Below are 237,212 nucleotides of genomic sequence, written 5' to 3'. Positions count from 1 at the left end.
CATTATGCCAGAGAAGTGAAATTAATAGGAATGATCCTTTCAGAGACACTTTGGTCATTAGACACCCACATTCTTATGGTGAGCTCCAGTTTACACACACGCTAGTGAGAGCCCCTTACATGCATCCTAGCCCACATCTTGAAAGGTTGTGGAAACTTGGCCACTTTTCCCACCTCCCAGAACCCCATTTCCTTATTTGTAAAGTGGCAATAATGCAGCATATTTCACAATCCTTATTTTGAGAATTAATGTATGTAACACATCTAGCACCATATACAATATGAAGTAGGTGTTCAACAGATTTTTTATCAGTAGTAATATTTCATTTAATCTTCACAATAACCTTGTACAGTAGATTTAGACCCAGTCTTCTGATTCCAAGTCCAGGGTTTTCCCACTGTGTCACACAGATTTGGTGACTCCCAAGTTATGTGATGAGAATGAATTAGAAATGAAAATATTCAGGAGGCCTGAGTGTGCCGTTGGCTGCACATGGGACTCTTGGACTCCACTCAGGTTGCGATCTCGTGGTGGTGGCCTCACAGTTGTGAGACTGAGCCCATGTCTGGCTCCACAGTCAGCACAGAGTCTGCTTGAGATTCTCCCTCCCTCTCCCTTTGCCCCTCCCACTCGTGTGTGCTCTAAAATCAATCAATCAATCAATATTTTTTAAAAAGAGTCTCTGCTCCTCTCCCTATTCCCCTGCCCCATCAAATACATAAATGAAATCTTAAGAAAAGAAAAATCTTCAAATGAACTAGGACAGTTCATGTGGATCACTTAATAATTATGAAGTGGTATCATTTCCATGCAGCCTTTGGGTTTTGAGGGACTCACACAAGATCAACAACTGGTCAACAGTTACTCAACTAGAAACACTCATGAGACAACAGGCTGATTTCGGGGTGTCTTCAGAAAATAATCATCGTTTTACTCAACTGTATCGAAAATTAAAATTTTTTCTTAATGTAGAAATCCCTTAGTGAGGGTAATTTCCTAAGCATTTTTTTGTTCCATTTAGGCTGTCTAAATAGTTCACATAAACTGCATTGTTTTGAGATATTGGGTTAGACTTACTAAGTTTAAATTTTAGTTTGAATTTTTTGGTTCTCCAACTGTACTCTAAAACAAGGGGAAACTGAAAGCAAATATGTGCCGGAGTCTGGAGAGAAGGATGTTAACTGGCCTTGCGCCGGCTGTTCCTCGAGGTGCTCACTCGACTCGCCACTCGAATGTGTACTGGGTGCCCACCGTGTGCCCAGCGTTCAGCTAAGCAGCAGTAGCTTACATTCTCTGCTATCAAGTTTATATCTGGGGGCTCCTGCGTGGCTCAGGCCGCTAAGTGCCCAAGTCTTGGTTTCAGCTCAAGTCACGATCTCAAGGTGGGGGGATCAGACCCCCCGTCGGGCTCTGGGCTCAGCGCAGAGTGTGCTTCTCTCCCTCTCTTTCTGCCCTCCACCTGCTCCCACTGTCTCTCTCTCTCTCTCTCTCTAAAATAGATAAATCTTAAGAAAAAAAGTGTATGGGGTGCTTGGGTGGCTAAGTCTGTTAAGTGTCTGCCTTCAGCTCAGGTCATGATCTCAGGGTCCTGGGATCAAGCCCCGCATCAGGTTCTCTGCTCAGCAGGGAGCCTGCTTCCTCCTCTCTCTCTGCCTGCTGCTCTGCCTACTTGTGATCTCTGTCTGTCAAATAAATAAATAAAATCTTAAAAAAATAAGAAAGAAACCGGTGCTATGTTACTTGTATTTACCCAAAGAACACCAAAGCACTAATTCAGAAGGATATGTACACCCCCATGTTTATTGCTGCGTCATTTACAATAGCCGAATTATGAAAAAGGCCCAAATGTTCATTGATAAACGGGTAAAGAAGCAGTGGATATGAACACACACAGTGGAGAATGACTCAGCCACAAAAAAGAATGAAATCTTGCCATTTGCAAGGACACGGATGGGCGAGACAGGGCAACGCTAAGTGAAACGAGTCAGTCGGAGAAAGACGAAAACCACAGAATTCCACTCACAGGTAGAACTGAAGAAACAAAACGACGAGCAAAGGAAAAGCAGAGACGAACCGGGAAGCAGAGTCTTAACTTGTAGACAGCAAGCCCGGCCGGGAGCGGGGGCGCGGCGCTGGAGAGGCCGAGCCGGACAGAACGGTTGAGTCGCTGCGCTGTACCCCGACGCGCCTCGGGCCTTAAAACCACGAACTTAAAAAGGAAACAAGAAAGAAGCGCTGTGAAGTGAGGCGGAGGCGTCTCCCGTCCTGCTGGCCGGGGTGGGAAGGTGAAGGAGGAAGGCGAGACGCGGAGGAGCCGGTCCCGGCGGTGGGAGCGATTTCCTGGGTTCTCCGGGCCTGCGACCGCGGGGTCTGCGCCGAAGCGGCCGAAGCGCTGCCGAGGGCCCGCGAGCCGGCAAAGCACTTGCTCCCGCGGCCTTACGGAGCCGGGGCCAGGCCGGAGCGGCCGGTGCCTGGTGGCCGCCGCGCGCTTCGTCGTGTCCTCGGTGCCTTGTGGCCGCGCCCTTTGCCGTGTCCTCCGGTGCGCAGAAGCGGAAAGCGCCGCGGGTGGGCAGCCGGGCCTCGCGCCGGCCCTTCACGTGGAGCGACGGAGACGCATCCCTCCGGGGCTGGGGTCTCCCGGGGCAGCGGCCCGGCGCGTCCGCTTCTGAAGGAGCAACTTGCGCTCAAGAACCAACTCCGAAAGCCTGGTCATGTCAGCTTCGGCCGGTGACCTTCGGTGAAAAATTACGCAGGACTTGGGGAAGCGGACGGACAGCGGACGGTGTCCAGCCGAGAGGGACAAGGCGCGGAGGCTCCTTCCCGGGACTCGCGACCTCCCAGGGCTGTGGCTGCGGCGCGGGGCGCGACCCGGTCGGGACCCGCCTCCGCGCAGACTCGGCTGCAGGGGCGAAGCCAGACCCTCTGCGAGGAGCGACTGTCGCGGCGAAGCGACAGGTGCACGACGGCCGCGTGTCGCTCTTCCCGGATGGCAGCGGCCCGGCTTCTGCGGACGGAGTGAGCCGCTCCTGGCCGAGCCCGCCCGGCCGTCGGTGGGGCCGCGCCGGGGACCAGCGCGTGTCCCCTTCCCGCGAAGACCGCTGAGCCGCGGACGAAGGATGTCCCGTCGCGGCTGCAGCACGGGGGAGCCGGACAAGGGACGGGAGCTGCCCGATGGCGCTTCCCGAGGCCCCTCCAGCGGCCGGACTGGGCCCCCGACGGCGCTCGCTGGGCCGGGCCGGGGCAGGTGCGGTCGCTGCGGACGGGCGGGATGGGAAGGCTCCGGAGACCTGGTTCACGACGTGGATTCACGGAGGAGAACACTCTGCACCGTTCCCTTGAGGACCGTTGAAATGGTGAATTTTACGTGACATTGTTTGCCGCAATGAAAACATTTTAGTTACTACATGCAGAAAAGGAAGAAAATATCTCCCCACTATTTCAGCCTAGAAACAGCCAGTATTACTGATACACATTCTTTCGCACACTGCTCCTGTGGATACACGCACACTCTTAATTAAATTGGGGATCATACCCACTCAGCAAGGAAAGGGTAAAGACGGTACCTTTTCGTTTAGTAACTATGTTTTCATGCACCATTTCAATGACTGCATAGTTTTCTACCATATTAGACGTGTGGCCGGATAAAACTTGGGCAGTCCTTCTCAAAGTCTTTGGTCTCAGGACCCCTTTATGCAATTAAAAATTACGGAGAGTACGAAAGAATGTGTGTGTGTGTGTGTGTGTGTGTGTGTGTGTATGTGTGTGTTATATCTGTGATATTTAATGTACTAGATATTATACTGATAAATAAGGGTGCCTGGGTGGCTCAGTGGGTTAAGCATCTGCCTTTGGCTGAGGTCATGATCCCAGTGTCCTGGGATCGAGTCCTGCACTGGGCTCCCTGCTCAGTGGGGAGCCTGCTGCTCCCTCTGTCCCTTCCCTTGCTTGTGCTGTCTCAAATAAATAGAATCTTTAGAAAACTTAGTAAGTTAAAAATATTTAATTAATTTAAAAATAACTATAATGAACTCATTTGATATTAATATAAATACAATCTTTATGAGAGATGGCCATATTTTCTCTCCTTTTTATTTGTTTATTTTTTTAGAGAAAGAGAGTGAGCGAGCACAGAGGACAGAGGGAGAGAAAGAAAATCCCAAGCAGTCCCCACACCCAGGGCACAGCCTGGTGCAGGATCTCATGATGCTGAGATCATAACATAAACAGAAATCAAGAACCAGAGGCCCAACTGACTGAGCTACCCAGGAGCCCTAGCTACAGTCTCCGAAACAAACACAGTGTGGAGGGCGGCATTGTTCTACATTCTGTTGGTCTTTTTTATATTTAGCTTAATAGGAGACAGCTGGATTCTCCTATCAATGTCTGTAATCAATGTGTTGTGACATTACATAGGTAACTTCTGGAAAACTACTCTGTACTCTAATGCGAGAAGGAAAATGGAAATTATTATGTATTATCGTGGAAAGACTTTTGACCTTGCAAGGCTCTCTGGACTTTTCATGGACTGTGGACCACAGTTTAAGAACTGTTGTTTTATAGATATTGCTTACATCCTTAAATTTTTTTTTAATTTCACCATGTTTGAGGTATAGCGACAAAATGATAAGGTGTTGAAGGTATACAATGTGATTTTTTGATATGTGCATACATTGTGGTAAAATTCCCCCATCTAGTTAATTAACACATCCATCACTTTACGCATTTATCTTTGTGTGCGTGTGTGTGAACATTTAAAGGCTCCTTTCTGAGCAGATTTCAATCATACAATGCAGCGTTATTGACTGTAGTCGCCGTGTTTCACACTAGATCCTCAGACCTCGTCATCCTATAGCTGAACATTTGTAACCTTTTAGCAACCCCTCTGTGTTCGTTTTTCCTTTCTGGTCTTCCCTTTCGAACACGTAGTCAGTCAGGCTCATTGCGGGGGGCTAGGTCTGGGGGTGGAAAGGCAAGGGAAGGAAAAAACGCTTTCAATTCCCAAAGCCCAACCCTAAATCCACAAAGGAGATTGTAGGAGGTGCACGAGAGGTAACATTTCCTCCTGGCGCAGTCTCCCGACCTGGCACACATCGGGACACACACAGACAACTACAGCATTTGCAGGGCACTCTGGGGGAAGCCAATGCTTCGGAGGAAATCTGTATATACACTTGGTGAGAAATGCTTTCCATTTTGCATGTTGTATAATTACGATAAGAAAAATAAACGCAGAGCGTATGTTTGCTAAAGAACTTCCACATATTGTCTCTTCCATTTTTTTAAACAAAAGACTGGAGTTTGATTTCATGAACAAAACTTTTTAATATCCATGGTTGTGTCTCAAATGGCTCTTCGCCATCTCTTCAAACACTTTTTTTAAAAACTTGAAATAGAGCTGACACTCAGTGTTACATTAGTTTCAGAGGTACAACACGGGGATTTGACAAGTCCGTATGTTATGCCAGGTCCAGGGCAAGGGTAGCTGCCGCTTGTGACCACGCAGCACCACTAGAACACCTCGGACAACATCCCTGGGCCGAACCTTTTCTTCCTGAGACTTACTCATCCCCTAACTGGAAGCCTGGACCTCTCTCTCCCCTTCACCGATTTTACCCATCCCTCTACCCCCAAATCCTTGATAAAATTTTGCTCACACAAGTAGATAATAAGCAATTTTCAATTTTTAAAAAGATTGATTGATTGATTGATTGATTTCAGTGGGGGGAGGGGCAGAGGGAAAGAGACTCCAGGCAGATTCCCCGATTCTCCATCTCCTGAGCGTGGAGCCCATCCTGGGGCTTCATCCGAACTGAAATCAAGAGTTGGCAAGAGTTGGAACTGACTGAGCCTGCTAGGTGCTCTGACAATGTTCAAATTTTTTAAAAGCAGCCTTATTGTATTAAAAGACTCTCACAGCAATCCTTTTTCTTCCGTGGCCAAGATAAGGCTGGAATCTTCTGATACAGTGAATGGATTTTTAGATATAACTTTTTCACAGTAAGTGTTTCAAAATAGTGATGAAGCTGTAGCGGGCAGAGAGAGCTTGAGGTCACCAAGGGGCAGAGGGACCAATGTCAGTTCCAGCTGACATGGGGGGGGTGCGGTGTCTGGAGGACCAGTGCCGCCCACCACTTGCCTGCTCCCTGCATGCAGCCCAGAACTCAGATCTGACTATAGAAGAGGGAAACGTCTTCATCGACTGAGATTGCATTTACCCCTTCTATGGAATGGGCTCAAAATAAAAATCGTTGTGGAAAATGTTTGTGAAGTTTTATATTTAGTACATACCTCAGTGTATGCTTTGAGATTCCTTTCTGTCACAGTGCCCATTTTATTTATTTCCAAATGTTTTGTTATGATAAACAACATTTTGGGAACCTTCTTTGCACACACTTATTTTTTTCAGGTAAGGTATGATTATTTCCTTAGAGTAAGCTGCTGAAGCAGACTTGCTGGGTCAAAGGCTTATGGTATCTGTCATCTATCTATCTGTCACCTATGCTCTGCTTATATTTTGCTTTTTGTTTTTTTTTAAAAAAGTCCTTTGCTACTTGTTGGTAGATTAATCTTAAAAGTTGTTAACTACTCATAATTTTTCTATCATTTTATTATAAAATTTGCAGATACATAGAAAAGCTGAAAGAATTGTACAGTGAACACCCGTATAACCATCGTCTAAATGCTGCAACGAACATTTTGCTATGTTTGTTCTATCATATGTCTACCCATCTAACCAACCCTCCATCAATCCATCCTATTTTTTAATTGAGATGTAATTCTCGTATCGTAAGTCCCCCCTTTGAAAGTGCACAATTCAGTGTTTTTTTGTGTGTATCACAAGACTGTGCAACCATCACTACTAATTCCAGAACATTTCTTCAGCAGTCACTCTAAATCACCGTCTACTTTCTTTCTCCATGGATTTGACCATCCTGGACATTTCATACAGAAGGAATCATACAGTATGTAACCTGTTGCGTCTGGCTTCTTTCACTTAACACTTCCCCCCACCTCCTTTTCATGGCCGAATAATATTCCACCAGATGAATATACCATGTGTATTAGTCCCTTTATCAGCTGATAGACAGGTGTGTTGTTTCCTTTTTTTGGTTATAACATATAGTGCTCCTGTGAACACTTACGCAAATTTTTGTGTGAGTATATGTTTTCAGTTCTTGGGAGTGGGAGTGGAATTGATGAGTAGTATGCTAACTCTATGTTTAACATTTTTTTAAAATACTTTTTAAAAAAAAGATTTTATTTATTTATTTGACAGACAGAGATCACAAGTAGGCAGAGAGGCAGGCAGAGAGAGAGGGGGAAGCAGGCTCCCTGCTGAGCAGAGAGCCCAATGCAGGACTCGATCCCAGGACCCTGAGATCATAACCTGAACCGAAGGCAGAGGCTTAACCACTGAGCCACCCAGGCGCCCCTGTGTAAACACATTTCGAAGAACTGCCAAATTTTTTCCCACAGAGACGCTATTACATTCCCACCAGCAATATCTGAGGTCCCACTGTTTCCACATCCTTTTGAATACTTTTTTCTGTCTTTTTGGTATTTTCATATCAAAAGATATTTTCTTGTGGTTTGCATTTCCCTAATGACAAGTGACATGAGCGTCTCTTCATGTTCTTACTGGCCATTTATATATTTTCTTTGGAGAAATGTCTATTTAAGTTCTTTGCCCATAATCTTGTTTTTAAAGATATATTTATTTATTTGAGAGAGAGAACACAGGGGGAGGGGCAGAGGGAGAGGAACAGAGAAACCCGAGCAGACTCAGCATTGCGTGCTGAGCCTGAATTGGGACTTGGTGTCCGGACCCTGAGATCATGACCTGAGCTGAAACCAAGAGTCAGATACTTCACCAACTGTGCCACCCAGGGGCCCCTGCCCATAATCTTTTTTTTTTTTTTTTTAATATTGCAATGTAAATTGCAGACTGTATTTTTTACTCTTTTTTACTTCAAGTTCAATATGTGTTCATGGTTCTCTTTGTTTTTTTTTTTTTTTCTTTTTTTAAAATGCCCTCATTTGGGGTTGTTGCCAGTTTGAGCTAATATGAATAAAGCTGCTAAGAACACCACTATCTCAGCCTCTTGGTGAACATGTACTTTCATCTCTCCAGGGTAAATAGCTAGGAGTGAGCTTATTGGGTGGGTCATTATGAAATCGCCAAAAGTTCCTTCCAAGCGATTGTATCATTTTGCACTCCCACGGACAGCATATGAGAGTTTTGGTCATTCTACATCCCCACCAACATCAAGTCTTGTCCAGTTTAAAAATTGTTGCTTTACAATATGCAGAGGGGAAAGGCATTTATTCCTATCTCATTGTGGTTTAATTTTCATTTCTCTGATGACTAATGATGCTTTTTATGTGCTTATTTGCCATTTGAATCGCTTCCTTTATGAAATGACTGTCCAAAATTTAGTTAATTGTGTAGCATTTTAACACATGTAAAGATTGTATGCCCTTCCTGGTAGTAAAAATTAAAAAGAAAAAAAAAAAAGAATACATAGTGCTGTGAATTCAGGTATTTAAATATCTGAAGAGCCAGAGAAATGCAAAATGTATTGGCGTGATGGGCCAGTCTAGGCGGGGTGTCAGAGTTCTGTAAATTCACGTAAGAATCAGGGCTGGACAAAATTCACACCCAAGGATGTAAACCATGACCTGGGTTATATTATGACGCTCAGAGGCTCTGGGGTCCTGAAAAAATATCAGGAATTGTATTCTACTACAGCATTGGTAGAAAGAGGAATCTAATCCAAGCTTTATTTGGCACTGCATATTCACTATTGTTACATTAATGTTTTTCTTCTGATTTTAAAAGAAATTCAGGGGCTCCTGGCTGGTTCACTCGTAGAGCATGTGGCTCTTGATGTCGGGGTCGTGAGTTCGAATGCCATGTTGGGCATGGAACCTACTCGAAATAAAAAATAAATAAATAAATAAATAAAAGAAATTAAAATTGAAGTATATTTGTGGACACCTCAAAGTGTCATAGGTCCTAGACAGTGTGCCACTCTCAAAAATGAAGGTCATTTCTGTTACCTCCTCCTTAAATCATGGCATAGAAAACTTTAGTGATTAGAAAAGGGACCTCGCCCTAGGTCTGGGTTGTGAGAAAAGCAGACCTTGAGGTCGGTAATCGAGGTTCAATGTCTAGGCTGAATCTTCTAATTGTTCTGCAACCTTTCAGATATCTGAGAAGGTAATTTCCCAAAGTGTGGGACAGCGTGTTCTTTTCCCTGGTGGAGAAGCATTGCTCAACATCAGAGAGGGCCAGGTATAGGAATGTTTAGGAAAATCACACCTATATAGGAATATTTTGGTGGAAAAGAAAGTGTGCATACTTGTTATTTAAGGGCTTCAGAGATTTGGGTCTGTTAGAATAGTACTTCAGCTTCATGATTCCCAGCTACATGTCTAATTGAGCAACTGATTCAGCCCATGATTTTAAGTTCAGGTGTTAGAAGTTTAATCTGTTAGATTCTAACTTTCCTAAGAACATAAAAAGGTTTGTATGTTTAAGCAATACTTGAAATAAAAATTAAATATGGTAAATGTGTAAATATAGTTGGAAATATGTAAGGGAATCGACTCACTTTAAAAACCCCTTCTATCAGGGGAGTGCTAAAGTTGTCTAGATTTGTCAAGAGAGTTACAACTTTTTTAAAACCATGACTTCTTAAAAGCTTAAGAAGTAGGTTTTGAATGCTAAATTTTAAAATGAAAATAACTCTCTCTGTGCACAAAAACCATACATGAGGACATTAAAAAATTGGTGTAGTCAGTGTACATCGCGACAATGAAGGAAACGTGCTTTGGATAAGCGACGTACAGCCGGGATCCCAGGAACCAAGTGCGAATAGGAGCCTGCTCCTCTCACCCAAGCTTCTTATCGGCCATGTTTGGACCTCGGTCCCATGCTCCAGCAGGTGTCTGAGAAGTCATATGGCATATGTCCTTGATGTTGACACCCAAATGCCAAAGTCCTGGTCACCTTGCTATGGTCACCTTCCTGCAAAATACACTTCCCATCATTCCATCAATACCCGGTGTCTCAAATAGGGCTTCCTCCTTGTCCCGGAACCTCTGCTTCCGCATTATTTGTCTGGCTGCTTATTCCCCCCAGATTCTTCTTTCTATTCCCCAGGTGCAAATGAGAGCTTTTGGAAGCAGCCTCAGATTTTTCAGTCACCAGGATCCTATTTACCCTCATTTAACTGAATAATAATTCCTTAAATGCTGCCTTGCTGGTCTGAATAAAGAGATGTCCCCTTTCAAATCGCCTCATTTGCATCCTGCAGATGAATTAGCCACCCGGCAACATCTAGAATTCTATTTTTATTTATCGCATGAGTTAACTTCCTAGTTAACTCCAGGAACTGTTCTCAGAGTGGCCGTGTCATGTTGCTTGGATAAGGGAAATAGTAAAGCCACTGAGTTCATGTGGATTATTTTAATTTGCTATCTGAGGAATAACATATATGTATAATAGATACATGTTCATATATAAAAAGTATCATTTTTTAAATGTGAAGGTGATGATATTCTGATAGGCCGTTTCAGTCATATTAATTCCACATTAAAGCACTTGTTCCCTGGGGTGTGTTGCGCACACACTGCCCTTCATACCTCTGAGAGCGGCTCCTCCCACCTGTCCACAGAGTGGGTTCCGGGCAGAAAATCTGTACTAGGGGAGGGCCAGTGTTTCCTGCCAGTGTTTCCTTCCTTTTGGGGGAATTTAGGTAGAGATCTAGGAGAGTGGCTGCCTGGGAGGCAAGTGGGAGGGCCATGGACAGGTTCAGAATCTACTGCTCTGGGGCAGCCAGCCTGGCCCCGCCTGTAGCGCCCGGGGGGAGGGCGGGGGGAGAGAGCCAGATGTGCAGAGCGAAGGAAGGGTAGATAAAGTCAAAGCAGCAAGGGAAAGAGACGGAGTAGCTCGTTTCTGATGGCTTCATGGTTCCCACTTCCAGTCCCTTGTGAACCTGAGGGCACATCCCGCCCTTGGAGCCTGCAAAGTGACCCTGCATTTTCTAACAGACCCTGTGTTCATCCAAGGTCACTTTGTTTGGGTTTCTCTTACTTGTAAGCCAAAGAAGTTTGACTACAAAATAGAGGCCCCCTGCTAAATAATAGGTACAGAATCTGATTTTTTAAAAAATTAACTTATTTAGGAGAAGAGTGTTGCAGTCTTTTCCTGTTTTGTTATTTTATTCCAGCATGGCTGGCGTACGGTGCTACGTTGGTTTCAGACGCACAGTGTAGTGGCTCAGCAGTTCTGCACATCACTCCGTGCTCTCCCTAATGAGCGAACTCTCCCGTCCTCACCTGTTGCACCTGCCACCCCCCTCTGGTGACCGTCACTCGTCACTCGTTCTCTGCGGCTAAGAGTCTGTTTAGGAGTAATGCCGTCTTAAGTGAAAGACCATGATCCGAACTGTTTTCTTCGGCTCTACTGTTGTTGGGATTTCCCTTCCTTCCTTAACGTCAACAAACTGCACAGTTAAGTCCAACGAAACGTGCTGGCGGGAACGTGGCATAAAAACAAGCTCATGGTCACTTCCCTTTGATTTCCTCAGAGACTTTCCCTTTCTGGTGGAGATTTGTGAATTCTGTGACAGACCCTGTTCAAGAGCTCAGTTCCCACCTCTCAGCAGACATGTGACACGTGTGTGACAGAGTCTGCCAATACTGGGAACTCAAGATGACCAAGACTGGCTCTTGCCCCCAGAGCAGCGCCCGGCACGTCAACAGGGACAGCCGACACATGCAGCCTCCCTCCTGCCCTTCCTCTGCTGTGGGAAGGTGGGGTGAGGCCACCAGGGTCTGAGCTGGCAGGAAAGCACTGAATAGGGGCGCCTGGGTGGCTCAGTGGGTTAAGTGTCTGCCTTTTACTCGGGTCATGATCCCAGGACCCTGCGATTGAGTCGCCTGTCGGGTTCCCTGCTCAGCGGGGAGCCTGCTCCTCCTCTGTCCGCCGCTTCCCTGCTTGTGCTCTGTCTCACTTTCTCTTTGACAAGTAAATAAAGAATGAAAGAAATCTTAAAAAAAAAAAAAAAAAAAGTCCTGAATTAAAAACCTGTTTAAAAAGCTGGGCTTTGCCAGTATTAACATGGATCTGTGAGCCTTTTCCCAAGCCAGTTTCCTTGTTCTCACAGCTGTCGCCAGGACAAAGGGACACTGAGAAGGGGGCTCCTGCGGGTCAGCCACTCCGCACCCATCCGCAAGCAGAGGCCCTTCCCTGGGTGTTTTCAGAAAGGGATTTTCTGAAAAGGTCAGAGGAACTTGGGCCATCGCTGCTGGGCCAGCGCCCAGCGGGCCACGAGGGAGCCCCAGGCCGAAGCAGGGCTGTGGCTCTCAAAGACCCACTTCCACAGCCTCGGCCCGGGCCAGCTGTCTGCGGACGCCCACGGAGCTGCCCACGGCCATCGGAACCTGCTGCGGGAAACCCCGGGACGGCCCGGGCCGAAGAAGGCGGCCTCCACCTCCCTTCTGCCTCCAGGACGGCAACAGCGATGGTCCCAAGTTGGCCGAGCCGACGCCGACTGCCGCGATGTGCCGCCTCAGCAGCGCGAGGTCGAACCCGGGAGTCGCACAACAGCCCCGTGAGGTCAAGGCCAGGACTAGCCCCATCTGGCCGACGGAGGAGCCTGAGGGAAAGAGCGGCCGAGCCTGGCGCGCCTCCTCCTGCCAGACCCTCGCGGGGGACGTCTGCCAGGCCAAGCACGACTTCTGCTTCTCCCGGGGCCAGAAGGGAGCCAGGGGGGCGGCCACAGGCTGACTGCCACACGCGTCCCCACAGCCGCAGAAGCGCCACCGCAACAGGGACTCGCCTCGAGTAGACGCGACGCACCGAACCTGTCCTCGGGGACCCAGAGGTGAGCTCGCCACCGAGCCCATCAAAGGGACGCGGACGCTTCTAGACGGTCCCTGACAGGACTCCTGTTTGCACGAAGCTTCATCTAGTGTGTTGTCTGGGTTTGTTTCATTCCTACGAAATTCCTAACTAAAATGTAGTGTTTCAGAGTCACTCCGTTTTGGTAAAACACGAAGTGTTTTTCTTTAAAAACAAGCAAACCAACTCTAAAAAACATCGCAGGCTCATTGGCTGTCCACGATTCCCCTTCATCTCTCAGAACCAAATGCCAGAGTCACCTCCGTTGTGAGGAGTCCCCTTCGGCTTGGAGGACTTCGCTGACTCTCCTGTGGGAGCACTGTGCGTGTCCGTGGAGTCGCTAAGGTGAGAGTAACCGTCACCACAGACCCGGTGCCCTAAGAGCAGAACCCCGTTTCCAGACCGTTCCGGAGGCTGGACGACTGTGAGGAAGGTGTTGGCGGCGTCGCGTCTACGGAGGCCTCGTCGTGGCTTGCCTCTGGCTTCTCTGCCCTAATCTGCTCTTCCAGAACCAGCTACACTGCTTGAAATCCCCTTTCTCCTAATGCAGTCATATTCTGAGGTACTGGGGATAAGGGCTTCGACACGTGAAGTTAAGGGGACACAGTCAGCCCATCACAATGTCCTTTGCCGATTCAACTACTGAACTCTCAGCATCGTTCAGACCTAACACATTTGTTTCCAAATCCTAGTTTTATTTTTAGATACAGGAGTCAAATGTTTTATGTAGTCAAACAATGCCCGTCTTTCTTTTGTTCAATTTTTTAATTTTAGTTTTTGAATTCTTTGTTCCTTTTAAAAAAAGATATTATTTACTTGAGAGAGAGAGAGAGAGAGAGAGAGCATGAGTGGAGAGTGGGGAGCAGCAGAGAGAGACAAGCAGACGCCCCGCTGATCCTGGAACCCAGTGTGGGGCTCCACGCGGGCAGGATCCCGTGACCCTGAGATCACGACCTGAACCGAACTCAAGAGTCTGATGCTTTAACCGACAGAGCCATCCAGTTGCTCCTTAATTTTTTGTTCTATTTACTTAGATAACTAAAGTCTCTCAAGCTTATTTTGGTATTATTCAAGTGAGAACCTAAATGGTTTTTATTTCTCCAAAATTTTAACTAATTATTCCAACATCACCTTTTCTGAAAAAAGATATTTATTGATTTATCACTTGTGAGAGAGGGAGAGTGTGAGCAGAGGGACATGCAGACTCTGCACCGAGCACAAAGTCCTTCGTAGGCTCCACCCCAGCGGTGGGATCACGACCGAGCCAAGAGCCACGGCCAGGAGCTCAAGCGACTGAGCCCCCCGGGCACCACTCCGGCTTCAGCTTCTGGACATGCCTTCCTTTTCTCACTCGCTCTGGGTTGGTGTCCTTCCTGGACTGTTGTAAATGTCTTGTGCAACTCTGTTGCTTTGCACCCAGACTTACGTGCCGGTCCCAAAGAGCGCCGGCAGGAAGGCGGCCGTGTTCTTCCAGGGAGCATCCCTCGGCCGGGGAGGAGGCAGCGTAGGCCGGTCACTTGTAGATCTTCCATCCTTGACCTGGAGTCCTCTGTCTCCGGAGGCGCGCGCAGAACCTGGGGTCTCCACCTCTGCTGCCCCAGCGCCTTCCCTCCTCTTGGGCCAGGCGGGGGAGTGGGGGGTGCGTGCCGGGCTCCCTCGGTCTGACGCTCCCCGGGACTCGGAATCCGGGACAGACAGTTGCTCTTCACAACCGTGGTGACGCACTACAGCAGCAGCAGCAGTGCCTGGTGTCACAAGGTCCCTCCCAACCATCGTGGCTGAAAGATGACTGTCTGTCCGTCCTTTTTGTTCCCTGGAGTGCCCTTTCCTCCAGCCGGTTTTCCCGGCACAGCCCGCAGGCCCCAGGCCGCCCTGGTAACCCGCACTGTGCTTCTGCTAGTCTCACCCGGGCCACTTCCCGTCACTTGCAACCGAGGACTCTGACTGCTGCTCGTGGGGGCTTTATTGCTGAGCACAGGTTTTAGACTTGTCCCTGGTACTAGTTTGTGGTCTTGGACAAGAGGCTTAAGCATTCTAAGCCCTAGTTTTTCTCGTTTTATGAAATAAGAATAAGAATCTATGCCTTGGGGTGCCGGGGTGGGTCTCAGCCATTTGAGCTCTGCCTTTAGCTCAGGTCATGATCTAGGGGTCCTGGGATCGAGCCGGCATGGAGCTCCCAGCTCAGCAGGGAGCCTGCCTCTCCCTCTCCCCTGCTCATGCTCTCTCTCATTCCCTCTCTCAAACAAATAAACAAAGCCTTTAATAAAGAAAAAAAGCAGAGCTGTTAGAACCAAATGAAACAAGTGTAAAGTATCCTCAGCAGCACCAGCATTTCTGTAAGAAATGAGAAAGAAGAGTCGCCCTTTTATTGAGTGTTTTCCTATGCATGATCTCATGTGAGGTTCGCACAAAGCAGGACAAAGATCCCCAGTTTACAGGTTTGAAAACATGTTCGGAGAGGCCAGGTGGCACCATTGAACTCTCATGGGTGTACATCTAGGGCTTCTGATTGGTGGTCCAGTTTTCTTTGAGCCCCAGCGGTGAGCTTGTAGGTGGATATGAAAGTTGCATGCAGACCTCTGGAGAAAGGTGATTTAGGGGTGTGCATTTGGAGCTCAGAACCAGCAAGATGCAATCTAATGCTGTGATCGTCGTGAAGAGGACAGTGGGCGTGGTCTGGTGAACACTGGCTCAGAGGGGTAACAGGTGCAAATGGAGGGTAGAAGGAGAGAATCAGTGTTTTTAAATTTTTTTATTACGTTCACTTAGCCGACATAGAGCACACCATTAGTTTCTGACGTAGTGTTCAGTGGTACATCAGTTGTGTGTAACACCCAGTGCTCACCACGACCTGCGCCCTCCTGTACACCCATCACCCTGCTTCTCATGGCTCGTCTCCCTCTCTGGTTTCTTCCCGTTCGGTTTTCTCTCCCTTTCCCTGTGGTCCTCTGCGCTATTCCACACATGAGTGAAGACAGATGACAATTGTCTTTCTCTGAAGGATTTGCTTCACGTAACGCAATCCCAGTCAGTGTTTTGATAGCCCCTGAGAACAGTAAGAGCAGGGGACGGGGGACAGAATTAGGCATTTAACAGAGTGAATACTGAGAACAGGCCATCGGATGTGGCTACAGAGAAGTCACCAGAAGCCGGAGCTCCACAGTGTTCCGCTCCAGTCGGCTCACCAAGCTTACCTGTATCAGCAAATTGTCAGATGTTTTAAAGTATTTGCTTCACTCATGAAAGTAGACATAATAGAACATCAATGACATTTTCATTAAATATACTGTATTATGGTATTTGCTAATTACCACTAATCCTCTAAATGGCAACGTTCCCGAAAATCTAAGAAAATAATAATAATTTCTAAAATCACCTTGTAAAGATGGAGGCATTTTCTTATCTTCAGTACATTTTTTATTGATCATTAGGAAGAAAATGAACAGCTTTTCTGATACATGTAAGTGCACAATTAAAAGCTAAAAAAAAAAAAAAAATCCAGCTACCCAAGTATTATAAAACCATTTCCTAATGCCTAGAGATAGGAAGTGTGTGGGGCACCTGCTGCCTTGGTTGGTAGAGCGAGTGACTCTTAATCTTCAGGTTGTGGGCTCGAACCCCACACTGAGTGTAGAGATTACATAAAAGTAGTAACTTTAGGGGTACCTGGATGGTGCGGTCAGTTGGGTGTCTGCCGTCAGCTCAGGCTGAGATCCCGGGGTCCTGGGATCGAGCCCCACAAAGGGCTTCCTGCTTGGTGGAGAGTCTGCTTCTCCCTCTGCCCTTCACCAGCTCGTGCTCTTGCTCTCTCAAATAATTAAATAAAATCTTTCTAAAAAATAATAATATCTTTAAAAAAGAAAAGGAAAAAAGGAGGTGTACAATACCGGTGAGCGTTTTGTTTTTGTTTCTGCAAGGTTGAGTGTAAATCAGTTCTGTGCCTGACAGGTTCACTCAGCTCCAACATCTAAACTAAGGCTCTGAGCACATGATTTGAAACGGGCTTTGGAGGACAGAGAGCAGGATGGGTAAAGACCTTGCCTGGAGCTTGCACAGTCCTCTGTGTCTTCCAGAGACCATAATGAAAAATTGTTCTCCTTATGACAATGAAAAAGATATTATTTGGAAAACAGACTGTTGTTCCATTTTCTTTTGTTAATTTCTTGGAAATTTATTTTCAAATATATTTTAATAGAAAATATGAATATAATTTTAAATGTTTTTATGAAAATGTATTAATACCCTGTTTGCATTATGAAAACTCATAAGAACAAAAGGGAGACTCTGGCTACTTGACGGCCTGAAGGCAGACTCCAGAATGTCCCCTACAGCATGACCTTTGAGACCAAATTCAACAACCAGAACTTCATCATTTTTCTCACCAAGTTTGAGCAGCTGTATCTGCTTGGACAACGCATGGCAGAGTCTGGCTCTTTGGCTTGGACCCCTATTTTCTCCAGTACCTCCCAAAGGAGCTGGCCTCCAGGGCTGTGCCCCAATGGGTTTTCTCCTCTTGTGTTTCAGGCCACGCTGGTCCCATCCGCGCCTCAGAGCTCCCCGGCAGTGGGAGACTGAGCACTGGCCTAGTGGCTCAAGTGGAAGAGTGAGATGGCACAGGTTCTCTTGCTCATTTTGCGGGGTGAATGTTATACACATGCAAAAAGAATGGAGATAAAAAAGAAAAGCCAAAGGGGATGTGGTCTCAGTGGCTACACCAGCTATCAGTTTATTGGTACTTGGCTCAAAATCTATCCTTCATTGTCTGCTCTGTGATAATGGGCTAGACCCTTTAAGCACTTCTTGTTGGCATTTTTTAAGACTTTGTCGATAGAAAGTGCTAGAAGGACACTGCAGGAGGAAAGCACTTGTCTTTCTGGTCTGGTTCTTTATTTACCCAGATTAGACACACTTGCCCACCCAGCAGAAGAGCACAGGGCCACAGCAGGCTCCCTGTGCTAGAAGTGGTTGGTGTGAGGGGGACCCGATCCCTTTTGCCAAGAGGTCATCCACTCCCCTACAGCTGCTGTGGGGGGAGGAGTGCTGATAACATGCACTGTTGCTGCCCTAGCTAGAGACTGCCCTCAGCCACAGAGGTGCTGCCTTGGCCTGCCCAGGAGGCTCTGCTAGCCCCTCGCCCATTCCCGAGTTGTCCAATGACTGACCCATGCAGAAGGGTACGAGCAGCCTCCAAGGGCACTAGCTCCGTATCACAGCTTGTGCTCCAGACCATCTCCAGGTTATGAGACGAAGCCAAGCTTCCACGGAGACCGTATGCTTGCCTCAGCTTATTCCCCTATTCTGCCCTGCTTCCCCCACTCTGCTTCTCCGGGGATGCTTCCCCTGTAGAGCACTTGAATGTGAATTTGCACCTCAGGTTCTGCATCTGGGGAACCCAACCAAAGACCCACCCCCAAAGGGAGGCCTGTCCCACTAACACTCATAACATGGAAGAGCTGAGCAGAACAGAGGCTCCGTTAGGACAGGGTCACTTCTAGGAGGAAATTGAGAGAAAGCCTGTAGACACATTGCCCTGATCTCTGCCTCGCCATGGCGTTCTTTCCTGGGTCTTCACATCGTCTTCCCGTAAGGACATTGGTCATATCCGACTTCCAGACCACCCTGCTCCACGATGACCTTGTCTTACTCTTGCTACAGTGACCTATTTCCAAATAAGATTACCTTCTGAGGTCCTGGGGTTAGGATTTCAACATATCTTTCTGGAGGGCACAATCCAACCCATAGTGGCCAGATAGGGCAGCCAAGATACCTGGGAGGGCCAGATTCGCAGGAGGGCGGTCTGCTGGCTCATCCTGGGGTCCCTCCTCTGTGTTTCCATAGCGCCAACTTCCACCTGTGGGCAGAGGGCCCGTCTCTATCACAGCACCTGTTCAGCACTAATCACCCCTCTGCTTTGACTTCTCCTTTGACCGCAATGCCTTGAAGGGAGGAGCAATTTGTTATTTGGGACCCTCTGTCCCTCGCATCAAACCTGCCATGCACGATTCAGTTGCTAAGTGTGTCGTTGAATAAAAGTAGGATGGTTCTAGACTCTCAGACACAGTTTGGCTCTGATTACGGGGCCCATTACTTAGCTCCTCTGGGCTCTGGTGTGCTATTTGTCAAACAGAATGAATCAAAACTAACTTGTGGAACTGTGTGAATAAAGGACCGTGCCCAGTGCCATGTTCGGAAAGTGCTAGCTTCCAACACTTCTGTTGTTCTTCTGTCTTTGAAGGTGTAGGAACTTACTTGGAGCCCCCAGAATTGGTATGAAGATTAGTTTAAGTTGAAGATATTTGAGATTCAACCAATGTAGAATAAAGCCTTCCTGGAGCTTCCCTTATCTGACTAAAAGCAGAAACTCCTAAGAAATGAGGCTGCCATAAATTCTCTTTGGGGTGGTTTCTACTTCCAGGAGAGGGACCAAGAATAAACCTACCCCGTATCCCCTCTCCAGGGAAGCCACGAAGGAGACGGAAAGACCACCAGCACCCATATAAACAAACCATGGTTTTCTTTATCTCCTGTTTTTTGAGCTATTAAAAATCCACTTGTGTTTGCTAAAAGAATCGATTTCTTCTTTTCTTAGAAGCTGTTGGATATACAAACTTTTAGCCATTTAACCAGCCAGCTACTTCTTTTACCAGCTGCTGTGTGCACACTGATAAACCTTCTCCTGTAGCCCTGGTTCTTGTCAGGGTGCCTGGGTGGCTCAGGATGTAAGCATCTGCCTTTGGCTTAGGTCATGATCCTAGGGTTCTGGGATCAAGCCCCGCATCTGGCAAGCAGGAAGCCTGCTTCTCCCTCTCCCACTCCCCCTGCTTGTGTTCCCTCTCTCTCTGTGTCAAATAAATAAGTAAAATCTTTTTTTAAAAAATCTAGTTTTGTCCATTTAATTTACAGGCCATGGGCCCTACACCTAAGAGAGTAGAGGGAAAAGTCTATTCTGCTACAAAACTTTTGGAAAAGAGCTATTTTAAAAAAATCTGTGGCTCGGCAGCTCCACTATGTACAAATACAAACATCTTGGAACGTTATCTTGACAAGGATAGATGATTCTGCCAAAAAACCCAGTGTGATCATATTGCTCTCACCCGCTTCTAGCAACTGCTGAACCATGTCTGAACCACAGACGTCCACAGTGACCCTTCTCTCCTGTACACAGAAGGAACAGGCAGTGCGTTTACATCGTGAAAATGCATGCCTTTGTGAGGAAAGAAGGAAAGAATACATACCAAAGTGTTAGCATGAGTTATTTCTGGGTGAAAACATTTTAAAATGTCTTTTCTTAGGGGGTTTTCTTTATTTTCTAAATTTCCAGCAGCAAATATTAATTTTGTAATACAAAAGCTCTTTCCTCCTCAATAAATATTATTTAAAAAGCAAAACTAAGTAATGAGAAATACAAGACAGGCAGTATCTCCTAGATCACTCTTGTTTGCTGGGTTTATTATGGTTGTTTTGTTTCTTTGCTTTTTTACCTTTAATGCAGATTTTTAAATTAACATATAATGTATTTTTATCCCCAAGGGTACAGGTCTGTGAATCGCCAGGTTTGCACACTTCACAGCACTTACCACAGCACATACCCTCCCCAATGTCTATAACCCCACCACCCTCTCCCTAGCCCGCTAACCCCAGCAACCCTTAGTTTGTTTTGTGAGATTAAGAGTCTATTATGGTTTGTCTCCCTCCCGATCCCATCTTGTTTCATTGATTCTTCTCCTACCCCCCGAACCCACCACGTTGCCTCTCAGCTTCCTCAAATCAGGGAGATCATATGATAGTTGTCTTTCTCTGCTTGACTTAATTCGCTAAGCATGATACGCTCTAGTTCCATCCATGTTGTCACAAATGGCAAGATTTCATTTCTTTTGATGGCTGCATAGTATTCCATTGTGTGTATATATACCACATCTGCTTTATCCATTCATCTGTTGATGGACATCTAGGTTCTTTCCATAGTTTGGCTATTGTGGACATTGCTGCTATGAACATTCGGGTGCATGTGCCCCTTCGGATCACTATGTTTGTATCTTTAGGGTTAATACCCAGTAGGGTCACTCTATTTTCAACATTTTGAGGAACCTCCATGCTGTTTTCCAGAGTGGCTGAATCAGCTTGCATTCCCACCAACAGTGTAGGAGGGTTCCCCTTTCTCTGCATCCTCACCAGCATCTGTCATTGCCTGACTTGTTAATTTTAGCCATTCTGACTGGTGTGAGGTGATATCTCATTGTGGTTTTGATTAGTATTTCCCTGATGTCGAGTGATGTGGAGCATTTTTTCATGTGTGTGTTGCCCATCTGGATGTCTTCTTTGCAGAAATGTCTGTTCATGTCTTCTGCCCATTTCTTGATTGGATTATTTATTCTTTGGGTGTTGAGTTTGCTAAGTTCTTTATAGATTTTGGACACTAGTCCTTTATCTGATATGTCGTTTGCAAATATCTTCTCCCATTCTGTCAGTTGTCTTTTGATTTTGTTAACTGTTTCCTTTGCCGTGCAAAAGCTTTTGATCTTGATGAAATCCCAATAGCTCATTTTTTCCCTTGCTTCCCTTGTCTTTGGCGATGTTCCTAGGAAGAAGTTGCTGTGGCACCTTTAATGCAGATTTGACATGGCTTTTTATTTTTTTTTTTTTTTATTTTTTTTTTTTTTAAAGATTTTATTTATTTATTTGACAGAGAGAAATCACAAGTAGATGGAGAGGCAGGCAGAGAGAGAGAGAGGGAAGCAGGCTCCCTGCTGAGCAGAGAGCCCGATGCGGGCCTCGATCCCAGGACCCTGAGATCATGACCTGAGCCGAAGGCAGCGGCTTAACCCACTGAGCCACCCAGGCGCCCTGACATGGCTTTTTAAATTGACGTATATATTCATCATTCCTTGTTCACTGGTTACAGAGAAGGTAGAAGAATCATTTCTTCTAGGATTTTGTAGTTGACGTGAGTGTTAGAGAGAGAGAGAGAGCAGGGCCCAAATGGAGACACTTGTGCAAGCCCACATCACCAAACCAAAATTTAATACCTAACTTAATGTCACCACAGTTGTAACTGAACTCACGTGAGTTTGTTCCTGGGGGAGTTACAGGTGGGGACTGCCCCAGATGAGGTTGTCACGCAAAGGGAATTCTATTTGCAGCAAATGAGATCACATGCAATAACTTCCAAAGCCGTAGCTCTGGCAGCAGGGGTGAGTGGGTTTCTTCTCTTTAGGGTTAGGGTAAATCTTCAGAAAGGGGATTTTTATCATCCTACGTAGGGGTAGGCCTAAGGTTGGGCACACATCTTAAGTATACATCACTGTACTACCTTCCTTGTAAGTGATGTTACAGAGGCCTGTGCTCCTCCTTGGGTGGGGATTTTAACCTTGTAATGAGGCAGAGGAAACTTGGACAAGGGGAAGGGGCTAGGGGTAAGCTCCAAGAGCAGGAATGGACTGAATGAGGTCTTGGGGACCTTACCTTAGGTGAGGCGTGTAGGGCCTTGCTTACTTTAGAAACAGCACTGATCTATTGTCTCTGGATCTAGTAAGGCTATTTCCAGACCTCAAAGAGACTAACATTCTTGCATTCCCTTGACACCCTTCACAAGGGAGGTTTTTTGAGTTTCTTTGTAATTCCGTACCTCCTGGGAAGTTCTGCAAGCCGTGTGCTTGGGTGATCAAACACAGATCAGGGAAAATCTAAAATGACTTCTCTTGTTTCACAAAAGCTCTGTCTCATCTTTCTTTTTCTAACTCACAACCCTCGTGAGAGCTTTCCCAGTGTTATCCGAAACCAGCCCCTGGACTCACTGGGCAGGAAGAGACCAAAGGAAAAGCCAGGCCATACCAGGTTGGCAGGGGGAGATTTAATATTAGCAACGGGAACTTACTACGTAGGGAGCTTGTCCTGAAAGGCAGTGAGATGAACGGATCTCTGCATCTCAGGAGCTTATAAAGAGGCCCTCAGTGGACTCGGTCAAGCATACTGTGCAGGAGTTCTCAACATCCCCTCACCACCTCCAGGCTATGTCCTTGGAGCAGCCTCTAGGAGCGGGAAAAGGCAAGTGAAACCCACATTCCAAGGACAGGGGAGTGGGTAGGGAGCCTTGAGTGTCCAGCTGTTGGAGGCCACATCTTTTTGATGACGTCACCCATCATCTGGGGAACGCTCACCCTTCCTGCGTCCATCATAGTGCCTCAGCCTCTCTCTGGAACGGAGTCTGAGAGCAGTCAGACTGGAGTCACCTGGTGAGCTCTACAGAGATAATCTGCCTGCCGGATCCTTGCTAGCCCCGAAAAGGAAGGTGACCTTGCTGTCAAAAATCCACTCTTTGCTGGTAGTTTCCTTGTCCTGCCCCCTTCTGCCTAAAAAGGTCTTTCGTTTTGTACAGCTCTTTGGAGCTCCTTTCTATCTGCTAGATGGGATTCTGATCCATGAATTGTTGAATAAATCCAACAAGATCTTTAAAATTTACTCAATTAAATTTTATTTTTTATCTCGGGGTTTCAATATTTGCCCCCCAAACTGGAAACCACAGCTCATTTTACTTCATTTGCCAAAAATGCCTGGGCTGGTCACTACTTCTTACTAGAGCCCAGTCCTGGGAGCTATTTTTATCAAGCAAAGCTCCTATTCACAAAGGAAAGGAAAATTAAAAAAAAAAAGAAATGGGTAGAATAATTTCTTGGAAAGGAATTATGAAATAGTGAAACATGCTTTTTAAACAGAGGTGATTTTAAAATCACATACAACTTATTTGAAAACAATACTAATGTTTATTATCATGTGGTTAAGGACAGGTTATAAGGACATTTAAACAACAGAGTGCTTAATCTTGAACTGGCTTAAGATAAAAAGTAAATAAGAATTAATGGGTGTCAAACAGCCTTATTAGGAAAAGGCAAGAAATGTGCGTCCGCGTTTCGGACAGATTTTGCTTCTTAACTATTCTAATAAACTGGCATTCGTTGGGAAATTATAATTAAAAATGAAATGTGTTTGTAACTCAGAAAACCTGTCTACAAAGAAGAGAAAGAAAATCATCTTTTTACTGAAGAAGCATTAGGCCAGAACATGATATGCATCTCGGGCCATCTGCTAACAACAGCAAAGACAGAAGGGAAGCTTCCTCTCTCGCAGCTCAGTGGCTGCACCCCTGACATTCGGTGGGTTTTGCAATTTGAAGTCAGATGGTAGTTGAAGTTAGGTCCGTCCTGTCCCAGGGAACTGGGAGGTAGGGCGCGATCTTCCCTGATGATTACGTTTCAGAGAGATGGCTCCTGGTCCGAGGTCCTCCAGGGAAACATTCCTGAGTTGTGAGACTGGCAACAGGCTTATTTAGCCACTAAAAATATTTACATCTTTTGCTTGATAAAACAGAGAAAGAAATTCTGAAAGAAAAGGGAAAGGAAGGTCTCTTCCCTTGTTTCCGAAAGGCAGAATTAAACCCTTCTCTGCCCTTACACACACCGTGGGTGACTTCTCAATTCACTTACTGTGTGAGCGTCAGAGAACCAGGAGGCCAAAGCAATTCAGCGAATGTCAACTACGCAGTTTTTCCTTTTTGGCAAAGCAGCAGAAGCATATTTTTTCTGAATGCCTAGACTGAGGATTTTTTAGCTACGGCACTGTTAACATTTTGGGGCCAGATGATTCTGTGTGGTTGGGACAGTCCTGTGCATTGTAGGGCGTTAAGTTCCACTCCTGGCCTCTTTACCCACTAGATGCCAGTAGAATAAGCCCCTCCCAATCTGTTGAGTAAGGAAAGGGTTAAGGTATAGGCAGGGAGAGATAGGAGGCTAGGCTAGGCTCATGCAGGGGCTACGTGACCAGGCTCACAGAAATCCCACAGGTGGAGAGATGCTGAGGCGTACAAAACCAGAGATAAGAGAACACAATGAGACTAAGAAGACTGCCGCGTTTGTCTTCCATGTCGGAGAGGAGACACCACCGTGACACTTCGAGCTGGGCCATTGGAACTTACCCAACGTCAAAGATAAATGAACATGGTGCTCTCAGTGGTGGAGGGGTCAAGGAGATTGAAGTTCCCTGGTCAGTGCTCAATAAAAGATGCCACTCACAGCCTTCAGCGGCAACCACCCGGGACCCCTCTCCCTCTAGAGAGCTGTCTTCTTTCCTTTCTGTTCTCACCGTCACTTAGTAAACTTTCACTTCGCTTCACCCTTGTGTGTCCTCGAGATTCATTCTTTGACTCCGTAACCTTGTAACACTGTGGCCGCAAAATGTCTTCATTCTTTGACGCCGTAACCTTGTAACACTGTGGCCGCAAAATGTCTTCAGTCATAATCAAACGTCCGCAGGGAGTGAGGGTGGGGATCGCCCTCCGTTGAAAACCACTGGCTTCGACAAATGATCTAGACACACAGCTCTTGGGGTGCCTGTGTGGCTCAGGCGGTAAAGCATCCTACTCTTGGTTTTGGCTCAGGTCATGATCTCGGGGTGGTGAGATCAAGCCCCCTGTGGGCTCAGCACCCAGCGGGGAGTCTGCTTAACGTTCTCTCTCTCCCTCTCCCCCTGCCCCTGTCTCCCACCCCGCACCCTGTGTGGTGCAGGCACACACATTCTCTCTCTAGAAACAAAAGAACAAATGACCTCTCCCCCTACCAACCCCACAAAGCAGGGGTGCCTGCGGTGCTCAGTGGATTAAGCCTCTTGCCTTGGGCTCAGGTCATGATGCCAGGATCCTGGGATAGGGCCTCACGTTGGGCTCCCAGCTCAGCGGGAAGCCTGCTTCTCCCCCTGCCTTCTGTTCACCCTGGTTATGCTCTCTTTCTCTCTGTCAAGTATATAAATAGAAATCTTAAAAACAGCAAATATGACAACAAAACTACAACCCCACCAGGTAGTTGAGCCTCCCCGGGGCGGGGATTCCAACATGTCTTCAGCTCTCCCTACCTGAGCCACACCATCTGAGGCGCTCTGTGTAGCGTCTGGTTGTGCGCCGTCTGAGCATGGCTATTCCAGAGGAATCCACGGCCAGGCCCCTGTGGAGGACACCCCTGTTTGCACCAGCAGCAGCCGCCCACACCTCCCCGTGTTCTACCCGACAATACCTTAGTCGTCTTTCTCAGTCCTTACGACGCAGGAAGTGGGGACCAGCAGCCGGATGGAAAGGGAGAAGCAGGGTCACCGTGGATCCCAGGCACCCAAGATCATGACCCGAGCTGGAGGAGGATGCTTAACCCACTGAGCCACCCAGGCACCCCCTCTTCTTCTTTTTCTTTCTTTCTTTTCTTTTTAGGATTTTATTGATTTATTAGAAAGAGTGTGGATTGAGGGGGGGAGAAGCAGGCTGAGCAGGGGCCTGACACGGGGCTCGATCCCAGGACCCCAGGATCATGACCTGAGCTGAAGGCAGACTCCTAACTCACTGAGCCACCCAGGCGCCCCTTAACATCCCCTTCTAATCTCCCCCAGACTGGGCTCTACCTTCCTTCTGAAGCTCCTCTCCTCATCACGTTTGCTGTGGGTTATTTATGAGAAAGCCTTCTCTGGCACTAAGCTACATGTTTCTTAAGGTCCAGATCCTGTCAGATTCATCTCTCTCTTTTTTTTTTTAAGATTTTATTTATTTATTTGACAGAGAGAGATGGAGAGAGAGCAAAAGCAGGGGGAGTGGCAGGCAGAGGGAGAGGGAGAAGCAGACTCCCCACCGAGCAAGGAGCCGGAAGTAGGGCTGGATCCCAGGACCCCAGGATCAGGAGCTGAGCTGAAGACAGTCAGTCACTTAACCAACTGAGTCACCACAGCGTCCCCACATTCATCTTTATATCCTCTGCAGCACACACCAGACCCTCGGAAGTGTGGGTTACACGAAGGAACTTCAACAGGTACCAAACTCCGTGATCTGCACGTGTCTTAAACTGATATCCCGGTGTCTGAAGTAAGATTAGGGAGAGTTTTAGCAGTGTTCAGATTCTGGGAGCTGGGAGCGTTTGTTTCCCCTCAACTGTCTGGACTCCATCTTTCCTTTGTCATAGCTGGGGACACGTGCCTGGGCTAAACAGCTCGATTGTCCCTCTCTTTACCAGCCAGTCCATGCTTCCTGAGTTCCTGCTGTCTTCAAAACACCAACGGGTTCCCTGTTCCTGCAGAGTCTAAGCATGGCAGGCGTTGGAGGCCCTGATGGTGCTGAGCAGGACCACGCCGTGGCTGTCTGTTTATCAGAGAAGGTGCAGTTTGGAAACCAGAGCCCATCCTAGACAATTCAGTTGACGGAATATGATTCAGGCAACTGCTTACAAAGTGTTGGAAGAGTTGAAGAGTCAAAGAAAGGACAGGGGAGGGAAGAGGGAGAAGCAAGCGTATATTAGCAAGAGCAGAAAGCTGCCGTTAGGGAGAAGAGGGTATTGGGAGGCCGGGAGCCAGAGCCACCACCATCTGCAGGAATCATAGAGGCCAAGGGCAGGCCACCTCAAGGTGGGCCACTTTAGCATAAAGCTTGTTTTTAGTTAAAACAATCGAGAGCCAGCCGATTCAGGAAAAGCTCTTTACCTTCCCCCACAACTGCTTACAAAGAATTTAGATAGAGGACCTGCTCCAGGTAGAGAACTATCACCGTAGACAATTACCTACCTACACTCCGAACTACACACGGTAGACAGGGAGAACCTAGCAAGGCCTGTTTGACCCAAGTCCTCTGTGTCCTGTTGTTTCTGAGTGGTTCGGCAAACATTTGCTTACCATTGACATTTTCCATTTTCCCAGAAGATTGCATTCCTCCTCTTTGAAGACGCAGACTCCTGCTCCCTTCTGCTTAGTTCAGAATGACATATATGTTTCCTTTTGACTATCTTCGGGATTTCCATGTCTATGTGGATTCTCCGTAGATATGTTATTAAATGTGATTTTTCTTCTGTTAATATGTTTCAGGTCTCTTTGACTCTTAGTTTGGTCCCCATTCATGGTCAGGAGTCCTTGAATGGGACAAGAGTCCTTGCCCTCTGACAGAACCACCCACACTGGAAGCTCCCAGAGGAGCTGGGGCCGAGGAGGGGCTGCCAGCCAGAAGCTGGAATCTCAGGGGAGCCATGGTCAGACAGGCTGCCCAATTCCCTACCAGTGTCTCTCATGGGAGAAACTGGAGAACAAAAACTTTCTTCTACCCTCTCAGGTTCACTAAGCGGGGGCCTGCGAATTTAACCGACAAAAGGCAGATTAACAAGAGAAAAGGCAGAGTTAGTTTGTGTGGACCATCAGTTTTACAAACCAGAACACTGATGCATAACTCTGAGGGGAGATAAGAATTTGGCAATTTATATGCCTAAATTAGTAAGGGAAAGAGAAGCTGGAGAAAAGTCTTCTATTGGGAGAACGAACAGTTTCTCTAAGAAAGATGGATGGGTTTTAGGAGAACAAATAGGAGATAAGAAAATGTGTGGTGATGTCTGTCTGTACAGGTGCAGGTCAGCTTTCCACTACGACATCGCCCCAGGGAGGGGAAATATGGTAGGTGGGTTACTCTTGGTCTCTGTCCTGGGAGCAAACCCACCCCCAGAGGGAACTTATGGAAATTAAATTTCTCAGAATTTTCTCCTTTGAGTCAGGAAAGGGAAGTTCTAAGAGAGCTTCTTGCTGTTTCTGTTGAATCCAGTATCTTCAAGTTAAGATAATCTTCATGATCTGGGTGGATCCTCAGGGGGTTCAGGACACGCTATCCCCAAATACGGCACCGTAGCATGCTGAATATTTTAAGCTGAAGGAGTTTCAGAAAATAGAAGTTGGAAGGTCACAGTGACCTTCCTTCTGCCCTTCTTCCAAAATAGGTAATAAAACCCCCACGTGAGAAGTGTTTTCCCTGCACCCCAGGAAAGGAATATCCTTATCTCCAAAGACAAAGGGACATGGAGAAGCATCTGAACAAACAGGTCTTATCAAGCTTCCTACACTAGGCTTACCGCATAGTCTCTCACCTGTTCTATTTCTACACAACTGCCCACTCCTCATTCAACCGAAAATAAAAATACTGAGATTTAACTGTTTCTTTGGGCATGATATAAAACCTATATTAAATAAATCTGTGTGCTTTTCTCCTGTTATTCTGTCCCTGTTGGCTTAATTTTCAGACCCAGCCCAGAACCCTGGATGGTTGAGGAAAACTTCTTCCTTCCCTAGGGTCCCCACAGGTTTAACCCAACTGAGGGCCAGTTAGGGAAGAGAGCCTGGGAAATGGAAGTGTTCAGCCTCCAGGCCCTGAATTTCGGAGAAAAAGGAAGCAAGGAATGGTTCTTTCAGCAAACGACTGACCCATCTCTTTTTCTGTGGTCAGCTGTGATCTAGTTTTACCATTTGCCTCTCCTCCAGTCCTCCGTTGTGAAGGAAACATGCCCAGACAGCAAGCCCAGGGGTTCACTTCTGGGTCTACTCAAATTGCTACCTTAGTGGTACTGCCTAAATAGCCCTCAGAGCTTTGCATCTGAGAGACCTCCACCATGCCCCCAGCAGTCCTATACATGAAAACTTCCAATTTATGTAGGTTTATAAGCAGCAGCAAACTGTCCAAATAAAACACCCGAGTAACACTGGGAAACCTCTTAATTCACAATGTAGATGTGACAAGTCTTCCCAGAGATACGGAATAAGCCATTGCACCTAGGAACAACTGACCGGAATTCTAGCAGAGACCAGCCAGGGCACCTGTTTCGAGGGTGAGAGTCAACCTTGTCTTTCTCCAGAGATCACTGAAGTTCTTGACGGAAGAGCAGAAGTCTGGGATTCTTTGGTCTTAGCCTGCTTAGTGGCTTGTATCAGACGTAGGAATCCAATCAGCCACTATTTATGAATGAAATCACAAGCTGCTATAAATCAGAAACATCCAAATAAATAAATAAATAAATAACAACATCCTAGTTACGCATTTGGAATAAATAGTGGGAAAGACTCCTTCTCATTGCCAAACTGACAAGAAAGAGGTTTTGCAGCATCTGCTAGAATCTGCTCATTTGGCAGGAAAAGGTAACGAAGTACGCACTGTCCTCAGTAATAGGACAGATGCAGCAGCTGCCAAGCTTGTGCCTCTTGTTCTTCTCCTAGTTAGGGAGGCATCACAGCATTCTTACCTTTTCTCTGTGGGGATGTGGACTCATGTTCTCTGTGCTTCTCTCAAGGACTTTTAGCTTCTGCAAGAACACATGTTCCTCCAGCCCAACATCTTGGCACAGGTGAGTCTTTCTGGGAGCAGGGTGATTAGTGATGGTGGCATCTGGCATAACTCTAGGAAGCTGGGGCACAGGGGAAGTCAGCTGTTACCGACAGCTGTGAGAGGCTCGTTTTTCTGCATTTTAGTTTCCCCAGCAGAGTGGCACAGACACCTTCATAAACATTTAATTTTGATTTAGTATGTCTGTGCTGGCTGGAAAGAATAAAGTAGCCTGTTGCCTATAAAAGTTCAAGTCCCTTTGAGGTTATTCTGAACTGCATCTGGTCGGGCCCAAGCGAGGGGTAGAGGAAGCTGTTCAAGGTCATTTTACCTTCTTCCTGCTACAGGAGTCTTGAAAGATGAACTGTAAAGCTATGTGAAGAGTTGGGATTACTTACACAAACCCCTCTTCCTACACCCTTGTGATCATGCTGAGAATAAGAACCAAGAACTAAGGTTGTGTAATACAGATAGAAGGAAAACAGATATCAGTCCTGGTAATGGAGTTTTTTAAGTCCACAACGTGATGTGTTTTGAACAAAACTAAAGAGTGAAGAAGGTCCTTTCTTTGACTAAATTTTTTTTTTTTAAACCACACTTTAGATAGTCTCCTCAGCGCATTCTTTTGGACCAGGCCTCATCTTGGAACTATAAAATCTGCAGACTCTCAGCATGAATGATTTCATCCATTCTGTAGCCCCAGAAGGCCTTGCTAAAAGACCTGAGCAAACACTAACATGATTTCTAATTGCTCAAGGTTGCACCCCTAGGATGGCCCCAAATCTCTCTAAAGTATCTGTCTGAGAAAGTTGCCCATGGAAGTACTATTTGTTCCAGCTAAAACCTGGATAATAATGAGGCCCCAGAAATGGCTCACCCAAAGCCTTCCACAGCTACTTCAGGAACATTGCAGTTGTCCGTCTCATCACCCCAGATTTTTGTTTTTTTTTTTATTCAGTCGAGTTTACATATACGGTATTATTAGTTTCAGGGGTAGATTTAGTGAGCCATTGGTTGCGTACAACACCCAGTGCCCATTGCATCACGTGCCCTCCTGACTCCCCAGTTATCCCTTCCCCCCAACCACCTCCCTCTAACACCCCTCAGTTTGTTTCCTAGAGTTAAGAGTCTCTTACAGTGTGCCTCCCTCTCTGTTTTCATCTTATTTTATTTTTCCTTCCTTTCCCCTGTGTCATCTGTTTTGTTTCTTAAATTCCACGTAAGAGTGAAATCATATGGTATTTGTCTTTCTCTGACTGACTCGTTTTGCTTAGCATAATACTGCCTCAAAATCAAGAATAGGTCAACACCTCAATATATAATAGTGAACTCACAAGTTTCAAAGATAAAGAGAAAATCCTGAAAGCACCTCAGGACAAGAGGTCCTTAACCTACAAGGTTAGACACAAAAGTCCTGCAGCAGACCTGTCCACAGGGGCCTGGCAGGCCAGAAAGGACTGGCATGATATAGTCAACATGTTATGGGAAAAATATGCAGCCTTCTACTACCCAGCACTGCCTTCTCAAGAACCTGGAGCCCCTTGTTGAAATGAAGATGTGCAGGGCACCTCCGGCTCCCGGACCTAGGCAATGGGCAGCTTGCTCTAACTCGCACCACTACCTCCTGTCGCAAAGATACTAGAAGTCTGCTTCTCCTCCAGATAAGCACCGATGATTAAACCCAGTCTGCTGGGACTCCCACTTGTTCCCCTCCTTACTCCTTCATTCTGGCTTTAAAACACCCACCCCTCTGCATGGATAGAAGTTGAGCTCTGTTCACACTGGACCGTCTTCCCCACTGCAGTAGTTCTTACTGAATAAAGTCTATCCTTGCCCCTTTAACCAGTGTCTGGATTAGTTTAGTTTAGACAGATCACCATGTTCACAGGGCTGAGGTTATGAACTTGATCTCCACATGGCTCTGTCCGTATGGCTACAATGTGCACACCTCAGGCAGGTGTCATCAGTGCCTCTCAATGATCACGAGGGAAACCAGATTAGAAAGTAGAGGGTAGTCACCATTTGCTGCTTTGTTTGTTTGTTGCTGCTGTTTTGGGTTCTCATTACTGTTTTAAGAGCTCAAATGTCCAGATGGTGTGGGATATAGTCTTCACTTTGTTAACTTCAACTAGAAGACTATCTTCATGTCTGCCCTTCCCAGATGTCCTTCTCCCTTTCTATTTCAGACATTCCCAATTCCTCTGCCCTGTTAGCAGCTAGTTCATGCAGACCTCTTCTACCAGGTCTTTCTCAAAACTCCACCTGCCACTTCTCTCTTTCTAGTGTCGATAAGCCCTTTTGTACCATTTCATCTGTTTCATCAGTGGCTCACGTTCATGTTAACTAGGCAGGAAACAAGAACCAAATATCCCAAATTTGTTTTCCATCAGTATCAAGCATCAGGCTAAATATATCCAAAACCTTCAGTAAAATGCATTTAGCTATTTTCATGGAGCTTTCAAACAGCTTTGGGAAATTTCAACAAAATGATGTTGAATTCCCTCACCATTTCTAGGATGGGCAATGGGATGTTATCATGATTCTCTAAGTGCTTACACATTTATTCAGAATCAAAGCGGTGTTCCTGCACTTTATACAGAGGAGTCAGGTTACTTCCTGTGCGTCTTCTCTAATTTTGTGTGTGATCAGACAATATTATATTTTATCCAAGGAAAAAAATCATTTAGCATACAGCATTTTAACAACTAGTTCTTTATCCCTTGTTGTTGGCCCACATTTTCATAGTTTTACACAGACCTCTTCATTATTGTAACACACTCTATGCCCATTTAAGAGAGAAAAAAAAAAGGTGTGGGAAAATTAAATAGACTAGATGGCTTGTAAAACTCCTCAGAGTTAGGGATTCAAACTTCTAGTGTCTGTGGTAATTGGATTTTTTTGTTGTTGTTGTTCTTTTGTTTTAATCAACCAGAGGTAGGACTTCTATGTTTTACTTAAGCTGTTGTTAACAGGATAAGTAAAAAAAAAAAAAAAAACAAACCAAAAACTTTTCACTGGAGAAAAGTGCAGTTAATAAAAATGGTAGGCAGGGCACGTGGTTGGTTGAGCATGCGACTCTTGGTTCTTTCCGGCTCTGGTCATGGTCTCAGGGTTGTGGGATAGATCCCTGGGTCAGGGTCTGTGCTCGGCATGGAGTTTGCTTGGGACTCTCTCCCTCTCCCTCTGGCCCTCACCACCACTCTCCCTGTCTCTAAAATAAAAAAATCTTTCAAGAAGTGGCAGGCATTTGTTGCAGTTAATTTCTACAATTTTCAGGAATATAAAACCGTCCTTTCAATGGGCAAAATACATTTAACTTAGAATGTTCATATGTTGTGATCCGCCAGGGGCCCTCTAGAATGGGGTTTTCTAATTGTGTCCTATGCTATTTTCAGATATATTAGTTCCCTGTGGCAGCTATAACAAATCACCAACAAATCACTGGCTTAAAACAACACAATTCTACTATTTTACAATTCTAAAGGTCAGAAGTCTCAAGAGGGTCTCAGGAGGCTAATGGGTATCAGCAGAGCTGAGATCTTTCCTGAGGCTGTAGGAGACAATCTGTTCTCTGCTTTTTCCAGCTTGTAGAGGCTGCCTGCATTCCTTGGCTTGAGGCCCCCGTCCACCCTCAAAGCCAGTAATGGTTCCTTGGGTCTCTTACATCACATCATCTGACTCTGTTTCTCCTGAACTTCTTTCCTTTATAAGGACTTTTGTAATTAGGTGGGGCCTCTAGATAATTCAGGATAACCTCTCCATCCCCAGTTAAGTCTGCCATCTCAATCAACTCCTTCCCAAACATGTGCAGGGAAGGTCATAATGTAAACAAACACAATAATGATAAAAAAAAAACAAACAAACAGTTACCAGCATGATGCAGGCTCTGTTACTTAGTGGGGTGACCCAGGGCAAGGCACACTTGGTTTGTAACATTTAGAGTAAAAAAATAACATATACCTCAGAGGAATTATCTAGATAATACATGGGCAAATGTTTAGTAGTCCTGGCATGTGACAAAACCCTCAATAAATGATAGTTTCTTGTCATCCTTATTACTGTTAAGAGTTACAAAAGAAAATATATACTTATCAATGTAATTATGATGAGAAATTGTCCAAGAAAACCAAGTATGGCAATGCTTACATTTCCTTGGTGTTTCCCTTGTCATGATGGGATGCAGAGCTCTTTCTGCTTGGGTCTTGAAGCTGTTTAGTGCAGAGTTGCCTGAGGGGAGGTGGCAAGTCCCCCATGGTGCTGAGTCTCTGGTCCTCCTCATTCTCAGGCCAGTTCTATCCCTGCTGTGGCTTAAGAATGTGGTCACTAAACATTGCTTTTCGTGGAAACTAGATATATGTGGATTTCTGTCACATGTACTGGAAAAACATTTCTTATATATTAAGTTCTTAAGGGTATTTGAGTCTATTTTTATTCTCACCCTGTTCCCATTGACCTTTTCCCTTCTTCAGTAGAGCTGGAACGTTCATACTTCTTTACATTTTAAAATCTGGGGCTAACCTACTGCGTCATTACACTTCACATAGCCTTTTAGTGGAACTGACCTAGAGAAACCTTGATTGAGGGCAGGGGGAGATCGTCCTGGACTGCTGATGGAGCGATTTTGGTTTCTGTAAAGGTAGCTCCCTCTGCCCCCAATCTTGCCATCTCTAATCTTAAATTAAGTTGGTCAACTATACTTCAATTAAAAACAAATAAATAGAAATAAATCAAGGTAAAAAAAAAAAAAAAAAAAAAAAGAAATAAATCAAGGTTACTACTCAGTTTCTTATAAATAGGCTAGCAAAAATTAGCAGTCATCTTTAGGCTTGCTTACTTGGGCGGCCTCATGAAAATGGGGTTTCTAGATTTAAAAAAACGAAGACTGAACTATGAGCCACTGTGAGCACACCTCAGTGGCTGGGCCCGAGCAGCCAGCAGGCTAGCCATGGCTCTTTCACAACTTTTTTAGCTGTAACAAGTGGAATATGTGCAGGGAAACCCAAGGTCTTACTGAGACATTGGATGCCATGCTCTGACTCGTACAAAGGGCGGAGTGTCAATGAATAAGATGTGGCGCTAGGGCTAGGATCAAGGGACACTGAGGAGAGGATAAAATGGGCGGGTTCTACTAAGACTGGATGAACCTTAACTGCACACACTTTAGTTGGGAGAGCCTTGGTCTGAATTCCTACTGAGCAACTAACTTGTACGTAACTTTGGGAAAGTTATTTTAATTTCTCTGTGTTTCAGTTTACTCATCTGTAAAATGGAAGTAATAATATTATGGGCCTTACATGTCGTCACAAGGATTAAATCAGACACATGAAAGACTTACAACAGTCCCTGGCACATAGAAATTACCAGGGAAATGACGGTTATGATAGTCTCGTTTAAAATGTTAAGGCACAAAGAACTGAGACTGTGGATCTCTTTCCATGTTTCTAGGGGGTGTCTCAGATAGGTGAGTAAATCTTTAAGCCAGTCCAGCCCTCAAAAACACTGCTAGTTATTACTTTTCCTATAATTGACATTTGAGCTATAATCTAAAAAGGGAAGGGGAGAGGCAATATTTAAGTTGTGTTTAAAGAGAATCTTCACATTGCTGATTTGGGCACTTCTTTGCACAGGTCCCTACTTTGTGTGATAGACAGGGCTAAGTGTCGCGTGGCACCCAAAGATGACAAAAAAGGTCTCCGCCCTCCAGGGGATTTCAAACTAGTGCTATGAAGAAAGACATGGGCCTAATGAAGGGCCCAGAATACTCACAGGAGGGAAGAGCCCACGTATGGGGTGGGGAAGAGCACACACTTGGACAGTTTCATAGAGGAGACCGTACTTTAGAGTTTGTAGCTGACACCGGAAGCACATGGTACATTTTTAAAATAGGATTTTTTTATTTATTTACTTGAGAGAGAGAGTGTGTGTGTACAAGTAGGGGAAAGGGCAGAGGGAGAAGAGAGAATCTCAAGCAGATTCCACACTGAATATGGAGGCTGATGTGGGGCTTAGGCTTATGACCTGAGCCAAGACCAAAACCACTGGATGACCAATCAGCTAGACCACCCATGCGCACCCACACAGTACATCTTAAAGATAACTTTTCATGCACTAGGGGTAGCAAAAAAAAAACCCCAAACAAAAAAACAATTAGGAAATGAAGGGTCTGGAAATCCCTTCTGGGGGTATTTCTGGGATTTCAATTTCAATTTCGTCTAGTTTGATGAAAAAATGTGTAAGAGAATAATACAAGGTCTGGCTGCAAATGAGGCTGGAGATAAGTGGAAGTAGTTGGATTTCATTGTGGTGCTAGACACTAGACATGAGAGCAGAGAAATCATGTCCAAGTGTCAAAGAAGATGGATTATTAATGGGAAGGTGAAGAGTATATTCAAACATCATCCACAGTTCTTCATGTATAATTAAGATGTATTTTTTTCATTGATAAATTATAAGGAATCTTCAGTAAAAATATGCACAATAAATCATTACTATTTGAAAATGCTCATCAGACAGCTTCATGCCTTTTCAGTGGAAGAGGCCTCAACACTGGGGAAATCAGAAGGCGGCCTCAATAACTCTTCCACTTCCTCTTGTAAAGCCTCTGCTTTCTCGTGCAACAGCATCTACAATAAAAACATCAAGACATGAGGCCAGAATATGCATTGTCAGGAGCCGCAGCCATCTTTACCACCGTCTGTCAGATACTTGAACCCTTACACATCAGTGATCCAGACACTGAGACCAATAATGAGAATGAAAAATAGCCACTTAAGCATAAGTGATTATAGTAAATGAAACTGAAGCATCTACCTAAAGCCATTTTAACTGATCAGGGCACTTGGTATACCAAAAATAAAGGAGCTTTATTACTCTCAAAGATCTGTTTTATTGAAGACTCAGCTACTTAAAAATTAATTTACAATCTGTAAAATTTAAGGCAGTTTTGCAAAAATTTAATTAGCTCTTGAAAATGTTATCCTTTATATATGCTTTTTATTATTCCTCAAAGTTTAGTATGCTATCTTTTAAAAATCTCTATCAGTGTTTCAAAGAAAAATTTTGTTCAAGCTCCTAAAATTAACATGGCTAATTTCAAAAGAAACATAATGAGTCAAGAAAGTATTTCTGAATGTGGCACATGGTAGATGTCAATGAATATTTGTTGAGTAATGGTCTTCCCTTTCTTTTAAAAACCGGAAAAAGGGGTGCCTGACTGGCTTTAGTCTCTCGGTCTTGGGGTTGTGAGTTCGATCCCCACAGTGGGTGTAGGGATCATTAAAAAAATAAACTTTAAAAACAAAAAAACAGACATACAGTTTTGGTGTTTGCTGCAGCTAGGTGCTGGGTATACTGGGGGGCAGAATTTGCATTACTTCTGTTACAGAAGTTTTATAACAAAAAGTTCAGCAAAATCACATGGAGGAAAAAAAAATCATAGGACACAAAATGAAAGTGGAAAACACACTCTACTCATTTGACATAAAGCATAGCATTGCATAGCATTATAGACAGAAGAGATTAAAAGGCAATGAGGCAAGCTTTCCAGTAGCCAAGGTAATGGTGACCATGTAAACTCATCTCCCAATGCACCCTTTAAAAACTATACAGCTCAGGAAGAGCGACAAGTACACTGCACAGAAGCCATGTGTCAGCACTGCTAGACTACAGAGAACACCATCATCTTTGTATTATGGTAAAAATACCTGCCAAATTGCAGCAGGACCTTTTCTCAAGCTTCTAGTCCAAGGGATTGCAGAGATGGTGAGATTGAGAAAAAAAAATACATGGGAAGGAGAAGAGGGGAACAGAAGGTTTTAGATTCAATATAATCACCTCCAGAGAGAGAAAGGCTACCCCAAGTATGAAAACACTGAGAAAAGACTTGATAGATTGAAGCACTGCCTACAAGAAGGGACTGAAAGCTCATGCGACTCTGGAAGGCAGTCTTGGAAAGGCAACCCCTCGGGGGAGAAGATGAGTAAAACAGGAGAGGAGCCCTTTAAGCTGCGCGGCGCGGCGGTGGGGGGCATAACAGGGTGAAGTTTAGGACGCAGCAGGACAAAAGGAATTAAAAAAAATCAAAGAACTTTTCTTTGCACTCCCCGCCCACCCCAAGCTGTCCATGAAACTATCCTTTGCTACACGGACAGAAAAGACTTTTAAACCAGAATTCTCATCAGCCACTCCAGACGGCCGACTCTGTCTGAGAAGTGCAGGGCACACCAGTTCTTATTACACTGAATTACCGTATAAAATAAAACAGAAAATGAGAATCAAAGCTCTTCAGCTCATGAACATTTATTCTCCTGAAAGCAAACTATGAAGCAGAAGAACTGTAATGCAACATTCCAAACTGAATTAAATATTATTAAATAAACTATTTAATATAAAATATAATTAAATATTATTAAATAAATAAATATCATTTGGAGATATGGGGGGGAAACACATCTAAATAAGTCCCAAAGTAGGAAGAGATGGACCCAGAACAGGAAGAGTAAGCTCAGGTAAGAAGTGGAAGAAACAGGCAAAATCATATTAGAAATAAAAACCAACAAAGTGATCAAAGAAGAGTAGATTGTAATAAAACTTAATTAGGATCATGAGAGAAGGAACAGGAGTGGGACAAGAAAACAAGATGATGAAAATGAGATAAAGAGAAAAGTAAAGTGGCGCCGGAATGCAGAGTTGGTTAAGCATCTGGTTCAGGTCATAATTTCAGGAACCTGAGATAGAGCCCTGCCTTGGGCTTTATGCTGAGCGCAGAGTCTGCTTAAAGTTTCTCTTTCCCTCTCCCTCTTAACCCCCAGCCCTACTCTCTCAAATAAATAAATAAATAAATAAATAAATAAATAAATCTTTCAAAAAAAGGTAAAAGGGTCAGAGAGATTGAAATGGAAGATGGGCAAAGAAGATCCAACATACATATCACTAGCGCTGCTAAGAAAGAAAAATGAAACAGTGGATCATACTGAACTAATAGTTAAAACTACAATCTGGGGCGCCTGGGTGGCTTGGTCAGTTGAGCACCTGACTCTTGGCTTCCGCTCAGATAGGGATCTCATGGGTCAAGGGATCGAGCCCCTGGTTGGGTTCGTTCTATGCTCAGTGGAGAGTCTGCTTGAGATTCTCTCCTGCTGCACCCCCCGAATCACACGTGTATGTGAGTGTGTTATGCTCTCTTTCTCTCTCTCTCAAATAAATCAATTAATTACAAAAATAAAACTACAGTCCAAGGAAACTTCCAGAAATAAAATAAAGATATCCTAGTAAAACTACTTCAATTTAAAATACAGAACATATATTCATGTTTTACATACTAAAAATTCACAAGGATGGGGGGGAACTAAAATGGGATACAAACAGAATCTAACTGCTCTTCCAATGAATTACATAACCACAGTGAAGCAGATTTTTAAAAAAAAAAGTGACATTTGAATACATTATTTCAGTTATATATTCTCAGACTAAAGACAAAAAGAGCATATACAATACTGAACTCATTAGTTTTTTTTGCAATAGTATGGTTTAACAATTCTGAAAATTATTTTCAGTGCATTCTAGGATTGAGCAAAACAGAAAATATGCTGATGAAGACAGGAACTGGGTGTCTCACTGTTGGAGAAAGGAAGTAAAAATAAGAGAAAGGGTAGAACTACAATGAGTCCTGTAGTGTGGGATCAGTGTGGATTAAAGGTGACTGGAAATTCTTTGATGTTTACACTGGAAGGTGGGATTTGATTCTTCTCTTGAACCTGGATTGACTTGTAACCAATGGAGTGTAGTGGAAATGATGCTGTGTGATTTTCAAGGGTGGTCACAAGAAACTGCAGCTTCTGCATTAGTTTCTTGGACTGAGACCATTCCAAGATCTCCTGAATGTTCCCGCTCATATCCCAGGCCCATGCTATAAGAAACCCAAGCTAGGGTGGCTGGCTGCTCAGTGGGTAGAACCTGCAACTCTTGATCTTGGGGTCATGAGCTCCAGGCCACACTGAGCAGAGCTTACATACGGAAAAAAAAAAAAAAAAGAAGAAAGAAAAGAAACCTAAGCTACAGATAAATAAGAAACACACAATATTTTAAAAGAAATTATACCAGATTGAATAAAAAGTGGCAGAGAACCTTTGAGCCCTTGGACTTCTATGGACAGGGAAAAGACTGAGAAAGCTCCCCAGCTGCAAACACGGGCCATTCCTTATGGGAAAGAAAGAATGATTCCGATGAGCGATTCAAGCCAGGAAGCATCATTCCCAGGGAGAAAGAAGTCCTAACCAAGCAACTAGCCACAGGTGCCCAGCTGGATACCAGAACTGCTTCTAGGTGGGGCACACGTCCCCTCCTTTGAATGGCAGTACCCTGTGCTTCTGTCTCTGTTCACCATTGTATGTGTGTCTCTTTAGTTCACAGCTCCTCACAGTGAGAGGAGCATATCTGTAAAATTGTGCTCAAGAAGCATCACCTGCAGCTAGACTTGATTTAGAAGAAACACCGGACCTTGAGCCCGAGTCTAATGCCACAAAGGGATAAATCTTTTAAGGATGAGTATATTTTGCATGTGGGAGGAATGTAAATAATCTGTGACCAGAGAGCAGACATTACAGATGACTACAAATTATTTGGCCCAGCCCTCATGTGGAGCCGGGGTCTAATTCCTCTTCTTTTGGATCTGGGCTGATCTTAATGGTCTTCTAGTAACCAACAGGACACAGCAGAAGTGATACTACTTAACTTCTGAGGTTAGTTCAGAAGATTTCCTGCCTTTTCTGTCTTGATCTCTCAAAATGCCCACTCTCTGGGCATTTCCTTGAAACTGAGCTGCCAAGCCATAAGAAACCCTAGCCCCATGGAAAGGCCCTTTGTAGCTGCTCCAGTTGAAAGCCCCAAATAACAGCCATTTTCAACCACCAGCCATGTGAGTGAACCATCTTGGATATCCAGTTCAGTCCAATTCAGATGACTATAGGCCCAGTCAAAATCGGACTGTAACTGCATGAAACTCCAAGTAAGACTCATGCAGCTAAACCTTTCCAGAATTCCTAATCCACAAAACACAAGCACAATAAAATAGCTGTTTTAAGCTGCTAAACTGTGGTATAAAACTTTGTTATGCAGCAGTATGTACCTGGAAAAATTAGAATTGGAGTTACTGAACGAATTCATGGCCTTTAACAATTCACGTGTAAGTAGAGAAAAATATACATTTCTCCATAGATGGGCTCTCTCTACTAAAAGAACCTAGAAACAATGATCTCTCTCTCTGCTTATGAGCATACTTAGCCGCTGGAACTTGGGTTTCTAAAATACCAATCTTCACCAGAAAGAACTACAGCTCGTTGGAAAAATGGCTGATTCCATGACTAAAGCAAGCTGAACCTTGACCATCTTGTGCGAGAGCACTAGTTACCAATTTTACCGTCTCTCAGCTCCAAATCCATCCCCCGTTGTCTTGTAGAGAAAGACACTAGAGGTGGATCCTGTAAACCCGGCTCCTTTGCCAGCTGGGACAACGTTCAGCTTCGTCAGTAGAGGGCACTGGAGGGACTGCCGGAGGATGGGGCTTCTCTTCCCGGGTTTGGTGTGTCTTTTCTTTTGGCTCCCGCAGTGCTAGTCTGGTACCTGGACACCCTATCTGCCATCCCAGAGCCACGGCCACACCCTCTCTCCAGTGAATCCCATCGGCAGCGGGTGGTGTGGGTTGGGGCGGAGGCTCTTCTTGTTACTCTGTCTCACGGCGGCTGAAGTTCTGTCTACCCCTTAGAAGTCAACTAATAGCCTTGTTACTAGTCACTAATCCTTTATGTTGAACTTTCCTCTTCAAATTACTGTGTGCTTTCTGTTCCTAATAATTAGACTCAAACAGATATACCCCAAAAGTAAGAAAGCCCAACTATGACGGGGACAGGTCCAAAAGACAAACTGGCCCATGTCTAGAAAATGACAACGAGGAGGACAGTAACTGCCTAAAGCTCCATTATTTAATATGAGAAAAGAGAAATGCTTAGACACAAAGAGAGCTGTTTTCAAATATGTAAAGAACAACCATAGGAACAAAGAAAACAGACTAATTCTGGGGGTAGAACTTACGGCGTAATGGTAGATATTGTAAGAAGGCAACAGTTAGCCTCACTATTGGGGTGCTTTTTGGAACACGGAGAGTGTCCAAAAGTAGAACTACCTAATTTTTGAGGTTGTCAGCTCCTTGTCAATGAAGGTGTGCATAGGTGGGAAGACCAGACAGGATACCGAGGAGGGGCCTTCTGTGGAAAGCGTGAGGAGCGGATTCTGGGAGTTCCAGCTTCTCTGTACCTCAGGGGACTTTTGAGCCTAATTCTTAGCAGGTGCTTTTTCTCTTTTATGAGCCTTGTGGCATAACAGATGCACTCTTTTATCCACATACTGTAAGTACATGCTTCTGTGTCTATAGTTAAATGTTTTTGCTTTTATGTCCAAAGTATAAGGAGATAACACTACAAAATATTATGAAGGGTAAAAACTGGTTGTTTGCTTAACTTTTTTTTTTTGTTTTTAAAGATTTTATTTATTTATTTGACAGACAGAGATCACAAATAAGCAGAGAGGCAGGCAGAGAGACAGAGAGAGAGAGGGAAGCAGGCTCCCAGCTGAGCAGAGAGCCCGATGTGGGGCTCGATCCCAGGACCCTGGGATCATGACCTGAGCCAAAGGCAGCGGCTTAACACACTGAGCCACCCAGGCGCCCCTGTTTCCTTACCTTTGCTGATGAAACAATTTGCTTGGCCTGGCGTCTTGATAAATGATCAACTGTCCTTATGAGCACTTCAGGATTTGCATTAGCTAAGTGAATCAGACTTTTATAGCCTGCGATGTATAACTGTTTTGCTCGACCCTAAAGGTATTACACAAATCAACAGGGTCAGAATTTGGGATTAGAAAAAAATAATCAAGTGTCTTATTGAAGGAAAAATTTCACATGCAAGAGATAGAAACAGACTACGGTAATAATAAATATGCAGAGATAACACATCTGAATCCAGAGAAATTTTAAAATATGTATTTGGGTAGTCCCAATCTGACTGCAAGACAGCTTTCTGTGCAGCTTAAGTTAGCCAATGTGTGTTGCAATCAGGAATGAGATGTTCTAGTGCAATATCCTTAAAATATTTTCACGATCTACTCAGGGGACTGCTGGGGTGCGTGCGTGTGCGTGCATCTGTGTGTGTGTGCCTGTCCCCAGGCAGAAGAACGCTTCTGACAGAAGGACTGAGAAACAGAATAAGCTGAAATCAACAGTTGGCTAAAAACAAAGAGTTGAGAAACCAGGTGAGGATACTTGGTTCTCACTCCCTTAGGAAATGGAAGTAAGCCTTGTTGCCCCCGAATCACCTTCCTGAGATAAGCACACCGACAGGAGGTAATGCTCCGCTGGAGTGGAGGAAGAGACACTAAGGACCATATACTCGGGGAGTCTCATTCTCATCCCTACTGTTGTGTTTTTCCACAAATGTGATTCTTCTCATCAGAACTGCTTCCAGATTGACAGGGGATTTCTGGGAGGCCATGACAACAATTTAATAAAGAAACAGACACACACACACACAAACCAACCTCTCATGATAAATGAGGAGTAAGACCGTTGTTTTTATTTACCTTGTGATAAGACTTCACAAAAGAGTCAAACCTGACTTTTCTTTAGTTGAAATCATCTCAGTTGGGAAACTGGGAAGCCACTAACCTCTAAAACACCAGTCACTTCCATGAGAGGAATTAGCTCTGCCTTGACACAGTAAGTCAACTTCTTGGTAAGTTCTACCAATAGGGCTCTATAAACCCAAAACTCCTCAAGTTCCTACAAAATACAAAGAAATACATAGGATTTAGATCTGGTAAGTCATTTTTATTTATTTATTTATTTATTTTTTAAAAAGATTTTATTTATTTATTTGACAGAGAGAAATCACAAGTAGTCGGAGAGGCAGGCAGTCGGAGAGAGAGAGGGAAGCAGGCTCCCCGCTGAGCAGAGCCTGATGCAGGACTCGATCCCAGGACCCTGAGATCATGACCTGAGCCGAAGGCAGCGGCTTAACCCACTGAGCCACCCAGGCGCCCCTGGTAAGTCATTTCTAAGCTTGGTTGGCATAGTAGGGGCCCAGAGAGGGTGTTCCTTCATTTAAGTTCTGAAACTTGGTAAAACCAGAGACGAGTAACAATTCCACACAAAATTATCATAAGGAAACATGGGCAGAGACTGAGGGATTTGATCAAGTGGTTCTGCGATGAGGAAGAAGATGGGAAGTTGGAAAACGAGCCACTGAGAAGAGCTCTGTTCATTTTTTATCAAAACGCCAGCAAGTGAACGTGCAATTTCTCTTTCCCAAGTAACTGAAAACAATCCCCACCTCTGGGAGTTCATCCCGAAGACGAAACATTACGTATGGAAGGATCCCAATGCAAGATGTAGCAATATTCAAAACAAAAAAATCCTGGAAGCAATATTTCAGACAGTAAAAATATTGGGAGACGTGGGTCAATCATGGTTAAAGGTGGTGGTAAATGGGCATTTACTGTATTATTTTGTCTTATTTAATGTCTGAAAATTTCTGTCGTAGTTGTTTTCTAAAGGTCACTTTCTAAGGGCTGGGTGTCCCCATGAGCACACGTGACACATGAAGTGCCATTAGCCGGCTACTTTGTGACCACCAGGAGAGCAGCCAATGCACTAGAGATGGCAGAGTGAAGAGAAGAAGACCTTGACCAGAATGACCAGTCCGCCAACCCTGAACTGCCTTGGCTCCAGCTGTCCGGTTACATGCGACGATCTTGGTTCGCTGTTGTTTAAACCTCTGTGGGGTTTTTCCCGTTACTCGTAGTTGAAGGCATTTTAACTAATACTACTGATGTACTATTTCATACCACTTATGTAGCTTTTTAAAAAGGAAAAATCAGGGGCACCTGGGTAGCCAGGGGGTTAAGCCTCTGCCTTCTGCTCAGGTCATGATCCCAGGGTCCTGGCATCAGGCTCTCTACTCAGCAGGGAGCCTGCTTCCCCCCCCTATCTCTGCCTGCTTGTGATCTCTGTCTCTGTCAAATAAAATCTTAAAAAAATAAAAATAAATAAATACATTTAAAAAAAAAAGGAAAAAACCCTTTAAAATACTGAAAATACACTCATGAGAGCACAGGCTGTCGGGCAGATTGTGTCTAAGATCAACCACTAACTTATAGTTGTTTTTCAGATTTGATAGTTTCTTTTACTTGAACAATTCTATAAGGCTGAAGTCCTTATAATCCTAAGTAAAACAAAGGGATAGAATTTTAGGGGAAGTACCTTTAAATATGAAGAAACACAAACACAGAAAACTTAAAAAAATAAAGGCTAGCTTCTTACTACCTATAAATTTTGTCTACTGCTTAGCTAGCACATGATTAGGGAATGTAAGCTAATATTTAAAACTTAGCATAAGTGGGAGACATTTAGAAATGCGAATTTGCTAAAATAATTATCATTCAACCCAAAGTCAAGTATTCTGGATTATTTACTCATTAATACATATGACAGAATTGACTGCCATATACGTACACAGAATATGGAAATTTAAGATGGGGAAAATGAAGATTTCAAATTTAAAAATAAGATTCATGAGAGAAAAATGTTTTTAAAAAACTGAGTATAGAAACAAAAATGGAAGGATTATTACACCATTCAATTAGAAGAAATTTAAATGTGGCCAAAAAAGGCTTATATTATCAATTCATCCCCAAAATTGTCCTAGTGGAAAGTCTGGTAAGCTTTGCTATGCTATTTAAAGAAACTCTGAAAGCTGGTATTAGTAAAGTCTTAAACAAATGCATCCCAAATGCAAATGGCCAAAATAAAGTTTTCTTCTTGAGTTAATTAAACTATACACTTGACATAGAAACCTAAAGCAGCTGCCAAACACTGGAAGCAAAAATGGCAAAATACTGTGGCGATCACGAGAGCATGGTCCCAGGAGTGACAGGTGCCTGCTGGATATTGGTGAGGCACTCGTCAAACACTTCCCATGGTTAGCACCAGGGGAGAGATACCCCCCCCCCCCCCCGAACCTGTATCGATGGAGAACTGTGGTTTTAAGATTGATTCCAAAGACTTGTCACTACTAGAGGTGGTTTTATGAGTAGGGATAACCAGGTGCTCGCTTTCTTTTTTTTTTTAAAGGTTTTGGGTTATTTTTGGATTTCATTTATTTATTTGAGAGAGAGAAGATGAGCACAAGCGGGTTGCGAGTGAGGCAGGAGAGAAGCAGACTTTCCACTGAGCAGGGAGCCAGATGCATGGCTTGATCCCAGGATTCTGGGATCACGACCTGAGCTGAAGGCAGACAGACACTTAACTGACTGAGCCACCCAGGGGCCCCATAACTAGGTGCTTTCTACTTGTTCGCTAAATATTTTAGGTGATTCTGCCAATTTTGTATCTTTACCGTAAGTTAGTATATAGGACTTTCATAAGCAGAAAGAAACAAGTATATTTTAAATATAGTTTGAGTGCTTAGTTATTACTAGAACAAGTCAACAGTGAGGAAATAATGACTAACCGGTTTACGAGTTTAGCAGCAGTCAAAACAGAAAGATGCATGAGGCATGTGTCATGTAGTCAGTGGAATTACCTCACAGAAATGCAGCACACAAGAGGAGAATGAGGCAGCTCCGGCAAGAAGACTTTGTATATAGCCTCGAGGCATATTAAATTTTTCAGACACACTCCAGATGTTGGTCTCTTTGAGCAGGGTATAAAGAACAAAAGACAGGTATAGTCTGTTGACAATGTCCTTGTCCACCTTCTAGAAAGACAAGCAAGTAAATTTATGTCCTGGACCTGCTAAGAATGTACATCATATTGAAATTGGACAACAGGCAATCTGAATGAAGTTCTACTACAGAAAAGCCAGAACAGAATGATTCCACAGAAAAAAACCTAAGTTTTTACCATAGGTACTTCAGACTAATTCAGATGATCATTTTTCCAATTATTAAAAAAAAGAAAATATGCCAAATTACTTCCAATTTAAACTTCTTCTACAGGGGAAGCTGTAGTGGGTTGAATCGTGTCTGCCCCCACAAAAAGATATGTTTACCTCCTAACCTGTGGTACCTGTGAATGTGACATTATTTTAGAAATAGGATCTTTGCAGGTGTAATTAATTAAAGATCTTGAGATGAAATCCCCCTGCGTGTGTACTGCCCACTTAGGGCTCTGTATCCAGTGGCCAGCGTCCTTCTAAGAGGAGAGGACACAGAGGGACACAAATAGGAAGCAAAGTGAAGATGGCAGTGTTCAGTGGCGACCCTGGAGGGATGCATTTACAAACCAAGGACACCAAAGATTGCCAGCAGCCACCAAAAGCTAGGAGAGAAGCAAGATGTTTTCTTCCTTAAAACCTCTAGAGGAAGCCATCTTGATTTCGGACTTTTGGCCTCCTGAACTGCAAAAGAGTAAATTTCTGCTGTTTTAAGATACTCGGTTTGGGCTAATTTGTTGTGGCAGCCCTAGGAAAAGAATATAGGAAGGGAAGGAGTTGGGAAGACCTTTACATTTACTGTGGTATTTACAGGTTGTATATATTTGTGAATGGAGTTAAAGAAATGCATTTATTTGGATAGGTATGTTAATAAGCTTATCCATATAGCTTATAGTAATAAGTTATAGTAATAGTTAATAAGTTATAATAATAGTTAATAAGCTTATCCATATAGCATATAGTAGACTAAGTAAATATTAGATTTTATGATTTCTACATGGTCATGATAAAAAAATTAATGTTTCTAAAATTAAAACACTGAGAGAGAAAAACCTACCTAGAGCTGACAATTTCCATGTACCTGCTTCTGCCTATAGTATCTAGTGACCAGTTCTTGTGTAGAGTATCTCATAACCAATATCAAGCTAACTTAGAAATTGCATAACTGATGCTTAAAACCAGAGGAAAGACAGGATGAACTGGAAGGGAAAAAAGTGGGTATAAAATATAAAATTGTATCCTCTATGGTGGTAAAGGAATGAGGTGAGAACTCACAGTGGCATATTGAAGACTGTCTGAATTACAGAGTCTACATGTCGATTCTTATAAAAAGCATCGAGCTGAAAACCACGATAGTTGAATTGCCAGTAGGGAGAAACTGCTTCTCAATTTCCCAATTTTGGTGCACCTTCATTTGAGTCAATGTCGATTTTGCTTAGAATGTATTTTCTAAGCCAAGAAAAATGATATAATTTTATTACAAGGTAGGATAAGATGCTTTATACCAATTTCAAGATCTTTCATAAGAAATATCTAAAGAAAAACGGGAGTGTCTTTTTCAATGTAGAGAAACAAATTTGATTTTAAGTAAATTTGTTCTCTAGAAATTAAATCAACTGAAAGTTTATTGACTATATTTCATTAACAAAAATAAATTCTCATATGATCTCTCTGATATGAGGATTTGAGAGGCAGGGCGGGGGTTATGGGGGGTAGGGAAGGAAAAAATGCAACAAGACGGGATCGGGAGGGAGACAAACCATAAGAGACTCTTCATCTCAGGAAACAAACTGAGGGTTGCTGGGGCTGGGATGGGGTGGCCGGCTGATGGACACGGGGAGGGTCTGTGCCATGGTGAGTGCTGTGAAGTGTGCAAGCCTGATGACTCACAGACCTGTACCCCTGGGGCTAGTAATACATTGTATGTTAATAAAATAAATAAATTTTGATCCAAGTTTAAGAAGATGCATTATTCTCAAAAGATTTTGTAAATGTTTATTATTTGTTAATTGAATTTCAAATTATTATTTTTTTTAAAAGGAGGACTCTTCTTCTTCTTCTTTTTTTTAAGATTTAATTTATTTATTTGACGGACAGAGATCACAAGGAGGCAGAGAGACAGGCAGAGAGAGAGGAGGAAGCAGGCTCCCTGCGGAGCAGAGAGCCTGATGTGGGGCTCGATCCCAGGACCCTGGGATCATGACCTGAGCTGAAGGCAGAGGCTTTAACCCACTGAGCCACCCAGGCACCCCTCAAATTATTTTGATTTTTTATTTTATATGTTAAAGTTGTATATAAAATGTTTGTTTTATGAAATATTTTTATTTAACATTTTGAATGTCTAAGCAGCATAGGCATTTCTGAGGTAAGAGACCCAATCAAAATATTGTGATAGCATGAACACTCAACAACTAAACATTCAATTCTAATGTGAGTAAATACCATCTTTCACTTTTCAAAATGAAATGAGTAATATTTATGTAATTAAAGATACAGGGGAAATGAGAAGATAATTAGGTTTCAATAAAGATTAGATTACCGATAAAATTAAAAATGAAAAAAAGTGTATTATAAGGCAGAAAATGAAATTAACTTTAGGATTTGAAGGCATGTTTGCCAAAAAATTATTTCCATTCATTTTTTTTTTAAAGATTTTATTTGCTTGAGAGAGAGCACAAGCTAGCTGGGGAGGTGGGGGTGGCGGCGATGGCAAAGCAGACTCCCCGCTGTGCAAGAAGCCCAACGTGGGGCTCAGGCTCAGGACCTTGAGATCATGACCTGAGCTGAAGGCAGACACTTAACCAAAAGGAGCCACCCAGGGGCCCCTATTTCCATTCTTCTTGACATTAGTGTATTAGACATTTGCTTTGTATTTGTTGACTAAACTTCAAAACACTGTAACATAAGAATATTACACAAAAAAGTATTAATTTATCAACTTCAACCTTCTACAGAATTTTATGTAGTTCAAGTACTAACTAGATTGGGAGTTCTTTACGAAAGAACAACAAACGACAACAAGAATGAAAACCTCAAACCCATCTTATCTCAGAATCTCTGACATCAAGCAGAATGCCTAACAGAGTGTCTAGGTGTGGGGGAGCACCTGGCTGGCTCAGTCAGAGGAACATGTGACACTTGATCTTGGGGTCATGAGTTCAAGCCCCACATGAGGTGTAGAGATTATGTAAAAAAAGAAAAAAAAATGTTCTAGGGGGGTGTCTGGGTGGCTCAGTCGGAAGGGCATGCGACTCTTGATCTTAAGTTCAAGCCCCATGCTGGGTGTGTAGATTACTTTAGAAAAAGTTTCTAGAAGATACATTTTTCTCCCTTGAACTGAAATTATTTCAGGATTATATATTTTATAAACATTATATAGATATATAAAAATATATAAACATTTATATACATTATATACATTTTATAAAACATTTTATAAAAACTTTATAATTTTTATAATATAAGCCATAAGTAGCCCAAGAAAAAGAGATCAAGAAGCTTTACCTTCTCCTACGATAAGAAGCTTATATGTGCTTGACAGTGTTTCAGAAATGCAAAGGTACACATAACAAAAAAACTCATCATACCATCTGAAAATACTGTTTTTAAAAAATTCCCAAATTTCTGGTCCTCACGTTTTAAATAGCAAAATGGGAATCGTATTAACTTAAAGAAAAAAATATGAAATGAAAAGATTGAATCAACAAAAGAGTTGATACAACAGCATTAATTTTGCTAAGTCAACTTACTTAGGAAGAGAAAAAAAGACTATGGTACCTTTTTTATAGCTTGACCTGATGCTTTCTTCCCAATAAAGTTTTCAGAGACTCCAAGAAGAGCAGCTACGTTTTGTTCTGCTGGACTGAGCTGGCTAAACTACGTTTAAAAAGAGTAAACATAGAAAAAAATCAAATTGTAACTTAAAAAAAAATATTTATTTATTTATTTGAGAGCGAGCAAGAAAGTGTGTTTGGGACAGCAGAGGGGAGGGAGAGAAAAATCTCAAGCAGACTCCCTGCGGAGCGTAAAGCCTGACACAGGGCTCGATCTCACAACCCTAAGGTCACCTCCTGAGCTGAAATCACGAGTGGGACGCTTAACTAACTGGACCACCCAGCCACCCGTCAAATTGTAACTTTAAAAAATCTGCCTTTTGAACCAAATCCAGTATTTCCTGATACCACATTTTCATGCTTTAAAGGATATGAGAAGAACACCACCAATTTATTTATACAAATTGTAAGCTTAAACATGTATTATTAAAATACAACATATTTTAGCAGAATACTTAAAGGCATGGTCACAAGCACTGTGGTCTCCACTAGGGTTTCCACAGAGTATGTGGTTACGTCTAATACTGAGATGATGTCTGCTGGGGAGGAAGAACAGGGAAAACTTTTGACAGTAACTGCTTTATACAGCACCACTTAAAAAACCTTAGTTACGGGGCGCCTGGGTGGTTCAGTGGGTTAAACCACTGCCTTCGGCTCAGGTCATGATCTCAGGGTCCTGGGATCGAGTCCCGCATCGGGCTCTCTGCTCAGCAGGGAGCCTGCTTCCTCCTCTCTCTCTCTCTGCCTGCCTCTCTGCCTGCTTGTGATCTCTGTCTGTCAAATAAATAAATAAAATCTTTAAAAAAAAAAAAAAAAACCTTAGTTACGATTTTAAAATAGGACATTAAAAGAAAGATAATTTCCTGCAATTAAGAGCTGCATACTGCTTCCGCCTAACACATGTTCCTGTGTCTGCCGCACTCACAGTAAAGTCATAATAGACTACACTCGACCGCCTGGTTTTAGAGAAAGCAGGACCAGCTGCACCTTCCTGTTGTGATAAAACTGACATTCCTGCTCAGTATTGACATCACTGGGCTTCGTCATCATGCTTGGCTCTGATAGAGCTTTCATGTAATTCAAGTCTCCAAAAAAACCCAGCTTTCACGGTTTTCTTCACACTGCAGGCAACATAAAGTGGAGTGGTCACCAAACTGTAACAGTGACTATCTTTGCAGAATGGGAACAGGGATGATCCTGCTTTTTTTTTCCTGATAATGAACATGTTTATATTTAACAGAAAAGTAGTATTTAAGTTAAATAAACTGAAGATGCTATTGCTATATTACTATTTAAAAAAACTGAAACATGAAAGACCCAATTTCAAATACACTTCAGTAGAGACAAAAAGTGAATAATCACTTGACAAAAATTCCATCGTCATTAATAAATAAAATAGCCTATATTGAAGAACCTTATAATCTTACCTGCCTGAAGTATATCATCCAGTCAGGGACACACTGAGAAGCCATATCATAGGGAGTTGTTAGGTAAATTAGGTGAAGAAGGCTTTCAAGCACAAGACCTTCGAGACCTTTCTTCAAATCTCTGTAGAGAATGTCACAATAAGCCAAATCTATAGTTCCTAAAAGAAAGATCAAATATTTCATCTTTCATAATTACCAAAAGGGAAATAATGTGATTTTTAAAGCATCTTATTTAGAAGTTACCTACATATAGCAAAAAGTCTTCAAAAGCTCTCAAGTTTTTTTAACTCCATTATAGTTAACATACAGTGTTAGGTTAGTTTCAGGTGTACAATATAGTGATCCCACAATTCTGTACATCACTGAGTGTTTATCATGATGGGTGCACTGCTAATCCATCTATACATCTCACCCACTCCCCCCCAAATCTCTTCTTATGGAATTTAGCATAACTATTTTGGAGGTCATTTTGATAGTATATATCAACATTTCATAAGTACATACCTTTTGACCCAAATACTTTGTTTCTGGAAATCTAACCCAGAGAAACATGTCCACATATACTCAAAAATACATAAATAGTGATGCCCATTGCAGCTTTGTTTATAACTGAGAAAATAAAAAGCCTGTGCAAATGTCCATCAATAGGGGAATGGCTAACTAAATTACGGTATCCAGACTACGGATGATTACAGTAGTCAAAGAAAAATGAGGTAGATTTAAAGGGACTGACATGTTAAGATGCTCCTAATATTTTAAGTAAGAAAAGCAAGCTGCCAAAAAATACCTACAACTATGATTTCATCTTAAAAAATAAAGTATAAAACATATATAAATATATATGCATGATACATAATAAAATCTATACACATATACAGATAGACAAATGTAAATACATACATATTTATCTATCTACATAACAACATATGGAAGGACACACAGCAAACTGTTAACAGCGGTTGCCCCTGGGAGAGTGGAAATGGGACAGGAGAATGGGGTTTTCCTTTACATAATTCTGAGTTCTAAGGATTGTTTTAAAACAATATGGGGCGCCTGGGTGGCTCAGTGGTTTCGGCTGCTGCCTTCGGCTCGGGTCATGATCTCAGGGTCCTGGGATCAAGCCCCGCATCGGGCTCTCTGCTCCGCAGGAAGCCTGCTTCCCTCTCTCTCTCTCTCTCTGCCTGCCTCTCTGCCTACTTGTGATCTCTATCTGTCAAATAAATAAATAAAATCTTAAAAAAAAAAAAAAATAGACCTGTATTATTTTTCATTAAGTAAATTATGATGTAGCCATTAAAAAAAAAAAACCATTCACTGCTGTGGAACAATTTTTAAGATATTAAGCAAAAAAAGCAAATTTTGGAACAATACAAATGATTATTTATTTAAAAACAAAAGTTAAAAAATCTCAAACTTGTATACAAGTATGTATTATGCATTGAAAGGAAATGTACAGAAACTGTCTGAAAAGACGCATGCCAAATTATTATTCTTGGTAGATATTAAGATTTGCATGATTGCTAGGGGAGGGGGTGTGTGAAGGGAGATTATCATCTATTTCCCCAAATACTTCTACAGTATCTTAAATTACTTGTATTCTAAAACATTTTTCGGGGCACCTGAGTGGCTCGTTTGGTTAAACGGTCAACACTCGATTTCGGCTCAGGTCATGATCTCAGGGTTGTAAGATCAAACCACGAGTCCGACTCCTGGAGGATGTGGTCTCCTTAGGATTCCCTCTTTCCTCCTTTCTGCCCCTCCCTGCTCCCTCTCTGAAAAAAATGAAAACAAAAAAACCCAAAAATCCCCAACATATTTTCAACTTATTTATTTACAAAAAATTTTCTTAAAGAAAGCTCTACACACAGCGTGGTCTTGAACTCACGACCCCGAGGTTGAATCACACACTCCACTGGGCCAGCCGGGCGCCCTGATTTTCCAACTTTGAAAAGCTAAAGTAGTCTCATAGCTTATAAGATTAATGTTATTAATAAGAAATTACAGTTCCAATTTAAAGAAAGAGAATGATTTAATTTCTATTTCTTCCCCAGCATATTTCCTTAGAAACTTAGCTAAACTCTTACCCTTAAAAGAAGCTCGTCCCAGTTTTGTAATATGAAAGCTCTCGTCTTTGGGCTTGTCAACAACGTCTTTCTGGAGAAGTCCTTTTTCTGTCAGGTATCTAAGCCATTCAACAGTTATTTCCCGCAGACTTTTTTCTTTCAACAAAATCTTTTGCTGAACACCAAACAATGTACCACCCATAAAGTGACATATGTCATCAAGATTTGTTGCGATCTGAAACAATTCAGGATGTCACTGGAGCATACGTCAAAGATACTGAAATAAATTAGTGCGAAATTGACATATTCGCGTATATAAGGATAATCATATAGTGATGTTTTAAAATTAACGAGAAACAATTTAAAGAAGTTATCATATTCATACTTCTAATGAAAACACGGACATATTTTTCACTCAAAAACTCCTCAGATTTTTGAGTAGCTTTTCAGTCTCTCCCAAGCTGTGCCGTTTCTTCTCCAATCATCACTAATTCCCACTCAGCCTCCTGCAGAAATTCTCCCTTCACCCCTTTCCACCCACCTGTAAGAATTCTTTAGCATTAAAACACACATACACCCATGCAAAACACAACCGAAAGTCTCCAATGAAACAGGAGCAGGCAATATTTCCTTCATATCACCTAAAAATAAAGTCTTCTTCTTTTTCTGTCTCTCTCATTCCTGTTCTTTTGCTGCCTTCCCTTTCCCCCTCTTAGTCACTATTTAAAACCTTTAATGGCAATCATAATACTTAACCCTCCATTTGGTATTCAGATGTCGAGATGATGCTGAATTAGAATTTTGTATTAGCTAATTTTAATGAAATCAGCATGTTGTACTAAAATATAGTCAATCAATAAGCATATTTCTCTCTCTCACAATTCTGATGATACTTTCAACTGGAAAACATAGTCATTGGATACCAAACCCAAATAAGGGTTAACAAAAAACATGATGAGGCATAGACACTTCCTACTGCTTTTCCTCCTTTTAGTAAAATTCACTTTCTTGGAAATGTTCTGACCTTTTATTATTATTATTACTACTACTATTATTATTCTTTGAGAGAGAGAATATTAAGCAGGATCTATACCCAGTGGGGAGTCTGATGCTGGGCTCAATCTCACAACCTTGGTATCATGACGTGAGCCAAGATCCAGAGTTGGACCCTTAACAGACTGAACCACCCAAGCACCCCAAAATTCATTCTAAGTATAATATTCAATTAGGACAAAACTGCAGTTTTAAGATATTCAAGACTGATTCTCAGTGTGTAGATTATCAATGAACTTAGTCGCTGAACTGTTTTCTACCTGGTTGATTTCCGTAAACACTGGGGATACTTCCAGCTACCATCATGTTATCTTTCTATCCCTCTATGAAGATTTTACAGCATTGTGACTGACACCCACTGGTCTAGCCTCTGTCTCTGGCCTCCACAGCTTCTCAAAGCTAGATTCTCTACTGCTGCCCCAACCTTCAGGTTCACCCACGCCTCTCCAAAGTCAATCCATTCATTCGTTCAAGTACTAACAGAGCACCAACCCCATGCCAGGAACTGTGCTGGGCACAGGGAGTCAGGGACAAGTAAAGATAAATGTGGAGTCTGTTGGCCCAGGGCTTACATTCCAACAGGGATCACTGCACTAACCAGCAAAGAAGTACAAACTGATAGGTTCTACTAAAGCAATGTGGTTCGATCAAGCATACAGTAAACTGACTGGACACAGAGGCACAGGGGGGCTTCCCTGAGGAGGGATGGTTAAGTGAAGCCTCCAGGTTGAGTGCGTGAGGGTCAGACGAGAGATAGAGTGGGGAAGATGGGCGAGTCCAGGCTCAGTGAGCACTGGTATGGAAGGACCCAGGAGGCCAGTGTGCCTGGGGTGCAGATTGCAAGGAGGCTGGTGGAGGGCAAGGCAGACAGGCAGAGGCCAAATCTACCATGGTAGACCGTGACAAGGAACTTGGGCTTCCTAAATCCTAAAAACAATGGGAAACCAATGGGACAAATTTTAAGCAGAGATGGGTAGCACAATCTGAGTTTACGTTTTGACAAGACCAGTCTGTGTGAATGATCATTTGGAGGGGATGTGGGAAGGCATGGCGGAATGGACGCAAGGCAGTCAGACCAGTGAGGGGACAACCACACTGGCCCGGACAGGAGAGAGACACTAGGAGCACGGACCCCAGTGTCCAGGTGCGGGGATAAAGCTACAAGCAGCCTACAGAACCTGCCTCTCTTTGCTTCAGATTCTTTTTTTGTAAAAGGGGAATTTCATTCCTTAATTCGAAGGTATGCAAGGATCAGAGATAAAACACATAGTGTCTAACAGAGTGTCTGAAACATGGTTGTGATAAATAAATAACTGGAGGCTCCCCAGGTATTTAACAAGGCATTTACAACAAGTTATTTAACAAGGCCCAACTTGTTAAATGCTCTCATTAATTCCTAGTTTCCTTCTCCTCGACCAAAGCAAGGACTTAGTCTCTCCAGGGGTGCTCCTCTGTATCCTCCTGCCCCCAACCTCACTGCCCAAGTCACAGACCTTGCCCTTCTTGCTTCTCCCCTCTTCAACCTGCGTGTTTCTGTCCAGAGGACTTGACTGCTGCTTTAATTCCAACTCTAACGGTCTTCCTACTTTCTACTGTGTTTAGAGTTCCAGCCTTCTTCCATGACTACAGCCCCGTTGTGAGCCTTTACCCAAAGGTGTAAGAGGAACCCTGGTGGCCTGACCTCTTCATGGATGGGTCCAGTTTCTTGAGTTCTGCCTCCTGTGGTAGGCTTGGAACAACAGCTGCCCACCTGCTAATCTCCTGCCTAGACTTCTTGCTGTACTTCAACTGTTAAAACAGAATTTAAATGCAACTGTTGTGCCCCATAGCTCTTGGACTGCCAGGCCTATGAACCCTACCCCTGTGGCCAAGTCCATCCTCCCAGTAGTTACCTGAGTGGTCCCATCTTGAGTGAGTCCCAACTCCCTCCCAATTCCATGAGTCCTATCTCATATACACATTTGTCAGATGTATGTATTATATGTCCTGTGCCTTCTCATTTTAGCTGTCTTTTGAAGATAATTTTTAAAATTATGATGAAGTCTATTTGATAGATTTTTCCCTTCATGGTTTTTGTTTTTTGCTTTCCACATAAGAAATCACCCAAGGTAACAAAAAATCCTTCCTTATATGTTCTTCCCTTTAAGTTTAGGTCTATGGTCCACTTTGAATTAATTATTTTTGACAAAATTAGTGTGAGGTAAGAGTACAGGTTAGTTTTTTGTTATTGTTCTATAGAGATATCTAGTTGCTCCAGCCCCATTTATTGAGAAACACTATCCTTTGTCCCTTTAAATATTCTGACACCCTTTGCTAAAACCTGATGATACACAGGGATGCCTGGCTGGCTCAGTTGGTGGACACGCAACTCCTTATTTTGGTGTCCTGAGTTCGAGCCCCACGTTGAGTGTAGAGATTATCATTTTTTTAACTGATCACATACGTGGGCCTAATTCTGGACTTACTGATCTATTATTGGGCTATATAATCCTTGTGCCAATACCGCACTGTCTTGATTACTCAAGCTTTATAGTTACTTCTTGAAATAGTGTGAACACTCTAAATTTGTCATTTTTTCACAAAATGAATTTTGGTTAATCTACTCCTTTGCATTTCCAAATAAATTCTATCAGACTTCAATTTCTACAAACAAACCTACTGAGATTTTGGCTGGTATTGCATTAAATTTACAGACCAAGTTGGGAAGTAACATCTGATCAAAACTGAATGTTCTAATTCTTGAACACGGCACCTCTCTCCATCTACGTAGGTCTCGTTCAATTTCTCTCAAGTTCTAGTTTTCAGTGTACAGGTCTGACACATATTAGTTAAAGTTGTCCCTAAGTATTGTATGTTTTTTGATGCTATTGTGAATGGAGTTGTTTTTCCAATTATTTGTAGTGAGTATACAAATATAATTGAGTTCCATACACTGACCCTGTATCCCATGACAGTGCTGATTACACTCTAGTTTTTTCCCCTACATTCCTTTGGATTTTTTTCTTGAAACTAGTATCGCAAATAAGACAGTTTTACTTCTTCCTTTCTAATCTATACGCCCTCATTCCTGTCTTGTACCGGCCAGGATTCCAATATACGCTGAAAAGAAGGGTGAGAGCAGACCTCCTTGCTCTTCCTGATCTTAGACGGAAAAATGAATCTTTCACCATTAAGTGTGATGGTACCTGTAGTGGTTGTTGTTGTTCTTAAAGATTTTATTTATTTACTTGACAGACATAGATCACAAGCAGGCAGAGAGGCAGAGAGAGAGAGGGAAACAGGCTCCCCGCTGAGCAGAGAGCCCGATGCAAGGCTCGAACCCAGGACCCTAGGATCATGACCTGAGCCAAAGGCAGAGGCTTACCCACTGAGCCACCCAGGTGCCCCAGTTTTGTTTTTGTTTCTGTTTTTTTTTTTTTTTTTTTTAAATAAACTTCCTTGACCTCTTCTCCTCCTAGTTTGCTGAGTTTTTAATCATGAATGGGTGTTGAACTCTGTCAAATGAATAGTAACACTGACTTTTGAATGTTAAATTAATTTTGCATTACTGGAATAAACTCTGATTATGTTGCTGGATTACTAATACTTGGATAGGATTTTATCTATGTTTACGAGATAATGGCCTGTAGTTTTTTCTTCTTGTAACATCTTTGTCCGATTTTGGTATCAGAATAATGCTGGTTTCATGAGATGAGCAGTATTCCTTCTTCCTCTGCTTTTTGGAAGAATATGTGTATGATTGGTGTTATTTCTTCCTTAAATGTTTGATAGAATTCACCAGTGAAGTCAGGTCTGGAGTTTTCTTTGTGGCAAGTTTTAAGTTATAAATTCAATTTCTTTAATAGATCTAGGACTAGACTTTTTACTTCTTCAGTCAATTTTGGAAATTGTGTTTTCCAAGAATATTTGTAGTTGAATTCATTTTTTTAGCATTCAAGACTATAGTTATTCAAGGATTATTCCTTACTATAGCTTTAATATCTCCAGGATCTCAGTGATGACCCTATTAGGAATGATCCTAATATTGGTAACTGAAGTGTTCTCTCTTTTCCCTCTGATGAAATCAGTCAATAATCTTACTGATCTTTTCAAAGAACTAGCTTATAGTTTCATTATTTTTTTTATTTACTTTTTATTTCATTTGTTTTTATTTGTATTATCTCCTTTATTCTACTTTGAGTCCCCCACACCCCACCCAGGTTCCTAAAGTAAAACTTAGAGCAGTGAATCTGGATCTTTCTTGTATTCTAACAAGGATTTTAAAGCCATAAATGTCCTTTTAAGCACTTCTTTGGGTTCATGCCAGTAATTCTGATACATCTTTTTTCATTTTCTTTCCATTAGAAATATTTTCTAATATCCCTTGTGATTTCGGTCAAAGTATACTTACTTAATTTCCAAATATTTGAGTAATTCCCTGATACCCTTCTATTACTGCTGGTGTACTGTAATTGCTTCCATTAGATACCGTGCTATATTTTATTTCAATCCTTTTAAATGTATTGATATTTGTCTATGGTCTCAGAATACGGTATACAATAGTGAGATATTTCATGGGCATTTGAGGAATAATCTACACAGACAATAGTGTACTGGACAGAGTACAGGCCAGCAAGGCAGGAACCTAAATGATAGTCCAATTCAAATCGTAACTCACTGAATGATGCTACACTACTCACCGACTCGGAGTCCGTTACCTTATTGAAGACATAAATGTGGTAAGACTTGCCGATCTTCACGAGCTCTCCCTCCCTTACCAATTCCTCGGCAACCCTCCTCTTGCAGGTCTCATTACATTACATGTGGATTACTGCAACTGCTTCTCAACTAGTCTTTCAATACTTCTCTACACTATTATCCCAGACATTTTACAGATAAGGCAACTGAGTGAGGTCTAAGAGAGAGCTAATAACTTAAGCAGAGCAGTAAGAGACAGAGTTGGGACTGGGACACAGCCATGTGTGATATCAGAGCACTTGCTCTCAACCACCACATGTCACGATTCTCCACCGACAAGCGACAGTGTCACAGCTCTCTAGTTTGCAATTTAAGCACGCTTTCCCAGTTCCCCCAATTTACAGCACACTTCCGGCCTCCCTTTCCCCACCCAGTTTTCAACTCTTCAGGATCTGCAGCCCTCGTCTAGAGCTACACAATCTATTCTGCTGTCACCTCACATCGCCTGAAGCTTTCTCACCGTCATTTCTATGTGAAGTACTCTGAGCGGCTTACTCCTGCAGATCTACAACTTCTATCTCTTTCACCGTCCAGCACTGATTCCTTTTCTTCCTTATGACCTTTCACATTCTAAACTGCCAGGGAATGTTACCACTATACATCTACAAGGTAATCAAAACTTATGGTATTTTTGTTTATTAATCTCTTCTTTTATTTTCACCTAAACTGTTTGGGTTAATGAAGGCAGACTGCATGATAAGTTAAGAGCACTGGTTTCTTTGTTTGTTTGTTTTAAATATTTTTATTTATTTATTTGACAGACAGAAATCACAAGCAGGCAGAGGCAGGCAGAGGGGGAGGGAGAAACAGGTTCCCTGTTGAGCAGCGAGCCTAATGCGGGGCTTGATCCCAGGACCAGGGGTTTAATCCACTGAGCAACCCAGGTGCCCCAAGAGCACTGGTTTTATTGTGGAACAACAAATTCAAACCCTGGCTTTGCCACTTTACGGCCAAATGACCTCGCACAAAAGTAAAATTTACTTAACTTAAGAATAACCACAGAGGTGCCGGATGGCTCAGCTGGTTAGTGATTTTTCTTTTTTTAAAGATTTGAGAGAGGGGCACCTGGGTGGCTCAGTGGGTTAAAGCCTCTGCCTTCAGCTCAGGTCATGATCTCAGGGTCCTGGGATCGAGCCCCACATCGGGCTCTCTGCTCAGCAGGGAGCCTGCTTTCCCCTCTATCTCTGCCTGCCTCTCTGCCTACTTGTGATCTCTCTCTGTCAGATAAATAAATAAAATCTTTATTTAAAAAAAATAGATTTATTAGAGAGTGAGTGAGCGAGAGAGAGAGAGAGAGAGCGCACAAGCCAGGATGGAGAGGCAGAGGGAGATGGAGAAGCATACTCCCCACTGAGCAGGGAGCCCGAGGCAGGGCTCAATCCCAGAACCCTGAGATTATGTCCCGAGCCCAAGGCAGATGCTTGAAGGACCGAGCCACCCAGGCACTCCAGGCATCTGTCTCTTGATTTCTTCGCAGGTCATAATCTCAAGACCATGGGATCGAGCCCTGACGAGCTCTGCATTGGGCTCCAGGCTCAGTGGGGAGTCTGCTTGAAATTTTGTCTCCACTTGCCCCTCCCCCAGCTCATTCTCTTTCTCTCAAATAAAAAAATCTTAAAAAAAAAAAGTATAACCATAAAAAAGAAGTTTAACTCAAGAGTAACCCTAAAAGAGAGAGTGAATTTCTAAGAAAAAGAGTGTTTTCCTGCTGTGTCTTTTTCTTTTTAAATTTTCTGCCTGATAAAGGCTATACGAATCTCACAAATGTTTACAATATCCTAGAATGATCACAGACTACCGGTGAATCTTATTCTTAACCAGGATAGAGATGATGGATAATCCCACATCAGGACCTATGTCTTTATAGCTTCTTACATCCCCCAGAGTATACAAAAAAGTGTCTCACTTGTAATAATGTGCAGTTATGATTTGCTCATTTTTCATATTTCATAAAACTCAAAGCATTAAAATGGACATATAAATCTAGATTCAGATTTATGTCAGATTTTTCTTTTCCACATTAGATTAGAAGTTAGCATTTTTTTCAAACTTATAGTTCTCATAACTTTTAAATCTCTATTATCTCAGATAATGGAATAAGATTTAAAAATAATGAAAAATACCTTCAAACCAATCAAAGAGAGAAACAAAGTTTGGATTCCCTTGGTGAATTCTTGAACAAGATGGCTATAACAATTTTCCAATGGTCTGCTTATTAACTCTGATACCTACAAAAGTTAAAGCAATATTATGTTTTGTGTTGTTATAAGAAAATTAAGTGTTCCATATAAAATTTTATATTTTGCATAGATCTTGTGGAAACAGGGGGTGTTAAGGACATAGAGAAACAAATAAGAATTTAGCAGGTGTTCTCATGAAAATGGAAGAACGATAAATAAAGAAAATACTTTTCACTGCTTGCCTGAACTACAAAAGTATTCAACTATTCTTTGTCATTCCTAATCGTAGAGGAGAAAGAAACATTATTGAAAGAAATATTAATAATTAATTTTTAAAAGATGATATCATAAAAGGGCTAGACCAAAGACCAAAAAGAAAAAGATGAAACAACAAACCGACAGTCAGACGATTACCTGCTGCTTGTCTTTTTCCTGCAGTATAAGGACACTCTCCCCGACAGAGTCTATTCCGGCACGGCCAGCTCTGCCAATCATCTGCTTATACTGACTCCTCTTTAAAAACTCCTTTGCAACATAGGGAGCTCTTAAAATAACTCTATGGAATTGATAATATTAATTAAAAGTGATACTCCTTCTATAATACTGCCTATTTTTTCATTCTTAATTTCATTATACAGTGATATTAAATTTAATGACATGTTAACTCAAAATAAGTCAGTGCTATTTAACAAGAACCAGTGATGTCCTAGATTCTTCATGTACATTATCAGTAATTCTTACAAAATTCTTGGTTACAACGTTCTTTATTATTTCACTTTAATTTTTACGAAGGGGCTAAGTGAAGCACAGACAAACTAAGTGGTTCACCTCAACACACAAAACTAGTAACTACCAGGACCATGCTTTGAACATGCTGGCTTGTCTATAGAGCAACAGCCTCCAAAGACTGATTCTACACCCCATAAATAAAAAATAGAATCATGCATCACCAACATATGCATATTTTAATTAATTTATGTTACTGTCAACTATATAACATTGCAGGTTTCGACTGTTTTTGACCTACAAATATGGTAATTTCAATTCTGCCAATGTAGTTGGAAGCCTGTAGCCAGCTTTCCTGTTCAGAAGTGAGAGACCTATGTCACCTAATCAACCTACTCTTTTATGAGCCTCAGTAGACAGCCAAGGTTACAAACACCTGATGAAAACTAAGGGCACAAAGTAGAGCCAGAATACACAGAATAAATACCTGACAGAAACAGGGAACAGAAAGAACCTTAAACTGGGGGGTGCCAGGTGGATCAGTCAGTTAAGTGTCTGACTTCGGTTCAGGTCACGCTCTCAGGGTCATGGGATTGAGCCCTGCACTGGGTGCTGCGCTCGACATGGAGTCTGCTTGTTCTTCTCCTTCTGCCCCAACCCCACTCATGCTCTATCAAAAAATAAATAAAATCTTAAAAAAAATTATTCAAGGATGGCAAAATAAAAAGTAAGTCATAGAAGGAAGACGTGGGATATAAGAGGCAGCAGTAAGCAAAAAAACAAGTATAATTTACAGGAAGGTTTAAATAATTACAGACTGTAAGATGAAATGCAATTAAAAATCTGGTACTAAAATTCCAGATAGCTGCAACATACATGAGGCACTACAGGAGAACACACAAGGAGTAAGACTACTGTTATGTTCAGGAGGGGAAACAATCATTGATTAATTCTAAAATGGCAGAAAAGCATGTTTGATTACAGCTGTTACAATTAAGAGTAACAACTGGGATAAGAGAAATAAGATATTTAACTTCCTTTTTTATTCTCCAGTTGTCTGAAAAATGGAAAATTTAAACCGTGACTGATGAAAATAAAAGAGTGAAGAAAGATCTACTTTGCAGGGAAAACGTAATCCTAGTGTTCAAAGTGAAAACACTCAGTGAGAAAAACAAGGACCAATTATATTGATAAAAAGTATGATTCAGCAGTAAGATAGTTGAAATGAACCTTTGTATACCTAAACAGTTTTGAAATACAAAGCAAAAACTTCTAGAAATGCAAAAAGGAGAAAGACGACTCCAAAATAACAATGGGAGACTAACACAACTCCCTGAAATGGACAGATCGAAGAATCACAGTTAGTAAGAAAATCAAGGGAGCTCTGATAACACAATAAATAACTGTGATCTCATGGAGATGTACAAACTGTGTATCCAACAGAAAATACATGTGTTTTTTAATGTGGATGATTTTTTTTTTAAAGATTTTATTTATTTATTTGACAGAGATCACAGGTAGGCAGAGAGGCAGGCAGAGAGAGAGAGAGGAGGAAGCAGGCTCCCTGCTGAGCAGAGAGCCCGATGCGGGACTCGATCCCAGGACCCTGAGATCAGGACCTGAGCCGAAGGCAGAGGCATAACCCTCTGAGCTACCCAGGCGCCCTAATGTGGATGATTTTTAAAAATCACCCAAGCTTTTGAAAAAAATGTCACAAATTTTAAAGTCAAATTTTTAAATAAAAATTATAAAGAGCAGATATCAGCTATACAAGCCCACAACTTGGGTAATAACTGAAAAGATGGTCAAAGCTCTACTCTGGAAAAGATACTAGACCAGAAGTCTTTATGGATGAGTTCTCTAAGCTTTCAAGGAAATACCTGTGTTAAATAAACTCAGATCATAAAAAATGGTAGAGCTTGCTGTTTGCAACTAGCAATAAACCCTAACGTCGAGCCAGATAGGGAGAACACCAAAGAAGTAATTCTAATACCAGAAACTCTGCCGGTCACTTTTCAGTAACGTATTAAAGGACACAAATGCGGAGCAGGTGGGCAGGGCAGTTGGTCGGGCAGCGGACTCTCGGACTCGCGAACTCTCGGTCTTGGCTCAGGTCCTGATCTCAAGGTCAGGAGACGGAGTTCCGCACTGGGCTCAGTGCTGAGTGAAGAGTCTGCTTGAGGCTCTCCCTCCCCCTCCCCCGACTCTAAAATAAATGAATACATCTTAAAACATAAATAAGTAAACTGAAGGAAACAAAACAAACAATCAATTCAGCAAATGTCTGATAAATTCTCATCCACTCCTGAGAAGGAATAAAACAACAAAAACTCCTGGCAAAGGGCGCCTGTGGGGCTCAGTGGGTTAAAGCCTCTGCCTCTGGCTCAGGTCACGATCTCAGGGTCCTGGGACTGAGTCCTGTATCGGGCTCTCTGCTCAGTGGGGAGCCTGCTTCCCCCCACCCTCTGCCTCTGCCTCCTTCTCTGCCTGCTTATGATCTCTCGGTCAAATAAATAATTAAAATCTTAAAAAGAAAAAAAAAATACACACTCTTACCTAGCTAAGAATTAAAAAGTTTTGAGCCTGGCCAATGGCTACCTTACCTTCGAGCTGGTAGATTCACACCTGCTGCCAGGGTGGACGTGCAGGTGAAGAGGCACAGAGCTCCTGTGGAATATGCCTCCTCCAAGAGCCTCCTTTCGTCGCTCGTTAAACCGCTGTGGTGGTAAGCAACGCCAAAGGGGACGGTGCGCTTTAAGATGGGGCACACGTTGCCACCGCTGATACTCTTCAAGTTCTTAATCAGCTCATGTTTTTCTTTCTCCCTGTGTTTCAGATACTCCCTAGGGAAAGAGATCTATTAGAAATATAAACCCTCGATCTTACAGGGACAAACTGCCTACTGCTTTAATTTTAGTAGATACATGTAAATATTCTTTATTAAAAAATATATAACTTTCATGAATCTCAGTATACAAAATGTTCTTAGAATTTGATTCTGATTTCACTAACTATTGGGCACTCTTTCAACCTTTTTGTGGATCACAGAACCCTATGAAAATCTGATCAAAGCTAAGGAAGGAAAAAGAACACAATATAAACATGACACTTTGCTTATGAGTTCATGGACTTCCTGATGCTCATTCTTATGCTGCCTATGAATCCGCGGGTGCTGGGGTTAGACACCTCCTGTGGATGTCACCATCATTTTTTTCACTAGAATATACATTTCTATGGGTGATTTTTATAGAATTTTTAAAAAATTCCAAGTCATAAATGTTCTTCTCTCAAGATGGAAACCTACTTACAATCGAATCACATGTAAGAATGTGAGACACGGACTAAACACTATATTTTAGAACCGTCAGTGAGGTCCCACAGTCTTTGCATTTACGAGCACTAAAGTCCCTTCAGAAAAGAGAGGAAGCACTGAAAGAGTAAGCGCGACGAGTAACTCACGCACTTCGAATGACAGCCGCCAAAAACCAGTCTACGCCACACGCAGTGTTTCAGGGTGCTTCGTGGAAATAAGGGAGAGCCCTGGCTCTCTTACTCTGATGTTCCCAACGGGAGGCCAGGGACGTCACAAGAAGCCGAGAAACAGGGTGCAAGGAACACAAGAACCAAGAAGAACTGGGAAGAGCGTGGCCAGGAGTCGTGGGCACGAGAATGACAAGTGACAGCTGAGGAGAGAGCAGCAAACTCTGTGACCACTTCCCAGTCCGTGTTCGGGGTCATGCAAGGGACGGGACGGACACGACGAACTCCTCTCAAGAAATTACATCCTACGTGGGGTGAAATGTGGATAATCACCACATAATGTTAGAGAAGGGAGACACTACTGATGGCTGACCGGGTAAGCTATGGTTACACGGCAAAGGGGTCACGGCAGAAGCAGAGGTCTGAGCTGGCTCTCGACCAGGGAGTGTCAGTGCCAGTGAAGAGGCAGGGGAGCACCCTTTCCTGGAAGGAAGGAAAGCATGATCAAAGGCACAGACACGAGAAGTTCAGAGCGCGGACAAAGAGAGTCGTCCGGGTGAGCTGCGAGGGAATGAGGAGTAAAGCAGTATGGGTGCACAAGTGAGCTGGACGCCAGCCTGAACCTACACGGAGAGCGCACAGTGCTATCATTCTGGGGGAGATTGTTAGGGAAACTGGTATGACTAGAGCTTTGGCAGTTGTTGGCAAATGATGTTTAAAAGTCATTATTTTTTTTTTAAAAGATTTTATTTATTTATTTCTCAGAGATCACAAGCAGGCAGAGAGGCAGAGAGAGGAGGAAGCAGGCTCCCCGCCGAGCAGAGAGCCCAATGTGTGGCTCGATCCCAGGACCCTGGCCTGGATCATGACCTGAGCCCAAGGCAGAGGCTTTAACCCACTGAGCCACCCAGGTGCCCCTAAAAGTCATTCTTGACTTAGAAGTCAATGGTAGTGACAGCTATAAAAAAGATGATAATTTTCCTTGCGATTGAGATAATCACTAGGGAAAAATCTGTTTTAGTCTTTGCACTTAAACAGACATAGCACCTGTTCTACTGCTCAGGCGGCTTTACTGCAACAGCTTCGCATGCCATTCACGATAAGGAGGACATCCCACGATGTCTACAGGATACAGTGGACATCCCGGGACACTCAAGAAATCATGCTTTACAGACATGGCTTGGGTCAGAAGCCATTTAGCTCAGGATTTTACTTCAGCTACATGTGAATTACAGAATAGTATTAAATTGTATGAGTAAAACATGATTCACCATTTCTTAATCAATAGCCATAAAAAAGGGTGCTAAACTATACTTGGAATATTCAGCTTATGAAAACAGCAAGTAATATACAAAATAGATTTTAGAGGAAATTTTCCTTCAGAAAGTGTTAAATCCTACTTCTTTAAGAAAGTATCAAGTAGGGACACCTGGGTGATTCCAGGGTCCTGGGATCGAGCCCCACATCCGGCTCTCTGCTCAGCGGGGAGCCTGTTTCCTCCTCTCTCTGCCTGCCTCTCTGCTACTTGTTACCTCTGTCTCTGTCAAATAAATAAATAAATAAATAAATCTTAAAAAAAAAAAAAAAAAAAAGTGTCAGCTCAGGGGGCGCCTGGGTTGCTCTGTGGGTTAAGCCTCTGCCTCAGGTCATGATCTCAGGGTCCTGGGATCGAGCCCCGCATCAGGCTCTCTGCTCCGCAGGGAGCCTGCTTCCCTTCCTCTCTCTCTGCCTGCCTCCCCCTACTTGTGACCTGTCAAATAAATAAATAAAATCTAAAAAATAGAAAGTATCAAGTATTGGGGTGCCTGGGTGGCGCAGTCTGTAGAGCATCTGACTCCTGATTTAGGCTCAGGTCATTCAGGGTCATGTGACTGAGCCCTGTGTAGGGGCTGCACTCAGTGGGGAGTCTGCTTGAGATTCCTGCCCTCTGCCCCTGCGCCGGCTTGGGCACACTCTCTGATAAATAAATCAATCTTAAAAGGAAAAAAAAAGTATCAATTACAATTTATTAACTAAGGGTCCTGGAAAACCAGATGTTTAAGTGCTTCAAGGTTAAATATCAACATTTATGAGCCAAGTAAACTATTATCATCAACAAGCAAAATAATTCAAGGGTATAACTAATAAATCGCATGTCTTCCAGTCAAATGTTAGTCTCTAAATCTCCACATCACTTAGCCAGTGCCAAAATTCCCTTAGTCTATGAAAAAAAATGACTTACTAAGACACCTCAATGACAATTTAATTTCCTTAGGTTTCTATAATCAACATCATCATTGTAAAGGCAGACTATTAGTTACCAAAATGGAAAACTCCTGGACTCTATCCCAAACATCTGGATCTTTGTGCTGGTCAATAAATTTAGCTCTATCAGACCAATGCATGACAGCAGGACTGGAAGGGGAGATGGGAGCTGCCTAAATTAGAATCCAGGGTCATAATGGTCCACGGTAATACAGCACTGGTTAGGGGCCAAAAAGAAGTCTGAAAAATCTGAGGACACTACACACGGCACAAAGGTACAGAAAAAAACTCAACTGTTCACACTCAAGGTCACTTTACACTTATCTCTATGAATATAACAGAGCCAATATTAAAATACTATCAAATTACAAACTAATAAATTACTTAATTACCTAAGAAAATCAATTTAAATGTCCACATAAGTGTGACGTTTACTAAGAAAACAGAAGCAACAGTACTTAATTAGAGAGAAGGTTAAACTAAACTATGATTCATGGGGCACCTGGGTGGCTTAGTCACTTAAGCATCTGCCTCAGGTCAGAGTCTCAAGGTCCTGGGATTGAGCACCTAGTTGGGTTCCCTGCTCAGCGGAGAGTCTGCTTCTCTCTCTCCCTTTGCCCTACCCCTCTGCTGCTCTCTCTCTTTCTCTGCTTCTATCTCTCTCAAATAAATAAGTAAAATCTTTGAAAAAGACGATGATTCATATCTGCAGTGATTAGTGACTGATCCTCTGTCACAGCCAGTTCCTGACCTTGGCTGGAGGCTGAACCTGCCTGGAAAGTTCTATAAAATAATGATAGCTGGGTTTGCCCGCAGAGAGTCTGATTTGTCTGGGATGTAACCTGGGCCCTCGATTTTTTAAAAGCCCTTGAGAGGATTCATTTGCAGTCAAGATTGAGAAGCAGTGATCGAAGCCATTATACGGGTCAGCACTCTCTCTCATGGAGTCTTGGAATTTTTCTTTGGCTATTTCTCAGACATGAATTTCACGGTTACACTTCCTTCAGGGTTAGGGCCCTTAGAATCTAGTACAGCAACTTAATGTAACATTCTACAAGAAATAACAAGTGCTTGTTGAATAAACAGAATACACAGCATGGAAACCACAATAAAATAAAACAATATTTTTTGAAGATGAACATACTTGCTTAAAAATTTGCATATCATTTCTGCTACGTTTTCACAGTTCTTCTTAGTGGGACAAAAAACTAAGCAGGAATAATTGGGAATGACTTCTGTCACCAATGCCACCAAGTGATCGGGATCCATCTTTTTCAGAGTATCAGAATACTGTACAACGAGATGCAGGAACAAGGTAGATAGTTAGCAACGAAGAAAACCTGTCATTTACCAGAGTGCTCTGTAATTTTGAACTTCTCATTTAACTTAATAAATCTGATCATTTAAAAGAAAGATGAAACCCAGATGAAACATCAAAATGTTAAAGTCCCGCTTTTAGGTCGTTAAGGTTTTGTTAGGTGTATTTGGTTTTAAATTAAAGAAGTGAAAATAGCAAATGTTATTAATAACCCCACTGCACGTTCATCTCTACCAGAGCAAAGCAAAGAAGTCCACAGAGAGAAACTCAGATTGGTCCTAATAACCGCCAAAGGACCACATAAACAAGATATACTTTTACTATTACTAATAGTTTTCAAAAACATAGGTTCAATCATACTACAGTATAGATTTTCAGAAATAAAAAATGTATTTGTCAAGCAGACACATGGAACCCAACATATGGAAAAATACAAAAATACAAAATTATTTAATAATATAATATTAAAAATACAAAAATACAAAATTATTTAAAAATCTCACTTCCGGGATGTCTGCATGGCTCCATGGGTTAAGTCTCTACCTTAGGCTCAGGTCATGATCTCAGGGTCCTGGGATCGAGCCCCACATCAGGCTCTCTGCTCGGTGGGGAGCCTGCTTCCTCCTCTCTCTCTGCCTGCCTCTCTGTCTGCTCGTGATCTCGCTCTATCAAATAAATATATAAGTAAATCTTTAAAAAATTTTTTTAAATGTTAAAAACCTCACTTCCTTCAACTTTATTGGAAACCAAGATACAGATTTAGAATAATACACCTTTACTGAATTCTAAAAATATTGTAAAATCCCTTCTCCCCTTTTTAATATCCTTAATATAAGTCATAGAACATTAACACAGCAGACATTAACATTCTTGTACTCAGTATCTGAACTACATAGCCCACAAAAATTTCTTCTTGTTTTGTGCTTATTGCTGAATGAATGAACATTTAAGGGAGAGGTGTGCAGATTTTCTTGGTTCATGGAGCTCCAGGGCCAAAAGAAATACCTAACAGCTTTGTTTCTTAGGTATTTAGGTACACACAACTTAAGTATGTATTTCCTCACAATTCAGTAGCCGTTTGAATAAATAATATGCATCAGTTGAGTGAAGAAAATATCATCTCATTCTTAACCATAACTGCCCACTGACAGGATGTGCACACAGCTGGGCACTGCACAGTCTTTCAGAACTTAGAATCAGATTGGAAATGGCTACTCTTTTTCTATCCCACATTGATTTTCACACTGCAAGAAACAAACCAACAAAAAACTTCACTAAGACCTGATATCATAGAAAGGAACACAGTGTGATCTGATGTCCAAGCTGTCCAAGCTACCTCGAACCAGTACTTTGTAGGGTATGCAACAGATGTCAGGCAACAGCTGCTTCTTGTAAATATCTCTTAGGGCACCAAGGGTGGGAACCTCGTATCCAAAGTTATCAATGTTACCTGACAATTAAGGAGACGTGAAAAAGTCATGCCGTTCTCAGCTTTGTTGTCAACCTCATATATGGCATCGTTTATTTTCAAATATTCTTTTAATTCGACCTTGGATTGGAAAGACATTTGCAATTAATACCACATACAAATTCCTCTTTCCAGAGTTTTAAATTTTATAAAATGTTCTAAAAATGGACAACTACAGAAAAACGGTAGCTTTTCTAAGGTATTTAAAACATGCTTCAATGTAAAAGTTTTTTCTTTACCATTTCTTTAACTTTCTTTTCCCCTTTCAATCAAAGTAGAGATTATTATCCTTGAAAAAGATACTTTTGAACAGGCACTATCTAAAAGGAAAGCAGACACTTCTGTATTCGTTGCAAGGATAAATAAGTCAATGTTCACATTCTTGTGTTATTCCTCAGATCTAAAATTTTCTGTCTTATCAGTCATTAGTTTTAATTGTAAATATCACATTATTTTTAATTTAAGTATTTGTAGACAAAAAATATCTTCTTAAAGATTTTATTCATTTATTTGAGAAAGAGAGAGAGAGAGAGTGTACATGAGCAGTGGGGAGGGCAGAGCTGGGGGGGAAGCAAACTCCCCGCTGAGCAGGAGCCCAGTGCTGGCTGGGCCACAGGCAGAGAGTCAACCAACTGAGCCACCCAGGCGCCCTGTAAAAAATGTTTTTAAATATAGTCCATTGCATTTTTAAAAGAAGTCAGTGAGTATCTACTGAAAATTCTTTTTGGTGCAAATGCAAAAACATCCAATTTCAAATTAAACTTTGGTGATTCTCAGTAATTATTTTCTGAAAAGCTATCTGGACACTGACCACGCATGCACACTAGTACCGCACACAGAGTATATGTTCATTATAAGCTACTTTCAGATAACTGCAAATTGTATTTATTTAAGTCTTTTGGGAATACCATTACTAGGGAGTTCAAATTAAATCCACGTGACATTTTAACTTATTAAAAGAGCATTGTTAACTACCAAAAGCATAAATATCTGAAAACACCTTAACTTTCAAGATAAACAGTTTTATGTGCTAATAACTCAAAACATGACTGAATTTTGACCAAATGAAAAAAATTTACATTACAGAATTAAGAAGTGAAAAAAACAGAATGGGTCTGAAAAATTTCACTCAGTGAGTATTCATTGAAGGCCCATGGGCCAAAGCATTGTTCCAGGTGCTACAGACAAAGTAGTGACCCGAGCCACAGTCCCTAGCCCCAGAGTTTATATTCTCTGTACATAAACTCTTATTAGCGTACAGTCACGGTCAGGGAGGGGAATTATGCCCCTTCCCTACTCTCTGGTACGTTTCCTCCTTTTCTTTCTGAGTGAGATGATAGGTAACAAACCCATACGGTGCAAACCTTAGGTACATACTGGTCTAAACTGACTGGTGTAACATTCCGCTTGAAGAAACTCTTGTAGATCTTCAACATTGTTCAGTGTTGCACTCATGCCAATAATCTGAGTTGTTTCTAAAAAAAAAAAATCCAAAAGAGGGAGGAAAATGTGTTACTTGGTATAACATAATAGTAAGTTAGTAACCTTTCTGGGTTCAGGACTCTTCCTCAGTGATCTGGGAAAAGGAGGGAGAGACTAGGAGGTAAGAAAAATTAAAAGATATTGGCAGAGTATTATTCTGGCAAACAAAGACTGAAAACTTTCAGTGACCTGAAAGTTACTATTTGGAATTCTACAGAATTTCACACTTGGCAAAAAGTCCCATCTTCATCAAGACTTCTAAGCAACAATAATGAATATGAAATACTCTTGTTGCTGGCTCTCTGGACCACTGCCATGAAGAGCTAGGACATGTGCCACAGGTATGCCTAAAGGCAGAGGTACAGCGTAGGCTGCAGGGCTGAATAGGTCCTGAACACTTGCCAAATAAAGCCCTTAATGGGATCTTGCTATCAGGTTGTCAACTTCTTTTTTTTTTTTTTTAAAGATTTTATTTATTTATTTGACAGACAGAGATCACAAGTAGGCAGAGAGGCAGAGAGAGAGAGAGGGAAGCAGGCTCTCCGCTGAGCAGAGAGCCCGATGTGGGACTCGATCCCAGGACTCTGAGATCATGACCTGAGCCGAAGGCAGCAGCTTAACCCACTGAGCCACCCAGGCGCCCCGTCAACTTCTTTTTCTTCGTAAACAAAGGTGGAGTAAAACTCACATATGCAGTTAAAAGTGAGTCAGGATTTTAATCCAGCTCGAGTCCGTCCTCAGCCATCACACTATGCTATCTCTCATGGTAACACACGCTCCCCACAGAGGGTGCTTCAGCACTCAAAGGAAAGGAAATCGATAAACAATCAAATGCTGAAGGAAAAGACAAGGACCGTCAGCGTGCACTGGGTTTGACAAATAGGGAACGCTTCTCCTCTTTTCCTCTGCTTTTTCTTTTTCCATAGAAATTGTCACCATTTGACACACTGTATGTTTTCTTGTTTATCTGCGTATTGTCTGCTCACTTTCACTAAAATACAGGTCTGATGAAGGCAGGGTTATTTTTCTGTGTGTTACGCACTGCTATATCCTTAGCACTAAAAACAATGCCTGGCACAAAGTAAGTACTCACTAAAATTTTTTTTAAATGAATGATTATAAAGAGCCATGACCTGTCTAGATACCATTGCTATCAAAATTTTAAAAATAATTTTAATATTTGACCCTTATAATAACTTTTCCATAAATAAGCTATTGCAATATATAACTTAGTAAGTTATTGCAATAGTGTATCTATAAATAGGAAAGAAGACATTCAGAACAAATACCGAAAGACCATCCAACGTTGCAAAAGCTCTTTGAGTGACTACTTGCATTTGCTGCTCTACTGGTCTGACCAAGGTGAGACTGACGGCAGCAGCAACAATTGCGTATTGAGCGCTCCGTGCGAAGCAAGTGCTGACTGCTTTACACTAACTCATACGATCCCCCCAGCAATCCCCTCAAGGTGGTACCATTATCCCCATTTAGCAGATGAAGAAACAGAGGTTGAGTCACATGCCTACACATGCACAGCTGGCAGTGAACATGGGATGTCCAGATGTTAATCCCCTTCATATTCACAGCTCTGCTCATCTACCCATTTTTCCAACCAAAATTTCTAAATTTGCTTTAGAAATAAAAATCCAAGGAAGAAAGCTTAAGTATCTTACCCAAGGGTGCATCGTCTAGCTAGTGATAAAACGAAGTCTTTCACAGGCCTCCTGAGGATAAATCAGTTAGGGACCACATTTGAAAAAAATACTTACTGCTAGTGTAGAGGATTTTTGCTAGGGTCATTTCCAGGATAGCCCCACGGCTCCCTTCACCAATCATGTGCAACTTTGAGATTTAAAAACAGAAGGGAGGAAAAAAAGTAAATTTGCATATAATGCCTATATAGAGCATGCATGTATTTATATGAAATGAAGTAATCTTTGCTTTATAACTCTTAAGCATTTTGGATATAGCAGCCAGATTACATATGCACTGTATCACTGATATTTTGGTTAATGAGGTTTGGGGGCAACATCCTGACATATCTAGAATTCATAAATACCATTATAAAATTGAATACATGCAGACATTTATTCACTCTTCAAAAAACACTTGACAGGGGCGCCTGGGTGGCTCAGTGGGTTAAAGCCTCTGACTTCGGCTCAGGTCACAATCCCAGAGTCCTGGGATCGAGTCCCACTTCGGGCTCTCTGCTCAGCAGGGAGCCTGCTTCTCTCTCTCTCTCTGCCTGCCTCTCTGCCTACGTGTGATCTCTGTCTGTCAGATAAATAAATAAAATCTTTTAAAAAAAAAAAAGACACTTGACATAAAACTGAATTTAAGATTACCAAGCAAGCATAAATGTATTCATCTGTATAGTTTATCTATTAAAACAAGTTACTTATTTTCATAGAGGTACTAAGGAGATACACATGATAATGTTAGTATAATAAAAATGTTGATAAATTATAAAAACAGTTACCAACCTCATCTACAACAACCAGACCCAGACTGCCAATCCTTCCAGTTTCAATCAAGGAGTTTACCAGACTATGTCCTTTTTCGATAGTGGCAATATATAGAGATTTCTTTTCCCTTCTTTTAATTGGAGGAAATTTTCCTTTGCTTCCAGCATATTCTTCAACAAAGAAGCCCAGTTCTATACCAAAACTTGACAAACCTGAAATCTAGAATATTAGTTAAAATAAACATACAAAAAAAATCTGATAATTAAGAACTCAATTACCAAGTGCTCATGTTGATTTTTTAAAAAATCTAAAATACTATATAATACCAATAAATGAGAACAAGGTCACAGATAAGACATCTATATCTAAGAAATGTCATAATTAGTATGTATGGCTCTTTGCAAAAGGAATGTAACTTTTAAACTACATAATCAATGTGGGAATAAATTTCAACTGTCTCCTCGGATTAAAAAAAAAACAAAACCCAGAATCATTCACTTACTTTGATAATAACTGGTTACTTTCTGCTTGAAAAGGCAGGCTGAATATCAATATATTAAATATCAGTATTAAAATGGAATTTACTCTGCCAGCTTAGAAAAAAGAATAAAATTCTTGTTGTGATTAGTATTAGAAGTGATTTTCGGCAGGTCCTGCACTTGCTTTTGCACACCCTAAGAATATCCTTCACCTCTTCTCTAAGTCAATCAAAGTTTTGAAATTTACGCTACTTTTTATATTTTAATGTGAAAATGTCAGCAATGTTGTTAAAAGACAGTCACACCTTTTCTTGGACAATTGCCACATACGGTAGGATCATTAGAACATCTCTTCGCCGGCAAAGCAGCTCTTGCAGCATTAAAATTTCCGCCACAAGGGTTTTTCCACCACTCGTTGGCAAGGAATAGATTAAGTTTTTTCTTTCTTGCACAGAATTCAATGTTAAGCAAGTATGTTGCCATTCTGTGGAGTTAAAAAAAAAAAAAGGCATTTTTTCCCCTTCTGCAATTCATTCTCAAGAAAGTTTCCTAAGAAGGAAAACTCAAATCCTACTCTGAGGATCCATCTTCTCATAACGATAAGTGTAATTATACATCAACATTAAGTGTAAGCATCCCCAGTGCACCGGGGACACAGCCAGTTAGAGTCTAATTCCAACAGTGGGTCACTAAGCCATCTATTTGCCAGATGCACACTCAGGTCTAAGATTCCAACAGTGGCCAGGACATAAGAAAAGCTAAAGGACAGTACGAGGATCTGTGTGAAATTTTAGGCTTTCCTCTTTTGTTCTGCAAGGAGATCATGTAAGCTTCCTTTCCTCTTCTACACAAACATCCTAGAGAAAAAGGGGGAGGAGGAAAAACACATCTATGAGGTTTTATACACACTAAGAAAGACTATTCACCTGGCTCTTGTGGGGAGCTGAACTCTGGTCTGAATGCCATTTTGAAGAGTTAAGAATATTTAAAACATAAAAGGCTAGGACTGGGTCCCTGGCTGACTCAGTCAACAGAGCATGAGACTACTGATTTCAGGGTTGTAAGATCTCTACACGTTGGGTATAGAGATGACTTAAAATCTTCTTTTTTTCTTTTTTTGAAGATTTTATTTATTTGAGAGAGAGAGAGAGAGAGAGAGCACAAGCAGGGACGGGCAGGGAGAAGCAGACTCCCTGCCGAGCTGGGAGCCTAATATGGGGCTTGATCATAGGACCCTGAGATTATGACCTGAGCCCAAGGTAGATGCTTAACCACCTGAGCCACCCAAAATGGCTTTTATTTTTATACCCCCAAAATAAAAATCTTTAAAATACAAAAGTCTAAACTGGCCCATCTAGGAGTTCCACAATTTAGCAAGGTAGAATTCATAAAAAGGATATCAGACCCAAAACATAGTGGGAAATCTAGTGTAACTACTCTGTAGGCTAATCTGACAATGTGGATCATCGAACGTCTTCAAAATGCACGTTAGTATTTCACCACTAGAAAAACGGGCAAAAGATAGGATGACATATCACAGCAGAGAGAAATACACGAAAAGATGCTCCACTGTTACTTACTGGGTTGGCAAAATAAAGACACAAAATACAAGTAACTACTACCACCAAAAAACACAAAAGCTTCACACATGGAAAATCCAGAGCTAACTTGATTGGGGACAGACAGACATTCTCAGAGTGGTCGATGAGAGCATAAAATACTATAATCTTTTTCTAAAGCAAACAGGATCAAAAATAAAACTGCACACCATCTTTGAGCTAGCAGTATTACTTCTAGGTCTCTACACCTACAGAAATAAAAACAAGGACATAGAGAGATTGTGTGCAAGAATGTTCATCATATGGGACGCCTGGGTGGCTCAGTTGGTTAAGCGGCTGCCTTTGGCTCAGGTCATGATCCCAGTGTCCTGGGATCGAGTCCCACATCGGGCTCCTTGCTTGGCAGGGAGCCTGCTTCTCCCTCTGCCTCTGCCTGCCACTCTGTCTGCCTGTGCTTGCTCTCGTTTCTCTATGACAAATAAATAATTCTTTAAAAAAAAAAAAAATGTTCATCACAGCAGTGTTTGTATGTAACAAAGAGCCTCCAGGGGGTTGAATGAATTATTGCACAATTGTATTGTTCTTTGCAGCTTGAAAACAGGTGGCTGACTGCTCAATGTACAGTTAAGTAAAAGATCATGAATGTGAATTGGATTGTATAAACCCAAAGATATACAGATATTAGAAACAAATATATAATAGAAAAGTTAGATTTGAATGTATTGTGTTTTCCCCCCAAAAAAATTTAAAAAATGACTAATAGGATGTATTACACAAAGGTATTAAAAAGGTATGTCTGCGGGATGCCTGGGTGGCTCAGCTGGTTAAGCGGCTTGCTTCTGCTCATGTCATAATCCCAGGGCTCTGGGATGTAGTCCCCCATCCAGCTCCTTGCTCAGCGGGGAGCCTGTTTCTCTCTCTGCCTCTTCCTGCCTGTGCTCACTTGCGTGCGCTCTAACAAATAAAAAAAAAATCTAAAAAAAAAAGCCAACAACAACAAAAAGTTACGTCTGAATGACAGCCAAGTGACATTAATTTCTTATATTTTGGTGATTCCCAAATATTTGCAAATGATTTTTTTTCATTTTAAATATTTCAAAAATACTTTAATACTTAAGCTTAATATTTAATATTTATATATTAAAAATATTTCAGACTGGTATCATCCATTATCTATGAAACTTCAGATGTCTATAAGAAAATACAACTTGAGGGGCGCCTGGGTGGCTCAGTGGGTTAAAGCCTCTGCCTTTGGCTCAGGTCACGATCCCCGGGTCCTGGGATCGAACCCCCACATGGGGCTCTCTGCTCCGTGGGGAGCCTGGTTCCCTTCCTCTCTCTCTGCCGGCCTCTCTGCCTGCTTGTGATCCCTGTCAAATAAATAAAATCTTAAAAAAAAAAAAAAAAGAAAAGAAAAAATACAACTTGACCATTTCTGCATTTTATCCAACTCTAATTTTTAAAGACTACAATGACCAAAATACCAAATATTTGGTAATATCACTTATCTTCACACATTGAAAAAAGATATTGATTCTGAACATTTATATAATACATTAACCATGCAACTCTATAATAAAAATAGTAACAGTATAAGAAAAAAATATATATATACTTTTATATAAAAAGTATAAAAGTATAACAGTATAAAAAAGTATAAAAAGTATAACAGTATAAAAAAAGTATAAAAAGTATAACAGTATAAAAAAAAGTAATAGTATAAGATTGAGGTTCTCAAGCTCAGTGGTTCTCAAACTTCTGGCACATCAGAATCCCCTGGAGGGCTCGTTAAAACCAATTGGCAGGTCACAACCCATGATTCAGGAGGCCTAGAGTGGAGCCTGAAAACGCCTATTTCGACAAATTTCCGGTGATGCTGATGCTGGGGTCCAGGCACTATACTTTGAGAACGACTGCTTTAGTGCAACCAAAGGTGGCACACATGCTTGATTTTTAAATCAGTCATGTCATCAAGCCAGATTTATAAGTAAAAAGAGATTTAAAGACCTGTTATTTACGGTAGTTCTTACTTAGAAGCTGCCAATATAGTTACAGACAGTCATTACCACCGTTTAATTTGGCATGTCCTTGATGCAGAACATAACTTAAAAACAATCATTACTGGTATTACTATTCCTTTTTAAGAGATCAGGAACTGAGACTCAGAGTGCAAAAGCTGTGTTTCAGTACAGGGCCTGAATTCCTAACTAGCTGATGACCCCCAGCAGTTGAGAACTGACCAGAGTATACCAGGCACAGAACTAATTCTATAAGAAAAAGCTGAGTTAGACAGAGCCCTGTCCTCAGGGGATTCAGTCTGGGAGGAGATGCAGCTTAAACAAAGAACAAGGTACTAGGAGAAAAGCAGAGGGAAGAAAGTTAACACCTATTTCAAGGGCAATACACACCTTTAGCTCCTTAACTGCAAACCTCACAATTCAGAATTTATTAGACTCTTGTAGTCTTACATTACTTTGTTTCCTGTAGTTCTACTTCTCCACCCGCTTGTCTTGTCCCCGAGATGAGAACCATGTTTTCACATGGTTCCTAAGGCACTAACACAGGAGTTTCGGAAATACTGATGAAGGATCTAACCAGCCAACAGGCTCATCTTTGAGGATGCCAGCAACCGTCCCTTCTTTGTCTAAAATGACACACAGTGAAGATATATGCAAGGACCCAGGATTTTTGAGAAACATTACAATATATATTGTTACTAATAATATCTCTTGCACTTAATTCTTAACTTCTGCTATCTTTAAAGATATTTAGTTTTAACCAATGGTATCACTAACATTGACATTTTCACTCAAGCCGTGAATGGTCAAAGGAAGTTCCAAGTCTTTGTACAGAAGACAGAGTCAGCCAAGGAGACACACCAGCTAAGAAAACTGGGAAGCAGCTAGACAGAGAAAAAACCAGGCACAGAATGTCAGAAAGTCAAGACACAGGTGTTTCGAGGGTCTGGTCAATCGTGTCATGTAAGCTAACTGAGAAGTCAGGCAAGTGAGAACTGAAAATACCAGTGGATTTAAGACACCCTTGTCCTTAAATGAGAGCACGGAACCCCAAGTGGGCTGGGGATTATTTGAGGGGAGAAAGAGAAACAGCGATGACAACAGATATGAGAAACGGGACCAAGAAGGGAAGGAACGAGGCTCCGTAGCAGGCTGTTAGGGATGGAAGGCTGAGAGGACCGAGTTTTATCCTGAAGATGAGATCTAGAACCGCAGAAGCATCTGATCTCTATGGACTTGCACTAGTATTATGGTAATAATGGGAAATTTTTTTCATTTCAGCAAAAAGCATTTACCATATAATTTTTCAATTCCCTTGAACTGAACATAAAGGTCTCTCACTTTGCTGGGCAATGAATAAAAAGGACCAAGATCATCTGACGACGACTCCATTGTTTTCTGAGCAACACTGATTTCTTCGGATAGGAGAGTCTCTTTGAGCTGTTTAGTTCTAGAAAACACTGGTGTTTGGGCCCTGGCATTTCCAGTCATGGCACTTTTCAGATGTTCTTTAAGGCTCTTTCTCCGACTTTCTTCGGATCCCCGTCTGACTTCTGAAGAGGCGTCATCAGGCTGCTGGTGCTGTTCTACGCTACTCCGGGGGAATGCCTCAATCGGAGCGTCCAGAGAGGATGCCTCCCAGCCCCTCTCTTCAGGACGCCGGTCGCCCACACCGGCGGGCGGGTTCTCCGCGTTTCCGAAGTAGAGCACCTGTGAAGAAGGCAGGCCATCCCAAGGGCCCCGCTGGGCAGAGGCCTCCTCACGCCTGCGGCGGCTGCTCACCGGCTCGTCCGTCTCCCACTCCGCGAAGCCGAGCCCTGCGGCGTGTTCTCCGCGCTCGGAATCCTGCATACACTGTCGTTCCGCGTCGTCTACTTGAGCTAGAAAAGAATTTTCGGCAAAGCTGTCACAGTCGCCGAACAGGTCCTCGTCGCTGTCGTTACTCTGCGAAGTAAACGAGGTCTGCGGTCAGTGCGGCTCGTCCCGGACAGACGCGGCGGCCTGGAGCCGTCCAGGCGCGCGAGTCCCTAAGCCCGGTCGGCGGCGGGACGGAGGTCCCCGGCTCCGCTCCAGGATGAAGACGCGCAGGGCCAGGGCGTGCACGGGGTCTGCGCCAGCGGCCGTCGCGGGGTGCGGGGTGCCAGGACGCGGCGAGACTCGCGGGCCCCCGGGCTCCCCGCACGCCCGCCGCCGCCCCGCGCTCCCCGCAGGCCCCCGCGCGCCCCGCACGCCCGCCGCCGCCCCGCAGGCCCGCGCGCACGGGGACCGGCCGCAGGAGACTGCTCCCGGAGTCCGGACCGCCAGGGCCCGCACCGCGCCCGCGACGGTCTCCTCGGCGGGAGACGGGAACGTGGAGGGAAACGGACGGCGAGCGACGAAGGACACGCGGTCTCGCCCCCCACCCCGGTCCGCGGCCGTCTCGCCCCGCGCGGGGCACGCACGACCCCGGGCTCCACCCTGGACACCGACACGGAAAGCCACGGCGCGGCCCCGCGAGCCAGAGCTACCGGCGACGCCGGAGTCGAGGCGACGAGGGCCGCGGAGCCCGGGCGCGACCTCGGGGTCTCTGCGCGCGCCCGAGCCGGCCTGCGGGCTCCTCCCGGGGGCGCGCCCCGACGCCTGCGCCCCCCCCCCCCACGCGGGCAACCAGCCGGGCGCCCGCGGAGTCCGGGCGCGGCGCGGGCGGTACCTGGAGCGGCTGCGCCTCCGCGGTCCGCCTCCGCCGGCTCCCGGCCCCCGGCTCCTCCGCCCGCTCCTGCCGGGGCTCCCCTGGGCTCGGCCGGGCCCTTTTGCGGACAGACACCCGCCGGCGGAGGCGGGACCCGCCCTCATCCATGGCAGGGGCCGAGGACCATGGCCGAACCCCGCCCCGCGTGACCCGAGCAAGGGGGAGCGCGGGGCCGCGCGCGGGCAGCAGGTGCGGGACGCCGCGCTCGCCGCTCCAGCCACCTCAGGCCACAGACAATCGCGCGGGCTCTCGGGCCGGAAGCGGAAGCACGAGCGTAGGGACCCGCCTTTCCCTAGTCCAGTCAGAGGCGTCCCGGGCTCGCGGCCGGGAGCGTCGGAGCGGGAAGGGGCTGCGCAGGCGCGTCGGACAGCGGACCGGCTCCGTTCGCCCGCGGAACCTTTGAACCGAGTCCTCGGGCCAACCCGGGAAGAGCCGCGGCGGGACTCGTCAGGACGGCCGGGGGAGAGCAGCGGAAGAGGAGGGGCGACATGGCGGCCCTGCGCGCCGCTCGCGGTGGTCCGGGGGGGAAGCCGTGGACGCCCTTCGTGAAGGCGGCTCTGGGCCTCGCGGGCCGCGGGACCCGCTCGGGTACGGCTTCCGGGTCCCAGGCCGTTCCGCCGCCGTCGCCGCCGCGCTCCATGGGTGCGGGGGTGGTCCTGCGGGCCGGGGGACGCCGGCTCTTCGCGGGCGGAGCTTCCCCGAGACGGTCGGGGTCCGCCGCGGGTCCTGACGCGGGTTTCACTCTGTTTCTGGAAGACGCGGCTCGGCGGGGCGGCGCGGGGCGGCGCGGGGCGGCGCGGGGCGGCGCGGGGCGGGGAGACGGGACGCGGGCTCCCCGCGGAGAGCCGGACATCGGGCCCCGAGCCGCGGCGCCCGGGTTGCGTTTCCGGGTGAGAAGCGGGGTCTGAGCCGCCGGGACGTCCGGGCCCAGGAGGAGCCGCTGCGGGATTCCGAGAGACGCCCCGGCCCCCGCGCCCCCGGCCTGGTCTCGGTCCCCGTCGCGGGCTCGCGCGGCACCTGGGTCGCTCGTCTTCGGAACCCTCCGAGTCGCGCCAGCGCCCCGCCCCGGTCGCCGCCGGGACCGGTGCCGTCCCGCGAAGGGGACAGGGATGTCCCCAGCCCGCCCTCCCTTTCCCACGCGCGGAAGGAACGGCCGCGGGGCTCTCGAGCAGCGGCAGGGACTGACTTGCCTCCAGCTCCAGGCGCAGCCGGCAAGGACGGGACATGTCCGGAGGCCCGGGTAGTGCACTGCGGGCGCCGGAGTCCGGGACTCGGGCCCGAGCGGGACGGGGGCTCTGGCGTCTCCCCTCGCCGCCGGTCCTCGCCGCCAGGGGCTGCTCCTCGGGGGCCCCGGCCGGCGGCAGTGAGGCCGACCCGCGTGGGGCTCTCCAGGCTCTGTCCTGCAGCCGGTCCCCCTGCGGGCGCGCGGCGAAGCGGACCGCTGCAGGGCCGCGCAGCCGACCTGTGCTTCGGGGGTCCCTCCTGCCGGCTTGCCCGACCCCGGCCCTCACCGCGCAGAGGGAGAGGCGGTCTCGGGAAGGGGGCGGGCGGCGGGGCGCGACGGGCCCGTGGGTGTCCGGCCTCGCGCTGCGGCTCGCACGACGCGGGTCTTCGCGCCGCGTCCCCGGGTCAGCCGCCGTGAGGCCGGCGCCGGCCGGCGCTGCGGCGGACCGCGGACTTGGTGTCCTCTGTGATTGCAGTGCCCTGGAGAGGCTGTTGGCGGGGCCCGCGCGTGGCCGGCCTCGACGACCTGGTAAGACCTTCCCGCTTCCTTCTTAAGGCGTTGGCGGCTACGGCCCGGGTCTTGCCCTGTAGCTGTCGGGGCGGAGTCCGGTGATGAAGGGGTCGTCGGTTTGCGGTGAGATCGCTGATTTGTTGGCGAAGGGTCACTTAGGCGAGCTCCGAGTAAGAGTCCCAGAGTCCTAGCCGAGCGCGCCAGCAGACCCCTCAGTTCCCTTCTTAGGGCCCAGATTGCAGGCTCCGCCCCGGGGATTCGAGGACAGACTGGGGGGCGACAGGGCACTGCGGAGTCCGCCCGCTGCGGCCGCCTTCGCCGCCTCTTCACTGCCGGGGGCGGGCTCGGGGTTCCCGCGCAGGAAGCGTCGCGGAGCGAGTCTGCCCTGGGACGCGGGACCGTCTCTTTTAGCCCGGGCGTGTGTCCTGATGGGTTTCCGGCGCTGGCATCGGGCTGGGCCTGGTGAGTTTTCGTGCAGAGGGTACGGGACGCGCGCCCGAGCGCACAAAGCCTGGGCGCGGGCGGAGAAGGGGTCTCGCTGCGCGGGAGCCGCGTCCGCGCGACCAGGAAGGGCTGCGGAGCCGGCACGCGCGGCTCTTCGGTCCTGGACCGCCCTCGGCAGCTAGTGCCCAGCCTGGTTCAGCGGAGTAGAGGGAAGTACTAGAGCTCTTTTCCAGGGTCGAATGAAATGTGGGCCCCGGGTGGGGGGGCGCAGTCTCAGTCATTGGAAAATCTGCATCCAACCGAGGGGCTGACGGACCTGCCACTCCGGATTGAGAATCTAGATCTGGACCGCAACACTTACCCCTCCACAAACCTTTGTTTTCCCCAAGGACTGTGTTTTATCTCAGAATCCCCCGAACCAGAGCACTTGGACACAATGTGTACGAACACACCGCAATCTGGAAAATGGCCACTCCTTTTCAGATACACGGATTTTTCTTACATAAGCCAAGCTGTTGTGTTTTTTCTTTCATAGAAGAAGGGTACAGCTAATCCTTTGGATAGATTTAAATGTGGTAACCTTAAGATTTAATCTTTTTAAGTGTAATGCATGAAACTGTATTATCAGATCTTTTTCCTTTCCTTGATCTTAGCCCGTTCCAATGGAAAACCCTTATAAGGAGCCTCTTAAAAAATGCATCTTGTGTGGAAAACGTGTAGATTATAAGAACATACAGGTGAGATACGGTTTTACTTTGCTACATTTGATTTTAGGAGTTGCTCCTTTGTTATAATTGAGGAGGATCAAGTTAGCTTTATAACAGGCTTTGTGTAGAGGCACCTGTTTCAGTAGCTTCCTAATTTCAAATCTGATTTTCTATGTATAAGGCATCTCTGTTTTATTCTAATGAGAGCCCTTTGGCTCTCCCTCATCCACTGTTATTTCGGGTCAGTGTTCTCTTGTCTTCCCTGGAGGTCACCAACAGCTCACGGTGCAGTGATTCTTAGTTGGTCGAGTTGAATAGTTCGAAAAATCTCCTCTGGTGAATTTGGACTCCATACTAATAACACTGCCGGTGTAACTGCTTCAGATGTAATTTTATCTGTTGTCCAGGGCTCAGCAGATTAAAAGTGGCAAATGTAGGGGAGAGGATGATGCCAGAGGGAAGTGTACTGACAGCAGCAAAAAGCGGTAGCTACTTTAGATGACAACCGAGAAGTTTAAAGATGCATCTTATCAGGATTATGCACAGTGCCAGGAACAGTGCCTGTTATTTGAAAAGTACTAAAGAATTTAAATGAATAAAACATAAATTATGGCAAGTGGCGTGATGTACCTGTACCTCTAGAAGACCTTACTGTCGTCTGATACAATGTGACAGCCTCTTGTGGCAGATGAAATGCTTAGTGCCTTATTACAAGCAATAGTATTGTAGGAAAGTATCTGTGGAAAAGTTCAAGAAAACAGTTTTAGCTCTGAAAAAATGTGTACATTAATCTGTTTTGACACACTGGATAAAAGAAATTAACTTTAGTCATCAGTTTTTTCATTTAAAATTAATTTAAAAAATTTTTTTAAATGACCTATTAATAGAATGAGCATAGTTCAGTATTTTTAAGAAGTTTGTCTGAAATTTATTAAACCTTTTACATAACTTGACAGTGATATATAATTTTTAAAATTTACATAAAGTTGAACAGATGTGTTGATAGAAATTTTTTTTCTTCTCCAAATAAAACGCATACAGCTTTTGTCCCAGTTTATTTCTCCATTTACTGGATGCATTTATGGAAGGCACATAACAGGTACTTTGTTTTCTATTATAGCAGCTTATTAAGAAAATTACACAAATCTTCTGTTATTTAAGAAAAATGTCAAATTTTCAAGTTGTGCTGTAAATCGCTAGATACTACAGGTCCTTTGAGAAAGCCTGTTCATAGGCCAAAAGGATTATTATTTTACATGTCTTCTTATGCTCAGAGTTAACTAGGCATACAACATGTAAAAAATGAGGGCTTAAGAAAATGGCATTGCTGTTTTGGGGTAGATGGGAGTCATTCCTAGACCACTTATCTAACCCAGGGCCTGCTGCCTATCGGCCACGTCACCTCCCATCTGTTTTTACGTCACAGTAATTACACAGTGGCTGTATGGCCCGCAAAGCCTATGAGATTTACTGCCTGGCGATTTACAGGTTTTCCAGCCTTTCCTTGACTGAAAATAGTTACTATGCATTTTGAGTGTTGACATTTTTTATGAATATGAAAGCATTTTTTTTATAGGTCTTTGTGGGAAGAAACAGAAAGAAATCACAAAAGCAATTAAAAGAGCTCAAATAATGGGTAAGAGCACCTGAAAAACTGAATCAGGCTAATCCAAAGTTTGCTTGTTATCCTTTGTGAAGCATTTTCATTTTCTTTTACAGGGTTTATGCCAGTTACATACAAGGATCCTGCATATCTCAAAGACCCTAAAGTGTGTAACATCAAGTATCGGGAGTAAATTATATGAGCCTTATCATCAATAAACATATTTTATAATAAATGGTCGTGTGATTCTAATACTGACTCAAATTATAAGATTTCATAACCTTTGGGTAGAAAATCAGCTAAATCTTTTTAAACTGAAGTATTAAGTTTTTAATTCTTCACTGAAATCTTTCAAGGAAAAAGTAAGGCTTCCTCTCCACTGTTCTTTAATGAAAACAAGTTATTTAAAATGTTAATACACATTGCATTTTATATACATACATACAAATTTTAAGATGGTCCCCAGTAGGCTCATACAACTCATTGGGATTTCAAATACGGAGAGGATGACGACTTACATTGAATTTTACTTTAGACCCAGATTCTGTCTTGTAAATGGGATTTTAGGGATATAGGTGCATGAAGGTAGAATGTACATGTAGTGTTCATGTACAAATTCCATGTGGCAGGATATGGATTTAAAATTGCTGATTCTTTCTTTTTTAAAGTATTTTATTTCCTTATTTGACACAGAGACCAGGAGAGAGGGAACACTGGCAGGGGAAACAGGAGTGGGAGAAGCAGGCTTCCTGCCAAGCAGGGAGCCTGATGCGGGGTTTGATCCCAGGACTCTGGGATCATGACCTGAGCCGAAGACTCAGGCTTAATGACTAAGCCACTCAGGAACCCTTCTAACTTGGAAAGAGGAGTATGCCTGGCTAGGACATTGGTTCTTCCCTTTGTAGAGATGTTACATGGGGATGGATAGGAGTGCAGTCACAGGACCTCAGATTTACTCCTGGGCTTGTCTATCTTAAAACTTGGTAGCATACTTTAAAATGATCCATAGGCAAATGGTCTAGAACTATCTTACTCCAGTGATAGGCTAATCACCAAAAGTTGAGAATTGGGGGAAAAATGACCTGTTGGAACCCATTTTCTTCTTTTCATTTAATACCTTGAAACTTGGGTCATCAAACTTAACTATGGAAGTTCAGCTGGTACTGACCTCAGCAAGATTCTCTGAAATTTAGCATTTCTTCCTTCAGAGATGATGGATCATTGTGCACAAGTATGAGCCAAATGCATTCCCTTTCTATAGTGTTTCAGCAAATTGAACTTTGTTTGAAGGCATGTTTCTTTTAAGCAGCCTTTGAAAAATCTATTGTCCTCAGGAGATCTCTATTCGCATATGTCTAGCCTGTTGTATCTGTCGGTTCATAATCTGGTACACGGAGAGCAGGGAGAGACTGAAGGGGCAGATAACTCCAAGATTTGTAAGTTTCCCTTAGCAAACAAGGGAACTTAGAAGTTTGTCTTGGGTGGCCCCAAGCCAAGTAGATCTCCGCACCTGCCTGCTAGTCTTAGTTTATATTAAGGCCTTAACTGGGTTCAGTCACACACACAATCCATATGGTGTCAACACCTTACTTTCTCAAGGCTATGTCCTTGCAACAGTTTCCACTGTGGGAACAGTAGGCAAAATGTACAGTCCAAGGATGGGAATGGGTGAGGAACCTTTGCTTCAGTCCAGCTGGCGGTCAGCCAGCAGTCTTGTGCTTTCAGGGACTTCCTCCAGTAGTTCATTTGTTGGTTGCATTTAGTCTTTTATCTATGTTTTAGGTGATGTTCTAAATGCTCTAGTGATGTTTGTGGTACTTAAAAAAAAAAAAAAAAAAAAGACTGTATTTATTTATTGGAGAGAGAGCACAGGGTGGTGGGGGTGGGTAGAGAGGAACAGAGGGAGAGGGAGAAGCAGACTACCTGCTGAGCAGGGAGTCGATCCCAGCACCCTGAGTTCATGACCTGGGCCAAAAGCAGATGCTTAACCAACTGAGCAGCCCAGGTGCCCGTTTATGGTTATTTTTAAATTAGGCTTTAGACTGCCAACCTATTACCCCTCCTCCTGCCCTATGTTGTGACACCACAGTGCTTCTTAGGTAACCAGTTAAAAGAATCCCAACAGAAACTCAATAATTGGTACAGAACATCCCTGCTGTTAATGTGGGCTTCATTAGCACCCCATGGTAACTAAGGCATGTTATAGGTAAAAGATAGTCTTTATAATAGCTAGAATTTGGTCTGTTACTTAGTAAAATGGTCAAAATAGGTGTTCAGCATTTCATCCAGTGAATAAAACACGAAGGGTTCATATGATGTATAAGCTTCGTGGAAAATTCTCACAATTAAGGAAAAGACGAATACAAAAACCATAGTAAAAGCTCTCCTAGCCAACTTCCACTTAACCAACTGACTGGGTTAAACTGTGAGTTAAACTCAAAATCATACTGAAGCCCAGGACTCTTCAAACCTGCTGAGTTTTGCATTGCCAAGAGGCAGATGTTCTGTCCCCAAACCTATGTTAGTTTTGTCTGTCACTGTACTGATGAAGTATAGCATTAAAGTTATTCTTGCCATGAAAACGAAGTAAATGCTTTTGAAAGACTTGCAAAAAAGTGAGAAAAGAAAAAGTTGTCAGATTCGGTGTGGTTAGAACGGAAGAAAGGTGCAAGCAGGAGGGTGCCGTGAAATGGGAAAAAAAAAAGCATTTTGTACTTCGGTTGCTTTTCAAAAGCTTCTTTAAATTCTTCACTCTTAAGAAACTAAAACTGGGAACTGTAAAGGTTAAGACATGTATGTGATTTACACAGGAACACCAATATTCTCACAGAGAAGTGCCTAGTCCTACAACAAAAGGCTGACAAATGAACGTACAATTCTGCTTCATGTTGCAGTGAAATCTCTGTGATAGACGTGTGTATACTGATACCCGTATGTACCATTTTTGAGTCCCATTTTAACTGGTCTTTTCAGCTACTTGACCAGCTGCTGATCTCAGACACACTGGATTACCAGGCTTGTTCTGTACTCAAATTCTGGATTCACTCAGTTTTGTGTAGAGGGATCTAGACTAGGGAGAGAGATTTGTGCTGTATTACAGTTTTGCCATAATTAGAACTACCAGATTTAGCAAATAGAAATACAGGGCATGTAATTAAATTTGAACTCCAATTCAGATTCAATTACTCATTTAAGCAATGTTTTTAATGTTGTCCAGCATTTTATCTGGCAACTCTAGACATTTATCATAAAGAGCAGGAATTGCAATGACTTAGATAAAAATGAAATACATTTCATATTAACTTCAGACATCTTTTTTTGTTGTGAAAATAAGGCTAGTCTTTCTTTTCCACTTCTAAAGAATGCTATAGAAGTTTAAAAAGAGTATCATTTAAGCTCTTCCCTCAACAGTTTTGTAAAAGGAGCAAAAAAGGGCGGGGTGCCTGGCCGATTCAGTTGGTGGAACATGCAACTCTTGATCTTGTGGTTGGGGGTTCAAGCCCCATGTTGGGTGCAGAAATAACTTAAAATCTTTAACAAAGGCGGGGAGGGGGGTGGACAAAAAAGGTTATGGTTTTAAAATAAATTGCTTTAAAAAATAAATGTACCAGAACTTATGTATTACTGCAAATACCTAAACATAGTAAAAACAATATAAATCGCTTTACCATTCAGCCAATTAAAAATGTCCCTCTGGCCTAAAAGGATCAAAATGTAGGAGACTGTGGATATTCACCAGAACCCTTCATTTTTTCAACGTCTTCATCTGTTTCAGGGCTGCTCATCGTGGATGCTTTTTCTTGATTACTACTATCAGTATCTGTTTTAGATGGTTTGTTTTGTATCTCTAATGGCCGTGACTTCTTGAACTGCCATCCATCATCGGTATCTAAAGCTTTACGTTTAATGATCTGCGGCGCACCACTAGCCGCACTAGCTTCAGGAATGTCAGCGTATTCTACCATTAAGGTTAGGTTGTCTATCACATCGAGTTGGTGGTTAGCAGTACAGCTACTTTTAGAAATATGCCTATTTTTCAAGGAGATAACACATGAATGAAGAAATTCACAATCTGGAAAAAAGGTCCGTAAAGCTTGACAAAGAAAAATGTTCTCCTGAGGGTCTTTTTCTATGTTCTCTCCTAAACAAAATAAAACAACAGTTCAACATACAATATTTGTTCTACAAAGCTTTTGCAGCAATCTGTTTTTCAGTAAAGTTAAAAAGACTTTAACTGAACAGTTACATCAAATCCTCTAAATTGAGAAAAATGGTGTGCATAATCCCAAATTCTAATTTATACGCCCCTATATTCTAAAAGAAGGTTTAAGTTGTATTTTTTTAATAGCAATATAGTCTAGCTACAAATACCTTTATTAAGTAGGATTTACAAGTATTAACAAAACAATTATTTTTAACCCTAAGGTAGATGATCAGTTAGTGCAGGCAGCTCACCCGTAACTCACGTCAGTGAGAATTTTTTTTAACGCATGGAAGGTAGTGATGTGTGAACTTTTTACTTACGTGCTACTTGAATTTGTGCCTGTTTTCTTTTTTTAATTTCCCGTTTCAATCTAGTTACGTCCTTTAGTAGTTTCTCTACCGCTCGCTCACTGTGCTCTACTTTCTTGCATATACTCTGCCAAGTAAAGGAATTTAAGGGCATGGATAAAATTCAAGTTGTGTCCTACAGTCTAGGTTCACAAAGTATAGGAAATCCTTTGTGGTACACAGTATCAAGTATTATTAGCCTTTATAAACACTTTTATTTTGCTATTTTCTGAAGGAATTCAACAAGCATTTACATGGTGCTTTATAGGTTATAAAATGTTTTCCAGATGTAATAACTTCCCATTTATACACAGCTTTATCACACCAGTTATCTGCTTGATAGGACACAGAAATAAAATATTTCAGTCACTTTGGAACAAAAAAATACTGCAGTATTTTGAGAAATGCACATTTACTGCAAACATCTAACATTAAGAAACTGACAATAAGGAAAAGTAACTTTTTTTGTTATGAAAAAACTGTTACAGATTTTTAATTAGTGTAGAAGAAATGACTTTTGAAAAGCAGACTGGCCTTACCAGTTATTAGTTTTAAGTACTAGTTAAAATACCCTCTGGAAATACCTTAAGGAAATAATAAATAAAATAAAATAAAATACCTTAAGGAAATAATAAAAACTTATGTAAGATGATGTTTCTTGGTATACTTCAAATCAAAAGTAGCTAATTTCCAATTATAGGGTAATATGTTGTTACATCTAGTTTTAGAATGTTACTTTTTTACTTCTTCATGCTTAGTTTTAAAATGGATACATTTTAGGATTATCTTCCCAGCCTATTTCTCACCATCTTATCCACCATGCCATAAAAGTTTACCAGTGACCCCTTTACCGACTTTCACCCTAACTGACCCAAGCAGAGATACCACATAGCCAGCAGACAAATCTCAATCTTCGGAACAGATCTTAATGTTTTTCTCTGGTTAGCCAGTGAATGAACAAACAGATCTGTAGGTACTACGCAGGAAACCAATGTGCAGACACAAGGGGAAAAAGTACGTTCTGGTGGCATTCCACCTCCTGGTACCAATTTCTTCCTGAAGCTCGGCCGCTTTCTGTCTGCAGTTCCTGTAACAGACCTCTACATTCCTTGTTTTAGGCCAAGTTAGTACTTTTGACATAAAAGTTCTAATATATTGCTATATGAAGTACATAGCCATTAAAAAGAACTGAAGAATATGTAACAAAAATGCTTATTAATGTTTTTGAAAAATGCTTCATGACGTTAAATAAAAATCATGGCAAAAATTTACAAGTTTCCATCACTGTCGACTATGTAAAAGCATTTATATATTAGGGAAAAACTAGAAAATATGGCAAAGTGAAAATAGTTATGTTACAATGATGGGGTCTGGATGTTTCTATTTTCTAAAATTCCCATGTTACCATTCACATTAAAAAATAGCAATATTAGTAGTGTGAAATGTATTAACCTCACTTCTCTTAATTTGCCTTATCAATGAATATGGTGGCCATGGAATATACTACTCACATCTCCATTTGGGAGAAGCCTAGTTGACTAAAGGCCCCAGCTACCATCATTTTGGGTCCATTACTGAAGCCATGCTTCCCCTAGGCTGCTCTTAACCAGTGACTGAACACAGTGGGCTATTAGTACAAATCCATTCCAGTAGGAAAGCTTTGCTCAGAGTCCTCAGCAGCCTGGCTGAAACCACTCTGGCCCTGCAGTCTAAAGGTCTCTCTACCCAAATGTCCTCCCCTTCCTGTCTGTCTCCTTTCTCTGGTGTTGGACTCGGCATTACAACTCTCTCGGCCTGCTCCTGCTCCTCCCCCCTCTTATCTTTCTCAGGCCTAATAAATCTCTTACATGTCTAATCCCATCTTGAGGTCTCCTTCTCCAGCTGATTCAATGAGATAGAATTTAGCACCGTGGTAGATTACTTTGTTCTCAAATACTGCTTCCCTTTTTAGGGAAAGAATTATATATATATAAATATAATACATAATTCCTATAATACATAATATAATATATATTAGGGAAGGAATCATGTATTATATTTATATATAAAGGATTATACATATCCTATCTACTGCCATGAAATAGAGATATATATAATCCGGCCAATGAAATGTGAGTGGAAGCGACCTGCCAGCTCTGAGAAGTTTTAAGAGCTGCTGTGAAGTGTCTCCGCTCTCTTGCTCTCTTCCCTTGTCATGAGAAGAGCACGTCCCACATACGGGTGCTCTTTCAGTCTGGACCCCGGAATGAAGACGGCACTTAGAAGAGCACAGCTGCAGCCAGGATATAATGTAAGTGAGACTAAACTTTAGTTCTGGTAGGCCACTGAGACTGAGGTCTTTGTTACTGAACCTGAACTACTATAAAAATATAAACCTAATCAAATGCCAAGTTATCCCTAAAGATTTCAGTTATCAATTTGATATGAACTCTCCAAGTAGTCTTTAAGTGTTTGATATGTTAACTTACCTTTAATTCCTCTTGTAAAGAAGCATACATTTCATTTATTTTATGTACCTCCTTTAAAGATCCATCTTCTGTAAAAAATTCAGAGCTGCAAAAATTAGCATTTTGTCAGGCAAATATATAGAAATCATTTTAATGCCACAATGAAACACATATCCGTAGTTGAAAAGATTCTTTTTACTCGTTTTGTAGGGACCATATTTTGTCAACCCACTTGTTCACAGCAAAATCAATCAGAAAACTTAGTTCAGGGACGCCTGAGCGGCTCAGTGGGTTAAGCCTCTGCCTTCAGATCAGGTCATGATCTCAGGGTCCTGGGATCAAGACCCGCATCAGGCTCTCTGCTCGGAAGCAGGGAGCCTGCTTTCCCCTCTGTCTCTCTGCCTGCCTCTCTGCCTACTTGTCATCCCTCTCTCTCTGTCAAATTAAAAAAAAAAAAAAAAAAAAAAAGAAAGAAAACTTAGTTCATATCTTCCCATTAGCAGACTTCAAAGTCTTTTAAGTTCTATTGCCAGGACTCAAAAGAAGGTAAGTAAAAATAAACACTGAAAGAGAGGGGGGAAGAAAACAGTTTCCTTCTTGGCAATGGGGACTGGGGACCAGTCAATTTTAAAAATATTTTATTGAGGGCACCTGGGTGGCTCAGTGGGTTAAGCCACTGCCTTCCACTCAGGTCAAGATCTCAGGGTCCTGGGATCAAGTCCCGAATCGGGCTCTCTGCTCAGCGGGAAGCCTGCTTCCTCCTCTCTCTCTCTCTCTCTCTCTCTCTCTCTGCCTACTTGTGATCTCTGTCAAATAAATAAATAAAAAATCTTAAAAAAAAATTTTATTGAATTGAAGTCATCACTGATTGAAAGAAACATTATTTTATGTAACAAAAAGGAAAAAAAGGGAGGGGTTAAGCATAGTTTGTAAAATACCCCAATGTGAGACGTAAAACTGTATCTCAGAATCAATGAAATGCGGTATTCCAGTTTCTATAAAAATGGGTTAATCCTCGTGGGGACACAAAAATGAATAAAAATTGAGTCCCTTATTCTCAGTTTCCACTCTCCATTTCCACCGGGACTCTAGCACTCTAGAGTCCCAGTGTAATTTCTGACATTATTCCCTTAAAGAACACAAAAAAGTGGGGCACCTGGGTGGCTCAGTGGGTTAAGCCTCTGCCTTTGGCTTGGGTCATGATCTCAGGGTCCTGGGATTGAGCCCCATGTCAGGCTCTCCGCTCAGTGGGGAGCCTGCTTCCCACCCCTCTCTCTTCCTGCCTCTCTGCCAAATAAATAAATAAAATCTTAAAAAAAAAAAACCCACAAAAAATTACAGTTCAGTAGCCTATATGAGTGAATCTTGGCTAAAGCCTCATATTATTTAATATTCAGTCTAATTTCATGCCTTTATAATCTAAATTGCTGCCTTAGAAAATTGAGACTAGCTATTTATTATTAGAATACATATGTGGACTTACACAGGGTATGAAACACCCCTCCTTGTTTGTATATTATAAATGGACAAGTGCTAGAAGGAAATACGGAGAAAGTAAAAACAGTCTGGTTTATGTGTGTAAGGTTGTCATTGTTGTTTCGTTTTTATTCTGTGTAATAAAAAATAAATTTCAAAACATGAACAAGGAAAGCAGGTGAAGAGCCTCACCTGTGTGTTTTTACTGCTCGGCTAAAACCAGCGGACTCACAGGAACCTGACATGGTTTTATAACCCAGCTGTTCCGACATGCCCAGATTGGCCACCACTAATGGTATCCTGTGAAAAAGTCTGAAAAAATAAAATTTTAACTTAAAGTGAAATATTAGCATCCAACTATTACATATCTATATAAACTTATACATATTATATACAGAGTACCTTTCCCCTGCAAGATTAAAAAACAACAACAAAAAACCCCATTCTAACTACTTACCTGAGATAGAATTTATTGACTTGAGGCAAATGCCTTTTAAAAATAGTGTAAAGGTCCCGGATATGAGGAAGTGGTGATGCAACATGGGGGCTTAAGTGGGTAGGAGAAGAATCAATGAAACAAGATGGGATTGGGAGGGAGACAAGCCATAAGTGACTCAATCTCACAAAACAAACTGAGGGTTGCTGGGGGGAGGGGGCTTGGGAGAAGGGGGTGGGATTATGGACATTGGGGAGGGTATGTGCTTTGGTGAGTGCTGTGGGGTGTGTGGACCTGGCGATTCACGGACCTGTACCCCTGGGGATAAAAATATATGTTTATAAAAAATAAAAAAATTTAAAATTAAAAAAAAAAAAAGCAGTGAAGAGGGCATTGCGTAAGATAGTTGTGTGAAAATAATACTTTAATGGCTATTTTAACATGTAAAAATAGGCAGTATTGTTGAGATTTATCCTGTCTTCCATGAATAATAAAATTAGTTGGTATTCTTTTACTTAACCCTCATAACTTGGTGGGGGGGGGTGTTAACTCATTTTGGTGAGCCATCAAGAATGACCTTGCTTCCCTGCAGAGTTAGAGAAAAGCTGCTCAAGTACCTAAGCTTGGTTCCATGTCGCGTCCTTCTGCAACCAGTTCTCTACCTCATGGGAAATAGTAACAAATCCTCAGTGCCAAAACACATGTCAGCGTTCCATACCGGGCTTCTAATTTCCTTATCTAACCTTCATTCTCCCATCTGAGAGACATGGCAGACCAACTTCGGTTATTGTGACGATCTAATGCAACAATATTTGAAAATGTTTGGTAAGAGGCTAAAAGTAAAATGAAAGCATTGGGTATATTTTTCTATTAACTTAAAATAGCCAGTGACTGGCCAACACTGACCCCTTCTGAGGTTTATATAAGGCATGCTCCAGCCGGTGAGTAGAGCAGCTTTCCGTTATTACGCTTGGTGTTAACAGTAGAAAAACAAGTTCCCGGCTTGAGAGGTGATTTTGTAAGTTTTTGTGAAGCAGTCGCTCTCTGAATGTCATGATCTGGTCTGAATGACGTCGGAATTTGTACCAACCAACCACAGCCTGAGAGAAAATACAAAAAAAATCAGGTGTATACCTTAATGTGTCTTACTATCATAATTAAGCAATAAAGTTGACAGCCTTACAAATGGCTTTCTCAAACTTAGCAAGATTTGAGGCATAGATAAACAAAGCACAAACTTTAGTATATACTTTACTCTTATTTTCTATTTATTTTTTTAAATATTTTGTTTTTAAAATAGCAAATACTCACCCAACTGACTGAGCCACCCAGGCATCCCTACACTTTACTTTTAAAGTATGCAAACTGATTTATAGTCATTCAGTTAAAGTCCATTTAGTTAATGTAGAGAAAAAAAAATTCCTAACTTCCTCTAGCTCCTAGAGGTATTTGCTATTTTAAAATCATAGTTTTCAGTCATAATTTAAATGAAGAAGACAAGTTAACATCCTGTTTGGGTTCTTGGTTTGCTAAATAAGTAAACTGAACCCAACAACTTTTAACTGAAATTTATATGGAAATGATATCACCTAACCCACAGAGCAGGTTTCAAAATTGAATAAGATCCTATGAAATGGTTTTATAAACTGTAACATCTGCTGAACAAATTTGTAAGTGTTACTAAATTTTTTTAAACTGGAAAAATGAATCTCATTCGCTGAGAACTTGGTAATTACAAGATGAAAGCAACCGCTTTGCTTAGAGATCTGTATATGACGACTTTAACAACGAAGTTTTATATCTGTACATTTAAACAGAGGAAATTAAAATGAGTTCTCTTCTTTTTAAAACCAAAAAATTTTTACAGGTACATTTTAAATGTAAAATATAATGTAATTTTATAATAAAATGTAAAATATTAAAAAAGCATTTTCATCAAAGGATGGTTTTTAAATTTCTCTTACTGAATCTACTTTTATTCTCAACTCAGAGATCAAAATGTTTTAAGAAGGAACCCTCCCTCCCCCACCATTTTGTATTTGGAAAAAAAACCCTATTTTGATCACTCAACAAGTCTTAGCACCAAGTATGTGTAGAGGGTTCAAATGAGGTTCTGTATAGTGAAGTGCTAGTAACTCCAGCTATGGAAAATAACAGGAATGAGTTAGGTCCTAGAATAAATGGGCTGGGAAGGTGTGTGGTAGGAATATAGGAGAGGATCAACGCTAATTAGAATCGTTGAGGAGGAGAACAAGAGTAATACTTTGAATGACTAGTTCTGCTCTCAGAGCACAACTTTGAATTTCTGGAAAGAACAAGCCTTTCCTCACCTGCTTATAGGACATTGTGAAGACAAGTGCTGCTTTAAAATTCTGTCAAAGTATTAGATGTTTTTCAGGCTGAAAATAATACACATAACACCAAACAAACAAAAGGTCAGTTAGGGAATACCTTTTTGACACTTGATAATATTTTCTTCAGTGCCTGCTCATTTAGTTCACCAGAAGAATTATAAAAGCTGTAAAACAAACCAAAATTAAAAGCATTTCAAATAGGCTAAAAATGATTTTACTAGCACTTTTAATTTTAGTTACTCCTTACCCAACCAACATCCATAAATGCACTTGCTGATCAGATCAAGTTCTAAAAATAGTAACAGAGAAATTTCCTCAAATTAACAGACGTAAAATGGTAGAAATGTGAGGCCCATAAACAACAAGAAAGGAAAAGGAGTGGAGAAATTTCAAGAAATGAATTTGGGCATCATATTTTCTTGAGCCTAAAACAAACTATCCATTAAATATGAAAAGTTTTTAAAGTCTACATAGCCAGTTCACAATTCATTCACAATCTGCTTATTAAAACTTTTTTTACAATACTGATGCATACCAAAGAACGTATGAGTAATGAAACACAACAACAAACAGTTTATTTATTGCTAATTCCAAAAGCTGTACTTCTATTACGTTGAGAAGCACTTTAGGTGCGGGTCCTTCTGGGGTTTTTTTGGTGGGGCGGACAAGGTGCTTAGACTTTGGTTTGTCTTTGTCCTGCTGGAAGGTCAAAGATGTAGGAAGGACTGGAAGGATAATTCTAAAAGATTCTGAAGTGTCTACTTGCAGCTTTCCTCCTTCTCCAACAATAGTGGACGCAGATGATACTCTCCTCTTTTTAACATTCACTGAAATCAACAATATTCTTTTCTATGATGGTGAAATACCTGTCATGCAAACTCCTTTGTAAATAATATTCACTGTAGTAAGGCTTTTACTGGTGGTTCTAATCTGTACTGAAAAAATTTACGTATGTCAAACAAAAAAATACATTCTAATAAGCAATGTTTTTTTTTAAATTTACGACTTACATTAAAAATTTTCCATCAAAAATTTTAATGGGAAAATAGACAAAATGGAGTGTTCCAGCTATCAAAAGGGGATTTCCACTGATCAAACAGATCTGTCCACCTAATCTGTTATTCTAACATGAATACTCTAAAACAAGAGTTTATTCCTGTATTTCTCTAGCCTGGTCCACTTCCCACTTCTCAAACAGGGGCGTAAGGCAATATACCAGGTGTGTAAGAAACAACAGGATAACAGTATATACTCTGTGCAAACACTGATTTTATGTGAAATTCATGGGGTGGAGAGGCACATTTTTATATAGAATGATACTGTGCAGAATTCACGTTAAACTGCGTAACTTTTTAAGTGACTGAGTTTTAGGCTTCAGTGGACTGTTTTCCAGATGTTTCCTCTAGATTCTTGATAAGTGATTTGGTGTTCTTCATTGGAAACCTTTGAGAAACAATGTTATTAGAAAAGAGCTGGCAAACTTTTCTGTAAAGGGTCAGAGAGTAAATATTTTAGGCTTTGCTGGACACAGTCTCTGCCGCATATTCTTCTGTTGTTCTTTTTGTTTTTAACAGCCCTTAAAAAAATACATTAACTATTCCAGATGGCCCTATAAAAATGGGCCATACTTTGCCACCCTCTGTATTAGCACATAAAAGTGAGCGTTAAAGCTTATTCAACCGGGAGTCCAAGAAGTATGGTATTAAAAGGCTTTAACATGTTTAACTCTATTATTCAAAACAAGGAAGCGACACCATGGTATGCTGTTGGGAGCAGAACTGACGAAATCCTCATTCTTCTAGTTTCTGCTCTATTGCAAACTAGTTCTGCGGCACTGGTTCTATCATGAACTTTTTAAGGCCTCATGTTTTGCTAAGGAAAAATGAAGTGTGTAGAAAACTTAACTAAGTGACAGCCTTTTCCGGTGGTTCTCCTTATGCCTTCTTCCCCTTTAACTTACAAGACAAAAAGGCTGAGGCATGGGTTTCTCATCACTGGATCAGACGGGCTTCCTCCATTCTAAGGCTCTATTAAGTTGGTATAATTATTTAGGGCAGTTGCCAGTAGACACTGAATCACTTTTCCTTTTCACTCTTCATTCCTAATCTTTTTGCTGGGCAAGAGTCCTTGGGGAAGTACTTGTCTCCACCAAGAATTCCTCATTCAGCAAGTATTTTTGTATGTCCGTTGTATGCAAAACACTATCCAAGATCTCGCTCTTTCTGTAGCAGTTTAAGACCACAAGAAGCCTTGACTTCTGTCATCCACTACCACAGATCTTCTTCACCCTTACCATATGCTCCACTGCCACTCTTACACAGCCTCAGTCTATGTACAGCGTGACCGTAAGACAGTAACATTGATTTTCCAAGTACAGTTTATATAAATCATAGTTATTTCATTACACCTACACCATGCTGTGATTACAGGTGTTTATGAAAACTCACTTATGTGTGTACTTTTCTATATGTATGTTATACCTCAATAAAAAGTTTTCAAAAATACCATAGCCTAGTGGCGCCTGGGTGATTCAGCTGGTTAAGCGACTGCCTTCGGCTCAGGTCATGACCCGGGAGTCTCAGGATCGAGTCCCGCATCGGGCTCCCTGCTCAGAGCAGCAGGGAGCCTGCTTCTCTCTCTCACCCTCTCCCCTCTCATGCTCACGTGCTTTCTCTCTCTCAAGTAAATAAATAAAATCTTAAAAAAAAAAAATACCATACCCTATTAGGGCTACCGTACTATTATAATCTGTGCGACTAGTAACACAAATTTTCACCATAGAAGGCAATGGGAAGCAGGTTAGATAAAGAACCTAACCAGTTAACAGACAAAAGATGACATTAGATATGTGGTAAGTGAGAAAACAAGTGATGAAACAGGCTGAATAAAAGAGTAGGGAAAAGGGCTGCTGCTGTATGAGAACGAGTCAGTGAGCTGACACTATGCAGTGAGGTGACTGAGTGTGAGAAAAGCAACCTTCTTGGTGAACGGGCAGCTGGGAGTCAGCGGAGTCCGGCTAATGCAAGCACAAGGCAAACACAGAGAAGCAACCATCAGACAGGGTTGAAATGAACAAGTGGATTTTCACGTATTTTTTAAAAAGTCTTTTCATTTTTATCAGTACCACCATGTGTAACTGATAATTAAAATGTTTTGTATAGGGGCGCCTGGGTGGCTCAGTGGGTTAAGCCTCTGCCTTCAGCTCAGGTCATGATCTCAGTGCCCTGGGATCAAGCCCCACGTCGGGCTCTCTGCTCAGCGGTGAGCCTGCTTCCCCCTCTCTCTCTGCCTGCCTCTCTGCCTACTTGTGATCTCTTTCTGTCAAATAAATAAATAAATAAAATCTTAAAAAAAAAAAAATGTTTTGTATAAAAAGTGACTTCACTTGCAGAGGGTAATTTTCACAGTGGATCACTTACTTGCTGTGAACTACTTACCTGAAAAGCTGATAGCACGGAATATATTTCTGGATGTCTGGAAAAAAGGAATTTTTTGCTATGACTACATTAATATTCATTTGAATAGCATATATTAAGTGAAGTACTTTAACATTATCTCATTTAATCCTCACAACAAACCTATGACACAGATGTTACATCATTCCTTCCGTTTAAAAGATGAGGTAACGAATGGTGGGGCCAAAATTCAAACCCAGTGCCTCAGTCTTAACTTGAACACTACATTCCCTCTAAACAGATTTCATAATGAACGGCACATGAGAGATGAATTTAAAGTCGCTCGATTTTCGTTGAGTTCTAAAAAGGTTATATTCCAATTTTACCTAGTTGACAACAGCAGCAGCTAAAGGAATTATCTTCTATTATTCCAAGTAGTTGCTTCATAAAAGATTCATTAACGTTAGCTCCAGACTAAGAAATAAGAACCCAGTGTCTTTTAGGAAGGGAGTTTTATTCTCGCCAATAAAAATACACCTAAATTCTGGTAGCTGCAGATACTGTGCAAAAGAGAGAAATTCTACTGCACAAGACATCACTATAAATCTTGTAGGAAATATTAAGATCAATATAGTGTTCCCTCTAGCAGTTCAAACTAACAGATCTTTCAAAATTATTGGAGAACGACAGGAGTGGAACATCCACACCTGGTAACACAGCAACCTGCCAAGAAAACACATGTTCTGGGGCGCCCGGCTGGCTCAGCTGCAGAGCGTGCAACTCCTGACCTCAGGGCTATGAATCTGAGCCCCACTCCAGGTGCAGAGATTAGTTTAAAAACAACAAAGAGAATATAAGTTCTTCCAGGCTTCCCACTCTTAAGGGTCCCTTGTGTCAAAATCAAATCTACCAGACAGCACTGGATCACTCTAACAACAACCATGTATTTCAGATGGTTCCCGTGACATATCCTATTTGTGTGTCAGGTCATAGCCAGAGGACTAGAAATTTTTTTAGCCACTTAAATCAAAGACATCAGTTTGATTACAGAGAATCTGTGACTCTTGAGCTAGACGAGGAAAGCCGTTATCAGACTGCTACTGAACAATCTCTTTGAGTAAACACCTGAAGGCTGGAGACATCTCCGCATGTTTGTCCCTGCAAGTGCCATCTTTAGAGAGAAAACTACATGAAATCATCATCTCAATAACTCTATGTGTATATTATAAAAATAATTCAGTCTACTTAAAAAAGGGAAAGTGACCATCCTCTTTAGATAATTTTCTCCTAGCAAATGGATGTTATCCTCAGATAAATCCCTGTCTGAGAAAAAAAAAAAAAAAGACTGAACAGAAACAGTCCGTTACTGATAACTGACCAAACATACTCTGATGTATGTCTACAAATGTATATGATGAAAATCTCATTAACCAAAGCAGTGTAGTAATTTGCAGATCTTGGATTTTACTTGTTAGTCATCTAGTAATCCAACATTTAAAAATAATCTGAGCAATTACTTAAGTGTTCCTACAGCACTTGCCTAATAATACCCTAAAGTTTAACACTGGTCCCAGCACAATGGAGTTGTTCAATAAATGGTTGCTTAAACTCCTTAAAATATGTCTGGTTACCTTGGGCAGCATGTCACTTCAATTAGGGGGAAAATGCCCCAAGGCTTTGCTTTTAAAGTTTGTGTCTGGAAGCACCTGGGTGGCTCAGTGGGTTAAGCGTAGGACTCTTGGTTTTTGGGTCAGGTCATGATTTCAGGATCCTGAAATTTAAGCCTGCATGGGTTCCACATGGAACCTGCTTAAAATTTTCTCTCCCTCTGCCCCTCCTCCCATTAAATAAATAAATCTTTTTTTTTAATCATTATTTTTTAAAAAAGGTTTTATTTACTTGTCAGAGAGAGCACAAAAAAGGGGAGCAGCAGGCAGAAGCAGAGGGAGAAGCAGGCTCCCCAGGACTCTGAGATCATGACCTGAGCCCAAGGCAGATGCTTAACGACTGAGTCATTCAGCTGTCCTTCAAATAAATAAATCTTTAAAAATAAATAAATAAAGCAAGCAAGCAAGCTTGTGTCTGAGCTGAAAAAAACACCATTAACAAAGTAAAATTACAAACTGTACAAACATGTGCAACACAGGACAAAAGCCCAATTACCTCACATTATAATGTAATTTACAAATCAGTAAGAAAAAGCAAAATAGTTTAGCAGAAATACAGTCAAAGCATGCAACAGGCCTGTCTTTTTCAAAAACAAAAGCCGCTCCCAAAGAAATAAACAACCTCATTTGTAATTAAGAAATATAAATTAAAGTTGTTTTCATTGATCAAATTGGCAAAGATTAAAAAATTGGATAATACTTTGTGGTAGCAACAGTACGTGCACTTTTACGTATTGTGGAGGAATCTTAAGATAGCATGACTTTTCCAAAGGCAGCGGTCTATAAGGAATCTGACTTTCCAATAGACTCAAGCATAGAGATATATATACACTATAAAAGTGTTTACCATTATATAGTTTTGTATTAACAAAAAAAAAATAGGAAGTCATTCATAGCTGATTATGTAAGTGCTGGTATGTAAATACAGCGTAAATACAGAGCCATTGGAAAGGGCAAATTATACACATTGGTACTACTGTGCGCTAATAGAACAGTATCACTGGAGACACTTATCTTGGAAATATTTATCCATGTATAGGATAATCCCATTTGTATATATATAAATATATATACACTTATATACCTGTGTATTGTTAATGAGGAAAAAGATACTTGTAAAACAGGGGATGCTGCAGAGGAGACTCTAAAGAGACTGAATTTACTTTATATACTTACTTCAAATATATATGCTACATTTATATACAATTATTTATTTATTTGAGAGATGGATACAAAATGGGAGATATATAAATTTACATATATACTTCCATTTTTAACCTTTAAAAGTGGCAAACAAAAAAATGACAAACACAACTATAAACTGATACACCATCTTTCTGGAAAGCAATTTGCTAATATAGATCAAGAACCTTAAAAATGCTCATACATTCTGACACCATAATGAATGAATGAATACATACATAATGAATCTATGTATTATCAATGTAGAAAAGTGTTTAAGGATGTTCACTGTAGTGTAATTTATGAAAATGAAAAGCTGGATAATTTATTTAAAGGACTGCTAAATTCCACAGCAAATACAATGCAGTTACCAATGATGAAACTTAGAGACTCCTTTAACATGGGAAAGAGGTCATGAGACAATCTGATGTCATCATGCCACGTCTTTTATAAACCACACCCCCAATTTCTTTTTTCAAAATATGCTTAGAGGGCATCTGGGTGGCTCAGTGGGTTAAGCTTCTGCCTTCAGCTGGGGGTCGTAATCCCACAGTCCTGGGATCTAGCCCCACAAGCGGCCTCTCTGCTCAGCAGGGGGCCTGCTTTCCCCTCCCTCTCTCTCTGCCTGCCTCTCTGCCTGCTTGTGATCTCTGTCAAATAAATAAATAAAATCTTTAAAAAAATATATGCCCAGAAAAAAGTCACACATTAGGTAATCAAAAATGCCCTGTCGATTTCTATGTTCCCTTCTCCCTTCCTCCTGAAAAAATAAGCTGCCGTCTGCTGCAGGTGGTCCCGCGCCCATCCCTCAACCTCTCTGAGGGCCGGCCTTTCCCCCACTACACTCCGAAAGCTACTTAGGGTTTCCAGTGATCTAATCAGTGCTTTTTCAGTTCTTCTTTTCCAACTTTTTTGCAGTATTTTATGTTTTTATCTGAACTGTTTTATATTTTTTTGGGGGGGGGGCACTGCTTGCTGGGCCATCTTCCTGCCACTTAAATCTAAACAGGAGCTATTCCATCCTTTTTCCGCAGGGTAGTCTTACATACATCCTACGTCGCACACTCTTGCTTTATAGTAGATCATGGTCATAATTTTAACTGAAAAGTGAATGCAACAAAATCTGCTTTAACATGCTTTATCTGTTTCTTAAAACAATTTAAAAACTCACTTATGCTGATCCTGTTCAGCATAAATCACCAAATACAAGAGACACAGAATAAGTGACTCACCAATTGTATAAATAACTTCAACATCATCCATTTGGGAATCAGTAATACTATTCTTGGCTTCACCTTTCACTTCCCCAAGGAGAAAACCTTCCTATAAGGATAAAAATAAGTAGTATATGGAATTATGTGGTTGAACTAACTACTCAGTCACTCCACTACCCAATGTTTCCCAATGCATACAAAATGCGGGAAACAGCCCCAGGTACCAGAAGAAAGCCCAGGGGCACTGCAGTGTGGCTGGGAAACAGAACAGCAGAGCGACGCAAAGGCCTCACCGGAACCCAGAAGGCTTCAGGCCCGAAACGAACACAATTTGGAGGAGGAGGAGGAGCGTCAGCCTGGGGACAGAGAAGGAGCCTGGGGACTCCCGGTTCCGAGCGGTGAAACCCTGACGGGAACAGCAGCGACAGCGGTCGTCCCAGGAACGGGTCAGAGACTGGATTCTGGAAGCCCGTGGCCGCTTCCGAGCTGCGAAACGACCCAGCGCTTCGCGTCCGCGGATGAAAGCCTGCGGAGCACGAGAGGTCGGGAATGGAGGCCGATTTCTGGACGGGGAGCTGCGGGTCCCGCTCGTTCCCCACGTGCCGGCCTTGGCCGCAACAGCACCGGCGTCTCCGGACCCGGGTTTTCGGTCCCTCCACTCGGCACACTGACGACCCAGCGCGCTCCGCGCCCCGAGACCCGCCCCCGGTCACGAGACCCACAGGGGAAGGTTTCAGGTCGGAGCCCGGACCGGACTCTCCGCCGCGCGGGGCCGCGCACAAAGCCCGGGAGGGAAGCGGCGCGGGACAAGACGCGGGGCCCGGCCGGCTCCCCCGGCCACCGGCCCGCGCGCTCCCGCTTCCCGCGCGGAGACCCCGGGGCCCCGCACCCCGCAGCGGTCCGCACGGCCGAGCCGCCCCGCGCGCGTTCCCGGAGGCTCCCGCCCGGCCCCGCGGCTGCGCGCGCACGACACGCGTCCCGGCCCGGTGGGGACCGTGCCCAGACCCGGCCTCGGCGACAGCCGACGCCGCGGGACGGGCGACTCCGCGCCCGGCCGAACCGCAGGCTCTGCCCGCGCGGAACCCTCGGACGCGGCGGCTCGGGCGCGGGCCCCCCGGGCTTCCCGCACGTTTCCGAGCCGCGCCCGCAGGGAGAGCTTCGCCGCCGGCACAAGCACGACCCAGCGGCCCGCGGCGGCGGAGACACGGACGCGCTTCCGTCCCAGGGGCGCGCCCCGAGCGCACGCACCAGGACCGAGGCCCGCCCGCCGGCGCACACCGCCCCCGCGAAGCCCTCCCGGGCGTCAGCCGGCCGCACGAGACCCGCAGCGGCCCGCGGCCGCGAACGCGCGGAACCTCCGGCGCCGGGAACCCTCCGTGCGCTCGCGAGCGAGCTGCGCCCGAGGAACGGGGACCGCGGGGAGCGCGGGACACACCGGTCGGGCGAGGACTCGGACACGGGTCGGAGAGGGCGGGGCTCGTCCCGCCCGAAACTCGGCGGCCGGGGGCTCCCCCCGGGACGGCCCCGGAGCGGCAGAGGGCGGGGCGCCGTCGGGGAGCTCGTGGGCGGGGACCCGGGAAACGGCGGCGGAGCCGCCCGCGCTCGGGGCCTCTTCCGAGGCGACGCCGGAGCCCGCCTCGCCCCGCGGCTCACCGTGTCCGAGTCGGTGTTGAGGTGCTGGAACGCGAGCGCGCCGAGCACAAAGCCGGAGAGCACCGCCGACGTGCTCTCGCCCTCCATGCTTCCGCCGGCGCCGCGCCGCGAGGGGTGCAGGGGCGGGGCGCGCCGGGCCCGCTGCTCTGCGTCGCGGCGGCAAAGCGGGGCCGGGCGGATGGGCGGGGCCGGGCGAGCGAGTGGGTGAGCGAGTGGGCGGGCGGGCGAGCGAGCGAGCGGGTGGGCGGGGCCGAGCGGGTGGGCGGGGCCCGGCGAGCGACCCAGCCAGCGACCGAGCGGAGGGGCGGGGCCCGCGTCGGCGCACCAGACGCTGCGCGCACCGCGGGAGGAGCGGGCCCTTGGAGGCGCGGGCGCCCTCTGCCCGCAAGGGTGCGGCCAGGTGGTGGGGTCGGCGGCGGGGCGTCTTCCTCCCGGGCGGAGCGGTCGCCGTCGCCGTCGCGGTCGCACCGGGGCTTCGGCTTCAGACTCCGCGCTCCAGGCGCATGCGTGTTGGGACGCGGCTGCGCAGCACCGTACCCGCGGCGCGCGCGCACCCTGCGCGGAACGAGCGGCGCGGACGGGGGACGCTCTGTGACGTCATGGAGTAGCGCGAGGGCGGGGCCGCGTCAGGGCCGCGGAGGCCGGGACCCGCTTTTCCTCCCGGGGCTTCGGCGCTGGCGCCCGTTTCGCAGGTCGCGCTCGCGTCTCCTCCGGAGCCTGCCGCGATGTGCGGCCGCGGGAGCGCCTGCGGGGACGGCGGCAGCGGCGGGGGCGGCGGGCGCGGGCGGGGGCGGCCGCGCGGGTGCGTGAAGCTGCGTTTCCTGACGGCCGAGTGCCGGGCTCGGAGCTGGGGTGCGGCTCGGTCCGGGTCTCGGGGCGCCCTGTGGGCCGACTTGTGTGTTTCCTACCGAAGCGGCGTTTCCTGCCTCGCTTCAGCCGCTCTTCGCGGAGGACGCGTTCCGCAGGTCCCGGTCCCCCGAGCGGGGCGATCCCGGGGCGATCCCGGGGCGATTCCGGGGCGGAGACGTAGAACGGGGGACGGTCGCGGGACCAGCCGTCAGCCCTCCACGTGGCGGCGAGTGGCCACGGCCGGGCGCGGGGGACAGGACGGAAGGGGCGCTGGGCTCTGGCCCGACCCCGCGGACGGCAGCCCCGACCGGATCCCGGACGTCCCGGGCAGCTTCACCCCGTGGGATCTCGGTGACCCCGAACGGGAAAAGGCGCAAATTGTACGTCATCAACGAACACCTTTGTCAGAGGACGCGGTGGCGGGAGAACGGGCCGCCCGCAGAGTGGGGGGAACACTGTGAACCGCGCGTGGCGAGAGGTCGTGTCCCGCGTCCGGAGCAGCGGGTCCGCGCCCCGCGTCCGGAGCAGCAGGTTCGTGTCCCGCGTCCGGAGCAGCGGGTCCGCGCCCCGCGTCCGGAGCAGCGGGTCCGCGCCCCGCGTGCGGAGCAGCAGGTTCGTGTCCCGCGTCCGGAGCAGCAGGTTCGTGTCCCGCGTCCGGAGCAGCGGGTCCGCGTCCCGCGTCGGGAGCAGCGGGTCCGCGCCCCGCGTGCGGAGCAGCGGGTTCGCGTCCCGCGTCCGGAGCAGCGGGTCCGCGCCCCGCGTCCGGAGCAGCAGGTCCGCGCCCCGCGTCCGGAGCAGCACGTTCGCGTCCCGCGTCCGGAGCAGCGGGTTCGCGTCCCGCGTCCGGAGCAGCGGGTTCGCGTCCCGCGTCCGGAGCAGCACGTTCGCGTCCCGCGTCCGGAGCAGCGGGTTCGCGTCCCGCGTCCGGAGCAGCGGGTCCGCGTCCCGCGTCCGGAGCAGCGGGTCCGCATCCCGACGGCTCGCGGCAGGAAAGCCCCGTTGAAGAAGGAGCGAGGAACGTGACAGTGACAACGGATGGCCTCGGCGCACCACGACGTTAACTCCGCTTGGCCGTCGGGAGGGCGCCGAGGCGGCACCGATCGCGACGGAGATGCAGACCGGACCGCCGCGGAGATCCGGCTTCACGCGCGTCAGGACGCGGGATAATGAACAGTGCGTTTGGTCCCGTCCCCGTCCCCAGGAGCAGGTCCCTGAACGCGGAGCGTCTCCGACGGGAGGGACGTGTCGTTCGCTCGCGGGGCCGCAGGGCCGACGTCCAGGGACGGAGCCAGTGGCTGCAAACGTCGACTGGAACGTTTAGCTGCGTTCCTGACCTCTTGGTGAGCTTCAGCCTCGTCTGCAGCGGCCAGTGCTTGATTCGGTCCCGCGGACGTGGTGAAGCCTCCCTTACGGCTCCTGGAGAGTGGGATTTCCCCGGATCAGCGGTAAGTGTCCGCCTTCGGCTCAGGTCAGGGTCCCAGGGTTCTGGGTGGAGCCTTGCTGAGCGGGAGCCTGCGCTCGCCCTGCTCGTGCTCACGCGTCCTCTCTCTCGGACAAGTAAATACAGTCTTAAAAAGAAAAGGAGAATCTCCCTGAACAAAAGCAAGCATCGGAGGAGTCGTATAAAATTTGTTGTATCAGCTTCTCTCTCAGAAACTAATAAAAAAATTAAATTAGTTAACAGGGAAATGGGGAAAGGCAGAGCGCAGAGTCCCAAGAACTCTCCCAGCAAGTAGAACTCTTCAGGTGGTTATTAAGAATAAGGTAAATAAGGCAGACCTAGACGGGGTTGAGAAAAGTTCTTAATAGCACTCCCCTGCTCATGCTCTCTCCCACGGTCTCTCTCAAAGAAGTAAATACAGTGTATTTTTTTTAAGATTTTATTTATTTGACAGAAATCACAAGTAGATGGAGAGGCTGGGGTGGGGGGGTGGGATGTGGGACTGGATCCCAGGACCCTGGGATTATGACCTGAGCCCCCTGGGCGCCCTGTATTTTTTTTTTTTAAAGACACAGAAAATCAGGGCTCTTAACTCTTTTTTAAAATTATTTATTTATTTGAGGGAAAGCATGAGAGGGGAGAAGGTCAGAGGGAGAAGCAGACTCCCCGTGGAGCTGGGAGCCCTTTGTGGGACTTGATCCCGGGACTCCAGGACCATGACCTGAGCTGAAGGCAGTCACTTAACCAACTGAGCCGCCCAGGCACCCAGGGCTCTAAATTCTTAAAAAAACAAGTATTCACCCAAAGCAGAACAGAGGAGATGAAGTTTATTGGACACCCTGCAAGGGAACAGCACGTGGGACACAAACCGAGACTGTCTGCCGGGAGTCAGTGGGGAGGGGCTGCGGTTAACGGGGGAAGGTGAGGAAGTGGGGAACATCTAGAATTTTCTTTTTTACTCGTGCCCCATGGGCACATTGAGGAGGTTGCCTAAGGGGCCGCTTGTTTCGGCCTGTGGGGCGCTGTGGGCCCGTTGACGTCCTCGGACTCTCATTGCTCAACTGGTTTCCCAAAAGCACCCTCAGTGCTTAGTGCTCTTGAACCAGAATTTGCTAAGACTTCCTCCACACCATCCAATTGTCTGATAGGAGACTGTGGGAATTCACAGTTCCATAAGAAATGAGTGCTGAAAAAAACAGTCACTAAATGGTATCTTTGCCAGCGTTATGGGTCAAAAATTTCCTCCTGGGTAGTTTCAATTACTCTAACTGGTACTATGCTTGTTCCTGAACTGAGGCATCATTTGGCCGTTTTTATTTATTCTCTTGTAAATTACATCAATATAAATTTGCTCTTTTTCTATTGTTTCTATCTTATTGATTTAAAAGAGTTTTGATGTATTAAAATAATTAAGTTTTCTCTGTCAAATATTCAAAGTGTTTTTGTCAGATTTTTTTTAACTTTTGTGTTTAAGGTAATTATTTTTAATACAGAAATATAAAACTTTGTATTTAAAACTTCCATTCATGTTCTGTATCTTTCTAAGGTGTCAGGTTTAGGAACACTTCCCTGTCTTATGATTTAAAAACTTCTTTTTAAAGATTTCATTTATTTTTTTTGACAGATAGAGATCACAAGTAGGCAGAGAGGTGGGGGGGGGGGAGCAGGCGGCGGGGCTCGATCCCAGGACCCTGAGATCATGACCTGAGCCGAAGGCAGCGGCTTAACCCACTGAGCCACCCAAGCACCCCTAAAAAACACTATTTTAAATAAGAGGCGATTACTGATTGGGATTAATGGACTAATGGGTGAATGGATCCATGCTAGAGATGGTTTACCAAAAGTCTAAATGCTGGATTCACACAAACGATAGAATTGTTTTTAAAAGGTTTTTAAAAAGATAATTGGTACCTTTCTTCACTGAAAGGATCTAGCACTCCTTGGGAAAAAGGCTGATTTCAAGGACTGACACAGAAAATACAAGATGAGCCCGAAACTTTTTTTTAATTCCAGAAAGTAAAGATGGGCTCAAAGAATGATGTAAATAGTCAAGCTGACGTAAGAATCAATTAGAAGAAGGTGAAACTGACCAAATCTGAGGCAATTTAAGTATCAAAATCATGATAGTGATGGATTATGTCCCATTAAATAAAATAAGAATCTTGGAATCCATACTGATAAATTAACAAATAAACAATTGGCGCCAGAGAAAGGTCTTTTACTTTCAGTAGAATACCAACTAATAAATGTAGACGAAATCATGAAATTAGAAAATCTCTTTTGTCAGCATCATTATCATCATCATCAATATAGGCAACAGATACTACAACTGGTGGGTAAAGCTTGAGTAACAGTCTGTTAATATAGTCTCCAAGTATCTTCCCAAAAGATGTTTGTGAATGACAGGAAGAAAAATAATTTTACAAACGCCACCTTAACCAAATAATGAAAGTTAACATTACCAGTAAAGAGACAAATCAAGATCGGATGCTTCCTGATAGGGTGCTCTGAGAATAAAACACCCGATCTGTGATATTCTTGCTAAAGGAGCATCACCTGAATTTTATCACAAAGAAACACCAAACTCAAGTTGAGGAACACTTTGCAGAGTAACTGACCTGTACTCTTCATAAACGTCAAAGTCATGAAGCCAAAAGACTAAGAAGTCACTCTAGATTCAAGAAAACTAAGGAAACTGGACAACGAAATGCTATAAGGAATAACCCACAATGACAGAGACAAACTGGTTCAAACAATATTGAAGTATTGTTGAAAATTTGCTTTACCCGATTTTACTTTGCTTTATCTATAATTAGCATACTATAACTCAGGAAAACCTGAAAAATGGAGAGACTTTGGAATCTCTATTTTAAGAACTCTTTAAAAAATTTACAGGGGTGCTTGGGTGACTCTGTACGTTAAGTGCCCAATTCTTAGTTTTGGTCAGGTCATGATCTCATGGGTTGTGGCACGGAGCCCCAAGTTGGGCTTCAAGTCTGTGGGAAGTCAGCTTGAGATTCTCTCCCCTGCCCGTTCCCTGACTCGTGCACATGCGCATATGCATGCCTCTCTTTCTCTCAAATAAATAATCTCAACACAAATATACAAACAGGCCTCCTCCAGTTACCCAAATTGTCAATCTTTGAATATGTTTGAAATATTTTTTGTGATAGTTTGTAAATTTTCTGTTCACACTAAAACTTCTCTGCCATGCTCTAAAATTTACCATATATAGATAGATAGATAGCTATATATATATAGTTTTTCCAACACGGGGAATTCCTTTAATATGGTCTATTAATGATAATTTTTTAAAACACCCCATTTTACGGGTGAAATGCTTAAGGAACTATGGAAGACATTTTTAGAAATGTCATTGTGCATATCATTCCCAAAACTTTGAGAATACAAAATGAGACGATCTAGTACAAGAGCAGAACAGTTCGAATTTCCTTAAAAGCATAATCTTCCTTCATTTAAAGTTTTACTCCATCGTCATCGCCACCATCATCATCACCATCATAATACAATCTCTACCTCAAAATCCCCATAAACTTGCATGACATGAAACATTTATGGTACGTTCTCGTGAAGATTGGCTTGACTCCTATGTGACAGATTCCTCCCTGCTACATTTCTAATATTGTCAAGTTTTTTCAAAATACCATTTTCATAGTATATGTCTAACATGTGTGAGATCCATTTCCAAAACAAGTGTTACTGGGCATATCCCTCCTCCATGTACTACCATAAGATAGAAGAACGACACCAGAAGAAGTCAGCTTTAGAACATACTACAAAGGAACATTTTGGACCTTGTATAGGTTTCCTAAACTCCAATGCATACTTTTGTGGGAATGTGCTTCCCAGCTGTACTAGTTTTCTAGGGCTACCGTATCAAAAATCCACAGACCTGGTGGATTAAATAATAGAAATTTATTTCTCACAGTTCTGGAGGCTAGAAGTCCAAGATCAAGGTGCCAGCATGATTGCTTTTTTTCTGAGGCCTTTTTCCTTGAGTTTGCAGAGGACATCCTTCTCACTGTGTCTTCTCATGGTCTTCCCTCTGCACGAGCATCCTTGGTATCTTCTTGTATATCCAAATGTCCTCTTCTTATGAGGACATCAGTCACTTGGATTATGGCCCACCCTAATGACCTCATTTTAACTTAATTATTTCTTTAAAGATCCTACCTGCAAATATAGTCACAGTCTGAAGCACTGTTGGTTAGGACTTCAACATAAGAATTTTGGGTGGATGCAATTCATATCATCGGCCTGATGTGTTTGGGATCCCGGATATCTAGCTCCACTGGAGATCTGATCCTGAGATTCATTAAGTGGTTTCCATAAGCAGACTTCCAAACAATCTATATATCAACAAGATGTCATTGGGTATTGTCATAGATAAGCAAAGCTGGACAAAGCTTTTACTTAGTAACTAGTGCCATAGGGGAAAGAACTGAGCTTCATTCTAATTTGTGCAGAGGTGATAGGGCGTTTTAAAGGGAGAATGAGGGGGGTGCCCAGGTGGCTCAGTTGGCCGGACATCTGACTCTTGGTTTCAGCTCAGGTCATGGTTGCAGGGGTCGTGAGATCTGCACTTGGCTGGTAGTCTGCTTGGAGGTTCTCTCCCTCTACTCCTCCCCCGACTTTTATTCTCTCTCATAAATAAATAAATAAATAAATAAATAAATATTTTTTAAAAGACAGATTGAGAGTATAAGGAGGAGGAGCAGCTACAGGTCTGAGCAGAGTCAGAGAAGTGAAAAATTACATAAAAAGGGTAAAAGTTTTGGTTAACATAGATGTGACTAGACCATCTGTTTCTGTTAACTAGCACTTATTAGAATTAAGCTCCCTCCCTCCCCCAAAAGTTCTAGGAGGCAAACACCCTATCTTTCCCGATGATTCCATTTTTGGGTCTTTGAGAAAGACCTTCCTGGTTATAGGAAATACAAATATATCTCAAAGGGACACAGAAAAGATTTATAATTATAAGTCCTTTTTAGTAAATGCTCTAAGAAAGGAACACCAGGGCCTATCATTAGGTATTGGCTGAAACAAACAGCAAGATTTTTGGCAGTCTTGAGCTTTTGCAGGGGGGCGGGCAGGGGGAGGGGGCTGTTGGTCATCCAGGAACCTGGCCTTAGTCTGCTAGGAACCATGCTAGAGTTTGGTCAAGCTTCTTAGTGCATGGGTTTGGATTGGAGCCATTTGTGCTAAGAGTTTTTGTTTGTTTGAAAATTTTTTAAAATAAATTTATTTATTTATTTATTTATTTATTTATTTAAGAGAGAGAGAGAGAAGGCATGTGCATGGGAGTGGGGAAGGGGGCAGGGCAGAGAGGGAGGGAGGGGGCAAGCTGACATGGGGCTCAATTTCACAACGCTGAGATCACCTGACACAAAAACAAAAGCTGGCCACCCAATCAACTGAGTTACCCAGGGCCAAGAGTTTTTATAGTCCTTGGTATCAACATCTTTCTCCCATGATCTTTGGATAAAGATCTGTGATCTAACAATGAACTTTAAAATTCCTAAATATCAGGGTGCCTGGGTGGCTCAGTGGGTTAAGCCGCTGCCTTCAGCTCAGGTCATGATCCCAGGGTCGTGGGATCTAGTCCCGCATCGGACTCTCTGCTCAGCAGGGAGCCTGCTTCCCTTCCTCTCTCTCTGCCTGCCTCTCTGCCTACTTGTGATCTCTGTCAAATAAATAAATAAAATACTAAAAAAAATAAAATAAAATTCCTAAATATCATTCTGAAACAATAGAAGTGACTACAATTCTTTCCAACCATTGGGCTTTCCAACTATTGGATTAACTGACCCTGGAACGTTCTAGAATATTACCAGCCATGGTGCATCTACATGCCTTAATTGGAAACTAGACCTCTAATAATTACTTGTTATTGTTATTTTTCAGGGCCTTAAAGAAACCCAAGAGACATCAAGAATAGAAAAGAGACATGGAGGAGAGTCCCTGGGTGGCTCAGTTGGTTAAGTAGATGACCCTTGACCTCAGCTCAGGTCTTGATCTCAGGATCTTGAGTCCGAGCCCTAGCATTGAGCTCCATAGCTGGGTGTGGAGCCAGCTAACAACAGCAACAAAAACAAACGAAGACAAAGAAAAGAGACCTGGGACCAATAACGGAAGCTGACATCTAAGTATTTCTCACAAAGCCAATAAAAACCATTACTTGATTTGTTTAACTCCATTCAGGGCACATGTCCTCCACATCAGACCAACTAAAGGAAGACTGCAACTGATATTCAAGTTACCTTAAACTGCACATTTATGTTTCCTTGATGAGAATCCCTGGGACATTTCTTCCTATACTTACCTCATCAAAACACAGCGTGTAACTTGGATGTGATTCTGGTGAGCAGGATTTACAGCGTCAGCCCCCAAGGTTTGCTTTAGCTCCAGGAAGCCACCTAGGGGCCATCGTCTAACTGATCACGCAAGGGTATAAAGCCCTGGCCATTTTGGCCCAAAGAGGGACAAGACTGATGGGTCCTGTGTGTCCCCGAGCTCCCTGGGGGTTTGGCTGAGGCTTTCCAGGGCTGCGAGACAGTTTGTTTTTATCTTCTGCCTAACCCTCCTCTCACCCACCTCCCAAGTGTTCATTCCTAATAAACGCCCCATAGGCAAAATTCCATCCCAGTGTTGGCTTTCACTAGACCCAGCATGCACCAGGAGTCATTGGGACTTTGCAAAACTCAAAACAAGTCCACCTGTTGCTCATATTTTATTAGGAAGATAAAGTACCAGGAGCAGTCTGAGGCCCTGCATGTCTGGTTTCTCCAAGGCTTTTTGTTTGACCTGACTGCAAGCTCTTGAGCAAAAATTTGTGATATGTAATTTAGCCCTGACTCTGACCCGAACTGGATAATCCCAGGTTGACTAAAGAATTGAATATAAAATTCAGTTCGAAATACTTATGGTATTTGTGATTGTCATTGATCTTTTTGTCTTTCCCCATTGTCTGATATACAGGTGTGTAAGTGTCGCTCTGCAGCCGTTATCTCAAGGCTAAGTCTAACTAAAAATACCCTGTCAAAAACAGCCTTTATGGACAACTCAGTTCCTTTGGGAGCCGACATTAATCAAAAGGGGGGAACTGAAAGTTTCTGTTGAAAATGATGCAGTCCTGGTTAACTAAGATAGAAACGTCAACAGCAGAACAAAGGTAGATGTGAAACAGTATCACTAGGGTTTTCGTGCCTTCCCGAACTATGGTCTCAAGGTGTGGTTGCTGTTAGATCCGCAAACTCTCTAGCCTTGCCGCAACCCTGTGGAATGAGCTGTTCAGCTCAGCACTCAGTGTTTTACTACTGCCTGCTAGCATTGGAGAACCATGGTTGAAGGGAATCTGCAAGTAATGGAAATTGTTTTCCCCCAGGACCCAGCAGCACGCTCCAGGGCAGACTCTGGGATGGGCCCTCAGTGCTAACTTCAGTCAGCCAGATGACTCAAGTGAAAGAAAACAGAGCCCACTATTCCTAGACTTTTCCCTCCCCTCTGATCACGTCCTTTAATATTTTATTTTTACCTTTGATTATAAATGTTAGGGTCCGTGATCAAAGGAGCGAAACTGATACAAAGCAAAGGTCAAGCAAAGCTTTATTTCGTGCCAGCACCAAGAATCAAACCGATGGGTCGAGGCCGTCCCTTATGGAGAGAGCGACCCCTCCCAGCCTCACAGACTAACTTATATAGAGCAAAGGCCATGTGGTTGAGCCTGGCCACACACAGGTGGCCAATGAGATGGTAACACACAGAGAAAGCTGCACAGTCATGCTAGGTCACACATGGGTGGCCAACTGAATTACAACTCTAGCCATAGGAGCTACTTGAACTAGCCTATCACCTTGGTCAGAACTGGCACCCAAAAGGCGCCCAAACGGCGGGGCCCACATTCTTTGGTAGTTAGGGAGATAGTATTGCGCCCCACTGATTGGATGTCTCCACCTGACCTGACCTGTCCTTGTATTTGGGCTCTGTTATCAGGGACTGCTTGACCATATTTTACTGGTTTCCCGGATTTGCTTCTAAGGTGTTCCTCTGGGGGTGGGGCAGGCAGGATCAGTTTAAGTTTTACTGCATAAACAACAAAAATCACTGTTTAACTGAGATGGAATCACTCTGGCTAAAGAGGCCCTTACAGTAAACACAAGTAAACTCCTAATACACTACTCATGTAAAAGGTCTCTGACTTGTTCTGTGACATGACCCAAGCAAAGCCAGTTTCTAAATTAATTTTTCTGAAATTAATATTTTGAGCCTGGGACACTAATACTGGAGGCGGGGATTGCCAGGCTGAGGGCATACCCTGGGCCAGCAGGCGGCCCTTCCACTGGAGAGTCCGACATATTTGACACCGGAACAAGCACGTTGTTTTTTTTGACATTCTTTCCTCCACATGACAAAATTATTTTCAGTAGTAATCATGAAATAAAATGAATCATAAAATAAAGGCCAGAAAAGAAATGCAAACATTGAAACTTTTCTTTTATTGAAGACTTTGTATAATTATGTCAGGAAAAATGAGTAAACAAATAATTAAATATTTGAGTAAAAAAAGGACAGAAATAAGGGATTAATAATTATTATCAATAATACTGATATATGTTTTTGAAATGGGGGAAACTCATATCTACACATTGGTCTATGTCATAATCGACATCAACGCCACAGTGTCTCTTCCAGAGAAGAAACACGTAGTGAGGTCTAGTTCATTCGGGGTTTGGAATTCCAGTGAAAATAAGAGAAAAGGGCTTATGCTCCCTGCACTGCAACAATGTTGTGTATAATACTACATATAGAACTCGTTGTCAAATATCAGAATAAGGAAGATAACAATCAAATACGGAAGGCACTGCAGCTGCTCGGTTAGACTGGCGTTAGTCAGAGATTCAATTCTTCAGAGGCATGTGCTCACCTAAACTGGGGTCCAGTGGGGGTGGCTGGGTTCAGCCTCTGGCTCAGTTTCGGCTCAGGTTGTGATCTCAGGGTTGTGAGGCTGAGCCCAGTGTTGGGCTCCACGCTCAGTACAGAGTCTGCTTGGAGTTCTCTCTCCCTCTGCCCCTGGACCCCATTCTCTCTCTCTCTCTGATAAATACTTCTTTAAAAAAATGGGACCCAATAATATTCATCTCTATTAAGTAGTTGTGGCATTTTAAATGGGTGGGTTAACACAAATTCAAATCATTTCAAGGAAAAAACACATTTCTTTTACCTTTTTATTTGCATTTTAAAATTTATTTTTATTTTTATAAATATTTTTTATTTAAATCAAATTAAATTAATATATAATGTATTATTGTTTTCAAAGGTACAGATCTATGATTCATCAGTCCTATATAATACCCAGTTCTCATTACATTACATGCCCTTCTTAATGTCCATCACCCAGTTACTCTGTCCCTCTACCTCTCTCCCCTCCAGGATGCTCAGTTTGTTTCCTGAGATTAAGAGTCTCTTATGGTTTGTCTCCCTCTCTGGTTTCATCTTGTTTTATTTTTTTTTTCCTCTCTTCCCCTATGATCCTCTGTCTTATTTTTTAAATTCCACACATTAGTGAGATCATATGATAACTGTCTTTCTCTGATTGACTTATTTTGATTAGCATAATACCCTCTAGTTCCATCCACATCATTGCAAATGGTAAGATTTCATTTTTGATGGCTGTGTGATATTCCATTGTGTATCTCTATATCTACATATATAGATATATAATCTATACATATATAGATATATAATCTATATGACATATATATGTGTATATATATATATATATATATCACGTCTTTTTTTTTTTAAGATTTATTTATTTGACAGAAATCACAAGGAGGCAGAGAGGCTGGCAGAGAGAGAGAGGAGGAAGCAGGCTCCCTGCTGAGCAAAGAGCCAGATGCGGGGCTCGATCCCAGGACCCTGGGATCATGACCCGAGCCGAAGGCAGAGGCTTTAACTCACTGAGCCACCCAGGCACCCCTATATCACATCTTCTTTATTCATTCATCTGTCTGTGAATATCTGGTCTTGTTCCATAGTTTGGCTATTGTAGACATTGCTGTTATACACATTGGTGTGCAGGTGCCCCTTTGGATCATGACATTTGTATCTTTGGAGTAAATACCCAGTAGTGCGATTGCTGGCTCATAGTGTAGCTCTATTTTCAATTTTTTGAGGAACCTCCATGCTGTTTTTCAGAGTGGCTGCATGAGCTTGAGTTCCCACCAACAATGTAGGGGCGTTCCCCTTTCTCCAAATCCTTGCCTACACCTGTTGTTTTTTGTGTTGTTAATTTTAGCCATTCTGACAGGTGTGAGGTAGTATCTCATTATGGTTTTGATTTGTATTTCCCTGATGCGTGATGTTGAGCATCTTTTCATGTGTCTGTTGGCCATCTGGATGTCTTCTTTGGAGAAATGTCTGTTCCGGTCCTCTGCTCATTTCTTGACTGGATTTTTTGTTTTTTGGGTGTTGAGTTTGATAAGTTCTTTATAGATTTTGGATACTAGCTCTTTATTTGATATGTTATTTACAAATATCTTCTCCCATTCTGTCGGTTGTCTTTTGGTTTTCTTGACTGTTTTCTTTTCTGTACAAAGCTTTTTATCTTGATGAAGTCCCAATAGTTCATTTTTGCCCTTGATCCCTTGCCTTTGTGATGCGTCTAACAAGAAGTTGTTGCAGCCAAACTCAAAGAGATTGATGCCTGTGTTCTCCTGTAGGATTTTGATGGATTCCGGTCTCATTTTAGAGAGAAAGAGAGCTTTCATCCATTTTGGGTCTGCTCTTGTGTGTGGTGTAAGAAAATGGTCTGGCTTTATTCTTCTGCATGTGGCTGTCCAATTTTCCAACACCATTTATTGAAGAGGCCATCTTTTTTCCATTGGACATTCTTTCCTGCTTTGTCAAAGATTAGTTGACCATAGAGTTGAGGGTCCATTTCTGGGTTCTGTATTCTGTTCCATTGGTCTATGTGTCAGTTAAAAAAAAAAAAGATTTTATTTATTTATTTGACAGAGACAGATCACAAGTAGGCAGAGAGGCAGGCACAGAGAGAGGGGGAAGTAGACTCCCTGCTGAGCAGAGAGCCCGATGCGGGGCTCGATCCCAGGACCCTGAAACCATGACCTGAGCTGAAGGCAGAGGCTTAATCCTCTGAGCCACCCAGGTGCCCCATGGTCTGTTTTTGTGCCGGTACAGTGCTGTCTGGATGATCACAGCTTTGTAATGAGCTTGAAGTCCAGAATTGTGATGCCACCAGGTTTGTTTTTCTTTTTCAATATCCCTGTGGCTATTCGGGGTCTTTTCTGGTTCCATATAAATATTAGGATTGCTTGTTCCAGCTTTGTGAATAAAGCTGATAATATTTTGACAAGAATTGCATTGAATATGTAGATTGTTCTAGGTAGCATAGACATTTTAACAATATTTGTTCTTCTAATTCAAGAGCATGGAACTTTTCTCCATTTCTTTGGGTCTTCCTCAATTTCTTTAATGAGTGTTCTACAGATCCTTTGCCTCTTTGGTTAATCTAAGATGAGGTAAGATACCTACCCACTCGGTATTTTATGGTTTTTGGGTGCAATTGTAAACGGGATGAACTCCTTTCTTCCCTCTCAATGTTAGTATATAAGAATGCAACTGATTCTGTGCACTGATTTTATATTCTGTCACTTTGCTGAACTCCTATATGAATTCTAGTTATCTACTTAAAGTAGATATTCAATAGTTGTGAATTCATGAAAATGAAGAAAATATAAAGCAGGATTCCTATTCTCCAAGAATTTAGAATCTTAATAAGGAAAGAAAAAAAAATCCAAGAAATATTTACTGTGCCCAGCCATCAAAAATTAAGAACCAGGGGTGTCTGGGTGGCTCTGTCAGTTAAGCATCTGCCTTCCGCTCAGGTCATGATCTCAGGGTCCTGGAAGAGAGACCCCCCCATGGGTTCCCTACTCAGCGGGGAGACTGCTTCTCCCTCTGCCTCTCTCCTGAAGCTTGTGCTCTCTCTCTTGCTCACATATTTCCTAAAATAGCTGACTGCTTTGTGTAAATAATCTGACCCACTTAATCTTCCACTGTCCTTTCTCCACTCCCCACCAAGACCATGCTTTCTCTGCCGAACTTTACCTTCTTGTATTTCTGTCTTAGTCTCTTTGGGCTGTTCTAACCAAAGCAGCCATAAACTAGATGGCTTGTTCACAGTAAACATTTCTTTTTCTCAGTTCTGGAGGTTGGAAAGCCCAAGAGCATGGTGCTGGCAGAGTCAGCGTTTGATGAAGGCTCCTTCTCACAGTTACCCTGTGACGGCTGGCTTTCTGGGGTCTCTTGTAGGGACGCAAGGCCCTGTCTCGAAAGAGAACATATGGAGGGGTTGTTCTGAATCAGAGTCCACTGGAGAAAAGCAAGAGTTCAGCATGATGGTTTCTCATCTGGCTGAGTGGCTACAGTAGTTGATTTCTTATGTGGGAGATGTGGTGTATATTTTTTCCTGTTGGACCTATGACTATTGATTTTTTCCTGTCGACCGTTCTTCTGTTGAGGTGTGTAATTAGTTGACAATTCTTGGTGTAACTGATGTCAAGTGTTACGGTGTGAGAGCTGCCCCTTCTGGCCTCCTGACTCCATTTTAGGGAGGTTTCCTTTATCAGTTTTCCCTGGAATCCATCACCCCACTGGGAGTCAGTTGCTTCCGTGGTGGGAAAGGTTTCTTGACTTTATTTATACTTATAGCTTATGCAACAGCAAAGGAGGCTTGCCCTTGGGGAGGCAGATGTGGGTTTATTTAAGAATTGTTTGCAGGAGATCAAGAGCTTTTGCGTCAGTGCCAAGCACCCAGAGTCTGTATCTTCCACTAGGAGGGACAGAAATGAGGAATAGGACTGCGTTTGGTGCAACCAAATCCATGCTGGATTGTTGATATCTAACATAAGGCCGTAAGGCCAAATAAGCTAAAATATGCTGGTGCTTTCTTCAAAATGACTGCTCCAATAGCATAGTGGAAAGTGGATTAGAAGTGGCAAAAGTTCTGTATTTATGCACCTTCTTAGTCAATTTTGTCACATGCCATGGACCATTCTATTCATCTTTAAACCTCCAAGATTTATCATAATATCTGGCTTAAAAATAGTTTGACCTCCATATTTGCTTATTGAATGAAGGGACTTTTTCACTAGGAGTTACGAAAAATGTCAATACAGAGAGAATGGAACAAGATATCCCTGGATTGCCAGAATTTGGAAATAAGAATATCCTTTGAGAATGAAAATAATGTATACATTTATTTCACATATATTTAATAAATGTATATCACTTATACATTTGTTGCTCATCACTTTTTGTTTTTGAAGAAATCACTTATTCTAGCTTGTCTCTATTTTTTTTGAGATGGAGAGAGAGAGAGAGAGAGAGGAGCCGAGGGAGAGGGAGAAAGAGAATCTTAAGCTTCACACTCAGTGCAGAGCCCCAAACAGAACCCAACATGGGGTTTGATCTCACAACCTGAGATCATGACCTGAGCCGAATTCAAGAGTTGGACACTTAACTGACTGAGCCATCCACATGCCCCTATCCTCACTTTTTCCAAAAAATGATTTAAGAGGATTCATGAAACTATGCATAGTGAATCATTTGTGGCAAAAAAAAAAAAAAAAAAAAATCAGGAAAACCTGGTAAATGTGTTGCAGAAGAGATGTGAGGAACACCTATGAAAGTGACTCGCATAAATTTCCCAGATGAATGACAAAAATGCCTAACAGGAAAAGAACCATGACTTCACTGACTACCGAGAAACTTATTTGATGAAGGAAGCTGAGAGTCCAAGTAGAGTAAGGGAAAAGAGAAACCAGACAGGCTGACTTGAGTGGTTATCACATCACATGGCCAGAAGAGGCGCTGGAAGGTGACGACTTGTCTTTTAGCCACAGCAGCGAGGCTGCTCCAGGTCTCTCTCTTGGCCGTGGATGAAAGAACCCTCAACGCTGTACAGCTATCTTGCTCTCCTTTCTTTTGATTCTGAATTTGGCCTTCCTCCTGAAGGAGGAAGTACTATATTTTGAAGATGTTCTGGCTACTAGAAAAATACACACAGTCCCATAAATATGGAACTAGGCTTTCTGATTCATAGCTCAGTCTCCTGTGAATTTGATGTTATGAACTGGCCACAAAAGCTTGATCTAAAACCAAATTTTAGATCTTAAAATCAAGGGCCATATTAGCTATCTCAAATGGAGATGATCGCACCGAGGGAAAGGAGGGTTTGCAATTTGATGTTCTGTCTCACTCTCGCTAACCTCATTGGAAATTTATAAGAAGAACCTGCCTCATCAGGGTAGCTCATTCCAGGCAATCTTGCAGAATCTCATTTGCATTTGGCTTTAGGAGTGCTGGGGAGACTGGGTCACGGTATTTTCCAGACAGGCATTGCAAAGAATATGCCCCTAACACATTTTTGTAAATGCAGGTGAATAGGAAAGTTTGAGGTTGAGACCTTAGTCAACAGTGGGCAAGCTGATGTTTTCCTTAAGTCATTCAACACATATAGTATAGGTGAACCATTTAGTTTTTAAGGTCTTTAATGACAGAGTCATACATTGGGATTTTCCTGGTTCCAAAGAACATTTCCTTCAGATTTAAGTTCACCAGACTCAGAACCATATCAACATCTTCCTGGGATGCTCAACCCAGAGAATTCTCAGATCTCTGAGATCTCTGTTGGTATGCTCTAATTTAAGAAATGCTGAGTTAAAGAGTTGATGGTCACTCCTTCTTCACAGAGGACTTATGGATCCTCCACGATTCTGTTTGTGTTTCTTGTGGTTCCGGGAACTCCATTTTGAGAAGCACTGAGATGATTGCCTTCACCAGACTGTTTGTTCATGGGTGAGGTTGGGTTAACCAGTTTTCTTTGCATTTATGATGAGGTCCTGCCCAAAACACTGTTAGCCATTTTCTAGTGAGAATAATACCTGATGGATTTAAAGTAAGTAAGATAAAGTTCTCGTCTGTTAGAATAGCAAAAAGGATGGTGGAAATAACTGAAGTGTGGAAGTCGCATCGGAATGTGCTCAGCACTACTGTCTCTTTTAAACTCTGGCTTGATGAGGCTGTGTTTTTCCTCCGGCTTCAGTGGGGAGGCATGAGGAGGAGACAACGAGTAATGGGTGAAGCATTCTAAGTAGCAGTGGTGCCTTGTAACACTCATCATGATGGTTGAAGAGATTTTCTTTTTAACAGAGGCCAGAGTACACTGAAGCTGCTAATTAGTCAGCAAGCTGTTTTCTTTTAATTGTTATTGTCAGCTAGTTGCTCTCTGCTCAAGATGCAGAAGTGAACTTTAGCACTACGTATTATAGGGTGGTGACAGTAATCCATTAATTAAGGGTAACTCATGATTTGAAAACGTTTTTAACTTATGAACTTGCAGAATAAAAAATTCCAAGACTAATCCTTGGATAAATTTGACCGCTCTCCATCACTATTAATCTACTTATTTTTACTCTGACTGAGTAAAAGGAAGGTATGCATCTAAAATATTTAAAATACCAGGGTGCCTGGGTGGCTCAGTGGTTAAGCTTCTGCCTTCGTCTCACGTTGTGATCCCAGAGTCCAGGGATCAAGGTCCACATTGTACTCTCTGCTCCGCAGGGAGCCTGCTTCCTTTTCTCTCTCTGCCTATCTCTCTGCCTACTTGTGATCTCTGTCTGTCAAATAAATAAATAAAATATATAAAAAAATAAAATAAGATATTTAAAATACCAGTTTCCAGCTATTACCACTTGTCCCAATAAATAGTGTAGAGTTGCATTTTGTTTTTCAAAGTTTTTTATCTTTCAAAGTTTTTTTATTTTCCCTGAAATATGAATATTTTAAGGACAAAAGTCAGAAAATCAATCTCTATGACAAGTTTTCCAATCATGAAGGAATTTCAGTGCATGATTGATTATATCAACAGAGAATGATAAATCATAAAATCATTCCTGGAATCATCAAACCACCAAGACCTATGTACGAGCAACTATGTGAGTGCATGTGTGTCCTTCCTTCAGAGGGTCGAGGACTTCACCCACTCCCAGGTGAGTTCAGAAGGCTAGATAGAGTATTAGCATCTGAACAAAATGTTGCTCTTATCCAGGAATTTTGAATGTGAAGCCAACTTTTAAAATCTCTTAGGAAGTTTTGCTGGTTATTATAATAATGTAATGATCCTTCCAAAATTGGAAAAAGATTTTGGGAATATTGGTAAATTATGTAAAAGTGGATATTACTGGGGATAAAGTGATGACAGCTGTCTGAGGAAGACCTTCGCTAAGCCAACAGTTTCTTACTGGAAAATTTGTTAACATTTTTATTATTTCCCCAATTTTATTCTCCTTTGTCATCATCTCTCTCCTCTTCCCCAGAGATACCAAACTGTGTAGTGGGGTCTTCTGTCTTCTGTTTTAGTATTGTCCTAGGGACACAGGACACTGGGTCACCAGACTCCTCTAATCTTAAATGAAGATCTCTGGTCTTTGACCCCCCCAAAAAAAATTAAAAAGAAGAGAGAAAGGAAGAAAGAAAAGAAAAAGAAACTCATTTCTTCACAATATCCAGCTCTTGGGAATACTGAAACCCTAAAGCTTTGGTAGTAGTGGGATAATAAAATTCCCTGTGGAGGAAATTCTGACTAACTGGGCAGGCTGAGATTTAAATTCAAACACTTACTGGGAGAGGCTGCGCAGGTGATGAAAATGAAGTAGACTGAGGTGAAGAAAAATTTTGACAAGGACCTAGGTACAAAGTACAAGTCATTTCCCTCATATTTCTATCCTACTGTAAGAAATACATCAGTGCCCTAATGATGACAAAAGGCCGTGAGAGGGATGAAGAGGAAGAGGTTCTGTCCTGAGGAAGCAAACTCAGTGTTGCCTGATTATAAAAGAGTCTGGAAATTCTAATTTTAGTGTGAAGATTTTAATACGTAGGCAATCAATTCAAATTTCTTAAAAAATGTTGGATGGGTCTTCATAAAGGCCCTTTGGTTTCTGACAGCTGATTTACATAAAATCAGTGAATAAATGGACTGGGGGAAAGGGAGCTTGGGCTTTCTTGTCAGAGGCTTCCCTTGTCCCTGTGGACATACTCCTGAAAGCTGCATTCTTGCTCTTTTGGGACATTCTGTTCAGTTCAGCAGTGTGCATTGACTATATTACTATATCATAACAGTTTGCTATGGCATGAAAAAGTGTAACTACTAGTTCTGACTCCCACATTTGGAGACTAGGTAGCATAGGTTCAGCTATCGGGTCCTATGATAGTGGTTCCCAATCATACTACAGATTAGAATCTGTGGGGTCACATTCTATTTTTTAAAGATTCATTTATTTATTTTGAGAGACAAAGAGAGAGCATGAGCCAGAGGGACAGAGGGAGAGAGAAGCCCAAGCAGACTCCAGGCTGAGCGTGGAGACCCACCTCGATCTCATGGCCCCCAAAACCACCGGAGTAGAAACCCAGATCCTGACTCTCAGCCAGCTGTGCCACCCAGGCCGGCTGTGGGGTCCCATTTGAGATCCCAGAGTTAGTTTCTTAGCCTGTCCATAAAGACATAGTTGAATGTGTCAAAATCATCCTTGAAGAGTTCCCTAGGAACGTTCCGTCATGGAAATGGATAGACTACCTCTTCCAATGTCAGTTTTCCTTACAAAATTGGAGCAGATTCATTGCTCCTTGGACTGAGCACAGATGAAGCAGATGCTTGGCTTTTAGGGCTAAGCAGTTTAAAAATATGCACTCTAGTTTTTAAAGCTAGAATCATACCTGGCAAGGAAAATATTCACACTTTGAGAGACTCCCCGCCTCCCTCCAGGAACTGACACCTTGAGAAAGAAAAGATTTATGTTTCCCACTTCAAAATGCTACCTGTGTGGAATGGCCACTACTTCTTTTTTGCTTTTTTTCATTTTTTTAGTCATATAATTTAATTCAGATAAGTTGGAATGAGGCATAGGCATGAGGTATTAGCCAACTCCATCACAAATAATGTGCCTTCATGCACTATGGCTTTTGTTGGAAAAATACTTCTATTTAGGTCATTGGTTTTCAAAATATAGCCAGGGACTCCTGGAAGTCTGTGAGACTCTTTCAGGGGTACACGAAGTCACAACTATTCTTATAATACTACTTTATTTTTACTATTTTTATAGTTAGATGTTACTTTTCCTTTTTTACTCTCATTCTCACACATGAGTGATTGATGGTATTTAATTTTTTGGTTAAATTTGAGTAGAGTTGACACACAATGTTATATTAGTTTCGGGTGTACAACATAGTGATTAGACAAGTTTATACATTACGCTATATTCACCACAAGTGTAACTATCATCTGTCAACAGACAAGGCTATTGCAATATCATTGCATATATTCCCATACTGTGCCTTTTATTCCCATACGAACTCATTCAGAATCTAAAGGTTGAGTTTTCTGGAGTTGTCTTTTTAATCTGATTGTATTTAAGTGCACCAATGGCTCTGTTTTCAGGATACAAGGAGGGCACTGATAGTCCGTAGCATGATACAGCAAGAGACATGCAAACTATGGCCATTGGATATTCCTAATGAGTATTAATAGAAGGCAAGTTTCTGGGTAACCATATATTTGCTATTTTAGAACATTTTGGTTAAACTAAGGAATATAATGAGCTTGATTGTTCCTAACTTCCCTCTAATAGTAGGGAAAGAAGGGGGTGAGTTCACGGTTTTAGATTTTTGGGTCGCCCCCTGCCAAGTAAATAAACTGAAAGCTTCTGTATGTGCCCTGAAAGAACCCTGGTCTTCTGGAGCCATGGGCCAGTATTTCTGAAAAGCAGGCCTCGAGTCTCATCCTCTGAGTGACTGAATTATAACATAAAATGTGATGGCATTGATTGGGAAGAAACAGGATCCTGAAGACTGACAAGAGGATATCAGGGCCAATCTTGACAGAGCTAGGGGACATGGAACCTTTAAAGTCTGCTCAGTCATCTTTGCCATTGGAAGCAGCTTTCTACCTCCACCTGAAGAACTAAGCCCTCCTTTGCCAGAAGATCCTGGAATGGGCTCCCCAAGGCACTTGCCTTGAAAGGCACAAATCCAAAGACATACCTCTTCCTTCAACGGTGACAAATGAATTTGTGAAAGGGAGCTCCAGCATCCTTAAAAAGCTCTGTGGTTGCTTTTCTCTGTGTCAGAGTTTACAGTGGGAACTGCTACCATTGAAATGGGGTCCTTAAATGTGATGGGACTCTAGGAAGACAGGAGCCAAGTGGCTGCACTGAAGGGCCACAGACAAGGTGAGTAGGATGACTGTAATGGACAGCAGAGTCAGAGTAGTAAGAGTATGAATCCATGAAACCTCTGGTGTTGACTGCTTGAGCAAAAGAAATAGACAGGTTGTGTACTAAATTCTCACTTGTATCCTGTATAAGTGGAGGACTTCTAGGTTTAGTCAACAGAAGTTTACTTTGAATCACAAAACAGATAGCCTTAGTCCCTCAGTTAATTCCCAAATTTGAGCCAGTTTACAGACCCAGAACCACTTGAAAGAAGGGGAGGCTGGGTCCCTTTGAAGACTGCTGAAAGTGTTATACTGTTACTATATCTCCTGGTCTTCCACTAAAAGACCTGAGGCCATTTATTAAGGTGACTGCACATTGAGGAAAGAGAAATAATCAACTTTCAGGGAATACTGGAAGCTCTTTTGAAATTGACACTAACTCCTAGAAACCCAAAATGTCATTCTGATTTATCAGTAAAAATAGTTTATGGAGGTCAGGCGAATGATGGAGGTTTACATACATAAAGATAAACTCGAAATGGGTAAAAGACCTCAATGTGAGGCAGGAATCTATCAAGGTCATAAAGGAGAACATAGGCAGTAACCTCTTCAACATCAGCCACAACAACTTCTTTCAAGATACATCTCCAAAGGCAAAGGAAACAAAAGCAAAAATGAACTTTTGAGACTTCATCAAGATCAGAAGTTTCTGTGCAGCAAAGGAAATAGTCAACAAAATAAAGAGGCAACCCATGGAATGGGAGAAGATATTTGCAAATGACACTACAAAGGGCTGATATCCAAGATCTGTAAAGAACTCCTTAAACTCATCACACACAAAACAGATAATTATGTCAAAAAATGGGCAGAAGACATGAAAAGACGCTCCTCCAAAGAAGACATACAAATGGCTAACAGACAAATGAAAAAATGTTCATCATTATTAGCCATCAGGGAGATTCAAATCAAAACCACATTGAGATACCACCTTACACCAGTTAGAATGGCCAAAATCAACAAGACAGTGAACAATGAGTGTTGGAGAGGATGTGGAGAATGCAAGCTGTTGCAGCCACTTTGGAAAACAGTGTGGAGATTCCTTAAGAAATTAAAACTAGAGCTTCCCTATGACCCTGCCATTGCACTCCTGGGTATTTACCCCAAAGATACAGATGTAGTGAAAAGAAGGGCCATCTGTACCCCAATGTTGATAGCAGCAATGGCCACGGTCGCCAAACTGTGGAAAGAACCAAGATGCCCTTCAATGGAGGAATGGATAAGGAAAATGTGGTCCATATACACTATGGAGTATGATGCCTCCATCAGAAAAGATGAATACCCAACTTCTGTATGAACATGGATGGGACTGGAAGAGATGATGCTGAGTGAAATAAGTCAAGCAGAGAGAGTCAATTATCATATGGTTTCACTTACTTATGGAGCATAAGGAATAACACAGAGGACACTGGGAGATGGGGAGGAGAAGTGAGTTGGGGGAAATCAAGGGGGGAGATGAGCCATGAGAGACTGTGGACTTTGAGAATCTAACTGAGGGTTTTGGAGAGGAGGAGCTGGGGGGGGTTGGGTGAGCCTGGTGGTGGGTATTAAGGAGGGCACATATTGCATGGAGCCCTGGGTGTGGTGCATAAACAATGAACACACACACACACACACACACACACACAATTAAAAAAAAATGATGGAAGTTTAGCACAGGTCCATGGGATGGGTGTTGGAGGGATGTTGGGGAGGGCATTGGCAAGGGGAACTGTGGTGTGATTGAAAGACCCGCGGATCCCCTTACCCAAGAATCCAACACTGCCACTGGATGCAATCAGCAAGAGGTTCTTTATTGTTATGCAGGCGCCTGCGGGTGGTCAGCGCGCGCCTGCGGGTGGTCAGCAGCTCCTGCTAGCTGAGCACACCCCGCTGGGGTGGTGCCGGGTTTTTATAGACAGGTACAAACAAGTTTTGGGTGGGGCGCAACTGATTGGTTGACAGTTAGAACTTTTGAAAAAGGCATATGTGGAGTTTGCTGATTGGCTTTGGGGACCCGCGCGGGAAGAGAGAGGCGCGGGAAGGGGGAACAAGCTGATTGGTTCTGAGGGCCCGCGGGCGGGAGGAGAGAGGCAGGGAGGGGGAACAAGAAGGGGGAAGGTAGGAATGCCATCATGGCGTCTTCTATTATTTCTATAAGCCAAGCAGTTACAGAAGGGCAAAAGAGCAATTAATAAGCAATTAATAACCTAATTTACGCCTAAAAGCCAGCGGTTCACAGAAAAGCAAACAAGCGGTTAGTTATCCTATCTATCTTCTAGGGGAGGGGTCTTTCATGATCAAAGACCCACACAACAAGAAACCCAGCAGAAACCAAAAGAAGGTGAGAAAGGTTTTGTTGGAAGGTGATAGGAGTTAACATTGGAGTGCTTCAAGAACTAGCCCTAGATGTTTGGACTTTACTTAGTCACCATTAGGGTCATACTGCTGGCTTGGAACAACAGTGGGGCATGAAGTAAGATTCTGTGCTGGTGGAGGAGTGGATAATGGTCAGGGAGATACAGATGAACGAAAACGATAGTGAGCAGTTTACAGTGGAACGGTAAAGCAAACTCGGGAATCAAGGCGGGAGATGATGAAGACCCAAGAAAGGTGTGAAATCAGAGAAAAGAGAGGTCTCACACCAAGACTGGAGACAAGAACTGCAAAACTTGTCTGTTTAATAAAATGCTTCAGCGACCTGCTTCACCCCAGGTTTCTGAGTTCTACCCTACCTCTCAAGTTAGATCAATATTCGTCATTTAGCTTCAAGTTTGGCGTCTTATTTGCTGGAGATATCTAGTCACAAGAGTATTGACATTTGCTTGAAGTTTGTTAACCTTAAGTCCTCTGTTCACATCCCTCCAACTGCTGTCAAAGCAGGGGTATGAAGATGATACAAGATCACAAAGTGAGTCCTGGATAATGGCCGCCAGCCCTTGGGAATCACTTCTTTTTGGGTTGTCTCCTAGCGACTTACCTGGACCCTGCTAAGTATTTGCATTTTAACAAGAGCCCCAGGGATTTCTACCCACATTGAAGCTGAGAAGATGTGAACAAATGCTAATCCCTTTCCTTAATTCCCTTATACAATTTCATTTGGCCTCAGATGTTGACAAGGTGCCATACAAAGAACTTGACAGTGATTTTTTTCAAAGGATCCAATATTTTAGGAGTGGGAAGGATCTTAGAAACTATGTAAGCAGAAGGGAACCATGTGATTTCCATTCAAACCAGGATATTTTTGAGAGTGATAGGAAGCATTATTAAAATATGTGCCAGGACAAAAGGTGAAAACCAGGATTGTTCTGAACAACCTCATGATTGAACATTTTACCCTCAGCTGAATTTTTAAAATATAATCTCAAATCCCAATAACAACCTCTCCAACTGAGTCTTATCTCAGTTTTCAGAGATGATAGAGTAGTGGATTTAGTGGATTGAACTGTAGCCTTCCAAAAGACATGCCCAAGTCCCAACCTGTGAATGTGACCTTATTTAGAATAAAGGTCGTTGCAGATTGAGTATAACTAAGTGAAAGATCTTGAGATGAGATAATTCTGGGTGAGGGTGGGTCCTGAGTCTAGGATGACAATGTCTTTATCAGAGAAGAGAAGACTTAGCAAGACTGAGACCATCAGTGGAGTGGTGCCACCACCAGCCAGCGAATGCTGGGAGCCTCCTGAAGGGAGAGGAAGCAAGGAAAGAGTGTCATCTCCACTCCTCCTCAGTCCTTTGGGAGGAGCTTGGCCCTGCAAGAAAATCAAGTTTTCTTGTTTTGAGTTATTAAGTCTGTGGTCATTGGTAACAAGGTAGCCCTAGGAAGCGAACAGAGAACAGAGTGGGTGCAGGGAGTCCGAACTGCAGGAGAGGAAACAGTGTCCTACTTGGGTTTCATTGGAAGGGCCTCAAGGGCTGCAGGAGAGGGGAGAGGTGAGGTGAGTGCTGCGGGGAGGTCTGGGGCCACCCACACTCTCTCCCCTCTCCTCCCTCTCCCTCCTCACTTGCAAAGGTGAGTCTACCTTGGCTCTGCAGTTTTTAGGCAAGAAGAAGATGGAGAGCTTTTGCACTTGCACACACTAGCTTTCTGATCTCCTTGGAGAGCTTTGTTGTTAACTGATGAGAAAGCTGAAGCACAGCAGGACTAGCAGCCTGAGCTTAGAGCTTTTGTCTGCGGTCAAGCTAAGACCACACATTCCACGTTACTCTCATTCTACCATTCTGTTGTGGGACGATAGTTCTTCCACAACAGTGAAAAAAACAAAAAGGACAAACCGAAACCAGTTCATGGAGTTTGGTAACGAGCAACAGAAATGACTAAGGATTGTGGGCAGCACCTGTGTCTGGCTGGCTAGAAAAAGTCATCCTTAGGCCGAGTTGCAGGCCCTGGGTGTTTGCTGGGTAAACGCTGGCCCAGTCATTCAGCATTCCTGTCACCTTCCTTTGAGGAAATACAAGGAGTAAGAATTTTGCCTCAAGTATAAATGTTAAATGAGTCAATATAATCTTTTTTTTTTTTAAGATTTTATTTATTTATTTGACAGTAGATGAAGAGGCAGGCAGAGAGAGAGAGAGAGAGAGAGAGAGAGAGAAGCAGGCTCCCTGCTAAGCAGAGAGCCCGATGCGGGACTCGATCCCAAGACCCTGAGATCATGACCTGAGCTGAAGGCAGCGGCTTAACCCACTGAGCCACCCAGGTGCCCCAAATGAGTCAATATAATCTTTAAGGTTTTATGCTAAATAGGTGTTTGTTTTCAGCAAGAACTTGGGACAGTTTTGCCAATCGTGTCTTCCTTCTTTTTGTGAACTGGAAGGTCATACAGAAACACCAAAAACCCGAAACTTCTTCATTCATAACTTGGTTCTTTAAAAAAAATTCTTAACAGATTTTATTTATTTGACAGAGAGATAGACACAGCGAGAGAGGGAGCACAAGCAGGGGGAGTGGGAGAGGGAGAAGCGGGCTGCCGGTTGAGCAGGGAGCCCACAACGCGGGCTCCATCCCAGGACCCTGGGATCATGACCTGAGGCCAAGGCAGAAGCTTAACGACGGACACCGCCGCCTCCTGCCCCCATAACTTGGTTCCTAGGACCAACTCGTAATTGTTTGCTTTCTTTGCGGCCCGCACCAGGTAGGAGGTGCGCAGGACTAGCGTGTACTTTCTTCGCCTGGAGGCTCGTCTCCTGCTTCCTGCGCCCCGTGCCCTCCACACCCTGGGCAGGGGCAGGTTTCCTTGAAGCGTTTGCTCTCGACCCTGGCGCTCTCAGTCCGCTCGCCCTCCCAGTTTTTCCAGCTTGAGACGACCCCCGAAGGAGGCCTGGGTGCGGGAGATTCCGGCCCCTTTCGGTCGCGCTCTGGAAGCTCGGGCAGCCCGAGGCTCTGTGTCCGGCAGGCTCAGGTCGCGAAAGCCACGGAGGGTTCGGCCTTCCCGGTGTCCCGCGGGCGGCCGAGGCCGCGGGGTCCCGCTCGGCCGGCGGCGCGCGATCGTCGGAGCCGGGCGTCCCGCGCTCGTGCGCGCCGTGCGGGTGGCCGCAGCGCCCGCGCCTTCCCCGGCCGAGAGCGCGGCCTCGGCCGAAGGGCGCCCGCGCCCGGGGGAAGGCGGCCGCGGGGAGAGCTTCCCCTCCGCCGGCGAGCGGGAGACGGGCCGCGCCGCTGCTCGGGGCGGGGGGCAGGGGGCGCGGGAGACCCGGACGCGGCGCCAACGGCGGCCCCGCCGCGCCCGGTGCCCGCCCTCTCCCCGCAGGAGCTTGATTTACAGCCGCGACCTCCTCCACGTCCCGGATGCGTCATTCCGCGGGTGAAGAAATGCTAACGCGTTGCCCAAAGCTCTGCTCCCCAAAGGACCTTGGCCCGGCGAGCCGGGGGAGGCGGGGCGCGGGGAAGCAGGGGGGCGGCGGGGGCGACGGGGGGCGAGTGCGGCGGCGCGGGCGGCGCGGACCCGCCTGGAGGCTCCGGGTTGGGTGGCGGGGGAGGCGGGGCGAGGCCCGGCGCAGAAATAGGGCGCCCGGCGCAGGGGCGCAGCCTGCCCCGACCCAGGGCTCGGCCTGGCGCCAGTTGCGCCCGCGGCGCGTGTGCGGTGGTGCGGGGCGCCCGCGGGGCCGCGCGCTCCGGGAGGGCCTGGGTGACTCAGCCGCTGAGTCGTCGCAAACGCCGCGCAGAGGAAATCAGGCCCCGGGGTGGGGCCCGCGCCGCGGTGTCACTGCGCTCACCCCAGCTCCGGTCGCCCGCCGGCGCGCCCAGGTCTGCGCCCAGGTCAGCGCCCGCTGCGGTGGCGTCGCGCGGGCCTCCGGCGGGGAGAGAGTTAACTGGCGCGGCCGGGAGGAGCCCGAAGGGGAAGGAAGGAAATCGCCGTCGTGCTCCAAGTTTTCTCCTTCCTTTCCTCTTTCCCTGCAGAGGGGAGTGCCGGGAGGCGGCGGCGCTGACTCTCCGGAGCCCGGCTCCGCGCCTCTGCTCCCCGAGCCGCCGCCGCCGCCCGCCTGGGGACAGGGACACCGCCGTCGCGCTCGGACCGCCTCCGCGGACCCCTTCCGAGAGGGCGCGCCCAGCCATGGAGGGCGCGGAGCTGGCCGGCAAGATCCTTTCCACCTGGCTGACGCTGGTGCTCGGCCTCATCCTCCTGCCTTCGGCCTTCGGGGTGTCTCTGGGCATCTCCGAGATCTACATGAAAATCTTGGTGAAAACTTTAGAGGTGAGTGTCCGGGGGATGTGGCGCCCCGACGCCGCTGAGGGCTTTAGGGAGAGAGACCCCGGGGCAGAGCTGTAGAGAGCCGAGCTGGTGCGAGGGGGCCGTCTCGGAAGGTCAGCGGGCCCGCGGGGCGCGCGTTTGTCCCCCGCAGTCGCGCGGAGACCGACAGCGTCGGGGCTACTCCCGCAGAGTGGGGGGTCCGGGCTCAGACCTTGTTCTCCCTGCTGGGCGCAGAGCCCCTTCCTCCGTAAACCACGGCTTTATTACTAGTATTGGCTAGAACAAGGCAGCTGTCTTGTATACTGCAGGTTTCTGTCTGTCCGTCAGCTAGCGCGTGGTGTCCCTTCGCTCGGCCCAGGTTTATAGCCCCAGGTTTCAGAGGTCCTTTCACGCACTAAGGCTGTCCAGAAGGCATTATGTTCCAGTTTATGCTCAAGATAAGAAACCGATTGCTGGGCGTTAGAGGGAAATCTGATTATATTTTAATGGAGTCATGGAAATTTTATCTAACCAAAGCACTTGAAATGTCCTTGAAAATGTATCTTTTTTGACCTCTGTTCTCCTTGCTTCCAAATTCTGCACAGAAAGCTGTTAGCGGATGGGGAGCCACGGCTGCTCAGCCTTACACGGAGCTTAACTACATGACTGGGGCGAGGGCTTTCCCTTCTCTTTCCTCCCTGCCTTGGAAGGGAGGGAGGGCCAGTGTTACCCCCTTTTCCAGGGGAGGGGACAGACTCAGAAGTCCGTGGTTTGCTTGAATTAAGTGGAGACAAGGTCTTACTAAGGAGAGGACCCGTAGTCCAGTGATGAGGAGACTCTGGATACAGGTTCGCTCAGATTTGCTTCCAGAGTCTGCTCCGCTTCTCAGTTTGTGACCTCAAGGAAGTCACCCACTTCTTGTGCTTTATTTCACTCATCTGTAGAATGGGAATAACAATATAACATCTATTTCCATGGAGTCATGTTTATTTTTTTTAAAAAGATTTTATTTATTTATTTAAGAGACAATGAGAGAGAGTGAGAGAGCGCTTGTGCGAGCAAGCATGAGCAGGAGGAGGGGCAGAGGGAGAAGCAGATGCTTGGAGGGAGCCTGAGGCTGGGCCTTGATCCTAGGACCCTGAGATCAGGACCTGAGGCTTAACCCACAGCCACCCAGGCACCCTGCACAGGGTTGTTCAGTGAGTTAACATGTCAAGCATTTTAGAAGGGTGCCTGTAGGTGTTAGCTGCTAAAACATTGTCTGCGGCTTTTAATTAAAATGAATAATATTACTATTTAGACACTGCCACCCTTTTTTCTCTAACTCCTACAGGACCTTCCAAATCATGTTCTCATTTCTCTGCCCTTATCTTCGGTCTACCCGCAGGCCTGGTTTTTTTCTCTCTCAGTGAGTGGGGTGGCTGCCAGATACACATCTCTAACCTGCTAATCTCCCACGTGGATATTACCCCCTTATCTCTCACCTGCTAACCTGCAACTCTCTTCTACCTGCTAATCTCCTGTTTTGCCCCAGATTTTTATTGCACTTTCTGTGGCTGCTTTCCTGTGTCATCTCTGAAGTTGGATTTGATTCTTCATCCTCATCTTCAGGTTTTAGAGGTTCTGTTGTTTCTGCTGGGAGATACGGGGCAGTGTTTAACTTTCCTGTTGGCTTCACACTCTGAACTTGGACCCGCTGCCGCTGTGAGTTTCTTAGGCTGCTTCTTTACCGCTAGGTCTTCTGCAGATCCTCTCCCCGTAGCAGACGATCCTCTTTGGCTGGTGTTCAGAACTCTTTCTCAGAACTCTGAAATGACTGAGTTGTTTCCCCGTACAATAGTGTCTTTTGGAATTTATACCCCAAGTGAGGCTGGAGTGCAGGGAGATCCCACACACTGGCTTCCAGCCTCTGACTCCTGTCTGCTGTGCTTTGATCATTCAAGGTACAACTAAAAGAGCTGTCAAGGAGAGAGACCAGCTAGTTGCTGTCTGCCTGGCAGACATCTACTATACTTGGAAGGGATGTAGCCAGTTCAGGATCTGGTCTTCAGTTAGGTAGGGCCTGAAGTTTTCAGTTTTTCTTGTCCATCTAGAGTTGAAGAGACTTTTAGAGAGGCGCTGCTTGTTGCTGGGAGATAGACCACGTAGCCTGGAAACCAGGTAGATGGCAGCCTAAGGAACTACCCTCTTTGCTTAGAGTAAGTTACTGGGTCAGAGTGATGGTTGGCGTATATGTAATTGGAAGGGGGATTCATTTTGTGGGCCAGCGCTGACTTGTCACTGACTGGAGCACCTGTGTTTGGGAGCAGCTGGGCTCCTCAGGAAGGAGCTGTGATCCCAGAGTGATGTCTGCTTTAGGCACAGAAGAAGGAAATGGTGACCCTCGGCTTCTCCTCCTCCTGCTGGAACAGCTTTAGATGTTTCACAGACGTTTCAGTTGGTGGTACAGTGGATTGCTTTTCCCGACTATAGGGATAATTCCCTTAAAAATTGTGCTGGTTGTTCAGTATTCAGACATTTTTAGTTCTGGACAAATACATCGCCTTTTTGTTGATTCTGTGCAAGGCCTGGTCCTTCTGTTACTCATTAGTCCTTAGCACTTAGTTTTCAATGGATTTGGTGGTTTCTTTCTCTAAGCTGGTGTTTTTCCAGGGGTATATCATGATTTCTAAGGAGTTTATACAGCATTATTGCAACTTCGTATTGGGAAAATTGTTTTAGGAATTCAAACCATGAACAGTAAAACTTTGGGGTGGGGATGTGGAGAGGGTGGAGCGTTTGGATACACGTTGGAATCTCTGGGAGGGTGTGTGTGTGTGTGTGTGAAGTTTTCATGTTTATTTTAAACAGGAACATGGATTTAAGGTTAAAAAAAAAAAAGCCGTTTCCAACCACAGAAGCTGACGGGGCTGAAGGTGGTGGACTGCTATGCGTTGGCCCAAGGCTCATGATTACAGGGAAGTTGAGGTGGGAAGAGAGTATCAGTAAAGGATCAGTAGAGAAGAAGGCAGGGCAGTGAGAGGCAGGGCGTGCCTGTGTGGGGGAGGCCGAGGAAAGCACCGATTCGCCGGAGGTCCTCCAATCTCCGTGCTGCCTGAATTGGAACACTCTTTGGTTTTGTTTTTGTTTTTTTGTTTGTTTTTGCTTTTGCTCCTATGTGGCTAAGTAACCTACCTTCAGATCTTTGATGAGTCCGTATACTTAGTCAGAGCAGACTATTTTTGCCTTTTAATTATTATTCTTTCCCTTTACACTTGCCTCCATCCACCAATTAGATTTCATCTTCTTTTAAAGGCATATCATGTCCGGTGGTTCTAACCCCTCTGTTACTCTAATACTCAGGCATTATTGCTGCTGTTGGAGATACAATAAGCGTATTAGAAGGCCATGACTGTTGATGACAGAAAGTAATAAAGAAAAGCTGCCCAGGCGGTGTGCTTAATTGCACAGCTCTCTGACAGAGGCTGTGTTACTCCCGCCGACAGGTGAGGGAATGGTTATTCACAGAGTTAAGTCATCCGGATAGCAGCATACAGCTGTTGGTGATAGAATTGGGATTTTAATCTGAATCTAGAGCCCGAGTTCTTACTCTGCCAAGACGACAGGTCTGTCGAGAAACTGTTTTATGCTACGGATGGTGGCCTGCTGTTATTTGGATAAACCTTATATTTGAATTTTTATATAATTTTCATCGTCTCCTTTTCTCTTTTTAGCTAATTTTTAAATGTCTTTTTAGCGTAAGAACTTAAAGTTGTTATTATCTAGGTGACAATGTCACATTTTTGCAAGCTTTTGATCTAAGCTTTAAAAGTCAGACTGAGGGGTATGTGGGTGGCTCAGTCAGTTAAGTGTTTAACTCTTGATCTCAGCTCAGCTCTTTAACTCAGGGCTGTGAGTTCAAGCCCAGTGTGAGTCTTGATTTCGGCTTAGGTCTTAATCTCAGGGTCACGAGTTCCCATACTGGACTCCACAGTGGGTGTGGAGCCTACTTTAAAAACAAATAAATGAATACATGAATAAAAAGGAAGTTACCTTAAAATCGTACCTAACACTTTTTGTGTGTGAATTAGAATCAGCTGCTTTTTGTTTCCCAAGAGGATTTTTATTATTATTATTTTTTTAATATTTTATTTATTTATTTGACAGAGATCACAAGTAGGCAGAGAGGCAGGCAGAGAGAGAGGAGGAAGCAGGCTCCCTGCTGAGCAGAAAGCCAATGTGGGGCTCGATCCCAGGACCCTGGGATCATGACCTGAGCTGAAGGCAGAAGCTTTAACCCACTGAGCCCCCCCAGGCACCCCCAAGAGGATTCTTAAAGTAAAGTAGAGTGAGAACCCAATGGGAAGTATCTTTCAACTTTTCTTTTTGGGGGTGGGTGGGAAGTAATCTGGGAGTAACAATGGGGTTGTTAAAAGCCACCGTCCTACTTCAGGATCTTCTTGAGGACAGAACTGCATTTTTCATGTTTCCTGGAGGCAGATGTTTTCTGAGATAACCTCTAGAAGAAGCTTAGAACTTCTGAAGAGATATTCCCCATCCCTCTCTCTGGGCTACCTGGTCAGTTGGCATGGTAGAAGCGACAGAGTTGTTTATTGGAAGATGCAATGCAATTTTTCTGGAAAAAAGTGATCATTTTGGAAGTTAAATAAACTGTAAGGTGTGAGGAGGGAGGAGGAAGCCAACATTTTCCACTTTGTGGTCGTTGTGTGGCAGTCATTGGACAGATCACCTTCTTTAATCTTTTATCTTGGTACTGTTGCTGGTTTAGGGATGATGAAACCAAGGTCCCAAGAAGTGAAAACTCTCCCCTCTGAGATGAGCCCGGCCTGGGATTGCAGAGCCAGAACTCGCTCGCAGTGTCCGGCTGCAAAGCCTGGTGCTTTCCACCTTCCCTGGGGAGTAAGCCCATGGAGAAAGTGGTTCTCTACCACACATTTCCTTTGGCTTAAGTGACTTCTCCTCCAACCTGAAACTTTGCTAGTCTTGGACACTGTAACTGCATTTTGTAGGACAGACCTTGGAGCTACCGACTGAGGAGCAGGTGTGCCTTCTGACGCTTGCCCGATGACGGAACGTGGAGCCCTGTAGCACATCACGCTGTAGGATGCACACCCCTGTATTAGTCTGCCAGGGCCGCCATCACAAAATACCACAGATTGCGTGCCTTAGACAATGGAAATTTATTTTCTCACAGTTCTGGAGGCTGGAAGTCCCAGATGAAGGTGTAGGCAGGTTTGGTTTCTTCTGGGACCTCTTTCTTCGGCTTGCAGACGGCTGCCTTCACACGATCTTTCCTCTCTGCGTGCAAATCCCTGGTGCTTCTGTTTGTTAAATTTCCTCTTCTTAGAAGGACATCAGTCGTGTTAGCTTAGGGCACATCCTAAAGGCCTCATTTTAACTTTGTCACCTTTTAAAAAAAGGCCTTGTTTCCAAATGCAGTCACACTCTGAGGACTGGGAAGGGTTCCGTGTTGAATTTTCGGAATCTGCATTTCCGAATTTTGGGAGGAGACACAATTCAGCCCATAACAGCCTCAAAATATCAGTTTTTTCCATCACTTGAGCATGGAATAATTGTCCTAATCTAACGTCATTGCTGCTTATATAAAAAATAAAATCGCCTGGCCGCAAGAAAAAAAGTGAGCTCCAAGATAACAAATGTTTGGTTATGACACAATTTTATTTTAATTCTCTTTTTGGTCTAATTATAAATGACAATAGGTACTAAAAGCTTTAAAGTAAAAACTATGGAAATAAACCTTCACGTCTATCGAGAGGAGAGGAGATGAGAGGTATATCTAGAGTTTGAGAACTCCTGCATTCAATCACCATAGAAGGAAAAAGGCTCGATCGGATTAAGATTGAGTCTTATTATCATTTGTGACTTGCCACTTGAAGCCAGGAAGATTATGTGTCTATTTATAGGCGGTTCTCTAAGCGCAAATAACATGTTCCTACTTGGCTCTTTGGGATGTTGTGCGGGATCCTGATGTACTCAGGTCATGCCCTTCCCCTTGACCGCCAGGTATATGTTTTAGGTTATTTAGTCCTTGTCCTTCATTGTCTTATTTATTTGCATTTAAAAAAATCTGTTTAATTCTTTGTGAGTCTAGCAATACCTGGTTTTTGGCCACTATATTTTTGAAAAATTCTTTTTGCTCCTTCAAGGGCACTGAAGTCCTACTTATAATGATCACGATTTCCCACTTCCTCTCCAATCACTCAGTTTAGACAATGTTAGCTGCTGGAATTGTAATCATCGACATATTTTAATAATTTTAACCATTCCTTTTCTAAACTGGAAAAATAGCCATTGGCATTTTCTGGGATGCTATCAACAGAGTTCACTTGTGGTCTCTGAACACTGATGTTCATGGTGGATAATTTTGGAAATGCATAGGAAAAGTACAAAGGAGAAAATAACAAATCACATCTTGGTCTATTTCTTTATATTCCTGTGTACACTGAAAACAAAAATGGGAATTGATTTTTCCTGTTCGTAAGTTCTTGCAAACCTGTGGTTCCACATCATTTCCTGTGCATCTCAATAGGGGCAAGTGACCAGCTGATTGGGGGATGGCTTTGCTGTTTCCCCACTTCCTTTCCGGTTCCCCAAGTGTGGACAGCCCCCTTCCACAAGCCGATTGCTGATGCAGGCAGTCAGGTCTCTCTGAGGTGTCTAGCCCCGGAATGCCTTATTTGTTATGAAAACAATAGTTATTCTTCGGCTCCTGTGTTCAGTAGGTATTCACGAGGGGGAGCGTTCATCTCCTTCGATCCTCATGGCAACCCTGAGGAATAGGAACTATTGTCCTCATTTTACAGATGAGGAAACTGAGTCCTAGAAGGATTAAGTACCTTGAACTCAGACTTGATGCCATAACCTGTGCTTTCACGGAGTCCTTGTTGGGGGTCCCAGGTGTGTGAGGGGTTTCAATAGGGTAAACACGATCTTGTGCTCATTTGATTAGAGCATAATCAGTGATGAATATAGGGCTGTGCTTGAGCCTCGGATTACCGCTACCTCAGAGGTTTACAAGGGCGTCTGTAATTCAGAGAGTGCCGGGTTTACCGTTTAATTCCATTTGTGTGTAAGTAAGGTTCGAGTATCTTACCTTGTGTCTATGGACCCGTTTACACTAACAACACTACTTGTTTTTAAACAGTGGGCCACAATCCGAATTGAAAAAGGAGTCCCAAAGGAGTCGGGTCTTAAAAGCTCAGCTTCTGTCGGTAAGTCTTCTTTTTCATTTATGACGGTTAACGCATCCAAACTGGATAAATTTACATCTACCCAGTTTGAACTTGGCATATGCAGAAAGTGCATCTATAGGCCTTGGACCACTCATGCTTTTGTTCTTTAGGCAAAAGAGCCACTGGCTAAGTTTTGAATGAGTTTTCACTGTGTAGGAGGTAATAGTGTGCTAGTTCATCTTTGTGTTCTTATAGGGCATTTCTAAAGGTATACATTTAAAGGTGGTTGCCTGTAATTTTTAAAGATGTAGTTAATGATTTAAGAAAAATGCTAATTAGACTATCTTAGAGTCAAACTTATTTTTGAGCTTTTATTAGTACCTTATTCTAACTTGTTCTCAAAAATGTTCCTCAGGGTAACCCTTTCCTTCTAAAGGCTGACTGGTATTATGTGAAAAAAATAATTATTCCACCACATGTGACACCTTGTTTTTATTTATTTTATTTTATTTAAATATTTTATTTATTTATTTGACAGAGAGAAATCACAAGTAGATGGAGAGGCAGGCAGAGAGAGAGAGAGGGAAGCAGGCTCCCTGCTGAGCAGAGAGCCCGATGCGGGGCTCGATCCCAGGACCCCGAGATCATGACCTGAGCTGAAGGCAGCGGCTTAACCCACTGAGCCACCCAGGCGCCCAACACCTTGTTTTTAGAAAGTAACATTACAGAGTAATGTGGTAATATAGTTATTATACATTACATAATAACAAGGGCTCAGAAAAGTCCTACAGTAAAGACCCTGGTCAGTTTTTTTGAAAAGTGAATTAATTCACTGAACTCTCTAGTGCTTATGCCTTTTAGCATTTTGCTATTGTTCCAATAAACTCTTTTACTGAGGGTAAGAATTTTAAGAATTGTTTAAGACAGGGGTTCATAGGAAAGTAGAATTCTATGGAAGGGATGACTATGAAATTAGGAATAAATAAGTCATTTGATTTAATTAAAAGACTAAGCCTTTACATGTTTTTCAAAAATAATGTAAAGGTTTTTTTTTAGGACCAGTTTTGTGCCCATCTGATTTGAGATTAAAGATAATCACGAGGTCGAACACTTCACTAGGAGGGATTTGTCTTCCAGAGGCTTGTCTGAGAGGAACTGAAGAAACTGTATTATACCACAGTGCATTTTGGAAACAAAGTATTTGAATGAAAACATCTGCTCATTTTGTGTAATTGGATTGTTACGTTCAAAGGATTGAAACAACTAGTAGACCTTTCTGGTGTTTACTTTAACACCAGGTATTATCACTGGGAACATTTTACCAAGATTGGGGATTTCTGGCTACACACATTCCTTTTGTTGTCAGATAACTTCTCTTGGACATAGCAGATCTACTAATATTTAATTTTTCCAGGGACATTTTTAAATGTGTATCCTTATGATTAAGGAGACAACGAACTTTATTGCTGGTTTTCTGTTGTACTTGGTGAGATTTGGGGTGTCACTGATCTTGAGTGAAATTCTGTGGAGTCCTATAGATTGGGGTGGTGGTGGTGCACATCTTGGGCCATGAATTAATGCAAAAGGCGTTTCAATTTGGTAGGCTAAGAGGATTAAAAATCAGTAGGTGAGGGTGTCCTTAGTATTAGCTTAGATTTTTTAGCCTGTACTGAAGTGAATAGTGTCACTTGTTGGATTCCTTCCTTTTTTTGTTTTTTTGCCATGCATGTCTTTTCTATGATACCTCCAGAAAAGAGTGGAAGTGAACAAGAGGAGAAAATATAAATCATAATGGCTTAGAGTAAGGCTGAAGTCTCCTAAATTTATCTTCTTTTATTTAGAGTAGTTGTCCCTTTTAGCCATGAAATAGGCAATGACTATTGGCAGTTACTGAACATTTGCTACCTGTGAGTTTGATGAGCCCCGCAGACCACTAAGCTACGCCTCCTATGAGGAGACAGGCATCCGACAGGTCACAGCGATGCACGCCCAGGTAGGCCATAAGCGAAGGACTGCGTGGGATCTGCTTCAGTCTCTGCTGTGCGCCTCTGCTCCCATCCTGGTTTCCATCCTGCCCAGGCAGGCTTGTCCCAGGTTGTGCGCCCTGTTGGTGCACCTGCTGTCTGTAGTCTGCAGGCAGGGAGCGACTTCCTCCCCGACGGATAGGCCGAGGCCGAAGAAACACACAAGCGTGCGGGGCGCTGGGCGCCACAGTCTTCTGCCTCCAGAGCCTCGTGTCTCTGTGCGGCTGCGGGCAAGAACCCCAGTTGGCGCCAAGCCGGTCGAGGTTGAGGCAAGTGTCACAGGCAGGCCAGGGGCCCCGGGAGAGCAGGTGCCACTGGAGCTGTGGGAGCGCTCCTGAGCCGGCGAGAGGTTCAGGAAACAGAGAGGGAGAAATTGGCTAAGCAGGGAAAATAGTTGTGTTAATTTCTGCACCAAAAATTTCTTTGGCCACTCTTGTATCTGAAGGAGTTTTGGAAACACTTTTTGAGCTCCTCTCTCTGCAGTTAAACCCCTCTTGGGTTCTATTTCTTTTGTGCTTTTATTCACAAGCCAGAGGAAAGCTGACCCGAGGGAAACACTGTCTTTGTGGCTGAAGCGCTGTCTCCTGTCTTCAGCCATCTGCTGCGGAGCCCCTGTTAAAACCACTTGCTTTCCGGAGTGAGCTTCAGACAGGGTCACGAGCAAGGTCTCTTCTAGAAGCCCTGTTATTGCACCTTCTTCCAGGTTTAAGGATGTTTCCTCATTGTTACTGCAACATTGAAGATACATCTTTCTTCCCCTCTTTAAGGAACCGTGTTCTGAGCACTCCATGTCAGTGCAGAACGTAGTTACCCTCTACCCTCGTTCGTTTGGCCGATGGGCGTCGCCGCTCCAGCCATGGGACAGGCACGTCTGTTAGACCCAGGAACATGGTGGATTGAGATTTTACCAACTTTCCTCTCACTCTGTTGTAAATCGTGCAAGGGACCATGGACTGTTAAGAGCCACCGCCTCATCCTTGGGTACCTGACTGATCTCAAGGATTGATTGTGCAATGGAATTCAATGACTCAGGGTTAGGGTCGTGCTTATCATGAATGTAACTCACTACGCCATTTTCAGAACTGGACACTAATTCCACAGTAAACTGCATTATGTTACTAGGACATGTTGAATGCTTACCGACCAAAAGTTAACAGGCAGGAAGAAAGGCTTGAGTTTGCCCTTGTCCTGGTGGTGTCACAAACAATACAGATAAATAGAGGCCGTGGCTCGGGTATGTAGGCGCTGTCCTCTACAACGTGCCCTTGGTCCGACTCAGCAACGTTTGCGTGGGAAGTGCCTCCTCAGGATCCCCCCTTTGCCCCCACCCGCAGGCACCACCTGCAGGGATTTGGGGTCACATGGCCTATTGTTAATGAAATTCCCCGTACTAAATTTCTCTCCTGCCCTGCATGTCTTATGTCCCGTCCCAAGTCCCAATCTCTTCCTCCACCTCCCCCCCCCCCCCCCCACACACACAAAGGGCAAAATGCTGTGCTGAAACTTCGGATGTTATACCGATTCAGAGAGAATTCAGGTTGCCTAACATTTTGCTCTGATTTTACTTTTGGAATTCTTTCTGTGAGACTTGATTAACCATGTTGATTCTGGTGTAACATTGGTTGCATCAATACTGAATCTCTTTCATTTGTAGAAAATAGGGATAATATTTTGTGACAGAAATTTGAGTATCATTTTCAATACTCATTTTGTTTTGGGCAGGCTGTTTTTTTTTTTTTTTTTTTTTTAAGATTTTATTTGTTTATTTGGTAGAGAGAGAGCATGTGTGTGAGAGGGAGAGGGGGTAGGGGAGAGGCAGAGGGAGAGGAAAAAGCAGATTCCCCACTGAGCAAGGAGCCCAAAGTGGGGCTCTGTCCCAGGACCCCAGGATAATGACCTGAGCTGAAGGTAGCTGCTTAACCTACTGAGCCACCCAGGTGCTCCGCTGGGCAGCTGGTTGGTGGGAATGGGGGGGGGGGTTGATAGTCTGTTTAAATCACTTAAGTTGATTTAGTAGGATCATCTTGATGCAAACTCCCTGAATACAAGTCAGTATCTGCTGTCCTCACAGATGTGTGGTATAGTGCATTTAATGGCGTTATCTTGCTGATAAAAGACTGGAACTTGTCTAGCTACTTGTAGAGAGAAAAATAATCCAGTTACAGGATATGGAAGGATTATAGAGCGAGATTTTCCTGATCACTGCCAAATGTCTATCTGCTTTTATTAGTCTGCCTCTGTTCACAAATCGTGTGCCTAATGGTGGTAGCCATGATGATAAAAATTGTCAAACACACACAAAAGCAGAAGAATAGTATAATGAGCCTGATACAGGTAATATTTGTCAAGATTTTGCCACACTTGATTCACCTGTGCCTTCTTATTTTTTGCTAAAATAGTCAATGCAATATAAGATTTCATATCTTTTCATGCATTTTAAAAAAAGGATTTTGAAAAATAGCCACAGCACTACTAGGTTAACTCAAACTTAACTTTTTAATATCATCTAATACACAGTCCATATATAAATCCCCCTAACAGTTTAAAAATGTTTTTATAATTGGTTTATTTGAACCTAGATTCAGTCATGGTCTATAGATACATTTATTTATTTATTGATACTGCTCTACTGGACATAAGGAGTATGGTTTTTGTTTCTGGAAGGAACAAAAATTACTTAATAGCAGGTGAGTCTGAGAAGATTCTCTAGCACAACGTACATTTTTATCCTCACCGCTTAATACAGCTCTCTCAAGACCAAGTTTCGTTCGTTTTGCAGCCATTCATTTGTAACCTACAGGATTAGTCATCTCTGTTTCTTTTCTTTCTTTCTTTCTTTCTTTTTTTTTGAGATTTTATTTATTTATTTGACAGAGAGAGATCACAAGCAGGCAGAGAGAGGTGGGGGTGGGGAAGCAGGCTCCCTGCTGAGCAGGGAGCCCCACTCAGGGCTCTATCCCAGGACCCTGGGATCATGACCAAAGGCGGAGGCTTTGACCCACTGAGCCACCCAGGTGCCCCAGTCATCTGTATTTCTAAGTGCAATATTCCATGATATTTGTTACATGAAATTTATGACATGAAATTTTCATATTCCATGAAATTTCGTTGACAGCCCCTCACTTCCACTTCTCCTAAGATCTCAAACCGAGCCACATGCTCAGCATGTGTGTGTAAGGAAACTCGCTACAAGTGCATACAAATAGTGAAAATGTGGGGACGGGGCACCTGGGGGCTCAGTCGTTAAGCCTCTGCCTTCAGCTCAGGTCATGATCCCAGGGTCCTGGGATGGAGCCCCAGTTTGGGCTCCCTGCTCGGGGAAAGCCTGCTTCTCCCTCGCCCCTTGCTTGTGTTCCCTCTCTCGCTATGTCTCTCTCTGTCAAATAAATAAATAAAAATCTTAAAAAAGAAACTTTGTCTTGCAGAGAGCTATATTAAAATAAAAAAAAAAGAAAAGAAAATGTGGGGACAATGCAGTCACTCACCAGGAGGACAACCAGCACGTGAGCGTTAGCGGGATTTACACGAAGAGAACAAAGTACACAGTTTTTAATGTTGCATGAAAAGAAAATGTGTAGTGTAAAAAACATTTAAAATTACTACTATAAACATATTATGTAATTATGTAGATATATGTAAATAAGTGTAAAATAAATGTGGTTATTTTCTAGGCGGGAAGAGAAAGAATGGGAGATGGGCTTTAACTGTGTCCAGTTTTTTTCTTTAGAGAATATCTGAAGCAAATATGACAATGGGTATCTTTTTCTTTGTTGTTGAACTTATATTTTTTTGGTTAAACTTATACTTCAAGCATAAAGATTAAAAAAACACAACTAAATAAAGGATCAAGAATTGCTTAGCTAGAGTCTTCAGTCTGAGGCATAGAACTAGTTTTATATGAATAGAAAGTAAATATTTGTCTCAAGGGTGTGATTGATGGTTACCTGCTCTGAAACACAACTCTGAGACTGACCAGTGCCTGCAATTAAAACTCAAAATTACGGAACAAAAGTTGTTACTCAAAGCACATTATCTCTTAGAGATAGGATTTTCAGCCTCAGGACTACTGACATTTTGGGTTGAATGACAAAGGGTCATTATGCATTGAGAGGGGTCTTATGGGTTGTCATTGGGTTGAATGACAAAAGGTCATTGTGCATTGAGAGGGGTCTTCTGCATTGTCAGATGTCCCTCTAGATCATAGTGGCAAACTCCTAATAAGACAGCCAACAGAGTCTCCACGCATTGCCAGATGTTCCCTGGGGGCAAAATCCTTTTTCTTCCCCTAACTTCTGTCCACTCCTTTGGAGCCACTGCTCTCTGAGAATAATGTGTTCATCTCTTGGTATCCAATATTGTCACCATAATTTCTTAGTTTTCTAATAAATAGGCCCTTGAAGGAGCAGAACTTGATTTCCAGTCTTTGGTGGCTGGTGTGGGGAAGGATGGCATGGGACATGCGGCTTGTGAACAACAGGGTTAGCAGACAGCACAGGACGGCGGGGAGAGGCCGTTCTTGAAGGAAGAGTAGAAGTGAGACAAGAGTTCTTCCTTCAAACTCTGCCTCATAATCTGATGAAAATATACTGTTTTGGAGGGAGATTTACTTTTGACTGGATTGGAGACTTGTGTGTAACTGTGTACTCTAACCTCTGAAAGGAGATGACTTAGCATTTAATTCTGGCCCACGGTGAGTGAGCAGGAAGGAGTGGTTCTGGCAGGAAAGAAGGTAAAAGGTCACGTCAGACTAATGGTCTTCATTGCATTGTGAAGAAGCCCTAAATCACAGAAAGGAAGTCTCCATGTTAAGAAAGCAGCGACGAAACTCATAAAATATCCCATTATTTTTCAAATCATTTTTCTTATCACGTAGCAGTGACAAAGTAGGTGATATGCCTTGTGCCTAAACCTATTTTCTATGAAATTAGTTTTGCTTTTAAATATAAGTGGTAAGGGCATCTGGGTGGCTCAGTCATTGGGCGTCTGCCTTCGGCTCAGGTCGTGGTCGCAGGGTCCTGGGACCGAGCCCCGCGTCGGGCTCCCTGCTGGGTGGGAAACCTGCTTCTCCCTCTCCCAGTCCACCTGCTGTGTTCCCTCTCTCGCTGTGTCTGTCAAGTGAATAAATGAAATCTTTAAAAGTAAAGAAATAAATATAAGTGATAAAAGCAGGTGTTAGACAGTTCTGTCCGCAACACTATTTAGTTGTTGGGGGATCTTGTTGGGGTTTAGTTCTCCTAGTCCTAGACTCCTCAGTAGATAAGGAGAGTACCTGTGTCTCCGCATTGTGGAGGTGGAGGAAGCCAGATGAGAGTAGAGACTGAGGGATTCTTTGAGAGTGGGAAGACAACCGGACCAGGCGACTGGGAGTCAACTTGAGAGTACATTCTTTTTTAGGGACGTTCTCTGCACCATCGGGAGGAGCAGACAGCTCACCAGCTACCATTGAAGCCAAAATCCAGCCTGCCATTTTAGAAGTGTTCCCCAGAGCAGTGTCCTCCCCTAACAGCCCTCTGGCCACCCTACCCTCAGAGAAAGCCCCAGTCAAAAGAACAAAACTTCTCCACTTTGTTTCTACCTTATGGACAAAAATCTATCAATATTAATATCAATATCAATAACATAATCACCATTTATTAAACCGTGGCTGCATCATGCAAAATTATTTACATGAAGGAGGTTTTGTTACGTATCACTTAGCTGATGAGGAAACTACAGGTGAAGAAGGTCAGTAACTTGCTTCAGATCACATAAGGAGTAGCAAGCAGACTGAAAAGAAATCCCAGTCTGATTTATCTTTCCTGTGCAAAATCAAAAATCAAAAAGTTGCCACCACTCCCTCCCAAAATTGTATCTTCCTTACCTGGTCCTCTGGTCAATCCTTCCGCCTCCGTTTTCCCGTTGAAGGCTGAAGTAACTCTTCCACAAATGGGAACTCCTCTGCTGAATGTTGGCTTTTGTCACATACTAGGGAACTCATAACGTTTAAATTTCAAATCATCAACAGAACTTTTAAAGAAATGAGTCTATTGAGAATATTTAGGATTATAATTTAAAAGGTACTCTACATCAATGCCAAACATTAAGGTTGACATTTTAATTGATTTGATGGCTCATTTGACAATGAAGTTTTACAGATGCTTCTCTGTTGTGGGATTTCTTGTTTAATCAAAGTAATCATGTCCAAGTCAACAAAGTTAGTGTGGGTTGTCAGCCAAGAAACGGGTCAGCAGTACAGTGAATGAGATGTCACAGAGTTCGTTGTTGGGGCCCCTGGGTGGCTCAGTCAGTCAAGCATCGGTTTTTGATTCAGGTCATGATCTCCGGGTCCTGGATCAATCTAGCAGCCCTGCATAAGGCTCCCTGCTCAGCGGGACCCTGCTTCACCCTCTCCGTCTGACCCTCCCCCCCACTCATGTTCTCTCTCACTTGCTCTTCTCTCTCTCTCAAATAAATTTAAAAAACCTTTAAAAAATAAAACCTGTAAAAAATAAAATGTTAGTTGTTGAAATGAAACACTGCCTGTTAATTCTAAGTGCCTATTAGTTTCTCTGCAGTGTTGACTGACAGCTGATTGCAATGTCCATTCTTCCACTCTGTTTTTGCTTCAAAATAGATATAAACATACAGTTAATTTCATGATCAGTATTTATATCTGGGGTTAAAATCCTCTTCTTTTATGATCAACATTGCTTATTTTGTAAGTTTCTGGGGGACTTCCAGGGTATATAGTGATGAAAAAGGAATTGATTTTTCTTGTTTGCTTTTCTTAGGAGAACAAGTACATCTTCAGTATTTCTAGTCTTGATAACTGAGAGACATTAAAGAAAATTACTCAAAATTTAAAGAGGGGCAAATTATTGTATTACAGATACATGAACTATAGAAAACAGGAAAACTGTACGTACCTTTATTTTAGTAAAGCTTCTGATCGTATGCTCTTCTAAATACCGGGTTGACAAAACCACTCTATCTGTTTCCCTCCCACAATCCTGGCAGACATCACTGGGTGATGGGTCCTCGCCTCTGAACCATGACGTAGCCTCCTTAACACACACCTGCTTTTCACTACCGACTGCTTTGGAGTTGGGCTTCCTGAGGAAACCTTGTCACCACTTGGGATCTGGAGAATAGAGTGTCTCACACCGTCTGCCCAAGGGTCACTAACTGAAAGGAGTAACTGGGTTTAGACATAGATTTGGTTGTATTGTCTGGAGCTGTATTGACCCAAGTAACTGGAAGCATCGAATCATTGAATGCTTCTAGCTGGGGTTTAAGTAACCTAGGAAACAAAGTAGAATTTAAAGTAATCTTGATTGTTTTGGTAAATGAGCCATCAGAGAAGGGGTGATATTGAAGATCCTTTACCCGAGGAGGATGCTCCAGAATGGGATAGAAAAGCCAGCTTCGGGGCGCCTGGGTGGCTCGGTCGATTAAGCGTCTGGGGTCCTGGGATTGAGCCCTGAGTCCAGCTCCCTGCTCAGCGGGGAGCTGCTTCTCCCTCCCTCTCTGCCACTCCCCCTGCTTGTGCTCTCTCTCTCTTTCTCTCAAACAAATACATAACATCTTTATTTAAAAAAGAAGAAGAATGAAAAGCCAGCCTTGGTTACATGGTAGGAAAAGGCTGCCACTTCAGGAGGCAGTTTTAGACTATCAGGCATGGAAAGCACTGAACCCAGAATGATGCTGCCCTCCATGGCACAGAACCAGCGCCGTGACCTTCACAAAACTCCGCAGTGACGCGCCGCTGGCAATCACGGACCCTGGTCTGCGTGAGCAGTGCTTATGGAGTGTTTTCTGTGCACCCACGTCCGATGGTGAACTCTGCTCTCAGGCAACCCTCGCCTCCTTACAGAGATCTCCCCCAGTCTCCTCACATCCCTGTGACCACCGGAAGCCAGCCGGTGCTGACGCATCGCATGTCCCCAAAATAAGTGTAATTAACCTGAGGAAGAAAAATCCCAACTGCTGCATGAAAAGAGATCGTTTTGGATGGGGGACTTCAGAGAGGGTGTTTTGGTGGATGTGTTAGTGTTGAACTGGCCACGTCAAGGGGGCTTGGGCTTAACAGAGCTGATGGGACTTTCCAAACTCGGGGCATGAGGAATAGCCTGTGTAGCAGAGGGAGTGAGTGTAGTTCGTGGACCGGAACAAACACAGAAATAAGGTTGGCTAAGAGGGTGACATTAGATATGACGGGCTCAATGCAGAGTGGTTTAGCTGTGACATCAAGGTACAGAGAATCCCAGGCTTACTGTTTCTGTTTCTGTAAAGAGGAAGTTCTGAAGCCTGCGAAAGGTGACTGCAGTGGCCAACCAGACCTGTGAAGGTTGATGATGGAATTTGGGAAAAAAACCCAAAGGATGATTCATACGACAGTAGGCTGATTAGCAGAAGAAAGAAGCCATCCCTCTTTCTCTCCGTAACCATAAAAGATAGGAAAGACTGGTATGCATGAAAGCAAAATGTTTTATGTAAGAAAGAGCTTCTTAGCCAAAAGGATCATGAAACTGGACACAGGCTACAAGGTAGCTTTCACAGAAAAGTTTTATACATAGAATGCAGAGTTGAGAGTTTGAGGAAAGGCATGGATTAGGTAACAAAACTCTTCAGTTGTTAGCAGTGCCTTGTCATCTTTGTTGTGATAAATTCCATATACAAATTTTATTTTCAGTTTTTAATCTGTCTTTTGGTCGTATTTATCTCTGTAACATTGGTATCTGTTTGTGGGCCACTGACTCCGTCAGCAGAGACAGCAGGAAGGGTCTTCGTCAGGTCTTTCCTCCGCAAGGAGCGGCGCCTTCAAGCCCTCTCCTTTTCTCCTCTCTCTAGGACGGTTTAGAACGGCAGTTCCCAATCTTCTCTGTTTTCTTGCTGAAGCTCTTGGTACAGCACAAGGTTTTTTTTTTTTTTTTTTCCTTAAGATTTTATTTATTTATTTGACAGAGAGAGACACAGCGGGAGAGGGAACACAAGCAGGGGAGTGGGGGAGGGAGAAGCAGGTTCCTGTTGAGCAGGGAGCCCGATGCGGGACTCGATTCCAGGACCTTGGGATCCTGACCTGAGCTCAAGGCAGATGCTTAACAGTTGAGCCACCCAGATGCCCCAGCACAGCGTGTGAGGGGCCAGGGTGCCAAAGTAGGCTTGGTACACAGAAGCCTGGGGAAATGGGGGGTGTCTGTTGGGGATGGGCTCTTGGGGCTCAGGGAAGGGAGAAAGCCTGTTGGGCCTGTGATTAGACAGAGTCCTTTTCTTGGGTTGGAGTAGGAGGATGCTATAGTATGACATCTGGAACATGAATTAACATGTCACATGAGTTGGTGGCCTAGTGATGCCTGCATTCCCTGGGATGTGCAAAACCCTTAGGACCCTCTCTTGGTGTGGACCTCAGTATTTTGAAAGCTCCCCTCTGTTCCTCCTTCACTGACTTCTAGGTCAGGTGCCTGGTATTCCTGCTTCTCTCCTTCAGAGTTCTGTTTCCCTCAAAGCTTGGGCTGACTAGGGAAGGACAATTTCCTGGAGTCCTATTTTGTTTTTGAAGGTTCCTTAGAGAATAAAACCCATAGACCCCTTATGGCTCCGGTACTTCTGGGGACACCGGTGAATAAAAGGAAAGCCTGGGGCGTCGTCTGCTTTTCTGTTAGGGCCGCAGAGCCTTCCACCCTGTCTTGCCTCGTTGTTTCTGGAATCGACAGGCCTAGCCTTTGTGCTTCTCTGGTGCTGCGTGCTGGGCCTGCACACGCCCCTTTCACTGGGCCATTCAGTGGAGCGGACCGAAAAGCCCGAGGATGGAGAGACGCTGTGGGCGAACTTTGGGGGTGGGATAATTTGGCCCCTTTACCTTTGAGTATCTGGAAAAGTGCACTGCCTGAGAGTCCAGCAACTCGGAGGAATGGTGACTTTGGCTTTACGGAAAGCCAGTGTGTGCGCACACTGAGTAACAGTCTTCCCGTGGTTCGAGAAAAAGCATTCTGATTTCCAGTGTCCCTTCGTGAACAGGGAAATTCTCGTGGCTTACACAGAGAGGAAATTGATCAGGGATTCCAGAGACCATCCCTTTACGAAAAAAAAAACCCAGACAAAACAACAAGGAGAAAGGAGATTAAGACTGGACAGAGCGTACAGGCTTTGACCATGAGTGATTGTGACCATGAGTCACATTCATCTGCCATGTACGCTCTGTAGAGTACTTCACGTCTTTGCAAAGAGTAAGAGTATATTCCTTTTTCCCAAGTGTGGTAGGTTTTTTGATTAAGTCGGTATCTGTTAGTGTATCATGCAGATATACGCTTCCTTTTCCTGCCTCTTGCAATGATGTTGGTACAAATCTACTCAAATGAACGAACATCCTCATTTTCAATGACTCATATGTTCATGGCAGTGAGTTTATGTGCCAGTCACTGGCCAGTCCCCACGACTTCTCCATGATAGATCTCAAGTGTGCGATGCCGGCAGGTGTGACGAAATCCCTGCGTGTCACGGTGTTCCGCCTCTGATGCTCATGTGACATTCTGTTCTCGCAGAGAAGCATGTGTGTCGGGGTATATACTCAAGGAGAGAAAGGCAGGCATTTCGTAAGCAGCAAAAAGAACGAACATCCTTTTTCCTAAGGGAAGCCATTCCACTGTTACTGCTGCAGGATAAGCCACCCCTTGTGTCCTTTAGCACAAGCTTGTTTTAGAAACGTAGAAATGACATTTCATAAGTTTGATGTAACTTGGTCTTTTTTTCTGTCTTTGCTTATAAACAGTTAAGACATTGCCTGCATCATGTGATGACTGGAGTTGGTGGGTCCTGGGCTCAAAGAAAACACAAAAAGGGGAAAATGGGGTTCTGATGTGAAGAATTTTGAATGATTTTAGGGATGTGGTGTCCAGTGGAAGAAGTTGTAGCCAAAAGCAGGAGGGTAAGAGGGCCCAGAAAACATTAGGGGCCCAAGGACCGCTTTAGTTTGGTTTGAGCTAGAATGAGTGAAAATGAGTTGGAGGCAGGAGTTGAGATTGGATAGATATTTAGATTTAAGTCCTAGAAGGCTTTAAGTGCCAGGCTAAGAAATTACTTCTTTAGGTGAGGGAATATCAAAGGTTTGGGAAGATGAGTCTGGTTGCTTTGCAGAGGTGGGTTAGACAGGGAGAGGGAGAGGGAAGTGGAGAAAGAAGAGGTGCTCGATAGCCGTTCTGAAGGTAATGGGGCCTTGGCGTGCCAATGTCGAGCCACCCCTGCATCCCAGGTAAATCCCACTGGATCCTGGTGAATGATTTTGTGAATGTGCTGTTGGATTCGGTTTGCTACTGTTTTGTCGGGGAATTTTGGCATCTCTGTTCAGAGATGCTGACCTGTAGTTCTCTATTTTTGTGGTGTCTTTATCTGGTTTTGGCATCAGGGTGATGCTGGCCTCGTAGGATGAATTCAGGAGGCTTCCTTCCCCTTCTATGTTTAGGAATAGTTTGAGAAGTCTAGATCTTAACTGTTCTTTAAATGTTTGGTAGAATTCACCCATGAAGCTCTCTTGTCCTGGACTTCTCTTTGTTGGGAGGTTTTTGAATACCAACTCAGTTTTATTGTTGGTAATCTGTTTGTTCCAGTTTTCTATTTCTTCCTGTTTCTCTTTTGGTAGTTTATGTGTTTCTCTGAATTTATCCATTTTTTTCTAGGTTGTTCTATTTGTTGGCATATACTTCTTCATAATACTCTCTTGCAATCTTTTCTATTTCTGTGGTGTCGGTTTTATTTTTCCTCTTTCATTCGTGATTTTATTTAAGCCCCTCCCCCCTTTAAAATGAGTCTGGGTCGATGTTTATCCTGTTTATTTTTTAAAAAGATTTACTTATTAGAGAAAGAGTGAGTGAGCAAGCAGGCAGAGAGGCAAGGGGAGAGATACTATGAGAGTATCTCAAGCAGACTTCTCGTCCAGTGCAGAGCTCATGAGCAAAGGGCTCGATCCACGGCCGTGACCTGAGCTGAAATCAAGAGTTGGACACTTAACCGACTTAGCCACCTGGCGTCCCTCCATGTCTGTCAGTTTTGTTGATGTTTTCAAAGAACTAGCTCCCAGTTTCCATGATTTGTTCTGTTCTTTTTGTTTGTTTGTTTTAGATTCCATTTTATTTCATTCAAATGAAACTAATCTTCATTCCTTCCTTCTGCTGGTTTTGAGTTTTGTTGGTTCTTTTTCTAGCTCCTTTAGCTGTAAGGTTTAGTTGTTTATTTGAGACTTTTCTTGCTTGAGGTGAGCCTGTGCGGCTGTAAGCTTCCCTCTTAGACCCACTTTGCTGCGTCCCGGGGTGTGGGACCGTTGTGTTTGTTTTCCTTTGTTTCTGTGACCTTCTTCCTTTTTGATTTCCTGGTTGACTTGTTCACTGTGTAGTAGCAGATGTTTAACCTCCATGTCTGTGGTCTTCCCAGAGTTTTCCTCATGGTTGACTTCTGCTTTAATAGCATTGTGGTCAGAAAGGATGCATTGCATGACTTCGATCTTTTTACGCTTGTGGAGACTTGTTTTGTGGCCTAATATGCCACGTACACTTGAAAACAGTGTGTTTTCTGCTGTATTAGGATGGAATGTTCAGAATATACCTATTGTTAAGTCTACCCAGTGCGGATGGAAAGCCGTTGTTTCCTTGTTGATTTTCTCTTTGGGTGATTGGCCACTGACATAAGTGGGGTGCTCAAGTCCTCTGCTGTCACTGTATGAGTGCTGATTAGGTGCTTTATGGTTTTTGTTTTTTTTTTTTTTAAGATTTATCTATTTTTTTATTTGACAGATAGAGATCACAAGTAGGCAGAGAGGCAGGCAGAGAGAGGAGGAAGCAGGCTCCCCGCTGAGCAAGAGCCGAACGTGAGCCCAAGGCAGCAGTGGCTCAACCCACTGAGCCACCCAGGCGCCCTTTATGTTTGTTTTTAACTGTTTTATGTATTTGGGTCCTCCCATGTTGGGTGCACAAATATTCAAAATTATTTGTTGTGATTGTTGGATTGTCTCCTTGATTGTCATGTAGTGTCTTTCTTTGTTTCTTGTTATAGTCTTTCTTTTGAATATGAATATGGCTATCTGGACTTTGGACATCTGTTTGCATGATAAATCTTTCTACAGCTCCTGGGGCCTGTGGAGCTTGGGCAGTGGGTTGGTGGAGAGATGGAATGTCCTGGCAGCGATATAAAGTGTGAGCCTTGGGGAAGAAGCCAGGCTACAGGTGCGCAGTATTTTCGGCGGGTGAAAGTTGAAATGGAGGCTTTAGTGAACTCTCAGAGTGAAAGACATTTACAAACACTAGAGGAAAATTCGTAGGAAAAGGACCGGAGAAGAGAAACGGATGAGAGAGGATCAAGCAGGGAAGAAAAGGAGAGCAGAGGGAATGGAGACCGAGGGAAGGGCGAGCTCCGACTCGGCATTTTCTTCCTCATTCCTCGGCCCACCAGTACTCTTTTGTGCTCTGTTTTTCTCCCAAGAATAATAGATGTCATCTACCAACTCCTTCTGAGAAACAAAGCCTTTGGATGCCTTCTCTGTAAAGTGTGCTTTTCCGTGCGTGCATACACATGGGAGGTGGGGCATTGTCGGGGACTTCTAAAGCTAACCTAGAAATTAAGTATTTTGGGGTAAGGTTCGAGATGCAGGGGTGGCACTGGTTATGTGGGAAGTGGTCACCGTCAAGGTTCACTTTGTTTCGTCTTTGCAATTTTGAGGACTCGCTGAGCCATCAGATGATGTGATTCTGGGACAGCTGGCCGATGAACACGCAGGCTTCGCGTCTGCAAGCTTTCGTGTGAGTGTTTGAAATTTGGGTTTATACATCTTGAAAAAATATTTTAGTTTTTTTGCGTAAGTAATATCTTCACATGATGCTGAAACCGTAATTGTTTAAAAATACGTGATTTGATGACCAATAGTATAATTTCCGCCCCCTGCCGTCTCCGTCTGCGTCCTGCTAGCTGTCGCAGTGTTTCTTCGTGCTGTGCAGACACCTGTTACAACGTGGATGTTTCTGGCTTTTGACCAAAGATGACGTATAGTAATCAACTCTATCCCGTGGTCCTTTCCGTTGATTATTTAGAAAGTTTCTTCTTGTTTGGCAAGAAATTTCGTTATATGAGTGCAAATAGTTCTTTTTAACTGTAGTTCTAGGCCTGGTGCTGTTCAAGTATGCTGCGGGGATCACCGGGCAGCTCAGTGGTTAAACATCTGCCTTTGGCTCAGTCATGATCCCAGCCTCCTTGGGTCAAGCCCCCCGCAGGCTCCCTGCTCAGCGGGCAGCCGGCTTCTCCCTCTCCCTCTGCCTGCCCCCCTCTGTGCTTGTGCTCCCTCTCACTCTCTGTCAGATAGAATCTTTAAAAAATACAGGGCAGTATTCTTTCTGTAACATGAATAAATACGTAACATCAGTCTGTGACCCGAATGCATTGTTTTGTCAAAGAGCATTTGTAACTTTGGTTGGCGTTGCTAGATGCCCTTCGTTAACAGTCTGCACCGTTTGTACTCACTGGAAGTGTGTGCCAAGTGCCTATTCCCCACAGCTTCACCGAAGGCATAAATTTGTCCAAGTTTTGGATTTGTGCCAATCTGTAGGTGAGAAGTAGAAAATCAGGGTAGTCTTAATATGCGCTTCTGCTACAAAGAGTGACTTTGTACATGTTTCATGCTTAAGGGACTTTTTTTTTGCTTGCAGAGTTTAATTTTCTTGCTTTTTTTTTTTTTTTCTTGTTAACATGTAATGTATTATTTGCTCCCGGGGTGCAGGTCTGTGAATCATCAGCCTTACACCATTCACAGCACTCACCATAGCACATGCCCTCCCTAAAGTGCTTAAGGAAAATTTGTATTTTTTTTTTTTTTAAGATTTTATGTATTTATTCGAGAGAAAGTGGCAGAGAGAGCACAAGAGTGGGTGGCCGGAGGAGGACAGAGAGAGGGGGAGAAGCAGGGGCCCGATGTGGGCCTCGATCCCAGGGCCCTGAGACCATGACCTGGGTGCTTCCGTTGGTTAAGCATCTGAAGCACCCTGGTACCCCATGCTTCTCCTAGCTTTCTGTTTCACTTTGATTTCTAGGACCTTCTCATATATTTAGGTGATAAACTTCTGTCTGTGAGGAGATACAGATATTTCCTTCAGTTTGTGACTCGTATTTTTTTCTTTGCTTATCATGCTTATTACTATGCAGGGATTTTTCATTTCTGCGTAGTCAAATTTATGAATATTTTCTTTCCATAGTGTCTGGATTTTGAGTTTTTTAGCAGAAAGATTTTCCTTCGATCAAGTTTAGGGAGTTCTCCAATGTCTTCTTTGATTAGTTTTGTGTTTTTTAAAATATTTAAATCTTTGATTCTTTTATTCTAGTGTGTTTGTCCAGATGGCTTTCCAGTTGTGGAAAAACCCAGTTCATCTGTGCACAACTGATTTATTTGTACGGCACCCTTGATTTCCTGTGTTTGTTCGGATCTGTTTCTGTACTTTCTATTTTGTTCCCTATGTTTACTTACCTTCTTATGTATCATCATGTTTTTTTTTTTTTGAATTTTCCAAAAGTTTTAGTTTAAATTCAACCAGCTAATATATATTACATCATAGTTCCAGACATGGTGTTCCGTGACTCATCAGTTGCATGTCATGTGCAGAGCTCAGCACATCACGTGCCCTCCTGATTGCCCGTCACCCAGTTACCACCCCCCCACGCTCCCCCCCTCCAGCATCCCTCAGTTTTTCCCTGTAAGTTAAGTGTCTCTCATGGTTTTTCTCTCTCTCTGATGACTTCCCATCCAGTTTTCTCTCTCTTCCCTATGATCTCTGCTCTGTTTCTTATATCCCACATATGATAATATATGTCATATAATAGTCTTTCTCTGATTGAGATATTTCTCCAAATGATTTTAAAATCAAAACTTTTCTGATGGCCGTGATGTTGTTTTAATTATTGTTCAGTGATTTAATAGACGTAATGGGTTGTATTCCTATCCAGTAGGGATTGTTGTGCTCATTGCTTTCCTCCACAGAATCTTCCTGTTTATTCTTGCCTGCCATTTCCCCACACGGTCTTGAGATACAGCCTGTGCATGGTCCAGAGGAAATGCAACTCTTCATTTTTATTGGACTTGTGTAAAATGTATAAATTTTCTGGGAGCAGCTTGACATTATCTAGGTTGAGTAAGACTCTGCAAGGACATTAGGTCTTTCCACTTGTTTAGGTGATCTTTTATATCCCTCAGGAATGTTTTAAAGTTTTTCTTAGATAAGTTTTGTATACTTCCTCTTAAAATCATATTTCTGGTTGCTATTGTACATGGAGTGGCTTCTTTCATCCTAGCTTCTAATGGATTGTTGTTTGTATATTGAAAAGCTTAATTTTTTCTATTCATCCATTCATACAATTTTTATTTAAATTCTAGCTAGTTAACATACAGTGCAAGAGTAGATTCAGGTGTAGAATTTAGTGATTCATCATGTACAGACACTACCTTGTGCTCATCACTGTCAGTGTCTTCCTTAATACCTGTCACCTATTTTAGCGCATCCCCCCCATCTCCCCTCTGGTAACCATAAGTTTGTCCTCTGTAGTTAAGTGTCTGTTTCTTGGTTCGTCTCTTATTTTTTCCTCCTATGTTCATTTGTTTTGTTTCTTAAAGTCCAAATATGAATGAAATCTTATGGTATTTGATTTATTTCACTTAGGATAATGTTCTCTAGCCCTGTCCATGTGAATGAAAGATTTCATTCTTTTTTGTGGCTGAGTAATATTCCATTGTATGTGTGTATCACATCTTCTTTATCCATTCATCAGTCGGTGGACATTTGGGTTCTTTCCATAGTTTGGCTATTGTTGATAATGCTGCTATAAACATTGGGTGCACGTACCCATTCAAATCTGTATTTTTGTATCCTTTGGGTAAATACCCAGTAGTGCGATTGCTGAGTCATAGTGTAGCTCTATTTTTAACTTTTTGAGGAACCTCCATGCTGTTCCCCAGAGGGGTTGCACCAGCTTGCATTGCCACCAACAGTGTAGGAGGGTTCCCCTTTCTCTGCATCCTCACCAGCATCTGTCATTTCCTGACTTGTTAATTTTAGCCATTCTGACTGATGTGAGGAGGTATCTCATTGTGGTTTTGATCTGTATTTCCCTGATGCCGAGTGATGTTGAGCATCTTCTCATGTGCGTATTGGCCATCTGGATGTCTTTGGAAAAATTCCCATTCATGTCTTATGTGCATTTCTTGACTGGATTATTTGTTTTTTGGATGTTGAGTTTGATAAGTTCTTTATAGATTTTGGATAGTAACCCTTTACCAGATATGGCGTTTGCAAATATCTTTTCCCATTCTATAGCCTACTTTCCCTTTTTTTTTTTTTTTTTTAGGATTTTATTTATTTATTTGACAGAGATCACAAGTAGGCAGAGAGGCAGGCAGAGAGAGAGGAGGAAGCAGGCTCCCTGCTGAGCAGAGCACCCAATATGTGGCTCAATCCCAGGACCTTGGGATCATGACCCAAGCCAAAGGCAGAGGCTTTAACCCACTGAGCCACCCAGGCGCCTCTGTAGACTACTTTTTCGTTAGGTTTATTTTTATTTATTTATTTTTTAAAAGATTTTATTTATTTATTTGACAGAGAGAGATCACAAGTAGGCAGAGAGGCAGGCAGAGAGAGAGGAGGAAGCAGGCTCCCTGCGGAGCAGAGAGTCCAATGCTGGGCTCCATCCCAGGACCCCGAGATCATGACCTGAGCCAAAGGCAGAGGCTTAACCCATTGAGCCATCCAGGCGCCCCAGGATTTTTTTTTTTTTTTTAAAGATTTTATTTATTTGACAGAGAGGAGCGCGCACAAGCTGAGGGAGTGGCAGAGGGAGAAGCAGGCTCCCTGTTGAGCAGGCAGCAAAGAACCAGCTCCTGGTTTTATTGATCTGTTCTGTTTTTTGTTTTTTTTTGTTTTTTTTTTAGTTTCTATATCATTTATTTCTGATCTAACCCTTATAATTGCTCTTCTTCTGCTGGCTTTAGGCTTCATTTGTTGTTCTTTTTCTAGCTCCTTTAGGTGTAAGGTAGGTCATGTATTTGAGATTTTTCTTGCTGTATTGCTACACTTCCCTCTTAGGACTGCCTTTGCTGCATCCCAAAGGTTCTGGACTATCGTGTTTTCATTTTCATTTACTTTTATGTATTTTTTAATTTCTTCCTTAATTTCCTGGTTAACCCATTCATTCTTTAGTAGGATGTTCTTTAACCTCTGTATACTTATGGTCTTTCCAAATTTTTTCTTGTGGTCGAGTTCTAGTTTCATGGCGTTGTGGTTAGAAAATATGCATGGCATGATCTCATTCTTTTTGTGCTTTTTGAGGCCTGATTTGTGACCCAGTATGTGATCTGTTCTGGAGAATGTTCCTTGTGCCCTTGAAAAGAATGTGTACTCTGCCAATTTAGGATGAAATGTTCTGAATATATCTGTTAGGTCCCGATGCAGGGCTTGATCCCAGGACCCTGAGATCATGACCTGAGCCAAAGGCAGAGGCTTAACCCACTGTGCCACCCAGGTGTCCCCTTATTTTACTTTTATTAATTGGATTAATTGATGGGGTACATAGGTACTTAAAACAAACTTTACCCTTTTTATGTTTTAAAAAAAAAGAAATAGAATTAAAAAGTTGAATGTCTCTTAAATGTGCCAACTGGGGAAACATGGCCAGGGGTACATGAATAGTTTCATAACTAATGCTTTTTTTTTTTTTCTGAACGAGGCAATCATGACCGAGTACCTCTTAGGAAATCAAAGGAGATGCTAAGCCAGCATTTATTTTGAGCACATTTCATATACATGACAAGTCACGACAGTTGTACTGATTTTACCCTCTTTTTTTTATGGACCTAGTACATGGCATGTAATAATTTAGTTTTTCTAAAGCAGTTTTGCTGCTATAGGGACACCTGTGCACCTTCTATGTAGTGAAGTTTTTCATTTTGCTTGCATTCACATTTTTTTTTGTTTTTCTCTTCAATCTTGCACTTTTAAAATTAAAGAAACTTCAGACCTTAAAACAACAACCCAAAGATGACCTAGCCAACAGCAACCCCTCTAAGAAGTATATTGCTGATTTGATCATCCAATAGATAACATATTATCAATAGTAAGTGAAATTAAGCAGAAAGATTAATGTGTGTCTATGAGCTCCCAGTGTTCTAATACTTATTGGTAATAACTTGGTTCTCTCATCCTAAGTTTTTATCCTTCTTTTTTATTTAAAAAAACCTTTTTTTAAAGAGTTTATTTACTGATTTGAGAGACAGAGACGTGTGAGAGAGAGAGCGAGCGCGAGCAGGGAGGAGGGGGAGAAGCAGGCTCCCTGCGAGCAGGAACCGGACAGAGGGCTCGATCCCAGGACCCTGAGATCATGATCTGAGCTGAAGGAAGACACTTAACTGACTGAGCCACTCAGGTGCCCCGAATATTTCTCCTTCTAAATCGATTTAATTTACAAGGTGAATGCTTTATCACAGATGTGTTGCTTGTAGCAACAAAATGACAGTATGACTTAGAGGTGCCTGTTTTGTGGGTGCCTGAAGCTTATACAATTTGGAGATCCTCTTTAGGTAAAAGAATATACAGAATTAGGTGTGGGACTTTGGAAGGAGCCGTTTAGGTGAGGAGACCAAAGATGAACTGTGTTGGCTTCATGGTCAATCTGTCTCTGTCTCAGCGACCTTGAACTCAAACCTAGAGTCATGGGTGAGGGTGTAACAGGCTGTTGGGACCAAAAGAGATAGAAGGTGTTTCCTAAAAACCTTGGCAACATGAAGAGTGATTATGCTTTCTAAACCTTGACTGATTTGCATACACGGGGCAGCTGATTGTGCCTCAGGAGGACTCGAGGAGCAACAACGCCGGCGGGACATGCGCCGAGGTTGGACAGAAGAACCGCCTCAGACCACTCAGACCTGAAGGAACAATGGAACTGGGGAAGGAGTATCAAGTGGGCTGCTGCCCAGTGGCTGCTTTTTGTTGGGCTTAGCATGGGAAGGTACAGAGACCGAATCAGATGTATTCCAGGCACTGAAAGATTCCTGCCCTCGTCAAAAAAAGAGAGAAGAAAAGTGATGTGGGTTACAATGACCCTGGAAGGATGAGGCAGTGTAAATAAGTTAGTGACCAGTGCGTCTCCAGACTAATGCTAGATGCCGGCCCTGCACAGCATCTCCTAGGTCAGAGTTCCGTTCCTTCCCTCACAGGCAGGAGAGACACTGTAAGAACTGTTACTCAAATCCCTTTTTAGCGAGGTCTTTGGGGCCTGTCAGAGGGCAGGTGCTGGACAGAGCGATGTGGAATTTGAAGCTTTAGGATATGAGGAAGCAGTTGGTGTTGGAGTAGCAGAGTTGGTTTCAAAACCTCGTTCTCTTCCTTACTGTTTTTTGGCCCCTGGAATGTTACTCAACCCTACTGAGCCCTAGTTTTCTCATCTGTAAAATGGGGGTAACCTACAAAACCTCATAGGATTCTGGGGATTATTTAAGTGTAGGTGTCAAGGGCTTAGCACAGTCTGGCATCAGAAAACATTCAATAAATGTCAGTTGTCTTCTAGTTTAGAATATTTATGGAAAAAAAGCACTATGATTTCCTAGAACCTCTAATTGGGATTGTAGCTACAAATTGTGGCAACTCTTAAGTGTAACATGTTTCTGATTTTTAAAAAGTGGAGGCACAGTTAACACATATTAAAATGCACAGCTATCAAGTGTTCAACTAGATGTCTTTTGGGGTATTTATAGACCTGTCGAAGAATCTGTCATAGTTCCCCTAAAGAACACAGCCTAGTTCTCAAAAGTCTCTCAAGCCCTGCCCAGATGTAGGGTCCTCCCTCGGACCCTGCCGTCACCTGTCTTCCGAGTTCCATCATCTGTCAGTCTTTCTATGTTTGAAATTCGCATAAATGGAATCAGAGGGTATGTGCTCTTTTGTACCTGTTTTTTCACAAAGTATCATATTCATGAGATTTCTCCATGTCGTGGGACTCAGTGAATTTTTTAAATTGCTGTAGAATTCCTTTATTGAAATACATCCTTTGTTTAATTCGTTGTCATGTTGATCGACATTTGGGTTGTTTGCAGTTTTTAGCCCTTAGGAATAACCGTGACCATTGTCCTGAGCCTGTTTGCTTGTTTTTTTGCCAGAGGATAATACCTGGGGCGATTGAAAGGCATAGGGTAGGCGATTTATGCTTAGCAGTATTAGAAACTGCTAACTGGTGATCCAAAATGAGTCGTACACTCAGAGTCCATCCAGCCGCTGCCCGACTTCCCCAGCACTCTGCAGTTTAACTGGGCCTTTTAAATGATGGGTGTTTGGGGGGGTATGTTGGTCACATGTCATTTCGGTTTAAAAAAAAAAGCACTTTTAAGTTCTTTTCTCTCACTCTGTAATATAATACATATACTTTATCGAAAAAGGAGATATTGTAGATATATAAATAAGAACATTAAAAATCACCCATATGAAATTTTGTTATGCAGAAAAGACCTAATTTTCTTGAGTGTCATTAGGTTAGAAGTGTTTTTGAACATATGTGTGTAACTACAACCCCAAAGGATTGTGCTTATCTCCTTGAAGCTACCCTGTGCTTAAGAACTAATATTTTGATGTATTTCTGTATTTTTTTTTTTTTTTGATCCTTCATGTGTGTTTATTAAAATGTGGTTGGCGTTCTATTGCGCGGGTCCGGGGCTGGGCCCTGGCGCTGTGTGTTCACAGGTTCCAAAGACAGTTCTGATGTGCGGCCGTGCTTGAGTTCAGCTCCCTTTCCCTCCGTTCTGTTTAGTGCCTGGCTGTCTCTCTGTCGTGGCTGAATGACGGATTAAGTGAACGAATGCTTTGGGTTTGGGTGAGGAAATTGATTTCCAGCTAAACTGACTTTGCAAATGAGTTTCTGAAATGGATTTTTTAAAAATACAGCATTCATTTTTAAGAACTAACAAGAGCAGTACAGTTAATCTCCTTGTACTAGCCACCCAATTCAATAAGAATTTACATCATCTGTCCTCTTTTTTCAGTTTTTCCTTTGTGGAAGTGTTTTTTTTAAATTAACATCTAATGTATTATTTGTCCAGGGGTACGGGTCTGTGAGTCTTACACATCTCACAGCACTCACCGCAGCACATGCCCTCCCCCGTGTGCATCACCTGGCCACCCTCTCCCTCCTCCACCCCCCAGCAACCCTCAGTTTGTTCCCTGAGATGAAGAGTCTCTTATGGCTCGTCTGTGGAAGTATTTTTTAGATAAATTTTAATTACAGATGCAGTATGTGAGCAACATAGAAAATTAGAGAATACAGGTAAGCAATCAGAAACACCATGTTCTCACCTTAATGTGTATCCTTTTATGGAAGCACTTTAAAAACTAATCCTAGATACCATGCCATTTTACCTTCAAGTACCTCAGTGTATACATTGTGAAAAACTGACTTTTGTTTTAAAGATTTTATTTTTATTTATTTATTTGACAGAGAGAGAGAGAGCGAGAGATATCACAAGTAGGCAGAGAGGCAGGCAGAGAGAGAGGAGGAAGCAGGGGCTCGATGTGGGGCTCAGATCATGACCTGAGCCGGAGGCAGAGGCTCAACCCACTGAGCCACCCAGGCACCCCCTAACTTTTGTTTTAAGTATAACCCTGACACCTTTATTACACTTAACTAAGTTAATAATAATAAACAGGATCTTTTAAAAAGTACTTAGGAAGGAGAGCAGCGGTAATCAGAAACACAGAGGATTCTCTGGGAAGTAAGCACAGTCAAATTCACATGCTAGAAATTATGGCTTGATTAATGGCCCTGGGAATTGTCTGCACAGGGTATATCTAGAATTAGCCTTGCAGCATTACAGCTAAATTGTTGTGGAAAATGTGACCAAAAAAGGGCCGGAAAGCTGTGCGGTCAGGTGACTCTGTGGTTGCTGGAGTCATCTGTGTGATGACTGACGGACAAGAACAAGGACAGAGACTCCTGGTTGGAGGGACCCGTCCCAGGCCCTTAGTCGTGCCGACCCAGCGATGGCGTGAATGTGGGTCTTGGTCCTCTGGAGCTTGACGGAGAGTATGTCTGTTCCCCCCACCCCCACCCTGGCCCCGGGCAGCTCATCTTTACCACTGCTTCACCTGGATCTCTGCTGTAAGCCCACTGATGGGTCCGGAAGGACATGGGGGGGGTGGTCAGGGTGGACCACAGACCCCCAGAGGAGCTCCTCACACCAGGAAAAGGCCTTTACTACCAGTGGTTGGTGCCCCTACAGGTAAATTCCTCCCTGCCCCCTTGCTTAGGGGGATATGAGCTTTTTTTTTTTTTTTTAAATAATGGAAGTATTTATTTAATCCTATAGTGGATGCATGACTGAAACAGGGGTTCACAGATACTGTCTCTTTCTCTCTTTCTAATCTCTTTCTTTTTAATTTGGTAAGAACACTAAACATGAGATTTATCCTTTTAACAAGTTTTTTTTAAGATTTTATTTATTTATTTGGCAGAGAGAGAGATCCAGTGAGAGAGGGGACACAAGCAGGGGGCGTGGGAGAGGGAGACGCAGGCCTCCTGCTGAGCAGAGCTGGATGTGGGGCTCTATCCCAGGACCGGAGCTAAAGGCAGCCGCTTTACCAACTGAGCCACCCAGGCACCCCTTTTAACAAATTTTTAAGTACTTAATACAATATCATTACCTATAGGCAACATTGTACAGCAGTTTGCAAGTAAACTTTTTAAAAATTGAAACTTAACACACACAGGCAAGAGTGTAAAATTATAAAGGTACAACTTAATGGTTTTTCCCAAAGTGAACTTACTCATGTGCTTCTCATTTTGATCAAGAAACAGAACATTACCAGAACCCCTGAAAGTTCCCAAATATCCCCTTTAAGTCACTGCAGGACAAGGAAGTATATTTTTGTCAATTCCAAACCAGATTTAATTAAAAAATTTCTGGTAGAAACAGTGCTGAAGATTTCTTTCTTTCTTTTTTTTTTTTTTTTAAAAGATTTTTTATTTATTTATTTATTTGACAGAGAGAAATCACAAGTAGGCAGAGAGGCAGGCAGAGAGAGAGAGGAGGAAGCAGGCTCCCCGCTGAGCAGAGAGCCTGATGTGGGACTCGATCCCAGGACCCTGAGATCATGACCTGAGCCGAAGGCAGCGGCTTAACCCACTGAGCCACCCAGGCGCCCAGTGCTGAAGATTTCTATTTCATGGACTGGTACTATATGATCACCTACATTTTGGGGTTAGTTGGGCTTATGACTGGATGGGCTTGGAGCTGAAACAGACTAATTCAGTCAGTTTCCAGGAGAGAGTGTATTTTGAACTCTGAGCTTCTGACTTTTGGAAGAGAGCCCATTGGCAGGTTAAGGATCTGCTCCTCTATATACAGCCTCTTGTATACACTTTTGATCTGTAGTGGACCCTGATTTTCCCTAATGGCTAACCTAGAAAGCATGATTTACATCTGAAGGATGGCAGAACTACTGTGATTTATAAATGAGCCGTCATTCCGAGAGTTCACTCAGCTAATTTAGAGTTAATTATATTTGAAATGGTTTAAACTTCAGCCTCCATTTTTTTTAACTTTTCCTAGCTGGTGTTACTGATGTACCATGACTTGCTAAAGGCACAGGGCACAGGGCAGCTTGTGTAATTAATCTCTCGTATTAGAAAGAGATAGTTTTTCTCATTTTATTTCCATCCAAGCATGGACCTTGTTGGGTTCACCAGAGCATTTGTTATGAGGACAAAGTTCAAAGTTTAGGGCTTTACTATTTTGAACCTGACTTAGGAAACAAAAGGAAATGCTTCCTAGAGTCAGGGTTCTATCAATCTCAGAAATGTGGGTCGCTCTGAAGGATCAGGACTGATTTGTTACTGATAAAATTAGGTTTCCTTAATGACCATAAAACTGATATCAAAATTGTGTCTGTGCCAGTTAAATCTGATACGTATTTACATCTATATATTGAAAACTTTCAGTTTACTTAGGAACATTTCTTGGTGCCAAAAGAAATACTTCCTCTTTCCCTTTCTAACCTTTACTTTGAGGCCTGAATCAGAGTGACTGTATGTTGACTGAATGAAGTTTTTTGTTTGCTTTTTTTTTTTCTTCTCAGAAGGTACGCTTAGGGCAAATTGAATCGGTAAGTCTGACCCTGAGTGGCCAGTCTAGTTAGGGAGGGAAGTGATATTACGTATTGGGCAGTGCTTCTTTTGATGTCAAATTTTATAATAATACCCACTTTCAGAATTTGTGTACCTTATGGAAGAGCTTCTAAGCTGGTAACTGCTCTCTGACAATATAGATTTTTGTCTTCGGAACAATTGTCAGTTCCATGTAACCTTTTGTTGTTGTTTCCATAAAGTTTTATTTATTAAACTAAGTTGTTTAATAAATAAAACTTTATAGAAACAATTAAATTCTTCTGTGTATTGTTCCCTGATTCCCCCCGAAAGTGCTACTCTGATTTTCATGTTTATTATTTTTGTGCACATTTTCATGTTCCCTATACATGTACATATCTTAACACATAGTACTCATTGTTTTGCATTATTCTGGCCCTATAAAAATATCACCATCACATATCGTTCTGAGTCATTTGTTCATGATGATTTTTGCAAATTACCTAAGTTGGTCACTTTTCCAGGTAATTTCTTCTAGCTCTTATGTGGCCCTGGATGTATCCATCTCTTTTTTATACGAGCTTCCCTTTGTTTTTTTATTTATTTTTATTGAGGTACAGTTACAGCATACTGGTTTTAAGTGTACAACATAATGGTTTGATATTTGTATGTATTTCTGTATATCCATCTCTCTAATGTACCTTGAGATTGCTGTTGCAAACAATGTGGCAAATTGTTCTTATTATGTCTACTTTTGCATAGTTTTATAAGAACTTATGGAGTGTATCAGAAAAGCTCTCTTTTTTTTTTTAACATTTTTTAAAATTTATTTTTTATTTTCAGCCTAACAGTATTCATTATTTTTGCACCACACCCAGTGCTCCATGTAATCCGTGCCCTCTCTAATACCCACCACCTGGTACCCCGACCTCCCACCCCCCCACCCCTTCAAAACCCTCAGATTGTTTTTCAGAGTCCATAGTCTCTCATGGTTCACCTCCCCCTTCCAATTTCCCTCAACTCCCTTCTCCTCTCCATCTCCCCATGTCCTCCATGCTATTTGTTATGCTCCACAAATAAGTGAAACCATATGATAATTGACTCTCTCTGCTTGACTTATTTCACTCAACATAATCTCTTCCAGTCCCATCCATGTTGATACAAAAGTTGGGTATTCGTCCTTTCTGATGGAGGCATCATACTCCATAGTGTATATGGACCACATCTTCCTTATCCATTCGTCTGTTGAAGAGCATCTTGGTTCTTTCCACAGTTTAGCGACCGTGGCCATTGCTGCTATAAACATTGGGGTACAGATGGCCCTTCTTTTCACTACATCTGTATCTTTGGGGTAAATACCCAGGAGTGCAATGGCAGGGTCATAGGGAAGTTCTATTTTTAATTTCTTGAGGAATCTCCACACTGTTCTCCAAAGAGGCTGCACCAACTTGCATTCCCATCAACAGTGTAAGAGGGTTCCCCTTTCTCCACATCCTCTCCAACACATGTTGTTTCCTGTCTTGCTAATTTTGGCCATTCTAACTGGTGTAAGGTGATATCCCAATGTAGTTTTAATTTGAATCTCCCTGAGGGCTAGTGATGATGAACATTTTTTTTTTTTAAGATTTTTTTCTTTCTTTATCTGACAGAGATCACAAGTAGGCAGAGAGGCAGGCAGAGAGAGAGGAGGAAGCAGGCTTCCCGCAGAGCAGAGAGCCCAATGTGGGGCTCCATCCCAGGACCCTGGGATCATGACCCGAGCCGAAGGCAGAGGCCCAACCCACTGAGCCACCCAGGTGCCCCGATGATGAACATTTTTTCATGTGTCTGATAGCCATTTGTGTGTCTTCATTGGAGAAGTGTCTGTTCATATCTTCTGCCCAATTTTTGATATGATTGTCTGTTTTGTGTGTGTTGAGTTTGAGGAGTTCATTATAGATCCTGGATATCAACCTTTTGTCTCTACTGGCATTTGCAAATATCTTCTCCCATTCCGTGGGTTGCCTCTTTGTTTTCTTGACTGTTATCTTTGCTGTGCAGAAGCTTTTGATTTTGATGAAAGCTCTTTTAAAGATGGAATGGAAATAATAAATGGGGAAGGAGTGAGAAAATGCCATTTAAAAGAAACACAGTGGGGCGCCTGGGTGTCTCAGTCGTTGAGCGTCTGCCTTCAGCTCATGTTGTGCTCCCGGGGTCCTGGGATCCAGTCCTGCTCAGCAGGGAGTCTGCTTCCCTCTCTCCGGCTCCCACTGCTTGTGTTCCCTCTCACTCTGGCTCACTCTGTTAATAAAAAATTAAAATCTTTAAAATTCCTAAAACAAAAGACGCGTAGTACCAGTTCATTCAGGTGAGAATCATCGGAGCTGCTAATGTCATTGGGTGAGGATTTGAGGAGCAGAATAGTTCCTTAATCTTGAGGTATCTCTCCTTCACAGGTACTTGCAGACAGTAATTCTCCACTTACTGATCAAGCAGAGAAAGATGGTAACTTTACAGTGGAGAAATCTGGTAATAACTAACTGCCTTAAACCAACCAAAGTTAAATGTCATCAGTCACGGGACAGATCAGTCACATGTTCCCAACGCGACTAGGGAGAAGGACACACCGTTTACATAGTACTCCTGCCCAGAGTATACAGCCTGCGTCTAGTCATGAGGGGACATGAGACTAACCCAAATTAAGAAACATTCTTCAAAGTAAATGGCTTGTCCTCTTAAAAAATGCCAATGTCTTTTTCCCCTTATTATTTAAATAGTTAATTAACATATAACATATTATTAGTTTAAAATGTCAGTGTCTTAAAAAACAAAGAAAGGCCGAGGAACTTTTCATATAATTAGGAGACTAGGAGATGACATGTAAATTAATATGTGATCCTTGGTTGAATTCTGGGCCAGAAAAAAAGTGGTATGAAGGCCATTACTGGGACCATTGTCGAAATTTGAATAAGGTCTGTACATTTGATGCTAGTTTTGTAGTAATGTCCACTTTCCTGATTTTGACAATTTCATTGTGATTAAGTAAGTAAAACCTTGTGTCTTGAGGAAATCAGTGCTGAAGTATTTAGGGGCAAAGGGCATGATGTCTGCAATTCATTCTCAAATGGTTTTGAAAAAAGTGTCATTTTATACATCTAGGGCTCGCACAATAAAGCAAATGTGACAAAATGTTGGCGGTTCATGAATCTGGATAAGGTGAGCTCTCATCACCCTTCTCTGCACACCTGAAATTCCTGAACAAACATCTTCCTGAGCTATGCCTGGAAGTAGAATCGCTGGGTCTCGGGCTGTGAATATCTTTACGTTTACTAGATGGTTCCACATTAATTGTTTTCCAGTAGGGTTATACTAGTTACATTACAATTGGCCAAATTTTCACTAGCACTTGATAGGACTCAATTTAAAATTTCCTCAGTCTTTATCCGTATGAAATAGTATCTCACTGTTATTTTGTTTGTGTTTCTCTGCTGATAGTGAAGTTGAACATCTTTTAAAATGTGTAGTCATTAAGGGGGGGCTTGCTCTTTTTTTTTTTTTTAAAGATTTATTTATTTGACAGACAGAGATCACAAGTCAGCAGAGAAGCAGGCAGAGGGGAAGGAGAAGCAGGCTCCCGCTAAGCAAAGAGCCTGATGCGGGTCTCGATCCCAGAACCCTGGGATCACAACCTGAGCCAAAGGCAGATGCTTTAACCCACTGAACCACCCAGGCGCCCCAAGGAGGGGCTTACTCTTTTTATGAATTGTTTGCCATATATATTTTTTTTACTTTTTCTTCTTTTTGTATATCTTAATATATTCTGGAAATTAATCCTTTGTCGATTAAGGACATTAAAGTCACCCACATACCTTTGAAAGAGGCTTAACAAAAATCTAAAATTGAGTTCTATTTTATTTGAGTTACACAGAATTAAGTAGGTTGGAGGCCCATCAGGTGGGTGGGTGCTGGCGGCCGGCCCCTGTTGAAATGTCTCTTTTCTCTTCCGGCTCAGTTAAGTGAAGAGGTGCAACTTGAAATGGCATTCTTCTCTCTCACCCCTCCGAAAAATCTTATTTTTAGAAAGACTGTCCACTGTCTCCAGTGTATTTCATTCTGAGACTTGCTAAATAATTTGTTCTTCCCTCCCCTTCTAGACTTAAAAAACCCACAAAACCCTATATATTGCTAAATAATGAAACTCTTGCACTGAGTGTTGGCCAGCACTTGGATTGAGTAACCTGTTCGGAGGTATTGCTGCTGTCCGCAGAGCAAGAGGGTAAATCAGGGGTGACAGGGTCTGGTTCACCCTCTGAGGGAAATCAAATCCTTTTCCGAGGGTGAGGAAAGGTTAAACCACTTAGACTTGATGACAGAAAAAGATAATCTAATCATTCAAGAGCTTATTTTATTGTTCTAATTCTTATGGTGATAAGGTATTAGATTTGCATGTTGGTAAAAACAAGCAGGCAAAAACTACCAAAAAAACCCAAAAGTAAAATCGTGGAACTTTAGCCCTATAAAGAAACTAAAAAATTTCCCACCTCCAATTTTATAAAGGAGGACACCAAGTTAGGTGACCCACAGAATGACGCAGAGCGTAAGAGCCGGTGACTGTCCTAAACAGAACTTGACTCTGGACTCTGGGTTCTCTTTACTTTTTTTTCTCATAGACCATGATGCTCTTCCTTCAGAAGAAATGAAGTATCATCACCTCTCCTTCTAGGGATGCGTGTACCTGTTCTCCAGGGGATGGAGAACACTCTCCTCACTGATTTCTTAGTAAACTGGAAAGTGAGGAAATCAGAGGCCATTTTCTTATAGGGAATTTAATATCTTAATCTCCATCTCAAAAGGAAAGGCTTTTCTAATTTAGGAGGTAAATTCCTTTGCAACACACCCCAGAGCTAAGATTGGACAGTTATGTCATTGTATATATAGCTGCTCTTTGATTACAGATCCTCTCACCTGTGATTCTTATTTAGTAGTCAGAACTGGGTGGCAGTGATCATTTTTTTCAATTTACAAAATTTATGCTACTTTAAAAATCTTTGAATTATTTTCTTTATGGGAAAGGTAATAACAGCATAAAGAGGAAAATCTAATCATATTGCCCAGAGTTAACCACTTAATGTGGGCTTCTTGACATTGTTTTTAGGTGTATCTATTTCCTAAAGTTAGTTAAACTATAGTTTTAGATCCTGCTTTTTTCTTTTCCACTTAACATTAAGGTAATAACTACACTATTTATTAGAGGCATTGTGTCATGTTGTCTGGATCGATTTTAACGGAAAATGCTACAGTGAATATTTTTGCCTAGATTTCTGATTATTTTCTTGGGTTAGATTCCTAAAATCAGAATCACTGAATCATCAGCGAACCTGTTTTTAGTCTCTTCATGTGAAAGGGATTTTGACAAACTTGCTACTAATTCTAGTTCCACATTCACACAAATTGAGTATGAAAATACTTATTTGTGTCATTAAACTTTATCACTAAACAAAAATGTTGCTGATTTGATGATGTAAAAAGGGCAATCTTTGTCTAATTCCCATTTCTTTGCTAGTAAGAGGTTTTGGTCTATTAACTATTAATGTTTTTATGAATTCAGTTTGTGACCTTGAGACCGATTTTCTTAGAAAATGATTTGTACATTTTAGAAACATCAGCATTTGCCATATTTGCCATTTGTGGTAAATACCTTTGGCCATTTTGCTTGCTTTTGATGTTATGGTTTTTATCAGGGAAAACAGAAGGTTTTATTTTTATGCAGCCTAGATCCATGCTTGGAGAGAGTTGGTTTTGTAACTTCTTTCCCTAATGGTGTGTAGGGAGGCAGTGCACCAAGAAAAGGGCTATCGAGGACTGGATTTCTTTGTGAGGCGTTGAGTGCGTTGGGTAGCGATCCTTTTATGCAGATTGACTGATTCCGCTTCTTTGCCTGCTGCAGTTACTTGTGTTTTGTTTTTGAAATCTGCTTCCTGTTACCCGCAAAGTTTGTTGAACCGTCTTCTGCACCAAGTTGCCCCATTGCTCGGTTCCTGTGTCATACGGCATTTTCTCATGTCCTGATGCTTTCTTTTAAGGTATTATCCAAAGAGATGAATCACCCATGGAAAAAGGGCTCTCTGGTCTGCGAGGAAGGGACTTTGAGCTGTCTGACGCGTTTTATTTCTCCAAGAAGGGCTTGGAAGCCATTGTGGAAGATGAAGTGACCCAGAGATTCTCCTCAGAGGAGCTGGTGTCATGGAATCTCCTCACAAGGACCAACATGAATTTCCAGTATATCAGTCTGCGGCTCACCGCGGTGTGGGTGCTGGGTGTCCTAGTGCGCTACTGTGTCCTGCTACCCCTGAGGTACGTCTCCTGCCCAGTGATTGACGGTATCATTGGTTCAGCTTTCTTTTTAAATCACGTATGTGATGGCCTCAGGCGAGTATTAGGGCAGTGACTTCACCCCTTCCTACCTGCAAAACACCACCAACTGGGACTCCCCAGGAACATGCAAAGTATCTGTTCTTTCACATTTTTTCCCCAAATGAAGGTGTGTATTCAGAAGCGAATACATGTCCGTCTGGATCCATGTTGTTCTTTCGGTCATAAACCATCGGAGGATAGACGCAAAAGGAAGTTGGCGAAGAGAAGAGAGGATTTCTGGTTTTGCCTTGGCCAGAGTCCGCCGAACTGTAACTGCCTTTCCTTGCTGGCCTGTAGCAGGTCACAGGTGCATAGGAGAGAAAAAATTACTGAGTGGTTAGCATGGGAGAGAAAGCCATTTAAAGGACGGAATTTGTTCCACCAAGTTCTGTCATGATTCACTTTTCTCATTAAAAGCTCCCAGCTGTGTCACCTTCTGGTTCTGAGCTGGAATGCCTCCGAGGAGGGGGTCCTTTCCTGTGCGGTCTACTGGAGCCACCGTGGGGACCTCAGAGGAGCAGAGTGACGCTGGGCCGAGGATGGAGTGCAGGTGGCCAGAGTGTGTCCAGCATGGCAACGGCGGGTCGTAGGCATAGGCACGAGTCACAGTGTTCCTGCGGATGGTCTTGCCTAATTTCCCTGGACATCGCCTTGGCCCCTCTCAACAGAGCTTTCCAGGCATTTGCTCTCAGCCCCCTTAAACTGGCACAGGACTTAGAACCGTTTGACCCTCCCTAGGGTGGACTACACTTGCTTCATTTAGGTTTGTTACAACTGAAGAGATTGCTTAAGTATAGGCAGAGGCACATTTCTAAGTTCTTTCTGTGTGGCTTTTTTTTTTTTTTTTTTTTTGGCCCATATTGCCGGTTTGCCAGTTGAGGCACAGTATGTCTTTTGGAAATGATTGTAGCTCTGCTAATAAAGTGGAATTCAGGTTTTCACATATACTTTTGCTTGAACCTTAAGCCAGTGTTCCCCAACTGAGGGGGTGTTCATTTACTCTGAACAAGTGCAGGACTGTCCCTCAGTATGCATGAAGGACATAGTTGCGCTTTTTTGTAGTAGATATTTCTAGGCTTATAGTTAGAGCTTCCATTTAGTCTGTTTTTATTAAAAAAAAAAAATGCAGCTTCAGTAAAGTTGACTGTATAGATTCGCTATTACACCTGCACTTGGCCCATGAGCCAGGGTCTGTATCCAAGGCCACTGGAGGGAGAGTGAGGATTTTTGCAACACCGAGTCTTGGAGATGCCCTCATTTGTCTGTTAGCTTTCTCCTGCTGCGGGGGCCAGCAAATGGTGTTATGATTCTGTGATCTACATAGATTAAACTAACACTCACAAACTAAAGAAGTAACAGAGAAGATTCTTGCAAAGAAACCACAGATGTAGGATAAGCCAGCCGTGTCAGCACCCAAGAAGAAGAAGGCAAGAGAAGAATGGAGACTCCCACTCTCCGTGCATCCTCTTCAGGGCGAAGGAATGGCCGGGTACATGCTTTAGAAGATGAGCCGTTGCGACAAAGTCACCACTCAAAAAGCAGATTGTGCTAAAATTGATTGTGTTGATGATTGCACAACTTGGTAAATATGCCGAAACCATGGACTACTTTAAATGGGGAAACTGTATTCTCAGATACAATTCTCAGGGTAATTGTATCTCAGTAAAACTCCTAAAAAACAGACTGTGGCTGAAAACTTGTGACATCTATGAGAACTCTCATGTTGGCTTATTTAAACGGGAAACCAGAAGTTTCTGGTCTGTTAATCCAGCAAATAAAAACTTGCACTAGTTTAAACCCAGTTGTTAAATGTGTTCAAAGGTAACCCCTTCTGACTTAATGTGTGGGAACAAATGATTCTCATTAGGGAAAGGTAGCAAACCTTTATTTTAAAACTTTTGCAAAATTGGAGAAAATTAAATGGGGATTTAGTTATTGCATCCGTGGTTAGCATGAAAATATGGCATCGGAAGAAAACTGAATCTGACCTTCAAATTGCTCTGTCACAAGGTCTTAAGCCAAGACTTTAACAAGGCTTTTGCTTTTCCTATTTTTTAAAACTTTAATGAGGCTTAATGCCTTAACAATGTGTTGATAAGGAAGCCCCATTTATTTTGAAAGATTTTAAATCTCATTATCATCTTTTTGTGTAATTCTGCTTACATTTCTGAAAATAACTATTTTCTTTTTGAAGTGGTTCAAATGAATATTAAATGAATATTAAAAGCACCTTTCAAAAATAGAAAGGGTCTATGTGGAGATTAGTGGTATTGTGAGTCAGCTTGTTACTAACTCCTATGTTAGCAGGAGCATACGGAAGGACAACAGACTTACATTAAAGGGTTTCTGCATGGTGCTATCATTTGGTGTTCTTATTATGAAAGGGCTTTTCCTGCTATTTGCTTTAAAGCAAATAAAAAATAAAAACTTCTGGTTTCCTGTTTAAGTAAGCCAACGTGAGAGTTCTCATAGATGTCACAAATTTTGAGAAAAATTTGAATTGTATCTCCCCCCATCATTAAAAAACACATAAGAGCAAGTTATTTTTAGACCTTTGGAAGATAGTTACAATCATACTATGCCCACCAGTGTATCCTGGACAAAGTAAGGTCACTACTTGTTGAAAAGTAGTCCTTCATACAATATAAAAATTTTTTCTTATATTATTCAAGCAGTTAATATGAGTATATTTAAAAACAAAATAATTCAGAAAAGCAAAAGGGCAAATGTTTTCATTTATCCTTCTCACAGCCTGTTTCACCCTGGGGGGGTTACATGATTGAGTTTGAGAGTTTTGTGAGTACGTTTGTTTCTAGGCCTTCTGTATACACCTGTATGTTATGCTTGGTATGATTTTGAAAAATGCTATCGTACTCTACATGTTATTTTGAAATTTATTTTGCTTTTTTTCCCTCTCAGAATGTACCCAGGACCACTCTTACATGTCAGAATCTATAGATTTACTCAGTTCTTTTACTGGCAGCACCGTATTCCATAGTGTAGTGGGAAAAGAACTTATTTTCAGTCTCATGATTTATGAACTGTTACTTCCCTTGGTCCCTTACCGTGCAATTAACTTTTGTATTACCTTGTCTTTTTCAGGGTTACCTTGGCTTTCATTGGCATCAGTTTGTTGGTTATAGGAACCACACTGGTTGGGCAGCTGCCAGACAGCAGGTGAAATGTTCCCTTCCACTCAGCCATAAATAGGATGGTCACTTCTTTTAGCGGTGTCCACAAGAAGAATATTTGATCCCTATGTATCGCATCAGATTTATGGCCTTGACGTACTTATTAAAATTTGGCCTCTTTAATAGCCATAGTTTGTATTTGACATGCCATCACACTTTCGTGTACCTGGTTAGAAATTCGTTCTCAAGGGGGAAATGGGGGCGGGAAAGGAAACACATGGTCAGGCTCACCGGGGTGAGACCGAAGAAACCTCCGCTTCTCATGGTCAGGAATCTGTCCTGGGAGTCTTGTCGGGTGGGAGCTGTTTTCCACTGGAGTTTTGTCTGAACGTCTCAGTGCGACTTTAAGAAGTGAACGGTGCGTGTGTTTCAGAGCACAGGCTGCTGGGAGGAGCACGTCGAGGGTTTTATTGTTTTGTTTCCTAGGAGTGCCTACCACGCACCGTTTTCTCTTTCTTTCAGCCTCAAAAACTGGTTGAGTGAACTGGTCCACCTGACCTGCTGCCGCATCTGTGTACGAGCCCTCTCCGGCACCATTCATTATCATAACAAGTGAGTGTCCGCCAGCTCCTTCTGTCTGCCTTCTGTCTGCCTTCTGTCCCTAAACCCAGAGGAAGCAGGTGAAGTCAGCGTGCTTCCAGTATGTTTGTCCCTGCTGCTTAGAGCATCACACACGTGACAGTCTTGCATGAAACACTTTTATTATTTTTTTTAAGGATTTTTATTTATTTACTTGATGGACAGAGATCACAAGCAGGCAGAGAGGCAGGCAGAGAGAGAGGGGGAAGCAGCCTCCCGCCGAGCAGAGAGCCTGAACGCGGGGCTCGATCCCAGGACCCCGAGACCACGACCTGAGCTGAAGGCAGACGCTTAAACACCGAGCCACCTAGGCACCCGCATGAAACACTTTTAAAAAGCCATCCATTTGCTGAAGGAACCACATAAGAATGTAATGACCCTTGATAATTGGGCATTTCTGGGGTGCAGGCCAGGCCTGTGCTTCTCCTAGGTCGTCCCCCTGGGCAGGCACTGCTGTCCTGTTGTGTAGGTGAACAGGGGAAACTCTGGGACTGGCTGGCTGAGGTCACATGACTAGTTTGTGGCAGAGTCAGGCTGTGAGCCGGGTCTGTGGGGAGGTGAGAAGTGAGGCCGTTGACAGGCCTGTGGTGTCGGGGACGGAGGACGGATTGTTAGCCCGTGAGGCTGCTTCCGAGCCTCAGCCCTGCTGTCCCAACGTTCCGTAACTGAGCCTGAAGACGGATCACTGCACTCTGCTTCCCTCACCCCTACCAGCAGAGGAGAGTGGTACCTGGCGGACATTAGTAGCCGACTGAAGGAACTTGGATTGCTTTTGAATTACTTTTCTGTTAACTCACTTTTATTCTTTTTACCTTTAACTTCATTGTTTTAAAAGTTTTGGAAAAGCCTCTCTTTTTTTGTTGACTGGATCTTTCTGCCTCATTTGTGGAAGGGAGACATTCTCTTCTTTGGCCTTACCATGTGTTACCAACATAAAAGGCCCCTTAAGTTTCTAAAATTACATGATTTTGACTTTGAGCTGTGAGTTTTGGGGATGAGAAAATGCTTTGGTAGAACTGTGGTTAAAAGAGCTACTATCTATAGAAAAGGTGTTTTAGCGGCACCTGGGTGGCTCAGCGGGTTAAAGCCTCTGCCTTTGGCTCGGGTCATGATCCCAGGGTTCTGGGATCGAGCCCTGCGTCGGGCTCTCTGCTCAGCAGGGAGCCTGCTTCCCCCTCTCTCTCTCTGCCTGCCTCTCTGCCTACTTGTGATCTCTGTCTGTCAGATAAATAGATAGATGAGATCTTTAAAAAAAAAAAAAGGTGTTTTAATTACATAGAGAGTTCACAACTTATTATGTATAGAATTTCTTCTAATTTTAAGGAAAGCATACTAAAGTTGTTATGCATTTGGTTCTTTCTTTTCTGTATTGGGCCAATGAAGACTGCTTTGCTTCATTAGTGTCAAATACTGGTTGAACTCTAGGACAGAGGTCGGCAGCTGAACTACGGGCCTAGAGGCCAAATGCAGCCTGCCGTCTGTTTGTTTGTGAAGAAAGTTTTATTGGAACATAGCCATGCTCATTCACTTATATATCGTCTGTGACTGCCTTTGTGTCAAAACAGCAGAGTCTAGTAGTTTTGACAGGGATTGGCTGGTTTGCAAAACCTCAGATACTTATTATCTGGCCCTCAATAGGAAAAGTTTGCCAACCTCCTTTTAAGGGGATCGGAGGGAGGAAACTACAGTAAATTGACTCTGTGGGTCACTGTGGGTCACTAAAGGTGATGCTTACGAAGACTGCAGTTGTAGGGAAGTACTTGAGTGAAGCTTGTATATCACAATATTAAATTTATGGATTCTTTATAACTCAGTCAAATATTTTTAAATCATCCTTTTTCATTATAAAAGGAAAATGGACAATTACAAAAAAACAATGTAAATATATATAAAGGGCAAGTCATTGGCCCCTTTTCCTGAACTCTTACCCCACTCCCATCACACTGCCTGGAGGTAACCTTTTTAAGATGGGACCATATACTTTGAAACTGTATTTTTTAATGTTCTTTTTAAAGCAAAATAGGATGAATCTATGGAAGCTGTTCTGCAAAGTAATGACAATTCTTCAGGTTTATTTTTTTTTTTTTTACCATTGTTTGTAATTGCAGGCAGTACAGACCCCAGAAGGGGGGCATTTGTGTTGCCAACCATACTTCCCCAATAGACGTCTTGATCTTGACGACGGATGGATGCTATGCCATGGTAAGAGCAGCTCAGTGAAGTGGTATTTCAGTGTACTTTTAATCTGCCTTTCTACTATCATAACTACGTTGAAAGACTTCTACTTTTTAAAGCTAGGGTATTTTAAGCTTCAAATTCAAAGGTGCTACTAAAGAAGACTTTTTGCTTATATTTGGCCATTCACATCCTAAGAACTTCAGTCAGTAGAAGAAGGCCAATCTTTTTTCTTCATGGAGAATAAGAACTTACTGGTACTTAAAAAAAAAGAAGCTTTCCTTGCCTAGGTGTGTCTTTACATGTTTCTTTTTGTCTCATGGCATTTTAGGTTGGTCAGGTCCATGGTGGATTGATGGGAATTATTCAGAGAGCTATGGTCAAGGCTTGTCCACATGTCTGGTTTGAACGCTCAGAGATGAAGGATCGACACTTGGTCACTAAGAGGTAAGCAGTGACAAAGGTTACTCGGTATCCTTTGGGGTAGCATAAAATCTGATAAATCTTGGCCTTCCTGCCAAAGAGGGCTGAGCAGTACCAAGGATTAAACCTAAAGTATGTGGAGTTTTATTTGTGGTTACCTTTTTCTGCTGAATCACCTGTCCTAGCTACATTCTTAAAAATTTTAAGCCTGTAGTCACAGCGGGAAGTATGAGATTAGAGGGCCCATGCGTTTGTGTTGCTGTGGCTTGGGTATAGCCCAGTCACTGAGTTTTCAGAATTAAAAATTACTACCTTGTAAGTTAAATAATTCGTACCTGTTTTGCTGAGTAAAGAGTTGGCTGATTTCTTGCCGGAAGTCCGTTCTCACTTAAGTCCATCTAGAGACAGAGCTAAAGCTCTTTATGAAACAGGAGGCTTGAGGATTTGGAATGGAGATGAGCTACCAGAAGCTTTTATTGGGTAACAGCTTTTTGTCTGAGGCCTTTAACTGCAGGCCCTGTGGTTTATTGCTTCTAGAAACATGAAGGCGTGCTCTATTTTTCAGAGTAAAATGAAAAGTCCTTGTTGAAATCTGTTTAAGGTCAGTGAAACTATTACCCAGTTGGAGAGTATTTATCAATGAGTGGCACACTGGGGGCTCTAAGTCTCTATGTGAGCCTTCCAGCGCCTGGAGAGCAGTTGGAAATCCAGGGCTGGCCCACGGAAGGTAGGACTCAAGGTGGAAGCCCCTTCTCAGCTTTATGGTGTCCGTGTCAGAGGACAGCTGAGCCTACTTATTTAAGGAGTTTCTGTATTCTTCATGGCCATGAGGCCGACTGGTCCAGCAATCAGTATTCCCATTTTCAGATGACAAACATATAAGTACATGGAAAAGAACACAACCCTCCTGACATGGGGGCCCCAGAGCCCATGTCCGTGATGACCTCAAATCCTTTGTTAGGAGTCGGCAGAAGGCACTGAAGTTGGCTAGCTGTGACATGAGAGCAACGGAAATAGTACAGATGAGCTTCGGCTTTTTTGAAAAGGGCCAATTTGAGTTGGTTCCCTTTACTTATGTCTTATTTTTCCCTCCTTCTTGCTGTACAATCGTATTTGTGAAGATAGAGTGTGGGGAGACCTTTATGGAGGTGGCATTTTGACCCGTTGTTCTTCTTCACAGACTGAAAGAACACATTGCTGATAAGAAAAAACTACCCATATTAATCTTTCCTGAAGGTAAGGAAGGGCGGCCGCTGACCAAGCCTTAGTTGACAAGGACCTGCCCGAAAAGCGTGGGAGGGCTGGGTGGTTCTGGACCAGCATTCTTGGTCCAGATCTGCCGTCCCCCAGGAATGAGCTGCCCTTCTCTGGGCTGGTAATCCCTTGCTTTCTTTTGACATTTGATGGAAGTCATGATGTCTTGTTCTTGTTTTTGTTTTTGGAAGTCATGGTGCCTTTTTGATCTTAAAACTATTTCTGTGTAATGAACTTGGACAGGTATTGTTCATAATTTTTCAAAAGTCCTTATTTTTATTTTTTATTTGTAAAAGATTTTATTTATTTATTTGAGAGAGAGAGAGATAGTGAGAGCACAAGTGCGAGGAGAGGGAAAAGCGACTTCTGGCTGGGCAGGCAGCCTGTTGTGGGGCTTGATCCAGGACCCCAGGATCATGACCTGAGCCTAATGCAGACGCTTAACCGACTGAGCCACCCCAGGGCCCCTCAAAGAGCCTTATTTTAAAGTATTGAGATTGTACCTATTATGCCGAAGTTATATCACTAGAGCATTTAATAACAAAGCAAAAGTTTGTTATGAAATTTGAGTAGAGCTGTTGAGTTACTTCCTTAAGCAGGGATTGATCTGTATCACAAAATGAGAGTAAACTATGATTTTGCTATGATTTATTTTATATCAAAATAATTCCTTTTAAAATTTGTTTGAGGGATGCCTGCATGGCTCAGTTAGGTGTCTGCCTTTGGTTCGGGTCATGATCCCAGGGTCCTGGGATTGAGTCCCACATTGGGCTCCCTGCTCAGCACGGAGCCTGCTTCTCCCTCTGCCTGCTGCTCCCCCTGCTTGTGCTCTTTCATTCTCACTGACTCTCTCTCAGATAAAACAAAACAAAATAAAATAAAATAAAATAAAATAAAATAAAATAAAAAAGTTTGTTTAAAAAACCCACCTTTAAAAGCCACCTCCTTTCCACCGCTCTGCAGGGACTTGCATCAACAACACTTCAGTCATGATGTTTAAAAAGGGAAGCTTTGAAATTGGAGGAACCATACATCCAGTCGCAATTAAGGTAAAACAGGTGCCCCTTCCTGGCCCCCCCAAAAGGGCAGTGACTCAGTAACTTTATTTTGATATAACTTCAACCTTAAAATCTGAAAGAATAACAAGCCCTTGTATACCCTTCTCCCTGTCCGAGCTTTATTACAATATATTGACCTGTAACATCGTCTAAGTTCATAGTATACCATATGTTGGCTTGATACACTCACGTACTGCAAAGTGCTTGCCGCCACCAGAGTTTTAGCGAACACCTCCGTCAGATCACGTAATTACTAGTTCTTTGTTACGGCGAGAACATTTAAGAGCTGTTCTCTTAGCAACTTTCAAGTGTATAATCAAGTATTTCTAACTATAGTCACCATGCTGTGCATTAGGTCCCCAGAACTCATTTATCTTAGAACGGAACGCTTGTGCCCTTCGACCAGCATCTCCCTGGTTCCTCCACCTCGTCTGCTCTCCTGCTGGGCCCCGGGGAACCACCGTCCTAGTCTCTGTTTCTGTCAGCTCAGCTCTTTCAGACTCTGCATATAAATGATACTACAGAGAACTTACCTTTCTCTGAGTTACATGACTTAGCATGGTGCTTTCAAGGTCCATCTGTTGTCACGAATGTCAGCTTTCCTTCTTTCTCGCGGCTCAGTAGCATTCCATTGGGTATACACTACGTCTCCCTTCCCAGTTCATCTGTTGGCAGACACGTAGGCTGTTTCCAGATCTTGGTTCTTATGAATACTGCGCTGCAATGACTGTGGGGTACAGATATCTCTTCAAGATCTTTCCATTTCCTCTGGCTATATACCCCAAAGCAGGATTGCTGGGTCATGTGGTAGTTCCATTTTTGATTCTTTGAGGACTCACACTGTTTTCTCTAGTGACTGTACTGATTTACATCCCCACCACCATTCCCTTTTCTCTATATCTGTCTTTTCTTTTTTCAAATCTGTTTTACATAATTGCATTCTGCGCTAGATGTAATTTGAAGAAAATGATTTATAATTTTCTGCTAAGCCAGAATGTTTAGAAACCACAAGTTTAAACTTTCTCAGTTTGTAAACTGAGTCTCAGAGACGACATATAATCTGCCTCCCAGTCACACGGCTGGTTGGCGGAGAAATTGTGATGTCATTATATTAGAACTATTTAGCCAACCAGCGAATTCTAAAGACCTCCTATGTATAAGGTCTTCCTCAAGGCCTTTGTGTACTTGTTACTCAGATTCACCAACTGTTCGCATTTTTCCCTGTTGGCTGGATATTTCTCTCTCTATGGATGTGTGTACAGACAGGTCCCCGGGGACAGGGTGCCTGGCATCGTGTTGAGTAATGAAGACATAGTCAGTAATAAGCAGAAGAGTAATGGTGCCCACTTTTGCCTGCCTTCAGTTAAGTGGGGAGACTGATCTTTCGGACTCGGGGGGATAACCCTCTTGTTGCAGCACTCTGGGGTTCGGGTCAGAGGAGTCAGCTGGCCCGGTTTACTTCTTCAATCCCTTCCGTCAAACGAAGTAGCTTCTCTTTTTCTGGGGGTCTGATAGACATGTTTGGCTTGTCATCTTAGAACCACTGATATGGATAAGAGAGGCCACCACTTTGTTCATAACTGGGATGTATTTTCTTTTCTTTTTTCTCAGTATAACCCTCAGTTTGGGGATGCATTTTGGAACAGTAGTAAGTACAACATGGTGAGCTACCTGCTTCGAATGATGACCAGCTGGGCCATCGTCTGTGACGTGTGGTACATGCCCCCCATGACCAGAGAGGTATCTATCTATAGGTAGCAACTGGTCTTTGGTGCTTTATTCAGTCAGTCAGATCACGGCGAGAAAACTTACGTAAAATCCTGGGTGCCTCCCTTACCCCCATTAGCTAGAGATGGACTTCCTTTCTGCTTTCTCAGCAAATGGGTCATTTAAAGTAAAAAATTGTATTCAGGTTTCTTCAAATAAGGTTATTTTGAATTCAGAGACTTTTTTCCATAATTGTTTTTACAGTTGCTGTTGGTTTAGTGAACCTACAGATATTATGGAATGTTGTATGTTGGAGAAGACTAATAGTGTAATAAATATATATACATGAGAGATACAAATTAAACAATACAGTACTTCATTTTCTTGATAGAACAAATGATATTTTCTATGATTGAGAACAGTGCTGAGCTAAAATGTGAATCTTCCTTTTTAGAAAAGAGAGAGAAAGAGTGCAAGGACACGCGCATGTGGGGGAGAGGGGAAGAGGGAGAGAGATTCTCTTAAGCAGGTGTCACGCCCAGTGTGGAGCCTGATGTGGGACTGGATCTTACCACCCTGAGATCGTGACCGAAGCTGAGAGCAAGAGTCAGACACTGAACTGACTGAGACACCCACCGCCCCTGAATCTTACATTTTAAAACAAATCTGAAGACTATGATAAATTTATTCAAGAATTATTTGAAAACTCTATTCCCACCATGTGCTGGTAACTGTCTTTTCCCCAGGAAGGAGAAGACGCCGTCCAGTTTGCTAACAGGGTTAAGTCTGCCATTGCTGTGCAAGGAGGGTTGACTGAGCTTCCCTGGTAAGACATTTTCAGAAGTACTGTCATTTTCTTTTTATTAAAAAATCACTTTCAATAATGTCATTGATTGTACTGGTTAGCAGAGGTTTAGCTGAAAGTGACTGTGGTTTACGTAAAAGGGCGGTGGCTTCGAGAAGGTAGAGGTTTGCCCCTCCTGCTTAAACGTGGGCAGCGCAGGCTGGTGTGACAGGTCCTTCCGTGTTCTCCACCCTCCGTGTGCCTCCGCCACAGGGGCCCGGACGCCTGCTCCAGCGCTACTCCACGTGGAGAAAATGGCCCGCAGGAAGGAATGGAAGTAGGGGCCCACGCGTCTCTTTAAGAGCACGGGATGGGTGCTGGGAATGTCACGTCCACCTCTTGGCTCGACCTCAAGTTATGTGATAAGAAGGCTGGCGAATGCCATCTTTGTTCCCGAAGGCCCTATGTCTAGCTAAAACGGAAGGTTCTTTTGCTGAAGAAGAAAGTGAGAATAGATTTGGGGGTGGGGAATGGGCCCTGGGAGCAGGGGCAGTGTATGGGCTTGTTCATACTTAACGCTCGCTGTGACTCTGTTGAAGAAAACTTAAAGACTTGAAAGGAAATAAGTGAAATATTTTAGTTATGGGAACTTTGGATTTAATTTTTTGTTTGAGGAGAGTTGTGTGTAGGTGAGTGTATTAGTCGGCTTGGGCTGCCGTAACAAACTACCACAGCCCCAGCGGCTTAAACAGCAGAAATGTATTTTCTCACAGTTCTGAAGGCTGGTAGTCTGAGATCAGGGTGCCAGCAAGGTCGCTTTCTGGTCAAGGCTCTCTCTCCCTTTCAGCTGGCAAACGGCCACCTTCTTGCCTTTGTGTGAATTTGGGGAGAGAGGGTGAGAGAAGACAGCAGGCTCACAGGTGTCTCTTCTTATAGGGGCACTAGTCCTACCTTGAAAATTAGTGACCGCTCTTAAGGCCTCATGTAAAACTAATTACTTCCCAAGGGTTCCATCTCCAAATACCATCTTACTGGGGGTTAGGTCTTCACTATGTGAATTTGGGGAAGTGCATATACTTTCAGTCTGTATTAGTGAGGGGTAACTCTACCTACATTATAATGGGAGATGAATCATACTTCAGATCCTGTAAGTTCATTAAGTTCCCCTGTTTATCTTTTTTTGGTGTTTTCAAAACACTTCGCATGAAGAGTTTGCTGGAGGCACTTAGAGTCACATTCTCGGAGCAGGATTTGGCTGAGTCAGGCTCAGCCTGTTGCCACGAACTCCTGAACCTGCAGAGGGACCCAGGACTGCTCAGGAATTAAACTTCTGGAATAAGAACTAATAAGGACTAGCTGGATCCTTTTTTTTTTTTTTTTTTAAGATTTTATTTATTTATTTGTCAGAAAGAGAGAAAGAGAACACAAGCAAGGGAAGAGGCAGAGGGGGAAGCAGGCTTCCTGCTGAGCAGGGAGCCCAACGTGGGGCTTGATCCCAGGACGCTGGCTCATGACCTGAGTCCAAGGCAGACGCTTCACTGACTGAGGCCCCCAGGCGTCCTGCCAGCTGGATTCTTATACTTCTTTATGCAAGGCTGGGGGATGTCTCCAGAATATTTTATCCATTCATATACCTTTTTTTTTTTTTTAAAATATTTTGTTTCTTAATTTGTCAGAGTGTGCGCACAAGCAGGGGGAGAGGAAAGCAGAGGCAGAGGGAGAAGCAGGCTTCCCGCTAAGCAAGAAGCCCGATGTGGGACTGGACCGCAGGACCCTGGGATCATGACCCCAGCTGCAGGCAGGCGCTTCACAGACTGAGCCCCTCAGGCGCCCTCCATTCATGCATCTTGATACAACCCATTTTGCCCAGGAAACTTGCTTCTGGCATCCGTTATGCTAATTAGGAAGCCACTAATTTCTGTAGTGAAAACCCATTTCTAAAATTCCTTGTGTGAATTAACAAGGTTTAGGAAGTTGATAGAAAACAAAGGCAGCTGGAGCCTTAGAGTGGCAGCTGCGGAGGGTGGCCCCGCGGACCGCCCCGGGGTGTGAGTTCCTGACTTAACGGCCACCCGGCTGGCCCTAAGGTCAGGATGAGGGTCAGGAGAGGCTGAAACAAATATTTGTATCACACTACCTAAGCCGAAATACGGGAAACTAAATCACGGATGCCACAGCATCCTGAAATGACGGACTTCCGCAGGTCCTAGCTTATGAATGCCCTAGTGAGCCAAGTTCACTCTGCATCCGGCTTTCTCTTTCCTGCTCCTTGTTTTCATTTCTTTACTCTGCTTTTTCTCACCTGACTTCTCAGCCCTGCTTCTGCCCTGAAGCCATATGAAAATCTTGGAGCTTTGAAACAGTAGCCTCAGACACGGAAGAGAGGAAGAAATCCTTGAAAGATAATAGCCTACCCAAGTCAGCCACAGGACAGATCTCATTCAGATTGGCTTAAACAAAATGTGTCAGAAAGCATCCTTAGGGGGTGCCTGGGTGGCTCAGTGGGTTAAGCATCTGCCTTCAGTTCAGGTCATGATCTCAGGGTCTTGGGATGAGCCCCATGTCAGGCTTCCTGCTCGGAGGGGAGTCTGTTTCAACCTTTCCCTCTGCCCACCACCCCGCATCACCACTTGTGCGCGCTCTCCCTCAAATAAGTAAGTATAATCCTTAAAAAAAAAATCCTAAAAAAAATGATCCCCAGAATTTTTCAATTCCCTTTTATTGGGCCGTATGCAATTTTGTTATAAGTGATTACTTTTAATTACTTAACTTCTTCTTTAAAAAATAAAAGCCTCACCGCCTTTTCAGGTGTGTGTGTCATTCACACACTCGGTATGAATTTTTTTTCTAGATTAAATGGGAACTCGACTGTATCATCTTAAACAGGCTTATATATATGGCTGCTGGTCTCCTCAGGAACTCAAATCTGCTGCCATTGCAAAGGGGAATTGGGCAAAACTTTAAAGTCTCTAGAAGGGGTAAGGCACAGTTGGGGTGCTCAGAGCAGTGTGTTTTCTCGGTGCTTAGGAGAGTTGCCTCAAAATAATGTCAGGATGCTTGGGGCAAATGTTGTTTTTTCGTCAGTTTTGGCCTGGACCTTAGGAAAGAAAGAATGGTCTTTCTTCTGCCTCTCCCTCTGCCACTGAGTTCTTACTATTCAGAATTCACATAAATGCAGTGAATACTTAGAGGTAGCTCCTTTGGATAAAAGAGGCTTTGGGGGACAATTCTGGGGAGCTAACAACAATTTATAACCTGTTTCAAGGGAATTTCCTCCAGCTGAGCCCCTGGAAGATGTGTGGAGCTCAGTCTATTCCAAGTCGAGGACTTGTTGTGGGCTGTGTCCTGGATTTGAGTCTGGATTTGGTTCAGGCAGGCGCTTGTTTGTCGGTCAAGTTCTGTCTTCGTGGCATTGAGTTCATGGGCTAACCTGTGATCCGCTCATCATCATCAGAGAGCACTTGGTAAACATTCGTGCTTAGCTGGGTTAAAATTAAACAGGCACAGTATGAAGTAAGCAAGTTCACCGTCCATGTGCCCTAGGAGTTCAAAATCAAAGACATTACATTAGGAGAGAAATTGTGGCCCCTTATAATCCAGTCTCCTGCCAGAGCTTCCACTTTGTTGTTTCTTTGTGTTGTCCTAAGAAGGAAAGGTGTGCAGAGTCCTTATAACCCAGGCAGTGCTGTTTTTACCACTCTGGACAGAGTTCAAAGATTCACAGGCTCTGAATTCAGGAATGCTGCTTACACAGGCACTAACTACTGCTTCAATGCAATTTATGATTTTGTTGTTTGTTTTTATTTGGAGTCTGTTTTGGAATAGGGAAGATTATAAATACTTGAAATATGTAGTGCTTTGAATGAAAATACAAGTTGGTAGACATAGGATTAGATATGAATAATGATTAACCCATCTATCTTTAAGTAATTTACCCATATACATACAGTACCCTCACCATTACTTGTGTGTATATTTTAAGTGTTCCAGGTGATTTTCTAGTTGACATAAGACACAAGTTGATTAGATGAAAGAAAACAATACTTTGCTTTCCTTGGGGGAAAGGAGAGGTAAACAATTAATATAAAGTCCAAATATGAGTATAGCGACCCCAAATTCTAAAAAGAAACTGTGTGGAGATATTGCTCTATATTTTGTTTATTTCTTTAACTTATTCTTTTAGAGAGAGAGAGAGAGAGGCTAGGGGTGGAGGCAGAGGAAGAGACCCAAGGAGGTTCCATGCCTGGTGCAGAGCCTCATGCGGGGTTTGACCTCTTGACTCTGAGATCATGATCTGAGCCACAATCAGAGTCGGTCACTTAACTGACTGAGCCACCCAGGCGCCCCTGACTTTTTTATTCTATATGCTAGTCAAGCGTCAGAGGGCTTGCTCCTTCCCCAAAGTACTCCGCTGTGGTGCATGGTAGAACAGGGACTGAAACCTGGGTCTTTCTGCTTTCAAAGCCTGCGTTCTTTGGCCCATGGCCATTTAAGTGTCGTGGCACAACCAGGTATTAGCAGCTCATGCTTGTTAACCCGCTGTTGGGTCTGTATCTTATTTATTTGCTTTTTTAATCCCAGGGATGGAGGGCTGAAGAGAGCAAAGGTGAAGGACACCTTCAAGGAGGAGCAGCAGAAGAATTACAGCAAGATGCTTGTGGGCAACGGGTCTCTCTGAGTCGGACTCCGTGCTACCCTGGTCATCAAGTTTGGCTTCCCAGAACCAGCCCCTAGAAATGGAATGTGCTGGGGTTTTTTGGCGAGGGAGTAGAGTGTAGTTTTGTTTTACTGTTTTGGTTTATTTGCTGCTGCTGTTAATCTTTTCTACAGGTTGGATTGTCTCTACCTCTTTATGCCAAAAGCAGAACCCAGCGGGGTAGGGGGCGTTTCGGCTTTTGTTGTCGCTATAGCAGTAGCCTCATGAATTGTAAGGTAGTTCACTGAGTTGAAACAGATCCTGCCTTTTGTAAGATGATGACATCATCATTAATCAAATGAAATACTTCTGCAGGGAAAAAGTGCTTCTCAAACACTTTTGGAACTCACTGTGTTTCTCAAAAAAAATCCCCCTTGCTCTCTTGGTGATTAATTTTCTCACTCCTTCTCCCCTTACCTCTCCTTCAGTCCCTTGAACAGTGAGATCACACATCGGTTCAGGGTCCCCTCCATGGTTACCTTCTACTGCAAGATCGAAAAGAAAAATGGAGGATGTTCTTTAGGAGAAAGGGCAGATTTGTGGCCACTTGATCTGAAAGTTGAAAGCAAATGTAAATATTTTTTTTAATAGTGTGTTAGAGGCGAACTTCAATTTGGTCAGCTGTACCAAAGAAAAGTGTGTGCAGGTTACTGTGTGTGTTTATAGGTAGGTGAATTTTGAATAAATCCTTTTAGCTGGCAACTGCTGATAAAGTTTTATTAAGTTTTCCTTGTTTGTACACTAAAGATCTATATCTAGTGCCTCTCCTATCTCCTGATTTGATGTTGTACTGAAATGTGTTTTCAAACAGGAGGAGCCCTTAACAACCACACGTCACGTTGTCTTCAGCGGGGGTCTGAGTGAGCCCCTCACCCTCCACCCCTTTGAGGTTTCTTTCAGAATGTTGCCAGTTCCTTAAACAGAAAAATAAGTGGAAAAATTACCTTTTGGAAACTGAGCCTTAAATTTTTTAAGGGGAAATAAGTGTTTCCCGACTCACACAGCATAAGCAATGTTGGATGGCAATGTCATGCCGTGTTATACTCGGAGAGTATTGTCTCTCTTCCGGTAACCATGTACAAAATGTGAAACTGTCTCACCGTGAATATAAATAAATTCTATATTTCTAAGTGTGTGTCCATTGTGTTCCCTCTCCTCTACCCTCTTCTGGTTGGGGTAAGTTAAATTTTTTCTTCTTATAAACAAAGATTGTTTGTTTTCCATATCAGTGACATTAGCTAGAATTTGTTGGACCGGAACCGTCTGGGAAGTGAGAATGTGAACAGCTAGTTTTGTTTGTTTTTTTCTTTTTTTGGTAGCCTGGTTATCTGGACTTTGACCCTGTGAACTCTGCCTTGAGCTAGCCATAGACTTCACTTAATTTGTAGGTGAACTTGGGCAACTCTCTTCCAACTGACTCTAGGTATGTCCAGTGCAGCCCTATCAGTCGTCCTTCCGTCGAACCAGATGGGTCTGATGCCAAAGGAACTTCTGTAACCAGTTTCCCCAACGGTCACTGCTCTTCTGTTCTTCCATGCTCCCCCCATCCTTTTTACTGTGTTCCTACCCTTTGTTTCTTAACTTCGATCTTTCTTTTTCTTTTTTAAAATTTTGATTTTAAGTAATTTCTACACCCAGTGGGGGCCTGAACCCATCACCCTAAGATCAGGAGTTGCGAGCTCCACGGATTGAGGCAGGTAGGTGCCTGATTCTTCTCTTTGTTCTGGACTGAAAATCCGCAGATTCATTTATGTATGTCGGGGTGACTCTTCGTCTTTTTTCTCCTCAGAGAGTTCCTTTTTCCCTTTCACTTTTCATATTCAATATAACTTGAGTTAATGCAGCCGCTTTATTAATTAGTCCACTTTTGGGAAAAGCAGATAGGACAGCAAACGACTGTTTTGTTCGGACACCAATGAGTGGTATATTTCCAAGAGCACTGTTAGAGCAGTGATGGATCACAAAGTCATTAGAAAATCTAATGCTATCTCAGTAAAAACTTTTGTGTGTCTTTGACTCACACCACTAATTTTCACGTTGTTTGGGGAATTGCCGTACTGCCGCAAACATGTTCGTGGTGAGCACATGTGGCTCAGACTTAGCCTGTGCTCTCTAGAAATCGCGTGTTTGCATTTGCCATCCCTAATATTGTATTATACCCACTTTAGAAATACTTTCCCCAGAGTTTCGTCTTCTAAACTTCTGAGTCATCTGTAATTATAATGGGATATCAAGGGTGGGGAGAATTTGGTAGAAAAATCCCATGAGATAAGACCTTTCATCTAACCTGTGCATAGATTCATTCATTGAGCCTCAAGTTTGCCTTTTTAAATTCCAAATCTGTCCTGGTCTTATTTACAGACACAGTGTTCTAGGAATGCCAAGATTTTCTGAAATATCCTGGCATATTTTAGGATTGGATGAGCACCCATGGTAGGAAACAGTAAAGATACTCGAAGCATGGGAAATAGTCCTGGGTCATAGTCTGGAGCAAAGAACAGTCCTGAGGGAAGTTTCCTGGATAAGCCGACTTTCCGAGGCACATTCAGCTTTGTGGTGGCGGCTTGCCCGCGTCCCTTTTGTACATATGCTGCACTTCGGGCATTCTGTTGGTAACTCGAGGGTTCTTCATTTCCCGTGGCTACAGATAATGTTCTGTGGTCATGAGGATGGCCTTTCGGCCAGAGTTGCTCTCAGTTTTGCTCTCTGAGATGAGGCTTTCCACCAGGCCTGAGGAGGATGTGATAGGAGGTGGGGCGAAGCTGGCATTCGGGACTGGGACTGAAAACTAGGGGTCCTGGTGAGGATCCTGACAGAAACTGTGGGCTTGCATTTGTTTATTTAGCACTGGTTTCTACTGCATCGATGCTGGTAGTATTCGATGTTATTTTTTGGAGGAACGGTTAAGTTGCTGAGAGTGAGTTACGCAGACCTTTTTTGCTTGTGGCTCCAGCGCTCACAAGAGTGAGCTTCTGCTTCTCAGTTATCTTTTTCTTCACTGTGCAGTTGTAGAGTACACAAGTGTGTATGAAAGTGTGCAGGTACACTTCAAGGGCAATGGTACATTGCAAGTGTATTTCCCAGTGTTACTGGATATGTGTTACCCAGGCCAATAAGTAGAATGAATGACTGTATGTCCTAGAAGGCATGGAAAGTCATAACTTGTTATTCCGTTTAATATTGGTGGACAGTAGTGTTGTTTATAGCTCTGTTGTAAATGTCTCCTGGTGTACACAAGAGTTTTTTTGCTAATTGGTATGTTTAATAGGAATTAGGATTTCTTCATAGTAGATATCAGAATGTTTAACTTTAGTGTAGAAACCTCCAAACTGTTTCAAAAAGGTTGAATCATTTTACATGACCTGTCCGTGTAGGACAGCAACATTTATATTTAGTGTAACAACATATTTGGATTTATTTTTCATTATTTTATTTTGTACTTTCACTTTCTTCCAGTTTTTCTCCTTTCTTGCCTTACTTTCATTTTCCCATTTTTTCTACTTAAATTGGAGGTTTATGGGTTTTTATTTGTTTTGTGGTTACCTTGTAAATTTCACCTTGCACACTTATCAAAGTGTAAAATGGGTCACTATCCTTTCACTCCTGGACAATACGAGGACCGCAGAACTTGAATTCCGGTCATTCCTCCAGCCCTCACCGATTCATATGATGCCATGAACTTCGGTGGCTGGCATAATCCCACCAGTGAGCACCGCCGTTGCCAGCAGCTGCGTGCCTGTTACTTTATACGGGGTTATCCACACTTTTACCACTTTTTTTTTTTTTTCCTTCCTCACCTCTTAATTTTACTATCTGGGATCACAGTTTGATAATAGCTAAATCCCTGTTTTTGTTTTCTGAAAGTGTATTTTTTACTCACCCTTGAAAGTTATTGCTGGATGTAGAAGTGTGTGTTCAGATTGAGTTCTGTTTCTCCGAGCACATCAGAGATCCTTCTGTAGTTGGTATTGGGAAGTCAGCTACCAACCTGATTGTGGCATTTTGGGGGGTAATATTTCTTCTAGTGTATTTAAAATTGTTTCTTAGTTTTTGTTATTTTACAAGTTCACCCTGTTGTATCTAGGTGTAGATCTCTTGTTAATTATCTTGCCTGAGACAGGTTGGGTTCTTATCTGTGGACTGATAGTTTTTATCAATTCTCAGAAGTTCTCAGATACCCTTTGATGTATTGTCTTTGTTTCAATTCCGCACTCCCGTCTTTTTTTTTTTTTTTAATTAAAAAATTTTTTTTAGGATTTTATTTATTTATTTAACAGAGAGATCAAGTGGGCAAAGAGGCAGGCAGAGAGAGAGGAGGAAGCAGGCTCTCTGCTGAGCAGAGAGCCTAATGCAATTCGGGGCAGGATCCTAGGACCCTGGGATCATGACCTGAGCCAAAGGCAGAGGTTTTAACCCACTGAGCCACCCAGGTGCCCCAAATCCACTCCTGTCTTTTTAGAAGTCTGAGTAAGCAAATATTAGATATTCGCATTCTGTCCCACATCTCTTAATTCCCCCCTCCCCCCCTTTTTTTTTGAATCTTCCATTTCTTTGCTCTCTAGACTTTTTCTGGGCAATCTTCAGTTGTACTATTTCCCTAATGCCCCCTTCAGTTCTATCTGATCTACTGTTCTTTCACTGGTTTTTTTAGTTTTAGATTTTAGATTTCTCAGTTCTGTGAGCTATATTTGGTTCTTTCTCAAATGTACTTACTCTTGAATAAGTTTTGAAATGTCTTGTGTTTACTGATTTTGTATTTTTTCCAATAATTCCAAAATCTTACACCTTTTGAGGGCATGAGTTGTGCCCCCCGCACTGCTCCTCATTAATGGAGTCTTATTTCATTTTGTGTTTAGAGATGTTTCATGGTGATCTTTCATTTTCTATGGATTTTGATTGTTCATTAGGCTTTTCAGAGCAGGAATCAGCCAACTGTAGCTCAAAGGCTAAGTCCTGCCCTCTGCCTGTTTTGTAAATAAAATTTTATTGTAAGCCTGCCACACCTGTTTGTTTATTCCTTGTCCGTGTTTGCTTCCACATTATAGCAGCAGAGTCCAGTAGTGACCGCAGTGACTGGCCCACAGAGCTTAAAATATTTGCTCTCTGGTTCCTTACCCATAATAGTTTGCCCACTCCTACTCTAGAGCATTAGCAATCTGTACCACTTTAAACTAAATTATTGGTTTGAGGTTTATTGAACCATGTAAACAGTGAGAATTTAGCCAGTAAACCCACATGAGAACCATCTTGTGGTTTTGAATTCTCTGCTTGAGACTCATCCATATTGCTGTGCGTCTAAGCAGTACATTGCTTTTAATTGCCAGGTCATTTTAAATCCTTTGGGGAAAATTATTTTTCCCTTTCACTTAGCAGTTGTGGTTAGCGCTGACATCTGGGAGTGGGGGATGGGTGATTTCTCCTTTCTTCTTCTTCCCTGAAGGATGTACCCCTTTGAGATCTGATCTTCAAGGGAGACTAGAGATCTCACCATGGGTGGGCGTTCACTCTTCTCTGTTGTTCCTCTGTTTGCTCCTTTGGTTTAGCCAATGCCTTCCCAACAGGTGGGCTCTGTGCTCTGCTGCTCTGAGGTAACCTAACTTCCCTCAGTCTTCGGCCTGAGTAGTCATGACCTTCTTGCTAGTTTAAGAAAGTGTTCAAAATAATTTTCTCTTATCATATAAAAAGAGAGTGGGTTCTAAGTTGGGAGACAAAGATTCTAGAAAGCAACAACTCTAAATTAGAAGTTTCTCTGAGCCATTATTTTAATATAAAGAACAAACTCTCGGCTTCAGAATCATAACTGTTCCTTCAAAAGTTAAATACTCAGATGAAGGTGCACAGGGTGATACAGACCAACACAGGAGAAGCTGTCAGGTCTCTAGCATTTGGAGAGAAGAAGTAACCTAATAGCAGGAAAGCAGCTGCAGGCTCATTGGCACCCTCTGCATTGTGGTAAGCGGCAAGCTGCCTTGATGTCCATGTTACACCCTGGGCTGAGGTCTTGTCAGGGCCTTTTATGGCACTTCATGGGGGCTCTATTACTGGAAAAGATGCCCGGGATAGCTTTGAAAATAGAGCATGTATTCTATCTTGGTGAACTAAAATATTTTAGATCCTTTTGAGCTCCATGCTACAATTAGGGAGTGGGAAGAGCCAGACCAAAGAGTCCGTCTCCTCTCACTGTGAAACATGATATGTATTTCTCTAGAAAATAAATGAATTTAATTTTTTAATTTTTCAGAAAAGCTTTGAAACTTAGATCCTTGAGTTGGTTAAGATATATCCTTGCCCATTAAAAAATCAATTGGGAATCACAGGTTAGAGTTTCTCTGGCTTTATAAAGTAAAACGCAGCTCTGGTGCCTGCGGTGTCCATTACCATTCTGGGTCTGGGGACACAGCTATGATAAAGATGGCCAGGTTTATGGAAATCTACTGAAGCAGATGGAAATTTTTAAAAATCAAAAAGCGTGTTTGGACCAAATGATCCCAGTGAATTCACAGTGACCTTTAATTTTTCCAGGTAAGCCTGGGATAGTGAGTGCCTAACCATTCCTTAGAAAGAGTTTGCAGAAAAGCAGGCTCCTGCAGTTACACGGTGTCAGGGGAAAGGCACCCGGTGACTGGGAGAAGGCAGTTTCCAGCAGGAACAGGAGCTTTGGCCCCGAGATTGTGCCCAGAATTCCTAAAGGGGTCCCTAGGATGACATCTCCTCTGTAATCCATTGGGCGTCTCAACATCCAAGAAGGGAAATTCTATGTCAAACAGAAGAAACAAAAACCAAACCTAACCAAACCCCAAACAAGGGCCCTTTGAAAATAGGTGCAGACACAAAGGCACCTATTGAGGGATTCCACTTCCAGAAACCTCCAGAACACGTGCAGGAACAGAAAGAGAAAGCAGCTTAGGGCTTGCGAGGGGCCAGGCTGGGGGGAACAATGGGCAGGAGGGCTTGGGCTCAGGGTCTCCTCCTTTGGGGAAGGAGATAGCCTGCAACGATGTTCTGGGGCGTGGTGGCACAGCGTTGGGAATGCACTTCATGCTCATGACGTGTTCAAGGGAAAACAAGAACTTTTATTTAAAATAAATAATACACGGCATAGAGGAGATGGACGGCGGCGAGAACGGTGACTCCATACAGGAGAGGAAGAACACAAGGAGGGGGGATGAAACATTCTGGGGGGATGTCGGGGTCAGGGGATGGAACTGACGGCATTTTTCTGGGAAGATCTCCCCGCAGAGCTGTGGGCTCTGGATGCGGGTCTGGGAGGCCCGCAGGAGAAGGTGTTGGGGCAGGGGTTGGGCTAGGGGCGGGGACAGGGTCAGCAGTAGTGGCCGGTGCAGGATCCAGAGCAGGAGCTGGGTCAGAGGCAGGAACAGGAGGCCAGGCAAGGGCAGGGAAAGGAGCAGGAGCAAAGGAGAGGGACTGGGTCTGGGGCGGGAACAGGGGCCTAGGCAGGGCCAGGGGAAGGGGCAGTGGTCCTGGCAGGGCCAGGGGAAGGGATGGCGGCAGTTGAAGGGGAAGACGCAGGGGCAGGGGCTGGGTCTGGGGCAGGAACAGGGGACCAGGCAGGGAAAGTGGAGGCCTTCCTGGCAGGGGCAGGGGCAGGGGCAGGGGCAGGGCCAGGGGCAAGACCAGGGGTAAGACCTGGGTCTGGGGCAGGTGCAGGGGCAGTGGCCCTGGCAGGGAAAGGAGAAAGGACAGGAGCAGGGGCAGGGGCAGACGCAGGGGCAGGGGAAGGGGCAGGAGCAGGAATTGGGGCAAGTGCATTGGTGATGACTGGTGCAGGGTCAAGGGCAGGAGCTGGGTCTGGGGTGGGAGCATGGGTCTAGGCAGGGCCAGGGGAAGGGGCAGTGGTCCTGGCAGGGCCAGGGGAAGGAATGGCAGCAGTTGAAGGGGAAGACGCAGGGACAGGGCCTGGGTCTGGGGCAGGAACAGGGGCGCAGGCAGGGAACGTGGAGGCCTTCCTGGCAGGGGCAGGTGCAGGGGCAGATGCAGGGGCAGGGGCAGGGCCAGGGGCAAGACCAGGAGTAGGACCTGGGTCTGGGTCAGGTGCAGGGGCAGTGGCCCTGGCAGGGAAAAGAGAAAGGACAGGGGCAGGGGCAGACGCAGGGGCAGGGGCAGGGGCAGGGGCAGGGGAAGGGGCAGGAGCAGGAGCAGGAGCAGGAGCAGGAGCAGGAACGGAGGCAAGTGCCTTGGTGATGACTGGTGCAGGGTCAAGGGCAGGAGCTGGGTCTGGGGCAGGAACAGGGGCACCGGCAGGGAAAGAGGAGGCCTTCCTGGCAGGGGCAGGGTCAGGATCAGGGGCAGGGTCAGGGTCAGGGGCCGGGGCAAGAACAGGGTTCGGATTTGGGTCTGCGGCAGGTATAGGGGCAGGTGCAGGGGCAGGACCTGGGTCTGGGGCACGTGCCGGGGCAGGTGCAGGGGCAGTGGCCCTGTCAGGGAAAGGAGACTGGATAGGAGCAGGGGAATGGGCAGGGGCAGGAGCTGGGGCAAGGGCAGGGGTGATGGCCTGGGCGAGGTCAAGGGCAGGAGCTGGGTCTGGGGCAGGAACAGGGGCCCAGGGAGGAGTCGGGGAAGGGGTGGGACCAAGGGAGGATCTGGGTCAAGGGCCAGAACAGGAGCACAGGCAGGGGCAGGGGCAGTGGGAGTCGCTCTGGCAAGGGCAGGGGCAGGGGGAGCGGCAGGAGCAGAGGTGGGGGCAGGAGCAGGAGCCAGCTCTCCCCGGACAGCATCAGCATCTTCGTGGGCAGGCGCCCGGGCACCTGTGGGCTCCCGGTCTCCCGCCGAAGTGACTCCAGACATCATGTGCCCCTCCGGAGTTGATGAAGTTGGGAGTGGGTCTAGCTCCTCCGCTGGAGAAGCTGGGAGAGGAGAGAAGGTCACCCGCGGGCCTGCCTCTCCCTGTGGCTTTGCAGAGACAGAGCCCAGCCCGGGGCCTCCCGGAGAAGCCGCAGCCACGAAGGAACCCTCCCCGGGACGTCTCCCCGACTGCAGTCCACCCCCTGGGTGCTCCGAGCCAAGTCGAGGCTCCTGGCCCCACACCGGCCTGTGGGGGCTTCTCCCTGTGGGGCCCAGCACCGACCCCTCCCCACACAGCCACAGGCACCCCACGCCAGCCTTCTCACCCTCAGACTTGGCCTCCGTGGGCTCCGTGTCCAGGACCGCAGTGCAGTGGAGTACCGCGGGCAGTGGTCTGGGAGGTAGCGAGGGCCTTCCCAGGACCGGGGACTCCGGGGTCGGGGAGGGGTGCGTGTCTTCCCGCCTCCTTCCTAGTTCATCCGTGGCCTGCCAAGGCAGAGACGGGGAGTGTGCAAGAGGCGTCAGAGCCCTGCCCAGCCACACCCACCGTGCTCCTGCCCAGTACCCCTGCTTCTCCCAGATCGCACGCAGACCTGTGTGTGCACAGCCCCGCACCTGGGTCAGTGACCCGTCCCTGCAGGGTCTCAGGATCAACCCTGGGCAGAAGGGTGCAGCCCCCACACTCCGTCCCACCTAGCCAGCCTTAACCTGGGGTGTGAACATGACCTGCCCACGAGGCATCTGACTCCTCATCAGCCTGCTCCTGCTCGGGGCGTCTCCACCCCCCATGAGCTCTCTTTACACACACACACACACACACACACACACACACACACACACATCCATACACGGGGAGGAGACGGAGGCCTACACGGGTCGGTCAGAAGGTGTGGGGCTGTCTGACTTGAGCCTCCCGGTATCACCTTTTGATTCTTTTTGCCAAAGGGCCAGAGTCGTCGGGGAAGCCTGACACGACCTGCCCAGTGAGGGGATGTGTTTGGCGGGCGAGCTCTCCTCTGCCTGCATCCTCTGGGCTTCGGTAGGCAGCAGCAGAACATGTCGCTTCCTTCAGGATCTGCCCAGAAATGAGCTGGGCAGGGGTTTTTTTTCTGGAATGTGGGTGCCTGGATACGTGGGTTCCAATTCCGTTGGGCTGTGTCGTCAGGGAAGTGAGGTCACCACTGCCTGGGGGCTCCTTACCGGACTTCCTGCTCCCACCAGAGCTCCCTGAGGGTTAGGGTTAGGGTTAGGGTTAGGGTTTAGGGTTAGGGTTAGTGTTAGGGTCAGGGTCAGGTTCACGGTCAGCGTCAGGCTTAGGTCAGAGTCAGGGTTTAATTAGGTTTCAGTATAGGGTCAGGTCAGGGTTAGGGTTAGGGTTAGGTTCAGATCAGGGTTAGGGTCAGGGTTAGGGTTTGGGGTTAGGGTTAGGTTTAGTCTTAGGGTTGGGGTTAGGGTAGGGTTAGACAGTGTTAGGGTCAGGGTTAGGGCTAGGGTAGGGGTTAGGGTTAGGTTTAGAATCAGGGTTATGTTTAGGGTCAGGATCCGTGTTAGGGTCCGGTTCATGGTGAGGTTTAGGGTCAGCGTCATCGGTGTTACGGTCAGGGTTTGGGTCAGGCCCACCGTCAGGTAGGGTCAGTGTTAGGGTCAGGGTTTGTTTCTTGGTTAGGGTCACGGTCAGCTTCAGGGTATGGTTAGGGTTGGTCAGGCCCACCGTCAGGGTCAGGGTCAGTGTTAGGGTCAGGGTTTGTTTCTTGGTTAGGGTCAGGGTCAGCTTCAGGGTATGGTTAGGGTTGGTTCAGGCTCACAGTCAGGGTCCGGGTTAGGGTTAGGTTTAGGGTTAGGATTAGGGTTAGGGTTAGGGTTTAGGGTTAGTGTTAGGGTCAGTGTCAGCTTCACGGTCAGCGTCAGGCTTAGGGTCAGATTCAGGGTTTAGTTAGGTTTCAGTATAGGGTCCGGTCAGGGTTAGGGTTAGGGTTAGGTCAGGGTCAGGTTTAGGGTCAGGGTTAGGGTTTGGGGTTAGGGTTAGGTTTAGTCGTAGGGTTGGGGTTAGGGTAGGGTTAGACAGTGTTAGGGTCAGGGTTAGGGCTAGGGTAGGGTTTAGGGTTAGGTTTAGAATCAGGGTTAGGTTTAGGGTCAGGATCCGTGTTAGGGTCCGGTTCAGGGTGAGGATTAGGGTCAGCGTCATCGGTGTTACGGTCAGGGTTTGGGTCAGGCCCACCGTCAGGGTCAGGGTCAGTGTTAGGGTCAGGGTTTGTTTCTTGGTTAGGGTCCGGGTCAGCTTCAGGGTATGGTTAGGGTTGGGTCTGGCTCACAGTCAGGGTCCGTGTTAGGGTTAGGTTTAGGGTCAGGATTAGGGTTAGGGTTAGGGTTTAGGGTTAGTGTTAGGGTCAGTGTCAGCTTCACTGTCAGCATCAGGCTTAGGGTCAGATTCAGGGTTTACTTAGGTTTCAGTTAGGGTCAGGTCAGGGTTAGGTTAGGGTTAGGGTTAGGGTTAGGGTTAGGGTTAGGGGTTAGGGTTAGGGTTAGGGTTAGGGTTAGGGTTATGGTTAGGGGTTAGGGTTAGGGTTAGGGTTATGGTTAGGGGTTAGGGTTAGAGGGTTAGGGTTAGGGTTAGTCTTAGGGTTGGGGTTAGGGTATGGTTAGAAAGTGTTAGGGTCAGGGTTAGGGCTAGGGTAGGGTTTAGGGTTAGGTTTAGAATCAGGGTTTGGTTTAGGGTCAGGATCCGTGTTAGGGTCCGGTTCAGGGTGAGGATTAGGGTCAGCGTCATCGGTGTTATGGTCAGGGTTTGGGTCAGGCCCACCGTCAGGGTCAGGGTCAGTGTTAGGGTCAGGGTTTGTTTCTTGGTTAGGGTAGGGTCAGCTTCAGGGTATTGTTAGGGTTGGGTCAGGCTCACAGTCAGGGTCCGGGTCAGGGTTAGGAGTTACTGTTAGTGTTAGGATTAGGGTTAGGGTTAGGGTCCGGGTTAGGGTCAAGGTCAGGATCAGGATCAAGTCAGGGTCAGGGTCATGTTTAGGCTTTGGGTCAGAGTCAGGGTTCAGTTTGGTTCCAGTTTAGGGTCAGGGTCAAGGTTAGGGTTAGGTGCAGGGTCTGGGTTAGGGTCCGGGTTAGGGCTTGTGGTTAGGATTGGGGTTAGTGTTAGGGTTGGGGTTAGGGTAGGGTGAGACAGGGTTAGGTTCAGTGTTAGGGCTAGTGTAGGGGTTAGAGTTAGGTTTAGAATCAGGGTTAGGTTTAGGGTCAGGGTCCGTGTTAGGGTCAGGGTCAGGGTTAGGTTTAGGGTCAGCGTCATTTGTGTTACGGTCAGGGTTAGGGTCATGCTCACCGTCAGCGTCAGGGTCAGTGTTAGGGTCAGGGTTTGTTTCTTGGTTATGGTCAGGGTCAGCTTCAGGGTATGGTTAGGTTTAGGGTCAGGCTCACTGTCAGGGTCCTGGTCAGGGTGTTAGTTGTTAGTGTTAGGGTTAGGGTTAGGGTTAGGTTCAGGGTCAGGTTTAGGGTTGGGGTTAGCGTTAGGTTTAGTCTTAGGGTTGGGGTTAGGGTAGGGTTAGACAGTGTTAGGGTCAAGGTTAGGGCTAGTGTAGGGGTTAGGGTTAGGTTTAGAATCAGGGTTAGGTTTAGGGTCAGGATCCGTGTTAGGGTCCGGTTCAGGGTGAGGTTTAGGGTCAGCGTCATCGGTGTTACGGTCAGGGTTTGGGTCAGGCCCACCGTCAGGGTCAGGGTCCGTGTTAGGGTCAGGGTTTGTTTCTTGGTTAGGGTCACGGTCAGCTTCAGGGTATGGTTATGGTTGGTCAGGCCCACCGTCAGGGTCAGGGTCAGTGTTAGGGTCAGGGTTTGTTTCTTGGTTAGGGTCAGGGTCAGCTTCAGGGTATGGTTAGGGTTGGTTCAGGCTCACAGTCAGGGTCCGGGTTAGGGTTAGGTTTAGGGTTAGGATTAGGGTTAGGGTTAGGGTTTAGGGTTAGTGTTAGGGTCAGTGTCAGCTTCACGGTCAGCGTCAGGCTTAGGGTCAGATTCAGGGTTTAGTTAGGTTTCAGTATAGGGTCCGGTCAGGGTTAGGGTTAGGGTTAGGTCAGGGTCAGGTTTAGGGTCAGGGTTAGGGTTTGGGGTTAGGGTTAGGTTTAGTCGTAGGGTTGGGGTTAGGGTAGGGTTAGACAGTGTTAGGGTCAGGGGTAGGGCTAGGGTAGGGTTTAGGGTTAGGTTTAGAATCAGGGTTAGGTTTAGGGTCAGGATCCGTGTTAGGGTCCGGTTCAGGGTGAGGATTAGGGTCAGCGTCATCGGTGTTACGGTCAGGGTTTGGGTCAGGCCCACCGTCAGGGTCAGGGTCAGTGTTAGGGTCAGGGTTTGTTTCTTGGTTAGGGTCACGGTCAGCTTCAGGGTATGGTTAGGTTTGGGTCAGGCTCACAGTCAGGGTCCGGGTTAGGGTTAGGGTTAGGGTTAGGATTAGGGTTATGGTTAGGGTTAGGGTTTAGGGTTAGGGTTAGTGTTAGGGTCAGTGTCATGTTCACGGTCAGGGTCAGGCTTAGGGTCAGAGTCAGCGTTTAGTTAGATTCCAGTATAGGGTCAGGTCAGGGTTAGGGTTAGGGTTTAGGTTCAGGGTCAGGTTTAGGGTTGGGGTTAGCGTTAGGTTTAGTCTTAGGGTTGGGGTTAGGGTAGGGTTAGACAGTGTTAGGGTCAAGGTTAGGGCTAGTGTAGGGGTTAGGGTTAGGTTTAGAATCAGGGTTAGGTTTAGGGTCAGGATCCGTGTTAGGGTCCGGTTCAGGGTGAGGTTTAGGGTCAGCGTCATCGGTGTTACGGTCAGGGTTTGGGTCAGGCCCACCGTCAGGGTCAGGGTCCGTGTTAGGGTCAGGGTTTGTTTCTTGGTTAGGGTCAGGGTCAGCTTCAGGGTATGGTTAGGTTTGGGTCAGGCTCACAGTCAGGGTCCGGGTTAGGGTTAGGGTTAGGGTTAGGATTAGGGTTATGGTTAGGGTTAGGGTTTAGGGTTAGGGTTAGTGTTAGGGTCAGTGTCATGTTCACGGTCAGGGTCAGGCTTAGGGTCAGAGTCAGCGTTTAGTTAGATTCCAGTATAGGGTCAGGTCAGGGTTAGGGTTAGGGTTAGGTTCAGGGTCAGGTTTAGGGTTGGGGTTAGCGTTAGGTTTAGTCTTAGGGTTGGGGTTAGGGTAGGGTTAGACAGTGTTAGGGTCAAGGTTAGGGCTAGTGTAGGGGTTAGGGTTAGGTTTAGAATCAGGGTTAGGTTTAGGGTCAGGATCCGTGTTAGGGTCCGGTTCAGGGTGAGGTTTAGGGTCAGCGTCATCGGTGTTACGGTCAGGGTTTGGGTCAGGCCCACCGTCAGGGTCAGGGTCAGTGTTAGGGTCAGGGTTTGTTTCTTGGTTAGGGTCAGGGTCAGCTTCAGGGTATGGTTAGGGTTGGGTCTGGCTCACAGTCAGGGTCCGTGTTAGGGTTAGGTTTAGGGTCAGGATTAGGGTTAGGGTTAGGGTTTAGGGTTAGTGTTAGGGTCAGTGTCAGCTTCACTGTCAGCATCAGGCTTAGGGTCAGATTCAGGGTTTACTTAGGTTTCAGTTAGGGTCAGGTCAGGGTTAGGTTAGGGTTAGGGTTAGGGTTAGGGTTAGGGTTAGGGTTAGGGGTTAGGGTTAGAGGGTTAGGGTTAGGGTTAGTCTTAGGGTTGGGGTTAGGGTATGGTTAGAAAGTGTTAGGGTCAGGGTTAGGGCTAGGGTAGGGTTTAGGGTTAGGTTTAGAATCAGGGTTTGGTTTAGGGTCAGGATCCGTGTTAGGGTCCGGTTCAGGGTGAGGATTAGGGTCAGCGTCATCGGTGTTATGGTCAGGGTTTGGGTCAGGCCCACCGTCAGGGTCAGGGTCAGTGTTAGGGTCAGGGTTTGTTTCTTGGTTAGGGTAGGGTCAGCTTCAGGGTATTGTTAGGGTTGGGTCAGGCTCACAGTCAGGGTCCGCGTCAGGGTTAGGAGTTACTGTTAGTGTTAGGATTAGGGTTAGGGTTAGGGTCCGGGTTAGGGTCAAGGTCAGGATCAGGATCAAGTCAGGGTCAGGGTCATGTTTAGGCTTTGGGTCAGAGTCAGGGTTCAGTTTGGTTCCAGTTTAGGGTCAGGGTCAAGGTTAGGGTTAGGTGCAGGGTCTGGGTTAGGGTCCGGGTTAGGGCTTGTGGTTAGGATTGGGGTTAGTGTTAGGGTTGGGGTTAGGGTAGGGTGAGACAGGGTTAGGTTCAGTGTTAGGGCTAGTGTAGGGGTTAGAGTTAGGTTTAGAATCAGGGTTAGGTTTAGGGTCAGGGTCCGTGTTAGGGTCAGGGTCAGGGTTAGGTTTAGGGTCAGCGTCATTTGTGTTACGGTCAGGGTTAGGGTCATGCTCACCGTCAGCGTCAGGGTCAGTGTTAGGGTCAGGGTTTGTTTCTTGGTTATGGTCAGGGTCAGCTTCAGGGTATGGTTAGGTTTAGGGTCAGGCTCACTGTCAGGGTCCTGGTCAGGGTGTTAGTTGTTAGTGTTAGGGTTAGGGTTAGGGTTAGGTTCAGGGTCAGGTTTAGGGTTGGGGTTAGCGTTAGGTTTAGTCTTAGGGTTGGGGTTAGGGTAGGGTTAGACAGTGTTAGGGTCAAGGTTAGGGCTAGTGTAGGGGTTAGGGTTAGGTTTAGAATCAGGGTTAGGTTTAGGGTCAGGATCCGTGTTAGGGTCCGGTTCAGGGTGAGGTTTAGGGTCAGCGTCATCGGTGTTACGGTCAGGGTTTGGGTCAGGCCCACCGTCAGGGTCAGGGTCCGTGTTAGGGTCAGGGTTTGTTTCTTGGTTAGGGTCACGGTCAGCTTCAGGGTATGGTTATGGTTGGTCAGGCCCACCGTCAGGGTCAGGGTCAGTGTTAGGGTCAGGGTTTGTTTCTTGGTTAGGGTCAGGGTCAGCTTCAGGGTATGGTTAGGGTTGGTTCAGGCTCACAGTCAGGGTCCGGGTTAGGGTTAGGTTTAGGGTTAGGATTAGGGTTAGGGTTAGGGTTTAGGGTTAGTGTTAGGGTCAGTGTCAGCTTCACGGTCAGCGTCAGGCTTAGGGTCAGATTCAGGGTTTAGTTAGGTTTCTGTATAGGGTCCGGTCAGGGTTAGGGTTAGGGTTAGGTCAGGGTCAGGTTTAGGGTCAGGGTTAGGGTTTGGGGTTAGGGTTAGGTTTAGTCGTAGGGTTGGGGTTAGGGTAGGGTTAGACAGTGTTAGGGTCAGGGTTAGGGCTAGGGTAGGGTTTAGGGTTAGGTTTAGAATCAGGGTTAGGTTTAGGGTCAGGATCCGTGTTAGGGTCCGGTTCAGGGTGAGGATTAGGGTCAGCGTCATCGGTGTTACGGTCAGGGTTTGGGTCAGGCCCACCGTCAGGGTCAGGGTCAGTGTTAGGGTCAGGGTTTGTTTCTTGGTTAGGGTCACGGTCAGCTTCAGGGTATGGTTAGGGTTGGGTCAGGCCCACCGTCAGGGTCAGGGTCAGTGTTAGGGTCAGGGTTTGTTTCTTGGTTAGGGTCCGGGTCAGCTTCAGGGTATGGTTAGGGTTGGGTCTGGCTCACAGTCAGGGTCCGGGTTAGGGTTAGGTTTAGGGTCAGGATTAGGGTTAGGGTTAGGGTTTAGGGTTAGTGTTAGGGTCAGTGTCAGCTTCACGGTCAGCATCAGGCTTAGGGTCAGATTCAGGGTTTACTTAGGTTTCAGTTAGGGTCAGGTCAGGGTTAGGTTAGGGTTAGGGTTAGGGTTAGGGGTAGGGTTAGGGTTAGGGTTAGGGTTAGGGTTAGGGGTTAGGGTTAGAGGGTTAGGGTTAGGGTTAGTCTTAGGGTTGGGGTTAGGGTATGGTTAGAAAGTGTTAGGGTCAGGGTTAGGGCTAGGGTAGGGTTTAGGGTTAGGTTTAGAATCAGGGTTTGGTTTAGGGTCAGGATCCGTGTTAGGGTCCGGTTCAGGGTGAGGATTAGGGTCAGCGTCATCGGTGTTACGGTCAGGGTTTGGGTCAGGCCCACCGTCAGGGTCAGGGTCAGTGTTAGGGTCAGGGTTTGTTTCTTGGTTATGGTCAGGGTCAGCTTCAGGGTATGGTTAGGTTTAGGGTCAGGCTCACTGTCAGGGTCCTGGTCAGGGTGTTAGTTGTTAGTGTTAGGGTTAGGGTTAGGGTTAGGTTCAGGGTCAGGTTTAGGGTTGGGGTTAGCGTTAGGTTTAGTCTTAGGGTTGGGGTTAGGGTAGGGTTAGACAGTGTTAGGGTCAAGGTTAGGGCTAGTGTAGGGGTTAGGGTTAGGTTTAGAATCAGGGTTAGGTTTAGGGTCAGGATCCGTGTTAGGGTCCGGTTCAGGGTGAGGTTTAGGGTCAGCGTCATCGGTGTTACGGTCAGGGTTTGGGTCAGGCCCACCGTCAGGGTCAGGGTCCGTGTTAGGGTCAGGGTTTGTTTCTTGGTTAGGGTCACGGTCAGCTTCAGGGTATGGTTATGGTTGGTCAGGCCCACCGTCAGGGTCAGGGTCAGTGTTAGGGTCAGGGTTTGTTTCTTGGTTAGGGTCAGGGTCAGCTTCAGGGTATGGTTAGGGTTGGTTCAGGCTCACAGTCAGGGTCCGGGTTAGGGTTAGGTTTAGGGTTAGGATTAGGGTTAGGGTTAGGGTTTAGGGTTAGTGTTAGGGTCAGTGTCAGCTTCACGGTCAGCGTCAGGCTTAGGGTCAGATTCAGGGTTTAGTTAGGTTTCAGTATAGGGTCCGGTCAGGGTTAGGGTTAGGGTTAGGTCAGGGTCAGGTTTAGGGTCACGGTTAGGGTTTGGGGTTAGGGTTAGGTTTAGTCGTAGGGTTGGGGTTAGGGTAGGGTTAGACAGTGTTAGGGTCAGGGTTAGGGCTAGGGTAGGGTTTAGGGTTAGGTTTAGGGTTAGGGTTAGGGTTAGGGTTAGGGTTAGGGTCAGTGTCATGTTCACGGTCAGGGTCAGGCTTAGGGTCAGAGTCAGCGTTTAGTTAGATTCCAGTATAGGGTCAGGTCAGGGTTAGGGTTAGGGTTAGGTTCAGGGTCAGGTTTAGGGTTGGGGTTAGCGTTAGGTTTAGTCTTAGGGTTGGGGTTAGGGTAGGGTTAGACAGTGTTAGGGTCAAGGTTAGGGCTAGTGTAGGGGTTAGGGTTAGGTTTAGAATCAGGGTTAGGTTTAGGGTCAGGATCCGTGTTAGGGTCCGGTTCAGGGTGAGGTTTAGGGTCAGCGTCATCGGTGTTACGGTCAGGGTTTGGGTCAGGCCCACCGTCAGGGTCAGGGTCCGTGTTAGGGTCAGGGTTTGTTTCTTGGTTAGGGTCACGGTCAGCCTCAGGGTATGGTTATGGTTGGTCAGGCCCACCGTCAGGGTCAGGGTCAGTGTTAGGGTCAGGGTTTGTTTCTTGGTTAGGGTCAGGGTCAGCTTCAGGGTATGGTTAGGGTTGGTTCAGGCTCACAGTCAGGTTCCGGGTTAGGGTTAGGTTTAGGGTTAGGATTAGGGTTAGGGTTAGGGTTTAGAGTTAGTGTTAGGGTCAGTGTCATGTTCACGGTCAGGGTCAGGCTTAGAGTTAGAGTCAGCGTTTAGTTAAATTCCAGTATAGGGTCAGGTCAGGGTTAGGGTTAGGGTTAGGTTCAGGGTCAGGTTTAGGGTTGGGGTTAGCGTTAGGTTTAGTCTTAGGGTTGGGGTTAGGGTAGGGTTAGACAGTGTTAGGGTCAAGGTTAGGGCTAGTGTAGGGGTTAGGGTTAGGTTTAGAATCAGGGTTAGGTTTAGGGTCAGGATCCGTGTTAGGGTCCGGTTCAGGGTGAGGTTTAGGGTCAGCGTCATCGGTGTTACGGTCAGGGTTTGGGTCAGGCCCACCGTCAGGGTCAGGGTCCGTGTTAGGGTCAGGGTTTGTTTCTTGGTTAGGGTCAGGGTCAGCTTCAGGGTATGGTTAGGTTTGGGTCAGGCTCACAGTCAGGGTCCGGGTTAGGGTTAGGGTTAGGGTTAGGATTAGGGTTATGGTTAGGGTTAGGGTTTAGGGTTAGGGTTAGTGTTAGGGTCAGTGTCATGTTCACGGTCAGGGTCAGGCTTAGGGTCAGAGTCAGCGTTTAGTTAGATTCCAGTATAGGGTCAGGTCAGGGTTAGGGTTAGGGTTAGGTTCAGGGTCAGGTTTAGGGTTGGGGTTAGCGTTAGGTTTAGTCTTAGGGTTGGGGTTAGGGTAGGGTTAGACAGTGTTAGGGTCAAGGTTAGGGCTAGTGTAGGGGTTAGGGTTAGGTTTAGAATCAGGGTTAGGTTTAGGGTCAGGATCCGTGTTAGGGTCCGGTTCAGGGTGAGGTTTAGGGTCAGCGTCATCGGTGTTACGGTCAGGGTTTGGGTCAGGCCCACCGTCAGGGTCAGGGTCCGTGTTAGGGTCAGGGTTTGTTTCTTGGTTAGGGTCACGGTCAGCTTCAGGGTATGGTTATGGTTGGTCAGGCCCACCGTCAGGGTCAGGGTCAGTGTTAGGGTCAGGGTTTGTTTCTTGGTTAGGGTCAGGGTCAGCTTCAGGGTATGGTTAGGGTTGGTTCAGGCTCACAGTCAGGGTCCGGGTTAGGGTTAGGTTTAGGGTTAGGATTAGGGTTAGGGTTAGGGTTTAGGGTTAGTGTTAGGGTCAGTGTCAGCTTCACGGTCAGCGTCAGGCTTAGGGTCAGATTCAGGGTTTAGTTAGGTTTCAGTATAGGGTCCGGTCAGGGTTAGGGTTAGGGTTAGGTCAGGGTCAGGTTTAGGGTCAGGGTTAGGGTTTGGGGTTAGGGTTAGGTTTAGTCGTAGGGTTGGGGTTAGGGTAGGGTTAGACAGTGTTAGGGTCAGGGTTAGGGCTAGGGTAGGGTTTAGGGTTAGGTTTAGAATCAGGGTTAGGTTTAGGGTCAGGATCCGTGTTAGGGTCCGGTTCAGGGTGAGGATTAGGGTCAGCGTCATCGGTGTTACGGTCAGGGTTTGGGTCAGGCCCACCGTCAGCGTCAGGGTCAGTGTTAGGGTCAGGGTTTGTTTCTTGGTTAGGGTCACGGTCAGCTTCAGGGTATGGTTAGGGTTGGGTCAGGCCCACCGTCAGGGTCAGGGTCAGTGTTAGGGTCAGGGTTTGTTTCTTGGTTAGGGTCCGGGTCAGCTTCAGGGTATGGTTAGGGTTGGGTCTGGCTCACAGTCAGGGTCCGGGTTAGGGTTAGGTTTAGGGTCAGGATTAGGGTTAGGGTTAGGGTTTAGGGTTAGTGTTAGGGTCAGTGTCAGCTTCACGGTCAGCATCAGGCTTAGGGTCAGATTCAGGGTTTACTTAGGTTTCAGTTAGGGTCAGGTCAGGGTTAGGTTAGGGTTAGGGTTAGGGTTAGGGGTAGGGTTAGGGTTAGGGTTAGGGTTAGGGTTAGGGGTTAGGGTTAGAGGGTTAGGGTTAGGGTTAGTCTTAGGGTTGGGGTTAGGGTATGGTTAGAAAGTGTTAGGGTCAGGGTTAGGGCTAGGGTAGGGTTTAGGGTTAGGTTTAGAATCAGGGTTTGGTTTAGGGTCAGGATCCGTGTTAGGGTCCGGTTCAGGGTGAGGATTAGGGTCAGCGTCATCGGTGTTACGGTCAGGGTTTGGGTCAGGCCCACCGTCAGGGTCAGGGTCAGTGTTAGGGTCAGGGTTTGTTTCTTGGTTAGGGTCACGGTCAGCTTCAGGGTATGGTTAGGTTTGGGTCAGGCTCACAGTCAGGGTCCGGGTCAGGGTTAGGAGTTACTGTTAGTGTTAGGATTAGGGTTAGGGTTAGGGTCCGGGTTAGGGTCAAGGTCAGGATCAGGATCAAGTCAGGGTCAGGGTCATGTTTAGGCTTTGGGTCAGAGTCAGGGTTCAGTTTGGTTCCAGTTTAGGGTCAGGGTCAAGGTTAGGGTTAGGTGCAGGGTCAGGGTTAGGGTCCGGGTTAGGGCTTGTGGTTAGGATTGGGGTTAGTGTTAGGGTTGGGGTTAGGGTAGGGTGAGACAGGGTTAGGTTCAGTGTTAGGGCTAGTGTAGGGGTTAGGGTTAGGTTTAGAATCAGAGTTAGGTTTAGGGTCAGGGTCCGTGTTAGGGTCAGGGTCAGGGTTAGGTTTAGGGTCAGCGTCATTTGAGTTACGGTCAGGGTTAGGGTCAGGCTCACCGTCAGCGTCAGGGTCAGTGTTAGGGTCAGGGTTTGTTTCTTGGTTAGGGTCAGGGTCAGCTTCAGGGTATGGTTAGGTTTAGGGTCAGGCTCACAGTCAGGGTCCTGGTCAGGGTTAGTTGTTAGTGTTAGGGTTAGGGTTAGGGTTCGGGTTTGGGTTCAGGTTTACGATTTGAGGTTAGGGTTTGGGTCGCGTTGAGGTTCGGTGTTAGGGTTATGGTTTAGGGTTCGGGTTCCGGTTCAGATTCGGCTTAGTATTAGTGTTCTGGTTCGGGTTAGGATTAGGCCCTGCATGGTGGCTCGGGGCTGGTCCATCTGTCCTCCCAGTGCTGACCTTCCTTGTCCTTGGCCCTCTGTCATCCTGGATCCTCTCTACGTCCTCCTTAAACTATTATGAATGTCCCCAGGAGCAGGGTGGCAGGAGTGGGGTCTCAGAGGGGCTGCCGCGATCCTGTGCCCCAGACAACACTGAGAAAGGAGCCCCAGGACATTGTGTCAGGAGGACGGGGATCAGGATCCCCTCCATCTCCCTGGGCACGAACACTGTTCCATTCCCTGCTGTCTCACCACTGCTGTGCCCAATCCTACTGAAAACACATCCGTGGCCCACCGAGCCAGAGTTTCTGGGGGTGAGTCCCAGGCTGAGCCCTCCTAGGTGACAGGTGGGCCTGTGGCCTGGGATGGGTGCCGCTCACTGTTGTCTCAGACAGGGGAGCCTGTCCGCCTTCTCTCCAGGGGCCCTGCATCGGACCTCTGCTTCCTCACGTTCTCCCCAGGGCTGCTGGTCCCCAGACCAGACACCTGCCAGTCTGAGGGTGACCAGCACTGCCTCCCCAGGGTTTCCTTTGCCTGAGTCCTTCCCTGGGAGCTCCTGCATCTCCTGACACATACTCCCTGTGTGCTTCTCCTCCCCCTTGAACTTGCACGTTTCTAGTCTCTGTCCCTGTCTCTGTTCCTGTGGGACCCAGAGACTTGGAGCATGGAGTGGAGCAGACCCATGGGAGACCTTTCTCTGGTCTAGGGTTGTGAGCGATGCTTTTGCCCTCCGCGGTGTGTCTTCCAGCTTTCTGCATTTCCCTGGTTTCTGTGTGGGCCACAGGAGGAAACAGCCGTGTCCTGTCTGGGGACCGACTGTGGTGTCCCAGCAGGAACAGGGGCCTTGGCCCCGAGATTGTGCCCAGAATTCCTAAAGGGTTCCCTAGGATGACATCTCCTCTGTAATCCATTGGGCGTCTCAACATCCAAGAAGGGAAATTCTATGTCAAACAGAGAGAAGAAACAAAAACCAAACCTAACCAAACCCCAAACAAGGGCCCTTTGAAAATAGGTGCAGACACAAAGGCACCTATTGAGGGATTCCACTTCCAGAAACCTCCAGAACACGTGCAGGAACAGAAAGAGAAAGCAGCTTAGGGCTTGCGAGGGGCCAGGCTGGGGGGAACAATGGGCAGGAGGGCTTGGGCTCAGGGTCTCCTCCTTTGGGGAAGGAGATAGCCTGCAACGATGTTCTGGGGCGTGGTGGCACAGCGTTGGGAATGCACTTCATGCTCATGACGTGTTCAAGGGAAAACAAGAACTTTTATTTAAAATAAATAATACACGGCATAGAGGAGATGGACGGCGGCGAGAACGGTGACTCCATACAGGAGAGGAAGAACACAAGGAGGGGGGATGAAACATTCTGGGGGGATGTCGGGGTCAGGGGATGGAACTGACGGCATTTTTCTGGGAAGATCTCCCCGCAGAGCTGTGGGCTCTGGATGCGGGTCTGGGAGGCCCGCAGGAGAAGGTGTTGGGGCAGGGGTTGGGCTAGGGGCGGGGACAGGGTCAGCAGTAGTGGCCGGTGCAGGATCCAGAGCAGGAGCTGGGTCAGAGGCAGGAACAGGAGCCCAGGCAAGGGCAGGGAAAGGAGCAGGAGCAAAGGAGAGGGACTGGGTCTGGGGCGGGAACAGGGGCCTAGGCAGGGCCAGGGGAAGGGGCAGTGGTCCTGGCAGGGCCAGGGGAAGGGATGGCGGCAGTTGAAGGGGAAGACGCAGGGGCAGGGGCTGGGTCTGGGGCAGGAACAGGGGACCAGGCAGGGAAAGTGGAGGCCTTCCTGGCAGGGGCAGGGGCAAGACCAGGGGTAAGACCTGGGTCTGGGGCAGGTGCAGGGGCAGTGGCCCTGGCAGGGAAAGGAGAAAGGACAGGAGCAGGGGCAGGGGCAGACGCAGGGGCAGGGGAAGGGGCAGGAGCAGGAATTGGGGCAAGTGCATTGGTGATGACTGGTGCAGGGTCAAAGGCAGGAGCTGGGTCTGGGGTGGGAGCATGGGTCTAGGCAGGGCCAGGGGAAGGGGCAGTGGTCCTGGCAGGGCCAGGGGAAGGAATGGCAGCAGTTGAAGGGGAAGACGCAGGGACAGGGCCTGGGTCTGGGGCAGGAACAGGGAATGTGGAGGCCTTCCTGGCAGGGGCAGGTGCAGGGGCAGATGCAGGGGCAGGGGCAGGGCCAGGGGCAAGACCAGGAGTAGGACCTGGGTCTGGGTCAGGTGCAGGGGCAGTGGCCCTGGCAGGGAAAAGAGAAAGGACAGGGGCAGGGGCAGACGCAGGGGCAGGGGCAGGGGCAGGGGCAGGGGAAGGGGCAGGAGCAGGAGCAGGAGCAGGAGCAGGAGCAGGAACGGAGGCAAGTGCCTTGGTGATGACTGGTGCAGGGTCAAGGGCAGGAGCTGGGTCTGGGGCAGGAACAGGGGCACCGGCAGGGAAAGAGGAGGCCTTCCTGGCAGGGGCAGGGTTAGGGTCAGGGTCAGGGGCAGGGTCAGGGTCAGGGGCAGGGGCAAAAACAGGGTTAGGATTTGGGTCTGCGGCAGGTGTAGGGGCAGGTGCAGGGGCAGGACCTGGGTTTGGGGCACGTACCGGGGCAGGTGCAGGGGCAGTGGCCGTGTCAGGGAAAGGAGATGGGATAGGAGCAGGGGAATGGGCAGGGGCAGGTGCTGGGGCAAGGGCAGGGGTGATGGCCTGGGCCGGGTCAAGGGCAGGAGCTGGGTCTGGGGCGGGAACAGGGGCCTAGGCAGGGCCAGGGGAAGGGGCAGTGGTCCTGGCAGGGCCAGGGGAAGGGATGGCGGCAGTTGAAGGGGAAGACGCAGGGCCAGGGGCTGGGTCTGGGGCAGGCACAGGGAAAGTGGAGGCCTTCGTGGCAGGGGCAGGGGCAGGGGCAGACGCAGGGGCAGGGCCAGGGGCAAGACCAGGGGTAGGACCTGGGTCTGGGTCAGGTGCAGGGGTAGTGGCCCTGGCAGGGAAAAGAGAAAGGACAGGGGCAGGGGCAGACGCAGGGGCAGGGGCAGGGGAAGGGGCAGGAGCAGGAGCAGGAGCAGGAGCAGGAGCAGGAACGGAGGCAAGTGCCTTGGTGATGACTGGTGCAGGGTCAAGGGCAGGAGCTGGGTCTGGGGCAGGAACAGGGGCACCGGCAGGGAAAGTGGAGGCCTTCCAGGCAGAGGCACGGGAAGGGGCAGGGGAAAGGGCAGGAACAGGGTTAGGACCTGGGTCTGGGGCCGGTGCAGGGGCAGGTGCCTGGGCAGTGGCCCTGGCAGGGAAAGGTGAAGGGATGGGGGCCGGGGAAGGGGCAGGGGCAGGGGCAGGGGAAGGGGCAGGAGCAGGAGCAGGAGCAGGAGCAGGAACGGAGGCAAGTGCCTTGGTGATGACTGGTGGAGGGTCAAGGGCAGGAGCTGGGTCTGGGGCAGGAACAGGGGCACCGGCAGGGAAAGAGGAGGCCTTCCTGGCAGGGGCAGGGTCAGGATCAGGGGCAGGGTCAGGGTCAGGGGCCGGGGCAAGAACAGGGTTCGGATTTGGGTCTGCGGCAGGTATAGGGGCAGGTGCAGGGGCAGGACCTGGGTCTGGGGCACGTGCCGGGGCAGGTGCAGGGGCAGTGGCCCTGTCAGGGAAAGGAGACTGGATAGGAGCAGGGGAATGGGCAGGGGCAGGAGCTGGGGCAAGGGCAGGGGTGATGGCCTGGGCGAGGTCAAGGGCAGGAGCTGGGTCTGGGGCAGGAACAGGGGCCCAGGGAGGAGTCGGGGAAGGGGTGGGACCAAGGGAGGATCTGGGTCAAGGGCCAGAACAGGAGCACAGGCAGGGGCAGGGGCAGTGGGAGTCGCTCTGGCAAGGGCAGGGGCAGGGGGAGCGGCAGGAGCAGAGGTGGGGGCAGGAGCAGGAGCCAGCTCTCCCCGGACAGCATCAGCATCTTCGTGGGCAGGCGCCCGGGCACCTGTGGGCTCCCGGTCTCCCGCCGAAGTGACTCCAGACATCATGTGCCCCTCCGGAGTTGATGAAGTTGGGAGTGGGTCTAGCTCCTCCGCTGGAGAAGCTGGGAGAGGAGAGAAGGTCACCCGCGGGCCTGCCTCTCCCTGTGGCTTTGCAGAGACAGAGCCCAGCCCGGGGCCTCCCGGAGAAGCCGCAGCCACGAAGGAACCCTCCCCGGGACGTCTCCCCGACTGCAGTCCACCCCCTGGGTGCTCCGAGCCAAGTCGAGGCTCCTGGCCCCACACCGGCCTGTGGGGGCTTCTCCCTGTGGGGCCCAGCACCGACCCCTCCCCACACAGCCACAGGCACCCCACGCCAGCCTTCTCACCCTCAGACTTGGCCTCCGTGGGCTCCGTGTCCAGGACCGCAGTGCAGTGGAGTACCGCGGGCAGTGGTCTGGGAGGTAGCGAGGGCCTTCCCAGGACCGGGGACTCCGGGGTCGGGGAGGGGTGCGTGTCTTCCCGCCTCCTTCCTAGTTCATCCGTGGCCTGCCAAGGCAGAGACGGGGAGTGTGCAAGAGGCGTCAGAGCCCTGCCCAGCCACACCCACCGTGCTCCTGCCCAGTACCCCTGCTTCTCCCAGATCGCACGCAGACCTGTGTGTGCACAGCCCCGCACCTGGGTCAGTGACCCGTCCCTGCAGGGTCTCAGGATCAACCCTGGGCAGAAGGGTGCAGCCCCCACACTCCGTCCCACCTAGCCAGCCTTAACCTGGGGTGTGAACATGACCTGCCCACGAGGCATCTGACTCCTCATCAGCCTGCTCCTGCTCGGGGCGTCTCCACCCCCCATGAGCTCTCTTTACACACACACACACACACACACACACACACACACACACACATCCATACACGGGGAGGAGACGGAGGCCTACACGGGTCGGTCAGAAGGTGTGGGGCTGTCTGACTTGAGCCTCCCGGTATCACCTTTTGATTCTTTTTGCCAAAGGGCCAGAGTCGTCGGGGAAGCCTGACACGACCTGCCCAGTGAGGGGATGTGTTTGGCGGGCGAGCTCTCCTCTGCCTGCATCCTCTGGGCTTCGGTAGGCAGCAGCAGAACATGTCGCTTCCTTCAGGATCTGCCCAGAAATGAGCTGGGCAGGGGTTTTTTTTCTGGAATGTGGGTGCCTGGATACGTGGGTTCCAATTCCGTTGGGCTGTGTCGTCAGGGAAGTGAGGTCACCACTGCCTGGGGGCTCCTTACCGGACTTCCTGCTCCCACCAGAGCTCCCTGAGGGTTAGGGTTAGGGTTAGGGTTAGGGTTTAGGGTTAGGGTTAGTGTTAGGGTCAGGGTCAGGTTCACGGTCAGCGTCAGGCTTAGGTCAGAGTCAGGGTTTAATTAGGTTTCAGTATAGGGTCAGGTCAGGGTTAGGGTTAGGGTTAGGTTCAGATCAGGGTTAGGGTCAGGGTTAGGGTTTGGGGTTAGGGTTAGGTTTAGTCTTAGGGTTGGGGTTAGGGTAGGGTTAGACAGTGTTAGGGTCAGGGTTAGGGCTAGGGTAGGGGTTAGGGTTAGGTTTAGAATCAGGGTTATGTTTAGGGTCAGGATCCGTGTTAGGGTCCGGTTCATGGTGAGGTTTAGGGTCAGCGTCATCGGTGTTACGGTCAGGGTTTGGGTCAGGCCCACCGTCAGGTAGGGTCAGTGTTAGGGTCAGGGTTTGTTTCTTGGTTAGGGTCAGGGTCAGCTTCAGGGTATGGTTAGGGTTGGTCAGGCCCACCGTCAGGGTCAGGGTCAGTGTTAGGGTCAGGGTTTGTTTCTTGGTTAGGGTCAGGGTCAGCTTCAGGGTATGGTTAGGGTTGGTTCAGGCTCACAGTCAGGGTCCGGGTTAGGGTTAGGTTTAGGGTTAGGATTAGGGTTAGGGTTAGGGTTTAGGGTTAGTGTTAGGGTCAGTGTCAGCTTCACGGTCAGCGTCAGGCTTAGGGTCAGATTCAGGGTTTAGTTAGGTTTCAGTATAGGGTCCGGTCAGGGTTAGGGTTAGGGTTAGGTCAGGGTCAGGTTTAGGGTCAGGGTTAGGGTTTGGGGTTAGGGTTAGGTTTAGTCGTAGGGTTGGGGTTAGGGTAGGGTTAGACAGTGTTAGGGTCAGGGTTAGGGCTAGGGTAGGGTTTAGGGTTAGGTTTAGAATCAGGGTTAGGTTTAGGGTCAGGATCCGTGTTAGGGTCCGGTTCAGGGTGAGGATTAGGGTCAGCGTCATCGGTGTTACGGTCAGGGTTTGGGTCAGGCCCACCGTCAGGGTCAGGGTCAGTGTTAGGGTCAGGGTTTGTTTCTTGGTTAGGGTCCGGGTCAGCTTCAGGGTATGGTTAGGGTTGGGTCTGGCTCACAGTCAGGGTCCGTGTTAGGGTTAGGTTTAGGGTCAGGATTAGGGTTAGGGTTAGGGTTTAGGGTTAGTGTTAGGGTCAGTGTCAGCTTCACTGTCAGCATCAGGCTTAGGGTCAGATTCAGGGTTTACTTAGGTTTCAGTTAGGGTCAGGTCAGGGTTAGGTTAGGGTTAGGGTTAGGGTTAGGGTTAGGGTTAGGGTTAGGGGTTAGGGTTAGGGTTAGGGTTAGGGTTAGGGTTATGGTTAGGGGTTAGGGTTAGGGTTAGGGTTATGGTTAGGGGTTAGGGTTAGAGGGTTAGGGTTAGGGTTAGTCTTAGGGTTGGGGTTAGGGTATGGTTAGAAAGTGTTAGGGTCAGGGTTAGGGCTAGGGTAGGGTTTAGGGTTAGGTTTAGAATCAGGGTTTGGTTTAGGGTCAGGATCCGTGTTAGGGTCCGGTTCAGGGTGAGGATTAGGGTCAGCGTCATCGGTGTTATGGTCAGGGTTTGGGTCAGGCCCACCGTCAGGGTCAGGGTCAGTGTTAGGGTCAGGGTTTGTTTCTTGGTTAGGGTAGGGTCAGCTTCAGGGTATTGTTAGGGTTGGGTCAGGCTCACAGTCAGGGTCCGGGTCAGGGTTAGGAGTTACTGTTAGTGTTAGGATTAGGGTTAGGGTTAGGGTCCGGGTTAGGGTCAAGGTCAGGATCAGGATCAAGTCAGGGTCAGGGTCATGTTTAGGCTTTGGGTCAGAGTCAGGGTTCAGTTTGGTTCCAGTTTAGGGTCAGGGTCAAGGTTAGGGTTAGGTGCAGGGTCTGGGTTAGGGTCCGGGTTAGGGCTTGTGGTTAGGATTGGGGTTAGTGTTAGGGTTGGGGTTAGGGTAGGGTGAGACAGGGTTAGGTTCAGTGTTAGGGCTAGTGTAGGGGTTAGAGTTAGGTTTAGAATCAGGGTTAGGTTTAGGGTCAGGGTCCGTGTTAGGGTCAGGGTCAGGGTTAGGTTTAGGGTCAGCGTCATTTGTGTTACGGTCAGGGTTAGGGTCATGCTCACCGTCAGCGTCAGGGTCAGTGTTAGGGTCAGGGTTTGTTTCTTGGTTATGGTCAGGGTCAGCTTCAGGGTATGGTTAGGTTTAGGGTCAGGCTCACTGTCAGGGTCCTGGTCAGGGTGTTAGTTGTTAGTGTTAGGGTTAGGGTTAGGGTTAGGTTCAGGGTCAGGTTTAGGGTTGGGGTTAGCGTTAGGTTTAGTCTTAGGGTTGGGGTTAGGGTAGGGTTAGACAGTGTTAGGGTCAAGGTTAGGGCTAGTGTAGGGGTTAGGGTTAGGTTTAGAATCAGGGTTAGGTTTAGGGTCAGGATCCGTGTTAGGGTCCGGTTCAGGGTGAGGTTTAGGGTCAGCGTCATCGGTGTTACGGTCAGGGTTTGGGTCAGGCCCACCGTCAGGGTCAGGGTCCGTGTTAGGGTCAGGGTTTGTTTCTTGGTTAGGGTCACGGTCAGCTTCAGGGTATGGTTATGGTTGGTCAGGCCCACCGTCAGGGTCAGGGTCAGGGTTAGGGTCAGGGTTTGTTTCTTGGTTAGGGTCAGGGTCAGCTTCAGGGTATGGTTAGGGTTGGTTCAGGCTCACAGTCAGGGTCCGGGTTAGGGTTAGGTTTAGGGTTAGGATTAGGGTTAGGGTTAGGGTTTAGGGTTAGTGTTAGGGTCAGTGTCAGCTTCACGGTCAGCGTCAGGCTTAGGGTCAGATTCAGGGTTTAGTTAGGTTTCAGTATAGGGTCCGGTCAGGGTTAGGGTTAGGGTTAGGTCAGGGTCAGGTTTAGGGTCAGGGTTAGGGTTTGGGGTTAGGGTTAGGTTTAGTCGTAGGGTTGGGGTTAGGGTAGGGTTAGACAGTGTTAGGGTCAGGGGTAGGGCTAGGGTAGGGTTTAGGGTTAGGTTTAGAATCAGGGTTAGGTTTAGGGTCAGGATCCGTGTTAGGGTCCGGTTCAGGGTGAGGATTAGGGTCAGCGTCATCGGTGTTACGGTCAGGGTTTGGGTCAGGCCCACCGTCAGGGTCAGGGTCAGTGTTAGGGTCAGGGTTTGTTTCTTGGTTAGGGTCACGGTCAGCTTCAGGGTATGGTTAGGTTTGGGTCAGGCTCACAGTCAGGGTCCGGGTTAGGGTTAGGGTTAGGGTTAGGATTAGGGTTATGGTTAGGGTTAGGGTTTAGGGTTAGGGTTAGTGTTAGGGTCAGTGTCATGTTCACGGTCAGGGTCAGGCTTAGGGTCAGAGTCAGCGTTTAGTTAGATTCCAGTATAGGGTCAGGTCAGGGTTAGGGTTAGGGTTAGGTTCAGGGTCAGGTTTAGGGTTGGGGTTAGCGTTAGGTTTAGTCTTAGGGTTGGGGTTAGGGTAGGGTTAGACAGTGTTAGGGTCAAGGTTAGGGCTAGTGTAGGGGTTAGGGTTAGGTTTAGAATCAGGGTTAGGTTTAGGGTCAGGATCCGTGTTAGGGTCCGGTTCAGGGTGAGGTTTAGGGTCAGCGTCATCGGTGTTACGGTCAGGGTTTGGGTCAGGCCCACCGTCAGGGTCAGGGTCCGTGTTAGGGTCAGGGTTTGTTTCTTGGTTAGGGTAGGGTCAGCTTCAGGGTATTGTTAGGGTTGGGTCAGGCTCACAGTCAGGGTCCGGGTCAGGGTTAGGAGTTACTGTTAGTGTTAGGATTAGGGTTAGGGTTAGGGTCCGGGTTAGGGTCAAGGTCAGGATCAGGATCAAGTCAGGGTCAGGGTCATGTTTAGGCTTTGGGTCAGAGTCAGGGTTCAGTTTGGTTCCAGTTTAGGGTCAGGGTCAAGGTTAGGGTTAGGTGCAGGGTCAGGGTTAGGGTCCGGGTTAGGGCTTGTGGTTAGGATTGGGGTTAGTGTTAGGGTTGGGGTTAGGGTAGGGTGAGACAGGGTTAGGTTCAGTGTTAGGGCTAGTGTAGGGGTTAGGGTTAGGTTTAGAATCAGAGTTAGGTTTAGGGTCAGGGTCCGTGTTAGGGTCAGGGTCAGGGTTAGGTTTAGGGTCAGCGTCATTTGAGTTACGGTCAGGGTTAGGGTCAGGCTCACCGTCAGCGTCAGGGTCAGTGTTAGGGTCAGGGTTTGTTTCTTGGTTAGGGTCAGGGTCAGCTTCAGGGTATGGTTAGGGTTGGTTCAGGCTCACAGTCAGGGTCCGGGTTAGGGTTAGGTTTAGGGTTAGGATTAGGGTTAGGGTTAGGGTTTAGGGTTAGTGTTAGGGTCAGTGTCAGCTTCACGGTCAGCGTCAGGCTTAGGGTCAGATTCAGGGTTTAGTTAGGTTTCAGTATAGGGTCCAGTCAGGGTTAGGGTTAGGGTTAGGTCAGGGTCAGGTTTAGGGTCAGGGTTAGGGTTTGGGGTTAGGGTTAGGTTTAGTCGTAGGGTTGGGGTTAGGGTAGGGTTAGACAGTGTTAGGGTCAGGGTTAGGGCTAGGGTAGGGTTTAGGGTTAGGTTTAGAATCAGGGTTAGGTTTAGGGTCAGGATCCGTGTTAGGGTCCGGTTCAGGGTGAGGATTAGGGTCAGCGTCATCGGTGTTACGGTCAGGGTTTGGGTCAGGCCCACTGTCAGGGTCAGGGTCAGTGTTAGGGTCAGGGTTTGTTTCTTGGTTAGGGTCACGGTCAGCTTCAGGGTATGGTTAGGTTTGGGTCAGGCTCACAGTCAGGGTCCGGGTTAGGGTTAGGGTTAGGGTTAGGATTAGGGTTATGGTTAGGGTTAGGGTTTAGGGTTAGGGTTTAGGGTTAGGGTTAGTGTTAGGGTCAGTGTCATGTTCACGGTCAGGGTCAGAGTCAGCGTTTAGTTAGATTCCAGTATAGGGTCAGGTCAGGGTTAGGGTTAGGGTTAGGTTCAGGGTCAGGTTTAGGGTTGGGGTTAGCGTTAGGTTTAGTCTTAGGGTTGGGGTTAGGGTAGGGTTAGACAGTGTTAGGGTCAAGGTTAGGGCTAGTGTAGGGGTTAGGGTTAGGTTTAGAATCAGGGTTAGGTTTAGGGTCAGGATCCGTGTTAGGGTCCGGTTCAGGGTGAGGTTTAGTGTCAGCGTCATCGGTGTTACGGTCAGGGTTTGGGTCAGGCCCACCGTCAGGGTCAGGGTCCGTGTTAGGGTCAGGGTTTGTTTCTTGGTTAGGGTCACGGTCAGCTTCAGGGTATGGTTATGGTTGGTCAGGCCCACCGTCAGGGTCAGGGTCAGTGTTAGGGTCAGGGTTTGTTTCTTGGTTAGGGTCAGGGTCAGCTTCAGGGTATGGTTAGGGTTGGTTCAGGCTCACAGTCAGGGTCCGGGTTAGGGTTAGGTTTAGGGTTAGGATTAGGGTTAGGGTTAGGGTTTAGGGTTAGTGTTAGGGTCAGTGTCAGCTTCACGGTCAGCGTCAGGCTTAGGGTCAGATTCAGGGTTTAGTTAGGTTTCAGTATAGGGTCCGGTCAGGGTTAGGGTTAGGGTTAGGTCAGGGTCAGGTTTAGGGTCAGGGTTAGGGTTTGGGGTTAGGGTTAGGTTTAGTCGTAGGGTTGGGGTTAGGGTAGGGTTAGACAGTGTTAGGGTCAGGGTTAGGGCTAGGGTAGGGTTTAGGGTTAGGTTTAGAATCAGGGTTAGGTTTAGGGTCAGGATCCGTGTTAGGGTCCGGTTCAGGGTGAGGATTAGGGTCAGCGTCATCGGTGTTACGGTCAGGGTTTGGGTCAGGCCCACCGTCAGGGTCAGGGTCAGTGTTAGGGTCAGGGTTTGTTTCTTGGTTAGGGTCACGGTCAGCTTCAGGGTATGGTTAGGGTTGGGTCAGGCCCACCGTCAGGGTCAGGGTCAGTGTTAGGGTCAGGGTTTGTTTCTTGGTTAGGGTCCGGGTCAGCTTCAGGGTATGGTTAGGGTTGGGTCTGGCTCACAGTCAGGGTCCGGGTTAGGGTTAGGTTTAGGGTCAGGATTAGGGTTAGGGTTAGGGTTTAGGGTTAGTGTTAGGGTCAGTGTCAGCTTCACGGTCAGCATCAGGCTTAGGGTCAGATTCAGGGTTTACTTAGGTTTCAGTTAGGGTCAGGTCATGGTTAGGTTAGGGTTAGGGTTAGGGTTAGGGGTAGGGTTAGGGTTAGGGTTAGGGTTAGGGTTAGGGTTATGGTTAGGGGTTAGGGTTAGAGGGTTAGGGTTAGGGTTAGTCTTAGGGTTGGGGTTAGGGTATGGTTAGAAAGTGTTAGGGTCAGGGTTAGGGCTAGGGTAGGGTTTAGGGTTAGGTTTAGAATCAGGGTTTGGTTTAGGGTCAGGATCCGTGTTAGGGTCCGGTTCAGGGTGAGGATTAGGGTCAGCGTCATCGGTGTTACGGTCAGGGTTTGGGTCAGGCCCACCGTCAGGGTCAGGGTCAGTGTTAGGGTCAGGGTTTGTTTCTTGGTTAGGGTAGGGTCAGCTTCAGGGTATTGTTAGGGTTGGGTCCGGCTCACAGTCAGGGTCCGGGTCAGGGTTAGGAGTTACTGTTAGTGTTAGGATTAGGGTTAGGGTTAGGGTCCGGGTTAGGGTCAAGGTCAGGATCAGGATCAAGTCAGGGTCAGGGTCATGTTTAGGCTTTGGGTCAGAGTCAGGGTTCAGTTTGGTTCCAGTTTAGTGTCAGGTTCAAGGTTAGGGTTAGGTGCAGGGTCAGGGTTAGGGTCCGGGTTAGGGCTTGTGGTTAGGATTGGGGTTAGTGTTAGGGTTGGGGTTAGGGTAGGGTGAGACAGGGTTAGGTTCAGTGTTAGGGCTAGTGTAGGGGTTAGGGTTAGGTTTAGAATCAGAGTTAGGTTTAGGGTCAGGGTCCGTGTTAGGGTCAGGGTCAGGGTTAGGTTTAGGGTCAGCGTCATTTGAGTTACGGTCAGGGTTAGGGTCAGGCTCACCGTCAGCGTCAGGGTCAGTGTTAGGGTCAGGGTTTGTTTCTTGGTTAGGGTCAGGGTCAGCTTCAGGGTATGGTTAGGTTTAGGGTCAGGCTCACAGTCAGGGTCCTGGTCAGGGTTAGTTGTTAGTGTTAGGGTTAGGGTTAGGGTTCGGGTTTGGGTTCAGGTTTACGATTTGAGGTTAGGGTTTGGGTCGCGTTGAGGTTCGGTGTTAGGGTTATGGTTTAGGGTTCGGGTTCCGGTTCAGATTCGGCTTAGTATTAGTGTTCTGGTTCGGGTTAGGATTAGGCCCTGCATGGTGGCTCGGGGCTGGTCCATCTGTCCTCCCAGTGCTGACCTTCCTTGTCCTTGGCCCTCTGTCATCCTGGATCCTCTCTACGTCCTCCTTAAACTATTATGAATGTCCCCAGGAGCAGGGTGGCAGGAGTGGGGTCTCAGAGGGGCTGCCGCGATCCTGTGCCCCAGACAACACTGAGAAAGGAGCCCCAGGACATTGTGTCAGGAGGACGGGGATCAGGATCCCCTCCATCTCCCTGGGCACGAACACTGTTCCATTCCCTGCTGTCTCACCACTGCTGTGCCCAATCCTACTGAAAACACATCCGTGGCCCACCGAGCCAGAGTTTCTGGGGGTGAGTCCCAGGCTGAGCCCTCCTAGGTGACAGGTGGGCCTGTGGCCTGGGATGGGTGCCGCTCACTGTTGTCTCAGACAGGGGAGCCTGTCCGCCTTCTCTCCAGGGGCCCTGCATCGGACCTCTGCTTCCTCACGTTCTCCCCAGGGCTGCTGGTCCCCAGACCAGACACCTGCCAGTCTGAGGGTGACCAGCACTGCCTCCCCAGGGTTTCCTTTGCCTGAGTCCTTCCCTGGGAGCTCCTGCATCTCCTGACACATACTCCCTGTGTGCTTCTCCTCCCCCTTGAACTTGCACGTTTCTAGTCTCTGTCCCTGTCTCTGTTCCTGTGGGACCCAGAGACTTGGAGCATGGAGTGGAGCAGACCCATGGGAGACCTTTCTCTGGTCTAGGGTTGTGAGCGATGCTTTTGCCCTCCGCGGTGTGTCTTCCAGCTTTCTGCATTTCCCTGGTTTCTGTGTGGGCCACAGGAGGAAACAGCCGTGTCCTGTCTGGGGACCGACTGTGGTGTCCCAGCAGGAACAGGGGCCTTGGCCCCGAGATTGTGCCCAGAATTCCTAAAGGGTTCCCTAGGATGACATCTCCTCTGTAATCCATTGGGCGTCTCAACATCCAAGAAGGGAAATTCTATGTCAAACAGAGAGAAGAAACAAAAACCAAACCTAACCAAACCCCAAACAAGGGCCCTTTGAAAATAGGTGCAGACACAAAGGCACCTATTGAGGGATTCCACTTCCAGAAACCTCCAGAACACGTGCAGGAACAGAAAGAGAAAGCAGCTTAGGGCTTGCGAGGGGCCAGGCTGGGGGGAACAATGGGCAGGAGGGCTTGGGCTCAGGGTCTCCTCCTTTGGGGAAGGAGATAGCCTGCAACGATGTTCTGGGGCGTGGTGGCACAGCGTTGGGAATGCACTTCATGCTCATGACGTGTTCAAGGGAAAACAAGAACTTTTATTTAAAATAAATAATACACGGCATAGAGGAGATGGACGGCGGCGAGAACGGTGACTCCATACAGGAGAGGAAGAACACAAGGAGGGGGGATGAAACATTCTGGGGGGATGTCGGGGTCAGGGGATGGAACTGACGGCATTTTTCTGGGAAGATCTCCCCGCAGAGCTGTGGGCTCTGGATGCGGGTCTGGGAGGCCCGCAGGAGAAGGTGTTGGGGCAGGGGTTGGGCTAGGGGCGGGGACAGGGTCAGCAGTAGTGGCCGGTGCAGGATCCAGAGCAGGAGCTGGGTCAGAGGCAGGAACAGGAGGCCAGGCAAGGGCAGGGAAAGGAGCAGGAGCAAAGGAGAGGGACTGGGTCTGGGGCGGGAACAGGGGCCTAGGCAGGGCCAGGGGAAGGGGCAGTGGTCCTGGCAGGGCCAGGGGAAGGGATGGCGGCAGTTGAAGGGGAAGACGCAGGGGCAGGGGCTGGGTCTGGGGCAGGAACAGGGGACCAGGCAGGGAAAGTGGAGGCCTTCCTGGCAGGGGCAGGGGCAAGACCAGGAGTAGGACCTGGGTCTGGGTCAGGTGCAGGGGCAGTGGCCCTGGCAGGGAAAAGAGAAAGGACAGGGGCAGGGGCAGACGCAGGGGCAGGGGCAGGGGCAGGGGCAGGGGAAGGGGCAGGAGCAGGAGCAGGAGCAGGAGCAGGAGCAGGAACGGAGGCAAGTGCCTTGGTGATGACTGGTGCAGGGTCAAGGGCAGGAGCTGGGTCTGGGGCAGGAACAGGGGCACCGGCAGGGAAAGAGGAGGCCTTCCTGGCAGGGGCAGGGTTAGGGTCAGGGTCAGGGGCAGGGTCAGGGTCAGGGGCAGGGGCAAAAACAGGGTTAGGATTTGGGTCTGCGGCAGGTGTAGGGGCAGGTGCAGGGGCAGGACCTGGGTTTGGGGCACGTACCGGGGCAGGTGCAGGGGCAGTGGCCGTGTCAGGGAAAGGAGATGGGATAGGAGCAGGGGAATGGGCAGGGGCAGGTGCTGGGGCAAGGGCAGGGGTGATGGCCTGGGCCGGGTCAAGGGCAGGAGCTGGGTCTGGGGCGGGAACAGGGGCCTAGGCAGGGCCAGGGGAAGGGGCAGTGGTCCTGGCAGGGCCAGGGGAAGGGATGGCGGCAGTTGAAGGGGAAGACGCAGGGCCAGGGGCTGGGTCTGGGGCAGGCACAGGGAAAGTGGAGGCCTTCGTGGCAGGGGCAGGGGCAGGGGCAGACGCAGGGGCAGGGCCAGGGGCAAGACCAGGGGTAGGACCTGGGTCTGGGTCAGGTGCAGGGGTAGTGGCCCTGGCAGGGAAAAGAGAAAGGACAGGGGCAGGGGCAGACGCAGGGGCAGGGGCAGGGGAAGGGGCAGGAGCAGGAGCAGGAGCAGGAGCAGGAGCAGGAACGGAGGCAAGTGCCTTGGTGATGACTGGTGCAGGGTCAAGGGCAGGAGCTGGGTCTGGGGCAGGAACAGGGGCACCGGCAGGGAAAGTGGAGGCCTTCCAGGCAGAGGCACGGGAAGGGGCAGGGGAAAGGGCAGGAACAGGGTTAGGACCTGGGTCTGGGGCCGGTGCAGGGGCAGGTGCCTGGGCAGTGGCCCTGGCAGGGAAAGGTGAAGGGATGGGGGCCGGGGAAGGGGCAGGGGCAGGGGCAGGGGCAGGGGAAGGGGCAGGAGCAGGAGCAGGAGCAGGAGCAGGAACGGAGGCAAGTGCCTTGGTGATGACTGGTGCAGGGTCAAGGGCAGGAGCTGGGTCTGGGGCAGGAACAGGGGCACCGGCAGGGAAAGAGAAGGCCTTCCTGGCAGGGGCAGGGGCAGGGGCAGGGGCAGGGTCAGGGTCAGGGGCAGGGTCAGGGGCAGGGGCAAGAACAGGGTTAGGATTTGGGTCTGCGGCAGGTGTAGGGGCAGGTGCAGGGGCAGGACCTGGGTCTGGGGCACGTGCCGGGGCAGGTGCAGGGGCAGTGGCCCTGTCAGGGAAAGGAGACGGGATAGGAGCAGGGGAATGGGCAGGGGCAGGAGCTGGGGCAAGGGCAGGGGTGATGGCCTGGGCCAGGTCAAGGGCAGGAGCTGGGTCTGGGGCGGGAACAGGGGCCTAGGCAGGGCCAGGGGAAGGGGCAGTGGTCCTGGCAGGGCCAGGGGAAGGGATGGCGGCAGTTGAAGGGGAAGACACAGGGACAGGGCCTGGGTCTGGGGCAGGAACAGGGAAAGTGGAAGCCTTCCTGGCAGGGGTAGGGGCAGGGGCAGACGCAGGGGCAGGGGCAAGACCAGGGGTAGGACCTGGGTCTGGGGCAGGTGCAGGGGCAGTGGCCCTGGCAGGGAAAAGAGAAAGGACAGGGGCCGGGGCAGACGCAGGGGCAGGGGAAGGGGCAGGAGCAGGAGCAGGAACTGAGGCAAGTGCCTTGGTGATGACTGGTGCAGGGTCAAGGGCAGGAGCTGGGTCTGGGGCAGGAACAGGGGCACCGGCAGGGAAAGTGGAGGCCTTCCAGGCAGGGGCACGGGAAGGGGCAGGGGAAAGGGCAGGAACAGGGTTAGGACCTGGGACTGGGGCCGGTGCAGGGGCAGGTGCCTGGGCAGTGGCCCTGGCAGGGAAAGGCGAAGGGCTAGGGGCGGGGGCAGGGGCAGGGGCAGGAGATGGGGCAAGGGCAGGGGTGATGGCCTGGGCGAGGTCAAGGGCAGGAGCTGGGTCTGGGGCGTGAACAGGGGCCCAGGGAGGGGTCGGGGAAGGGGTGGGACCAAGGGAGGATCTGGGTCAAGGCCCAGAACAGGAGCACAGGCAGGGGCAGGGGAAGTGGGAGTCGCTCTGGCAGGGGCAGGGGCAGGGGGAGCGGCAGGAGCAGGGGTGGGGGCAGGAGCAGGAGCCAGCTCTCCCCGGACAGCATCAGCATCTTCGTGGGCAGGCGCCCGGGCACCTGTGGGCTCCCGGTCTCCCGCCGAAGTGACTCCAGACATCATGTGCCCCTCCGGAGTTGATGAAGTTGGGAGTAGGTCTAGCTCCTCCGCTGGAGAAGCTGGGAGAGGAGAGAAGGTCACCCGCGGGCCTGCCTCTCCCTGTGGCTTTGCAGAGACAGAGCCCAGCCCGGGGCCTCCCGGAGAAGCCGCAGCCACGAAGGAACCCTCCCCGGGACGTCTCCCCGACTGCAGTCCACCCCCTGGGTGCTCCGAGCCAAGTCGAGGCTCCTGGCCCCACACCGGCCTGTGGGGGCTTCTCCCTGTGGGGCCCAGCACCGACCCCTCCCCACACAGCCACAGGCACCCCACCCCAGCCTTCTCACCCTCGGACTTGGCCTCCGTGGGCTCCGTGTCCAGGACCGCAGTGCAGTGGAGTACCGCGGGCAGTGGTCTGGGAGGTAGCGAGGGCCTTCCCAGGACCGGGGACTCCGGGGTCGGGGAGGGGTGCGTGTCTTCCCGCCTCCTTCCTAGTTCATCCGTGGCCTGCCAAGGCAGAGACGGGGAGTGTGCAAGAGGCGTCAGACCCCTGCCCAGCCATACCCACCGTGCTCCTGCCCAGTGCCCCTGCTTCTCCCAGATCCCACGCAGACCTGTGTGTGCACAGCCCCGCACCTGGGTCAGTGACCCGTCCCTGCAGGGTCTCAGGATCAACCCTGGGCAGAAGGGTGCAGCCCCCACACTCCGTCCCACCTAGCCAGCCTTAACCTGGGGTGTGAACATGACCTGCCCACCAGGCATCTGACCCCTCATCAGCCTGCTCCTGCTTGGGGCGTCTCCACCCCCCATGAGCTCTCTTTACACACACACACACACACACACACACACACACACACACACACATCCACACACGGGGAGGAGACGGAGGCCTACACGGGTCGGTCAGAAGGTGTGGGGCTGTCTGACTTGAGCCTCCCGGTATCACCTTTTGATTCTTTTTGCCAAAGGGCCAGAGTTGTCGGGGAAGCCTGACACGACCTGCGCAGTGGGGGGACGTGTTTGGCGGGCGAGCTCTCCTCTGCCTGCATCCTCTGGGCTTCCGTAGGCAGCAGCAGCAGAACATGTCGCTTCCTTCAGGATCTGCCCAGAAATGAGCTGGGCAGGGGGGTTTTCTCTGGAATGTGGGTGCCTGGATACGTGGGTTCCAATTCCGTTGGGCTGTGTCATCAGGGAAGTGAGGTCACCACTGCCTGGGGGCTCCTTACCGGACTTCCTGCTCCCACCAGAGCTCCCTGAGGGTTAGGGTTAGGGTTAGGGTTAGGGTTAGGGTTTAGGGTTAGGGTTAGTGTTAGGGTCAGTGTCAGGTTTCCGGTCACGGTCAGGCTTAGGGTCAGAGTCAGGGTTTAGTTAGGTTCCAGTATAGGGTCAGGTCGGGGTTAGGGTTAGGGTTAGGTTCAAGTTCAGGTTTAGGGTACCGTTTAGGGTTTGGGGTTAGGGTTAGGTTTAGTCTTAGGATTGGGGTTAGGGTAGGGTTAGACCGTGTTAGGGTCAGGATTAGGGCTAGTGTAGGGGTTAGGGTTAGGTTTAGAATCAGGGTTAGGTTTAGGGTCAGGATCCGTGTTAGGGTCCGGTTCAGGGTGAGGTTTAGGGTCAGCTTCATCGGTGTTATGCTCAGGGTTTGGGTCAGGCCCACCGTCAGGGTAGGGTCAGTGTTAGGGTCAGGGTTTGTTTCTTGATTAGGGTCAGGGTCAGCTTCAGGGTATGGTTAGGTTTGGGTCAGGCTCACAGTCAGGGTCCGGGTTAGGGTTAGGGTTAGGGTTAGGATTAGGGTTATGGTTAGGGTTAGGATTTAGGGTTAGGGTTAGTGTTAGGGTCAGTGTCATGTTCACGGTCAGGGTCAGGCTTAGGGTCAGAGTCAGCGTTTAGTTAGATTCCAGTATAGGGTCAGGTCAGGGTTAGGGTTAGGGTTAGGTTCAGGGTCAGGTTTAGGGTTGGGGTTAGCGTTAGGTTTAGTCTTAGGGTTGGGGTTAGGGTAGGGTTAGACAGTGTTAGGGTCAAGGTTAGGGCTAGTGTAGGGGTTAGGGTTAGGTTTAGAATCAGGGTTAGGTTTAGGGTCAGGATCCGTGTTAGGGTCCGGTTCAGGGTGAGGTTTAGGGTCAGCGTCATCGGTGTTACGGTCAGGGTTTGGGTCAGGCCCACCGTCAGGGTCAGGGTCCGTGTTAGGGTCAGGGTTTGTTTCTTGGTTAGGGTCACGGTCAGCTTCAGGGTATGGTTATGGTTGGTCAGGCCCACCGTCAGGGTCAGGGTCAGTGTTAGGGTCAGGGTTTGTTTCTTGGTTAGGGTCAGGGTCAGCTTCAGGGTATGGTTAGGGTTGGTTCAGGCTCACAGTCAGGGTCCGGGTTAGGGTTAGGTTTAGGGTTAGGATTAGGGTTAGGGTTAGGGTTTAGGGTTAGTGTTAGGGTCAGTGTCAGCTTCACGGTCAGCGTCAGGCTTAGGGTCAGATTCAGGGTTTAGTTAGGTTTCAGTATAGGGTCCGGTCAGGGTTAGGGTTAGGGTTAGGTCAGGGTCAGGTTTAGGGTCAGGGTTAGGGTTTGGGGTTAGGGTTAGGTTTAGTCGTAGGGTTGGGGTTAGGGTAGGGTTAGACAGTGTTAGGGTCAGGGTTAGGGCTAGGGTAGGGTTTAGGGTTAGGTTTAGAATCAGGGTTAGGTTTAGGGTCAGGATCCGTGTTAGGGTCCGGTTCAGGGTGAGGATTAGGGTCAGCGTCATCGGTGTTACGGTCAGGGTTTGGGTCAGGCCCACTGTCAGGGTCAGGGTCAGTGTTAGGGTCAGGGTTTGTTTCTTGGTTAGGGTCACGGTCAGCTTCAGGGTATGGTTAGGTTTGGGTCAGGCTCACAGTCAGGGTCCGGGTTAGGGTTAGGGTTAGGGTTAGGATTAGGGTTATGGTTAGGGTTAGGGTTTAGGGTTAGGGTTAGTGTTAGGGTCAGTGTCATGTTCACGGTCAGGGTCAGGCTTAGGGTCAGAGTCAGCGTTTAGTTAGATTCCAGTATAGGGTCAGGTCAGGGTTAGGGTTAGGGTTAGGTTCAGGGTCAGGTTTAGGGTTGGGGTTAGCGTTAGGTTTAGTCTTAGGGTTGGGGTTAGGGTAGGGTTAGACAGTGTTAGGGTCAAGGTTAGGGCTAGTGTAGGGGTTAGGGTTAGGTTTAGAATCAGGGTTAGGTTTAGGGTCAGGATCCGTGTTAGGGTCCGGTTCAGGGTGAGGTTTAGGGTCAGCGTCATCGGTGTTACGGTCAGGGTTTGGGTCAGGCCCACCGTCAGGGTCAGGGTCCGTGTTAGGGTCAGGGTTTGTTTCTTGGTTAGGGTCAGGGTCAGCTTCAGGGTATGGTTAGGTTTGGGTCAGGCTCACAGTCAGGGTCCGGGTTAGGGTTAGGGTTAGGGTTAGGATTAGGGTTATGGTTAGGGTTAGGGTTTAGGGTTAGGGTTAGTGTTAGGGTCAGTGTCATGTTCACGGTCAGGGTCAGGCTTAGGGTCAGAGTCAGCGTTTAGTTAGATTCCAGTATAGGGTCAGGTCAGGGTTAGGGTTAGGGTTAGGTTCAGGGTCAGGTTTAGGGTTGGGGTTAGCGTTAGGTTTAGTCTTAGGGTTGGGGTTAGGGTAGGGTTAGACAGTGTTAGGGTCAAGGTTAGGGCTAGTGTAGGGGTTAGGGTTAGGTTTAGAATCAGGGTTAGGTTTAGGGTCAGGATCCGTGTTAGGGTCCGGTTCAGGGTGAGGTTTAGGGTCAGCGTCATCGGTGTTACGGTCAGGGTTTGGGTCAGGCCCACCGTCAGGGTCAGGGTCCGTGTTAGGGTCAGGGTTTGTTTCTTGGTTAGGGTCACGGTCAGCTTCAGGGTATGGTTATGGTTGGTCAGGCCCACCGTCAGGGTCAGGGTCAGTGTTAGGGTCAGGGTTTGTTTCTTGGTTAGGGTCAGGGTCAGCTTCAGGGTATGGTTAGGGTTGGTTCAGGCTCACAGTCAGGGTCCGGGTTAGGGTTAGGTTTAGGGTTAGGATTAGGGTTAGGGTTAGGGTTTAGGGTTAGTGTTAGGGTCAGTGTCAGCTTCACGGTCAGCGTCAGGCTTAGGGTCAGATTCAGGGTTTAGTTAGGTTTCAGTATAGGGTCCGGTCAGGGTTAGGGTTAGGGTTAGGTCAGGGTCAGGTTTAGGGTCAGGGTTAGGGTTTGGGGTTAGGGTTAGGTTTAGTCGTAGGGTTGGGGTTAGGGTAGGGTTAGACAGTGTTAGGGTCAGGGTTAGGGCTAGGGTAGGGTTTAGGGTTAGGTTTAGAATCAGGGTTAGGTTTAGGGTCAGGATCCGTGTTAGGGTCCGGTTCAGGGTGAGGTTTAGGGTCAGCGTCATCGGTGTTACGGTCAGGGTTTGGGTCAGGCCCACCGTCAGGGTCAGGGTCAGTGTTAGGGTCAGGGTTTGTTTCTTGGTTAGGGTCACGGTCAGCTTCAGGGTATGGTTAGGTTTGGGTCAGGCTCACAGTCAGGTTCCGGGTTAGGGTTAGGGTTAGGGTTAGGGTTAGGATTAGGGTTATGGTTAGGGTTAGGGTTTAGGGTTAGGGTTAGTGTTAGGGTCAGTGTCATGTTCACGGTCAGGGTCAGGCTTAGGGTCAGAGTCAGCGTTTAGTTAGATTCCAGTATAGGGTCAGGTCAGGGTTAGGGTTAGGGTTAGGTTCAGGGTCAGGTTTAGGGTTGGGGTTAGCGTTAGGTTTAGTCTTAGGGTTGGGGTTAGGGTAGGGTTAGACAGTGTTAGGGTCAAGGTTAGGGCTAGTGTAGGGGTTAGGGTTAGGTTTAGAATCAGGGTTAGGTTTAGGGTCAGGATCCGTGTTAGGGTCCGGTTCAGGGTGAGGTTTAGGGTCAGCGTCATCGGTGTTACGGTCAGGGTTTGGGTCAGGCCCACCGTCAGGGTCAGGGTCCGTGTTAGGGTCAGGGTTTGTTTCTTGGTTAGGGTCAGGGTCAGCTTCAGGGTATGGTTAGGTTTGGGTCAGGCTCACAGTCAGGGTCCGGGTTAGGGTTAGGGTTAGGGTTAGGATTAGGGTTATGGTTAGGGTTAGGGTTTAGGGTTAGGGTTAGTGTTAGGGTCAGTGTCATGTTCACGGTCAGGGTCAGGCTTAGGGTCAGAGTCAGCGTTTAGTTAGATTCCCGTATAGGGTCAGGTCAGGGTTAGGGTTAGGGTTAGGTTCAGGGTCAGGTTTAGGGTTGGGGTTAGCGTTAGGTTTAGTCTTAGGGTTGGGGTTAGGGTAGGGTTAGACAGTGTTAGGGTCAAGGTTAGGGCTAGTGTAGGGGTTAGGGTTAGGTTTAGAATCAGGGTTAGGTTTAGGGTCAGGATCCGTGTTAGGGTCCGGTTCAGGGTGAGGTTTAGGGTCAGCGTCATCGGTGTTACGGTCAGGGTTTGGGTCAGGCCCACCGTCAGGGTCAGGGTCCGTGTTAGGGTCAGGGTTTTTTTCTTGGTTAGGGTCACGGTCAGCTTCAGGGTATGGTTATGGTTGGTCAGGCCCACCGTCAGGGTCAGGGTCAGTGTTAGGGTCAGGGTTTGTTTCTTGGTTAGGGTCAGGGTCAGCTTCAGGGTATGGTTAGGGTTGGTTCAGGCTCACAGTCAGGGTCCTGGTTAGGGTTAGGTTTAGGGTTAGGATTAGGGTTAGGGTTAGGGTTTAGGGTTAGTGTTAGGGTCAGTGTCAGCTTCACGGTCAGCGTCAGGCTTAGGGTCAGATTCAGGGTTTAGTTAGGTTTCAGTATAGGGTCCGGTCAGGGTTAGGGTTAGGGTTAGGTCAGGGTCAGGTTTAGGGTCAGGGTTAGGGTTTGGGGTTAGGGTTAGGTTTAGTCGTAGGGTTGGGGTTAGGGTAGGGTTAGACAGTGTTAGGGTCAGGGTTAGGGCTAGGGTAGGGTTTAGGGTTAGGTTTAGAATCAGGGTTAGGTTTAGGGTCAGGATCCGTGTTAGGGTCCGGTTCAGGGTGAGGATTAGGGTCAGCGTCATCGGTGTTACGGTCAGGGTTTGGGTCAGGCCCACCGTCAGCGTCAGGGTCAGTGTTAGGGTCAGGGTTTGTTTCTTGGTTAGGGTCACGGTCAGCTTCAGGGTATGGTTAGGGTTGGGTCAGGCCCACCGTCAGGGTCAGGGTCAGTGTTAGGGTCAGGGTTTGTTTCTTGGTTCGGGTCCGGGTCAGCTTCAGGGTATGGTTAGGGTTGGGTCTGGCTCACAGTCAGGGTCCGGGTTAGGGTTAGGTTTAGGGTCAGGATTAGGGTTAGGGTTAGGGTTTAGGGTTAGTGTTAGGGTCAGTGTCAGCTTCACGGTCAGCATCAGGCTTAGGGTCAGATTCAGGGTTTACTTAGGTTTCAGTTAGGGTCAGGTCAGGGTTAGGTTAGGGTTAGGGTTAGGGTTAGGGGTAGGGTTAGGGTTAGGGTTAGGGTTAGGGTTATGGTTAGGGGTTAGGGTTAGAGGGTTAGGGTTAGGGTTAGTCTTAGTGTTGGGGTTAGGGTATGGTTAGAAAGTGTTAGGGTCAGGGTTAGGGCTAGGGTAGGGTTTAGGGTTAGGTTTAGAATCAGGGTTTGGTTTAGGGTCAGGATCCGTGTTAGGGTCCGGTTCAGGGTGAGGATTAGGGTCAGCGTCATCGGTGTTACGGTCAGGGTTTGGGTCAGGCCCACCGTCAGGGTCAGGGTCAGTGTTAGGGTCAGGGTTTGTTTCTTGGTTAGGGTAGGGTCAGCTTCAGGGTATTGTTAGGGTTGGGTCAGGCTCACAGTCAGGGTCCGGGTCAGGGTTAGGAGTTACTGTTAGTGTTAGGATTAGGGTTAGGGTTAGGGTCCGGGTTAGGGTCAAGGTCAGGATCAGGATCAAGTCAGGGTCAGGGTCATGTTTAGGCTTTGGGTCAGAGTCAGGGTTCAGTTTGGTTCCAGTTTAGGGTCAGGGTCAAGGTTAGGGTTAGGTGCAGGGTCAGGGTTAGGGTCCGGGTTAGGGCTTGTGGTTAGGATTGGGGTTAGTGTTAGGGTTGGGGTTAGGGTAGGGTGAGACAGGGTTAGGTTCAGTGTTAGGGCTAGTGTAGGGGTTAGGGTTAGGTTTAGAATCAGAGTTAGGTTTAGGGTCAGGGTCCGTGTTAGGGTCAGGGTCAGGGTTAGGTTTAGGGTCAGCGTCATTTGAGTTACGGTCAGGGTTAGGGTCAGGCTCACCGTCAGCGTCAGGGTCAGTGTTAGGGTCAGGGTTTGTTTCTTGGTTAGGGTCAGGGTCAGCTTCAGGGTATGGTTAGGTTTAGGGTCAGGCTCACAGTGAGGGTCCTGGTCAGGGTTAGTTGTTAGTGTTAGGGTTAGGGTTAGGGTTCGGGTTTGGGTTCAGGTTTACGATTTGAGGTTAGGGTTTGGGTCGCGTTGAGGTTCGGTGTTAGGGTTATGGTTTAGGGTTCGGGTTCCGGTTCAGTTTCGGCTTAGTATTAGTGTTCTGGTTCGGGTTAGGATTAGGCCCTGCATGGTGGCTCGGGGCTGGTCCATCTGTCCTCCCAGTGCTGACCTTCCTTGTCCTTGGCCCTCTGTCATCCTGGATCCTCTCTACGTCCTCCTTAAACTATTATGAATGTCCCCAGGAGCAGGGTGGCAGGAGTGGGGTCTCAGAGGGGCTGCCGCGATCCTGTGCCCCAGACAACACTGAGAAAGGAGCCCCAGGACATTGTGTCAGGAGGACGGGGATCAGGATCCCCTCCATCTCCCT

General features: G+C 45.5%; 4 protein-coding genes and 1 long non-coding RNA gene across 32 annotated transcripts; 2 read left to right on the top strand and 3 right to left on the bottom strand.

Annotated features, from left to right (window-relative positions):
• Positions 1 to 23,357: 23,357 nt before the first annotated feature.
• Positions 23,358 to 26,045, bottom strand: LOC131814861 (uncharacterized). 2 transcript variants are annotated; one of them, XR_009347496.1, is made up of 3 exons: positions 25,811 to 26,045; positions 25,524 to 25,691; positions 23,358 to 24,285 (listed from the first exon to the last, which is right to left on the bottom strand). It is a non-coding gene; the product is annotated as an uncharacterized LOC131814861 (long non-coding RNA). The 2 variants fall into 2 exon arrangements; XR_009347483.1 differs by having other exon boundaries at positions 23,358 to 25,691.
• Positions 26,046 to 35,923: 9,878 nt separating this feature from the next.
• HELQ (helicase, POLQ like) lies at positions 35,924 to 82,302 on the bottom strand. Of its 16 annotated transcripts, none has more exons than XM_059144360.1 (18): positions 82,035 to 82,302; positions 80,641 to 81,289; positions 76,074 to 76,252; positions 75,308 to 75,508; positions 74,594 to 74,666; positions 72,720 to 72,817; positions 71,325 to 71,423; positions 69,701 to 69,846; positions 65,436 to 65,675; positions 62,521 to 62,662; positions 62,050 to 62,154; positions 54,158 to 54,371; positions 52,074 to 52,231; positions 50,591 to 50,689; positions 46,682 to 46,855; positions 43,768 to 43,881; positions 42,787 to 42,921; positions 35,924 to 36,676 (listed from the first exon to the last, which is right to left on the bottom strand). In XM_059144360.1, exons 1-18 carry the CDS (start codon positions 82,179 to 82,181, stop codon positions 36,569 to 36,571), a joined length of 3,081 nt encoding a protein of 1,026 aa, XP_059000343.1. In that variant the 5' UTR covers positions 82,182 to 82,302; the 3' UTR covers positions 35,924 to 36,568. The 16 variants fall into 16 exon arrangements, 15 of the variants coding, with proteins under 15 accessions (XP_059000343.1, XP_059000759.1, XP_059000689.1 ...); XM_059144776.1 differs by having other exon boundaries at positions 80,641 to 81,225; positions 82,035 to 82,165; XM_059144706.1 differs by lacking the exon at positions 46,682 to 46,855.
• Positions 82,303 to 82,417: 115 nt separating this feature from the next.
• Positions 82,418 to 86,797, top strand: MRPS18C (mitochondrial ribosomal protein S18C). The gene is made up of 6 exons (XM_059146186.1): positions 82,418 to 82,661; positions 83,774 to 83,826; positions 84,906 to 84,989; positions 86,001 to 86,058; positions 86,536 to 86,595; positions 86,679 to 86,797. Exons 1-6 carry the CDS (start codon positions 82,562 to 82,564, stop codon positions 86,753 to 86,755), a joined length of 432 nt encoding a protein of 143 aa, XP_059002169.1. The 5' UTR covers positions 82,418 to 82,561; the 3' UTR covers positions 86,756 to 86,797.
• ABRAXAS1 (abraxas 1, BRCA1 A complex subunit) lies at positions 85,865 to 107,109 on the bottom strand. 8 transcript variants are annotated; one of them, XM_059145974.1, is made up of 10 exons: positions 106,938 to 106,955; positions 105,578 to 105,690; positions 105,303 to 105,393; positions 101,264 to 101,300; positions 97,924 to 97,990; positions 96,379 to 96,572; positions 95,229 to 95,348; positions 93,582 to 93,666; positions 91,087 to 91,201; positions 85,865 to 90,703 (listed from the first exon to the last, which is right to left on the bottom strand). In XM_059145974.1, the coding sequence occupies exons 3-10, from the start codon at positions 105,331 to 105,333 to the stop codon at positions 90,270 to 90,272; spliced, it is 1,083 nt and encodes a 360-aa protein (XP_059001957.1). In that variant the 5' UTR covers positions 105,334 to 105,393; positions 105,578 to 105,690; positions 106,938 to 106,955; the 3' UTR covers positions 85,865 to 90,269. The 8 variants fall into 8 exon arrangements, with proteins under 8 accessions (XP_059001957.1, XP_059001559.1, XP_059001722.1 ...); XM_059145576.1 differs by lacking the exons at positions 105,578 to 105,690; positions 106,938 to 106,955 and adding an exon at positions 105,509 to 105,533 and having other exon boundaries at positions 85,865 to 88,379; positions 90,231 to 90,703; XM_059145739.1 differs by lacking the exon at positions 105,578 to 105,690 and having other exon boundaries at positions 106,938 to 107,109.
• Positions 107,110 to 108,247: 1,138 nt separating this feature from the next.
• On the top strand, positions 108,248 to 192,966 carry GPAT3 (glycerol-3-phosphate acyltransferase 3). Of its 5 annotated transcripts, none has more exons than XM_059144191.1 (13): positions 108,248 to 109,231; positions 134,973 to 135,267; positions 142,409 to 142,475; positions 175,639 to 175,909; positions 179,072 to 179,146; positions 179,623 to 179,712; positions 181,848 to 181,941; positions 182,246 to 182,361; positions 183,518 to 183,573; positions 184,555 to 184,640; positions 186,261 to 186,389; positions 187,103 to 187,182; positions 191,722 to 192,966. In XM_059144191.1, exons 2-13 carry the CDS (start codon positions 135,127 to 135,129, stop codon positions 191,816 to 191,818), a joined length of 1,302 nt encoding a protein of 433 aa, XP_059000174.1. In that variant the 5' UTR covers positions 108,248 to 109,231; positions 134,973 to 135,126; the 3' UTR covers positions 191,819 to 192,966. The 5 variants fall into 5 exon arrangements, with proteins under 5 accessions (XP_059000174.1, XP_059000097.1, XP_059000012.1 ...); XM_059144114.1 differs by lacking the exon at positions 108,248 to 109,231 and adding an exon at positions 134,284 to 134,376; XM_059144029.1 differs by lacking the exon at positions 108,248 to 109,231 and adding an exon at positions 134,528 to 134,819.
• The last annotated feature ends 44,246 nt before the right edge of the window (positions 192,967 to 237,212 follow it).

This window comes from Mustela lutreola, chromosome 1 (assembly GCF_030435805.1).
Source record: "Mustela lutreola isolate mMusLut2 chromosome 1, mMusLut2.pri, whole genome shotgun sequence".
NCBI classification, from domain to species: domain Eukaryota; kingdom Metazoa; phylum Chordata; class Mammalia; order Carnivora; family Mustelidae; genus Mustela; species Mustela lutreola.
Note: the sequence above shows the minus strand (reverse complement) of the source record. Positions and strands in the feature narration are given on the sequence as shown.

Coding starts and splice junctions, on each gene's coding strand:
- MRPS18C (XM_059146186.1), top strand. CDS start 82,562: ATGGCGGCCCTGCGCGCCGCTCGCGGTGGTCCGGGGGGGAAGCCGTGG. Junction 82,662..83,773: donor GGGCCGCGGGACCCGCTCGG/GTACGGCTTCCG, acceptor CTGTGATTGCAG/TGCCCTGGAGAGGCTGTTGG. Junction 86,596..86,678: donor TAAAAGAGCTCAAATAATGG/GTAAGAGCACCT, acceptor TTTCTTTTACAG/GGTTTATGCCAGTTACATAC.
- HELQ (XM_059144360.1), bottom strand. CDS start 82,181: ATGGATGAGGGCGGGTCCCGCCTCCGCCGGCGGGTGTCTGTCCGCAAA. Junction 72,818..74,593: donor AAAAATCCTCTACACTAGCA/GTAAGTATTTTT, acceptor TTTTTTTTTTAG/AAACAACTCAGATTATTGGC. Junction 54,372..62,049: donor TCTCTTTGATTGGTTTGAAG/GTATTTTTCATT, acceptor GAATTGTTTCAG/ATCGCAACAAATCTTGATGA.
- GPAT3 (XM_059144191.1), top strand. CDS start 135,127: ATGGAGGGCGCGGAGCTGGCCGGCAAGATCCTTTCCACCTGGCTGACG. Junction 175,910..179,071: donor TGTGTCCTGCTACCCCTGAG/GTACGTCTCCTG, acceptor TGTCTTTTTCAG/GGTTACCTTGGCTTTCATTG. Junction 184,641..186,260: donor TACATCCAGTCGCAATTAAG/GTAAAACAGGTG, acceptor CTTTTTTCTCAG/TATAACCCTCAGTTTGGGGA.
- ABRAXAS1 (XM_059145739.1), bottom strand. CDS start 107,024: ATGGAGGGCGAGAGCACGTCGGCGGTGCTCTCCGGCTTTGTGCTCGGC. Junction 105,394..106,937: donor TCAACACCGACTCGGACACG/GTGAGCCGCGGG, acceptor TTATCCTTATAG/GAAGGTTTTCTCCTTGGGGA. Junction 95,349..96,378: donor TTATATAAACCTCAGAAGGG/GTCAGTGTTGGC, acceptor TTATTTTTTCAG/ACTTTTTCACAGGATACCAT.